Source organism: Myotis yumanensis, unplaced genomic scaffold, assembly GCF_028538775.1.
Source record: "Myotis yumanensis isolate MYYU_CA2020_CCGP unplaced genomic scaffold, mMyoYum1.0.hap1 SCAF_15, whole genome shotgun sequence".
Taxonomy (NCBI): Eukaryota; Metazoa; Chordata; class Mammalia; order Chiroptera; family Vespertilionidae; genus Myotis; species Myotis yumanensis.
This window is the reverse complement of record NW_027223766.1, coordinates 27,197,641-27,485,998: the sequence shown is the minus strand read 5'-3', so window position 1 is coordinate 27,485,998 and position 288,358 is coordinate 27,197,641. Positions and strand designations below refer to the sequence as shown.

The 288,358-nt window shown below is 46.4% G+C and overlaps 2 protein-coding genes and 1 non-coding gene across 4 annotated transcripts; 2 read left to right on the top strand and 1 right to left on the bottom strand.

The window, feature by feature from the left end:
* Positions 1–17,381: 17,381 nt before the first annotated feature.
* Positions 17,382–17,487, top strand: LOC138993601 (U6 spliceosomal RNA). Its single transcript, XR_011468316.1, has one exon. It is a non-coding gene; the product is annotated as a U6 spliceosomal RNA (small nuclear RNA).
* Positions 17,488–109,516: 92,029 nt separating this feature from the next.
* ZHX2 (zinc fingers and homeoboxes 2) lies at positions 109,517–234,261 on the top strand. Of its 2 annotated transcripts, none has more exons than XM_070391998.1 (4): positions 109,517–109,901; positions 182,656–182,726; positions 225,853–228,628; positions 233,060–234,261. In XM_070391998.1, exon 3 carries the CDS (start codon positions 226,093–226,095, stop codon positions 228,622–228,624), a length of 2,532 nt encoding a protein of 843 aa, XP_070248099.1. In that variant the 5' UTR covers positions 109,517–109,901; positions 182,656–182,726; positions 225,853–226,092; the 3' UTR covers positions 228,625–228,628; positions 233,060–234,261. The 2 variants fall into 2 exon arrangements, with proteins under 2 accessions (XP_070248099.1, XP_070248100.1); XM_070391999.1 differs by lacking the exon at positions 109,517–109,901 and adding an exon at positions 129,611–129,719.
* A 21,192-nt stretch (positions 234,262–255,453) lies between these two features.
* On the bottom strand, positions 255,454–280,757 carry DERL1 (derlin 1). Its single transcript, XM_070392800.1, has 8 exons — positions 280,397–280,757; positions 269,083–269,194; positions 265,903–265,967; positions 264,562–264,588; positions 263,915–264,010; positions 262,729–262,781; positions 260,621–260,731; positions 255,454–257,659 (listed from the first exon to the last, which is right to left on the bottom strand). Exons 1-8 carry the CDS (start codon positions 280,547–280,549, stop codon positions 257,521–257,523), a joined length of 756 nt encoding a protein of 251 aa, XP_070248901.1. The 5' UTR covers positions 280,550–280,757; the 3' UTR covers positions 255,454–257,520.
* Positions 280,758–288,358: the final 7,601 nt, after the last annotated feature.

Sequence of the window (288,358 nt, the reverse complement as noted above, 5' to 3'; positions counted from 1 at the left end):
ATGTGATCTTTTATCAGAGACACATATGTTTTCTATAGCATCACATGTGGCTGCTGTTAAGCCAGGAAACAAATTCCCTACTAGTTGAAAGGTTTGGCCTCTCTTTCACGCCCACCAAGCATCAGTTTCTATCCCCTGTTAGGGAGACCCCAGGGAAATAATTAATCAGCCTGCCTGCTTGCAACACTTCCAGCACTTGGGTCATAAGAAGTGCATGCTTCCCAACAGATGGCACAGCGACAGCCTGGAGATCTTCCCCTTCCTCCAGCTGCCACCACCTCTGTGTCAGCAGTGCCTGGCTGGTTACGTCCATAAGTCTGCTCTCAACACAGCTCTGAGGCTCTAAGAAAAAAATCCCTCCTGCTTAGATCCCCAGAGCTTCTCTCTGGTCCTGCTAGATAATTCATGTTTTCCTTCAAGGCCTACTCAAGCAAGTATGATGGACAAGGTCATTTAAACATTCATAGGCTGGGATTAGGCACAGACATGCCTCCCAAGTGGCCTGGCCCCATTAGCTGTCTAGGTGTGGCCTAGGTGAGTGGCACATAGAAACTCTCGAGGCATGCACATCCAAACCCTGGCCCTATTAGAAGTCAAAGGAGGCCCTGATAGTGCCCTATTTTGAAGGTATTGAAAAATGAAGAATTACTTAAGTGAGGTGGTAGGTTTAAAGTTCTATAAAGATGCTTTCTTCCATCCCTGCCCAAGGGACTGCCCGGAAGGACCATCAAAAGTCTAAACTTTTGTCACATAAATTCAAGGCTCTCATCTAGTCCCCCTCCATCTCCCACCAAACTATACCCTACCTAGAACCTTCAAGAAAACCCTGTAACCAGGAATTGGGTGGTTCAGGAAGAAGAGAGAACTATTAAGTAGTAGACCTGGGTTTGATTAGTATTTGGCTAGGGACTCAAAACTACCCTAAAAGGATCTGCCTTTCATTCTCCTCTTTTTCTTTTTTTAATAAAAGTCTAAGATTTTTAAATTTATTTAAGATACATTTTTAATTGTGAGCTATTGGGAAATGGCCTGTGGCCAGTCCCTCTTTTGCATGGCATCCTAGGGGCAGTGTGAGAGCCTGGAGCTGCCTTGCCTGGCAAGGATTGTATTTATGTTTGCACCCTAGGCTCACCATATCATCCCTTACTGGTGAAAGTCTATGTGCCAAGTTGGTGAGGATAATTATTCTCATTCTCAGTGTAGAGATGGAAAACCTGAGCCTCCGAGTTTACATAACCTACCAAGGCCACAGAGCTTGCAAATAGCTACCCATGCACCATTCAATCCCAGGTGTCTTCACACAACCCTGAACTGCCAAGTAAGGTAATGGCTTCTAACTGGCCTTCTTGTCTTCAGTTTTGCCTCTCCAACTCCACCCCAGTGTGTATTCACACTGGAACTAGGGTGACTTTTCTAAAAGCAAATCCAACTATGTCTCTCCTGTTTAAATGCCTACAGCAGTTCTCACACTTTCTAAATAGAAGAATCAGTTGCCCACCATATAAAAAGTGCAGGTGCCCAGCAAGACCCCTCCCATATGATTCAAGATCTGTGTTTTCTAACCAAACGTTATCAGGCTCCAGCCCCTGACAATCACTCCCGATCATCCTAAAGCATGTGGTCAGCTGGAAACTGATTATACCAAAGGCCCTAATTCTTTGCCCCTCCCCAGATTCACACCTTTGCAACATCAGGATGAGGTTCCTCCCAACAAAGGGGTACAGTTTATTTTTCCACCCCTCGAACCTCAAAGAACCTGTAACTAGCTTTGGTCAATAGGATATGAACAAACTCGGCATAAGCAGAGGCTGAAAAAGTTCTCGAGTGATTAGACTTTCTCCCTCCTGTACTCTGGTGTCCCCATGAGAACTAACCTGCCAGAGGATGAAAGACAGAGCAGAGCTGAGTCACTCCGGTCACCCCCGCCCAGGCCATGCTAAATTAGCTGACATCCAGCCAAGCCCCAGACATGGCAATGAGCCCCATCAGCATCAGCAGGAGCCACCTAGCCAACCCAAACATGTGAGCAGTAACTGTCGCATGCCTCTGAGGTTGTGTGGGGTTGTAATGCAGCATATTTGTGGTAACAGTAATTGATTTTACAGTGTCATGTCCAACCTCAATGGAGCATGCAAGAGCTTCATATTCTAACTGTATACACATCTCCGTCCTCTTTGCCCAACATTATTTGCATGCAGCTGTGTTCCAGCTCTGCCAAAATACTTGTTCACCAAATGAACAAAGCTGCTTCATATTTCCATGCCTTTACACATGCTGTTCCCTCTGAATGAATGCCCTTCCAGCTCATGGGTCTCTTTCTCTTTCATAGGGTATCCTTGAGCACTCAACTTGAGGCACCCCTATGACTAATGTGTAACTCTATTATTAAGTTTAGCTCTTAGTGTGGGGTTTATTAACATAAATAAGTATTTTATATAGTTTTACATGTAAAACCAGAACTAGGTCATATGCATTGTTATGACACTGGTACTCAATAAATGATCATTGGTTTAATACACAAGATGCATAAAGTTGGAAGAGAGCTGGAAAGGGCCACCAAAAACTATTACTGGCCCATGGACTTGAGTTAAAAGACATTAACTCAGAACCTCCTTTAGCTGTCAATGACTTCAATTAATCAAGAGAGATGATCAGTTCAGTAAATTGAATCCCTCAGCAGTGAGTCCATGATCTATCACTTGGGCAAATTTCAGTACTCTCTGAACCTTAGTTTATTTATTGGATTATTATAAAAATTAAGTGAGATAATAAATCTAAAGCCCTTTGCACAGGATTGGCCTTTCAATCATATTAAATGTTGAGGCTGTTATTTTTATTATTCTATCAAACCATCTTTTTCAGAGTAAAACTCGGGGTTAAGAAACATGAAGAATAGATTGAGAACATCCAACAACTATTTAATCAGAGTTCCAGAAAGAAAGAATAAAAGACAACATAAAAATCTTGAAGGAAATTTGATGAAAAGGAAAACATATTCATAGTCTTTCCATCCTAACCACAACTATTTTCATTTCGTATAGTTTGGGATGTATTTACCATTCATGCCCTGAATTTTTCACATAGTATTAGTGTAACTTATGTTATTCCATGCTTCTCTCAATTATCATATTACTAGTTATACAACATTCTATTACATGGTTATATAATAATCTAATAAACTATTCTATTGTTTAGACCCAGGGCCAGCAAACTATAGCCCATGAGTCAAATCTCATCCATTTCTGTTTTTAAAAAGCCCACAAGATAAAAAAAAAAAAGTTCAAAAGAATATTTCATAACATGTAGAAAGTATATGAAATTTGAATTCAAGTTTCCATAAATAAAGCTTTATTGGAACCCAGCCACACCCACCTATTCACATTTTGTTTATAGCTTCTTCAATACTACAATGGCAAAGGTGAGTATTAGAGACAGATACTGCATAGCTCACAAAACCTAAAATATTTACCACCCAGCCCTTTACAGGGAAAATTTACCAGCCTCTGATTTGGACAATTTCAATTGTTCACTATTTAAAAATAATACTCCCATGACACCTTCATAAGTAACTTATTCTCTTTTTTATTATTATCTTGGGATAAACTCCCAGAAGTGAGAATGAGCCAGCAGTATGAACACCTTATGGCTCTCTATATGTGATGCCAAATTGCTTTTCACAAGGATTGTACCAATTTCCACTGGCCCTGGGGATATATGAGGGTGCCAATTTCCACTCCCTCTTCTCTGATGACATTGTACTTCAACCTTGGAATGTCCTGCATCTGTAACCACTCCCATCTCCTGGACATGGCCACGTGTATGACTGTGCATTTCATCATAATCCAGTCTATGAGGCAGACACATCCCTTAGCCACTTGTTTTGTGAAATCATGTGCCAATGTGTTGTGTTCACCTTCTGAGACAACAAACACCTGTTTGGATCATCATTATATTTAATAGAGCCAATTCATGAGTAGGCTCATAATCTCAGCTTCTGGATGCAAGTGAGATTCAAGAGATGAGCATAACTTAGAAAAAGTCAGAAGTTCATCAACATTTCAGCTTTTCTCTTTATGGTCTTCCTCCAACACTCTCCTTTTCAATATGGAGAAATACATGTCCAGCGTAATATATCTATTGTTCAAAGTCACATGTCTAACTAATAACACATGTATGACTTGAATCTCTTTCAAGTGTTCCTGCCATTATCTTCTATAGTTGATCAGTGTGGTAATTCTAAATAAGCTCTCCAACAAGATTGGCCTTGGTTATGTACAATGATAAATTAACCCTATAGTGGCCAAGAATGAAGGGCTAAAACTCTGATTAGCCTCAGTTTTCTGGGTCCACAGAGTGTACTTGAGCAGTCCTAAAAGTGCAGAAGAGACACTGTTGTTCAAGATAATGAGGAAACAACCTCTGTCCTTAAATTATTATAGTGACTGGCAGAACATGTCTAAGATGATGAAGGTGGGCACAGAAGGGAGGGGTCGGGGACAGGCAACCCAGTTTCTTGAATATGTAGCACGTGTGGCCTCAGTCTCCATAACATGGTACTCATAATTATTTTCTTCTCATTTTCTGTGTGGAAGACAATCTACAACTTTATGCTGTCACAAAGCAGCAGAAGCAATGGCTTAACTTTCTCAATTTGTGAGGCTAGGTTTGTCCTGTCCTTTTGATGGTTCTGCCATGTATCTGCCAGTCGTAGATGCTTTTCTAGCAGGAAAGTGAGTACCTTTTCCTCCCCCCTCCCCCTCTCACAGTCTCCCTGTCACTAGGCTCATGTCCATGGACTACATTGACAAGATCTGGAAGGAAATCAAAGGAAAGAACCACCCCCATTCCCCAGCCCGACCCTTGCCAGCAAGCATCCTCCCAGCTTCCAGACTGGCACCCGTAATCACAGGCATATTTCTGCTCCAGTGACCCCTGACTTCTGCATGGATCTCCTCTGAAATTTGTCCAAGAAAGGGAACCGGAACTGTAGACTCAATTTCTGTCCCCACTGTACAGATTTCATTAGAAACCCGACTTGGAACAGCCTGCCCTCCTTCTGATGAATCTGTACACAAAGGCAGCAATTGAACCTCATGCATGGAAATCAACCTGGATTATTGAATATCAAAGCTCACCAGGGGGCATCCCCAGCCCTCCAGCCTGCTCCTCACCTCACCCTCTATGCTGCCTTTCTGTCTGAAAGCTTCCACCTGGACTCTCAAACTTCCCTCCTAAGCTAGTTTTCCACTCATAATTAAAATCAGAATGCATCTGGCTCACAAAGGACCCTCAGTAATACTTACCCAACAAGTGTGTACTGAGCACCTACTATGCACTAGGCAGTCTGCCTGTCTCTGAGGATTTAAAAATCAATAAGACCCAGTCTCTGCTGATAGTCTAGACTAGAGAGTAAAAGACAGATATAAGAAAAAATTATAATGTTGTGTGAATTACAATGCAACTTAATAAGGAATATATCAAATCCTAAATTGTATTTGCTTTTCCTAACTCATTAATTGTGTGTGTGACCCAAAGGCTTGGGAGTTCAAATGAAAATAAATGAATAAATGAATAAATAAATAGCATTCAAATCTTCATTCTGCTATGTATTAGCTATATAATATGGGGAAATTACTTTATTTCTATAGGCCTCCATTTACTCATCTCTAAATGTACATCAAAATGAGTCTAAGTTAAGAAAATCTGTGTGAAACATAAATGAGGTGATATTTGTGAATGCCCTTTGTAAGTCCTAAAGGATGATATAATTGCACATACCAGTCTGGACTAAACCTTTACCACTGCAGCCCCAATACAAACACAGTACCTGGCACATAGTAAGCATTGAATAAATGTTTGCTGAATAAATGAAGAGATCAATGAATCAATTAATTGTGTTAACTTAACCCTCCTGAGTCTCATCATATAATCAGGAGTTAAAACTAGAGGACTTCTCTGGTCCCTCCCAATTCTAATATTTTGATCCTTTTCTTCAGTCTAATCCCAGAAGAAATAACTGCTTCGAGGGGAGCATTCTGAAAACCTGTGCCTTCGCTGGTTGCTATGATTAATTTTATGTATCAATATGGAGGATTTGTGGGATGAGATTAACAAGTAAGCCCATGAACTTTGAGTCTCATCCAATCCGTTAAAGGCCTGAATAGAACAAAAAGACTGACCTCCTGGAGCAAGAGGGAATTATCTACCCTGATGGTCTTTAGACCAGATCTTTAGGTCAGCTCTCCTGAGTCTCTAGTCTACCAGTGCACAATATAGACCTTGGACTCACCAGCCTCTGTAATCATGTGAGCCAATTCTTTATTTTAATTCTCTTTCAATATATACACATATCCTACTGGTTCTCTTTCTCTGGAAAGCTTTGGTCTTGGAGACACAGTGGTTACCACTGACATGTGCATTTTGTGTATTTACTTTTGGAGAATGCATTGAACTTGCTGACCATGGCCATCATACCGGGAATCTGCAAGGCAGGGTCTGGCAGCCCACTTCACACAGCAAGTAAAAAGACAGGACTCTTGGTGTAGCATGGTTCCTATGTTGAGCCTTAGCTGTTCTCTTCTCATAGATCGATACACCTGGAGGATGGGAGCAGAGAAGTCGCAGCCATGAGTCTACTTCATGAGTGACAGAGAAATCTCCTGGAAGGGGATTCGCCATCTACAGCAAGAGAGCCGAGCATACAAGTTGGTCCAACATAAAATGCCCAGGGTCAGAGGAGAGCTTGAGGCTACCTAGGAGCCTTCTCTCAATTGGGCTCTCACCTAGGCCCCTGGGAACTTGCACGTGAACCTTTGGGAGAGGGGCTTCAAGAAACAAAAGGGCCATCTCCACAACTAGTCTCACTGAGACACAACACAAGGCTGCCCTATGTTGAGACAGAGTGAGAGGGAACAACGGGAGGGTAGAGAAAAGGAAGTCTCCTCACTCTACTGGGGATCATGGCAAGGCTTCTGCACTTGAGCTATGGCCCTGAGAACGCAGGCTGATAGCTTCGGCCAGCCCAGCACTGGCCTTGGTGGTGAAGTGTTTTAGCCTCTGAGAGCTAGGCTAGGGACACCATCCAGGAATTCAGAGCCCATACTAGAGCAGGAGACCAGGACAAGGGCAGGTGGCACAGACAGTGTGGTAACAGGCCTGGACTCCTCACCACACAGAAGCAATGCAGCTTCCCAGAGAGTGGGGGCAATTCTGAGGGTACCTGGAGGCTCCATTTGAACAAGGAAGTCAAAGCCAGAAAAAAGCCCCTGCTGTTACTGTGACTTGGTTTTTGTGCCCTCAGGTTGGAGTAGCCCAGAACATGATCTTATGGCCATTTACTACTAGAAGTGTTAAAAGTGCATTTCTGGGAGCAAATTTGTTGTCATGTGAATTCCGTGCCTGGGAAATAAAGAAGTAAAAGAATATACCCCACCCCACACCATCTCCCTGTGTTGCCTGGAATGTTTCATGTTTAAATGCCAGGAGTCCATTGCAGTGGCTGAGGAAGGACACAGAGAGGCACTGGGTCAGAAAGCACATGGCAGAACCAGGAAGGTAGCTGCATGAGGGAGGAAGCCTGGAGACAGGAGTAGGGTCCCATGGCAAAGGACCTAGAACGCTTCGAACTTGACCTTGAAAAGCAAGGGCCTAGATGCACTTGGTTTTCCAAAATTGCTCTGAAGACATTCAACTTTATTATATCTGTAATAATGACAAGGGAGCAGATGGCCTGTGGGGTTGTGGATGCCAATGCCACGAAGCACAGGGTCCGAGAGGAAGCCCGGCATTGCTCTGTGGGCTCATGATCAGGCTCTCAGCAGCTGATTCCACAGGAAACCCAGATCTGAAGGAGTGCATGCTCTGGACATGTCCCTTTGAGCTCTCATCCCACTGTTCAGAGTCAGAAATCTGGGCCTTCAGAAGAAGACAGACTGCCAGGAGGAATTAGCTGGGGAAGCTTTAATAGACTAAGAAGCCACAAAGCCCAGCTGTCCAGCCAACCGCTGGATTAGAGCCGATTCTTGCCTGAAGCCTGTTCAAACAACAGACTCCCTTTCATTCTTGATGTAGAAAGGAGAGCTTCTCTCAGACCGTCCCTATTAATTTCTCTTCCCCGTAGAAAAGAGGAAGTCTTTCTTTCCTCAACAAAAACTGAAAGTTTCTCCAGGCATCTGTGCAATAAGGAAGGCCAGCTCCGGCGAGGCTCCTGACGAGCTGTGATTAGAAGCCAGGGGCTCGCAGATGAGTCCGTTCTGCCCACTGCAGAATGGTTTCCCAAAAATATTTTCTCTTCCTTCCAGAACAAACCCTCTTCCTCTGAAACAGAAAATGCCATTGCGTCCAAGGGCCCAGCTAGATGCTGGCCTGATCCACTTCATCTTCCCTCAATGTCTGCACAAAACCCACTCAGGAATGTCTGTTACACTGAACTGAAAGAAAATTTAAAAAATAAAATAAAAACCACAGAAAATGCTCCCAAAATAAAGGAGAGGCTGCTCCTTTCCTTCTTCACCTCAGGGAGGTAAAGGCCTACCTCAGAAGTCAGCAAACTTTTACTGTAAGAGACAGATAGTATTTTAGGTTTAATAGGCCCACAAGCAAAATCAAGATATCATGGGGGTATGTTCATAACAAGAAGAAAACAAATTTCCATAATTTTTTCCAACCATTAAAAAATGTAAAAGCCACTTTAGCTCTTGAGAGCCACACAAGAACAGACAGTGGGCCTGCTTGGCCCTGCAGGCCACACTTGCCAAGCCCTGGCCCATGTCCTCAGCGACTCCTCCCAAGGTCCATCTGCCTTTGCAATGTCTAACTGTCTCGCTTACTGAGCTTGCTTTGATCAAGGCAGAGGAGGGTGAGAAGCAATGACTTGTCATCAATTGAATTCCAAAATCATTCAATGTTTTTGTTCAACCCATGTTCAAAGTATAAGTGCAAACAGCCAACACACACAGAATTAAATTCTGTTTCTGATCCACACTGGCTGACACTGTATTTTAAAAAGTATATCAACTGACTGTCAAACTATAGAGTTTTCACCTAAGGGAGGACACCGATTTTTGAAAGATCCTAAGTCATGATAACACACCAGGGAAAAGAGTTACCAAGAACCACATGCATAAACTATTAGAGTAGAGAATAATGGCCAGATCAGGTTATTTGCTTTTTATATATCCTTTTTAAAAATGTCTTTATTAAATCTATTAGGGTGACATTGGTTAATGGGATCATATAGGTTTCAGGTGTGGATTTCTATGTTATAAGATCTGTACATTGTATTGTGTGCCCACCACGCAGTCAAATCATCTTCTGAACCAAGGAATCTTGCTCTTTTGAATCAGATACACTTGAGTTGGAGAGCTGACTTTGTCCCTCATCACCTGTGGACAAGTAACTTAATCTCTCTGAACTTCACTGTCTTCTCTGGTGAAAAGAAAATTATAAAATCCATTTTATTTCAGGGTTAAAAATAATATGGGCAAAGCATCAGACTTGTGGACATTTACCAAAGGGTAGCCACTATTTCCATTAGATTTTTAGCAGTGAGGACACTGGGTAGTACATGCCCAGAACATGGCGGGTTAAATAAACCTTCCTCCATGATGGACTATGAGAGGGGGTTGGGCAGCTCCGTCCTCCCCACCAAATATATTTCCCCACTAGCACCCTGAAAGCTGGAAACCCCCGTGTTTCTCAATGCTTCAGGTAAAGGCATTGAAAACAAATTTCAGCTAAGTATCACTGATTTTAATGCTATCTAAATACAAAAATTTACAATATTATCTCTATTTTGTAAGCCAGAAAACAAACAAAAATTGGAGTTGGAGTCAGAGAATCTGAGGTCAAACCCCAGATGTGCTCTACAAGTTTTGTGACCTTGAGTTTGTTATTTGGCCTCTCTTAACCTCAGTTTTCGGGTCTTGAAAATGGGTATCTGGCATTATGAGAGACTTTTTATTTGAAATGCCTGACACAGCATATATAACATGGTAGGGGCTAATATATATTAGTTTAAACTGCATGGCCAGATAACAAAAATCAGACTTAAATAGTGTGTATTGACATAATTTTCTTCAAGACATTCTGTGGCCAAATGAGTCAGACAAGATGACCTATAAGTCTCATAGTCTTTGCAAAAATGGTTCTCAGGGGGTTGATAAATTCTTTGAGTCTCTGAATGCACAAAATTGCTGCCAAATCCCAGAGCCTACTGACCTGTTGGAATGTGTTGGTCAGATAATTAGGCAGTCTTGGATTTTCAATATGTCCCTCTTTCCCATTCAAATCTGGAAGACTGATGCTTCTATGTTGTCTAATTCCATTAGTATTCAGGGGGAATACATAAAACAAATGCTGAATCTTCTTCCAATAATGCCTTATAACTATGCATTTAAAATATTACTGACCTGTTCAGCAACATTTTTCTGAGCACCTACTATATACCAGATATGTGCTGATGCAACAGATGAAAAACTGCATAAGGCAAGGACCATGCTCACGTTCATAGACAAATTTTCAAATAGGTACAATGCAATGTGATAAAGGTCATAATATGAGAAAGATGGAAGTGCTATGGGAATAACTAACGTTTTCCAGAGTAGATTTCCCATAGAAGACAGCATTGATCTGGATTGTGCAGGATGAATAGAAGTTTGCCAGTGGAAGCAGAACTGCATTAACAAAGGCACAAAATGCTTAGGGAGATGAGACTGGGAACACTGAGTCATGAATAGCTTGATATGTGGGGCAGATGATTCTGGCTGCAAGTAACAGAAAATTCTAACTCACAATGGTCTAAATGATAAGGATATTCTTATTGATTATCTGGAAGCACACACACCCTGAGCTGATGAGTTCAGTTGTTCAGTGGCCTCTTGTTTTCATCCACTCTCAGTCAGTTATGAAATTTAAGAAAACAACTTTAAAACATCATTACTGAACCAGAAGTCCAGGTCTAAGTCACCAATGCAGATGTTTAACTCAACCTTTTCAACAAATTGACCATTACTTGTTAAAAAAAAAGTCATTGGCTTAATAACTAGCATGTACTTATTCCTTGCTCATGATATTGTCAGTTGGACTCGACTGGGCTCTGCTGGACTCCATCCGCTGGGGTGGATCCTGCTCAGCTATGCTCAGCTCCGTTCAGCATTCATGTCAGATTCTGGAGCCCAGGGTGCAGAAGTAACCTCTATGTGGGCCATGTTCTCATAGTGGACAACAGAAGCCAGACAGCTCCAGCCACCCCACACAATCACACATAAAGCTCCTGCTCAGAAAGGCAAATGGTGCATTTATTCACAGCCATGGGTGAGAGCCAAAGCCAAAGTCAGTATGACAAAAGCAGTGTGGTAACAAAGAACTATTAAAAGTGATGATGATGATGATGATGATGACAATAATAATAATAATACAAGAAATACCATCATCAGAAACCTCGATTCCCTCTGAGGTTTCCAATGGAATTGGGGGCTCCAGTCTTCCTTGTTCACCTCCAGCATGGAGTAGAAGTTTTGTTTGGGGCCTGATGGGGCCATTTTAGGTCATGGTAGGTCCCTGGATCACTGACAGGCACCAGGGACGACTGTTCTGTGCAGATCGGGGAGGAGTAGCTAGGACCTATCCTGCAGCTCCAGAGGAGACCAGTCCCTTTGAGGAGGGGTGAAGAGCTGAGCAAACCAGGATTTGATTAGCAAGGAAGAACAGAAAGGGATGTATTTGAGGCAGCAGCTTTCAATGTGTCCCCAGTTTCCATGTTAATAATTAGGTTTTATCTGTAGGGCCCTAAGGAGCTTACTGAGTAGTGAGGGGACACCATCTGATTTTAGGAGGCACCACTTTCTCAATTTCCTCCCAATGCCCAATGTTCCTCCCCATTTAGATGTTGCTATTTCCCTGAGGTTCTATCTTCAGGCTTCTGCTCATCTTCTCAGGCTCCAGCTAGCACCTTATGCCACCAAGTCCAAGTCTATATGAGCGACACTGCTTCCCTCGTAAGCTCCAGATGTCTATTTGTCACTGGTCAGTGGTCTTTCCCACCTCTGCCCTGTCTTTGTTACTGGCCCCCTGTTCAGCTGGATGCAGAATCCTTAATGATGCCCTAGACTAGTGGTCGGCAAACTCATTAGTCAACAGAGCCAAATATCAACAGTACAACGATTGAAATTTCTTTTGAGAGCTAAATTTTTTAAACTTAAACTATATAGGTAGGTACATTGTTATTAACTTAATTAGGGTACTCCTAAGGCTTAGGAAGAGCCACACTCAAGGGGCCAAAGAGCCGCAGTTTGCCGACCACGGCCCTAAACTGTCTTCTCTTCACCCCCACAGTCAATTAATCACCATGTATGGTTTTTCTGCTTTGTAAATGTCCCTCTGTGTCCTCTGCTTGCCATGGACGATCATCCCTTATATGGATTACTGGGGTAATTTCCTCTGGGGTCTTTCATTTCTTGTTTCAAGAATACATCCTTTTACACTCCACCATCAGAGGGATCTTTCTAAAATATGTCTCATCTTGACACCTCCCCACCTAAATGGCTCCTCACAACATTCAAGTACAGTTCGCACCTCTGGGCATGAATACCCTCCATGGTTTTGCCTTACTTATCCCTTCAACCCCATTTCCTGTCACTCCCCCATAAGGTGCCCAGAGTCCAGCCATACTGATCACATGGCAGCCCAGACTTCTCCAACCGATGACCACAGTGCCTTCGCTCATCATATTTCCTCACCCCCTTCCTACCAGGCTCACTTCCTCCTAAGCTACAGCTCTGGCTTCTCTGTGCTCTCAATCAATATCCCTCTGCTCTCTTCCATCATAGAAATCATCAAAATGTACTAATTTGTATGCTCACTTGTTTCCCTCTTAAACCACTCCTGGAGGACAGAGCCTTTAGGTTGGTCACCTTCGCATCCTCAGAACCTAACATAGACGCAGTACACTTGTGCTAAATAAATGAATGAGACTTAGAGAGATTCATTTATCTCTCAGGCCATTCATTCCTTCTTCCAATAAGCACTAGTTGATTACATGTAAATAATATGTACTAATTATTATTCTGGGTGTTGGGGGTGCAACATTATTTAATGTTACAAAAGCCCCTGCTATCAGAAAGCTTATATTCTGGGGGACAGAGGGATTTACATTCTACTGGGATTTCGTATTAAAACATAGAGGCAGAAATAGAAATGGAACCTAAAGTATAAAATGTCCAATTGACTCACATGTTCCTTCCTTTGTTATCCATTTAATGAGCAACTACTCCCTGCCAGCCACTTTATTCAAACACTTCACTCACACACACACACACACACACACACACACACACATCAAATCCTGGTTTAGTGTCTGTGTTTCCTCCCCATCCCTTTTCTCCCCCAGAATAGTAAGCAATGTGAATTGCTCAGTAAATATTTGTTGAATTATAATATTTGGACAGATGGCTACTATGAAAGGCTGGGCATCAAGGCACAGGCTTCCCCTTCAATATGTTCTGATGTATCTCAAATTGTAAGGAAAAAGTTACACACAAAAGTAATTGCTCAAACAGTATCCACCATTTTTCAAGGGCTCTTGCTTAGAGGACAACGGCACTAATTGCTAGGTTGGAGTTGTTTTCCAGCAAGCAGGCACCCATGAACTTTGCAGAAACTTCACCCACCTAGTTCCTGATCCTGGAGCCAATATCATCCTCCATCTTTCACTATCAGAGTCAAGATAAGAGCTAAAATGGACAGGATGAGTCAAAGAGGCTCCTTCACACAAAGGCAGGGTCCTACGATGCCTGGAACCGTGCGTGCGGCCAGTACCAGGGGAGCCAAAAGTCCTCCGTGGTCTCTAGTGAAAGTCCTCATAGTCTTTAGGGAAATCTTTCCAAGGGGAAAATTCCTGAAGTTCCATCTCCCCTCTGGAAACTCTGGCACAAATTCTGCCTGTCCCCAAGGATGACATACGTGCCATAGCGATCATGTAGATCCCCATCTCGGGTTTCAAATCCCCTTTATGTGGGAGAAGAGTGACTGGGCAATTCTCCCAGCTCAGGAGCTCTTTGAAATTGATGGGAACTCCACATCTAATTCCAAATTCCTCCCTAGGGTTCCTCTACTGCCCCCAAAACTGTTCTCTCATTCTCGGATGAAGGAACTCTTCCCAAAACTGTTCTCTCATTCTCGGATGAAGGAACAGAGTTCAGGCAGCCCTGAGAAGGAGCTCATGAATTTCTTAGAATCAAGGACTCTTAGAAATGGAAAGAACCTTAATTTAAAAATCCACAATAGCCCTTTATTCAACAGATGAGAAAACTGAAACCCCAGATGGATTAGTCTGCTGAAGCAGCAATAATAACACACAACAGACCGGTAGCTTAAATGATGTAATTTATTTCTCACAGCCCTGGAGGCTGACCATCCAAGATCAAAGTGTCAGGAGGCTTGGTTTCTTCTGAGGCCTCTTTCCTTGCCTTGCAGGTAGTCACCTTCTCTCTGTGTCCTCACATGGTCTTTCCTTTGTGCACACAACCCTGATATCTCTTTGTCTAAATGTCCTCTTCTTATAAGGACTCCAATCAGATGGCTCTACTGTTCTCATTTTAAGTTAACTGCCTTTTTGGAGATCCTATTTCCAAATATAGTCATATTCAGGTGCCAGGGGTTTGGGCTTCAACATACAAATTGGAGGGAGGGCCCAATTTGATCCATAACCCCAGGGATATTACTGGTTCCCAAGCCTCCTCACAACTGGTTTCTTCTCAACATTTAGGTCTCAGAGAGACTTCTCTGGCCATCAACTTCAATGTCATATTCCTCAGACACTTTGTTGCCAAGACTCTATTTCCTTTTCGTCATAACCCTTACCATTTCTCACCATGAGAACAGTCACATGAAAGGCTTTAGAAGACAACCCAAACCCCTTAACTCGGCTAACAAAGCTCTAATAGGATGTAGCACCTGCCACCCACTTCAGTATCATTTCCATCACTCTCTCCCTCCACATCCCAAACAGCCCGGTCTTTCTTCTGTTCCTTGAAACTGCATTCCAACTGTATTCTCATCTCCAGACCTTTGCACTTGCTCTCTTCTTGGACTGAGATGCCCTTTACACAGGTATCTTCTCGCCATTCAAATTGAAGCCATCTGTGATCAGCCAACCAAAAGCAACCCCAAGTTGTACATAATTAAACCAACACATCTGAACTTTCTCCCTGGCACATATCCCCACCTGATACTTTCCTTGTTACTAATTCATTTACTTGTTAATGTCTGACTCTACCTCCCTGCTATCCTCTACTCCACACCCAGAATGTGACATGAGAACAGGGGCTTCTTCTGCCTTGCCGCCATCATATCATCTATGCATAAAGAGTACCTGGTCCATTGTAGGTACTCAGAAAGTTATAGACTAAGTGATAAAATGGATGAATGCATGAATGATGTACTAGACTAGGGCTTCTCAACTTCAACACTATTGACAGTGTAGGCCAAATAGCTCTTTACAAATGCCAGGCTATTCCCTGGCATTGTAAGATATGTCACAGCGTCACTGACCTCCTTACCCACTGGATGCCAGTGGCATCCATCTCCCCCACTCATGACAACCAAAAATGTCTCCAAACATTGCCATATGGCCCCTGGGAGGGTGCAAAATCACCCCAGTGGAGAACCATTCATTATACTGTGAGCTCCCAGATGGAAGGAACTGTATCCAAAGCCATCAGATACCCCTTAACTGCATGTAGATGCTCGATAAATGTTTACTAAAGAGAGATTAGAGTTTCATAATCTGCTAAATATAGACCAAGAAATGTTTCAGAACTCATTGTCTCAATAGGATTTGGCCACTTACTACTTATGAGACCTTAAGTAATTGATTTAACTTCGCCAAGTCTCTGAATCCTCATCTGTTAAACAGAAACATCAAAAATTCCTACAACATGACCCTGCTTGCTAAGCCATAAAGTACAATACAAATGTGCGATTAATTATTTATTGAGTTCCAAGCTGTGCATTTTTACTTCACCTCTTGCTAATAACTCTTGCCTGAAATAACTTCAAAAGAGAACACTTCCTCCTATTTGCCAAAGCCCTGCCTCAGTGTTTACCTGACCCCCTTTCTCTCTAGAAGTTGGGAGCACTTCCTGAGTTTTATAAAGTTCTGTCCCTTCTTCTCACCTTCTCCCATTTAAGTTCAGACTCACAGACGAGGTCTCTGTCTCAAACAGCTCTTCGGAAAAGGTCTGCCCTGGGCAACATTGTCACTGGGTTGTTTGTGATTCTTCTACTTCAGAAAAAGCAATTTCTACTGTAACTGTCTCTCCTTCAGGCTCCATTGATGTCTCAATCTTCCCTCAAGAAGCTTCCAGACAGAATTAATCTCTTCTTCCCACTGATACCATCTTGTTTTTACCTCCAGCATATTTCCAAGTCTATCAGAGGAATAGATGGACCTTCAATTCTAGCCAGGCTGTGAGTTCCTTGAGGAGGGGTTGGGGTCCTGGAGTTTGGGGATAAGGAGATTATAACATGCTCCTCATCTCACTCTGTCACTACATCCCAGAAGGGAAAAAAAAGTTAACTATCGCAAATATAAATTCCTAAGAATCATAAAAGTATATGAATCTGCTTTTTAGATTAGAGGACAAGTCATATTTCTGCGAATTCTGAAACAGAGTATAATTTACAGGATGGATTTATCAAAGAAAGAAAAAAAAAAACCCAGAGGCACACACAAAGGCAAGCTATGAGCACCATCTCATAGAGATGTCAATTGTCAATCACAGTCTCATCAGCATATGCCCTTCCATTCCTGGCCTCATCCAAGGACATGGGTGAGGTCAACACTGGGAGAGCAAGGGCACCACTATCATCAACACACTTTCCCACACACACGTAGATTTGTTGGCCCTGTTGCCTGCATGTTACAGTCCATGATGACGTCCACATCTGTCATCTGTTTCAATCCCCTCATTCTCTTGTCTATAAGGACAGAAGCTTTAGCAGCAACAACAGGCAAGGTCTGAGATGAATCTCCCTGCTTGTAGTCACTTAGACTGTGCTAGGATGAACCTGGGCTCACCCCATGGAATCCACAGAATCCTTAACTCCAGCCCCTGAAGTTTGCTCTGGTCATTCCCTAGGCCTGGGCCCTAATTCCGTTCAATCCCTCCCTGAACCTGAGCTTTCTGAATGAAAACCCACACCCAAAGTACCTCACGCTGCTATCCTTCCTGTTCAGGCCCTGCTGCCCAGACTCCTAGAGTACTGCCAACCTCCTGGAACCTCCTACCATAGAGGTGTGGTGAGGAGAAACCTCACTTGCAGATCAAACCTCCCTGTCCAAATACACACCTGCACAAACACTTAAGAACTTGCCACATCCAGTCCTCACTTCAGCAGCACATATACTAAAATTGGAATGATGCAGAGACAATTAGCATGGCCCTGCACAAGGATGACATGCAAATTCATGAAGTGTTCTGTATTTTTTGAAGTGCCCCAGTGGGTGTCCTCACATCCTTTAGAAGAAATATAAGTCAAAACACAGTGGATGGCCTCAATAGCAAAATCATGACTTGTCACAATTTAAAAAAATACAAAACTTGCCATATCCATTATACACTGAGGGTCAGATCCCCAGGCTGCCCCCTGGGCCAGTTTCTCCTGCCCATTGGTTTTCCAGCACCCATAAGCTATGTCCCACTTTCTGTCCATCACCGGGCCTACGCTGTTACAATCCCAACATGCTCTGTAGGTGAGCTCACATGAGCTAGGGCACATCCATCCAAGTCAAAGACCCCAACATGCTATACATTTGTTCTCCAGCCAGTTCATGATAATAGAAGGTACATTTGCCACCAGTGAAGAGAGTGGACATTTTTGCCCAGAAAATCATGTAGCATCTGATGATGAAACCTTGTACATAATCATGAAGAGGTTTTCTAGAATAAGGATCACAAACTCAAACATCTCCCAGTGTCAGGAAGATAAGCGGATGAATGGTGTGAGGCAGGGTTAAGAGTAAAACAATCCGGCCATACCCACTGGTAATGCACATCCACCGTATGGTTGACTTTATGTGACCAGTTGGGACATCATGTTCTTTCCAGGAAGATAAAGGCACTGAGTTTTGCCTGGCATTTCCCAGAAACGCAGATATGGAGAGGTCCTCCACCTGTACAGGGACCTTGTGTCTCACTGTAAATGAAAGGGTTACTCCCACCTAAGCCTTTTCTCAATCTGACCTCATATGGGAGGGAAATCAAGAGGCCTTCAGGTCGGCTCTGGAGTGATTTTTGGCAAGAGGGGGACCAAAGGAGGACAGGCTTTCTGCCAAACCCTGCTCTTGTGAAAAATCATTTAGCCCATTCTCACCAGACGTATAAAATCATCTGTAATAAATGTTTCCTGAAAATGTCAGGGGAATTTTTCCATTTTTACATGCTAAGGTTATAAGAGAGTCATTGAAGCACAGAATCAGTCATGCAAGCTCTGGAAACCAAATATCTGATCAAAAAAGAAAAGAAGTGCCCCACAGCTCTGTTCCCTTCATCTAAGTTCCTTTCTAGTTGCTGCAAAGGTCAAAGATTAATTTCATAAATCTGTTTGATTTGTGGATATGAGATTGCTACAGAATCTAATTGCTTGGAAAAGATGATTTGATGGAGATATTCAGTAATAAGTGCAGCCTCAGTGATATCATCACTTCCACCCCCAGAAGAGTGCCTGGGAATCAGAATGTGGGTACCATACGGGCCTTGAAGTTCTTTGAAAGAGGAGGAGACTTACTCCTTTGAGGTTATGTAATTTATTTAGGGAAATGTAGCCAATTATGAGCAAAATGACTCTATATCCTGACAGTAGGGCCATTTTTCATTTCTATACATCAGCAATCTTCAAGCAGAGCTATATTCATATGAAGACCTCCCAAAGCATATACAGGCACAAATAAAATCAATTTAGAGGAAACAACGTTCAGGTCCACAATTATCAAATGTGTATTCTTTTACATGATTGATCTGTATAAGAAAGCATCTTGAGTTAGCAAGCCAATTCTCCTTTCCAAGTCCCCTTCCCCAGTTTTCTCCCATTCTGAAAAAAAAATAAAAAAAGAGAGAGATATTTTACTGCCATACAAAGCATGGTACCCAAGGTACCAAACAAAAGAACAATTTAAAATTTTTATATCTATAGAGCCACTAATGGAAAAATATAACTTCACCTCATATTTATCATCTAGAGAAGCATTTACAATAATATTTTAGTCTTTATTAAAGTATATAGCATATACATATATATTATTTGGATCAATTGTGAATTACTAATAATTATAATGACAACACAATCTAAACAAAATTTGTTTTGCAACTTGGAGCCTTGGAGTTGTAAAAAATCATTGTTTTTCAATGTGGGAAAATATTTTTGTTGCCGAAAATTTTTATAGGTTGATCAATAAAAGATCTTCAAACATGAAAATATGTTACAATAAGAGAAAATTCTGTGATTGGGGGGGAAATAAAAATGTGATTTTTTTAAGGTGAAAAGATGTGATACAGAATTGTTACCAGCATTGGGGTTCTTGGATTCCCCAAGATAGAAATGGAGAGAAAATACCAGAGAAATTTCCAGACAGATTTTATTAAGCTTATGCTTGAGCACAAGGGAGGCAGCACAGAGGAAAAGAAAATCCTCTGAACTGGTTCAGGGGCTGGCTGTATTTGGCTGCTTTTCTAAGCCAGGAACAGGGTGGGCTTATGTGAAAAGGCTTGTGAAGGGTTCAGGAGTGGAATTTTCCATGTTAGGATGGGTTTACTTGCCCTTTCCAGCTGTGTTGCCTAGTAACTATGTTCACACCTTCACTATGTGGCAAGATGGCAGACTTCTCATTTCTGCCACCCTAGAAAGGATATATAAGGGTCAGACTTTGATCAAATTGCATGAGTGTCAGTAGTTTAACATCCACAGTAAGGGATAAAATCAGCTAACTCTGTGTTTTTGAGTAGGGAGTGGAGAGGTGGTGATCTTTCTGAGGTCAGCTCATCTGGTGTTTCTTCTGACCACCTAGCCTTACCTTGGCTTCTTGTGCACCCAATATTCTTCATTCCTGGGCCCAAGTCCCTATGCCGTCTCAAAATTTGTAAATTTAAGTAAAAGCTGTTCATGTTTGTTCGTTTTTTTAAATTAGATGATAGTGGGTGCCAAAGACTATGGAATCTTTATGCCACTGGGTTAATTTAAAAGAGTGATGTATTATTTTATTTCAAATTTTTCAATAAGTATGTTTGAAGTTTTATCCTTTGCAATTATTTGAATTTATGAAGAAAAACTTACAGGTTAACTAAGAAAGAGGTAAGGGGGTACATAGTTTTTTAAAAATACTTTGAGGGAAAAGGAGCAAAATTCTTTGAAGACAATTGCTTTTTACTTATTTTTTGTCGGGGGGGCGGGGGTGAGTAGTGGACTAGGTGATAAAGAAGAAAGAACTGTGGCCTGGGAGCTCTGTCCTGCTACTGGGCCAATAGGTCAGTCTGAGGAGTGTGTTTATAAGCAAACCACCAGATGCCTCGCAAACCCATTCCTTCTTCCTGGAAATATAGCTAAACCACATTTCCAACACTCTGCATCTCAGTGTAAAAGTCTTTCCTGCTCATATAAATTTGTTTAAGTTTAACAAAGTTAGATACAACAGGTCCTCAAATAACACCATTTCTTAATGTCATTGGGTCCAACATTCTTTCCTTACAACACTGATGAGATGCCATAGGAACTTAATTCTTGTTTATACCTATTACTCTATGGTAAAATTGGTTTTCCTAAACATTCAAAAACCTATCTGCGATGTTCAGTGAGGACTTACTGTAGATGTAAATTTTCCTTTAAGGAAAGGGCCTTCTCAGAGCCTTCAGTATGCTAATAATTGAAATCTCCATGTTCCCCAAATGATATGCTCGTGGAGCCCTTTCCCTGAGTACATATACATCTGCAAACCCAGCTTGAGTTCTGAGCAGCCTCTGAAGATAACTGAGCTGCCTTCTCTCCAGGCCTTTGCTCATGCAGCTCCCTTCTGGGGAAGGCTGCTCCATCCTCTCAACTCCTCTCCCCATGGGTCCAAAATGTCCCCATCCTTGAAGATTTCACTCTTCACTTCTTTCATGCAGCCTCACCTGGAGCCCTCCTCCCAGCGCCAATCTGAGCCTCTCTCTCTCTGCTCCCCACTGCTTCTCTATTACAGTCCTCCCCAGATTGTACCTTATTTAATGCTGCCATCTGCATCTTATCTCCTATGCTAAATGGTAAAGTCTCTAAAAGCAAAAACCAAGTATCATTTCTTCTTTGTTGCTGCCCCCTCAAAATTATATCAGAGCATATATTCAATATTTTTTTTTAACTGTTAATGATTGACACTTCAAAGCATAAACCAACAAAGCTGAACTTCTAATGATCTGACTCACACATATGGTCTGGCTTTTCCATTTATTGGGTGACCCTAAAAAGTTTGCAGTATTCAATATATGCTGGTATGCTATGTCAAGGCCAAGTTTTCTTGAGCAATCACTGCCTTGGAATATACGTGAAAAAGATGTCATTGCCTCATTACTTTAGCTTAATATGTTTCTGGCTAAGAAGCAATTTCATGAATCACAAACCTCTTTCTTATGGCACCAGTAGCCACCATACACAATGTCCTGATGAAGATCTGTCATTTGAAGCAGCAACAAAGGCAAGATCAAATTCTGACCCATGCTGAGTTTTTGGAACGGTTGGGCTTTCTGCAAGCCAGGTTGACATTACGGAGAATGTTTATTCTGGCCCTGACCACCAAGTCTTCAAAAGGAGGAGCTCATATTTTCCCCTGCCCTTCCATCAGTGTAATGGTTTAACAAACGTTCTAATTCAATAACCCAGTTGGCATGTACTGAGCAGTAACTATATGCCCAGCACAACCACCTGTGCCTGCTAGCTGCTTTTTGAGAAGGGTAAGTCCAATGAAAAAGAGTCATATAAAGAGATATGCCAAAAACATAGAAAGAAGTAAGAAAAAAAGAGAGATGCCAAGGGCCCATGTGGTAGAGGCTGTTACTTGTCTATAATAACCATTTCCCCTTCCTGATTGGAAACAACACCCCAATTTTATTGGGGGCAGAAATGAACTCAGCTAAAATTCCCAATTTCCTGACCTCCCCCTGTCAGTTAGGTGTGTCCATGAGGCTAATGCAATGAATGGTTAGCAGAAATGTGAGGAGCTTCCAGAAGGATTTGAATTGTCCATTATAAGAAGCAGCAATACTTCCTACCAGGCATGAATATCATTCTGGAGTCTTACAGTGCATTGAGGACCCCATGAGACAGGGAATGAGTTATAATTTCTGACATCATTGTCACTCACGTTTAATTGCCCATAGCCTGTCACATGGCCATGCCTTATTCTAATGGGGCTGGGTAAGTGCAATTCTACCATGACAAAGAATGGAATCAAAGTATTTATGAACAGCCTCATAATCTTATCCTTTTGATTTTTTTAAAAAGAGTTCCATTACCCTTGGTCCTTCCCTTCCTGACTGTGCTGGATGAAGCTTTATGCTTTCATAGGGCACAGAGATTCCCTTGAAGGAAGACTGAGCAGGGACAGCCATTAATATAAGCATGTCTCATTACACTTCTTATCACAGAGCTCTCAGCCCCTGAGAGTCTAATCAGAAAAGGGTCCATGAGGTTTTGAATTGTCCATTGTGAAAAACAGCAATACTTCTTACTCGGCATGAATATCATTCTGGAGTCTTCCAGTGCATTGAGAATCCTCTGAGACAGGGAGTGAGTTACAATTTCTGAAAGGATTTTCGAACATCTTTCTCCAGCTCTAGGAATTGTGCCAGATTCGCCTCCAGTGTTGTCTAGAGGAACTTTCACAGACAATTGATGGGAAATAAGGCTCTGTCTCTCGGTGTGCAGTGAGCTCAGAAGTAGCCTCTTTGCCACCTTCTGCTTCCCAAGAGTCGATCGGTCAATTTATTTTATCCTGCTGAGGCAGCCAAGTCTAATTAGCATCACTGGTCTCAAGTGATCTATATGCTTCTCTTTAAAAAGAAAACGGAAAGGATCTGCTTGTTACAAAAGGTAGGCAAATGTTGGGCTAATTGTCTTTACTTGACCCCCTTTCTGGCAATAGGGGGCTTTGATAACCCTCTGAGAAGAGTAGATAGGGCTGATTCTGCTGTCAATGTGATAACATGGCAATAAAGTCTCCACTTCAGGGGGTAGTGGTGAAGACTGAATGAGCTCATGCTTGTGAAAAACTTAGCAGAGTGCTGGGCGACCTAATACCCAACATGGCCCCTCTAGGGAGCGTTTTCCTGAGAAGTTCTTGGTCTTTTAGCAAGAAAACCCCCTTGCTGCTTGGGGTTAAAGGCACATGCTGGGAACAGGTCAGACCAGGTGCCCTGGGAGAACCCGCCTCAGAAAGCATGGCTGCAGCTTTCCCTGCCTTTCGATGGCAGAGCTTCTGTCACTTGCCTGCCCAGGAGGGCCAGTTCCTGAATGAAGTCACCGAGCCATTGTTAGGATGCCTTTGCAAGACTTTTAAAGTCAGCTCTTCCCCAGAGGGCAGGCTGGGGTGAATGGAAGCAAAATTCACTGGGTGAATGGAAGCTTCTCTGAGCAGGTGCAACAAGTGTAAAATGTTCTCAGCGTGTGAACGAGGCCATGACTAGTTCTCACTTCATACACCCAGGAGCCAAGCCAAGAGTCAAAAGGTTCGCTTCTTCCTCCATTTCAGTGCAAAGCAAATGCAGGCAGCCCCTTGGACAGGAGCCTAGGCATGAAGGGAAGGGGGAGAAGGGCTGTTATCTTAATGGTGTTGAGGTAATAGTAATAATTACAATAAGAGTGATAACTAACATTGATTGAGCATATGCCCTGTGCCACGAGCTGTTATAAGCACTTGGCATAAATAAAGTGAATGCATCTCAGAATCTCTAGAGAGTCAATACTAAGTACCACTCCAATTTTACAAAAACAAAGATATTCAGAAAGGTTAAGTATAGGTGGAGGTAGGAGGTAGGAAACTACAAAGAGTGTGCAAAAGCTGTGAAACAAAATAAGCAATATCATACATTAAACTATCAGCATTTTAACCAGAACTGACCGCATCACACAGGGACTTAGCCAGAGTTGTCTATAACATATCAGGATGCACTGTATGCAAATGAGCAACTATAAGAGCCATCGGAGAAGTTCAAGAAAAATGGTGTGGTCCTCAGAGAGACCGTGTCCAGCAGGAGAGCATGAGAGGTTTTAGGGAAGAACTCACCTCTGAGATCTTGAAAGATTGGCAGGATGTCATTTCAGGATAAGGGAGCATGGAAAAAAACAAGCAAAGAGGAGGGGAAAGGTGGAGTCTATTCAAAGAAGAGCCAGAAGTAGATTTTTGTGTAAGAAGTGGTTCCAGGAGATTCCAGGACAGACCCTTAAGGCCACAGTAGACTGTGAAGCCCCCTCCCACTTCATCTCAGTTTTTAAATTTGTTTTCTACCTGGGTCTTCTACATATAATTTCTTTTGAAGAGACAGTTCAGTTCAGTTTAATTTTTCAAACCATACTACCAAAGGGTAGAGAAAGTACAGAGGAGGAAGCCAAGATGCAGCAAGAATGGTACATTGGGAGAAGAGCGCGGCAAGCTTCCGTTGTGAACATCAAATCCACAGCACACACGCCATTCCTCCCATGCTATGTCCCCGGCAGACATCACTGGTAGAACATGTAATTCTTTCCCACTCTTCCCTGAGACTCAGAATTCTTTTTTTAAAAAATATATTTGTGTTGATTTCAGAGAGGAAGAGAGGGGGAGAGAGAGATAGAAACATCAATGATGAGAGAGAATCATCGATCAGCTGCCTCCTGCACACCCCACACTGGGGATCGAGCCTGCAACCTAGGCATATGCCCTCACTGGGAATCAAACTGTAACCTCCTGGTTCACAGGTTGACGCTCAACCACTAAGCCACACTGGCCTGGCTCAGAATTCTTTTATAACCAACACCCTAGACATCAGAAGTGGCCCATGATAGAGCTAAGCAAAGGAATATAGATCTTGGAGAACCATATATTTTGAACTATTGTCCCTAGAGAGTCATTCGTTTATAAATAGTAATGTTGTGAATATGTGGCCAGGCCCCACTTGTAGGTAGACCTCATCTCAAAGAAACCTACGACAACTTCCTGGGTTCCCTGTCTTCCCCACTACACGGCCCAGGTCCCCAACAGTAAGTTAACCAGAGGAGTAAGAAGTGAAAGAGGCCTTTCATAGTGTCTGGAGAACCAGCCTAGGAGACTCGATTCTTCCCACGAGCACACAGTGCGACATACTCCTCAGTTTATTACATTGGCACCTGAAAATTTGAGGATCCAGGAATGGAGTAGAGGAGAAGCATGGTCCAAAGATGGCAGGTGATGAGGTGAGGGGGCTCTTATGGAAGAGGTGTAGGAAGCAAGGAGGTGCAAGGAGTTCTTTTGGTAGAAAGTACAGGATCTGGAGATATCACATGTCTCTGCTATGTATAGCTGTGTGACCTTGGACAAGTCACGCCACCTCTCTGAGCCTCACATCTCTCACTTATTCCATGGAGGTGATCATTTCATCCCACGTCAAGGATTTAGAGGGGGCAGTTGTTTGTTATTCTATTCCCCGTTCTTTCATCAAGAGAACGCAGATTTTGCTTGGGAATCAGCCTTGGAAAAGCTGCACATGAAGAAGCCTAAATATCCCCCTGGTCAAGGAGTGCACCTGTGCGCCAGGCTAAGCCACTCAGACCCCTCACCCTGGAATGGGGACCCTGGGCAGAATAACACGCAAACTGAAAATGATCAGAGACCAGGCAAGGCAAAGGCACAGCCCTGGAGAGACTGTCCTTCATTCCTGCTCCCTCATCCCCGGAGAAGCTCTGGGTTCTGTCATTGAGTGACCCACCCGCATCTTTCTAGAAAGGCCTCTCAATGCTCAGGTGAGCCAGTCACCAGGACCCTGGCTGATACAGGCAGCATCCCGTGAAGAGATGTGTGGAAAGTGCTTAGAGAATGGAAAGGATGCATAAAATGCAAGGCGGTGTTTTCCAAAAGCATTTCACAGCATCTATTACCTAACGGTCTCATTAAATGACAATTGAATCTGGTGCACAGGTGCACTGCTGAGTGTGCCTTCTGTTCTTGGACACACGCTTCCAGATGTCCTGTGGCCTTTTGTGTGCTCCTGGGAAGAGCACTCACCACTTCCCCTTCTTATTGGCTGCAGGTCACAGGCACTGAGTCACCAGAACATGGTGACCACACAGAGACGAAGTCCTCTGTTTCTTTTCTCCTCTGCTTTACTTCCATTATTCAAGATGCTTTCTTAGCAGAATAATCTATACTTATAATAGGGTAATATGCAAATTGGTGGGGACACTGCCACATAATGACCAATCAGCAGGAGGGCGGGCAGTGAGCTACTCGCACATGAATTCGTGCGCAGGGCCACTAGTGTAAAACAAAATGCTATGGGGGAAATACTTTCACCCTCAGTGTGCACCTAAAATCTGTGGGATAATAAAAAGCATCATGACCAGACACCTACGGGGCTTTGCTACCAACCAGATATGTGACAAGCCAAGTCATTGGCCCTCCTGGACCTCCGTTTTCTCTTTTGTCTAAAGCAAATTTTGAATAAGAAAATCTCTAAGGATCCCTAAAGCTTGTAGTCTATGAAAAGGTTTGCCCCATCTAGCTTTAATGCCCATCAGTCTTCTGCACCCTGTTTTCCATAGCAGGAGACCACGAACCCCTTCGCTGCCCATGCCATGTTCGATCGATGCCACTACTTCTAAAACTTCTTTAAATCCCCAAATGCTATATCTCATTGAGAACATCTATGTCATTCTTCTTAAAGAAAAGATTATATCTTAAAAGAAATAAAACCACTACAACAAAAATTAAACCAAATGATTTAATTAGAGATCACAGAAAGGAAGAACCTGCTGCCAGATTTTATTGCAGAAAACATATCACTGAGAATTTTTCCAAATGCCTGCAGCATGCTTGCAAGCTGTTCAAAAACAGAAGCAATGTTGTTCCACAGCTCAACAGCACAGCGTTAAAATAATAATAATAAAATAAAACTGTCCAACATTTCACAAGTACATCCATCACTGTAAGGTTCCTTGTCAAAACAGATCATTCTATCTGTCTCAACAAATCAGGTTGCCCTAGTGAGAAACACGTTTTCAGTTCTTTTTTAAAAAATATGTTTTTATTGATTTTAGAGAGAGAGGAAGGGAGGAGAGAAAGAGAAACATCAATGAGAGAGAACCATCCATCTGCTGCCTCCTACATGCTCCCTACTGGGGATCAAGCCCACAACCCAGACATGAGCCCTGAATGGGAATTGAACCAGCAACCTTTTGGTGCATGGGATGATGCTCCAACCAAGTAAGCCACACCAGCCATGGCACGTCTTCAGTTCTTGTTGCTGTAGGGAAGCACTAAATTTTGAATGGCCTCACACTGAAATATTAAAGTTGTTAAGGCCCCCTGCTTTTAGAGAGAAAGAGAAGAAAGCTGGAGAGGAAGTACAGGAAGTACCTTTCATTCACTGGATCTGCATTTCGGGACTTCCCACGAGAAGCCAGAGCAGCCTCATCTCCAGGCTGGCAGCCTTCAAAACCCATCTTCTCTGTTCCTGAGACAAATCCATATATCAGCACAGGCAAGCAGCAGGGGTGGCACTGAGCAGTCCTGGCCCCACACAAGTGGAATTCACTCAAAAGTCCTGATTGTAAACGCTGAACCAGCAGAACCAGCGCTGAGCAGGGGCAGGTGTGCCGAGGTTTGATGGAGCAGGTGCCTCGGGGCTGTGGTAGAGAACCGACCTTCTGAGGGCAGGAAAGGTTTTTCCTTTGTGTTTGGGTCCCCCTAGTGGCGCAGTGACATTGCACTGGCTCCGTCAGGAGACGGAACTGCCAGGGCAAGTTCAAAGCAGAGGCCAAGGACTTGTGCCTGCCTTTCCCACCTCCACCTGGGGTAGAGGCTGCCTGTGCAGCCAAGCGACCAGCTAACATGCAATTCGCTCCTACTCTTTACGCAGCAGTGGAGGTGCAGGGGGACTCTGCCTTTCTCTCAAGGTGCTCGTAGTTTGGGGGAGGGGGCAGCAGGGCTAATAAGCATGTAATGACTAGCAAACATATATGCCTTAGCTAGTAAGTGTCAGACGAGTACAGGACGTCATGTTATGATGTAACAGTCAGAGGGGGAGCCTTGAAATTAGACTGTCAGGGCTCCTGTGCTGGCTCCTCTGCTCATAGTTCAGTGACCTTGAGCCTTTCCATTCAACAAGTTTGTGCTGAGCACCTGATAAACTAAGCACTGATCTAGGCACTAGTGATACAGTAAAATAGACCCAAAAAATTACCCTTCTCCGCCCCCCCTCCCCAAACACACACACACACAAAGAAAGGAAAACAACCCTGTAGACCTTACATTCTTCAAGGGGGGAATGTGTTCAAAGCACCCATCCATAATATTGTAAGTTTAAATAAAATAACCTGAACACTGCCCTGACCAGTGTAGTTAAATGGTTAGAGAATCGACCCACACATCAAAGGGTTTCAGGTTCGATTCCCAGTCAAGGGCACGTACCTGGGTTGCAGGTTTAATCCATGGTCCCAGTCAGGGGAGCATGCATGAGACAACCAATCTCTCTCTCTCTCTCTCTCTCTCTCTCTCTCTCTCTCTCTCTTCTCTCTCTCTCCTGCCATCCCTTCGACTCTCAAAAGACCAATGGAAAAAATGTCATAGGTAAGGACTAACAATAACGAATTAACAATAAAAATGACCTGGCACTTAGGTCTGGCACAGGAGAAAAGCTCACCAATGCTAGCTTCTGCTATCATTCTAATGATAGACTCTGGAATCTTTATTTTGCTTCGGGGTCTTTCCAAAGGTGTAAGTCAAAGGGCAGCCAGCCTGATGCTGGGGAAGGGGAGCTTCAGGGGACACTGAGGCATGGCACTGGGCTGAGTGAACCATGAAGGATGTAAAGTTGATTTCATCTGCCTCTGCTTTCTGAATAGTAAGCACATAGGTGTAGAGCCTGAATTTTTGTTCCATATACCCACCGATTTCTTTTACTTTCATATCCCATCATTAGGATTTTGAGAGAGCAATAAAAATATTTTTCCACATTTGAATTTCAAATTGGAAAATTGGAGATCCAGGTGGGAGTTCAGAATATTTACCTCCATTACTAAAAAGATGGGAAGATTAGGCTTCCCACAGAGCCACATGGACCTGCTGGCCAGACTCTGCTCCTTTGGGATCCCCTGAGACCACTGGTGGGCAGTTGAGATTTTGCTTCCAGAAAAATCTGAAACAGGTTAGAGCAAAACAGGTAGACAAAGTGGCCTAAGGGGTTTACCCATCCTGATAGGGCAGCTGGGATGGATGGGGAAAGCCTTCCCCTCAAAGAACCAGGAGGAACCCCTGCTTCCTGAGGGCAGCTCATTCCCAAGAGGAAGAAGGAGAATCTGATCCGAATATGCCCAGTTTGTTCTCCCTGAAGCTCCCAATCAGGTAAGTCACTCTACCTCGCTGGAGCCGAGAGAGGCCATGAGTCAAACTGAGCATCTTTAACAGAAGGAAACTTCCGAAGTGGGGAAGAAAGGTTCTTCCTTACTATTCTCTAGCTTTTTGCTCTCAACTCAGTCAGCTTCACTGTTAAGTCCATGGTCAACCACAGTGGGGCCAGGGTCCTCACAGGAGATGTGAATATGGGGCTGGACCTCCAGTACCAAATGCCATTTGTGGGACCCCAATAGGTGACTTAGACATTGCTTTCAGAAGGCCATGAAATGTGTCAGAACAACCGAAATTCAGTCGATGCCAGGATGACCCCAGAAACAAGGCCAAAAATTCACTCCCTGCTCCACTTCCCAAATCACATGTGCAGTCACACTGTCCAACAGAGCGTATCCAAGGCTCAGCAATGACATTAAATGACACCATTGTAATATTTTAATAATGAACTGTGTGAAGACACTCACATAATAGAATGATTACAACCTAGAGATGCCCCATTATCAAATGCTTAGAATAAAATACACAGTCAAACATTAAATCCTCCCAAAACTTCAAATCTAAAGGAATTGATATCCAAAACCAAATTACTTTGTCCTTAGGTGTTGAGTTTCTCATCTCCTTGCTTTCAGTTATACTGGGAACATGTATTTCCAGCACATGGCACAGAGACATTCAATAACATACTGTTTCATAAATTTATGAGATGAATAGGTATTCAGTGCTAAAGAGCCAACCTAGCTAACGTCCATGGTAAGAACAATCAACCGTATGGTAAATGGTGTTTCTGTTTATCTTTCTCTCGTTAAAGATAAATATTTTAGGAGCTGCTTCTTTGATTATAATCATTAGCAAAGGAAGCCTGTCTGCTTAGCACAACTCCTGACATATATTTGATATGCAGTGTTATTTGGATTGGAATCTAATTTCACAAGTCTTATATTAGATAGAAGCGATGAACATGATCAAAACCTTTAGTCATCTAGAACGCTAAAGCTGCTGGCATTTCTTTTTACAACTTGGGGGTGAGGGGGTGGGAAAGACTGTTTTTTATAACAAAAACCAAGAAAATGAAGTCACAGGCTTTTGCATCTGCCTGGCTCTCCCCTCTGGCCACTTCTGCTCCTGCTCTTCCTTGTCTCCCTTGCCCTCTGTGCAGCGTGCTCCTCACTGCTTCGTCCCTCTGCCCTGGCATCTGCCAGAGAAGGAGCAGGTGCTCATCTTGGCTAACCCCACTAGGCCACAGCAGGCACTCTGGCCCGCTCTCATCTTCCAGCCACCTGTGCAAGTCCAGGTGTTATATCAGGGAACCCCAGGAGCTAAAGCAAACCCTTGCCAAGTCAGTCAGATCCAGCCAACCTTCCACAGAGTCAATCATGACATTCAGACACTCTCTGGTTTTCTCTACCCAGGAATCCCCACTCACATACCACACTGCCCTCTCCAGTGTCTTCAGATCCCTGGCTGCACACTTGTTCTTCTCACTGCTGTGGGTAAACCCCACCACTGCTGCAACCCAGGGTCAAGGCATCTGTCTCCCCAACTTTGTGAGTCAGGCAGCTTCCCTGGAAAGGGCAGTGTAAACTGAGAGCACCAGCAAGTGGGAAGCGTCCTGTCCCAGAAGCTGCAAACCCCCACCAGCCACCTCTCCTCCAAAACCACACCCTTCCCTCCTTTCTCTAGCAAGTCCCCTGCCATCCTTTGCCCAAACTTCCCATCCTCTCTTCTCATCCTAGTACTGTCTCTACTTCTGCAAAAGCTCAGGGTTGACCAGATAGCTCCTCCCCTGTGATCAGGTTATATCTTGATCAGGTTCTTGGAAAGAGACTTTGAGAAGGCAATTCACACACAGGAGGTATATTGGGGGTGCTGTCAGGAACAACACCTGAAGGAGTGAAGGGAGCAGGATTGGGCAGAGGGAAAAGATGAATGCTGATACAGTCACATAAGAGCTTCAGTCCAACCTATGGGGGCTCTGAATCTGAGCTGCCATTCAGAGCTGCCCTACTAGAAAACAGGGGACAGGCCTTTGTACCTAGCACTGCCCGGTGGACAGCACTTACTAGACTGTGAGCCTGTCAAGGGTAAGAACCACCTCTTTTCTCTCTGCCTCTATGGGTCCTGCACCTGGTGCACAAGGATCACGCGATAACCAGTTGCTAAACGAATAACTAATGAAGGAATTGAAGAGAGCCTAGATAATAACACTTCTTTCTCCACCCAGGTTCAAAATCATTTGAAAAATCAACAGAATCAGATCAACAGAGGCCAAAATATAACCTTTATTACTAACAACAGGTCCTGCTGGAGAATATGGATTATGTTTGTGGGAACATATAGGAAGCAGGAAATTAGTAATAGGGAACTGCAGGGTTAGGCAGACTTTCTCACCTAGTCCTGGGAGTACTAGAAAACCACAGGAGGAGCAAGAAGAGTGATCCTCACGGAGATGCTAATAGGTGGGAAAGCTGAGCTGAGAAACGTACCCAGTCTGTTCTCCCACAATTTATGACCCGAGATAAGTCACCCTCCTCTGCAAAGGGAAAGGATGGGGAGAGGCCAGAGTGTTAGCCTAGTGGCACCGCCTCCTTAAATAAGAGTGCACCAGGACGGAGGAAACTTTCCCTCTAATAAATATGTACTGACCACGCCAAACACAGAGAGCTTTCTAGCCCCTGATTCCAGATATCACCAAGGCCAGTTTCATCCATGACCCTTCCATGTGCCTGAGTCAATAAACCACCTTGCTGGGAAGCAAAGGCTAGTTCACCTGCAACCTTGAGGTCTTACCTAATGTAAGGATGAGAACTTTTAAAAAATTAAACATAGTAATACAGATTCACAGTATCATTAATCCAGGCTTATGTCCACTGGTAGTAAACTCCGAATCAGTGATTGACCCAACATGTATGGTTACCATGGAAACCGCTCTCCTTTAACTTCCTGTACTGGGTACTAGAAACCGTTTCCTTGTGACCCATGTGAATCTCTGGCATGAGGCCAGCAGCCCAATGCCGGGGAAAGCACCGCTGTGGTACAAATAGTATAATATTCTGGATGGGATTACAAGATTGGAAATTGGCAGCATTCAAATCTGAATGAAGCAGAATGAATTAGGTCTCTGTGTCAGGAGAAATGAAATCCAATCTCTCCCCAGCACTGTACTGGCATCATTCAGTCCCAGAAGAATGCAACAATTAAGTTCACACAGGGACTGGGGCAGAGTGGGGAAGCACCACTCTGAATGCCAATTTATCGGCTCTTGACAATGGCTTCTCTGCTCACAATGAAGGATGGCAAAAATTAAAGTCGGCTTTATAATGCTCGGAGAAAGCAGGTAGTTTCCCAGATTGTTCACTTCAATGGCAAGCTGGAGCTTTCATTTCCCAGACCTTTGGGAGCATTCACATTCCTGAACTTTGAATGATAGCTGAAAGAGGAGCATCTAAGAACTAAACAGCTCCCCTGGCTCAAATGAAGTCAAAGCCAGGACAATGAGACCCACTATTTCAAAAGCTCCCATTGGTGCACAGCTTTCTAGAGAATTATAGACATAGGAAAGGCTACAACCTGTACCTTTGGGCAGTGGGCAGAGATCATTCCTATGAGATGCATTCAATAAAATTCTAATTAATATGAGTCACATATCCCTGTCCTTACAGTAAAACACTGTACTGCTGCCCAGCCAGTGTGGTTCAGTGGTTGAGCATCAACCTATGAAATAATAGAAGGTCACTGTTTGATTCCCAGTCAGGATACATGCCTAGGTCGCTCAATTTTGGCACTATTGACATTGTGGACCAGATCATTGTTTGTTTGGGTGGGGGGAGTGTTCAGCACTGTACAATGTTTAGCAGCATCCCTAGCCTGTACTCACTGGATGCCAGTAGCAACCTCAAGTTATGATAACCAAAAAATATCATCAGACACTTCCAAATGTCCCCTGAGAGACAAAAATCACCCCCTTTGAGAACCACTAGTATGGCATGGGGCCCAGGTACACCCAGGATTCATTACCCCATCAACTAGAGTGTTGGATGCTGATCACAGAGGCACCTCCTTCTAGAAATCTCTCTTGGTCAAAGAGAACTGTCTCACCCTAAGTTATTCCCCCTCCCCAGGGGCAGCCCATATCTATGACTGGACAGTACAGGTACAGATGCCTGTCTCCCATTCCCCAAACCATAGAAGGCCATCCCAGCTCCAGAGCTTGCTGTGGGAGAAGCAACTCCCCTACTACAACTGCATCATGGTTCACTTTCTTTGTATGCACAGCTCTGCTTCCCTCACTTCTTAATGGGTGCTGTTGCCAAATACATTCCCCAAGAAAACTTCTGCGTACAAATTTCCACCTCAGAGTCTGTTTCTGGGGAACTCGAATTAAGACCTATTGTCAGGAGGTGTCCTAGGAAATGGGTTTTAAATTGGAGAGTTGGAGCTGGATCCCGACCAGTTAACTGTCAATAAATACCCCATCACTGGTGGTAGGTGGAATACTGAGAGCCCCAGCGTGTTGGAATTCCAATTGCTAAAAGTTTCACTTGTTCTGAACTGGATGGGATACCTCAGGAAGGGAATGCACTGGCTGGTGAATATATAAAGCATTTGAGAGACATAGGGCAAGAGAAGTAATAAGTATAAGAACAACGGACTCCGATGGCTGCTGCTGGGTGCACTAGAGAGCAGGGAAAGGCTGAGGTGATTCATCATCATTAAAAGGTAAGGAGTGAAAGTCACAGGACTTTCTTGGTAGGAAGTAAAGAGAATCTCATCTCCCGCAGCCACAGGGTAGAAAACCTGAGTATTAAGCTTCATTAGAAGGTAGCAGAACCCCAGAGAAGGTTAGAAAACCAACTGTAGTGAGGCTGCTATTTCCAGGTTATAGCTGTTATTGGAAAAGAATAGGGAACCCTGATACTTGAGTGGGGACAACTGGATCACTGCACTAGAAACCTTGAGCCATCAGATCCTCCCAAACCCTCTGGGCCTGAAGAAGTAGCCCATTCCTCCTTGTGCTGGCCCAATGGAGTTGTGAACAGAGTGGTCTTGGTGGCAGGGATGGAGACTGTGCTTGGACTCAGAAGTATGGGCTCCCATGCCTTGAGGCTGATTTAGATACAGCCACTGCCTTATCACCAATCTGCCAGCAGCAGAGACCAAAGCTGAGCTCCCAGAATGGAACCATCCTTCAAGGCTCCCAAGTACCCACCTGTTAGCACTGCATCCCCTCCCACAGTGGAAGGGGCAAGGAATTCACACTGAATGAAATCAACACACATCCCAGGTGCAGATTTGCCATTGTAGCTATCAAGGCCATGACCAGCACTACCGCCCAAGCGCTTTCCGAGTGTTAGAGCCACCAAAATGGATCCCGCAGCCCATTCATTGTTTCAGTGCAGGGAACTCCACTCCACTTCCCAGCAACAGAGGTGCAGCAACGGGCAGACAACTATTGAATGCACACATTCTAATTCATACTGCACCACCCAGAAACAGCCAGCCTCTCAGAGCAAGGGGGAGGTGTGCTATAGAGGTGATATACTGTGGGGATGGAGTGCCATCCTTCAGGAGGGGATACACCCCTAAATCAATGACCATTTTATGATGCTCTGTTGCCCAATAAATAGAATATATGGGCCCAGGAACCAACAGGTGGAAGTGGGAGTGGCCGCACTTATAATCACTTCCAGTGACACACTTGTTGTGAACTTAGAAGAATCAAGTGGGTCTTAGCTGAGCAAGAGGTGAACTTTAGTGGATACTGGGATGCAGTGTCCAGAAATTCGCTAGGTACTCCAAAGTGCTCACTCTCCAGCTTTCAAAGAGCTGGCTGCTGCTGGTTCCTAGCTATATCCTTCTCCATGACTGCCTTCAGCCTAAGGGAGTTGCCTAGCTCAAGGTTATACCCTCTACATAGGGGCAGCCCACATTCAAGGACTATTATATAGGTCCAAATACCTGGCCCTATTGTATCTGAAAAGCCTTCTCAGCTCCTGAACTTCCTACAGATTGGTTGAGGGGTCTTGTTTGTTTGGTTGTTGTTGGGTGTATGTGTTTTTTGGCCACTTCATCCAAGTCGAACTTTACCCTCTGCCCAGCCCTGCTTTCTTACTTTCTTACAGGTGTTGTTCAATGTGCATTCTCTAACAAACCTCCTGGTGTTCTCCCCTTTCTGGTCTCTTTCCCGTATGTAGAAACAGATCTCTACCTCAGAGTCTGTCTCTGGGAACCAAATCTAAGACATAAAGGAAGGAGACCCAATAAAGGAGAGAATACCAATAAAGGGTGCATTAGTGAGAGGATTACAGGTGTGGGCATCTGGGCCTGATCCTTCTGGGTATCTTCTGAGAGACCCGAGAGAATGCACCTGATTGGAAAAGCCCTGATCATGGGTTTGGGGTGGCTAGACCATCTTCAAAGTATTTTTCGAATCTAACTAGGGCTCAGAATGGCACATCTGTAGATAAATGGAAGCATTTTCCAAAATTAGCATCTCCCACATGCCATCTTGTAGCCAAACCCTCCATCCGTTTGTTAGTGACCTTCCCGCACATCATCTTTCTTGGTGAAAAGAAACCCACAAACACAAGAACACAGTTGTTTGGTGTCCTCTCCTTGCCCATAGAGAAGAGGTCACAGCAGAAATGAACGAGGAGGGAAGTGCATTTGGCAGGGCTCCCTGAGTCAGCCGGACTCCTCTGGCTCCCAGCTTGGGGTTCCTCACCCTCCTCTCTTCTCCAGAGGGGCAGCCCTCTCTGCCACTTTGCTGGCTGCAAAGCTGATTAGCATTTTTGCAGACTCCAGCAAACTGAGCTTTGGAATCCCACTTGTCCCCTCAGCAAAGTACCAGGTGGAAGTAGAGCAAAGGACAGTTACATAATTTGCCCAAATGCCAGCACAGAAATGCCACATCACTCTACTAATTCACTTCTTCCCTTGCACCCTTTTTCCTGGCAAGCTCAGGAAAGTCATCCCACGGCCTAGCAACTAAGCCCATGTGCAACCTTGTGGCAACTGAGGATGCTTTTGTCACATGCTGGGAGACTGCCGCATGGCTCTGAAACAAAATCCCTTTTGCTTCTCATTACCATATTAAGGAGTCTGAGATGCTGAGATAGATGGATGGAAGGATAGACAGATAGATGATATAGATATAGTAGAGAGAAAGAGATAGAGATAGAGATAGAGATAGAGATAGAGATAGAGATATCGCCATATATACACATTATTATATCACCATATATAAATTATACATATAAATTTATATATATATATATAGAGAGAGAGAGAGAGAGAGAGACCCCAAATGGTCATTATTTTATTTTCTATACATTATCTAAACGTATTCATGAGCCCCACACCATGGGAAAGCAAGAACTCACCAATTGAAGGCTTTTTCGTCCCTTCCAGTGTAAAACAGCATCTTTCCCAGCAGAGTCTCCGGGAGGGAAAGGCTCATTCTTCCAGGTTTTCTCCCTGCCCAGTGCAGAGGACAGCTGTCATCTCAGGGTGACTGGGGAGGAGCATGGTGAGTCTTCCCTCAGAGGCACTGGGCTGGGCTAGACCCCAGGAGCCCAGCATGGATGTTTCCTCGGGCACAGGGCATCCCTTCCCATCCTTTGAGGCATTAGCAGCCACCACTTCCGGAAATCATGGCCGTATGCCTCCAGGTGAGAAGTCTCCAGATAACTGGCCTGGAACCCAAACCTCTGCTGCTTCAGCAGTAATTTCAGGTTCCCTACCTCCCCTACTGCATTAGATTCCTAGGGCTGCCAGAGTGAATCACCACACACTGGCTGGCCCAGAACAACGGAAATGCATTCTCTCACAGTTCTGGAAGCCAGAAGTCCAAAATCAAGGTGTCAGCAGGACCACACTCCTCCTAAAGCTCTAGGCTGGAGGGAAGAACCCCTCCTCATCTTCACATGACCTTCATCTTTCCACCTCTCTGTCTCAAATCTCCTTCTGTTCTCTCTTACAACGACGCCAATTATTGGATACAGGGCCCGCCTAAATCCAGTATGGTCTACTCTCTAGCTCCTTAACTCGAATATGTCTGCTAAGACCCTGTTTCCGAATAAGGTCTCATCCTCAGGTACAGAGGTAGGACTTGGACCCATCTTTTGGGCGTCACATTCAACCCATTACACTTTCCAAGGGCTACCTGTCAACTAGTAAGTCTTTTACTCTTCTCACCACATTCACAAGCCACAGCGAACCAGGAGTGTCTCCTTCTCTCATCTGTGAAGACACCTCCCTCAACTGTTTCCCACCCACCTCCACGTGGCATTATGAGGCTGGACTAGGCAGCTTCCTCTTGGCTCTGCGAAACCAGCCTCCACCCTTCCAAGAAGCTCAGATTCTTGGGCCTGTGGTCTCACAGGGCACGTCCCGGGCTGCCTGGACGAAAGTTGCGTCTGCTGTGAGATGCTTTAACACGCGTCAGACGTTTCTAGCAAACCCTCCCACTGCCTGTGTCTCCGTCCTTCTTCCGCCACCTTTCTTCCCTACGTTCGGCCCATCTCACGCCCCTGAGAGGAAGGTAGTAGAGAGTGAAATGAACTCAAATTCAGAAAACCTGAGTCTAACCTCCGTGGCTTTAGGCGATGCTCCTGTTCTGACCTCTTCCATGCCACGTTCCAACGATGAGAGAGCCGCGCAGACCTTTAGTCTAACCACCGGCGTGGATACACTCCCTTCCACCAAAAGAAAAACTTGCTGGGATGCCGCCTTCACCTTGCCACAGCTCCCAGCTGCCTGGGCGTCCGCAAGTCCCACCCACAATTCCTAGCTCTCTGATTCTGCTCCTCATCCTGGCCCGAAGAGCCACAGGAGTGCGCAGTTGCCCCACGGCTCCGCTAAATGCTGGCCGTGCTGGTATATTCTTGGCTGATTATCCTTCCTCTTCTAAGAGCCGTTCAGGATCAGGTCCATCATGCTCCACATCGGTCATCTCAGGCACCATTGGAAGTCCCATCAGCATGTGGCATTTCTCTTCACACTGCCTGTATGCCTTCTAATCAAACGATCTCCCAGCCCTCAACCCCTCCCAAAACCTTTCCAGAGCCCTCTGGAACTCAGGCACACTCCCCTTCACCCTCAAACTCTTCTCTGAACATTCCTGCCACCTTCATTTACTAACTAAAATTTAGCCAATCCCTAGAGACAGTCCTCTCAAGCAGAGATGATTTTTTTTTTTCTTTCAAAATCCTTAAGACCTACAGGATAGGGCCGGTATCCGCTTCAGTTCCCGTAGCTTCTTCCAAGCAATTTCTCCTTCTTGCTCCATTAAAAGAAATAATAAAATAAAATAAGTAAAAAACACCTCTCACCTTGGAAGTTTAATTGCCCAGCTTTCTCATGACTTACTCTTCTGTTGCTATTTTCTCAGGACCCCCAGCCCTTCTTCGTAATTCATTGATGACTTCAGAGCCTGCCTGAGTGTCTCCCTCTTCACAATTCTCTTTATCATTCCTGGTGAGTGTATAATCTCATAAAGGACACACTCAGCGTGCTGGTCTTTCACTTCCTTGACTCCTTCACTTCAGCCATCTTTCACTCCACCCCAGCTGCCCGTTCACATGAAAGAAATTAATACATTTCTATGCCAAGTCATGTCAAGCCACATAAGCTAACAGTTTCTGCTTGTCTATTCTGTCATTCACTCAACTACCAGATGTGGAACTTACTATGTATGTACTAGGCACTGATACAATAATGACTTGGCCTAGCCCTAATGAGCCCGGTGGGAGAAGCAGACAGGTGTTTACTATATGGAGAGATGAAGTGTTTCTCTGCCTTTGTCCATGTAAGTGAAGGCCACTGACAGTGGGACCACAGACGTGAGATGGATCCAGAGGAGGCACCACTGAGCAGTTTTGAAGTATAAGCAGGAGTTCGACAGCAGTATGTGAAGAAAGGGGTTCTGCCCTGACCAGTGTGGCTCAGTTGGTTGGGCAGCATCCCACGCACTGAAAAGTTGCTGGTTCAATTCCTGGTCAGGGCACATGCCTGGGTTGTGGGCTCGATCCCCGGTAGGGGGTGTGCAGAAGGCGGCTAATCAATGTTTCACTCTCATATTGATGTTTCTCCCTCTCTCTCCCTCTTCCTTCCTCTGTCTCTAAAAATCAATCTAAATAAATAAATAGATTTTATTTAGAGATAGCCTATACAAAGACACAAAAGTGAGGTGAAGTATGGCAAGAGGTTTGTATAACTACAGTGGAACCTACAAGGAAGGGAGTACTGAGAAATGAGGTTGGCGAGATGGGGGGGGGGGGGGCGGTCATCAAAGACCTTGACTAGCATGTCAAGGAATAGCCTGAAAACACTGGAAGCCATGAAGATTTCAAGCAGGGCGCTCTAAACACTGCACTAGGTCCTTTCACATAATTCATTTTGAGGTTGAGACCCTCCAACCATGGTCAGCAGTAATTCCCTGCCTCCCTGTATACACATGATGTTCAACCCACCAGGAGTAGTCTCTGACTCCCATGAATCTTGCCTGACCTTATTATGATTTACCTTGTCCTACAGACTGTGACAGAAGTGATGATTTGCCCATTCTGGGGTTAAATTTAAGGATACCAGGCAGCTTCCTCTCTGGCGCTGAGAAACCAGCCACCATGCTATAAAGAAGTTCATATTCTTGAATGATGAGATACACTGTGGGGAGAAAGAGGCCACATAAAGGAGTAGCAACAAATGAATGTAGCTGACTAAGTGACTCCCAGCACAACCGCATAGAGCAGAAGAACCGCCCAGCTGAACCCTGCCTGGATTCTTGAGCCACCAGATCATGGAAAATAATAAATCAGTGTTGCTTTAAGCCTCTGAGTTTCTGAATGATTGTTTATGTAACAATAGACAACAGGAACGTATTTCATTTAATTTTTCAAATAACCCCAGAGTAAATATTATTCTCTCTCTCTCTCTTTAAGGAAAATGATGCTCAGCAAAGCTTTAACAAGCTCAAAGACACAGTTATAAGGGAATCTAAGAGATAGCCAAGATTGAACCCGGCATTTATTCTTTTCACTAGACATGGAGAATAAGCCTAGTATTCAGCTAAAAAGTTGGATGTAGACAGCCTCTATTCTGATTGGTCTGGTGTCTATTCCAATTAGTCACAGCCTATTCTTTACTAGTTATCAAATATTTGGAATACTGCCCTTGACTGGGAGTGAACAATTATAAGAGGCAAGAGCTACAACTATCTTTGGAAAATGTTAGGAATGTCTAAAGTTTATAGAATAAAACCTCTCAGCCTTGCCTTCCTGGCATTGCCAACCTGACTTGCTTTGCATGTATCAGTATCTGAGGCCGAGGCTCAGAGCAACATCCGGTCCTCCCACATCTCCTTGGTGAATCTCACACACAACCAGAAACATTTGAACATTTGTCTGCAGGCATGTCCCACAGGCCAAACAAAAACACACACAGTAATAGGTACACATTTTCTTTCCTTTTCTATTTCCCAACTTTTTCTCACTTTATTTCATGGTTTTTGCTGTCAGGTTTATTACTTTGCAATGCCCCTCGGAGTATTATTTAGGAGGAAAATCACCTCATTTAATTCAATATATTGCTCTTGGAAGCAGGTTTTCTTTCCCATTCTGGATTCTGGACAGTAAAAAGGTGCTTCTATTCTTCCCAATCCTACTTCCCTGCCTCCCCAGATATCCCCACAGTTAAGGGACTAAGAAATTTCTGACATGCACCCATCACTTAGGGTGACTTGGACTAGAGCCCGGATGAAGAGATACAGAGATTTCTGCACACATGTTATCCCACACACTCACAGAAGAGAAGCCAGTGAACCAGTTACACTCCAATGGTTGCATTCAAGTTTTCACAGGGTTGCTCCTCCAGGCTGAGTGACTCCAAGAATAAGGTATAAATCCTTTGGCTCCATAACTCTCCCAGCAACTCCATTGTGTGCATGAGAACTTTCCATGCAGTGCAACCAACCAAGGAGGCACTGGATTTTGAGTCAGAAGGACAGGTGAGCTCTTCTCAACCCATTCTGATAAGACTTTCACCCCCAGGTCACCAATGGCTTGTCGAAGTCACCAGTTCCTCCATCTTTCCAAATCCAACAACGCATTTTAATTCTCATCCTACTCAACATCTCCACAGCAGCTGATACTGTCGATCCATCTTTTCATGAAACACCTTTTGCTTTGCCTTCTGGGCCACCATCCCACATGGCTTTGTTTCCCTCCTCCCAGTCTGGCTCCATCCTCTCTCCTCTGCTAGGTCCTCCTCTTCTTCCTGACATTGTATGCTGGCATGCCCCACAGCTCAATGCCAGGTTTCTTGTTTTCCTGTGTTATCTCATCCAGTCCCGTGGCTTCCTAGGGAGCCTACATACTGATGATTCCCACATTTTATCTCCAAACCCAACATTTCCATTATTCAAAATCTCAAACCCAACTTGTCCAAAATGGAACCCCAAACTTTTTCCCTTAAACCTGCCCCACTTTTAGTCTTTCAGCTCAAAAGACACCACCATTCATACAGGGTTCAGGCCAAAACCCTAAAGTATTCTAATTCTGCTTCCTCTCAGACTTCACCTTTACTCAATAGACTAAGTAAAACAGGTTGTCCTCCCCAATGTCAGTAGGCCTCATCCAAACCTGGCCCTGGCCAGTGTTGCTCAGCAGTTAGAGTGTTGGCCCTACACACTGAAGGATCACAGGTTCGATTCCCGGTCAAGGGCACATACCTGGGTTGCACATTGAATCCCGGCCTCAGTCAGGGCATACGTTAGAGGCAATAGATGTGTCTCTCTCACATCAATATATTTTTCTCTCCCTCTCTTTCTTTCTTTCCTTCTCTCCCTTCCTTCCACTCTCTCTAAAAATCAATGGGAATAATGCCCTCATTTGAGGATTAACAAACAAAACAAACAAAAAGAAGGAAGAGTAGGAGGAGGAGGAGGAGGAGGAAGAGGAGGAGGAAATCTGTGCGCTCAGCCTAGAATGAGAGTAGTCCAGATTGGAACAGCTCAGAAGGGCACAGGAAAGAAGAGCAAAAGGGTGGCCTTGTTGGATACCTGATGTGAGTGAATGGATTGAGAGGAAATTTAAACGATTGAGGGGAAACTTCGGGATGAATTTGAGGCTGGAGCGCGCTCTCTCTCTCTCTCTTTCTCCATTTGAGGACACAGCAAGAAGACAAGCCAAAAAGGGACCATCACCAGTAACTTTTCAACTCTGCTGGCATCATGATCTGGGACTTCCCATCCTCCAGAACTATGAGAAATAAATCTATTGTTTAAGACACCCAATCTATGGTGTTTTGTAATGGTAGCCCAAACAGACTAAAACAACCCTTAAAATTATGTGCAGGCATAATTTTGATGAAAGTAAAAAGCAAATTTTAAAGCGATTGTGCATCAACAATAAAATGAAAAGATGACTTTAAATTGGCTTCCTTTTGTCATGTGCACACATAGACACACAGCACCATTTGGGAAATACATTTTGCAAAGCATCTAAATGCATGAAAATATTTTGGAGAAGTGTTAATGATGGCCTGGGCCAATCTGTCATTTGTAAATAATTCTCAGGAAAGTATACTAATTAGACTAGGATAGGCAAATGATACACCAGCTCATCCGTCAACAGCTTGCTGCTCATCTATTGAATATATAGCAATAGATAATCAACATTCTGTGTGGGGGGTAAACTATTTGGCACTAAAGATTTTATTATTCAAGGAAACACATGGGACATAAACTTCAGTAAAATTAAATGACAGTACAAATTTTTAAGTAAGGTTTTATTAAAAAGGAAAGTGAGCCCGGCCAGTGTGACTCAGTGGTTGAGCATCCACCTATGAACCAGGAGGTCATGATTCAATTCCCAGTCAGTGCATATGCCCGGATTATGGTCTCGATCCCCAGTGTGGGGGCGTGCAGGAGGCAGCTGATCAATGATTCTCCCTCATTATTGATGTTTTTATCTATCTCTTCCTCTTCCTTCCTCTCTGAAATCAATAAAAATATTTTTTAAAAGAAAAATGATGCCACAAGATGATGCATGATTTTTTTAAATACTACAAACCACAGAAGCGTTGTTGTTTAACAGAAAGAAAAATAATGATGCAGAGAAGAGATCTCTGAGGAAGGGGATTAGAAGTAGGTCTTGAGAGATGGGCTGCACTGGGATGGATAGGGGAAGAAGGCACTCCAAACTTGGATCCAGGAAAAGCAAGACGTGGTCTTGGCACCAAGATGTAGGGTCTAGAGACAAGCCATTGGAATGAGAGTCTGCTAATCTGCAGAGGCAAAGATTTAGCCTTGGCCCAGGAAAACTACTTATTCAGAAAAAAATTCCATTGCCCACAGTGAGGCCAAGAAATCGGTCACATGTTCTGCTGGGAGGTGTCTCCATCATTTTATGAGATCAAAAAACCCCAGAGATGGTTTCTGGCCTGTGTTACAGGCCCAAGTTCCCAGTAAACAGCAATTGCCTCTTAGCAAACTCATTAATTGGGACACTTCCTTGATTCCATTATGAATAATAAAAATATATTCATGGACTTCTGATCTTTGATGAAGGCATCAAGGTGTGATTTATTGGGCAGACTGTTCTCCAGGGGAATATGAATACGTGAGCCTTATATTTTTATAAAGTTCAAACACGATGCCTCTTCAGTGGATGAAGTAAACTGAAGTGACCTAAGTTCAGACAAATAAATATGATAGGCATGCACAGGAGCAAAACATAATGTTCTGACATTTATGGCACGCTCAGATCCCACAATGAAAAATATCTAGGTCAGTGGGAAGTCAGAAGCATTTTCTATACATAACTATCACCAAACAAATGTGCATGCATGTTAGTCACTCAAAAAAAACGCACACCTTCTGATGTGATTTTAAGTAATTGCGAGAGAACTGGGGGCAGATATAAGAAGTAAGGTCATGAGGCAAGGCTGTGGTCAGTTAATTTCCAGTTCTGGAAGAGGAGGTAGTTATATCCACTAGTACCCAGTAGAGGGCAGGCAAGAGCTGCTCACGTGGAATCTTCCTCAAAAGATCACCCAGTTGGTACCAGTCCTCCCCACTCTCCACCTGCACAGAGAAGGCCAGAATCAGCCCACAACTGATTGGTGAAGGAGGTGGGTAACACGAACCAAAGGCAGCAAAGACATATGAAGGACAAGGCCAGGAAAAATCATGGAAAGGCCAGAGAATGGAAAATACAGACAGACAGCAGTCAGGGGTTAAATGGATCCAGGTTCAGGAACATGCAGCTTTGATCATGCATTCAAGGTGCACCTCTAACCTACCTCTAACCTCCTTTAAGAATCTTAGGTTTTACTGTTTTTATAATCCTACACCCAAAATTCCAACCAAACAACCTTTGAGAAGGCACCATAAGAAGACAGATAGCAATACACAGTGACAAGTACTATAGTGAGGGTAAGCAAGGGAATTGATGGGGTGGAGAGAGGAGTGGCTAAGTCAAGCTATCAGAGAAGACTTCCTGGAGGAGGTGACAATCCCCCTGAAATGTCTTTCTCTCTCCTCTCCACACATCTAAACCATCAGTGCCTGCTGGAGAGTCATCTGTTGTTTTCATCTGCTTGCCCACCTTTTATCCTCTTGTAAAAGTCCCCCCCCCCCTTTTAAAACTGTTCCCTACACCCCTTTCCAAATGGGCTTAGGTGACACAGTCCTGACCTATCATATTACTTCACCCATTTGTCCTCAGTGATTGGTCTAAAAAGTATCCTCCAAATCAATCCAATTTCTTCCCTGGAATTATTTTTCCCTCCCATTTGGAGTTAAAGAAATAGCTCCCTCTTTCCCCCTAGATTGGAAGCTGTCAGCATGGGTTCCAGAACAGCTGGAATCATATCCCTTCCCCTTCTAGGATTCTGAGTGATTACACTGGAGAGAAATAGACAGAGAAATTATGCAAATTCCAAAGCAATTGCACTGTATCAGGGCTAGGCCTGTGTTTAACAAAGAGCCCAAATTTTGGATCAAAAGACTGGCAGGTGAGATCTGGTGGCTGGCTCCATGATGACAACAAAGACCCAGCCTCTTCCTACCATTTTGCTCCACCATCTTCATCGCCTGGCTCTCCTTCTCAGCTCCTAAAATGATTGCTGCATCTCTAGGTGACATATCCACACTCCAGACAGAAAGGACAAATGTGTCCCCTTTTGTCTGGATTCCCAGAAGTCCCATCCTGGATACTTCTGTTTATATCTCGGTGTTCAGAAAAGGGCCATGTGGCCACCCCTAGCTGCAAGGGAGTCTGGAGAGCTGAGTGTTTTTAATTGGTCACATAGAGAAGATGGGAAGGCAACTGGTGGCATCTGCCACAACTCCTAAATTGTCCTGTTCGCCTAATTACACAACGCCTCCTTTTTGCTTAAGCTGGCTTGAGGTAGGTGTTTGTAACTTTCAGTGAAAAATAAGCCATGACTAATACACCTGCAAATGCCATTACCACCACCTACATCAGAATGATCTTGCCTTCAATTTTCAGTTTTATTAGCAGCCTGTGGAAGGGCAATCTCAGGGGCAGGGATAATCTCTCAGTCAACCACAGCACTAAGAAGCACCCTGCCAGCATGACTCCTGGAATCCAACTCCCCTCTCTCCCGCCATTTCCGTGTGAAGAACTAAGAAAGGGTCATCCTTAAAGCCACCAGCACCATGAATGTCTACTTAGTCTCCTGAACCCAGCAATGCTACCCAGGACTTGTTGATGGCAGGAAAGGGAGGAGCAACAACACTTAATACGGGATCAACACTTAACTTCTTAAATATCTTATAGCATATCCACGTGACTGGACATGGTGCAGCAATGAAAGAGAATGCAGAGGTTCTGTCTGTATGGATATGAAACACTTTACAAGAAGACATTACTAAGGGGGAGATAGAAAAGTGCAGAATGATGATCATTCATATTAAAAGGAATAAAAAGCAATATATGTGTACATATTTGTACCTGCCTAAAAGATCTCAGGAAGGACATATAAAACAAGAAATTGATGCTATTGGCTGCCTCCAAGTGATAGAGAGGCTGGAGGATGGGAGGGAGGCGTTTCTCCTTACATTCTTCAAGCCTTTTGAATTTTGGACCTCATGAAACCCATTTTAACCGATTTGCACCTATCTGTAGCTAGTGAGCCTATTTGAAAAAGAATAAAAATGCATTTCTTGATGTAAACCCATTTGTGGTTTGTGATGGTATGCCAGGAGTTTTGTTTTGTTTTTCTAAGCAGAACAATAGGAAGGAGGAAATTGACAGCCAGGGCTAAGAAGAAAGGAAAAAAGAAAATTATCATCCTTTGAACAATAAAATAGAAATAATGTCTTTAGATTAATGGCTGCATATTATTCTCAAAGCATTTCTAGACCTCAGCTCATTCATTCTCCATTCTGGAATCAGGCCGCATGCCTTTGCTCAGGCCACTGCCTGTGCCCGGAATTCCCCCCTTCTTCTCCTTATTCTCAGAAGCCACTCCAAAATGCCTTCTCTATTGAAAATAGCTGTTTCTCCCATTAGACCAGAGGTTGGCGAACTTTTTCTATAAAGGGCCAGATATTAAATAGTTTAGGCTTTGAAGGCAACCCAGTCTCTCTTGCAACTATTCAACTTTACAAGTGAGCCTGCCATGAGCCAGTACAATTTTATTGACAAAAGTAGGTGGTGGGCCCAGCCGCAGTGGATCAGTGGTTGAGTATGGACCCATGCACCAAGAGGTCTCAGGTTCAATTTCTGGTCAGGGCACATGTACAGGTTTTGGGCTCAATCCCTAGTAGGGGGCATGCAGGAGGCAGCCAATCTCTCTCTCTCTCTCTCTCTCTCTCTCTCTCTCTCTCTCTCTCTCTCCTTTCCCCTCAATAAAAACATTTCTTAAAAGCAGGTGGTGGGACAAATATAACCCCTCATTTGGACCCTCAGGAAACTTGCCATCAGCCAGGAGCATGCTCTATGTCACATTACCAGTTACTGTCTTCCACCAGAAGCAAACTCCTGCAGATAGAGGCTGCCTTTTCGTCCCTTTTCAATCCCCATCCACTAGACTGAAAATCCACTGAATTGGCCCAAGGTCACTCAACCATTTGCCTAGGAGAGAAATGACTCAAAGCTTCCATTCTGGGGACATGTCTACCACACCCAACACCAGGGCTTATACCCCACTTGTCCTCCAAGAGCCCTGAAAAGCAATGCCCCTCTCTGTCTGCCCCACTACCTTGTGTTCTCTGCAGAGAAACTCAATCAAAGAACCTTATCTAATGTTTGGTAGAGTGTCTGGACTGAGTAACTGTTAGTTTGTGCTTTAATAATACTGTTTTCCTTGCTGTTGCCTTTCTGGCCTGCCTTCAATAATCATCAGTAGCAAGCCAACATGTATGGAACAGCTACTATATGCCAGTTGCTTTGAGCAAATTGAAAGGACATTCAAGGGAAGAGGAGAGGACTTTTAGTTTTCACTGTAAAACCATTAGCACAATTTAATTTTATTTTTGACAATGTACATTATTGCTTTCAGTTTGTAAATATATTAGAAGAGATTAGATTTCATTTTTTAAATGTATATTTCACTTGTGAGGTCTTTCTGAATATGATCATTACAGATTCCTAACAAGTATTTGTTGGCTGGCTAAGTCTAGAGCAAAACAAATCATTTTCGTTTGGGGTTTAGAAATCACAGAACTTTATTAAATAAAGTTCTTACCCTCACTTTCGAAGATTCCTTTCTGCACTAACATTCCTATGCTTCCAAAGGACTGCAGAAGGGCCCAGGTGCAAAGCACCCATCAAGGACTGCAATGTCTAGGACAGTGGTTCTCATCCTTCCTAATGCCGTGACCCTTTAATACAGTTCCTCATGTTGTGACCCAACCATAAAATTATTTTCGTTGCTACTTCATAACTGTAATTTTGCTACTGTTATGAATCGTAATATAAATATCTGACATGCAGGATGTATTTTCATTGTTACAAATTGAACATAATTAAAGCATAGTGATTAATCACAATAACAATATGTAATTATATATGTGTTTTCTTACAAATCTGTGAGGCAAACAAAATCAGCACTTATTTGTTGCTCATAGCTTTGGAAAGTGGCCGGGGTATTTCTGCTTCAAGCTGTGGGTCAAGTTCAGGTCTGCCCCATGCATTTCATTGTGAAGCCCAGGCTGAAGGAACCCCAAGAACTGGCCATGTTCTTTTCATGGAGGAAGCTCCCTGAGGGGTGAGCAGAAACAACGGCGCCTCCTAAGGCTCAGAACTGTCACTTCAGCCCACATTCCACTGGCCAAACTCATGTGTGGCTCCCTCTTACTTACAGGATAAAGTCCAGATACCTTAGCCAGTCTTCCATCATATTTTGGAACCAAATAGACTGAAATTGATAAGCATTTTTAAGTCTTTTAGCAGAATACAAAAGGCCTTCATTGTCCATCTCTTCAGTTTACTGTAGCTATACTTGCAGCTTCCAAATGGATCCTTCATACTATATCACACCAATAGGACCTTGTAGAAGCTGCCAATCCTCCTACCCCTCCCACCCAGCCTGCCTTTTCCCCACCCACACTTGAAGAATTCCTATCATTTTATTTTTCAAGTCCCAGTTCACGTGTCTCCTTCTCTGCCAAGATCCCCAGCCCAACCAGAGCTCAATTTTTGCTCTGGCTAACACTATACATAGAATCATCTGACAGCTCACTTCTCAAAGGCCATTGTCCTTATCTCTTAAGGAGCACTCTGAGGGGAAAAAACAGTGCCCTATTCATTTTCAGGTCCCCAGCACCTAAGTACTCAATATTTATTGAATTAATGAGCCAACAAATGATTGAATGATTCAGTAAATGAATAAGTGAATGTTGTGTTGCATTTCAGGTATGTATGCTTCTCATTAGTTTACTCAGACAGCTAGTTGCCTCCCAAAAGCCATTCTCCCTTTCTTTCTTATGAACTAAAACCAGTGTTGGGGAGTGGGACATATGACACTAGGGCTATCTCTTAAATGGAGCATACATTGTCTGACACACACCATTTACTGTTAGTGGAAAATTACGGAAAAATAAATATTTCCATGACCACTTACTGAGTTCCTACTCTGTGCTCAACACCAGGTATACAAAGATGGGTATATGATCATCCCTGCCCACAAAAAGAAAGACATGCAGAATAATAGAGGAGAAAAATACAAGGGCAGTGTGACCATAATATGTGGAGTCATTTTGAATGTGTTCACCTGCAAGTCACAGAATACTCCTCCAAAATGTGACATAGGCAACAAAGGATTATTACTGTTTCTCATATAGCACAAAGGCTGGAGGAGAAAGTTTCCAGCTCAGAGTTGGCAGGGACCTACCCTCTCTGTGATTCTCTTGGTTTTCCCCTCATAGTTGCAAGATGGCTGCCACAGCTCCAAACATCCCTCCTCACAGAACTACATCTACTGGCAGAAATGAAAAGGAAGGTGTTCTGTGCATCACTGTATTGTTGTCATGAAGGAAAATCTTTCCCAAGAATCCCTTAGTAGCTTTTTTATCCAATCCCTTTTTTATCCAATCCCTGGGGATTGAATCATACCCCAGATCCTAGATGAAAAGAGAATATCGGGTTTTTTCAGTCTTTGTTGAAAGTGGCAACTTCTGCCAGCAAGTCAACAGGAAAAGGAATGGTTATGGGTGAGCAACCAGCAGGATCTCGTGTGCATGGTGGACGCAATGACAGAGAAGTGCACACCAGCTATTTGGACATCTAGGAAGGACCCCTGCCCCACCAAGAGGGAGGATCCCTGGAGTTGATAACACCTGAGACAAATATTGAAGAGCAAATAGGATTTAGCAAGAGGTAGATGGTGACAGAAAGGATAGGGTGGACTGAGGGTCCAGGTAAAGGAACAACATAAGCAAAAGCACAGGACTGTGAAAGACATTGGCACCAATTTAAAATTACTAGAACCTTCAATGACAGGACATGAGTCTTGTGAAATGTTGGGGCTTAGTCACAAAGACCTCCAGGTCAGTATGCAGGAACTTGGGATTGCAAATGTGGAGCCTGGAGGTCAAACCCAGACTCCAGATGTGTTCTGTTTGGTAGACACACTGTGTTTGCAGTCTGAATATAATGGCTGGAGGCAGGGCACTTACTCTCCAGCTAAGCCCCTTTCTATTGGCCTTCTCCCCTCATTTACATCATCTGCCTGAAGGCTTTTGACTTTGCCTCCCCCTGGTAGGTGCTATGGAGCCATCAAAGGACCTTAACCAGGGGGTGGCACTGCCAGTTGTATGTCTGTGTTAATCTCCTTGGCATCCGAAAATTACTGATGAGTGTCTTAAATACCCCTGTTTCTGTGTTCTTTGCCTTCATGGTAACTGCAGGAATAGGAAGCCCTGCCAGCATCTGCTACATTCGTTCATTCTTTCATTCAGTTGTTCATTCAACGAATGTTTATGGAGCCACTACTTGGCCAGGCACCAGTCCAGTGCTCGTGATTCAGCAGTGAACAAAACTGACAAAAATCCCTGCTCGCATGAGTATTAAATGTTTCTAATACATGAGTTCTGGCTCTCCTACCTTCCCAGGGATCTGAGCCATACACTTGATTTCCAGGTTTTTCAAGGCCCACAGATAGGTGTGCCCAGACATTTCTGGCAGCTGGATATTTGGTACCCCGGATTATGCTAAATTTCACAGTTGACGACCTGCCTACAGGTTGCAGTCATTTCTATCTCATCCCCTTACCATCTTTTTCCCCTTCCTTATAGAACCTAGAGGAAGTCAGGGAAAAGCAAATTTTCCCCCACCCTAAACTGCCAGTAAAATTGCCAAAATAAGATGAACTTCTGCAGATGACCCTCCTAAAAATCCCTCCATGCTTCTATTTGAATGCTTCTCTGGGAATATGGAGGGATTATTCTGGACCATAGGTGGAGACCAAAGATGGACATTCAACTTGATCAAAGCAGAGGGCAGGAAGACTTGAGTATATGGACTCTGGAGTGAGACCACCTGGGTTCTAATCGTGGTTGGACACTGAGCAAGACCAACTGGGTTCCAATCCTGTTTGACACCTTGAACAAGTTATCTTGCCTGAGGAGAAGTTCCCCTATTTACAAAGGGCAATGATGGTGATAATGATGATGATACCACTTGTATATCAAAGAGCTGTGTGAATGAGATGCAGTCATTCATTAAGGCTTGAGAGCTGGGTGAGATGCATCTTTACATGAAAGTTGAGGGCTGCAGCCACAATGAAAAGAAAATGAACACTGTAGCAGCAAACATTCAATGTCCACTTACCGTGCCTGTGAAATAGTCTTTACATAGTAGTTCACCCTCCTTCTGACCCACTGAGCCTGGACATGAAGAAACAGGAAGGATAAGATTTCTGTCCACTTCAGAAATTCAGGTTGGTCCGATTCATTATTAATTCTTCATGTCTGGGCCAATTGACTTATGCCACATGTCTAAATAAAATCTATCTTTCCTTTAAAAACATAACTCAGTGTAACCAGTAGGTCAAAATTTTGGCTAAAGATTGGGTTTCCGGAAAATATTGAGTAAAGTGTCTTACTATTTGTGATAGGACAGCTGTTGCCTCTTTGTCCAAGAAGAAATTAAAGGGTCTTATTACTATAAATGAAAATGACTAAACCATGATTATATTCTTTTTAATCTTTTCCCCCCAGTGGACATTTATATAAGATGGAGCTGTAGTCTATTCCTTTCATGCCAACAGTATGTCAGGAAATCTCTTCCCTTGCAGTCCCCAAGACAGCAACCCCCAACCTGAGCTGAGGCTCATGGACTAAATTTGACTTTGAGCTGGTGAACGGAATCAGTGTAGACAGGCACATTGGATGACTCAAACTTGAGAGTATTTCTGGTGCTGAATTCTGTGTGTGTTTTGGCTCTCTGTGTTGGTTAAATTCACCTGATGAGTCAAGTCTGTTTGTCACTTTCTGTTGTGGTGAAATGCCTCCTGACATTATGAATGCTGGCTTTCACTCTGTACTGATGATGGTGCATGTTCCAGTTCTCTAGGAAGGCGAGGAGGCTACACACTCACTTTCTGGATCATTAAGGACTTGCCCTTCGGTAGTGGACCACTCTGTCTCAGCTCATTTTTTGTGGTGTCCTGAAAAACATGGATCTGTGGCCACTGAAGACTTAAGCCCGTGGGGGAGGGGGAGGGAGCTATTGTAAATCTGAATGAGGGCATCCAAATGGAAATTAGACCCACAATCTGCCCTCATGAGCAGCAACCAATGGAGTGACCATGTTCAGCACTCCCAAGTAGAGCTCAGACCTTTCTGCATAGGAATTAAAATATCCGCTTGTTTTGTGCAGTTTTGATCATGTGAAAAGACAAGCTGCAGACAAGGAGAAAATATTTGCAAGTCACATGTGGGACAAATGCTTGTATCGACTACATAAAATTCTCAAAACTCAATAGTAAAAAAACAAACTATCCAATTAGAAAATGATCAAAGAACTTGTGTGTCGTACCAACTGTATCCAAAGGAAAGTGTAAAAGGGAAGCCCCAACGAAGTTTTGTGTTATGCCAGCATCCATGAAATATATAAGTAGCCTCCCCAAATATATATACTAATTTGGATGTATCAAAAGAAAAAAGACATAAACAGATATTTTACAAAGAGAATATACAGACGGCAAATAGCCACAAGAAAGGTAGGAAAAATGCAAATTAAAAGCACAGTGATACATCCCTACACACCTAGTAGAACAGCCAAAATAAAAAGGAGTGATAATATCTCATGCTGGCCTTGGCCCGGTGGCTCAGTTGGTTGGAGTGTTGTCCTGTACACCAAGCGGTGGTGGGTTCAATTCCCAGTCAGGGCACATACCCAGGTTGAAGTAATTAAGTTAAGATTAGGTCTTCAGGATGGACCCTAATCCAGTCAACTGATGTGCTTATAAGAAGAGGACATTTGGAAACAGTTCCTGAGGGAGGCCATGTGAAGGCACAGCGAGAAAACAGCCATTTACAGGCCAAGGGGAGAAGCCTCCAAAGGTACAATTCTGCTGACAATTTGATCTTGAACTTCTAGCTTCTGGAACTGTGAGAAAATAAATTTCTATTGTTTAAGTCACCCAATCTGTAGTTCTTTGTTATGGGAGCCCTCACAAAGTGATAGAGGGTCTGTGCATTCATATTTCTTAATTCTCCCCAGCTTCTTCTACTGCTCAGTCAGTGTCGATAAGGATTGCCTTATAAAGTAAACCTACATTGCCCAGCTCACATTCAAGACACTGGCCACACTTCACCCACTGGATCACAGCCCCTATTTCTCTATAAAAGCTCCCCACTGCAGTCAGGACCTGCACAGCACCATCTCATAAGAATACCATGCTCACGCTGGCTGGTTTGGCTGAGTGGATAGAGCGTCAGCCTGCGGACTGAAGGGTCCTGGTTTTGATTCCAGCCAAGGGAACATGCCTGAGTTGCAGGCTCTATCCCCAGTAGGGCTTGTGCAGGAGGCAGCCAATCAATGATTCTCTCTCATCACTGATGTTTCTATCTCTCTCTCTCCCTCTCCCTTCCTCTCTGAAATCAATAAAAGAAATATATATTTTTAAAAAGAATGCCATGCTCATTCTTTTTTTTTTTTAATATATTTTATTGATTTTTTACAGAGAGGAAGGGAGAGAGATAGAGAGTTAGAAACATCGATGAGAGAGAAACATCGATCAGCTGCCTCCTGCACATCTCCTACTGGGGATGTGCCCGCAACCCAGGTACATGCCCTTGACCGGAATCGAACCCGAGACCCCTCAGTCCGCAGGCCGACGCTCTATCCACCGAGCCAAACCGGTTTCGAATGCTCATTCTTGACACCACTCTTTTGCTCCTGCTATCTGTTCCCCAAGCTCAAAGTCTTCACCTCTCCCTTCCCCAAAACACTTGCAATTCAAACCTTTATCAAGCATTTACTAGGCTAAGTGTAATGCTGCTTAACCAAGTAATATATTTTTAAAGAAAGGACTTTCAGGGACCTTTGCTTCTGAGCGAGGTGGGGGAGGAGTGGGGATGGTATGTAAGCTTCCTGCCACATCTCTCCTGTTTCACCAACCAGTACCCTATCTAAGCCACCTATTTAAAGCTTGACTCTAAGTTTTGGGAGAGCTAGGGTAGAAATGTCCATTGTCGGCATTAAGAGAACAGCAGGGCTCTTTCTGGAGTCCTCTGATTAGGGGAAGCACCGTGAAGGAGTTAGTGAACTCACTCTGGTGATTTTTGAGCTGAGTTCTCAGTCCCTATGCACAATTTTCTTTGCCTCAGATTGCCTTCCTAGTCCAACTAGTACCTGTGATATGTCCTTTACCAGTTAAAAGCATAAATATTGCACTTGGAAGGGCCCAGTTCAAACCCCAGCTCCTTTACCTCCTGGCTCTCCAAAAAAGGACCCTAAACTTAAGATATGCAGAAGAGATTGCTGGGTGTTCTTTCAATGAAACCCTGAACTTGACTTTCTACGGATCAGGCAGTTTTCGTCTCTGTTGTGGGCAGAGGTTAACTTGTATATTTTGGTCCAGTAAATATGCAAATAATTTAACTCTGGTAGAATTCGCTCCAAGAGTTCTTGTTTATTGCCCTGTTGGACATTAACCAGCTTTCTATCGAATCCAGTTACCGTTCTGTATTAATTTCCTTCTGCTGTTGTAACAATTGACCACATCTTGGGGCTTAAAACAGCATAAATTTATCTTAGAGTTCTCGAAGTCAGAAGTCAGTTTCACTGAGCTAAAAGCAGGTGTCAGCGGGGCTGGTTCCTTCTGGAGGCTCTAGAAAAGGGCCTGTGACTTGGCCTTCTCCAGGTTCTAGGGGCCACCTACATTCCTTGGCGTGGGCCCCCTTCTTTATTTCAAAGCACATCCCTCCCACCCCTGCCTCCATTCTTACATCTCTGTCACTCTGTCACTCCTGGCTCCCTCTAATAAGGATATTGTGATTACACTGGACTTACCCAGACAATCCAGAATAATCTCCCCAGCTCAAAATCCTCAATCATATCTGCAAAGTCCTTTTTACATGTCAGGTAACATATTCACAAGCTCCAAAGATCAGGACATGGATACCTTTAGGAAGCCAGGGGAGGCATTATTTAGTTAACTACACTTGCCTTATATTTTCTGCATACGCCTAAATTCTCCAATGCTCTTTGTATAAGTTTTATAAGTATCTTATTGGTTCTCTCACTCATTTAATGAGTTAAATAAAATCTTTGACATGAGGTCATTTAATGTTTGCCTGGGAGTCATGATTCCCATGTTTGAAATTTACACTTAATGTAGCTCCATCACCCTAGGCAAGTTGCTTAACCTCTCCAAGTTTCAGTTTCCATTTCTGTAAATAAGAATGAAATAATAATAACGTTTGGGGTGGTTGTTGTAGGGATAATGAAGAATTGTATATAAAGCAACTGACCCAGTGCCTTGCGTCCTCAATAAACATTAGATGATGGTGGTGATAGTGATGGTGATGATGGTGATGCTGTTGATGATGGTGATGATGATGGCAGCTGAGACAAGTGCCCTAGCCCTCAGTATTTCCACGTCCCTAAAATCAAAGTGCTATGCTCAGCGCTCTCTGTTTTCCTGTACAGCTCTCTCTGGCTTTATGACATTTTTTAAAAAGACACCCCTTCTAGGTTAAAAAAAAAAGGGGGGGGCAATGCAACCCCAGCTAGAGCACCAGGCTTGGCAAACTGGTGTGGCTGGTTTTCAGTCTTCACTTGTCCCCTCCTCTCCCCTCCTCCCCCCACCCCACGCCCGCCACAAGCTGGGCCTCTTTGTGGCTTTACAAACTATACACACTGTGCAGAGAGGCCCTGCCTATGATTTTAAAACTAATTGATGATGGTAATTATCATAGAAAACACTCCACCTCGTTCTCTAGACAGAGGCAGAGTGACGTAATCATAGTAACCTGAGCAGACAGGCAGGACTTGTCTTTGCATTGATTTCATGCCAAAACATGGCAAATGGCATCCAACAATTGCTAAGACACTTATTAACATCAATAATAATATCCCTGCACACACACAGAGAAACAAAACAAATAACTAATTCTGCCCATTCTGCTCGGAACAGTAAACAGCCATCCTTTAGCAGCCTAGCCGGCCAGCATTTCCTCCCACGGCATATACAGTGATGGATGGAGCTCTGTGCATATGTGTAACCTGCAGCTGTGGCTGCACTAACCGCAGACCTGCTTGAACTCAGGGTCAGGTTTGCGCTATGAATATGTAAATGTGCTGTGTGAGTATTGATGCGCACTTTACTTTTTAAAAAAGAAAGAAGAATGAGGCATACAATGAGCGAAGCGGCCTTGCTACTCCAAGTGTGGTTTGGATTAGGAGCATCTCGGTGATTTGGGCGCTTGTTAGAAATGCAGAATTTCAGGCCCTGACCAGACCTGCCAAAGCAGAAAGCGCATTTTAACCACTCCCCAGGGGACCATCAGCCCATTCCCCACAGATTACTGGGAGAAGGGACCAGGCAAAGGGGGAAATGGATGCACGCACAGTGAAGTTGGGGTAACATAGGGAAGGTGCCTGTCTGTCAAACCTGGGAACAGAGAATATTGGCCACAGGGGGTGGGGCCACTACGAACCTGCCAAAATTGGGAGATACATAATCCCCTAAACATAGTTCACTCTCTTGGCTCATAGGGCTCTCTCGTTCCTGTTTCTTTGCTCCTGCCTGTGTTCCCTCCAAGCCATGTGGCCCTGCAGACCCCACATGCAATGGACTGATGGATGCAGCTGGGAACACACACTAAGTTAGCCTCATGCTGGATTGGACTATGAAAATTTGGAACGAAATCTGGACACTGGCTTTGACCCTAGCTCTGCTGACGTCACAGCTATACTTCTATGACAGGACTGAGGGAAACGGGACCTTGGAAACTCAGGGGTGTAATTCCACAGAAATAAAATTTCTTACAATATCTCAGCCTCCGATGCGGCCTCTGGAAATTCTTATTCCAGTGGTAACCTAAGAATCCCACTTCCACTGATAAGATCTCTCTGAAGTCTACTTCCGTCTACCGATCCCCTTCTCTGGCTCTCCATCTCCCTCTTTCACTCACAAGACTCCTTGTGATTACAATGGGACTTCTCAAATAATCCTGCATAATCTTCCCATCTCAAGATCCTTCATTGAATCACATCAGCAAAGTCCCTTTTGCCAATAAGGTGACATGCTTAGGCTCCAGGGACTAGGACATGTGAGGAGCAGGAGGGGGAGCATTATTCTGCTTACCACAGCCACTTTTTAGGGTAAAACAAGAGGAATAAATAATAAGATAATAAGCCTGAAAATAAAAGCTGAGGCCAGATCAGGCTAAAGAATCTGGAGTTTTCTGGGTAAGCAACAGCTAGAATGTATTTGTCACTGAATCGGTGCATGCATATGTTTTAAGATGTGAAAGTTATCACAGGGTATTAAGTAAAACTTTTTCTCTCTCTCTTCCCTAGCCATTCCATTTCCTTCTCTGGAGCCAACAAATTGGCTTACTTACCACTTTATTCCAGAAATAAGCCATACATATATACTTTTTTTTTTACACAAATGGTAGCATGGTATAAAAATTGTTCTGGTAACTTTCTATTTTACCATGATATAATTTGGACATCATCCATGATATAATAACTTGGACATCATCCATGATATAACTTGGACATCATCCATAGCAGAAGAGAGAGTTTTTTTAAACATTCATTTCAAATGAATAGACAACATTTAATTGTGTAGACTAATGGTTCTCAACACAGTTGTTTATTAAAATGACCTGGGGAGATTTTGAAAGTTTCCCAGGAGTTCCAGCTATTTATTTTTCCATTAAAATATTTTTTTAAAAAGCTACCTAATAACAGCTCTCTCTCTCTCTCTCTCTCTCTCTCGCTCTCGCTCTCGCTCTTGTTCTCTCTTTTTCTCTCTCTGTCTCTATACAGCTAGCTTGGGCTTCCCCACATCATGGAAGTCTCAAGATGGTAAGACTTCTTACATGGAGGCTGGTTCATCCCAGAGCTGAAGCTTTAAGAGGCCAGTGCAGAAGTTATAAGGCTACTTATGACTTATCCTTGGAGGTCTCAGCTCATCCATTGGATCCCATTCTATTATTAGCCAAACAAGTCTCTAAACAAAGGACTATTCCTCTTTAAGAGAAGGGGATGTAGACTCCACCTCACTAGGAGGAGTGGCAGAGAATTTGCAGTCAACCTAATATGCCACATCCATGTGACCTACATGGGCAAGCAGACTTAAAAACCACTATCATAAATGTACCGGCCCTTACTAACCAAGCCCTATTGATGGATATGCAGGTTGCTTCAGATGTGTTGCTATTGGAAAGAAGACAGCACTCAATGCATATGACAGTCATTTCACACATGGGCAAGTATGTCTGAAGAATAAATTGCTGGAAGTGAAATTGATGGATTAAAGAATAGGTACTGAAAGCTTTTGAATGATAAAGTGATGCAGTTAAGGCTGAACCTTAGGAAATCCAGTCTGTCTGCACTGTCCAGGGGGGAGCATGAGAGAGAAAGGGGGGGGGGGGGCGCGTGTGGAGAGACCAGGCTGAACGTGGTCAGACTGTCATGAGGTAGAAAGGACAGCTAGAAAGGGGCAGGTGGGATGAGCACCAACATGCTATGATTCTAGTTAGCAAGTGACAGAAGACCAAAGCTAATGGGATGAACTCGGTGGCACTGATAATACATGAGCGCTGGAGTGATCATGGCCAGTTTCTTAGAAGAGGTCAGACTTGAGATGGAACATGCGAGATGAGAAAATCCTAGTAGGCAGCAAGGAAAGGGGAAACCAACTTTTCACCAGCATTTCGTGTATTAGAAGACATGGAGGAAGTGCCTTTTTGAGATAGATAATTCAACCCAAGCATTTAGGGCTTAGCCAATGCCTGTCACCCAGAAGTGTTCAAAACTACGATGCATTATTCCCGATAATGGCAAGTTACGCCTATGAAAAGCTTAATGAAATGAAACATGACTTTAGATGACAATTATTACTGCTCTCATTATTTCTAAACAGACCCATGTGCAATGGGAGAAGCTTTGGCCAGGCTTTAGATTCTTCAGCCACAGGCCCAATCTGAAACAGAGGGTAGTTTTCTCACTCTGCTCTACAGCCACCATCGGCTTCCCATCCTTCCCAGGGAACATCAACGGGAATGGACACTGACAGAGACATCCCTAGAACCTCACCCATCATCACCCTCCCAGCCTGGTACTTATCTCCTTGCCACCCCCACAAAACCTAACATTCTTTGGGGTTTATTAATAAAAAAGAGATCTCAGAGCAAGTATAGAAAGAATCTCACTATAATCAGTGCTAAAAAGACCTTATCTAAAGACTTATTCTAATTCTGGGTCTCAGCTTTAAGATAAATCACTTTCTCCAGGAAGTCCTCCCTGATGACCCTGAGACTGTTCAAGTGCCCAATATATACTTTCTTACATTCTAAACCTCCCTTGTCATAGCAATTACCACACTATTGTTATTCTTGTATATATATCCCTTATATATACAACTCTTATAAATTATAAATAAACTTGTTTGCATGTCTCTGCAGTAGCGAGACCCAATAGTGACCCCCAATGATGTCCACTTCCCATTTTCCATGCCTCGGTATAATCCCCTCCCCTTGAGTATGGGCCAGACCTTTGACTTACTTCTAATCAATAGAAAATAGCCAGGTGAAGGGATGTCACCCCCGTGGTTACATTAGACTCTGTAAGACCCCATCTCAGCAGACTGGAGTGAGACTCTCCTTGCTGGCTTGCTGAGATGACTGGCCACAGTGAAGAAGCCCACATGGGAAGGAACTGCAGGAGGCTTTCCGTTGTCACAGATTACATGGGGTCTGCAGATGGATCCAGCTGACAGCCAGCCACAGCCAGGGCCCACAGCTCATCATGGTGAGAAAGTGAATTCTTCCAACAAGCTACATGAGCTTGGAAGCAGATTCTTTTTTCCAGTCAGGCTTCCAGTGAAGAACACAACTCAGTGGATGGACATCGTTGACTACAACCACATAAGACCCTGAGCAGAGGAGCTAGCTAAGCCGGGTCCAGACTCCTGACCCACAGAAATACCTATGGTTTTAGCCTCTTTTGCTGGGGTCCAATCCCAGCGGGTCCAGGGGTCCCCAAAGGTGTGGACGGAGTCGGCGAAGAAGGAATGACACGAAGACAGCCTTCAGTTGATCAGCAGCCTAGTCAGGACCTATAGCCAGGATTTCCAGCCAAAGTTCTGGTCGGAGCTCTGGTTAGGAACTGATGAGGTTCTGATGTTTATTGTCTTGTTACATCCGTATTTATACCAGCCGATTTTAATCCTGTCAATTTCTATTACAAAGGTTAGGGCGTTTCTTATCTCCATTCCAGGGAGTAAAGATTATGTAGCTTAACTACCCGCCTGGCACTTAAGGGGTTGTATCCCCTCCCTAACCTCAGGGAAAGATCCCCACCTGGGGAAACAACCTTTCTCGGAGAGGTGACCTTGGTTAAAACACATGGCGCTAAAGGGAGCAAACATATTAAGAACAGTATGCTATATATGCCAGGTCCATTGAAACATATGCTGTGCAGATGTTTCTTTCCTGCAGCGACTGTGTCAAGCAGCAAGGATGGACCAGCTTCCGGCACTCTTTGTTTGTGGTTATTTGTTACACATCAAGGAAAAATGAATATACACCCCCTACTAGACTAAAGCTCTGTGTGAGCAGGACTCACATCCATATCATATCCCCCACTGTGTCCCCAGCACCTCACACTGTGCTCACCACATATTTGTTGAAATAATGAATGAATATGCATCATTCCTACAATATTTACAACCAGTTTATAAGGAGGATTGTTTTTATTCAACTTTTACTCAGGCTGAGAGTAGATAAATGACTCATTCGAGATTCACATAGAGAGAGAAGATAGAGGACTTGAACTAGCATCTCCTAGGATCAAACCCCAAGCTCACTGACTAACATCACAGCTACAAGAACACTGCATGCTTTCTACTTTGGCAGAGCCAGTAGGAGCCTACACGAATTATTGTCCCTAGGCCATACCCATGGCAGACATCACTAATCAATCCCAGTATGCTCTCAGGCTGAGTCCATCACAGACCTCAGCTCAGCACTTAAGCAGCCACAAGTAATGGATCTGAGCTGGCTGGATCAGGAGAGAAAACCTATTTATCACCTGAGCACTAAGCTCTCGGTTGGAATTTAGAGTCCATTCCTAGGAATATTTAGGAAAGAATATGAAAGAAACAAAAGTCTGAGCACAGGAAAAAGTGATATCCGGGGGGGGCGGGGGGGGGGGGGGGAGGGAAGCCAAGAAAAGGGGCGGGGGAGGGAGACGGTGTTCCTAGAACCTTCTTTGTAGAGGAAAACCTCACACTTCCAAGCAGGAAATTCCACTCAGGAGGCAGGTGCAGCTGGTTCTCTTATGGCTGAATCCCCCAAGTCAGCTGATGGATTCCTCCTTGTACAAAAATTGGATTCAGTGGTCGGGATCTTTTTTTTTATTCCTATCATTGCCATGCCATCACAGCTGATGACTATACCGGGGGTGCAATGGATTGAACATTTGCCACAACTGACACCTTTATTGTTTGACAATTAAGGTGTCATGTTTGTGTGAGGGGTTTCAGTTTTGATATTTAAAAAATTAATCTCCAGAAAGGAAAGCTAAGTGGGCAAACAAGGGGTGCCTATGTTGCCATTACAGGAGAGAGCCTTAAAGTAAGAAAACAGATTGAAAGCTGGGGAACACAATCAATGAATCAGTTGTTTGATTTTATTTATTTATTTTTAATAATAAATTAAAACATAGGTATATTTTATGTTAGAATGAGATATAATAGCAAGTTTAATGAAATCAGATTTGTATGAAATCAAAACATTCTTCACTCCTGGCTCTCTGCCTCCCTGGCCAGCCTGTCTTCCCTCAAAGCTGCAGCCAGTCTCTCTCTTGCTTTCCTCACTCTGAAATTCTGTCTCTGGATGTCTCCACGGGTGACCAGTTGCCTGCAGAGAAGCTGTGGGCTCCAGAGACTTGCTCCTGGAATCATCTCTACCCCATGTAACAATTGTGCTGCCCTGGGCTGGGGACTGGTGTGTAGAGACCCAGGACCAGCACGGCCCAGGGATTCACCAGCACTTCCTGGTGCAGTTTTTCTCATCACATTTGTCACATCTAAAGTATTTAGAAGTTCCCCTTCACTGCTGCAGGCCTGGAGCCCCTGCAGTCTCCTGTAGGCACTCATCTGCTGGGGCTTTTCCAAGGTTTCCTCCTGCTGCCTGTGCCTGACCACATTGTCAGGATGGGCAGTGACCTTCGTGACTGCACTTTTAAAAATGCAGCTGGTCAGCCTCATTGGATGTTCAGTCCTTTCCCGACGTCTCCGCTTGCTCATGGCTAAAACCAGTTGTCTCTTCTTCGCTAAAGTCTCGGGCATCATGTTTCTCTGAAGCTTTCCCAGAGAAGGCTGGTTTGTCTTCATGATTGATCCAAGCTCTGTTGGGGTCCAGCTCCAGCAGGTCCAGGGATTCCCAAAGGTGTGGACAGAGTCGGCGAAGAAGGAATGACACGGAGACAGCGTTCAGTTGATCAGCAGCCTAGCCAGGTTCTCTAGCCAGGATCTCCAGCCAAGTTCTGTGTTTATTGTCTTGTTACATCTGTATTTATACCAATTGATTTTAATCTTATCAATTCCTATTCCAAAGGTTAGGGTGTTTCTTATCTCCATTCCAGGGAGTAAAGATTATGTAGCTTAAGCGTGATTGTTTGTAGTTAAAGTGATTAACTACCCACCTGGCACTTAGTTAAGGGGTTTTATTCCCTCCCTAACTTCAGGGAAAAATCCCTACCTGGGGAAACAACTTTTCTCAGAGAGGTGACCTTGGTTAAAACACATAGCACCAAGAAGGGGAGCAAACATATTAAGAACAGTATGCCATAGACGCCAGGTCCCTTGAAACATATGCTGTGCAGATGTTTCTTCCCTGCAGTGACTGTGTCAAGCAGCAAGGATGGACCGGCTTCCGGCAAGGTTCCTCCATGGCTGCTGAGCTGTGTTGCTGGCCCCCTCCCGACATGCACACAGCTTGCTCAAAACTGCCTGATTTTATTTTTTAATAGATTGATTAAATCCACTTTGCTCGAGGTATTAAACAGATCAGAGTTACCAAATATATTGTGCTGACAATACTAGTTCTCATGCCCATGTTGGGCATTACTAATTAATCATATTATTCTTTTCTCTCTGAGTCCCGGCTTGGTCTTGGAAACCTTCCCAATATGGAGCTTTGGGAGCCAATAACAATCTATCATTTGGGATCTCAAGGCAAAACTACTGGCATCCAAGGTTATCGGCACAGCCCCAATCCACAAGTTATCGAGCAAAAGAGTGAAACTTTTACGATTGAAAGCACAGACAATGGACTTGGGGTGCCTGAATTTGAAGCCCACATCTGCTATCAAATAGCCATTCCATGCCTCAGTTTTGCCACCTGTAAAATGGGGATAATAAAAACACCACCTCTTGGAGATACAATGATGATAAAATGAGTTCAGATAGATCTTGCAAGAGAGTTCCTGGCAAACATAAGCACTGGCTACTCTTTCTTATATTCTGATTCCCTTTGTTCTCTGTACAAAATCTAGACTCTTCTAGACTGTAAGGTATTCAAAGGTACGCACAATGCTTTTTCTTCTTTGCATCCCCAGCACTCAACACACAATAGGAGCTGAGTCAGTATTTGTTAAACTGTTGAGTCAAACTCTTCCAGCCAGACAGGCAGACTTCCTATTCCACCCCCAATGCTTGCACATTTCCGCCTCCTGTCTCTCCTATTGTTCCCACCCCATCCTCCATGTCTTTAAGTCTCCACTTTATCTTCAGCCCTCTTCCACTCTCCCCACCAATATCCACCTGACTGCTGTCCATCTTTCAGAGCCTCCCAGCTAATAGCTATGAATCTGTTCATTAAAAATGTCCAGCTCTCTGCCTTCTGGGCACCTAGTAGAATTTTACTTCCTGCTCTGCCCCCTGTGCTTGGGCGGGGCCACCTTAGAAGTCTGGCCGATGAGTGGAGAATTTGATGGCTGGTGTGGGACCCTCCTGAGCTCAGATCTCTTTTTCTTCCTGCCACAACCAACCAGCAATGTTCCAACCTGTGGCGGCGCCATCTGTCTGGTTTGCAGTGAAAATTAGATGGAGCAGAGCCTGACCTGTGATGGACGGATACCATGGACGAAAAAGAAATCTTTGTGTATGTTTTAAAGCCACTGAAATGTGCTGCTGCTATTCCCACATCAGCTGACTTGTCCTGACAGATACATTACCTTGCGATCAGCATCCTCCTGGAAGCCTGCTGCTGCTCCCTGACCACAATAATTGCTTCCAAAGGATAGAAAAAATTCTCTTATTCATTTCCATCCCCAAACTTAACATAGTGCCTTGCACACGGTAAGTGCACACGGTAAGTTAAATGGCTGCTGAGTAAATGCGCAGTTGTTAAGTTGTCCAACTCCGACCCTCTAATTTCCCAATCTGTTTGATAAAGCTCTTGCTCATCCTGCTTTTCAGGGCTGCTGTAAAGCTTGAATGGGATTACGTGTAAGAGAGCGCCTTGTGAGCTATAAAACGATGAGCACATCTCCAGCATTGGTATTAGATGATAAACTACAGAGAAAAGTTCTCAGAATACATTTATCCCTCTTATACCTGATGCTGTTCTGATTTAATAATTAACTGCCGCACACACACACACACTCACACACTTCTTGAGTTCTGCCACTGCCCTTAAACTTAGGAATCATAACAGTGGTCAAGAGCTATTGAATGTTCAATATGTGCCAGGCACTGTGCTTGGTGCTTTGCACACCATTGTCACTTACAATCCTCAAAGAGTTACAGGAAATGGATACACATACCTATTTTACAGATAGCAAAACTGAGGTTCAAAAGCATGAAGTAATTTGCCTCGAGGCCAAATGGCTAGGAAGTGTCAGAGTTGGGAGTTGGGTCAATAACCCCCGAGTATTCGGACTATTTGGGAAATAGAAACCCAAGTATTTGGATTCCATGGGATCAGCCATTAGCCTCAGCACTACTTAACCCAGCGGTTCTCAACCTGTGGGTCGCGACCCTTTGGGGGTCGAACGACCCTTTCACAGGGGTCGCCTAAGACCATCGGAAAATACATATATAATTACATATTGTTTTGTGATTAATCACTATGCTTTAATTATGTTCAATTTGTAACAATGAAATTGGGGGTCACCACAACATGAGGAACTGTATTACAGGGTCGTGGCATTAGAAAGGTTGAGAACCACTGACTTAACCTTCCAAAGAAGAAATGAAGTAAACACTCTTCCAACAGGGCAGGGGGCGGCGCTGCAAGCTCAAGAGTCCTTCGTGTGCTTAGTGTGGCCACTGAAGGGACAGCAGAAAGAAACTCTGTGCAGAGCACCCTGCCCAACACTCATTTTTCCCAGGCCACATGGGCTGAGCTGGTGCTGAGTGTTTTATACTACGCAACCATGTGGATGAGTCTACTCCCAATTTAAAAAACTCAATATATAGCAAGAGCCACCGAAAAAGAGCCAAAAGAAAAGGCAAGCATTTGCTTTTCACTTAGAAAAGTTTGTGCCACTAAAAGCATTTAAAATAGGGTCAAGTTCATGAGTGTTGGACAAGCACAGTCACACGGGGCCCTACGCTCAGAAGATCCGGCTCTTGGGGTTTAAGGCTCTGCAGAGGCCATCTTGAAATTCTCAAATTTCATCTTATCCCTGGAGCTGTTCTGGTTTAATAATTAACTGCACACACACACACACACACACACACACACTTACTTGTCAGTGAAGTCTGATGGGACAATGGAGCGGGCTTAGAGCCTTCCCTTTGCCTCAGTCCCACCTTCTGCCGCCTCCCCCCTTCCCAGGGGAGGACCCTCAGCAGCCTGTGACCCCAGCCCTGGTGCTCCAAACCCCCTTTCCCGGTCCCCAGGTCCCCACTGAGCACAGGCCAGAGAAGTTGGGCCAGACTGCCTGTGGGGCTGATTGCTAGAATTTAAATCCTCTCTCCTACAGTTGCCATCTGCATGGTTTTATTTATTTTTTTAATATATTTTATTAATTTTTTTATAGAGAGGAAGGGAGAGGGCTAGAGAGCTAGAAACATCGATGAGAGAGAAGCATCGATCAGCTGCCTCCTGCACACCCCTACTGGGTATGTGCCCGCAACCAAGGTATATGCCCTTGACTGGAATCGAACCTGGGACCCTTCAGTCCACAGGCCGACGCTCTATCCACTGAGCCAAACTGGTCAGGGCAACATCTGCATGATTTTAGACATATTATTTAACATCCCTAAGCCTCAATTTTCTCATCTGTAAAGTGAACATATGAACAATACCCTCTTTGTGAGGTTGTTGTAAGGATTACATTTGAAACCCCCTGGAGAGCAGTTAGCATGTTGCCTGTCACATGACAGACAGGACGTTCTCACCAGAAGCTGTGAAACTAATATTTTAATCCCAGGTCACAGATGAGAAACTGAGGCACAAGAATATTAAGTTCTGCTCCCAGGAGGCTCCTAAGCAAAAGAACCCAGATGCAAACCTAGAGATGCCACATTCCAAAACCCATGTGTCTAACCACTAAGCCACACTGCCTTTCTCATGGAACGAGTTCTCTTTTGCAGACCTGAGGTCTCACTCCAGACCTGCTTCTGAGGCCTTTAAACTGCACTCTCTGAACGTGGGATCTACCGGGACCTTGCAGCTCGCACAGTCCCTGTGGTAGTCAATATAGCCCTACCAGGTAGCAACCGTGACCACCATTATGTGAAAGCCCTGAGAGACCCCTCATGCCTGTTAACTTCGCTTCCCCAGAGCCTCATAAACGATCGTGCCCAGACAGGCACTTCATAAGCTCCTTTGATGAAAATGCACATGGCTGATAAGGCTACACTGTACCTACCTAATTCTCGATGCCAATGCTGAGTAAGCAACAAGAATAACATAGGAAAAGCTAATTGGAGCTAAAGGCATAGGAAAGAACGTGGAAAAGGCAGACAATGCACCAACTAAATGTTTAAAACTAAGGCTTTGATGACTTTGAAATAATTCAGAAAATTGCCACAACCCCTGTAGACACTGAGGGGACGGTTCCCCCTGGATCGTTGCACCGTTTGGGAGCCTCCGATTGCTAATCTCACAAGTTGAGAGCTCAGCCCTGAAGTCTGCGCTGCAAGGTCTGTGTGAGTCAGCCCAGGAGCTGGCACCACCCGGGCCTCGCGCGGAGTCCGGGCCTGTCTCTTCCACATGGGGAGCGTGGAGACAGGAGTGGGTGTTTGCTGACAAGCAGCTTCATGGGAACGCTTGCCTCGGCATTTCTCAGTGCTGAATCAGGGAGGAGAGTTGGGCAGAGTGCCTGTGCCTGTGTGTGTGTGTGTGTGTGTGTGTGTGTGTGTGTTAGGGAGAGGGGGGCAGGAAAGAGAGAGAGAAAGAGAGAGAGAATAGAGTTTGAGATGGGAGATCAAACACCAACAAAGCAGGAAGATCAAGAGCAACAGGACCATTACCTGAAGACCTACTGCGTGCTCTCCATGCCCTCTCCTGTTTATCCTCACCACAGCCCTATGAGGTAAGCAAACCTCTGGGTGCTGTTATTCTCTCTTGCACACGAAGAAACTGGGGTTAAAAAAGATCAAGGGCTGCACAGCCAGCTGGTGATTAAAATGGAATTCAAACTCTAGTCTAACCGCAAAGCTGATGCTTTTCTGCACCTGACCCTCGGCCCGCCCCTACCTGTGAGACGTTGTCTCATCCCGCCCTTGCTTTCCTCGCCCCTAAAGGGTAGGAAGAGCCAACCAGAAAGGAGAGGAAGGTGTTGAGAGTGACATACACCTCCAAAGGCACCCGGAGAAGGGCCACCCTCCACCTGTCTATCCAGATGGAGAGAGAAAAATCCACACCACACCTCCCCACTGTGGGATTGTGTCATTCAGGCCCGTGCTGTCCAATAAAAACATAACGCAAGTCACATATTGTAATTACAACTTGCTACTAATTTACTTTTCAAGGTAAAGAGGTGAAATTAATTGAATGCTATTTTCTTTTTATTATTACCCAATCTATCCAAGCAGAATTATCTCAACATGTAATCAACACAAACATCTATCAAGATACTTTACATTCCTTTTTCTTTTTTGTACTAAGTTTTCAAATTCCAGTGTGTGCTTTACACTTGTTCGACACTTCAGCATGGCCTACCCTAGGCGCATGTGGCTAGCGGGTACTGTACTGGATAGGGTAGGCCTAGGGCAGTGGTCAGCAAACTGTGGCTCGTGAGCCGCAGTTTGCCGACCACGGGCCTAGGGGATACCAAGATATCCAAATAAATACAACCTTGCCTTACGTGATAAAAAGTGTTTGTTAATTACCATACAGGAAAATTGATTTTTATGTACAGTTCTATGAATTTTAACACATGTATAGATTCATGTAACCACCACCATAATCCAATACAGAGCAGGTCCATCCCCTCCAAGAACTCCTTGGTGCTCTCTCTTCACTGTCAAACGCTGCAGAAACTTTTTTAAAAACAACAGCCACTGGATAAATCAGGGCTGGGCTAGGTTAGGCAGGGTGGGAAGGGCTCTAAGGGCAGCAAGAGGCCCTGGATATCTGAGGGCTTTTGCACCAAAGAAAATGAGGCAAAGTCACCAATGGGCAATCAAGTACCAGCTACCCCTTCCCTGTCCCAACGGTCCCTCCGACCAGCCCTGCTCTCGAGAAGGCCTGTGTCCAAGGTTAGCCCAATGGGCCATTTTCCCATCAGACCTGACCTGTGTGACTTGGAACCACATAGCCTACCACTGGAGTTTGAGGGCCTCTCAGCACAGTTCTGCTCCTCCTTCTCCTCCTTCTCCTCCTTCTCACAGGCCTCCAGGCTGATGACATTCAGCGGCGAGAATCAGCCGACATCACAGCACCAGCCTCTCCTCATTTCTGCCACTGATTTCTATCCTCGCTGATTGCTTGGCTCTCCAAGTTCAGGGCCATCTGGTTGAAAGGATGGCCTGCTGCTTAAGCCTCCTCTGGGACTGCTCAAAGACAGAAGAAACCCTATCCATTTCTACTCCTCTGTGTTTGCTTCATGACACTGAATTTTATTTAAGCATCACATTTGGGGAAGAAAAAGGAGCTTCCGTCTTTGCTTTCCTGATAATGTTTTTCAGCAAGAGATGCCCAATAAACTAGGCAATCCTCAAAAGAAAAAACTTCACAACCAAGATCTCCCAAGCATACTGTGCTTCTAAAGTCCAATAGCACCTTTCAGTGAATATTGGGAAAGGGTAGAGCTGGATGGGGGCCTAGAGACCATCTCTTAGAAGGGAAAGCTGAACGTCCAAATGGAGGTGTGACTTGCCCAACATCATGGCCTGGGGTAATGGGGACAATGGACTGGAACCGTGGGCTTTGACCTCTTGTCCCCAGGTGGCGTTCAATGAGGCCGGGATGCAAGCTGAGGGAAGACAGAAAAGCAATACGCTGCAGTGGTCCCCTGTGGGCCCACCATGATCCATGTGGAGAAATGTATTTCCCCACCATGTGAGCATAAACACACATGACAGAAAGTAGAGTTGGTGCCAAGGAAAACAGTGGATTCCAAACCTGCAGGCACAGCCCCAACTGTGAACAAAGTGATCTATTTACCAACCCATCCCTCCCAACTTGCCTAATCTGAGGGCCACCATATTTCACAACTGCAGGGGGCGCTGTACTGTTCATCTGTATTTTAGGAAGGCAATGAGTCGGAGCTGAAATACCAGCTATTATTTTCTTGCTCTCCATTAACAGTGGGAAGTGAGGCATTAATTGATAACTAGAGAATTCATTAAAAACAAATAGTAGAACAACCTCAGGAGACGTGGCTCTCAAGATTCAAAAGAATGAATCTAAAAAGCAAGTTCGTCACAAAGATGTCTACAAGGGAGGCCATCCAGAAGCTGACTTAAGCACACACAAATGTTAGCCAGTGGGAAGCACTGTTTTCAGTGCTTTATGTATGTAAATGCTCACAACACTATGACAATAGGTACCTTTATTATCACCCATTTTACAGATGAGGAAACCAAGATGTAGAGTAATCAGGTCACATGGCCCTGGAGGTGGCAGCATGTGATTCAAAGGCAGCAATCTGGCTCCCAAGACTGTGTTTGACTATTTACAACAGCGGTCCCATTGTAGGAGCCAGTTATTCAATGTTACTTGCTCCTGAGAGCTGGGGGCAGTTGAATCCTGCTCCATCTCTCTTAAGTCCCTGCCAGTGACCTGCAAGACGTTTGCAGTGTGGCAGTGAAGAGGAAGTGACCTTGCTCCGTGGTGCGGAAAGGAGCCTTAAAGGGAGGGAGGCTGCCGCAGCTCTGCTCCAGGAAATCTAGAAATGATTGATGACATCATCAGGGAAGCACAGGTCTGGACAAGAATCCCAGTGCCCCAAACATCACAGGGAAGCTCAGAGGGCAGCCCTGGGCCTCTGGGAGCTCTGCTCTTACCCCCAAGCCCACTCTCCCTCAGGGATGTGGAGAGAAATGAAGGGAGGAAAATGTTCTAAGCTCCTCCTCTAAAAGCCAAGATAAAATATTCTGAGTAACTTTAGACTTCCTGCAGTCCTCCCGAATCCAACAGAAAGGAGATTTTTAATTCATCCCACTCTGCAACTTTGAGCGATTCACTTAAGTTCTCAGTTTCCTCATCTCTAAAACAGAGTTCTTACCTACAGCACATATATGTTGTGGGTATTAAATTGAGATGACTGGTGAAAGGGCTTAGGCAGTGGTTCTCAACCTTCTGGCCCTTTAAATACAGTTCCTCACGTTGTGACCCAACCATAAAATTATTTTCGTTGTTACTTCATAACTGTAATGTTGCTACTGTTAGGAATCGTAATGTAAATATCTGATATGCAGGATGGTCTTAGGCGACCCCTGTGAAAGGGTCGTTTGACCGCCAAAGGGGTCGTGACCCACAGGTTGAGAACCTCTGGCTTAGAGCAATGCTTGCTGCCTGAACCAATAAATGATAGTTTCCTTCTGACCTTTTGAGATGAAAAGGACAGTTAGGTTTCTACTCAATGCTCATCATTTTTCTTTACCAACAGACTGCTGATATCATTCAGGGCTTCATATGCCCAAAAGGATCACCCTCCAGATTCCTTTGTGGGTAGAAGTGGCCACGTTTCATGCCTGGCAAATGCCATGTAAGGAAAAGACTATTTGGGGTGGGGTGTGGGAGGAGGTTCCAAGGCATTTTTTACTTCCCTAAACACAGGCTGAACAAACGCAGCTAGCATTTCCCTCTGACCTGTGCCCTTCGCCCTTCCCTCTTCTTCCTTCAGAAGGTGCAACAGCCATCTTTCAAAATAACAGGCTTATCACAAGAATACACAAGGCACATATGTAATACCCTTTGTAATGCTTTAAGCAATAAAAAAAAAATTTTAAAAAAATAAAAGCTTGATGTTATTACTCATCAGTCAGTTGATAAAATGTATAAAGTTAATGACTAGAATAAACTAAATAGCCAATTAATTAAAAAAAAGAATACACAAGGGACCTGTAAAATATATATATATATATATATATATATATATATATATATATATATATATATATACACTAGAGGCCCGGTGCACAAAAATTTGTGCACTCGGGGGGGAAGGGGGTTCCTCAGCCCATCCTGTGCCCTCTCCCAGTCTGGGACCCCTCGGGAGATAATGACCTGCTGGCTTAGGCCTGCTCCCGGGTGGCAGAGGGCAGGCCCAATCCCTGGATGCAGCCCCTGGTCGGGCTCAGAGCAGGGCCAATTGGGGAGTTGGGGCGCCGCCCCCTGATACGCACAGAGCAGGGCCCATCAGGGGGGTTGGGGCTCCATACCCTGTCACACACAGGGCAGGGCCCAACAGGGGGTTGAGGAGCTCCCCCCTCTCACTCACAGAGTAGGGCCAATAGGGGAGTTGGGGCACCGCCACCTGTCACACACAGAGCAGAGCGGATCAGCAGGTTGGGGCGCTGCCCCCTGTCATGCACAGAGCAGGGCCCATCAGGGGGGTTGGGGCTCCGTACCCTATCACCCACAGAGCAGGGCCCATCAGGGGGTTGGGGAGCTCCCCCCTGTCACACACAGAGCAGGGACCATCAGGGGGTTGAGGAGCTCCCCTCTGTCACTCACAGAGTAGGGCCGATAGGGGAGTTGGGGCACCGCCCCCTGTCACACACAGAGCAGGGCGGATCAGGGGGTTGGGACGCCACCCTCTATCACCCACAGAGCAGGGCCGATCAGGGGGTTGGGGTGCCGCCACTGTCACACTCAGGGCAGGGCCGATGGGGAGGTTATGGTTCTACCCTGTCACACACAGAGCAGGCCCCATGGGGCGGGGGGGGGGGGGGGGGGGGGGAGTTGGGGCGCCACACCCTGTCACACACAGAGCAGGGCCTGTGGGGGGGTGGGAGTTGGGGCACCGCACCCTGTCACACACAGAGCAGGGCCGATCAGGGGGTTGGGGCGCAGCCACTGTCACACTCAGGGCAGGGCCGATGGGGAGGTTATGGCTCTACCCTGTCACACACAGAGCAGGGCCTGTGGTGGTGGGGGGGGGGGGGGGGGGGTTGGGGCGCCGTACCCTGTCACACACAGAGCAGGGCCGATCAGGGGGTTTGGGCACTGCCCCCTATCACGCTGATCCAGTGCCAGGAGGCCTCTCGGCTCCACTGATCCCAGTGCTGGGAGGCATATTACCCTTTTACTATATAGGCTAGAGGCCTGGAGGCCAGCTGGTTTGCCCTGAAGGGTGTCCTGGACCAGGGTGGGGGTCCCCACTGGGGTGCCTGGCCAGCCTGGATGAGGGGATGATGGCTGTTTGCAGCTGGTCACACACCCTTCAGGGTGGAGGTCCCCACTGGGGTGCCTGGCCAGTCTGGGTGAGGGGCTGAGGGCTGCTTTCAGGCTGGCGGTTGTTGATTGAAGCTCCCAACTGCTCCTTTTTTAAATTTTATTCTGGGCCAGCTTTAGCTCTGGCTCTAGCTCTGAGAGCAGGTATCTGGTTTGTTTCGGTTCTATAATCGAAACAATGTATAACTTCAGCTCTGAGATCCTGGCCTATATTTGTTAGAATGTTTCAAACTGCCAGCTCAGAGGCCGGCAGCGCAGGCGGGGAACGTTGGAGTCCGCAGTCACGGGAGCAAGCAAACCTCATGTTTGCTTCCAGCTGCCTGGCTGCCGGCCGCCATCTTGGCTGACAGTTAATTTGCATAAGGATACGCTGATTAGCCAATGGGAAGGGTAGCGGTCGTACGCCAATTACCATGTTTCTCTTTTATTAGTGTAGATATATATATATATCCACTTTAAAATGGAGTCAGATCTGATCTGCCATCTCAGAAGACCTGCCTTGCACGTCTTATGCCTCAAACCTTTGGAAAGTTAAGTCAGGGCAAAATACCCTTTGGTCTGGGCCTAACGCACCATTGTATCCCAGAGAACTGTTTACGAGGATAACAGGAAAGCAGATATTATGACTACCGGACTGAAAATTAACCACGTTTTTTAGAATTAGCATCACTATGTGTCACTATGTCAGCTAATCTGCACCCATAGAAATGCCTCCCTTCTACTGATGTAATTATTTCCCTTCCCTTTCTCATAAATACCTCTGGCCTTTGTCTCCTAATTGGAAGACTATTTGAGTTTCTGCTTGAATCAGTGATTCTAAATAACTATTGCTTTTTTAAAAAATCTCAAATAAATGCTTGTTGCCTCTCCCTTTGAAAGGCCCTATTTTTAGGTTATCAAGCCTAACTCTTGACTCTCTGCCTCTTGATTTATCATGTGAGAAAATAAGCCCCTATCTGGTTTTCCATTATTTGTAGCTGAACACATTCCTAACTGATATTGACTAATTCTGTTTTGATGTATTGAATTAAGCAAAGTATAGAGATTCTGGGATGTTTGTCCCAAGGACATATCATGAACTGACTGGTGGCAAATCCAGGCCTGCTGTGTCTCTGAGTCTTCAACTCCCACCCTAAATACTCTGCTAATAGATTACATTCCCATGAAAATGGTGTTTATGTCAAGAATCAGAATGATCACTTATAAAATATTTACATGGAAACGGGTTGTGTCCATGTATAAGAAGCTGCCATCTGGAAACTTAAGTAGGCAATTTATTTTTGAAAGCTATGGATTTCATTTAATCTGTGCAAGTGGCCTTTTCAGTCCACTGGAAAGGGGAGGAAGCGCACAGGAAGCTCAGAGGAGGAGCTGACTCTACAAAGCCCAGCTTCCCCCTCAGCAAGTGCAATGAAGCACCTCCTTTGAACATCATGCTGTGAACTCAACCAAATAGAGCTGCCTGCCCTGACATCTTTACTAGAGAAGATACTGAATGTGCAAAAGCAATGGCTTGGAACCACTAATAAATATTTTATAACCTGATCACTTAGGAAGTAGGATTGAAAAGCACGATCGTGTAAATATAATCTTTGCATGGCAGAGTTGTTTGAGCGTAAAGATATCATCTGCCTTGGGTTGTGATGATTTAATAAAAATGATTGTGATGTTTTAGTGAACTCAAAATAATGTAATTAAATAAATGCAATTAATAAAACCATATGCAAATGCTTTGCTGAGAATTGGTGTCTGCAACAAAGATGCTGGAAATGTGTTTAGTCAGAATCTCTGGTGCTTTAGGATCCCTGGAAGAAGAAGACCCACTCATTTCCTGGGAGGAGATGTAGGCAGTGGTGCTTACTACTGACCCCACCACCAAGCAGTGGACTCCCAGTGGGATGGCTTTGTAGTGATTCTCCCTGCGGCTTTGGCTCTGCTCATGTCCCTGTTCTCCTGGCCAGACCCCATTGTGTCCATTGTAAACCATGACCCAAGTGCTACCAGATTCTCGCTCATGGGAAGTCAGAACTCAAACAAAAAGACATCGTGATGAGAAGTCTTTGGAATCAAGTCATGTTGCTGTCAGCAAACTAGAAAGTGAATTCACGGACTCCTGTCACTGAGGTCCCAAGGGCTTGTCTAGGTCTTGCCCTTCCTAAGACTGCCTGTGAGCTATCCCAATACTCGCTGAAGTAATACTTTTTTGAAACTTGAGCCACACCAAATCAATTTCCATTGCTTAAAAACAAAAGCATCTTTGTGAATACACTTAGCATTTTGTGCAACCATTTTTAGGGTCACGGAATCAGAAACACTAGTTCCTTCCACCTCCAAGCAGAAATAGCAGTCCTAATCTTGGACAAATATGGGGTGATGGGATCTCTACCTTATTGTCTCTAGGCCTCTAAGGAAAGTAGGTTTAACATCTGGACTTCATACTCATCTTACAGACCTTGCATTCTCTCTCTCTCTCTCTCTCTCCCCTTCCCAGCCACAAGTATAGGGTGAGGGGGGTGGTGGGGGTGGGGGGTGGGGGAATTGCATCATAAGACACACATGGACCAGTCTCTACCATTACCCCAGCCCACAACCAAACAATCATTTGAAGCAGAGCCACCTAGCTGATTAGCATCTACCAACTCACCACATACAAAATAAACTAAATAAGTGCTTGTTATCTCAAGTCACTAGATTTGGGAGTGGTTTGCTACATTGTAAAAGCTAACTGATACACACCTCTCTAAGCCTCAGGTTCCTCAATGATGTAATGGAAATAATGAAGATAGAAATAATAAAACTTACCTCCTAAAATAAGTATGGAGACTACATGAGATAACGCTTGTGAAGTGCCCGTGTTACATTAAGTATTATGTAACTGGTGACTAGCACAGACATGGTAATGGTGATACAGGACCATAAATGTGGGAATAATTATATCTCACTAGAGGCCCGGTGCACAAATTCATGCTCCAGTGGGGTCCCTCAGCCTGGCTTGCAGGATTGGGCCAAAACCGGCTCTCTGACATCCCCGGAGGGGTCCCGGATTGTGAGAGGACACAGGCCAGGCCGAGGGACCCCACTGATGCACAATCAGGACCAGGGAGGGGCGTAAGGAGGTTAGCCAGCCAGGGAGGGACTGCAGGAGAGCTCCAGGACGTATCTTGCTTAGTCCTGATTGGCCAGACCCCAGCAGCAAGCTAACCTACTGGTCAGAGCGTCTGCCCCCTGGTGGTCAGTGCATGTCATAGTGAGCAGTTCAGCGGCCCTAGTATATCATTAGCATATTACACTTTGATTGGTTGAACAGCCGACTGGCCGACCAGACACTTAGCATATTAGGCTTTTATTATATAGAATGAACAGGGTTGTAAGGAATTGAGAAAATATGTGTTATGTGCTGCACCATCTCAGACAGAGAACATCAATAGATGGTTGTTATTGATGTATTGTTGCTAAGTATTATTCCAGAGGATTGGGCCATTTGTTCTGTTCTGTGGCTCTTGAACACAATTCACCACCACCATGCCCTTAACCTTCAGTTTTCTCCCCTTGAAGATAAGGCCTTGGCTCCCAGCCTCCAGCCTCACACTGGGGCACCCCCAGCCTGTACAGCCCCTACTTAGGAAGATCACATTGAGTCCCCTGACTCCTTGAAATTCAGCCTCATGGGTGCCTTAACCATTAGAGGGCAGCATCGCTTCCAGCCACACAGGAAGCAGGGGCCCTCCTGAGAGTCTTTTTCTAATTCCCCTGCCCACCTTGTCTATGCACTCAGGACTTGGGAAGCCCCTGCTGGTCCCATTGCATGTGAGCAACACTCAGACTGTGACCATTCAGTTCAGGTTCCACATCCGTCCTTCTGCTGACTGGGGAGCAACCCCACCCCCAGCCAGTCTCAGAAAACACTAGTGGCGACACTTCCCCAGCTCTGGGCAACCTCTCAACCTATGTGAGTGGTTTCATAATTCATGCCTGCCCATCAGCAGACAGATTTAGCCTGCTGCCTGCTGAGTCTGGAAATACTGAATATTAAAATATCCCAGACACTCACCCTTCTGACGCCTTCGGCTCTGCAGGATTCACATGCAGTTGGTTGCACAAACAATTCCAGGGACACACATCAATTTGTCAATTAAGTAGATTCTGAGAGCTCATATGTGTGGTTTTCATCGAAACAGGGAAACAAGTATCCAGGGCTACAGATGAAGTGTGTGGCCTTGGAGAAGCCGTCTGGTCTCACAGCCTGTGTATTTTCTTAGGCTACCACTGTTTAATTTGTGCGTCTCCTTTTTTTTCTTATTTAAAAGTTGTTCTTGCATAACCTTTTATTACTCATCCATTTTGACACAGAAATTTAAGCCGAAGAAAAAAAATTAAGTGCATGCACCAAGTCTGAGAGAACAGGGATGTTCACCAAAGCTTTGCTTTGTGACAAAAAACACTCGGTAGTAACCTGGTTGTGCAGTAACAGGATAGTCATATAAGAGAAGGCTTTTTGGCTGTTAGAAAATTTTTTAAATGAATATCTATTGACCAAAAAGGCGACTGCCCTACATCCTATAGAAATAAAGCAGCTTTCACAGTGTGTATAATACAATACTATGTTTCACCTCCATCTACCTGTAGAAATATAGTGATATTATTCTTAACTTTGGTGGTGTTAGTATTGTTTGTTTTACTCTAGCTCAGGGGTGGGCAAACTTTTTGACTCGAGGGCCACAATGGGTTCTTAAACTGGACCGGAGGGCCGGAACAAAAGCATGGATGGAGTGTTTGTGTGAACTAATATAAATTCAAAGTAAACATCATTACGTAAGAGGGTAGGGTCTTTTTTTTTTTAGTTTTATTCATTTCAAACGGGCCATAGTTTGCCCACGGCTGCTCTAGCTTCTTTGAATTTTCATATTCTGCAAAGAACAGAAATGAGAAGGGAAGCCATTTTGACAAAGTGCCAAGAGGAGGGGCAGGGTGCCCCTCTGCAGCCCCACCAGGTGAGTGCCTCACCCCAGCGTCCCTCCCAAAGCTAGGTCAGCCCCTCCCATTCTCCCCCGGGAAGGATTCCTGCAGGAGAGGTTTCAGGAGGAGCCTAGGGTGGGAAAAAATGGTAGATGTGGGGCCCACAAGGCCCTGCCTGCCTTGCCTGCTCTCCGAGGGGAGAAAGTGGTGAGATGAGAGAAATATGAGAGGCAGCACCTGTGTCAACTTGGGAACGGCAGGTTTGCATATGGTTCTGGTCAATCTCCCGTGTTTTCCACTTGCACCCTCAATCACCTCACAGAAGCGATTGTAAGGATTCTTAGAGGCAACAGAAGGCCCTCAGCTGGTGCCAGGCACATAGGAGGGTGCAAGGGATGAAATTGGTCACATCAAAAGCTGGGGCTGGAAGGGCTGGGAAAGGAAAACCTTTCTCTGAGCATCTTCCATGAGTTGTCTCCCTGAGCTCTCATTCCCATTTTACAGGTGAGCAAACTGAGGCTCTGAGAGAATGAAGGGTTGGCTCAATGTCATTCAGCCAATAAGTGGCTGAGCCAAACTGTGATCTGCCTGTCTCCAGGGCCTCTCCCTTCCACTAGAGGAGACTGTGCACTCTGACTTTCTATACAAAGGAGGCTACCAGGGGCCAGCAAAGGGACAGAGCCACAGCACAGACAGTGTAGCAACACACAGACACAAGCAAGGTCCCTTTAGCCCCAGCACATTCTGCATATGGAGAAACTTGAGGGTCATACCCCTCAGGAGGAGTCCATTGGGGAAGTACATTTTTAGAGGCATGCTAAATCACGGTGCTGACGCCATTTCTTCTCTGAAAGACACATGTCTGGATATAATCCCATTTGACCCTGACAAGATGGCTGCAAACAGGATGGAGGAGGGATTTTATCCCCATTTTTCAGAAGATTGGTTCTCTATGTGACCTTGGGCTAGTCACTTCCCTACACGTGAAATGAGGAGGTTGAAACATAGTCAGCCCCAGTTCTTTTCCGTGTCTATGAGTCATTGAATATCGAGTGATACTGAAATAAACACCAGGGGGACAGTTCCGTGAGGAGGAGACAACTAACCCTTTGTGCTTCTTGTGTGCCAGGCACTTTGATAATGTTAACCCCTCACATAAATAGAACCTCATGTGTCAGGCACCATGCTGAGTTCTTTAGATATGGTACATTGTTTAATCCCACCATCCAATGATATAGGTCCTAAGTTACTTCAGTTTCATAGATGAGAAAACTGAGGTGTAGAGAGAGGAAATAATTTGCCAATTATTATAGAGCTAGTAAGAGGAAGGGCAAGAACTTGATGCAAGTCTCCGATGCCAAAACCCATGCTCTTATGCTCTTAACCGCCTTCCCTAATGAGTGACGCATACACATCATTGCACTTGGACTTTTCCATGTCACCCCACCTGCAGTCTTCCTTCTGTGTTGACTGGAGCTCACTAAAGGCAGAAGCTAGTGGCAGAGGGGAAGGCCCAAAGGCAGTGTCTGCAGGAACAAGGGTAGGAACATAAAGGGAAGTGACAGCAGTGGGGCCCCAGGGACAAGGGGGTCCACAGGAAGTTAAGGAACTGTATCAGATTGCTAGGGCTGCCATAACAGAGTGCCACAGACTAGGTGGCTTGCACAACAGAAGGATAGTTTGTCACAGTTCTGGAGGCTGCAAGTCCAAGATCCAGGTGTCTGCAGGGTTGGTTCCTCCTGAGGGCCCCACCTGTCCCCACCACTCTCTTTGGCTTATGGATGGCCATCTGCTCCTGAGCCTTCATGTGGTGTCTCCTCTGTACTTTCCCATGTCCACATTTCCTCTTCTTGTAAGGACACCAGTCATACTGGACTTGGGCCCACCCTAATAACCTCACTTTACCTTAATTACTTCCTTAAAGTAACCTTATCTCCACATAAAGGAACATCTGAAATACTGGGGGTTGGGACTTCCACTTATGAAATTTTCAGGGATGCAATGCAGACCATAATAGAAACTTGAGCAAATTGGAGTGTAGAGGCTTCACTTAAAGTCACACAAGTTAAATAGTTGTATTAAAACAATGTCCTGGCCAATTAAGACCCATCTGAGGACCCCTCTTGTGCCTCCTCCCATAGAGGAATCCTATTGGACAGTGTTTCTCACACTAGACATGCTAGGAGCTCCATCGTCCCTGCAGGTCTAGTTCTTTTCTCCAAGAAGTAAGTGTTCTATGAGAATTTTTTAATTTGGTGGGTTTTTTTTTTATGATCATCTAAAAGCAATTGTTATACTAGTTTTAAACACGGAATTTTCATCATGGCTAATTCAAAACTGAAAGACGTTGTGATAGAATGGATTTTTCAAGTCACTATTTCTGAAAATAAGGCTCTTGAAAACACAGGGCCCATCGTCATATTTTTAGGAGTCCCCATGAAATGCCATCCTATAAAAAGAAACCCACAATTGTCATATTTGAAGAGTTTTTATGTAGGACAGGCATTTTTCCACTAAGCCACCCTGGCTCTTCTGTTTATGTTTTACTGATGAGCAATAAGAATGAGCTACCCCTGCACCTATCCTCCTAATTTTGTTGAAATATTTGTATTTTTGCACAAAAAAACCACCAAAAAAAAACAACAAATAAAAATGTGTTATCATTATAATCTCACCAAATTTTTTTAAAAATCATTCCATGTTCTCTTCCAGTTTATCTGAGGACGCTGAGGTAATGTTTATGGAGTTGCAGACACTAAATGATATAATGTTAAGTTGGACATTTCCCTCTTATCATTGTAACAATAACACTTTCCATGTTAGTACACTTTCTCTGAGATATTCTTCCAAATGGATATAACCCTTTTATTGTCCATTTAAGTCATTTTCAGTTTTTGCTTTTTAAGTCATATTAAGATGAACAATCTCATGTCTTATCTTTTTTCCCTTCCATTTTGAATTGTTTTTAAAAAATGAATTCCTAGAAATGGGATTATAGAGTAAAGGCTTCTTTTTTTCCTTTAATTGTTATTGATTTTTAGAGAGGAAGGGAGAGGGAGAGAGGAAAAAACACACATAGATGTGAGAAAGAATCATCGATCAGCTGCCTCCAACACCCCCACCAGGGATCACGCCCAGCCCAGGCATGTGCCCTGACTGGGAATTGAACCAACGACCTTTTGGTGCCCAGAAAAACACTCAACCAACTGAGCCACACTGGCCAGGGCAGTAAAGGCTTCTTTTGGTGCTTGAAACATAATCCCAAAATGTTTCCCACCACTGCCACCACCACTAGCCACTCGTGAGTGTACCAGCCTCATTGCTACTATTTTAATTGCATCAAATAAAACTTTGGTATTAGTTGAATTCATTTCTTTGATCATAGAGAAGCTAAATGTGTTCCCACATTTCTTTACTAAGTATACGTTCTTATGTGACATCATATTTCCTGTCTTTGCCAGTTTCCCTCCCCTCAGGCAGAACTCATCAGTCTCCCTCGATCTCAGTCCCTAGTTCCTACCTCTACTCTTGAACTTAGCACAGTTGCAGTTATTGAGTGCTCCAAGAGGGAAAGGGCTGTGTCTTCCTTCTAGAACTTTCCTGTCCATAGCCATCAGTTACATGTGGCTACTGAACACTTAGTATGTGGCTAGTCCAAATCAAGATGTGGTCAAAGTATAAAATATGCACTAGGTTTCAAAGATTTAGAAGGGAAAAAGACTATAAAATATCTTCTTAATTATGTGTATACTTATCACATGTTGACATGACAATCCTTTAGCTATATTGGAGTAAATAAAAGAAATTATCTGTATTTATTTATTTATTTATTTTATGTAGCTACTAGAAAAGTTAAAGGTGTAGGTGTGTTCTCATATTATATGTCTATTGGATAGCGTTGCCTAGAGTCCTGGTGCTTAGACCAATGTTTTCAGAGAAGTAATTCATTAAATGTTTGATAATGGGTTTACAAGCTCTTAAACTCTTCCTTAATAATTTGATTGTGGCTCTTAGTTAAAATAGTACCATCATTATCAACATCCCTTTGTCATATTCATACTTCCCTTAATGTTTTGTCATAGTTACACTTCCCTTCAACATCAGTGAGACCAGTTGAAAAATGCCATTAAAGGCAGCCAGGAATAGAGGAACATAAGCAACATGGTCAGTCCCACAAATACTTACTGAGCATCTGCTGTCACCTGACACTTTCTAGACACTTGGTTTTACCCACTGAACAAAGTAGACATGGATTCTACCCTTGAGAAGCTAACATGCGATTGAAACAAGTTGGTGGCGTTATATATGAGAACACGACAAGTGCTACAGCAAAAGAGAGACCAAAGCATGGAGAGGGAAGGAACAGGTTGCAGCATGAAGTAGGTGGCCACAGCATATCTCATTGAGAAAGTGAGATTTTCGGCAAAGACTTGAAGGAGGGTTGGGGTCGTATTCCAAGTGTCTTCCTGGGAAAAGAACACCTTCAGACAACAGAAACAGGTAAAACAAAGGGCCGGAGGTGGGGCTGTGCAACTGGAAGGAAGCAGGAGACCCAGGCTCTCATCTCTGGCCTCAGTTTCCCCATGTTTTCTAGGACTCCTCTCCCTAGACCCTGCCCAGCTCAAACATGCACAATTCTACCACCTACATCCCTCAGAACTCCCTCCCCAAGCGCAGAGGAGGCTTTGGCGATCTCTCCGGTTGTCTGAATTCTAGAAAAGGCTTTGCCTAGAGCACTGGGGGAGGGGATGAGTGCAGACAGATGAGGCTTATTTATAGATCAGGACAGTCTGTGGGCTGCTTTGCAAACCTGCCTCATCTGTAGGAAGAACAGCCGGTTGCTGAAAGGCTCGTCCCAGGAGAGCTGCTCAGCTCATCTGCCAGCCAGCCCAGGTCCATCTCCACGAAGGGAGTTAGGGAAATGGCAGGATCCAGGCAAATCAAATCTCTGTTGCTTCTTAATTGGTTTCCCTGCCACCTCTCCAATTACTCTCCCTTCTCCACTCTGCCACACAGACCTGAGCATGTCATTTCCGGACTTAAAAGTGTCCCATTCAATAGCTCGCAGCCCAAAGTTCTTAGCAGGATGAATGAGGTCCATCATAGCCTGGCCCCAGCTAACTGCTTCAGTTTCATTCCTTTTACCTATCTAGACCTTTCCCAACACATCCCACTTCCCCTGCAAACCCTCTGCAAGGCTCAATGTGCCCAGGACCTTTGCCCCTGCTCCTCTGTCTGCTGACACGTCCCTCTCCCCCGTCCACCTGGAAGCTTCCTCACACTCCTCCTTACAGAATCAGCTCAAATGTCCCCTTCTCTAATGACACAGGTCCTGGAGTCAGATTTCAAACACCAGCTCTGCCACTTCCTACCAAGGGTCTAGGGCAAGTTCCCCAACCACCCTCCTCCATACGTGGGATGATAATAAATAGTATATATCTCCTGGAGTTGTGAAGCTCAAGAGACCTAATGGACATGAAGAGCTTCTCACTGTGCATCACACACAATAAGCAGTGGCACTACTTTTTAAACATTATTATCATTATTATTTTAACAGTAACTGCTGATCCTCTTACCAGTGCTCACCCAGTGTTATGAACTGAATGTATGTGTTCCCCTCAAATTCATACATTAAATCCTAATGCCTAATGCAATGGTATTAGGAATTAGGGCCTTTGGGAGGTGATTACATCATGAGGATGGGGCCCTCATGAAGGGGATTAGTGCCCTTATAAAATAGGCCTGAGAAAGATCCCAAGTCCCTTCAACCATGTGAGAACACAGCTAGAAGGCACCATCTATGAGAAAGTGGGCCCTCACCAGACACCAGATCTGCCCACACTTTGATCCTAGAATTACCAACCTCCAGAACTGGGAGTAATAATTTCCTGTGGTTTATAAGCCACCCAGTCTATGGTATCTATAATAATAAAAGCATAATATGCTAATTAGACCGGACAGCTGGATGACCTTCCGGATGAAGCCAGGGCTGCGAGGCCAAGGCAGCTGCCGCGGCTGCAAGGGCCAAGCCCCTTGCACAAATTTCATGCATCGGACCTCTAGTTCTGTTATAACAGCCTGGATGGACTGTCACTCAGGCAGAATGGATTCTGCCTCCAGTGTGTTCCCACATGTCTTAGTGTGGGTTCCCTGAACTTGGTGTTGGTTCCCACAGAATCAGAATCTGAGATGAGGACTTGGATGCCAGGAGTTTCTCTGGGAAGTGATCCTAGGAAGACAAATGAGGAAATGGGAAAAGTGAGACAGGGAGGAAAGGAGAGCCAATAAAGGATGTGTTGATGAAAGGGGATCTTCGTGGGCAACGGGAGCTCAATACCCACTGGGGACCCCCTAAGAAAGTGCCCCATCCATCAATTAGACAGTGATATGCTGAAGACCCAATGCTGCCCAGTCATGGACTGTGTCAGAGAAATTGGACCACTGCTGAAGGGAACTGGTACAACCTTATGTCAGATATCTGTCAAAAAAACCCCTCAAAATATTACAAACTTGTTGACTTAGCAATTCCATTTCAAAGCCTCTATCCCTTATGAATAATGATAGATGTACACAAAAATATGGCTAAAAGAATTTTCATACCCAGAACTGTGTCTAATAGTGAAAAATTGGACACAATCTAAATGTCCAACGACATGAGAGTGAATAATTATCCCTGGCTTTATCCCCACCTTGGCATACCCGCCGCCACTGAGAATGACTTTGCGTGAGAATATTGAATGTCATATAAAACTGACTGGTATTGTTCGGTCATTTTTAAAAACAGGTACATGTGCACATAAATGAATATGTATGACATGGCTTGACGCAAGCTTTAATGTAATAAGCACACGCACACACATACGTATACATGCACACATGCAAAGACCTGGAAAGACAATGACTAAAAATGATGACAGTGATAATAGATGAGTGGTTGAACTGCATGTTCATTTTTTTTAAATCTGTATTTTCAAAATGTTCTACAGTGTTCATGTGTCACAGGGCTGCTCTGACAGCACCGGCTGCCAACACAGAGGCGAAGTGTCATTCCGTTTGCTCCTGTCCAAAAGGGCTTGTATTTTTCTTTAATAGGAAAGGTCCTGAGATCAGGCACCTCTGGGAGACCGGTTTGCCTCTGGTCCCTCAGAAATCTATCTGGGCATGTGCACCCCTAAGAGTACATGGGGTTTTTCAATGAGATGATACAATCCACAACCAGAAAAGGGAATGAAATGCTTTTCTCAGCAAATTTCTCCATCCCCAAATATTAATCATTGAAATAGGGCTATCTGCTGGTTTATATTGCTTTAGGACTGATTAAAATAGGTTAATTCTCTGAAGTTACCAGTAGATTTAAATAGGAAATAATGCAGTATTTCCACTGAGCTCTCTCATCTCTGATCTTTGTGTCCTTTTTATATCATTTCATGTTCTTGACTATCCTTTGGGGTGGAATTCAGGATCTAGGTAAGACAAGGTAGAGACTACGGAGAATATGTTTACTCAAAATATATTTTGATTTTCCTCTGTTTTTCTCTCTCACAATAAGATTAGAGGAACTTTCATCTCTTTTATCACTTCCAGTGCTTCTGTCTATGCCCTCCCTTAATAGCTTCCCCCCCAGAAAGGGGGAAGAGCTCCTGTCATTGATCAGAGCCTGAGGTGATCATTGGACCATGTTTCACTCATGGGTGGAGCTAGTCCACCCCTTCACTTCCTGCCTCCATGAACACAGCCCTCTTCCCAATCCCTATGTCACATCATTCTTCTGTCTGATCCTGTGCCCACCACTGTATGCAGTGCAAGCTGACCATCCTTGCCCATGTCGCTGGTTGGGTGAGTAGACTTAGAGAAGGGTCATTCTAGATTTGAAGGAACAAGGAGAAGAAAGCCCCATATTTTTCTCCTGGCCACAGGCCCCATTCTCCTTTCCAGCTTTTATCAAAGAAGGCCTTCATTTGGGGGTTTTATGGTGCTTGCTGATCATTAAGCAAGCTTGTACTTTGTTCCCCATATGACTACTATTCCTTATATATGGGTTAGTCAAGAACCCACGGAGCAGCAGGAATGAGCAGAAGGACTTACTCTTAAAGTCCTGAGAGCTTACATCTGAACATCTGACATGTGCCAGGTATTGTGCCAGGTGCTGAATACACCCAAAGAAATTGGAATAGTTGACAAAATTAACTTTAGTATGTCCCATGTGATATTTGGGACCTACTTATACTAAAATAAAAATGTTTCTTTGTTTGTTTGTTGTTGTTTTGGATTTTTTTGGTCTAAAATTCAAATTTAGCTGGGCATCCTGTATTTTACCTGCCAACCCTAGTGGGAAGGTAATTTTGCAGGACTCTAAACCCTTGACATTTCCAAAATAATGATCACATCTCTGGGAATTCATTGCCTGAGACAGATGTAAGAGTTTTCACTATGCCAAATTGAGGACACTGTGAGCGAAGCAGGCATCCTGAGAGCAAGAGGTGGCCCTGCATAATTATCACCGAGTTAAATTGCTTTGTGGCAGAGTCGACTTGTTAAATATGCATTTAAATTTTGGAGTGGTTGGCTGAAGAACTTGAATATTAACAGATGGGAAATCCTCACTGCAGCTGTGACCTTTACCTGTCATGCTGGTACACAGGACTGCATGCAAGAATACCATATTATGCCTCCAGGTGCCGTTCTTCAGAGCCTCTAGACAAGGAGCACTGGGTTCCCCTAGGCCTGGGCTGAGAATGTGGAGAGTCACAATGGCTACCTACATGGGTACATGGCCAATTCATCCAGGAGGAATTCTCGGAACCCTCCAGTCTGAGAGCCCAGCTCTTGGGTTATTGGTTCAGTTCCCGATGAAGAAGCCCCACCTGAAATAGGCCCCTTCATCCTGTTCCAGCCAACTGCATCCCAGAATACATCACACTGTGTCACTCCTCCGTACATCTCCCTGCAATGCCCCCTCCATGCCCTCTGACTGCCAGGGAAAGATTAATTATACTGAAGACCTCAGCTCAAACATCACCTCCTCTAGGAAGCCTTCCCCAGTTCTTTCAATGATCCCTTTCTCCTTTCTGTCCCCACTGTTTCATCAACCAGGGATTGTCACAGCATCTTCCATAGCACAACCGGGACCCTTTGTACCTTGTCTACAGGCCTCACAATCCACAGATCAAGCCACAGTGCTGCTGATGTCACTAACCAGAAACGCAGCTCCTCACCACCACCCTGACTAAGGGTATGGTAGGACTTGATGTTTGTGCTAGATTTTCAGAGAGCGCCCATCTAAAAAGTAATACTGACAGGTTAGGAGATAATAACAGAAGCTTTCCATCAGGCAAGAGGAAACTTATTATCTGGCAGAAAACTGAAAATTGGGTAAACCTAAATATTGAACACATCAATTGTTGTTGAGCTCGTTAAGTATTAGAAATCCTGCAACACAGAGCATTTTTGGATTTAGAGTAAAGAACCCCAGACTATCAGTGAATTCAGCCACTTTCCAAATGCCTAATTTTGTGCATGAGACTTACTTTCTTGAGTCACAGTGTTCTTTCTCATCTAGAAAATGGGGATTGTAATACTTCAGCCAGTTCTTTCAACAGGTTGTTTACATCATTAAATAAAATAAAACCCGGGAAAGCCTATTTTCTTTAACTGTGAAGCCCTGTACTACTAAAAGGGAGAATTTTAATATTCCTACTAATTACTTGTGCTTTTCTTTTTCTTTAATTAATAGCAACACTTTTGCATTTGTATGAAACAGATCGAGGTGTCCATTCAGGAATAATTAAGATTTATTTTAGAAAGACTGTGGGATGTTGTTAGAGGTACAATATGTCTTTTCTTTCTTTCTTTTGGGAAATATTCTGCCAATGGCTTCATCTTGCTAAAGTTCTTTCATACAAACTGGAATACAAAATGTCTTGCACCTGAACAGTACAGTTCGGTTTCAACTGAAAATAATAACCAAGAAGAAAGAATAGCTAAAGAGCAAGGAAGGGAGAACACATGATTAAAACTGTAATTGGGGGAAAAAAGGATATCAGTAACAAAACACACACACACACACACACACACACACACACAGCTGTAATTGGAAGAGCTCAGGGTTCAAGGCAGCCAGTAAATCTATATATTTACTAACTGTTTATTTCTCCTCTTACTTCTTTATCCATCACCTCTCTTTGTATGAACCAAGTTTTCCCTTTTTGACAACCAGGCCCACCCTCCCTGTCTCCCAGCTGGTGGCCTGCAGGTACATCACGTTTGGGACATTCCACTGAGATGCTCATGGGATGGCCAGATGTCCTCAGCCTTTGAACACAGAATAGAATCTGGGACACCGAGCTCTGGTGTCTTTCCCCACATCCCTTAGGTAAGTGGCATCTGCCTCAAATTAGAGAAGAGAAGGATTTTCCCGGCTGGGAGCATGTCCAGCCAGGGCTCCACTGGGAAAAGTCTGCAAAATCCACTCTCACAGTGAAATCTGAGGATACCAGGCCAAGTCATTAGATCGGAAGTTCTGAAGCCAAGAAAGGGGAGAAAAGCAGCTGACACGTGGCTGACATCTTGACTGTTAAGCTCTGCAAACAGTGCCAGGGATTTTGTCTTCTGCTCACGTGACTGTGATGGGCAAATTGAGACATCCCGGGATCAGACCAGGAGAGTGGCCGGGCCAAGCAGCTCCGAGGCCTCTCAGCCTCTCTCTGCAGACAGTTACAGCAGAAAGAGAGGGACTCAAAATAATTAGTGGCCTTGTAAAATATGCTTAGAACTAGCAGCCACGATTTATGCAAGCTTACTTGTAGGCCCTGGGATAAGCTCCCAAAATGCATCTCTCTCATGGCAGCCTCGCAACAGCCATAGATCAGGGTAATGATCATCCCCATTTTACAGGTGAGGAAACCCAGGCTCAGAGATGCCAAACCATTTGCCCGAAGTTTCATAGATAAGAAATAGCACAGGCAGGATTTGAGCTCAGCAAACTGTCTCCTGAGCTCACTCTTTTAGTTGCTCTGATTCTGCTTCCCACACTGATGGGGAAGGGGAGGAGAAGTAGACCCCAGGCCTGCCCAGCTCTAAAGCTCTCGCCTACTCAAAATAGTCCAGAGTGTGGTCTCTTGGGTGTGGCCCACACACACATGTGCATAAAAGATACAGCCAGACAGCAAGCCACACACACACACACACACACACACACACACACACACACAATGCTTTGAATGCCTGCCTTTTGTGCATGTGTCTTTGCAATGTGCTCTTTGTGGACTGGGAGCTCGGGGGTATGGAAACCTCAGAATTGGGGTTCCTGGCTACCTCCATGTGACCACACCAGAGGAATTGCTGGCTTTGGCAGGTGAGGCACACAGCCTATCTGAGCAACCAGGTATCAGCCCATGAATTTAGGGGCTTGTGTCACCCCCAGAAGGGGCTCCAACGTTCATGGAGGGATTTAAGTCCCAGCCAGACCAGAGCCTTGCCCTGGCCTCCCCCACCCCAACTCCTTTGTGCCTGGGTGATATTGGGAAACTTATGGCCAGCACACTCAAGACTAAAAATTGGTCAGCTTTTCCAGTGAGGTGCCTAGCAAGTTCTGCTAGACCTGGACTTTAAGCAAGTGAGGCAAAGGTGTCGCTGAAATACAAGGCTCAGGTCTCATTTGTAAAAAATCAAACTTCAAGAAGAGTGGGGGGTGGGATCAAAGATGGGTGATACAAAGCAGGAGGGGATGGGCTCGGAGAAAGGAGAGAAGCCCAGGTGGGGAGAGTCGCACACCACAAGGAAGGAGGACCAGGCAGCCCAGGTTCAACAACAACCAAGGGAACACCAGCTATGAACCTGAAACCTGCTGGGAGGTGGACTTGATGGAGTCCTATCTTCACAGCCTCACCTGAGGGCCTGAGTGAAGGCTTCTTAAGCAGACAAGAGGTTGCTCAGCCCCAACAGTCCCAGGGGTGCAGTGTCAGTGAGCCAGCCCCCAAGCACCTTGTCAGCAGCCTGCAAGCAGAGGCCATGTGGGTCACCTTACAGGAGGACAATTGGGAGGCATTCCAAGATCTCACTACTCCTTGCTGTAGAGCTCGGGGGAGGAGCTTTGACCCAGATAAGGCCCTAGTGAGTTCACAGGGAGTGTGATCTGGGCAGTACTGAGATAATAATAATAATAATAATAATAATAATAAAGTTAATTAATTTAAAACAAATATGGGCCAGTTTCTATTTGAAATACTTGCACATAGTAGCTCATTAAATCCATCTACAGCCCTGGCTGGTGTGGCTCAGTTGGTTGGGCTTTGTCCCATGCACCAAGAGGTTATTGGTTCAGTTCCTGGTCAGAGCACATGCCCAGGTTGCAGGCTCAGTCTCCAGTAGGGGGCATGCAGGAGGCAGCCTATCAATGTTCTGCTCTCATGTCAATGTTTCTCTCTCTCCCTCTCCTCTCCTTTCCCTCTAAAATTCAATTTTAAAAGATCTTTTTTAAAAGTCCATCTACAAAATGGAGTAAATATACTCATGGTATTTATCACATGTTGTGAATATTAAATGACATGATATATGTAAAACTGGATTTGTGAAATTGATGACAGGGATGATAATGGAGGTGCTAGTGATGGTGGTGTCAGAAGTGGTGAGAGTAATGGAAGTGATGATGGAGACGGTGGTGATAGTAATATGCATTATAGTGGCGTGGGCAAAGTTGTAGATTTAGATGAACAGAGATCTGGATTGAAATCCAAGCCCCACCACATACTCATTACCTTACTATAGGCAATTAACTTCTTTGAGCCTCAGTTTCCTCATCTGTGAAATGGGAATATCTCCTTCATGTTGTTGTTGTTGGGAAGAGAAAAACACATGTCAGTTTCTTAACACAGAGCCTGGTACTTCATGCACAGTGGCTTTCATGGAGGAGGGTGGTGGTAACAATGGCAGCAGTGACAATGGCAAAGACGGGTTCCAGTAGATATCAAATTGCTTCTCCACAGCAGAAGGTAAGTCGGCTCCGGAGCACTCTCCACACAACTCTTCCAACAGATAGAACCTTAGGAGTCTTTGCTTGTAGAAGATGTTTTTAATTTTGTCCCAAGTTCACAGGAAGGCCTTCCCCACTCACCACATTGCAGGCACCACTCACGTAACCATTAACCAAGCTGGCCCTAGCTAAGCTGGGAAACAGACAAAGGTTATCTTTGGAGTTACTGCGTCACCTTTTTGCCCCTGGCCCTGGCACCCTGTGGCTTTAAGATGACCCCTAGTCCGCTGGGACCCCAATTGCCTTGCCCCATCTCCACCTCCCTCCCAGGCCAGACCATTGCTTTTACCCTTCTGTGTCCAGTCATTTGCAGTTCTATGACCTTAACATTCATGATAATAATGAAAGCTTACATGTATTGTGTGTTTAATATGGTCCAGTTTATTCAATCCTCATAACCACCCTGTGATTTGGGTGGACTAATTACCCCCTTTAGCCCAGGTGGAGATACTGAGACTCAGAAAGGTTAAGTACATTTTCCTAGGTCACACAGCTTATAAATTGCAGAGCTGGTGCCTGATTCGAGATATGTTTGATCCTGGAGCCCAGGCTGATTCTACCATAGGATGCTGCCTTTCAACAACTTAATCCACAGGAGTGAGAGGAATGAAGAGCCAGGATGGAGGAAACGCTGATGGAGGGAAAATGCATTTGGCTGATTCTCAGACCCGTCCCCCCTGGAAAGGGAGCTTTCTACCTCCAGCTTCTCTTTAGACAGTGACCTAGCATTACCACCGTCCAAGTGTCAAGGTACCCTGAATCTTAGAAATGATGTACCATGCTTTCTAAAACACGCTTGCTTAAAAGACAGACTTTTAAAAATGTTTCGGCATACATACTCTTTATCCTATCAGTTCCACTTCTGGAATTTTACTTGCACATTGTGAATGGACATATTTACAAAGTTGCACATTGTGTAGCATGCAAAAATTTGGAAGCAACCCCAATGTCCATCATTGTGGAATGGTTAAGTAAATTGTGCAATGTGTACATGATGAAATACTCTGCAGCCAAAGGTGGGGGCTGGGGGGTGGGGGGTGGGGGGTGGGGAGAGGAAGCTGTATCTGCAGGATAGGAAAGGGGCTTATAGAATATGGATCTCTAAAACATACTGCTAAATAAAGAAAGAACGGCGTGTGTGTTATGCTGCCACTTATGTCAAATATGGCGAGGGGTATAAGTACAGGAGTGTTCTTGTACATGCATAGGTGACCTCTAGAAGGACATAGAAGTAACTGGTGCTATCGGTGGCTTTCAGAAAGGGATCTAGGTGGCTGGGAGACAGAGGGGGACAGGGACTTCTTGTTCTACCCTATTATGTACCTTTTAAATTTGGGCACTTCTACCAAAATAAATGTAATTGTATGAATACACACACACACACACACACACACACACACACATACAAATGACCATAAGGGAAGATTCATGCTACATCAATAAAGTCACTGGACATGCCATCGGAGACCTTGAATTTAATCATTGTTCTGGTGCCTTGGACTTAAAGCTACTTGATGTTTCTGAATCCAGGTTTCCTCAATGATAGGGGGTGTGGGAGCATAGTGACAGCTACTTCCCAGGGATGTTGAGAGGAGGAAGAGGCAAAATGAATTTAATTCTCCAGATATTTGTGGAGCCCTTACTCTGGGCCAGATCGTGCACTCAATACTAGGTATTCATAAGGTGCATCTAGCAGCTAGGCTCCCCCATCATGCATCATAGGATTCCAGTCTAGTGGGGAAGATGAAATCAGTACACAGCTTGCAGTCACCTGTTGTCATAAATACTATGCAGGAGAGAACCCGCTCTGTGACAGATACTGCAGGGGTAATAGGAGGCCTTTCTGAGATAGTGACACTTACGCTCAGACCCACAGGCATTTGGTGGGCCCGGAGATGAGGGAGGAGCATTGCAGGTGACAGTCCTGAGATAAACTTGGAGAGTTCCAAAGATAACCAAAATGACTGGGGGAAGAGCTGGAGGCATAGGAGAGATGAAAACATCCTGCGCCTCCAGGGACCAGGGGAGGGACCTTGGGGGACCTTCCAGGTGCAGAGGAAGCCATGGGTGGATCTACCCAAGGCAGTTAATGGAGCAGATAAGGAGCAGGCTCAGACAATCCCTTCAAATCTCTCTTCCACTTCCTGGCTGGGTGCCCTGGGGCAGCCCTAGGCCAAGTGCCTCTGGTGCCTCATGTGAGGTTAAGTGCATCCCAGGAGGGGCTCTTAGCACAGGGCCTGGTGCCTGACACCAACTCGGCAGATGACTTCAAAGCAGCAGCCATCATAAGAGCTGCAGTGCATTTCTGAAAAAATCACTCTAGACCAGGGGTGGGCAAACTTTTTGACTCGAGGGCCACAATGGGTTCTTAAACTGGACCGGAGGGCCGGAACAAAAGCATGGATGGAGTGTTTGTGTAAACTAATATAAATTCAAAGTAAACATCATTACATAAAAGAGTACGGTCTCTTTTTTTTTTTTTTTAGTTTTATTCATTTCAAACGGGCCGGATCCGGCCTGTGGGCCGTAGTTTGCCCACAGCTGCTCTAGAACAAGGGTGGGTGACGGACCACCCCAGAACCAAATCCAGCTTGCCTCCTGTTGCTGTGCTGTCCGCAAGCCAAGAATAATTTTAACATTTTAAAGTAGGTTTTAAAAACAAAAGAATAATGCTTCATAACACATGAAAATTGTATGCAATATAAATTTCAGCACCCATAAATAAAGTTTTATTGAGACACGGCCATTCCCATTCATTTACGTATTGTCTATGACTGCTTCTGTGCTACAACAGCATAAGGCAGCAGTTTAAATGGAGACTTATGGCCTGAAAAGTGGAAGATATTTACTATCTGGCACTTTACAGAAAAATTTTGTAAAACCCTGCTCTATGGAATGGACTTGAGACCTCCAAAGATACAAGAAGGAAGACCATTGAGGGTGAAACAGGAATTTTAGGGTAAGAGGACAGGTTTAGGAAATTTTAGAAATTAAGGGGACCATGGAGGAAGCACAGGGCTGCAGAGCAGCAGAAGGTATATTTCCATAGAATAGGGAAGCTGAAAAGCTGCAACAGGCACATTTCCATAGAATGAGGGAGCTGGGAACAGCAAAAGGTCTATATTTACAAAATAAAGAGAAGGAAGCCCTTCATCCAGAAGGAGAAGAAGAAAGCCCAAAGGGAATAGGAAAACAATAAGGGGGGGGGGGGGGCAGAAACTTCACATGTCCCATGTGAGGTTCGACCTTTGAGCCCAGGAGTTACTATAGTAACCAGTCTAAGGAAATAATGACCAATCAGAGGGCACATCAAGGCACCAGGATCTGTAGCCTTTATAAGCCATAGGGGAAAAGGAACTCAGTGGGACCCTTTCCCCCTCCCTACGTGGGAGTCCATTCTGTGGGATTCTTTCCCTCTCCCCACGTGGGAATCTGTACTTGTTCTTTAATAAATTTCCATCTTTGCTATACCACTTTCTGTCTGTGGATTCATTCTTCGACTCTGGTGGACAAAGAATCCAGGTTCTGGTCCAAAAATTCCATTTCAAGGGGACTTTTGTAGAGTCTGAGCAAGAGATAACAGGGGAAAGGTTGAGAAGGAAAGAGCTGGGAGAGAGATTCTGTAGCAGCATTTTTGAAAACTAGGAAGAGCTTAGCACTTACTAAGTGCTATGTGCCTTCTATTTAATCCTCTTAAAGACCTGTGTTTGAAGTGCCTTGGTGGGTACTGTTATCCTTCTCTTTCACGAAGGAAACAGACGGCCTAAGAGTTGAAGTTCTTGCAACAGATCGTCAGAGAGAAAACGTTTGAGTCAAAACTGCCTGATTCTGACACCTGGCTCCTCACTGCAAGGCCACAGTGACTCCTCAGGAAGTTAATAGGAACATCCTAGGAGCTGCTCAGCTCAGTAGATATTTATTGATCACATGATATGTGCCCAGTACTAAGACTTAGAGATGCAATAAAACAGAAAGGGTCTTTGCCTCGTAGCACTTAGAGTTCAAGGAGGGCAATACAGAATTTATTCATTCAACAAATATTCGTTGAGAGACTCTATGCCAGAGCCAAGCACACTTCCAAATGTTGAGGATGCAGCAGTGACCAGAAAAGACATGCTGAACTCATAATGTTAAGACATTCTTTTTTAAATTTTTATTTTTTACAAATCATACATAATATTTCTGAAATCAACCATAAAGATAGCATCAAGGAATGTTACATTTTAAAACAATAGAGCAAAGAAAAGGATATAAACATTTTATAACTTTGCCCCCACTCCTTACTTGTTTTTATTTGCAACTTAAACCTTGATTTTATTTCCAGGTGCTTACTATTTTAAAATTTATTTTTCAATTACAGTTGCCATACAATGTTATATTAGTTTCAGGTGTACAGCATAGTGCTTAGAGATTTATATACCTTACAAAGTGATCACCCCGATAAGTCTAGTACCCATCTGACACCACACAGAGTTATAATTGCGCATTTTAGACAGGCAGTGGATGAGTTAGAAGGAGAACAAGAGTGCCACACTCATCCCATCTAGGATGTGCCTCCCTAGTCCTCCAGGGAGCCATCCAGGTGTCAGTGGGAAGTCTGGCCCTCTGAGGGGGCAGTCACCTACCCAGAGTCACATCGCAGGAGGGGGTCAGAGAGGGGCTGGCTGGTTTAGAGCGTGTCCAACTAATTCCCAGTTGTGCAGAATCCCCTGGGCTCTCCAGTTATCACAAGAAGTGTCATGAAGGAGATGAGTTTCCATTCACTTGCATTTAAAGAGTAACTATGTTGGCAAGCAACGTTCCGTCATGGGAGAGGGGGAGGCAGACAGGACGCTAAAGGGAAGGCCATGATGTTAAATGTCTGCTCCAAAATGTTTGGGAATAAGGGAGGTTTGGGGTTTTTTTGAATTTTTTGTTTTTTATTGATTTCAGTGAGGAAGGGAGAGGGAGAGAGAGCTAGAGAGAATTATTGATTGGCTGCCTCCTGCGCGCCCCCTACCAGGGATCGAGCCTGAAACCCAGGCATGTGCCCTGACCTGGAATGGAATTGTGACCTCCAGGTTCATAGGTCGACACTCAACCACTGAGCCACACCAGCAGGGCAAGGGAGGTGTTTTTTTTTGTTGTTAAAATTAAGTGTCTTAGAACTGGAGGGAGAAAGGAGGGGTATGGTTAGGAATTTTCAAATGAACCAACAACAAACAGGTTTCCTGTCTACAGTCTGGGGAGGGTGAAATACGGCCACTCTACAGAGCTCTTGGCGTCTGTGCTTGGAAAGCTCATAACTGGCTCACTGCCAGAAGGACACGTTTCATTAGAATCTGGGTTAGGGTATAGGTAGCACTTTGAATTTACAAGCCCAGGTGACTACCTCCTTCAGGCTGAGATTAAAGACCTCTGAGGACACATGACTAAAACTCTGGTTCTGGCTGCACTGAGCCAGCATGGCCACCCTCTTGCCAACGGGCACATGTCCCACAGCAACAAGAAGTTTCCTCTTTAAAGTGAGTCAATTTAGAGAAAAGTAAATTAAAAAGCAGGTGTTCCTACCACAGGAAACTCAAGCTGGTGCTATATAAATGGTTCAAGTTGGAAACCCTAATTTGATCTATTTTCATCTTTCCTGTGTTTTCGATGGAGAAACTGAGGCTCAGAAATTTGACATGAATTGCCCAAGGACAACCAGCAGGATGCTTCCCCTGACCCCTGATTTAGTGTTCTTTTCACATCCACCATACTCGAAGTTTCCAACTTTCATGAAAGAACTGGGATTCAAGCTTGGAAGACAAATTGTGTCCATGAGAGCAGATGGAAACATGTCCTTTATTTCTGTAAAAGGGAAATGAATCATGACCCTTTAAAGATTCACATCATAGGCAGGTCTTGCAGTCAGGATGTCCCCCAGTGCCTAGTTCCTTCATAAGGACAGCGGAGAACCCTTTATAGGTTATTATAATGTACTAGAGGCCCATTGCACGAAACTCGTGCACTGGCGGGGGGCGGTCCCTCAGCCCAGCCTGCACCCTCTCGCAGTCCGGGAGCCCCGAGATTGATTGCCCAGCAGAGGGAGGCCCCGCCTACATGTCCGGGTCTCCTTGATCCTGCCGCAGCCCTCCCTCTTTGGGGTGATCGCTGAGCCCTCCCCATCATCAATCGCCCCACTGGCTGGTGGCCTGGGCCTCCCTCTGTAGTACGATCATAGGGTGATGGCGGGGTCCTCTGACCAACTGTATCACACCCACCTTGGCTGGCCTGGTGCCAGACCATGTCATAGCATGGTCGTCTGGACGGTCATTCTACTGTTCGACCATTCGGTCAATTTGCATATTACACTCTTATTATTATAGATAATCACCATCCTCCAGTAGTAAAGTGCTCATGATAAACCTATGGAAGTGGTTTTAAAATTCCATCATTTAGGACTTCTGCAAAGATGGAGTAGACAAGCTTTTCCCTATTTCTTCTAGCTACAGATAAAAATCTCTGCACATTTTAAGTAAAACAAACATAAAATGACTCTGGAAAGTGGAGAGAAGAAGGCAGACCAGTGCAGGACGTCAGGGTCTGAGGAACGACATGGCAGTGATTTTTCTGGGTTTTATTTTGCTTCCTATGCCCCAGACTTTGGAGCTGAAGAAACCAGCAACCTGCAAATGCAGCAGGTGCAGACACAAAGCCCAACTAAATGCAACCAAAGATTGTTCTCTCTCACCAAAGGATGAGGAAAAGGGCAACAGACAAGCAAGATAGAAAAGGTTTAGACAATAACTATTCTACTCCAGCCAAACACCACAGGAAGAAAACAAAAACAACAAAAAAACAAAAAAACCTGTGGTCCAGCCCCAGGTGCCAGCAAAGGCCACGTGAGGAAGGAGCCCAGACTTCCACTCTGGCAAGGTTGTAATGAGTCACCCAACATGCCCTCTGGGTGCTGTCAGAGAAGACCAACAAAGGAGCCAAGTCTCTCATCACCACTGGTCTCAATGGAGATCATCTGGGAGCCTGGACATCCACATTTACCCCACAATAATGGGTTGTTTCTCCCCTCCCTGTATAGTTGCACCTGGTGGAAAGAGGAGTCCCCCATCTCAGGTACCAACAGAAGCCAAGTGGGGAACCTGGACTTCTTCCTCCATCTGGCAGTCAGTAACAAGGCAGAGCCCCCTCTCCTTTCCCATGTCAGAGAAAGCCCGTTAAAACAGCATATTTAAATGAGAACCAGAGTCTCATAACATAATATACTAGCAAAAATGTCCATGTTTCAGTCAGAAGTCACATGTCATACTAAGACCTAGGAGGATCTCAAACTGAATGAAAAAAGACAATCAACAAATGCTGAAACCATGATGACATAATTACATTAAATTTATCTAACACAGAGTTTAAAGCAGCCATGATAAAAATGTTTCAATAAGCAAACAGGAACATGCAGCAAACAAACGAATAAGTAAAAAGCCTTGTCAAAGAAATAGAAAGTCTTAACAAAGAAGTAGAAGATATAAAGAATAAAAGAATGGACATTTTAGACCTGAAAAGTACAATATCCAAAATAAAAGACTCAATGCATGGACTCAACAGCATAATAGAGGGGACAGGGGAAAGAAGCAGTGGATTCAAAGATAGAATGATAGAAATCACCCAATCTGAACAATAGAAGAAATAGACTAAAAACAAAACAAAACAAAAAAACCCAGAGCCTCAGGGAACTGTGGGATCACAATAAAAGATCTAATATTTATATCATTAGGGGCTCCAAAGGAGAGGAGGAAGAAGACAAGGATGAAAGATTACCAAATAAATAATGACTGAAAACATCTCAACTTTCATAAGAAACATGAAATATAGATTCAAGAAGCTGAGTGAACTCCAAACAGGGTAATTGTGTATGCACCAAACAAGAGAGCTACAAAATCTGTAAAGCAAGAACAAATAGAGCCCTAGCCGGTTTGGCTTAGTGGATGGAGCGTCGGCCTGCGGACTGAAGGGTCCCAGGTTCGATTCCCGTCAGGGGCATGTACCTTGGTTGTGGGCACATCCCCAGTAGGGGGTGTGCAGAAGGCAGCTGATAGATGTTTCTCTCTCATCAATGTTGCTGGCTCTCTATCCCTCTCCCTTCCTCTCTGTGGAAGATCAATAAAATATATATTAAAACAACAACAACAAATAGAACTAAAAGAATAACTAGTCAAATACACATAGTTGGAGATGTTAATAGCCTTCTCTCAACAATTGATAAAACAACTGGACAAAAAGTCAGCAAGAATATAGAACTCAACAATGCCATCAGCCAACAGGAACTTAAATGCAGTGTATCCTCCAATCATAAATGAATCCAACTAGAAGTCAGTTACAGTAAGATTTTAACAGAAATGTCTAAAAACACATAAAAACTAAACACTAAAGTTAAATATTGAACTTCATCAAAATTAAAAAATTTGCTCTGGGAAAGACTATGTAAAAAGTGTTAAAAAAGCAAGCTACCAAGTGGGAGAAAATATTTGCAAACCACATATCCAACAAAGGACAGCTATCTAGACTATATAAAGACTTCTCAAAACTCAACAGTATAAAAGCAAACAATCTAATTAGAAAATGGGCAAGAGACACAATGAGACATTTCACCGAAGAAGAGCTACAGATGGCAAATAAGCACATCAAAAGATGTTGAACATCATTAGCCATTAGGGAAACATAAATTAAAGCCACAATGAGATATCATTACACACATATCAGAAACGCTGAAATAAAAAATGCATATACACCCAATGCTTATGAGGACGCAGAAAAACTGGATCACGCATACATTGCTGGTGGAAATGTAAAGTGACATAGATACTCGAGAAAGCAGTTTGGCAGTTTCTTACAAAACTAAAAATGCACGGATCATATGACCCAGCAAGCGCACTCCTGGGCAGTTATCCCAGATAAATAAAGTCTTAGGTTCACACCAAAACCTGTACACAAATGTTTATAGCATCTTTAGTCAGAATAGCCAGAAAATGATGTCCTTCAACATGGAAATGATTAAACAAACTAGCACATCCATACTGAGGAACACCACTCAGGAACAAAAACAAACCTGATGCATGCAACCACCTGGATGAATCTCCAGAGAATTATTCTGAGTGGAAAACACCAATCCTAAAAGGTCATGTATTACATGATTCCATTTATATAAGATTCTTTAAATGCAAAATTATAGGAATTAGGAATAGATTAATGATTGTCAGGGGTTAAAGGCGGCTAGGGGAGGAAGAGAAGAGTATGAATGTAAAGGGGTAACATGAGGGACCTTCCATTTGTGAATCTACAATTATCTCAAAATAAGAATCTTAATTTTTTAAAGTAACTAAAACATAAAAAACTTCAATTTCATAGAATTTAAAACTTTTTAACTTAAAAAAGTGAACCACGTCCAGCACAGCCAGGGGTGAACCTGAGGAGGGGTGGTGAAGGATTAAAGAAGACAGACAAGAGAATACAGTTGGGGCTAGGTGGGTTCACTTGTGCCTGGATGAGGACACAGTGACACAGCCTGTCAGCCGAAGCTTTATTTTATAGTCAGAGCACACAAAGCAAAACAAGGAAAATGGTCAACATGTTTACAATGTTCTTGCAAGTTCCACCTTGTTTTGGCAGCACTTGCCCATTAGCTATCTAGGAAGGAACTAGGGAGAACTATAAGGTTAAGCTTAATTATGCTAGGAGGTCTCTTCTGCCCTCTAAGCTGGGACTTGTTTGTGGCCCTCCACAGGTCAGTCTGAGGCTTGACCCTATAGCCGCTCCCTACAAAAAAGGGCATGTAAAAACTAGTGAAATTCCAATAAGGAATGTACTAACATCAACTTTCTCATTTTAAAAAAATATACTAGGGTTATGTAAGGTAGTCTCACTGCAAGGGGGCAGGGGATCCTGGGAAAGGGTACATGGGAACTTTCTATATTATTTTTGCAACATTTGGAGAATCTTAAGTTAATTCAAAATAAAAGTTATAATTTTTAAAAACCACATAATATTCTTATTTTTTCACCTTCAATCAATCTTAAAAGACCACAGACAAATTCGGGTCCTGGTACCTGTATGTTCATATGACCACTGCTTAGATATACCCACTACCCTGGAAAGAAAACATTCTACAAAGAGCATATCAATTATAAATCAGAAATCTCAACTCAGGTGTGAAAGACTTACAACTTTCTTTAATTTCTGTATGGCAACTTCATCTATATTTTGAGTTCCATTCAGCCCATATGGCAGAAATGACCTCGGGCAATTCATCTCCCACCCATTGCTCCTTTCCCTGGAGGGCTGGCCCAAGTTTTGAGAAACAAATATAGAGCCTGCTATCAATGTGGGGAGGGTGGAGAAAAGGGCAGAAGCATTCTCTTATTTTCAGTGTTATCTATCCACACTGCCATCTTCTGGGGATCCATCATCCTATCATCCCTCAGACACCCCTGGGCCCCACCTACAGGGCCATAGGACCCCTCCATCTCAGCAACAGGGAACCTTCCTTGTGTAAAATCTCTCTCACTCTTTAAATGTCACTGACTTCTTTTCAACCAGCCAGAGAAATCTGCTTGTATGATTATATTAGGCCTATCTAGATAATCTTTATAATCTCCAGATTTTAAGATGCACTGATTTTTCATGTCCAAAACCCTCTTATAGCAGTACCTAGGGTAGTGTTTGAATAGCCAGAGGCTGGAATCTTGGGGGCCACCTTAGAATTCTATCTACCATGTGTCCATATTAGGCAAGAAATAAGGACCCAGAGATGACTGGCAAAATAGCTATCCACAGAGGATTTACAGTCGAGTGGATGTGGGAAATATAAGGGAGTGACAGAATTCCAGGGCAATAATTGCTACTTCACGGATAGAGCAATATTCTGTAGGATTTCCGAGGAGGCAGGATTAACTCTCTTGGGAAGAGTGTGAAGGAAGTGACATTTGACCTGAGTCTTGAAGCACAGAGGGGGGAAGGCATTCCAGGTACAAGACGCACCATTTACAAAGATGGGAAAGACCATAGCAAATGTAGGAAGTGACAAGTAACCCAGGGAGGCTGGAACTTAGAGGACAAGGTTAGAAGAGGCTTGGAGAAGTGGGTTGGAACCAGTTTGTACAAAATGGCCCATGTAATCCTAAAGAATTGAAAGCAATGAAAAATTGTAAGCAGGGAAGTGACAGAGCATGTGTATATATTTACTTATTATCTTGATCTAATGTAAGCTCTGTATCCCAGGCCCTAGGGCAGTATGTGAAAAAAAAGTAGACACTTTCTAAAAAATTTAAAATAGGTACACGTATATAGCAAAAACAATCACAGTGCTTTCTTTTGGGGAGCAAAATTGAGTGATACCTTATGTATTTATTTTTACCTTATGTATTCCTTCAACAGATATGTCTTATGCATATGAATGTTTTAAATGGTAAACAATGAATATGTATTATTTTCATATGAGAAATGATATTAATAGGTGACATTTACTGAGCACTCACAGTGGGCCAAGCACTAAAGCTCAATACTTTACATGAATTATCTCAACATTCCTGGGAGATAGGTATTACTGTGATCCTCATTTAGTATTCAGAGATAAGGATATTAAAATTTTGATAAGTTAAGTGAGTGCTAGAGCCGAAATTCAAACTCCAGAGCCTCTATGCTATAGCTACCAAATGACTAACTGGATTAACGTATAGGTCATGGTACATATATAAGTTCCTTATAAAGAATATGGTGGCACATTCCCCCATGTTGTCTCATCAGAGGCTCACAAAATCTTATGAAGAAAACCAGCAGGCATTATTATCCCCACTTCAAAAACAAATCCATGGGCACGGAGGGCCATGTCTTGCCATCTGTCTCATACCACACCTTTGTAACAGGAGCTTCCTGTCCCCTCCTCATAAGCCTTCCCCCACAACAGTACTAAGCTGGACAGGTCTTTCTTAGGTCTTTGATGAATTGACTGAAGGCACGTCTCTGTTTCTCTCTTGAGGCTTTGTTGTTTATAAGCAAATCGGTAGGGGAATTCATATAAGCCACAAGTTGGGAGACTTGGTTTGGAGTGTTGGCGCTGCCACCAACCAAGAGCCTCAATTTCCCCACCTGTAAAATGAGCTACTTGGAATAACCGATGCCTAAGGACCAATGCGGAGATATTATTTCTCATGCTGGGAATCCAGAGGAGGCTGACTGCCCGTGCATTTCCTCACCAGACACTCAGTCCATTTCCACAGAAACAAAACCCTTGACCCAGGAAATGCGGGGTAAGCTAAAATCATTCTAGGCCAATAGAAGACGGATATACTTTTGAATAGCATTGCCTCCCCATTACTGGATGAGCCCTAACAAGAAATATACTCATTCGCCCTAGCTGGTTTGGCTCAATGGGTAGAGCATTGGCCTGCAGACCGAAGGGTCCCAGGTTCAGTTCCAGCCAAGGGCAGATGCCTGGGCTGCGGGCTCGATCCCCAGTGGGGGGCGTGCAGGAGGCAGCCGATCAATGATTCTCTCTCATCATTGATGTTTCTATCTCTCTCTCCCTCTCCCTTCCTCTCTAAGATCAATAAAATATATTAAAAAAAAAAAAAAGAAATACACTCATTCAGCAATCACTTACTTGTGCATCTATGACACACCAGGGAAGGTTAAGTATGGGGATACAGCAGTGAACTATATACTTTGTTTAGTTCCTGCCTGCAGGAACCTTGTATAATAGCGGAGAGACAAATAGATTAAGATATGTATATAGAGAGAATTTATAATAAAAAGGCTTTGCTAGGTGATAATTCTTCAGAATTCTGCAAAAATGAGGGTCAGTGTCTGATAGTGGCCCCTTTGGGTCCAATAGCAAATGGTGAAGAAGGGGCATAGAAATAGCATTGGCCTTACAGCTACAAGACTTGGGTTTAAATCATGGTTCTGAATTTAGTCTGTGAGCTTGAATTAATTACTATAACCTTTATAAGCTTTGGCCACCTCAGTGGTTCTCAATCTTCTGGCCCTTTAAATACAGTTCCTCATGTTGTGACCCAACCATAAAATTATTTTCGTTGCCACTTCATAACTGTAATGTTGCTACTGTTATGAATCATAATGTAAATATCTGATATGCAGGATGGTCTTAGGCGACCCCTGTGAAAGGGTCGTTCGACCACCAAAGGGGTCACGACCCACAGGTTGAGAACCGCTGGGCCACCTCCTCTGTACAATGGGAGGAATAGCACCCATCCTGTTCATCTTCTGGGGATGATGCAAGGATCAAACCAGATCAGGAAACCAAGTAAATAGTAAGCTCTGAGCTTTTCCCATTTTGTAAACATTCAGTTTTACACTCCAAACAGGTTCAAGCTACTGCCACGTCAAGCTCCTGCTATGAACTTGAAAACATCAAGTCCCAGCTCCTATCCTACCGATGCCATGGGATTTCATGTCAAGGCATGAGGCATTTTATATCGAACCACACGGTGAGGAGATGCAGACATGGAAGGAAACAGCATGTCTACATGCTTCCCTTTCCCTCCCACTTGCAGGGATTCATGAAGTGATCTGAATGTTCCAAACGGTCACACTCCATCTCGCTTTGTTATAAGTAGTACCTGGTCCACACTACAGTTTGTAAATCAATATGTAGAAGTTGTCATTTCTCTTAAGAGTCTAGTTATGGCAAAGTAAGTAACTGAACGTATAAAAGGATATATATCCAAATTATCACCAGTAGGTTAGACGCTGATGATTGCTTTCCTTTCCTTGCTGTTTCTCTATAATTTGTTTTCTTTTTCTTCACTCATTTAAAAAATATTCATCTAGCATACATGTGCCAAAATCAGACAGGTAGAAGAGGCGGTCCTGCAATTCAAATCTCAATTCCAAATCTTTGCTGCACCCACCATGACTGCTTCGGGTTTCTAAGCCAGGGTGAATGTACTGTCATTAGATGAGGAACTCCTTAAAGGTAATGCTAATTTTATTCTTATTTAATTCTTCTGCTCCTGCCATTTCTCAGTTTTCAAGACTTCCCAGCCAGGCCTCATTCTCACCAAATTATAAAAAGAAGCCCCTCTCTCCTCCCTAGGTCTCCATAAAGCACCTGATGGATTCTCGTCTTCCATTGGTTTTGAAGCCACCAGACAAAGATTTGAAACCAGGTTCTATTAGTTTTTGGCTGAGTGACTTTGGAGAAGCCTCCTAACCTCTGTAAAGAAGCTTTGTCATCTGTAAAATGGGTAGCAGCAATATCCCATGGTAGGCTGGCACCTGGTAGGGCCTCAAAACATGATTGCTGTTAATAAAAGTAGCCTCGGGCCAGGCTGGCATGGCTCAGGGGTTGAGTGTCAACTGATCTATGAACCAGGAGGTCAGGGTTTGATTCCCGGTCAGTCACATGCCCAGGTTTTGGGCTCCATCCCCAGTGTGGGGAGTGCAAGAGGCAGCCAATCAATGATTCTCTCTCATCACTGATGTTTCTCTCTCTCCCTCTCCTTCCCCTCTGAAATATATATATAGTAGCCTTGGGAAGCACTAGAGGCTGTTCTAGGCTGGGGGTGGAGCTCTGGTTGTCAACAAAAGGGGGAATTGACAATCATTAAGGACTCTGGCTCTGGGCTCCAATGGACCAGGCTTAAATCCTCGTTTTCCTTGTTTAATCCTTGTAATTCTTGTTTAAATCCTTCATTTGCCTTGAGCAAGTGACTAAATTTCTCTGAGCCTTGGTTCCCTTGTCTGCAAATATGTGTAATAATATCACGTATTTAACAGTGTTTCTCAAAATGCGATTCGGGACCTTTCAGGGAGTCCTCGAGGTCCAACTATTTTCCTAAGGGCGTGGAAATGATACTTGCTCTTTACACTCCCATCCTCTCACAAGTACACAGTACTTTCCCAGAGGCTCTGTGACCTGTAAGGTGTCATTGCTCTAATGGCTAGTGAAAAGTACGTTTTAGTTTTTCTCCAATTTAATATCTACATGGTTAATTTCTATATCTATGTATTTCTCCCAAATAAAAGCTATTTGGGGTCTTCAATAATTTTAACAGTTTAAAGGAGACCTAAGACCAAAAAAAACCCCCAAAAACTTAAGAAGCACTGACTGATAGGGTTGTTGAAAAGATTAAGTAGCAACTAGCATATGCATAGAAAGCACTCAATAAACATGACTCTTATAATTATTGATTTCAAAGCTCTTGAATCATATCAGATAAAGGTCTGCCTACCCACCTACACATAAAGCAAACTGGAATCAGAGCACTTAATGTAAAAGTCACCCTTATTTTATCCCCTGCTGTTTGTTTATACAGTGAAAGTTCAGTCCACGCTACACTTTGACCAATTTGATGACACTGAAGCCCACCAGAAACCCCTACAATGTCCATGAGATCCAAATGCCCTCAAAACACAGAAATTCTATACACAGTCCCGAGGATTTACCCTCCTTGGCTATACCCTGACCCTCCCCATCCCGAGTCTCTTATCCAGCCAGAAGCAGGTGGTAATGGCTCACAGACACCCTCCTAAGTGAATGACCATCGGAGAGATATGCAGCCTCAAAATGGGAATAGCTTCCTCAAGGTTTCAATATTCCCATGGAAACAAACTGAGAATATATATATATATATATATATATATATATGTATATATATTTCAGAGAGGAAGGAAGAGATAGATAGAAACATCAATGATGAAAGAGAATCATTGATCGGCTGCCTCCTGCACACCCTACACTAGGGATCAAGCCCACAACCCAGGCATGTGCCCTTGACCGGAATCGAACCTGGGACCCTTCAGTCCACAGGCTGGCGCTCTATCCACTGAGCCAAACCAGCTAGGGCGAGAACTATACTTATTTTAAAAGGAGCAGGAAAGTGGTGTAATGACCTAAGCAAGAGAAAGTAAGGGTAAGAGGGAGACCGAAAGAGTCAAAAGTAAGCAAAATAAAAGAAGTTGTGGGGGGCAAACTTTTATCTTTCGTTTACTCTCCTGGCACACCTTTGAGGGAAAGAGGGGGGACAGCATCTCTAAATTCTTGTGTTGATGGCTAGTAGATGATACCAAATGAGTCTGAGAAAGATGCAAGGAGATCTGGGTCAAGGTCATCAAGGAAATTCTCAAGAGCATCCTTTAAACCTGGGTGGTCGCCTCAGGTGTGCAAGCATCACGGAAGAAACCCTCTCCCATGCCAGGCCCTTGTTTTATGCATCATGGAAAAGCAAACAGACTGCATCAGCGGTAACCTAACCGAAAGGTGCAAGCCAATAAGAAAGTTTTGCATCTCTGCTATTTTTGTTTCTATTGTAAAAAAAAATCTCTGGGACCCAAGGGGTTGTGTTAGAGAAATTGAAGCCCCAGAGGGGACCCTAAAAAAAACAAAACAAAAAAACAACCTTTTCGCTACTTTCTTCTCTCCATCGTAAGAAAAGAAAAAAAGGCCAAAAGTCACCAAGTCTGTTGGCCAAGCAGTCAGCCCCCAAAGCCAGGTGTCCCCACCCTAGTCTCTATCCTCGCCTCCCACCACTCCATCCGTCGCACAAGGCCACCTGTTGCTGCCCCGGCGCCCAGAGCCGAGCCGCAAACCGCCGCTAGAGTTCGTTCTAATTCCCCAGAGCAGAGGCTGGCCGAGAAGCCACGCTCTCTGCCTGCTGATCCTCGGGGCAGGTTTGGACGCCGCAGAGCCTCCCCGTCCCAGCTTCCTTTCGTTTTCTCGCTGAGCGCGGAGCCCCCAAAGCAGACCCTAGACGGCTTCCCATCGCCCTCGCTAGGCTCCAGCGCGCTCGCTTCCAGCTCACGCCGGGGAGATGCTGACGCGTTCAGATGTCCACGGAGGGAAAACCAATCCATCCTGGCAGTTAACGAAGGGCACCCACAGGTTGCCCGGTGAGATTCATTCCGAAGGGTCTCCTGGATCCAGAATCCCTTGGAGGTCCGTCGCCCAGCACCGCTGCAGGAGCGCCGCGCCCAAGTGCAAGTTCAGGTTCCCGAGGCCGCAGGATCGCGGTGCGCCTGTGCGCTAAAGCGCCCGAGGGGAGCCAGGGGCGGCGGCGGTTAGGGATGTCCTCCCGCCGGGAAAGCCGAGGTACCGCCTCGCTTCCCAGGGACTCCCCTAGGAACGCCGCAGGGGTGTGCATTTCCCCGAGTCTGAGAATCTCCGCGAACGCCGGCCCCGCAAGAGTGGAAGTCAGCTCCCTGGGCGTCTGTGTGCTTATTGGCTCTCAAGGAAAAAAAAGTTTGAGGATCTTTTACCAACCTCAGACCTGGCGCAAGAGGAAATCTCTCGGGATCTCCCCAACAAGTCACCTCATTTCAAGTCGTTATGTAACTGGGGGCTTTCTCTTAGTCTCCCTCTCCTAAGCCCTGTCACTGCCATATTCCAGGAGTACAATGTGTCTCGCTTTTAAAGTATTTGTTAGTGTTGTGATCATTTCCCTGAGCCGGAAGACGCGAGACGGCGCAGGCAGCGCCCTGGGCACTGGGCGGCCCCACCCGCGCGCTGCCCCTCGCGCCGCGGGAGGGACGCGGGGTCCCGGGGTACCTCCGGCGTCGGGCGAGCCCCGCGCCCCGCGGTCCCTCAGCCCGCCACTCCACGTGGTCAGGATCAACAGTTTGTTGAGCTCATCAGTGACACCTTGAACTTTTCCTAAAGAACATGGGTACTGCACCGAGAGGGTTCGGCCGCAGCGCCGGGTCCTGCTTAATATTCAATGATCTCGCTCGCGCCTCCCCCTCCTCCCCTCGCAGAAATTCCACTGACTCCGTTACTGGGCTCAGACTTTTAAGTTAATTTACCGCCCCCCACACCCCCCCTACCTTGGCTAGGGACCAGCGCCTTTAGGGATAGCGTCCCCCCCAACCCCAGTTTCCGCCTGAAAAAATGACATTTCGCCGGCGACTCGGGAGGGGGCTGAATTTCACTTTGTAACTTTCTGCGGAACCCGAGCCCGGGTGGCAGCTCGGGTGGTGGTATCGTATGCAAATACGCATGCTGACGTTACAGATCATGTGGGTTTTGGCGTAGATTCCCCACTGATCGAGACATTTTTTTTCCCCCCTCTTTTTTTCCTTCTTTTTTTTTTTTCTTTTTCTTTTAAAAATTTTGGCCACTGTTCTCCGTACGAGGGCTTGTTCTGTCTGTCGGTCCGGCGGGCTGGCTTGGCCCCGCTTTCCCACGGAGCCCGAGCCGGGCGCCCGGTGGGGAGTGGGGAGTGGGTGGGGGCAGCCAGCAGAGTTCCATTTTGGAAAGCCCGTGCCGCGTCTCCGCGCTCCCGGCCCGGGTCCCCGCGCTCCCAGCCCCGGCGCAGGTAAGAAACTTCGCCTCGGCGCCCCGAAGCCCCCGCCCCGCGCCGCCAGCCCCGCGCCCCGCACGCCCGGCGCCGGCCACTCAGCCCAACTTTCCCACCGCCGCCGCCGCCGCCGCCGCGGCTCCCGAAAATGTGTTGTTAATGGGACTTGGCCGGGTTGCTGATCGGAAAGGGGGGTGCGGAAAAGGGGGGTGCAGGCTCTTCTTTTTTTTTGCGGGTGGGAGGAAACACGGAGATCCGGGGTGGGGGAGAGAATTTTTTTAAAGAGTTGTGATTACAAGTTTGCCTAAATGGGAGCCAGCCCGAGAGGAGGAGGAGGAGGAAAAACATGTCTACGTTTCCCTATGTCGACATAAGCCACAAAAAAATATGGCGTCCGCTTTCGACAGGGCGTTACGTAGACCCGACTGTTTTTCTTTATTTATTTATTTCGGGGCCGGCTCCCTTCCTTCCCGGCCCAACCGCGGCGCTTTGTGCAAACGGGGCAGGTCCCGCGGGGACTCCGGCGGGGACGGGGCCCGGTCTCGGCGGGTTGGGGCAGCCGGGGGGCTGCGTGCGGCGCTCCCCGCCCTCCCCCGCTCTCCCCTCTTCTCCCCTCGCCTGGTGACGATTCGCCGTAATGTGGTGGCAGGAAGCATGACGCCGTGGGTTGAGGCTGCCGCTCCTCTCTCGTCGCTCCTGGTGGCTGCAGGCAGCGGGCGCGCGGCGCGGGCGGGCACCCGAGCTACCTGCCGCGGGCAGGGCCAGAGCGCGGCGCTGTCCCCACGCCCCGCTCAGGTGCTGGGCCACTCGCGAGGGGAGGGGGCTGCGGGGGACCTCGGGGGACCTCGGGGTCCCCGGCCAGGCTGCCCGCCGCAGGCTGGCCCACGCCCGCCGGCCGCCTCTGCCAGCCCCAGCCCACGTTCGTCCCGGAATGGCAGCTGGCGCTCGGCGCCTGCCCCACGCGAGAGGTTCATCTTGGTTGGTGTGGCAGCCTCTTTGTGGCTTCCTCGGAACTGGGTAGCCAAACCTTGGCAAACTTGCCCTTGCCCCGGCCGCTTTGTAAGAGGCTGCGGAGAGGAAGGTGGGCGGAAAGTTGGGGACCAGGGGGGCATCACAGGATGGTCCCCTTGGCCTCGAAGCTGTGCAGTGCTTGGAGGCAGAGGAGCGGAGGAGGGTGGCTTGTTAGTCTGGGGAGAAAACTTGGGGGAAGCCAAGTTGTGATTTGCTCAGGCTGCCACCTGATGGATGGGCTGCCACCCCAGTGGGGGTCGCTGCCTTCACCTGTTTTGCGCTGGCCTTTTGTTTGTCCCAGAGATGGGTGGGCGGAAGGTGGGAAATGAGGACTTTCTCCGGACCCCTCCCATTTAAAAGAGTCGCTGCCCGGCTTGGGCCCCAGGATCCCTAAGTCTATTCAGGCCCCAGAGTTTTTCCCCAACCTGATCTCTGATGATCACCTCTCTCCAAGTTAGCATCAGGCCTGTTGGGCAGGATTTGGGAGGCCAGATCCCCTCCCCTTCACCCCTTAGCTCACTCAAACCTCCCACAATTACCCTCTGGAAACACAGAGATACACAGACACTCACATACACTCTCACTCCTTGATAGAAAACAGAAATTAATGCCTGTTGAAGAGAAGGGGGCGAGGTCCTGAGAGCTCTTCAAGATTTCAAACAGTGACTTTCTACCTACGAGGGCCCTGAGCAGTTCAGTCCCAGGGCAGTGATGTCAAAAAGCATTTGGATCACAACCAAGTGGAATAAATAGCTTGTAAAATGGCATGTTTAATAGTAAAAATAAATGAATGGAGCTGTCAAGTGCTTGAATGGGTCTAACATAAAGGCTTGATTTAAGTTTAAGGGGAAAGTTATATAGAGCTGTATACACTTCTTCTTTTAAGGCCAGAAGGGAATAATTCTATAAGTAAGATTGAAATGTGTGTCACTGACAATAACTGGACCTGTGAACTGTGGGAATATCATTGCTGTTTAAAAGCTCTGCTCCTGGATTGCTCCCTTGTGGTTCCTACCTTCTAGCCAAGTTGGATGTCAACTAAAGATTCACCTCAAGTTAGCAGTTAGCTCTTACGGGGAAAAGTCAGCGGCCAAGGTTTGAAGGTAAATCAGATACCGTAAGTCCTCACTTGACCTCGTCAATAGGTTCATGGAAACTGCAACTTCAATCGAAATGACTCATAAGGAAACCCGTTCGACCCCAGGCTAATTGACATAAACAGGAGTTAAGTGACAACAGCCTATTTCTAATCACAAAAACCTCACCACACTTGTAAATAAAGACCCAAAACACCTCTAATGTTAAACATGGACATAAATGTGAACTATACATTCATTTAAGAAAGATTAATAAAAATAAGTAAGATAATTCAACTCACATATTCCAGTTCGGGGTCTCGGGTGGCTGTAGCCTGTCCCGGCAGCTCGGGGTGCGAGGCACAAACCCACCTTTCCACTCACACTCAGACTGACACAATTTAGACACACCAATTCTAACATGCACATCCATGGAATGTGGGGGGAAACCCACAAACACATGGGGAGAGCATGCAAACTCCACACAGACAGTGGTCCGGCTTGGGAATCAATGTCTTTTTCCTCATCAACGTCATAATGAAGTGACATCATTCGAGCACCTGCAGTATATTAAATAATCCCCCATTTAAAGGAAAAGATCAGAGACATCGCTGTTTGTTGGCACTGAACAAGGGTTTTCTCCCTGATGTGAAAGCAGGGTATCTTGACATGCCCCCAGGGGGCTGAAAGTGGCTCCTCTCCAGGTTTCTCATCCACAGCAGGGCCACGTGACTTGGTGGCATGCATTGCATTTGACAAAAAGAATAATGATAGTGTCTGATAACCGTTGCTAACACTTACTATGTATTTCTGTACGCCAGGCACAATGCTGTTTATTTTCCTTGCTTTCTCATTCCATTCTCACCGTAACCCTGTGAGATTAGTTCTATTGTTATCCCCAGTTTATAGTTGAAGAAACTGAGGCTCAGAGAGGTGAAGACAGTTGCCCACAGCTGCACAGCAAAAAACGAAGTCAGCGTTCGAAGCCTGGCCTTACATTTTACCTTGAAACACTCCATTAGAGCAGCTCCCTGCATAGGGGAGGACCTAGTTAGAATGAAAACGAAAGGGTCAGGCACAGGCGGGAAAGGGGAACAGTGACCACTGCCCTGTGGGGTGAGCTCATAGGAATCTTCCTGAGTTTCATTCCTTTATTCATTTACTTACCAACTATGTGTTGATTTCCTTGTCCCTTCAGCAACTATGCGGTTCACCACACCCACAAGCGCCTGTTGTCATTGAGCACTTTTACATGCCAGGAGCCATGTTAAGTATGATTAAACTATTTTGTCCTTGTGACAATTCTGTGAGCTAAGTACTCTCTTCTCTCTCCTTTTCATAGACGAGGAAGCTAAGACACAGAGAGGTTCTCTAACTTGGGGCCCAAGACCAAACAGCTAGTAAGTGGAGTGCCGTGCATCCCACGCTCCAGTGCAGTGCACTGCTGCAGACACCACAGGAATGCTGGGGAGATGGAGTCCCTTACGCTCTCAGAGTTTGAGCAGACAGGCAGGGAAACAATCATTAGGCCGCATCAAGCAGGATTAAGTAGGTGCTGTAATTGAGAAAAGTAACTACAGTAGGGCCTTGAGTTACGAGTGTCCCGACTAACGAGTTTTTTGAGATACCAGCTGTCTCTCGGATGATTTTTTGCATTGAGTTGATAGAGTAATTTGAGTTAACGAGCTCCTTAACGAGCTCGGTCTCGGAACGAATTAAACTCGTAAGTCAAGGCCCCACTGCATGGAAGCACAATGAAGAGCGTGATTATTCTCTGAGGGAAAGAGCCATGGAGCATATCCTAGTGTGGGTAGCATCGGGTCTGACCCAGGAATGAGGAGGAAGGGTGTCTGGAGGTGTATCAGACATCACTGCACTGAGCTGCTAGCAACAGAACCCTGACCACCGGTGACTTCACCAGATGGAGGCTCACTGGTGTCAGCCAGCAAGAAGGGCGGGTGGGACAAGGCCTCAGCTGTGCCGGTGGGAAGCTAGACTCTCATTGGCCCAGGGCTATGGTCTCCTGGTAGGAAGGTGGCTGCTGCATCTCCAGGCCTCACATCTGCATTCCAGGGAAGAGGAAGTAGAGTGAGCGAGGCACTAAGGATGGCTTTACTCTTCCCTCTGGGAAGGAACATGTCTCTGAGGGACTTCTGTCCTTAGCTTATTGACCAAAACTTGGCTCTTTGCCACACAGCTTCCCAAACCTACCAGGGAGTGGCAATCAAATATTTTTAGTTAGGCACTTTGGTGCCATGACCAAACTTGTAAGGCGGAAGGAGTGAATGAGCAGCTGGTGAGTTGGCAGATCAAGTGTGCGCAGCCTAAGATGAGGAGAGGAAGAAAGGTATTCGAGATGGAAGCTGCACTCTGGGAGCTGTGCGTGTCCTGGGGAGATGGAGCATGGATGCAGGGAAGGTGTCGAATAGATGACACCAGATCTGGGGGTCCTGGGGACTCATCTACAGGTGCTGGGGAGCTATGGCAGGCTGCTGAGGAGGGAATGCCATGTGTTACAGGAAGGGGAGACTGACAGCAGTGTGCTTTGTGGGACAAATCAGCTTGGTTCTTATTTGAAATACAACGAGCTCTGGAAAGTTTCAGACCAGGGCACCAGTTTTGCCTCAGGGCAAAAAGAAGGCAGCATACAATGAGAAAGCAAGGGTTGATGGGAAGATTTTCTTTTCCGTCCCGCCACTAAGAATCCAAAATTAACCCTGTGTAATTACTCAGTTAGCGGGACTGGAAACCGTAGAAGGAGATACCAATTACTCCCCAAACACTACATTTGCCCTTCTCCTGACCCTCGGGCTCCTGGGTCCTACCTGCAACTCCACTCATCAGCACGATAACTTTGGTCATGACCCTTCTCTTTGCTAAATGCAGGGGATGAGAGGAGAGGGCCTCAGAGGCACTGCCGTTAAGTTTCCCACGGAGGATTCCTCCAGCAAGGACCCACATCCCTGATTCTCTGCTCAACTTACCAGCTTTATGACTTTGGGCTATTCCTTACCTCTCTAAACCTCAGTTTCCTTGTCCTCAAAAATGGAGATCATTCTAGTAGCTAGCTGCATTGTGGGTTGCTGTGAAGCTCAAGAAGAAATCAATAAACGCGCTTAGCATAGATTGTTCTCACTAAATGTTACCAGTTGTCACCACCATCGCCTCCACCGCCATCAAGGTCACTGTCCTCACCTCTAGGATGTGGCTTTATTGTAGCGTCCTTGAGGTGCCAAGTCATTAACATGCATGGATTTTATCGCTGATTCTGAGAGCCAGACTGTCCCCATCTCATTGCTATTCTCCTCCGTCCTCCCCATGCACACAGGCACTCTCCCGACTATGGTAGGGAGACCCTGGTGCAGTGCTCAGGTACTGCAATGTGCTGTGTCATGGTCAAATCCAGGCAGTTCTGAAAGGATGTTTGGCGATGACATGTGCCTGTGGTAGACAATAAAGCGGACGTTGTTCTTCGTACTGACAAGGTAGTTTCATTTTTAACTGAAAGAGAAAATTCCCTCCCGATCCCTTCCTCCACCCTTTTCTAAGGCCCCCTCCCTACATCGAACAGGCTGTGATTTTAAGAACATCCACCCACAATCTGTTTCCTGTTCTTATGCGTGTAGTCATGCATTTACCAGTAACAGGGGTTGATTGGCAGGAGTGTGAGTGTGTGAGTGTGTGTGTGTGTGTGCGTGTGTGCACGTGTGTGCGTATCAGACCCCCAAGGAAGAAGACAGTCCTGACAACAGCACGACAGTTCCCACCTAAACTTTAAAATGGAACAGAGGAGACCAGGGAGACCAGGGCCGGAACCAGTTTTCTTGCCGACCCCTGTCTTTATCCCGGGGTGGACAGCCCACCTGTTAAAAGCCACAATTCACACACTGTCTTCCTCTTTCTGCTCCACCGCCAGTCCCCTTGTACCCGAAACACTTACTGGAGATTACATCTTCTTACACAATGTTTCTCTGCAATAGTATTTAACGCCTGGACTCTGCAGTGAATGAAATGCTTGTGCTATTGATCTGTGGGGGATCAATATGAAGGGGTGTGACCCAGGCATTCACTTAGGTGTACGAGGTCTGTGGTATATTTTAGGGGAGCAGGGGCCTGGTTTGGGATGGGAAAGTGGGACATGCATGCTGGGCTCACCTTCCCGGGTTTAACGCCATGTGGGGTTTACTCTGCAGGGGGAACAAGCAAAAGCCTGGGAACCACTTGCTGTCAAGTTCAGTGTGGGGAGTAGGTTTACGTGTCCCAGAGGCCTCAGAGAGTGGCCAAATGGAGTTTGGGAGAGAATCCTCCCTATTGGGGGCTCAGGCCAGACAGTGGGCGAGAGAAGGAACCTGCTGTGCAGAGGGGGTGGGTGGGGGGAAGGTGAGTGGAATTCCTGGGCTACAGGTTCTCCTTGAGCCTGGCTGGATGCCTGCAGCTGCAGCTCCTGGGCTCGAAAGCATGTGCAGGCAACCGAGGAAGAACCAGAAGTCTAAATCCAGGAGGAGCAGCGTGCATGGATGCATGGGCTGTTCAAACGTGACAGTTTACATCCGTGTTGCTGAAAGAGTCGAGAAAAGGACTGCCCGCAGGAACTGACATGCCCCCCGTGGCCATCCTGACCCCACCTTGTCCACTCTGGCTGGTGAGATGGAATTAATACAAAGCTCCCTACACACCCAGACACACCACAAACACACAGTATTTGGCATCTTAAGAACAGCAACTGCTCCCCAAACTGAGCACCTATTACAGTAGCCCCCCCTTATCCACAGGGAATATATTCCAAGACCCCCAATGGATGCCTGAAATGACGGATAGCACAGAACCCTATACATATTGTGTGTGTTTTTCCTGTACATACATACCTATGATAAAGTTTAATTTATAAATAAAGCACAGTGAAAGATTACCAACAATAACTAATAAAACAGAACAACTATAAAATATACTATAACAAAAGTTATGTGAATTTGTCATTATTAAGTAAAATAAGGGTGACTTGAACACAAACACCTCAATACCCCAGCAGTCGCTCTGATAACCCAGTATTATTTGGCGGGGAGCATGTCCAGTGTGGATACATTAGCCAAAGAATGATTTTCGTCCCGGGCAGGATGCAGCGGGACAACACAAGATTTCATCATCTACTCAGCACAGCACACAATTTAAAACTTATGAATTGTTTATTCCTGGAATTTTCTATTTAATATTTTCAGACCGCAGTCGACCCTGAGTAACTGAAATGGCGAAAAGCAAAGCCTTAGATAAGAGGGGACTTCTGCATGTACTGGGCACTCTGCCAAACGCTTTCCCTTCACTATGCCATTCAGTCTGGTTATGAGGAGTGCAGGGACGGAGCGCCATTTTAAAGACAGGAAGTCAGAGTTCAGAGAGGTTAGGCATGTGCTTAAGGTCACAGAGCGAAGGTAGCTGAGTCAGCATTCAAACTCAGATCACTCTGACGCCAAAGCTCTTAGTCGTCCCCACGTCTTTCTTAGGTCTTCTGGAGGCCAGCCCCACCCTGCCTGCAAGGAAGTGTGGGGAGAAGGGCCAGTTTTAGAACGTGTTTCTGGACGGTCTGATTGCTGTTCTGCTGAAGGGATGTGGGCATGCGTGCACAGGTGCTTGCATGTCTGTATGTGAGTTTAGTCAAAACAGGAGAGAATTCCAAATCTCACACACACACACACACTTCTAAAGCCTTTATCGTGTCTCTAGCAGAATGTTCCCCAGGGGCCCTGCACCCCCTCCACTCTCTCCTCCCTCTCCTCCTCAGCTCTGCAGAGAAGGAATCCCAGTGGGCAGAAAGCTGCAAAGTTGGACACAGAGGAGAATCTGGGATGCTACTTTCAGGATGCTCAGTAGCCTCAGCAGCCAATGGGGGTAGGGGATGCAGGGAGCGAGCATTGAGAGGGTGGAGAATGGCTGTGTTGCTGTTTTCATACAATAACAGAGGATCATTGTAATTGGGAGCCTATGAATCATAACACGTCTGCCTATGGCTCTCTCCAGCTGTAGAGCCATTTAGTTAAATAGCACACAGAAAACCCCTTTCAGCTGACATTACTTTCCCGCTGTTCTTAAAATATAAGACTGAGCTGAACTGCTCTAACGACAAAGCCACCTCCGGCTCCCCCAGCCCCTGGGTATACCCAAAGCCCTCATGCAATCTCCCTGGCCTATGGAGGAGGAGGTTTAGAAATTATTGGCATTTGCACTGCACCCTGGTCTTTTTGAAAACAGCTCCTTTAAGATATTTGCACACAGCCTGGGCAGAGCTGGATGTCATGGCCAAGTTGTTTATGGTGGGTGGTGGCCCAGAGAGGGCAGGCAAAGGCCAGGATGTCAGTGCTGTCAGGGATGGGGGTGTCTTTGCTTTTTTGTGGAGAGTGGCATAGGCAGTGGTTCTCAACCTTCTGGCCTTTTGAATACAGTTCCTCATGTTGTGACCCAACCATAAAATTATTTTCGTTGCTACTTCATAACTGTAATTTTGCTACTGTTATGAATCGTAATGTAAATATCTCTTATGCAGGATGGTCTTAGGTGACCCCTGTGAAAGGGTTGTTCGACCCCCAAAGGGGTCACGACCCACAGGTTGAGAACCGCTGGCATAGAGGGATATGGACTGACAGCCAGAAGCTGGTAAAAGACACTGCCCCTTGGCCAAGAAATTTTGGGGAAAGGCTGATGGTGGCTCCAGGCAGGAAGGAGAGAAGCACAAGCCCTCTCCTAACCTTCCCTTGCAGAGAGTGCTGGGGTTTCGTTGTCCAATAGAACAGGCTGTTCCTTTCTTTGGGGGAAGTTCATGTCATGGAAGTGATTCCCAGAGCCACCCAGTTCAGGACAGCTGGAAGATTCCTATTGTTCCCAAGAGCTAGGGGTCTTGGGCGTGCAGAACCACAGTGGAGATGGTTTGGGATCAGTCATGGGGTTGATGGTAGACATTCCAAAGACCGAGGCCTGAGGTTGGACACAGCCTGACTTCAGCACTTCTTGAAATGGGATGGTAGGTCTCCTGGTACAAAGCCCAGTGTCTTCTGAGCTCCCTGGAGAGGGATGTTGGGGGAGAGAGTAATAGCAGCATGGTGCATTAGTAGGATGAAGGACTTTCCGGCTGGAAAAAACTTTGGGGGTCACCCAGCCCAGCTTGGGGAAACTGCAGCCTAGAGAGGTAAGGACTTTGCCCATGGGTCCACAGTCATATGGCAGATGATTGCTTTTTCCTCTTCCGTACAATCGAGCTTAAGGCCTCTGTTTCCTTGGGCCTTCCCTGACCAGCCAGCTCCAACACAGTACCTTCAGCGAACTCTTAGCGACATCATAGGCACAATGCTGAGTGCTTTTTCGTGGGTTGACTCATGACACTCCCAAAAGATGTGCGGACTCTGCTAACCCCATTTAATAGACGAAGAAGCACAGAGTAGAAAAGTCCTTTGTCCAAGGTTTCTGGAAACCAGACAATATTACACTACACTAGCCTCTCCTGGCCTCCTTGCTCCTGCAGCTCCGTGAGAGGGCTGTGGCTCCTCCCCCACTGGGTAGAACTAGTGGCCGAGCCACCAGCCTGCACTGAGGATAACAGCAAGACTGGGTGTGCGTGCATTCAGGGCTCAACAAAGGGCTTTCTCATGCATAGGTGTTTTTTTTCCAATTTGTTGAATGCCAACTGTATGTAGGCTCCACACACCCTCCCACCAGAGCCCAGGCCATTTGTGCAGCAACCCTGCTGAGCAGACCGTGTGAAGGGCAGAGCTAGAACTTTAACATGCTTCTGTGGAATCTGACACTGAAGTGGTTTTATCCACATCAGGCAGGCTGCAGCCAGAAGTAGCTAATGGGGAGTCCTATGTGGACAGAGACAGGTCACTTAGGGACATGAAATCGCCAGAGACTGTCCAGGTTAGTTTCCCCAAAGTTTTCCTAAAAATAAAGGAACATTGAGGCACTTTAGGCAACTTTCACATGAACAGCAGATATTTATTTGAGCATAGTAATGAGTACCAAGTATGATGTATAGTGCACTATGTACCAGGCAAGTCTAGCATCTTACTAGCAATAGCCCCATTTTAAAAAAAAATAGCTTGTGGTGTCATTTACACACCTTAAAATTCACCCATGTAAAGTGTACAATTCATTGGTTTTTAGTATATGTACAGAGTTGTGCAACTATCACCACAATCTAATTTTGGAACATTTTTGTCACCTCCAAAAGAAATTCTGTGCCCATTATTAGTAGTTGCTTTCCACCCCCCTGTTTAATCCCCTGTCCCCCAGCCCTAGGCAACCACTAAGGTACTTTCTGTCTCTATAGATTTGCTTTTACTGGACATTTCTTATGGAAGGAACCATATAAATGTGGTCTTCTGTGTTTGAACTCTTTCACTTAGTGTAATGTTTTTGACGTCCATCCATGTTGTAGCATGAATCCATGTTTCATTATTTTTATGGCTAAATAATATTCCATTGTATGGAAGTACCACATTTGCTAGGGCTGCTCTAACAAAATACCAGAGACTGGGTGGTTTAAACAACACACATTTATTTTCTCACAGTTCTGGAGGTTGAGAGTCCAAGATCCAGGTGTCAGAAGGTTTGATTTGTTCTGTGGCCTCTTCCCTTGGCTTACAGGTGGCTACCGTCTCTCTGTGTCCTCGCCTGGTCTTTTCTCTGTGCACACCCATCCCTGGTGTCTTTGTCCAAATTTCTTCCTCTTCTAAAGACACCAGTCAGATTGGATTAGGGCCCACCCAACGGCTTCATTTTAACTAATCAGGTCTTGAAAGACCTTATCTTCAAATACAGTTACATTCTGAGGCACCGGGTTCAGGCTTCAACATGAGAATGGGGGGTAAGGGGTAGGCACAATTTAGCCCATAACACCACATTTCGATTATCCATTCACCAGTCGACAATTGGGTTGTTTCTACATTTTGGCCGTTTTAATAAGGCCGCAGTGAACACCTGAACAACCTTCTCTTGGGAAGATACCTAGGAGTGGGACTGCTGGGCCAGGCAGTAACTCTGTGGGTCACTTTCTGAGGAGCTGCCACACTGTGTCATCATAGTAAGGAGTGACACCGTTTCAATTTCCCACCTGCAGTGTGAGCATTCGGATTTCTCCATATCCTCTCCAACCCTCCGTATTGTCATAAGCCCCATTTTACAGGGGAGGAAACTGAGGCACAGGACTAAAGAGCGATGAACAGCATACACACACACACACACACACACACACACACACACACACACCAGTCTGACTAGTCCACTACCCCGGACCTGACTAGGGTGAAGCAAACAATGACACCCAATGTGCAAAATTTAAGGTGGCTCTCACTCTCAGGTTGTCATAGTGCAGAGTTGGCACCCAGGAAGGAATGTTTCCTTAAATTTGGGGTGTGCTTGCCTCATCCTTGTCCTGGCCTTGCCATTACTTTGTTCCTTGTCTCTAAGGCATTGTGCACAGTGTTTGGGGGAGAAGGAAAGGGACACAAGATGACCAAGCCACTCGTGGCCCCTGCCCTGGAGGTGCAGCCCCACACAGCCAGCCTACCTGGACTTGCAAAAGCAGACCACTTGCTCCTAGGGTAGCTGGTTGTGCAAATTGTAGGGGCTAATGCCTGTCAAAGACTTAGCATAGCTCATGGCACCTAGGCAATGCCCTAGAAATGCCACTGGTACTCTTGTGTTGTTATTAACATATCTCTGCTGAGAAGCTTTCTCCGAGTCACTGTAGTTTGAGGGACATCCTTATGCCCTAGATCTTTGACTAGGAGCCTCATCCCCACCCCACAGAAAAGTCATCACCCGCAGACCAGGAAGAGGGCCGGTACAAAGGAAACTGGCCACCCAGGCTGTCCTCAGACCTGCTGAGCCTGTCCTGGGAGTGGTGGGTCATTCACAGAGCCCAGCACCGGCTTCCCTTCAGCTCTGTTAGTTCCAAACTCAGAATGCAGTCCCCGTGCTCCCAGATGGAGAACATCCCTGATGGTTAATACATTAGGGGCCCAGGTGAGCCAGGGAAGGGCGGCTTTGGGTCCTTTCTGCTGAATTGACCAGTCCCCTGGTTTTCCCCAGCTGGAAGCAGGGACCCTGTCAGAGACCTTGGTTGTAATCAGATCAGCCTGCTGGCCTTTCAGGGTTGGGGAGGGGTACACTGATTGAAGATTTGGGGAATCAACATCAACATTTCTGGATATAGAAGATATGTGTCAGCTACTAAAAAAATGATAAAAATAATGGAGCTTTCTTGTTCAGTTCAGCCAGAGGCCGTATAGATTCCGCATGGGGTTTAAATGGACTTACCTCTCTTAATTAGTGAAGCTTGGGGGTCCTGTTTCGGAGGAAGGCGGCTTGCTGGCAGCACCACAGGACCAAAGGTGTCAAAACCTCCTGGCGGTGCCCTCCCCACCCCTGTGCATACGCCAGGCTGGTACACACCTTATGGCACACCCAAATGGGCTGTAGGGTCCCCGTGTGTCTTGGAAGCCTGCTGTGTGCTGTCCACCGATGGTCTCACATGTGTGCTGCTGCCATCATGAATCTCAGGCTTGTTGGAAACTGGGGCTTGGTGCTTGGATTCCCACATCCCTGCCCCCCACCCTCTGCCATCAGAACACCTAGCTCTGGCTGAGTGGTTGCTCAGTAAATACTTGTTTAATTGATAAGTAGAATTGAACAAAAGAGATAATCTGTGCTTGTTGAAATAGGAGGGGGAAGTCATGCTGGGCCTACCTACCCAAAACTGAACAGACGTGCTTCCAGAGTTGATTTTTTGCATGGGATTTTTTTTTCAATATGAGGAAAAGAGGAAGTCTTCTTGGAAGGAATACATGTGAAGGCATCTGTCACCATTCTCTCCCTGCCTCAACTCCGCTGACATGTAGGTCTAAAACACCAGCATCAGCACAGGGCTGGCCCACTGAGCTGGTTCAAAATGAATGTCCCTCAAGCGATTGGATAGTTATATATAGGGTGTCCCAAAATTCACGCGAGATTTGAATTTTGCGTGGGCATTAACAACAACAACAACAAAAAATAAAAGCTTAATTTTTCTTGGTTTATTGAATCAGATTCTAATATCTGTTGCCCTTTGATTTCAATCCCTTCATTTTGATAAGCATTACCAAGTACCAATTATGGCCCAGGAGCAGGGACAATGAAGACCAATGGAGACCACGGCTTTGCGTATGTGCCAACAAAGCCATGGAGGCCATTTACTCGATGTGCTATTCCATACATAACCCTATACTGTATACTTTATGAATCAATAAAAAATTTACAATTTTTAATTATAAACCTTGTTTTCTATCAAAATTACTTCTTGCGTGAATTTTGGGACACCCTATACAAATGAATAAATCCACCAGACCCTGGTTCCGAGCCTGTGCTCCAGGTCAGTGCAAGTTAGAAGGAAATAAGCATTGCTGCTTGCTGCTGCCCCTGGTGGCAGGCGCTTGGGGCCACCTGGGAGTACAGTCACTGGGCCATTGCGTAACAGGAAGCAGCCAAGGAGACTTCCGGTCCCAGGCTGGCTTTGTTCCAGGGTCAGTGTCTCTTAGCCAAACTGCCAATCTGCCTGCCTCCCTGGCCCAACCCTGCTGCATCGTCTGGACATCTGGCCTCTGTGTGCACCCTGGCTCCACTTCCTCCCTCTGACTGGGCTTTACCCTTTGTCTCCACCTTCCTGTTTGGCACCTAGAGCAATGTCATAGGTGTTGTACCAGCGTCTTACTACTACCTCCAATAGGAAGCTTTCTTTTGATTGAGCCTGAACTAGAGATCAAACTCTAAAGATGGTAGGAAAGAAGGAAACAAACAATGCTTTATGCCAACCATTGCACCAATGTATTCCAGAGTTCAATATTTTGCATGTGAAAGGCCAAAGAACTAGAATTAGTAACAGGAGCATCTTTTTTCTTTCACTTAAACAGAGGTTCTCAACCTGTGGGTCGTGACCCCTTTGGGGGTTGAACGACCCTTTCACAGGGGTTGCCTAAGACCATTGGAAAACACATATATAATTACATATTGTTTTGTGATTAATCACTATGCTTTAATTATGTTCAATTTGTAACAATGAAATTGGGGGTCACCACAACATGAGGAACTGTATTAAAGGGTCGCAGCATTAGGAAGGTTGAGAACCACTGGCTTAGAAGGTGCTTCTTGGCACTAATACAGTTTCTCATGCGGTTTTGTCCTCTTGCAGTTTTGTCATACCACCTCCGCCCCTCCCCACCCCCACCCCCACACACACACACACTCTGGGGTTGGAAGGAACAAAAAATACACGTCAGGAAAGAGATGGCCAAATGTACTTAATCTTTCTGGGTCATCTTGTGTGATGGGAAAAATAGTCTCCTTGAGATTTCAATGCAGTGTGTGTGTGTGTGTGTGTGTGTGTGTGTGTGTGTGTTAAGTGTTTTAAGTAATAGAGAATAACTGGCCACTCTGTGATTAACACACAAGAATCCTGTGGGACAGGCATTGAACAAGCTATGTGAATGGTCAGGTTAGGCTAAGCTACGATGCAGTGACAAATAAACTCCAATATTTTACCAAAGCAAGGTTTCTTTCTTACTTTCACGAAGTGCCCTGAAGGACAATAGCTCTTCAAGGTAGCTTTCTTCCAAGCTGTGACTTAGGCATCCAGGCAACCTAAATTTGGTAGCCACATCATTTGAAACAATTTCAGGCAGCTGGAACAGAGGAAAGCAAATCGAAGGGTCACATATGCACTCTGTGAAGGTATCACTTTTGCTCACGCAACCCTGTCTTACTTCAAGGAGACTGGAAAACATGGGGAAGCACATGCCCGTTTGGCAGGTAGTACATGTCTCTATCCAGGGCAGCCCTGGACTGGCTGTGCTGCTTCAGCGTGTCATGGTTCCTCTCAGGCTCACTGAGTGTCCGTTAAAAATATCAATGACAAAGCCCAGACCTGGTCAGGGCTTCCTGACACTTTGGACTTGCCGGAAGCCGGTCCATCCTTGCTGCTTGACACAGTCGCTGCAGGAAAGAAACATCTATACAGCATATGTTTCAATGGACCTGGCATATATAGCATACTGTTCTTAATATGTTTGCTCCCTTTAGCACCATGTGTTTTAACCAAGGTCACCTCTCCCAGAAAGGTTGTTTCCCAGGTGGGGATCTTTCCCTGAGGTTAGGGAGGGGATACAACCCCTTAAGTGCCAGGCGGGTAGTTAAGCTACATAATCTTTACTCCCTGGAATGGAGATAAGAAACGCCCTAACCTTTGTAATAGAATTGACAGGATTAAAATCGGCTGGTATAAATACGAATGTAACAAGACAATAAACATCAGATCCTCATCAGAACCTCATCAGTTCCTAACCAGAGCTCCGACCAGAACTTTGGCTGGAAATCCTAGCTATAGGTCCTGACTAGGCTGCTGATCAACTGAAGGCTGTCTTCGTGTCATTCCTTCTTCGCCGACTCCGTCCACACCTTTGGGGACCCCTGGACCCGCTGGGATTGGACCCCAGCATGGACTCTAAGGACAGCACTCAGTTGTCCCGTCCAATGGTATGCAGAGGAGAGGTCCTGATGATCTGAAACACCACCAAACATTAAAAATGAAATTTTTACTGAAGCATATTGCTTGTCTTAGATGTTGTAGAATACCATTGCAATTTGGTTTTGCATTAAGCATGCAGTCTGGCATAGAGAAGATTAACATTTAATGAGCCCCTAATTACTGCCAAACACTAATGGTGCTGAGCACAAGCAGTGACTCTAATCGCATTTGCCACGTGTGTGCAAAGTGCTAGGCATATTCTCAACACTCCGTGGGTTCATTTATCTACTCTACCCAATGCCCCTAGGAGGTCCTTTCTGTGACTTTCCTCTTGAGAGAGGCCTGACTATTTGCATTTAATAGATGAGGAAACTGAGACTCAGAAAGATGAAAAAACAAAGCAAGGAAGGGGCAGGGCCTGGCTTCACAGGCCGGTTCTCAACCCAACACTCATTTGGGTGGTTGGGAGTGTGTTCGGGGATGTGAAAAAGGCCAGGGGTAAAAAACCAGTGCTATTTCGGTGAGGAGTTGAATGCCTTTAGTGTATTCGGCTGTATCTATATGTTTTGAGGTGTCAGAAGTGAGATGGATGTTGGACACTGCTTATGCATACAGGAAATATTCCAGCACCTGCTATGCTGTAGTCACCATGCTGAATAACTAGAGATACTACCGTAGTGAATGAGATATTGCTTTCAATCTAGACTTGCTCATTTTTCTGTAGAACTTTCTAAATTAAAAAAAAAAAAAAACACCTTGAAAGGTAACTTAAGAACATTGCCCATTGCTGCCCAGAAATGATCACATATTTGAATTTTGGCTCCAAAAACATTGCATGTGGCATCTGGGCTCTGCTCAGAAAGTAAGAACCCTCTTCAACAAATTGATTCCATGATTAACCAGCCTAGCATAGGTTCCTTACCAACTTTTCACTACTTCCTGTCTTGGACAATCAGCCGACCAGTATTCAAGCCAACATTGAGATCACCTAGTCCAATCCTCTGAGATTTTATAGGAGAGGCAAATGAGGCTTTCTCTAGGTTGTGCAATACCCAGCGCCCCTCTGCTACTTAAAACATTTCAAGAGCAAATCTCGCTCACTCCAGAGCAACAGATGGTATCAATGATACGAAAACTGCTCCTCCCTGCTCTCCACTTATATTCAGGATTTAAGGATACATTTTTTTACCCTTCCTTGCCCTTTATAGCTTTGAGAATATGCTTGTCACCACCCTAGGGTGGCCAGAGCAGGAGGGGCAAGAAGCCTCATCTCCCAGCTGGCCCCCAGGTGAGAGGAGATGGTTAAGGCAGCAGCCATTCTTCCCTCCATCTCAGAGCGGGTGAGGAACATGCCCCATGTCAAGTCACTAGTGATGAAGCCTGGGCTAGAAGCCCACGCTTTTGCCTGCGCTGCACTATTTTCTTATTTCTTTTTAGTTTCTCAGGATTAGAATTTCATACCACGTTCTCTGGCGAAACTAATCATTTCAGCCTTTTCGGGGGTGGGGTTGGGGGAGATACAAATCCGGAGAAGTATGTCTATTAAATATTGTTTTGGTGAACTTTACATTTTTTGCTCATGGTTTAAATTGTGCAGCTTGGTCCCCAAAAAGTAATAGTGTGGCCTGAGTATCTCCGTGGAGTAGAGAACTTGGTGACCCTGGGGCTCCGACTGTGAGAATCTTGTCTGGGCAGCCTGACGTGCAGGCAACTTCCTTCTTCCGAGATTCTGGAAGAGTCCTTTCCACCAGCCTCCCACCAACCCTGCACCTTTGCTTTGCATGATAACAGACATTTGAATTTACTTTTGAGAAAAAGAAAGTCTTTCGGCTCCCCTAGCTCATCTGGTACAGTGAGAGTCTGTCTGTCTTGCAGTTCAGAAGACCTTTAAGACAGAAGACACCAGTCACCATTATAGCCCTTTCATCCCAGCCTCATCCCATGCTGCCTTCTTTCCCTGCCCTGTCTTGGGCTCACATGGTAGTCATAGCCAGGATCCTGGTGGCCCCTAGCTTTTCTTCTCTGCTGGGAACCCTCAAAGGAAGCTGGTGCTGAGCCTGCAACGCTTGGTTTCTGCAAAAAATGGAGGTCGGCAGGGGTAGTTTTTGCGTTCTGGACCATGTAGTGGGTGCCCCCAGGCTGCCGTGTCACCTTTGTGTAGAGTAGATACTCAATATCTGTGGAATTTCTGAGGCAGGCAGCACCGATGGACCCAGAGTGATGCTCAGCCAGGACACAAGCTGTGGAGATTTGGCACATTGGTCATTTGTTCTGGCAACTGATGAAACATCCTTGCACCATATGCTATCGGGAACCCTAACTGCAGGTTAGCAGCAACTGCTTGGGTTAATCGTGAGTAGAGCTAGTGGTCACTAAAGAGCCAAGTCTTTTCCCAAGGGAAGGGGAGAGGGGGAGGGAAGGGAGGAGGGAGGATGAGAAGCATATTAAACTGCTAGAGCTAAAGAACAAAGAGCATGTTTTCTTTCTTCTCTCAAAACTACGTGGGAGGCTTGCCTGCAAGACTTATGAAAACAAAACAAAAACCTACCACTGCAAGTTATATAGTGTGTAGACAGGTGTGTGCGCGCACACACACACAGCTGAAACACAGCACTGCTTTAAAAGTTTAATATTTTTGAGTCCTTTGTGTGACCGTGCATAGATAGGTATTTATGTACAACTTTAACCAGAAAATATACACTGAGGCTGATGGTTTGTTTTATAAGTCCTGGGTTGTAGGCATTCAACTCTGTAAGTCAAAGCTTTTAATGAATGAAAAGACTATAGGTTTGTAGAGTGTTTACTTAAAGTAACAACCATGAAAAATTCCTAGTCCTAGGTCGGCAGAAAGGGACTATTTATTGCTAGTTACCTACTTCATCATGGATATCTGTAATGAAATTCTCAGAGCGTATTGGCAAATTGTCATTTTTAATAAGATAATTGCTTAAGTAAACATATTCTTGCTAATTTCCCATCATGCCCATTTTTGTGAAATGGATTTTCATAGGTTGAGATTTGACAACTTTCCTCATGAACAGAATTTGGACACGGGGCTTCTATTTGGGGACTCTGGAAAGATAAGGGGCCTGTTTAAATTTCAAAAGAGACATCTGGGCTAAGGAAGCAGAGATGTTTAGGAGTCCTGTCACCCACCACACGCACATGTTGGAGGAAGATGGCCACCGGTTTCTGAACCATCTCTGTCCTTCTGTTCGATGGAACTTTTCCACTATTCTGGAACAAGTATATCCCGAAAGAAATTTCACACACAGGCGGGGTGTCAGGAGGGTCCCCCAGCTCAGCACCCACAGCTTGCTGACTTTGAGCAGGTCATCCGTCCCCTCTCTGGCCTCAGTTTCCCCAATTGTGAAGTCTTACAGCCTCTGAGCCCCTTTTCCTCTCAGGTTCAGTTGGCTTTGCCCGCTCCGGGTTGGTGGTGGGACTTCTGCAGGTAGGACTCCCAGTCCTCGGCCTGCTGCTGCCCTGGCCCCATTAGCAGCCTGTTGACTCGGAGCTTTCTGGAAGCCTTGTGTAGAAAACTCTCGACTTTCCACCGATCGCCAGCTGTGGTGACGCTTCCTTGGAAGGCCCACGTGGTGTTGAGCAAGCAGCCTGCTCTGCGCAGCTCCTGCTAGTCCAAGCTCCCAGGGCAGTGGGTCTGCAACTGATTTACTGGGGAGCATGGAGATAGGGAAGGAGAAGGGGTGGCCTGGTGGGTGGAGAGGGCTGGCAGGTTCTCAGGCCCCAGCCCTGGCGGGAACAGTTAATGGGCCATTTCGGTGAGGGGGACAGGGCTGGCTGGACTGCCCTCCCACCCTGCCTCCCATGGAATGCATGTTTATTTATGGATCCCTGTTTCTCTGGGGAACAACTTCTGCCAGGGCTGGGGAAGCTGGCAGGATTTCTCCAAAGAAGTCTCCCTCCCCCTCCTCCCCTGCCTCCCCGCCTAGAGCTTTTGGGGACCAGGCGTGGCAGTGTGAGCCTGCAGGTGGTGTGGGGACATCTGAGTGGTCAGCCTGGATTAACACCCGCTCCTTCCCCCTTTCCGGTTCTGAGTCTAGAAAGGGGGTGGGGACTCTGGGGGTGGGGACTTAAAAATGAAAGCAGCCAAGCACCAGCAGCCGGATTTCCCCCTCCCTTCCTACCCCACCCCAGCAAACAACCCCAGAATGACACCAGGAGCAGAGGTGCCCGTGGTCTTAGGTGAGTAGGTGGGGTGAGCTGCACTTGGCACATTAATCTTTCTGTTCAAGGTTGTGATGGTGGCTTAGGGGCCACCTCCCGTTCAGTGCCTTGTCACTTCCTGCAGAGACTTGTGCTGGAACTCATGTCTCAGCCCCCCACCCCGTCCCCCCCCCCACCCCCCCGCCGCAGGCCTTCCCTACTCGGCCCCTGTCCTCGTCCCTCTAGACCAGGGTCTCTCTATCTCAGCACCGTGGACATTCAGGGTCAGATCATTGTTTGTTGTGGGGGTCTTCCCTGTGTGTTGTAGGATATGTAGCAGCCTCCCTGGGCTCCCCCTCCAGTGGTGACAACCAAAACTATCTCCAGATGTCACCAAAGGTCTCCTGGGAGGCAGACCGTCCCATCCCTCCCTTGAGAACCACCAGCTAACTGACATTCTGTTTTATTTTGCTCACAGCCCTCTTCACTCTGAAATTGTCTTTTTCCCCCTCTTGATCCCACCAGTGCTCAGCCCTAGCAGCACCTTATATTCACCCAAGAAGCTTTTTAAAAAACTCCAACGCCCCCTCTCACCCCACATAATTAAATTAGAATCTCTTTCAAAGCTTCGCAGGCTCATCAGCCTGGGTTGAGGATCACTGTTCTCTTCCCTGGAGGGTGAGGCGCCACCTGAGGGAGGACCGTGGTGGCCTTGGCCACAGTGTTGTTGTCAGTACATAGATTAGTGCCCGGCGCATAGTAGGACTCAGTACTGAGATTCAATGAATGAACAGGTGCTCCAGAGAACCCATCATCACTGGTCGATGATTTTTTCGGGGATTCTTTCCTTCATGTTGTCATTCTACAAACATTCATTACGTGCTTATCTCCTGCCAGGTGTGGCGCTAACTGCTGGAGATGCAAAGTTAAGTAAAACTTGACCCCCAGTCTCCTGGGAGGCAAATACGCAATTGGGGTTGCCCAGATAAGGAGATCATTGTTAGAGTGAAAGGTATGTGGAGAGCAGTTAGAACCTCCTAGTATGTTCTAGAAGCAGTTCCTAAAAAGACACTAGAAAGGAACCTTGATCTCTCAGGGAGGTAGTTTACATACACTTTCACACTTGAACATCATCCCATCAGCTGAGCAAGCTGAGGAGCCTGGGGGCCCACCTGCCTACCTGAGGGCCAGGTCTGCCTCTGCCTCTCTGGAAGGCCCACGTTCTTTCCAACCGATGATGCTGCATCCAGAGCTGAGACTGGACTGGAATCCCTGTGGGCAGGGCGGCTGCTTCGTGCCCTCAGGCTTCTGCCATCCATGGACTGTAGACTCCGTGTGTTTCCTGCCCAGGAAGTCCCCTCATTCTGTGCTCTTTCAATCTATGAAACCAAAAATTCGACTGTCTCAGTGTGGGCTCCTCAGAGGCCGATCCCAAGACCAAGATTCAAGTGCAGAAAAGTGAAGGAAGGTCTGGTGGGGGAGCCAGGCCCTGAGACGGGATGTGAAGGGGACGGGACATGGAGCATTTTCAAGCAAGTTAGCATAGTGGGCAATTGGACCTTAATCCTACCAGGCACCTCTGGGCCAGCGGAGACCATGTGCCCCTCAGTGTCATCTCACCTGTGGGCTGAGACAGGTGTGCTACTTCCTCACCAGCTGTCACTCACTGCTGTGGGCTGCTCCCCAGGGGTGCTGTACCTCCCCTGCACTTCAGAAACCAGAGAGAGCCCCAAAACAAGGAAGCAGGGGTGTGAGCAGTTAGAAGTGAGGTGACATGCACTGAAGTGGGAAGGACAGAGCGACATGGGCGGGACATGGCAGCCTCTGTTCGGACTCAGGAACACTTTTCAATTATAGGTTTTTTTTGAGTTGTCGGTGTCACTTATTGAGCACCTGTTGTATACAGAGCCCCATGCTAGGTTTGAAGTTTGAAATAGACATTCTGCTCTAAGGGAGCTGGCTATCATGACTTGGTGACCAGAGCGCTCCTATATAAGCATCACACCAAAACACTGGCCCCACAACGTCAGTTCCCAGGCTCAGCTTCCCTGGCTCTTCCTCAGCAGGACCCAGCCCCTCTGTCATTATTCCCTCTCCCTCGAATTATCTGCTTTAGGATTTTTGAACTGCTTGCGGCTTCTTAAAAAGCTCCTTCTCTCTTTCTCTTCTCCCTCTGACCTTCCCCCATTCCAGGCCCTCTTCCTTGTTCCCAGAATAACTCCCCATCTTTTATGAGTCAGGTTAATATCCCCTCCTCCAGGAAGCCCTCTCTGATTGACACTCCGGCCTCAGGTGACCTTGGCTCTGGTCAGGTTCACTGTTCTTCCCCCTGTCAGAGTAGTCATCACACACAATCGTCATCACCTTTTCTCTGTAAGCTTTCGGGAAATAAGGGTGCACATGTCATTTTCACTGGGCATTAAAGCTAGGACTGGGAATGAAAGTTAGGCCTGAATTTGAAACTTAGCTTACTACTTCCTCATTGTGGGGTTCAGGTTGGACTTTAAGACTCAGTTGCGCACAATAAAACCTCCCTATTGTAAAAATTAGAGAAAATGCATGAAGACCACCTAGAACATGGTATTTGCAGGTATCTAAGTCAGTCCCAGCAGGAAATGAAGTAGTGAAGGGAAGTTAAAGAGTGGACTATTCACAGAGGGTCGGCCAGGTCAAGCGGAGCCAGTAAGGAATGGGGAAGCCCCAACGTAGTAGCAGCTGAAGGTCCGACCTCCCCTAAGCCTCAGGTAGCAACAGCTGGGTGGCCACTGGAGCCCAGGAGAGGCATGGATGCAGCAGAGTGGCTGTCCCACGTGATAATAAGGAGTAAGAACTGACATCTACTGTGTGCCAGGCAGCGTTCTGAGCATATTAGCTCATTTGTGGGTATTACTATCCGCCCCATTTGGCAGATGGGAAAGCTGAGGCACAAAAAGATGCATTTTCTCCTTTGACCCTCTGATCTCCTGTTGGTTCCTCCCACTGGTAGAGCTCACTGGAAGCTGGGGGGTGAGGATGCCTGCTGAAACAGTCCACAAGGTCACAGAACAGAACGGAGAAGGGTAGAGGGAGGACCTGCAGGGCAAAGGGAGGCGGGCCAGCGCCATAGACAGTTGGTAAGTGGGTGCTGTCGTTGTTGCTGCTGCTACTATTATTATTTTTGTTGTTGTTGGGTCATCAAAGCCCCGAGCAATGCCTGGCTCCTAGGTGGGCTCAGACATTTTCCAAGTGAATGGACAAACCACTGACCTACTAGCTACAAATTATAGCTACATCACTTAAGCCCTCAATAGCGTATTTATTGAATAATGCAATTGAAACTATCCGTTTAGCTTCTGGTAATATAGAAAGTGGTTCACTGCGAAGAGTTTTAATACCATTATGTATTTGTCGACTCAGCGAATTCTTTTTGACATTTATTCAGGATTTCCAGATTATATGGGAAGGGAAGCAAAACACCATCATCAATGTTATAGGTGGACATAGGAAAATAGGAGTTTCCATCCAGATTGAAATGTTAGGCACTTGGAAGTTGGCTTTGGATTTAGGTGGAGAGTTTAACACTCCTGCCTGACACCACCCAGCCTGGAAACCACAGGTGATGCCCTAACCAGTGGGTTCCCCACAGGCAGGAGAGAGTTCTGATGCTAGTAACACACAGGGTGTCGGCTGACCAAGGCCTAGGAGGCCGGGCTGGCCACATAAGGCTCAGTAAAAATAGCTGACACTTACTGTGTGCTTTCACGTGCCAGCCCTTGTCCTGAGACACCACAGGGGTATACTCATTCAATTCCCATCACTGTCTTCCAGGGTGAGTTCTGTTATTAGCCCTATTTTGCAGATGAGAAAACTGAGGCACAGGGAAATTTAATAATTTGCCCAAGGTCACCCAAGTGGAAGTGGAAGACCTTTAATTCACATCCAGAGTCTGACTATGGATGCCTTCTCTTAACTGGGGTGCTTATTAGAGAATGGAAGAGCCAAGGCCTCCGCTTCAGCCCTCCTGTTCTATAAACGAGGCTCAGAGAGGTACTCAGCCTTGTTGGCAAGAGAGTTCAAACGGGTCTTAGTGACTGCTTCTGACTCTGAACCATCCTGGTGCCTTGGGCAGCTTTGTTTCATTTACTTACTCATCTGTAAAATGGCCAATAATTATACCTTTAAATACTTTTAAGAGATTAATGATCACTTCCACCCTGATTCCTTTTGGCTATAAGGACCACCTATGGTGTATGTTGACAACTCCAGCAAACTGTGGAGCTAGACAACAGTAACAGTGCTAATAAAAAACAATAGTCCGTATAGAGCTCTGGCTTTGGTCAGGAGAGTTCAAAGCCCATCTGTAACCCACATACTTTATTGTTCGTAATCTATAGTTCTCAGCACACTCCTTCCAGGTTTACAGCTGGCAATTGGTTACCGAGAGGCGAGTAGCTTGCCAGGTTACCAAAGCTAGTGCCCTTACCAAGAGTTGAACCTGGAGCCTGGTTGAAGCTCCTAACCAGTAGCTATATTATTAACAAATATTGTCGATGTTGTTACATTTTGCACTGCACACACAATAATGATAGCCACAAAGCAAAGGAAAAGCATTTCTTTATGAAAACCAGAGTCTGGATGGGACTGGTCTCTTTTGCAACATCTTAACAAAGATGGTGATAAATGCCCTTAGCACTGCCTCCCAGGATGAGAGACAGGAAGCTGTGCGGTTCCTGGAGAGAAATACAAGGGCCTGAGAGACTCCCCCTCTGAAGTCACGAGTTGTGTCATAAAGGGCATCTGAAGTGGCTGGAGGAAGAAAAAAACCCAAGAGACTAGAAAGGAGGGCTGCAAACAAACCTCCCTGGGGAAAAGAAAGCTCACTTATGTGTGATCCCGTGATGTTCCGTAGTCACGTCCTCCGGGAGTGATTTTAGACCACAGGTGACCTCAGAAGCCTTTGTGCCTGATGTGACCCAAAGCACATCCTTTGCTAGACTCCAGACATGTCATCTGTGGAGCATCAACTTTAAGAGCAAGACCTGGAATTTGAATCCTGGCTCCACCCCTTTCCAGCTGTGTGACCTGAGCCGTGCTAGGCTACCATTTTAACATCTGTGAAGAAATAATTCCATCTACATCATCCAGCCTTTGTCGAGGTTAAGAGAAATCCTATATGTAGAGAAATCACCACCCAAAGAACCAGAAACAGAGTTAGAAAAGGTTGCCTTTGGGGAATGTGTGGGTGAGGAGCTAGGTTTTACTATCAGCTGGTGGTTTTCATTCTAAACCTCCATTGTATTTGATTTCTTAACATGAGCATGTATTTCTTTGAAGCATTTTAAGAGATCTTGTAAAGCCAGCACTGTGCACCATGTTTGGCAAATAGTAGGAGCTTAATAAATGCAGGCTGTTCATTTCTGTGCACCCAGCAACTTGCTGTCACTACTTCCTGGATGCTCAGGAAGGGAGTCAGGGGCCACTGTTTCAGCTGAGCAGCCTCATGCTCCAGGTTTACAGTGGGAAGGGGAACAGGTAGGCTCGAGACAGATCTCTGCTTGACAAAGGAATCGTTTTGTTTCTTTATCCTTTGCCATTCTCACCTCCCTGTCACCGACTTGCTGAAGAAGGTAGACAATCCCTACTGCAGGTCTCACCTTGTACTTAGACTCAGCTGGTGTTGGTCTTAGCTGACTTAAATCCCTTGGTTCCCTGAGCTCTGTTGTCAGAGCTTAGCGAGGGAAGCATGGTGGTCATTAGAATCCAACATGGCCTCACCAAAATCAGGTTGAACCAGATTGACTTCACTTTTGAAAATGGCTTTTGAGCTGGTAGATGACAGAAAGGCCACAAATCAGGCATCTCTGGCTTTCATCAAGGTATTTGAGAGCACCAATTATGAGCTCCTTGGGGACATGATGGGGAAATGTTGGTTGATACCATTGCATAAGTTTGCAAGTTGAATGGCCACACCACAGGGTACGGACAGATCTGAGTGAAATCATCTGGACTGAGGTCCTGGGAGTGAGCCCCACGTTTTATTGGTGGCTTTAACTGAAGACCTAAGTGCTAGCCCTAGAAGCCATCCAGTGTGCAGAGCTTGGAGCTCACATTGCTACTTACGAGCTACAATGACACATGAAGACCCTTTGCTTCTAAAAACCCCAGTTTCCTCATTGTACAATGGGGGAAACACCTGCCTCGTTGGCTTACGTGGAGGATGAAATGGGATGATGAGAGGAGAATGCTGGGCCCTGTGCCTGAGACCTTGCAAACAGGCAGTCAGTGGTCATTATCATTTCTTTGTGGTCAGAGATAACATGAAGCTGGGAGCGATAGGAAACTTGTTGAATGATAGAGACAGCCTCTTGGAAGATCTCGTCAGACAAGAAGAAGGAGCCAAATCTAGCGACTTGCAGAACAGTGTCAAGCGCCACCGGAGCGAGAGATGGGGCCCTGAGGCATCACAGATCCTGGGTGGGAAAGGCTGTCAGGACTGCAGGTGCAGGACGGGCCATTGGGGGGAGGGGAGATACACAGATGTCATTTAATGGCATCAGTGGCGAGTGGTGTCCAGAGTGAGCAAGCCGGTGACAGCCCCTCTCCCCTGGGTCACAAATCTCCATGCAGAATTGTGCTCAGTTTAGAGTTGTGTATGAAGTGGGACATCCACAGACTAATATGTCAAAGGGGAATGATAGGATTGCAGACACTCTAGAACCAGGGGACATAAGGCTGAACTTGTTAAAATGAGGAATGTTTGGTGTGGTCGTTTTAGGAGTTGGTCAACGGCACAACGCTATTACCAGAACAGGCTCGAGACCAATAGAGACACAGACACAAGGTGAAGATCGAAATAACCACTTTGTTCCTGACAGAACCAGACCAGAGGGTGTGACTTACATCCACTGATGGGAGGTCTTTCTAACATTCCCTGCCTTGCACTCCACACTGCAAAGAACCCAACAAGGGAACAGCCAGTCTACAAGGCAGAAACACTTACTCAGGGCCATTACTGCTCTTTGATCAGGGGATACAGAACAGGTAAAGAGACTGCATCTGTGATATTTGCAGATTAAGTTCACCAGGTCAAGAAATGGGCCATGACAGTCACCTACCAACCAGATGCTTTACTCCACTTACAGGGGTGTGGTTACAGGCCCAGGTTGTCCAGGTAAGGATCTTTCCTCGTGGAAAGAAGACTGGTAAAGAAAAAGAATCCCCTTCATGTTTAGCTTACAAAAAATTCAGTAAGCTAAGTGTTTTCCATGCATTCTTTCACTTATTCATTCAATGAATTGTCAAATATTTATTGATCACCAGGCTCTTGGGGGAACAAGACAGAAAGAGATTTGTGCCTTTATGGAACTTGCATTCTTGGCCTGGGGAGAGACAAACAATAAGCAATAATCATAAGAAAGGGTATAGTGTACTTTGCTATAAAATGATCTTTGCTATGGGAAAAAATAATAATTCTGAGTCATGAAGGAAGTGGGACTATCTGTGGAAAGAGCATTCCGGGCAGAGGTACAAAGCTGGGTAAAGGCCCGAAGGCAGCACTGTGCCTGAGAAGTGTAAGAAAAATAAAGTATGGCAGAATGGTGAGGGGAGAACAGTCGGCCAGGAGACGCAGATGGCCCAGAGCCTTTCAGCCATGGTCAGGACCTCGTCCATCTCAGTGTGTGATGTGTTACTTGGTTCATACCTCATAACACCTCTATGATAGTCCTTATGTCCCTTTTACAGATGAATAAACTGAAGTTTACAGGCAAAAGCTTTATTTTACAGCCACGAAAATTAATACCCTGAGACGCAGAGTGACTTACCCAAGCCCACACAGTGAGAAAAAGGGTATTGAGCTAGCACTTGAGTCCTCTGAATCTCAGTCCAGAACTCTTTCTCCCACATCTCTGCCCCAAAATGAACTTCCTTTGAAGGAAGTTACTCTGGAGCTCTGAAGGTAATGCTTTGCTGCCAGATCTTCTATGTGGACTACAGAGTGCCGTTCTTAGTAAGAGGTTTAATGTGGAAAATCTGGAGATGGTTCACATGTTAAACACTCATGTTAATAAGAACCGGGTGAGGGAAGGAAGGCCACTGGGTTGTAATATGAACATTGCAACAGTGATAGTAAATTCCGGCCCATACAGATTGCTTCCCACGCACCTGACGGTTTTGTGTTGACATGTGTTCATTTATTGCTCACCGCCATCCTAAGGGATAGGTACTGTTATTGCCTCATTTTCTAGATGAGGAAGCTTAAGTACAGACAGGTAAGATAACTTGCCCAAGGTCACACCATCAGTAAAGAGCTGAGCTGGACTCAAAGCCCAGGCCGTTGGTTTCAGAATCTGTGCTCATCACCACTCTGCTCACCCAGATTGGCTGACCCAAGGAAGGTTAGGCCAGCCACAGGGTTGGGTCACCAAAAGCATGTGTCCATTTCCTGTGGGCCGCTGGGGAGTGGATGAGAGCCGCCTTTCGTTTTCCCACATTCTTCCCACCAGACACGGGGACTCTCCGAGTTTGATCGGCAAGATGACTGTCACCTCGCTATGAAAGAAGTTCCTAGCAGACTCCATCTCTTATCCCCTGTCTGACTTAAAGTGTGACTGTTTCTACTTAGTGTTGTTTGAGGAGAGAAAGAAGCCATCCCCATGGATTGAAAACAGGACTCAGTATATGCTGATCTGCTAGTAATAATGATGATGATTAGCATTTATGCAGTACTTACACTTTCCAACAAGCTGTCACACACAGTCATTATATCATCAGTTTCACAAGGGTTCTAGGTTGTCAACACTGTACAGATGAGAAAGCTGAGATGAATTCGGGAATTCATCGTAAGATGATTTGCTTAGTCACACTAATGATAAGCTGGGTGGAGAGCAGACTTGTACCCAAGTCCAGATCCAAAGGTCTCTGTTGGCTGGACAGCCACTCTCAGAATAGAGCCCCTTCGACTATGTTCTTGAATCATAGGAGTACTTCCTTCTGTCTTTGTTCCTGAAAACAACCATAAAGAGCCCTGGCAAATCTCCTTGGACTCAAAAAATATTTAAGTTTCTAGAATTGGGTCTCCACTAAAATGATTACTTTTATTCCCTAGGATCTGCCTGGCTGTGTGTGTTTTGCTGAGTTGGGTTGCTGAGGGATTGACACCCATTGCCACATTAAGGAGTATGTGTTGATACTACTGTTGTGAAAAAAAGCACATATTGGCCCCCACCCTCTATCTGCCTGTCACTAATTTTTTTTTTCTCTCTCTCTCTTCCATTTCATGCAACTTTTGCTTACAGCCTACTTGGCATAATTGACACATTGGCTCAGGATGCCAAGACTGCCAACTTGGAGCCTCAGATCAGCTAAATCAGTTATGACAGATGTGATTATTTACAAGAAAATAGAAGTCACTATAATTAGACCTTCTGAAGAGTACATTTGGGTGCAGAGTGAGAAAGCACAGAGGAATCTGGCATGCTATGTTTGCATTGCAGCCCTGAGCAGGTTCCTCTCTGCTCTGCTAAAGGAGGTGCCGGGGTGTCTGACACCCTCCTCAGACACCGCCACTTATCAATTCTCATGACACAGCTATTGAGAGATGGGGAGGGGAGGTGGGAGAGTGAGCATTAGAGTTGGCACCAGAAGTGATTTCGCTTCTGAGCTCAGCCACTTGTTCTTAGCATCGGTTTCTTCCTTCAGTCACAAAATGGGGATAAATAAGAAACCTTATCTCATCATAGGTTTGTGAAATTAAAAGTGATAAAGTAAGACAGGTGTCTAGCATCATGCCTGACCTAAGGCAGCAGGCCTAAAGCAGAATGGTGGATGTCCCTGCCCTTCTTGAGCATGACATTTCATCTCCTTGAGCCTCACTTTTTTTCACTGGAAAATATAGATAATATCCAATATATGTGATACAATGGATGTACCAGATGGAGGAAACAGGTATATGAAAGGGGTTTCATAATCATTTGTTGCTGTTTTGCGCCTCCATCTTATTATTTTTTAAAATGTCCATTATAGTTACCATTTATTGCCTGAGTTGTGGGCCAGGCATTGTAGTGAATAAGATCGGCTTCTCCGTTAAGCAGAATGCCTAGGGCCCCACCACTCAGGGCCCTAGAAAATGTTTAATTTTTCTTAAAATCAGAAGAAAAAAGAATATAATAATAGTGAGTATAAAATGAAATATAAAAATAATAATTCTAAACATCCTAATGAATTCAACCTAGATTGTATTGATCTTTGTACCAATTATAATTGTAAAATCTAATTTTTATTTTCTTTATGTTTGGGATGGCGGTGTTTTTCTTAATGCTAAAGGGACCCACAGAGGCAGAAGAGCTTAGGGCTAATGAAAGTCATAATGCAGCCTCGCTTGTAGGACTTTTACAAAGGTTAACTCAGTCATTCTCAGGAAGGATTTTTTTTTTCATTTTCATTTTACAGACAAAGAAACTGAAGCTCAAGCAAGTTGAGAAACTTTTCCAAAGCCACTCAGCTAGTAGTTGTTACAGCTGTTAGTCAGGTTGGGAGAACAGCTGTAACAACCCCCACATTTTAATAGCTTAACACTTTAGGAGTTTATTTCCTGTTCACACAATTCAGTGTGTGTGTTTGGCGGGCAGTCTTCCATACAGTGATTCAGGGGCCGAGACTCCTGCCTTTTTTTTTTTTTTTTTTTTATCTACCCCTGTTCATCAGTCCATACTGGTCCCCTTTATTTGTCCCAACCTCACTGGAGTAGTCTCAACCTCACCAGGGCTGTCTGAGCCTCACCAGGGCCATTTCAACCTCACCGGGGCCGTCCCTACCTCACGGGGGCCGTTTCAACCTCACCGGGGTCGTCCCTACCACACCGGGGCCGTTTCGACCTGACCGGGGTTGTCCCTACCTCACGGGGTCGTCCCTACCTCACGGGCCGTCCCGACTTCACCAGGGCCGTTTCAACCTCACTGGGGTTGTCCCTACCACACCGGGGCCGTTTCAACCTGACCGGGGTTGTCCCTACCACACCGGGGCCGTTTCGACCTGACTGGGGCCGTCCCTACCTCACAGGGGCCGTTTCAACCTCACCGGGGTCGTCCCTACCACACCGGGACTGTTTCAACCTCACCGGGGCCATCCCGACCTCACCGGGGCCATCCCAGCCTTACCGGGGAAACAGGAAGTTTGGCCCTCTGTCCCCTGCCGGCGGCTCCCCACCAGACAAAATCTCCAGGCGTTCCTGGTGGTTGAACATCCAGCACTCCTGCCCTCCACCAAGTGCACAGACTGCCTGTCTGCTGTCCCCCAGCGCCCCACAAGAGACTGGGACCAATGGGCATGTTTGTGCGCTTGCTGGTACAGCAGTTCCACAGTGCCGGCCGAGTCAGGCCCAGCCCTGGCCGGCCCCGGACCCGACTCTGCCCCCCGATTGCGTCCCTCCCAGATGCAAGGAGCTGAAATCTGCAGCCTGCTGGGATGGGCTCTGTACTTGGTGCCTCTGCACATCCTACTCAGTCTCAATGCGCTTCTTTCTATGCGAGGAGTTGAAATCTGCAGTTTGTTGGGTTGGGCTCTGTACTTGGTGTCACGTCCTACTCAGTCTCAATGTTCTTTCTCTCCTTCCAGTTGTAGAGCTTCCACTGGGCCAACTTTCCCATGGTTCTGTATGATAGGTGTTTGTCTGATATTTGGTAGTTTCGATGTTGTTGTGTGAGGTAGCATGCACAGGTCTCTTCCTTATGCCGCCATCCTGGTTCTCCTGGGTCTGCTTCTTGAGTGTGTCTCCCATGGCTGCGAGCAGTTGAAGTCTGCAATTTGTTGGGATAGGCTGCAAAAGCGCAGGTGGGTCTTTTTGTGCACCTGGCACAGCTTGGATGGGGATGTAAATTGATTAGGGCTGAGACTCAGGGAGTCGCCATGGCGGAGCAAATAGCACTGGCTGAGTCTCCGCGGCCCCTTGAATCTCTGCCAGGGCTTTGTGTCCCCCAGTGCTGGCGAGCAGCTGTGCAACAGAGTCTCCCTCGATTTCTGATGGCTGCAAGGCCGTGCTGCCTCTCCCCGTAGGGTCTGGTGCCTCATGATCCCGCCTGAACCAGCTCAGTGGATTTGAAAGTTTGTAGAAGCAAAGGCGTTTCTACTTGTGAGTCTGGCACAGCCCAGATGGGAATGTAAATTGCTTAGGGCGGGGTCACAGGGAGTCGCCGGGGCGGAGACTCAGCGGCCCCTTGCCTATCCAGGACACCAGGACTTTGCGTCCCCCAGTGCCGGCGAGCAGCCGAGCGCCAGAGCCTCCCTCGCTTTCTGACCGCTGGAAGGCCATGCCGTCTCTCGCCTTGGGGCCTGGGGCCTCAGAGACCCGCCCGAACCAGCTCAGTGGATTTGATAGTTTGTAAAAGCACAGTCATTCCCTCTTGTGCCTCTGGCACAGCCCTGAGGGTAGGGCGGGGTCACAGGGAGTCGCCAGCGTGGAGGAAATAGCGATGGCGGCGTCTCCGCGCCCCTCGCCTCCCCAGGACACCAGGACTTCTTGTCCCTCAGTGCCGGCGAGCAGCTGCGTGTCAGAGCTTCCCTCGCTCTCCGACCACTGCAAGGCCGTGGCCGCCTCTCCCTGTGGGATCTGGGGCCTCAGAGACCCGCCCCGAGCAAGCCCAGAGGATTCGAGGGTTCGTAAAAAACCGAGAATCCATTTGCAGCCCGCATGGCGTGTGACTGCGTACCTCTGGTTTTGGTGCCTCCGTAGCTCCCACTCAGTCTCACTGCACTTCTTTCTTTTCCTCCAGTTGTAGATCTCCCACTGGGCCAACTTCCCCATGGTTCTGAGTGGCGGTTGTTTACTTCATAGTTGATAGTTTCAATGATGCTGTGAGAGAGCAGCACACACAGGTCCGCTCCCTACGCCGCCATCTTGGTTCTCGACTCCTGCCTTTTGCAGCTCTGTATCCCTCTGGTCCTGGGAGCTCTCTCCATTCAGTTGGTAGATGGAGAAAGAGAGAAAACCACAAGTGGAAGTTTTTAGGGGCCAGACCTGGAATGGGCCCCCATCACTTCTTCTCTCATTCCATTGGCCAGAACAGTCACATGACCACTCTGAATGGCAAGGAAGGCTGGGAAATGTAGGCCAAATACATGCCTGGAAGGAAAAAGGGAACATGGATACTGGGGAGCTCTCTCAATCCCTGACACAGTGACAGTGTTGGATTCTAGCCCAGGTCTTTTGTATACAAAGTCCATGCTCTTTCCACTCTGCTTAGCTGATTCTTGTCATTCTTAATTTCCACAAAGACCCTTTATGGGCCCTTTTCTCCTTCCAGACTTGCCTGCTCACTCTCCATAGCACCAGACCTTTGCATGAGCACTAGGAGATGCGTTGGGAATACTCCCACCCTGGAATCACTCTCAGGCTGGCTTGAGGAGGCTGCAACCACGAGGTGTTAGGCTCTCTACTTCCCAGTCCCAGGTCACTGGGTGCTTCTGAGCAGGTGCTGAAGCCAGGGGCTGCCTCCTCAGTGTAAGGTGGGGTTTCAGAGAACAGGAGGAAAGAGGTTTGAACTGGAGTCTTGGCGGAACCAGGAGCCTTGGGCATGGCATCGGCAGTAAGTGTCAGTACCAGATGGCCTTGCAGCACTAAAATGCCACAGAGCCAGCTGGAGGCTAATGCCCTGCAGACACTTTCTTATAACCAGCCCCTATAACAGTGATGGCAAACCTATGACACGCGTGTCAGAGGTAACACGCGCACTCATTTTTTTGGTTGATTTTTCTTTGTTAAATGGCATTTACATATATAAAATAAATATCAAAAATATAAATCTTTGTTTAACTATGGTTGCAAATATCAAAAAATTTCTATGTGTGACACGGCACCAGAGTTAAGTTAGGGTTTTTCAAAATGCTGACACGCCGAGCTCAAAAGGTTCGCCATCACTGCTCTATAGGATCCGGCCAATGGTGTCTGTTATAAGACCCCAGAGTTGAATCAAAATATCTCTCTCCTCCAGGAAGCCCTCAGGGGTCCCCGCCTCTTGAGAACTCAGGGCACTTGTTGCCATTTCACCTAAAGGTCCTGCATCACCTGGCAACACCTCTCATAGTCACCATGTCTTTATCTGCTGTTAGCCTGAGAGGCGAGGACCCTGAGACCACGGCTAGAACCAACCAGTCAGGGACACTCCTGAGCACTTTATAGGTGCCACAGACTAAGCCGCATTTAGTCAATTCTAACATCTCCTCCAGAGTTACACCCAGGACTGTTTTTTGGGTTTTGGGGTTTTCTGTTTTTGTTTTGTAAGGAGAGAATTGGTACCCAGGCATCATCCTTCTTTCTTTTTCTTCAGTGAAGTGGAAAAGCATACTAAGAAAAACAACAGGCTTTCCCCGTAGTTATCTGAAATGGTCCTGCCCCTCATCTCTGCGAGGTGAATGCAGTCACAGTGGATGCCTGTGCCTGTGTCAGAAACAACACTGCTTCCGTCAGACCTGGTCCAATCCCCCGGCCGCCAGTTGCCAGCTGATTGACACTGGACACGATCCCTCATTTCTCTCTGCCTGCTTCCTTATCTGTCAAATCGGGACCTGACTGTGCTGGCTGGCGGGGTGGCTGTGAGGTTTAAATGAGAACATATGAGACAGCACTTGGCACACAGCTCCCGCATCCCTGTGAGTCTCTCACGCAGGCGCAAAACCTCACTTCAGAATGTGTCTTGGCATCCAGGATGCTCCCTGGGAGGAATTTGTTTTTGTTTTAATGCCGAGGACGTTTGCATGAAAACAGGATCTTCGTTGCTTAGGAATTGATCAACTCCTGCTGCTGCTTTTCCTTGCTGAAGTGCCAGTCCCGCATTTGACATAGAGAGGCTAGTAAGGGAGAGATGGCTGGGACCTCCGCAGATGCAGGATCCTGGCCGCTCCGGGAGGATCACAGAGGCCACAGATTCAAAAAAGAATTAGAAATCGGTCCTAGGCTCAAAAGAGCTTGCAGGTAGAAGATGCCCTTGGCCAAAGGACCGCCACTGGCGTGGAGGTATTCTGTGGGTCCAGTTTGTTGTAGATGCTTAGGGGAGAAGGAAAGAAGGGGCAAGATGGTTAAGACAAGGCCTCCACCTGCAAGGATGAAAAGTAACAACGAAAACTGCAGGAGTGAAGGACAGGTACCAGCACTCATAGCAGGGGGGTTAGGGGTGAGGAGCCGGTCAGGTGTGGGTCCTACTACCTACCTACCTACAGGTTAAGCATGAACATGGGGTTTAACCTCTCTGCACCCCAGTTTCCTCACTACAAAATAACACCCACCTCTCAGGATTGTTATGAGGATTAAATGAGATGCGATATGTTAAATGGTTGGCATCGAGTAAGCATTCAATAAAGCCTGTTATCATTAATGTTAATAACAATTCATTGTAATACCAGATGCGTTCCATCCTGAGATATCCGAATGGCCACAGAAGGCTATTTAGAGGAAGCACTTGAGCTTGATTTGACACAGCTGTGTCCGGGGCAGACCGTTCTTGGGGAGGTTTTGGAGAAACTGTCCAAGAAATCAAAGTAAAATTGCCCACATGAACTTGGAGGAGGTTGCCAGGTCTCCTGCTCCGCAGGGCCCCCATCTCCTCACCTTTGCAACCCCACCCCGGCCCCACAGGTGTCAGCAGGGATAGGACAGAGACTAGAAGAGCCCAAATGACAACTCGATTGGCCAGGCCCTTCCTCTTGTCTCTACGCTTGGCTTCCAGAGGGTGCTCATGTCCAAATGCCTGAGAGGCCAGGCACCTTTCTCTTTCTGTGTCCTTAATACATGCTAACCAAAGCTGAGCGCCTGCGGAAAACACCTGCTCAGCCAAGCCCTGCTCCCTCGCCTTGCCTTGCCTGCCCTCCCAGGGCTCGCCCTCTCATCTGCCTACCCAACGGCGTCCATAAATCCAGTTTTCAGAGCCCTCCGGGGCTGGCAAGGCCACCATGGACCTCAGTCACATCAAGATGGAAACAATTGAAAACCACTTGGCAGAAGAAGAGGTGACCTAATGTTTTAGAGCAAGAATTCATTTTTCCCCCTCACCATTCTTTTTCAAGCCCTGGGGACTCGGCGGGAGGGGGCAGGGGGAGAGTTGGCTCTTCTCAGAGCTCTATCAGGCCTGTAAGGACCCCAGGGTTCCTCGGTCTTTCTCCCCAGTCTCAGATCACCCCGCAGGGGGAGGAGGCCAAGCTGCCAGGCTGGCTTTGGCCTCCTCACAGGCCCTGGAGGAGCAGATCAGGCCTTGCCATCCTGGCAGCCAGGCTCCCTCCGTTGCTCAGAGGCAAGGCTATTGCCACGGGCCCGTGGGGAGGCCCATAAATGAAGCCCGGAGAATGTGGCTGTGGCAGGTGGCCTGGAAAAAAATGGCCGTGTTCTGAGGGTGAACCACGCCGAATTATAAATAGCACCTCCTCCCTCCCCTTCCAACTTGCTGTGCCTGTCACTGGAGGGTTGACAGTCTCAATTCAAGAGGACAGACAGGACAAGGGGGTGGAGAGTGGGGTCGAGGGGCAGATGCCGGATGGTGCGGTCTTGGGCTTGATAAAGAGAATCATCACAGATGGTGGGGCTGAGAGGGGACGCATTTGGGGTTGCAGAGTGACTACTGATTTCATGCATTTTTATAAGCCAACGAAGCATCCAGGGAAAACTAAAGGAAGCTCTCACTCCAGGAGATGGCTTTAGTGGAGCTTTAGAGCCATTAAAGAATAATAATAAAAATCAACTGCCTCGGAATTTCTCTCTGGCTCCCAAAGGTCAGCTGCTCTAACTTCCAAATCAAAACCTGGGGCCAGGTGCCCACAAAGGCTTGTGCCTGGAGCTTCTCCCAGCGCATCTCTAATGGGCATTTGTCCCCATGATCAGAGGAGGCAGGGCACTCCTTCTCTGCACATCTTTGCACCTTTTGTTCACCATGCGTAGGGGAACGAATGTAGAGGATGTTAGGGGTGGGGGCGTGGGAAGAAGTGTGCAGCCCTAGCTGTAGAAAGCCACCCGCCGTTCACATCTGGGTAACAGTGGTGAGTGGGAAATGTTCCAGTGAATTCTGGAGCAGGGGAGCTGATTCTGCAGGGACCTGGATCCTTGTTTTCATGTCCTTGGATCTTGGGGACCATCAGCCAGGTCTTCTGATTTGCTGCCCAGCCCTCCATGGTAGGAACTCCCTGGTGGGAACTGGAGGAGCTCTGCTGGGTGTGATGATGGGCACAGGTGCCCAGGGGCATGTGGAGAGCCGGGACACCCTCTGTGGGAGTCGGTGCCTCCTTTGTGAGCACACGGGGCTGGCAGTGGTCACTTGTGTCCTTTAACACTTTTGCATCCGTGATTTGGAAATGGGTTAGTTGATTGGTTTCTCTTCTCCTGCCTTTATAATTCTCATTTCTTGTGTCTATTTGGAGTGACATTTGAAATCAAGCATGGAAAGTAAAAATGAAGGAGGAGCAGACAAACCTTTGTATCTTTTGGACACTCCTCAATAGAAGATCTCCGGACCCCGCAGAGTGCAGGCAGCCAGTGGACATGAGGAGTAAGGGGTGGACGTTGGAACTTGACTCAGTGTCAGAGTTGGAATGATCGGAGGGAGTGGCTTTAAATCTGTGCTTCAAGAGCCCGTGTGGGGGAGGTGCCTCGGAGGCCAAAACAAAAAGGGCCTTCCAAATCCTGCAATTTCAAACAAAGTCACACTCTCCCCTGTTTTAGGCATTAGGTTACCTTTTTTTAAAAAATGGATTTCATGCCTTAACAAGTTTGGGAATCGATATTGCAGCATGCTCTGTCACTTGAAAGAGAAGTACATGAAAGAGAGGGAATTGGATTTTCCCAAGGTCACTCCTCAAGGTCAAGGCCTCTGCTTGGGTAGCTTCTGGGATCACGGACCCTGTTTCAAGAAGGGGAGTCCCAGAGGGTGAAGACTTGGAGAACCAGAGAGAACCAGCCCCCTTCCTTCGGAAACTGAGGCCCAGGGAGGTGATGGGATTTGTTCAAAGGACAGTCAGTGGCAGACCTGGCACTTGAGGCCGTGTCCGGGGCTCCCAGTAGAAGTGTGATGTGCTCTAGGAACCCAAAATGGTGGGGTTGGATCTACTCAACACAGCTTCCCAGAGCAAGTGACACTGAACTGAGATGAAAAGGACAACAGGTGACGAGAAGGTGACTAGGGGCAGGGAGAGCATCCACACAGGGAACCACACACGTCCTTGCTCCCACACTCATCTCACCACTCTGGGAAGCAGAGGCTCAGAAAAGATGACAGCTCTGGTGGGAAGACTGTCTCTGTGTTGACTCCTCACCGAGGGGATGTGGAAGGTGGCCCCACTGCCTGTCAGCTGAGCCTATTCTGCAGGCTCTCGGAGCGGTCCCCGGGCAGACCTGGAGCCCAGCTGATCGTGCAGAGCCTGCTCCCGGGAGAGGCGTTTCTGCCAGAGCCCGGGCAGGATGCCGCGCTGGAAGGCTCGCCGCAGCAGGACTTGAATACATAATAGGCTTGTCTGATGTGAGCTGTGAGAAAGTCCAGACGGCCTTCTCTAGACAGGAAAGGACATTGCAGGGACAGCGGGGTTCGTTCTCAGAGAAACTCCCTGTGGCTCCTTGGAGAGAATGTTAGTCTCTCCCCCAGGGTGTATACTTTCCATGAGTACAGGTTGTGCCTTGGCCTGGGCCCCAGATCTTGTGTCTGAGGCTGGATGTAGAGTGTGTTCCTTTATCAAGACTGAGATGGACTTGGGTAAAGATCCCCGGAATTGTGGGCATTGATGGTTGTCACCCAGATACACTTTGAAAACAAATACGTGTTCCTTACAACGGAGTGTCCTAGGAGAGGATTCCTGTTCTTATGCCCCACTCTCTGGAGCATGTGAAAAACCAGCAGAGGCCAGCTCCTCTAATCACGGGTTCAGCGTATTCTCCAGCTCTGTGAATATAGCAGAACCAAAGCCTGTGACAAAGGGGTACCGTGGTCACCTTAGTTAGGGAAATGCTGCACATCAATTCATCCTGTGTGTTAGGTTGCTGCTCAGACACCAACACCTCTCAGAGGTCTTCCCAGACCTCTATCCCCTTACCTGTTCTGTTCTTCAGAGTACTTTCACACCCTGATTTTCATGTTTATCTGTTTACTTTTGTATTGCTGTCTGGCCCACGCTAACAATGTGTCACGTGCTAGCGACCTTGTCTGTTTTGTTCAGTTCTGTCTCCCTCATGCCAAAAACATTGCCTGGTTTCAATAAAATAATGTGTCAAATGAACACATGAACCAATTAATATTAAGGCCCCAGGATTCCTCCATATATAATTCTGTTTAATTTTGTTTAGCTCGATATTTTTTCACACGTTTACCCCCTTTTCCTCAAATGCTGACCCAGGCCAAATTTGACCCTGAAAGGCCAGACTACTGAGAGTAGCTGGCCCCCCCCGTCCGGTTTCATCTCCTTACCAGGTTTTATTTTCTTCACAGTACTAATGACCAGCGGAAATTGGCTTGTTCATTAGTTCCCTGTGTATTGGTTCTGTCAACAAAAATCACTTCCACCAATCCAATGTCAACAAGAGTCCCCAGTCTGGGGTGCAGTAAAAGGAGAAGCTTTATTTAGGTAAACACTTTCAAACGAGAGAAGCACAGCTTCCACCAACAACGCATTCCCTTAAGACAAAGGGGAGGCCCACTTATATAGAGAAAGTGCCCGCCCTAGTCCCTGCTTATGCAAATGAGAATCCAAATTTGCACATTTGATTGGTCCAAAATACACAGAGGTTTGGGCCGCTTTCTCACTAGCTGTGTGCATCCTGAGTGGGCATTATGGAACTGCTCTGATTGGTTGATAAAGATGCAAATGGGAATATAGCTGCATAGTTCTGATTGGACAAGGGAGGTCTCAGCCTATTGGTGGAAATATGATTCCAGGAACTTCTTTATACCTGGCTCAGAAGCAGAAAGGCAGTGTGGGAGGGTTGGCAGCTCAGTCTGCATGTTTTCTCTGATAAGCAGTATGTTTGAGAAGCCTCTATAAACAATGGCTGCTGGACTCTGGTTATGAATTTGGGCCCTGTTAAACATGAGGAGCCCTTTGGGGCAAATATATTCCTTCTCAGGGTCCACAGCTTGCCCCTGTGGTCTGAGATCCATGAGGCCAGGATAGCTATTATCTACCCCATTCACCACTGTCTTCTCCAGTACCTAGAACAGCTTCTAGTAAGTGCTGTTGATAATGATTTGCTGCATGAATAGGCAGGCCTCTTTTCTGACTAATCCGAATCAACAACCCATAGAACTCACATTCCAGCAAACACACGCTGGGACATGCTGTTTTCTGTCAATCCTCACAATGAGTTGCTGGCCATTATAGTTCAGGGGCTGCCACCCCTCTTGCATAAAAGTTCCAAGTGTCAGAACTGGAAGGGACATTACAGACCACCTAGTCCCAAGCTATTGTTTTTTGGAGGGAGAACTAGAGGTTTGATTGATACCAATTCAGGACTGGTCCCCCAGGGCTCCTGTCTCTTACTTGGGTTTCCTCCTGTATTAGTTTCTTATTGCTGCTGTAACAAAAATCCTATACATTTAGTGGTTTATAACAACACGCATTTGTTATCTGATAGTTCTGGAGGTCATAAGTCTGAGATGGGTCTTCCTGGGCTAAATCAAGGTGTCCGCTAGGCTGTTCCTTTTGGAAGTGGTAGAGACACTGGCCTTTCCAGCTTCTAGAAGCTGCCCATATTCCTCAGTTGATGGCTCCCTCCTCCATCTTCAAAGCCAGCGATGTTCAATTGAGTCTTTCTCAAGAGGCATCACTCTGACTGACCTCCTATCTCCCTTTTCCACTTCTAAGGCCTTTTGCAATGACATTGGGCCCATCCAGATGAGCCATCTCAACATCCTTAACTTAACCACATTTGTGAGGTCCCCTTTGCCATGTAAGGTGACATCTTCACAGGTACTGGAGATTAGGGTGCGGTCCTTTTTGGAGGGGTGTTATTCTGTCTGCCACACCTCCCATCACACCATCTGCCTCTTCATGCTAGTCAGGCAAGTGCACGTACATTCTCCTCCAGGTACCCCAGCACTTTCTGCACCTCTCAGTATAGAACCTGTCACATTACAGCTCCATTCAGTGTCTGTGCCTGGCCGGGCCATGACTTCCTCACCTGCAAGGATGCTCATCTCAAGCTCAAACATTAGTACATTCCTGACACTCAGTAAGCACGCGGGAAGTGCTGGTTGCCTTGCTGAGCTAGAAGTTCTCCATCTCCATTGTATCACACCCCCTCCCCACTCCCAGTCAGCCATGATGACAGTTTTGCTTCCATCCTTGAGCTCTGTCATGTGATTAGGCCTCAGAGGTCGAGAGCGACCCTGGCCACTTTATATTTTTCATCTCCTGGCATATTAAAATACGAAAAAATATTAATGCTGATTACAAAAATTGTGGATCTATAAAATATCCAAATCACCATGTTTACTCTTTTGATATCCAAATGCTACGCAATAGGTTTGTGTTGTACACTAGCTTATCACAAGGTTTATGATTAAGATACATTAATTCAGGGTATTCTACAGGTATTGTAGTCTCATGTAGTCTCATACAATTGTGTCTTGGATGGACTGTGTCAAAAATTTTATGCCTGCCCTAGCTGGTTTGGCTCAGTGGATAGAGCGTTGGCCTGCGGACTGAAGGGTCTCAGGTTCGATTTTGGCCAACGGCACATGTCCGGATTGTGGGCTCGATCCCCAGTAGGGGGCATGCAGGAGGCAGCCGATTGATGATTCTCTCTCATCATTGATGTTTCTATCTCTCTCTCTCCCTCTCCTTTCTCTGAAATCAATAAAGAAATATATTTTTTAAAAATGTATGCCTTTTCATCAGTGAGACGCCTGGCCCAAGAAGCTTTTCTATCGAGATCCCCAGGTTTCTGGCCCTTGCAAGAAGCCCTGCTTGGAATAAAGGCCAAGGAAAAAAACATCCAGGATGCAGTTTAATGCTCAGGATCAGACCTTGAGCAAGTCACCTTCCTCATCCAAACTGTCCTGTACTCAGTTGTCAGCAGGGGTCGGAGTCCATGGCCCATGAGTTCCCTTTCACCAGCATCCTGTTACCTGGAAGGATCTATGGTGGATGCTGCCACCTGGTTTCTGGTTCTAATGTAGCCATGATGACAGCTTTGCTTCTGGACTGAGCCAGTAAGTGATTGCATCACTGACCTTCCTTTCAAGGCAGTCCTAGCAGGTTCCTTTCTTAGCCTCACAGGTTCCTAGGGCATTGGATGTGGGCATTTCAGAGGTGATGTGGTCCACCCTCCCCCTCTGAGGTCTGGAGAGGGAAGCTGCTTTCCCTGTGCATCCGAGTCAAGACTGGCACCCCAGGTTTCCTTGTTCACCCCTAATGTTTCCACTGTGCTATCTCAGCCTGGAAGAGGTAGGATGGTTTCTTACTCTAAAGCAGTGGTTCTCAACCTTCCTAATGCCACGACCCTTTAATACAGTTCCTCATGTTGTGGTGACCCCCAATTTCATTGTTACAAATTGAACATAGTTAAAGCATAGTGATTAATCACAAAAACTATGTAATTATATATGTGTTTTCCGATGGTCTTAGGCGACCCCTGTGAAAGGGTTGTTCGACCCCCAAAGGGGTCGCGACCCACACAGGTTGAGAACCGCTGCTCTAAAGTGAGTGCATATTAAAAAAGCAACTTTTAATGGTGGTGTGGAATCAGTTATGTGATGCAGGTTGCAAGAAGCCTGTGGTTTTTGGCAAAATGGGTGTAATATTTGGTAAAGACTCTAAATTCCCTAAAATGTCAGAGAGAGAGAGAGAGAGAGAGAGAGAGAGAGAGAGAGAGAGAGAGACCCTGGTCTGTAATTTATCTTTCTTTCTTATGCCGTTAAGAGAAATGGGGTCCTGCTGGACTGTGGCATTTATCACGGGCCATACTGCACCCTTCGGGACTGAATTAATTTGCTCCTTCAAGCCATAAATTGCTCTGTCACCCTTTCTTTATGTCCACCTCTATTTCCCTGACTCCCAGGGAGGAGATAACAGGCCCATCAAGGACACATCTTACGCGAGGTGCAGGACTTGGGCTCTGAGCGGGAAAGGAGCAATGAGAGCGATCGCACCTCCTGCAGCTGAAGGGAGTACAAAGAAACACTTGAGCCAGTGGCATCAGCTCGCTTTTCTTCCCTGGAGGGAAAATGGGCCATTATTCTCGCGGGGCCCCATTCCCACCAGCCCTCCACTTAACCTCCAAGCAAGAGAGGCCCCATTTCTAGCAGGTTTCTCTGCTGGACACTCCAACAACATATTAGCATATTTTGCATTAAAAAGGACTCGGAAAATGAATTAAATGATTGGCATGGTATTTCAAAAGGGTTTTCCAAACGACCAGTCATTGTGTGGTTTTGAAACTCACCATTCCTGCCTGAAATGCCCTGGGCCTGGCAGGCAGCTTAATCAGGAAACATTGTACCAGGAGGGGCATAATTTAAGGCGCATGATACCCAGTGATTGCCCGAACAGTACCTGGAGACTTGCTAAAGAGAACCTTGTCCTAGTTTTTGAACAGAGCTGGCAGTTCCATTTCCTTCCTTACGGAGCTGAGATTTATGCCAATTCAAAACCTCTTTTTCGGAGAGGGCCTGGGGCAGCCCTCTAACAGTCTGCTGAGGCGCTGGGCCGGGTAGATGGGATCCAAATCTTGACAACCGGCTGACGGAGGTGGAGCCTGGGGGATGGGTGCTAGGTTGGTCACTTATGGCCCTGCTCTGGCCACGGGGTTGTGTAGGGGGCGAGTGTGGTGGAGGCTTCCGGAGCGTGCTTAGGGAAACGATGTTCTGGACCAACCTCCACATTTTTCAGGTGAAGAAGAGGAACCCGGGGTGACTGTTATCTGCCCAGCATCACAAGTCATTTTGACTCTTCCGTGAGAAGAGTTCAGATTTCTTATTGTTACCAGTCCCTAGGAAAGAAAAATTGAGCAGGAGATAAGGGTATGGGGTTGGATGAGACTTCTTGGGGGAGATTCAGAAATCTGAACTGGAGGGATTTAGAAAATACCAAGTTGTGGGAGAGCTTTAGTCTATGTAGAATAATAGAGGATTGCTTTTAATTATTATAATGATGATGATAATGATAACGGTAATGATTGCTAACATTGGTATGCTTTCTCTGCACCAAGCACTGCCAAGTGCTGTACCTGCATCACTTCATTTAATCCTCACAGCAATTCTGTGAAGCGAGTTCATACTAACATAGCCCTGTCTTACAGATGAGAAACCCGAGGTTCCAAAATGTAAGTAACTGGCCCAAGGTGACTCAGAGCTGACTTCAGAATCAGATAGTTTTTTTCTACTTTTCAAAATTTATTTAATGTGCTTATTCTCTTTATAAGGGTCTGCACATATAGGGTGTCCCCCAAACATGTATGCCCACACTTTGAATAATTACAAAAGCAGTATTTATTAAAACACATTTTGTCGGGGGGTGGAGGGGCGGGGCAGTGTCAATCAAGGGGAAAGGAGACTTATGTAATACTTTAAACAATAAAAAATAATAATAAAAAAATAAATAAATTTCATTTTCAAAATTGAGCTATTAGCTGTTACAGTATGTATACATTTTGGGGGACACACTATACATTCATATAAATTAGATAGGAAATAATAATAAGAATGATATGAGACTCTCCCACCTTATTCCAGGAGCTGGGTGAGGAAGTTTCTCTACTTGAATACAGTTGGGGACATTTAGTCTGTTTGGGTTGCTATAGCTAACAGACCATAGCCTGGATGGCTTAGAAAACAACAGAACTTGATTCCTCGCGGTTCTGGAGGCTGGGAGTCCAAGATCAGAAGGCTGGCCGATTCAGTATCTGGTGAAAGCCTGCTTCCTGGCTCAGGGATGGCCATCTTCTAGCTGTGTCCTCGCATGCGGAAGGGGCGAGGACGCTCTCTGGGGTCTCTTATAAGGGACTGATCCCGTTCATAAAGGCTCCACCTTCATGACCTAAACACTTCCCAAAGGTTCCCACCTCCCAATACCATCACATTGGGCATAGCGTTTAACATGTAAATCTGGAGGGAGAGGGGACACAAACATTCAGTCTATCACAGGGACCAAACATGAAAGACTGGTTTCACCTGCAAGTGTGAAAAGAACTTAGGAGTGGAGACCAAACACACAAGCAAAGTCGTGTGATAATACTTGCAAAACAATCGCTCCAGGAGTTGAAGGGGATCTGAATTTAAGAGTGCCAAAAGGATACAAAATAAATGATCCCAGATGGAGTCCATCTTGACAGGTTTTCTGCATATAAAAGGGAAGTTTAAAGAGGCATTTTGAAGTAGCAATGGTCCCAGGCTGGTGGAAGGAATGGCATGGACAGATTGCGAAGACAATTCTGTGGTGCTGAGGAAGTGGGTTTGTCTCCCTGGACAGGGAGAATCTGAATACCCCACAGTGAGGGACTTTATCATGTTAAATTATGACTAACCAGTACCAGACCCCTCTTTGATTTTAGGTATTAAATAAGCTAGTCCTACTGCAATCCCAACATCCTTCAGATGCCCACCCTCCTTTCCAAACCAGGAATCAGTTTAGTGAGGTCCCTTACTCGTCACCCCATCTACATGTGGTGGTCAGAGCTGGTCAGGGTGTAATTCAGCTAACTCCATTTGGCAAATTTCTAGTGGGTTTACAGGTGGAGGAATGGAAGATGAGAATTGGAGATTTAAAAAATGCATTTCATTGACTGCTCTCTGCTTCCTTCTCTCTTCTCCCGGAGTACCCATTATTCTTATGTTGTCCTTTCTAATGGAGTCAGATAGTTCTCATGCAGTTCTTCCATTTTTAAAAAAATCTTAGTTCTCTCTCGTCTTCTGCCTGAATCATTTCTAGATTTTTATCTTCAAGTTTGTTATTTCTTTCTTCCATCTGGTCTATTGTATTTCCAATGCTTTCTAAGGCATTCTCTATCTCATTGAGTTCTTCAGCTCCAGAATTTCTTTTTGTTTTTGTTTGTTTGTTTGTTTTGGGGTGTTTTTTTTTAAGTTTCAATCTCTTTGGGAAAATGTTGCTTCTGTTCAGTCTGTTCACTCCTGAGCTTCCTTGAAGTACTTATCTGAGTTGTCTTGTACCTTGTTGAGTTTCTTCATGACTGTGTATATGTGATTAAACAGTGTTAACCTCAATTTTTTAAAAAAATTAATGAAAAAAAAATGCATTTCAGAAATTCGGTCCATTTGAGCTTCATTTCAGTCCCTGGGGGTAGCCATGAAGTAAACAGCTTAACTTCCATCCCTGCTGGAGGTAGAGAAGGCAGCTTTGACACTGGCCAGCAGATAGCTGTCTCCTGTCTCCCTCATGCTTAATGGCTTTTAGTAGAGGTAAGGCTGAGAAGAAAGGAACTGAATTCCTCTCATTGGGTAAAATTGAAACGCTGGGGAAGATAGTTCCATTTCAGACAGACCCTTTTCTTCTCAGATTACAGATCCAGAGCCCAGCCAACTCCCTTTCAGCTCCCTCAGGTAAAAGGGAAGGCAGAGGCCACCTGACTGGGGGTTGGGCAGTGGGAGGACCCATGAGCTGGGTTTTGGGGATTTGTAACTGAGAGATTTGCATTGCTACTTAAGGGCCATGTCCTGGAGTGCTTCAGCTCAGAGGCTACATGTCTCCAAGTACCAGTTGCAGGGGCCAAAGGAAGCCTCGGCGTAAATAAAGAGCTGTGGGGATAGAGGAGAAAGCCCAGGTTGGTGGAGTACCAGAGCCTTTAATATGGCATTGTAACAGGCTGTGGGGTGAGCACCCTGGGGACTATTCCTTGTGCTGGCCCGTCCTTCACATGACCTTTGTCTATGTAAGAGAAACTTACTCTGAGATTTTGAAATTTATTGTTATTTCTCTGAAAAGAAATAACCAGGCAGGTCCACCTTAGCATTATTATACGGCTGTTCAACAAGATTTGAAGGGTAAAATAATCCCACAATTAAATAAGTTAATGGTTAAATAAATACGCAGTAGAAAGCCTTAAGTCATACAGCAAGTCTATTTAGTCATGTCATTTTTTTTTAAGTGTTAAATGTTCAATGAAAATGCAGGATAAATACTGTATATACAGTTTTTATACAAACACACACACATGGAAATATAGTAGTCCCCCCTTATCCATGGGGGATACGTTCCAAGACCCCCAGTGGATGCTTGAAACCCCAGATAGTAGCAAACCTGATACATAGTATGTTTTTTCCTATAGTAAGGTATGTAGTAAAATTTATGTGAAGGTGGCATTATTAAGTAAAATAAGGTGACCAACACAAGCACTGTGATGCTGTGACATTCGATCTGATAACTGGGACAGCTACTCAGTGACTAACTGGCCGAAAGTGTGTGCAGCGTGGCAATGCTGGACAAAGGGGTGATTCACAAACCTGGCCCCACAAGATTTCATCGCATTACTCAGAATGGCGCGTAATTTAAAACTCATTGTTTATTTCTGGAATTTTCCATGAAATAATTTTGGGCCGTAGGTAACTGAAACCACAGAAAGCAAAACCACAGATCAGGGGGGACTACAATACAGGAAAATGTGAACACAGTCGATCCCTTGGACACAGAATCAAAGATGACTATTTTTCTTCCTTATTCCTAAATGTCCTACAATTGATATACAGTATATATAGTTTTCTGATTATAGACGTTACATGTCGAAGCAGGGAACTGTCATCTGCCCTTGTTTTGTTTTGTTTTCCTTTTTTAAAAATCTCCTCGCTGGAGAACATCGGCTTTGCTGTCGGTGGAACCGTCCGTGTTCTGCCCAGCCAAGCATTCTACTGCTAACGGGACACAGAAGGCTATAGGAGCACCGGTGAAACCTGAACAGCTCCCATCCACCTCACCCGCCGCTCACTCCTCCGGGAGTTCCTCTAAACCCTCCTCGAACTTGTTTATATTTTTAGCTGGGACAGCCTCTCGGGCCCAGAGAGCTCCATGTGTTTTCCACTCTCGGCGTGAAGTCGCTGAGGCCTGCCCAGCGCGTATCCTCAGCTGACCTCCTTCAGATGGTGAGGGGTCCTCCCTGTTTCCTTCTGCCTTTCTGGCACTGAGCAAACCAAATAACAGCGATTACACACGCACTGTAAGCAAAGCACCCTTCCAGACAGCATCGATGTTGTAGGATTGTTGAACGTGGTGCTGGGAGAAACCTCAGAAACCGGTTAGGCCAGTGTTTTCCTAAAAGTCCACATAATGGGAGTCAGTATTTCCAGAAACCAGTGGAAATTGTGCAGTGCCCAGGGTACAGTGGCACCGGCTGCCCAAAAATATCGTGGTGTTTTGTTTTCTTTCCTCTGGGCTGGGATGGGGTAACAATGGTTAGCTTGTTTTGATGAGAAACTCCCACAGTTATATGGATTCTTGGCTATTTTGTTAATGGAGAAACTAATTCATGTGTGAGAGACCATGTTTAAAATGTGGCATGTGGAGAAGGTGGACATGGGTGGGACCCTGCTCATGTGGGCGGGAGAACCCTGGCACACCTGACAGATGGACTCCAGAGCAGCTGCCTGAGCCCAGCCGAGGAGGCTCTGGACCAGAACCAAGTTTTCCAACTCCAAGGCCCTGGCTGTCCCAAAGGCACCTGAGCTGCCTCTCTGTCTAACCCAGGCTCCTGGGAGCTGTTTCCTATACTGAGATGACTTGAGTAGACTTTGAATGTCTGCACGTTCCAACGGTCGTCTTTCTTTCCAGGCTGAGTCCTCGGGCTATAAAATGAGTATTGCCATTGCCTTTCCAGATCCTCCCATCCTGCCTCCCTGTGGAAACACAGACTTCCGGGTTTAGCAGAGTGCAGCGGGAAGGAAGATGGCCTGGGTTCAAATCCTGGCTCCCCCACTCACCGGTCCGTGATCCCGGGTTTAACTTCTCTGAGCATCAGTTTTCCCAACTGTAAAATGGGAATAATGATAGCATCTGCCTGAAAGGGCCCTTGTGAGGACTAACGAATGCAGTGATGAAAATGCTTGTCTTGTGTCTGGCGCCCAGTGCAGGCTTAATAAAGACCAGTTGTCGCCACCGACATCGTTGTTATTGTTGGTTTTCTATGGAAGGGCCAGGGCCAGGACATCATGCCAGCTCTGAACCCATTCTGCTTTGCTGGGCCAGTGGCAGTTACCCCACTGGCTTTATCCTTTAGATAAAAACAGTCCAATAGCTCCTCATTCACCCAGTTCCCATTTCAAAGCAAAGGAGCAAAGCAAGGCCCAGAGGACCCTTGTGACTTGTTCAAGGTCACACAGCTCATGGGGCCAGAGCGGCAGTAAAAGCCTAGAGTTCTTCCGTCTGCACACCTCTTTAATCCTCCAGAGCAGGCAAATAGGACGAACAAAGAAGAAACAAAGAACCAGATCTCAGAAACCCTTGTTGGGATCGCTGAGCACTGACTGCGAGCCTGCCACTCAGTTAGTCTTACATTTAGTAGCTTTAGGTGCTGCTGCAGGTGCTGCTGTGGGTTAAGCTTTGATGCTCCCTGTCTCACTCTCCTCCCTTCCTGCCCATCTAACTGCACTCTGGCAGGAACCCGAGAACCTGGGGTGGTGGGGTGAGTGACAGAGACAGGGGGGCTGGAGAAGATCAAGGAGTTGACTGCTGGTTTGCCACCCTGGTCCCCCCTTGCTCGCTCCAGTGGGACATGGCAGGGATTCTCTGAGGCACCTGCCCACCTGCAAAGCACCTTCCAAGTCACTCAGGCCCCTCTGCCCCGGAGTCTCCCTGCCTGAAGCAACCACTTCCTGCGAATACTTTTGAGATGTCAGCCACCCTGGGGCCACGCAACTGTACCAGCCTCACTTCCTGCCTTCAAGGAGCTCACAAGTGGGGAAGGCAGACACAGGCTGCGAATCAAATCACAGGGGGATTCTAGACCACACAGGGGGTCGGGGGACAGCACTCCAGGCAGATGGCAGCCCCAGCAGGGCACTCAGGTGTGACCTTACTCTCCACGTGGAGCTGAGCTCTTGTTCTCAGTTGCTGTGAGTGTGCTTCTCCCCCTGCTAGACTGTAAGCGTTTCTGGGCCAGAAATTATGACTCCTCCTGCTCCTTTAGTCCCTGAACACGTGGGGCAGGTTGATGGCTTGGAAAGCACCTTCGAATGTATGATTTTATTTGACCTGCTAAGCAGCTTTGATCCCCATTTTACAAATGAGGAAACTGAGGCCTTGAAAGGGTGACATAGTAGCTCAAAGACCCCAGTGGCTGAGCCTAAATGTGCCCTCAGTTCTGAGGTCTGACTCCCAACTCTACCTTTGATATTCTCCTTATGGTCTCCACTGGGAACATGATCACAGATTCAGGGCTTGGCTGTAGGGCCTGTTGCTGAGACACTGAGAAGGAGCAAAGATGTGAGCCTGAGTTCAGCAGAAAGGGCATGGGCTTTGGACGCAGGGCCCCTGGTTCAGGTTCAGTTCCTCCAGGCATGAGTTGTGTGGACTTAGAATAGTCACCCCCCTTTCAGACTCAGATTCCCTGGTTGGAAAATGAGAAGGTTGTAGGATATTCATTCCTTAAATCTGTGGAATGGACCTAGAACCGTGGCCCTCGGTGCTTTCTTCTCGCTCAGCCCCACCAGCTCTACCAGACCTGCACTGCCCAACCCCCTCCCCAGCCATCTCCATCCCTGCCTCACTCCAGCCCTTGTGATTTCCTCTCCCAACAAACCCAACCTCTAGCTTAGTGAATCACGTGGGTAACTTGTTAAAATGCTGACACCCAGAACCTAATGACTCTGAACCCCTGGAGATGGGGCCCAGGAACCTGCATGTCTCCCCTGAATAGCCCCAGGAAATTCTGACCACTAGCCAGACTTGGTGGTTATTGCCTAAGCTCAGTAGTCAAGCTTTAGTGGCCAACTAGCAGGATCACTTTGGGGGCTTGTGAAATGGCGGGGCCTCACCCCCAGAACCGCTGACTCAGTAGCCTAGGGGTAGAGCCCCAAAATTTGCCTTTGCAACAAATGCCCTGGTGATGCAGAGACACCCCCCCCCCCCTTTGAGAACCACTGCCCTCGCTCATTCTCTCAGAGCCCCACTAGCAAACCAGCAAGGGAAGCCTTAACCACAGGCGGTGGAGCAGGCCCGTCAGCGCATGAGCATTTTCACAGAGACCTTAGACATGATTGACGTCATTATGAATCCTGCACAAGACACACCTGCCAGGCCTGTGCACGATGTCTACATCCAATGGTGCCCATTATTATATAGGGTTCACGGATTCAAAAATCGAGGACCTGTGGTCGTCTCAGATGGCACTTCACCACCAGTGCAATCAGAACTTTCTAGAGCAAAGTCCTGGCTATTTCCTTTATCAGCCTCTCTGCCGTCTCAGCCATGAGTGACTGTTATGGGAATTTGAAGCCAGGTTCAGGAAGGGGTCACCATGCAGGTTGGGGATAGTATTTTTGGTTGCAGGAGGTTTTCATTAGTTCCCCACAAATTGTACCCTGTGGGTAGCGGCCTTCCAAAACGGGCTGTCTGGACACAAGACAATTTCCACTTGAAATGGGGACTGGAATTGGGGATTGTTGCATCTACAGTGCTCTGAGATGCTAAGGTAGAAACGATGGTCCGCTGCCACACTGAAGCCCCCGGCCTGGTGGGGTTCTGCCTGGGTTCTGGCCTGGCTAACCTTCTGCTGGCCTGGAAGGCCCTGGAAAAAAACAAAACCGCTGGTGCTGGATCCCAGGGAACATTCACCAGAAAGAAGCAAAGGAGGTTGGGCCATGGCTTACATTTCCCAGCTTCTGGGTGTTCATGAAGGAGCTTTTCCCCTCCAACTCATGGAGATTCATCTCTTAGTAACAAGAAGCTCATTGATGTGTGAAGAAATATGAAACAGAGGAAATACGGGTGGCCATAAGGGCTTTTCCCACACTTAGGTCTTAATTCTCATCACTCACCAACACATACACACACACACACACACACACACACACACACGCTTGTGGTGGTGGTTTTATCCCCGCCTCCCTCTCCCCAGTTAATTTGACATCTGGCAGGGACCTCAGAAAGCCATCTAAGCCAACCTGCCCCTCCTGCAGCATCTCTTGCTTCCTCTACTTGTTTTCCTTCTGCAAAGAAGAGGGAGGAGGCAGGCGGGCAAGAAGGAGCTGCCCTCAGACACCGATCCCTTGGGGAGGCCAGAGGCCTCCACACAGTGGCTTCAGAGAGTTATTCTTTCTGTTGTAAGAGGACAGACATGCATGGGTCCTGGACCAGCTCTGTCCACGGCCCCGAAGGCAGCTTGGTGGCGTCAGCTGACATTGGACTTGGCATTGGAAGTCCACAGCTCTAGCCCAGGAGCTGCCACTGAAACGTGCACCTTCTCCACGCTTCATGTGGCCAGTCTCACCTGCCTGCATCCTCAGGGAGGTTGTCAAAGCAAAGGAGATGATGGCTATAACAGCGTTCCTCAGCCTGAGAGCTGGAATCTCCAGGTGACACTTGACTAATGAAAAACTGAGGCCCAGAGAGAGGAGGTAACTTGCATGAGGTTGCACAGCGAGTTCTGGGCAGAAGAGCAGAACTGGAAGTAGATTGGATATTGTCCTCGTTGTCATTGCTTCCTTTGGTGTGATTGTTTTGCCAGTGGAGAGTGAAGTGACTGGGGAAGTAAGGGGGAAAATTCTCCGGGGATCTCTCCCTCTGGCCAGAGCACCTTCACCAGCTTCTGCACTGGAACACTCTGTCACTAAATGCTGTGTGTCTCTCTCTGTGTCTGTTTCTATTTCTGTTCGTCTGTCTCTCTTACATGCACACAGGCATTTCTTGGTTTAAATAGCAAAAAGGCAATGACTGCTCTTTACAAGAGAAAATTGCACTCTATTTCACTGATGGGGAAACCTATTGGGCATTATGCAGTTTTGCAAGTTAGAATATAGACATGAAAGAATGAAGCTTAAAGTTAAGGAGAATCTACTGCCCAAACTCCTTTGTCTGTGAGGGCTTGGTGGCCTTGTCCTTGCCTATCCCCAATTGTCCCTATTCCTCTCCCACAAATACATAAATTCCTGGTCCCTCTGTTCTCAAACACACATAGGATAGAACCAAAGAACAAGGGTTAATCAAAACAGACCAAAGGGTTGGAACTCTATTTTTCACTAGCTGTGTGACCTTAGGCAAGTTACTTAACCCCTCTGAGCTCCAGCTATCTTGTCCGGATGATACTACTACCTCTTGATGTTGTGGTGAATATTAACAAAGGGAAAGCATAAAAATGCTTAGTACAGGGACCGACACAAAGTAGGAGCTTAACACGTGTTATCTGCTGCTCTTGAAAAATTGGAGAGATAAAGATCACATCCTTCTTCGTATCATTTTCATAAGGGAATTAACTGGTTTATAATTTAAATAAGACCTTACTAGGCCTCTAGCAATCTGAATGCATAGTTAAATCTGATTTTCTGCCCGGGGAAGAACAAACACTGTGTAAGTTTTAAGCACAGCATAGCTGGCTGGGCTGTTATCTCTGGATACTGAGATGTTGTCATGGTAGTTTTCAATACTACCCTGTGCAGGTAATTATCCTTCTATCTGAGAAGCATATAAAATTGCAAACAATAAAAGGTACCAATTCATGAAACTGGAAACCATGAAAACAAGAGTAAAAACACAAAAGCCCAATTATAAATGGGACACCTGCCCAATGCTGCTGCACTTTCTGGGTTTCAAAGCACTTCTCTGTATCCCCAGCCCTGGTGGCCTCACAACCGGGGAGGTGTGATTCTGCCCATTCCACAGGTGAGGACAGAGAGTCTCAGGGGAGAGTGAGCGGGAAAGAAAGGCAGGAGCCCCATCGCTTAGGCCTGGAGGACTTGGTAAAGGAATGTGGATTGTGCTGAGCTCAGTGGGAAGCCTTTGAAGGCTCAAGCAGGAGCGTGTTGTGATCTTGTCTACTTTTTAGACGATCTCTTGGTGGAGGGGAAAGAGCCACGGTGGAACCTGGGAGGCAGCTGTGGAAGTTCACGCAGGAGGGGACCGTAGTGCTCATGAAGATCAGGAGAGGGGACAGGTGCTAAGATGTGGCCAGAAGGTGGCCGACAGGGGACTGGACGTGGACGTGGATGGGAGGGAGAACCAAGGGTGGCTCCCAACCTCCCAGTGGGTTGATGGGTGGCTGATGGTGGGAAAGTCTGCAGAGGAACAGGTTTCAGAGACGGGGGCAGGGAGTCGGGAGATTGATTTGCATTTATTTTTGGAAGGAGGATATGTTTCCCCAAACACTTGGCCTTCTGATGGCAAAGAGCAGGTCGTATTCACTTGCTCCCGGACTCTGAATAAATGCTTTCAGTGAGCCGGGGGAGCTCCAGCCTGTGCCTGGGCAGCCTGTCTGCAAAGAATGCTGCCCCTGGCAAGGCGCTGTGTTCCTTCTGCTGCCAGGGAACCAGGGAACCATTAGTGACCCCTTCTCAGAACGCTGGGCCTGGGACAAGAAACAAACAAAAAACCCCGATGTCCTACCTTCTAAGGTTTCAGGCTCTGGGTAGCTTTTTCTTTTGCCAATCTCCATGGGATCTTTCCTCTGCTAATGTTTGAAAGTGATTCTTTTTTTTTTTTAATGTTGTACTCAGGCCTTAAATAACCTTTACCTCGTGGTGGCTTCTGAGTCGATAAAGCCAGGTGAAATTATAACAGCATCAACAACAATAATAAGCTTTTGTAGAGTGCCATGTAATGAAAAGACCTCTTTTATATATGTTATTTGATTTTAGCCTCAAGAAAATCTCTGAGGTAGACATAGAAGCATAAAACACACTGCAGAATCTTAGAGGGAAGGCCGGGGGGGGGAAAGGGAGTGGGTGGGATGTGATCAACCAAAGCACTTGTATGCATATATGCATAATATGCATAACCCTTGGACACAGACAATAGGGTAGAAAAGAAATGGGGCGGGGCGGGGCCAGCTGGAGGAGGTCAATAGGGAAAAAGGGTGAAGTATGTAATACTTTCAACAATAAAGAAAAAATTTTTTAAAAAAATACTATATTAGCCAATGAATCACCTTTATTGTTTTAAAAAAAAAAAGAGGAGAAAGAAAAATCTCTGAGGTAAGATAGATGCTGTGTTTAGCTCTACAGACAGTTCCCAACTTACGAAGTTTCCACTTAGGACTTTTCCAGTTTATGATGGTGAGAAAGCAATTTGCATTCAGTAGGAACCATACTCTTCAGTTTTGAATCTGGATCTCTTCCCAGATTAGTGATATGCATACAATACCCTCTGGTGATGCTGAGGGTGGCAGCGAGCCATGCCATCAACCCATAGTCTACAGTGTATCCGTTGTGGGATGAGTTTGCCCGAGGATAAACTGATGTACGAGTTCTGAGCACGTTTAAGGTGAGCAAGGCTAAGCTATGATGATGCTCGCTAGGTTCTGTGTATTAAATACATTTTCAACTTGTGATATTTTCAGCGTAAGGATGGGTTTATCAGGTCTAATTCCCACAGTAAGTCTGTATTTGAGTGGCCAAAGAATGTAGTCGCCAAGAGCATGTGAAGTTATGGTGGTGATACCATTCAAAAGACGTAAGCTGCTCAAAACAGGGTTTAGCACGTGCATGTGAGCTGCTGTTCTGATGATGAGTTTCTAGATAGAGAAACTGAGGCGCATTGAAGCTGTGATATGCACACTCAGTGTGGAATCAACTCCAAGTTTGCATACACCTGTGATATTCCTGGATGCCACTCAAAAGGAATCTGTTCCAAGGTGATGCTGGGTTCGATGGGGAGGCTCCTGCCAGGGCTGGGTCCCTGGAAAGTTCTGACCCTGTGGGAGCTTCCCCGCCAGCAGTCTCACACCTCTCCCTTGTAAGTCTGCCTTCCACTCCAGGTGGGTGGAGTGCCCCATGGAGTATGGCTCTGAGCCTCTTGTCTCCTTTCTGCCTCCCGTCCCAGCGCTCCCCTCTACCCATCATCTCACAGTGCTCACCATTCTTTGAAATAGGGTTCAGGCCCCACCTCCACCTTCCTGGTGCCTTTTTCCTATGAGTTTCTGCAACGGAGCTACCCAGGCCCCACAGACAGGCACATGATGCCATCTGCACCAGGTGACTCCTCACGTACGGGTCTTGGTTCCCCCATCGGGTAGAGACAGACCTTGTCTTGTACCTTGTGGCTCTCCATCCTCCGTGTGCTTGGCCCAGGGCCAAGCCCAGAGCAGGTGCCAAGACATACAACTGACTTCTAAAAGTGATAAAAATCATAATCCTCAGAGCCCACTTTTGCAAATGGGTGTATGTGCATCGAGGTCCCCTTGGGAAGCTTACCACTTATTCCAAAGATGGTCTCACACTCAGAACCTCTTAGTTCCCAAGAATAGCCCCCCCCCCCCACCCCCACACACACACCACATTCTTATCCCTGGTGTTGGAAAATCTCTGCACCAGTCACATCCATAGAAGCAGAATGTGACTTCCCTTTGAATACAGGTGTGGGGGGCAGATGCTCAGAATAAGGGGCACTGATGCAGCTTGTCCAGTGGTACTGTTCGCCTCCTAGCCCGACTGAAGACAGCTCTGAAGGAAGGCTTCAAACGTGTCCGGACGAGGCCACCTCACTGAGGTCAATGTCAAAGGTCTGCCGTGGGGACCTCCTTAAAACGACAGATTGCTTTTGGCTGGGTCAGTTCTGTGAGTGGGTTTAAAATCTGTCCTCAAAATACACATTTAGAGGAATGAATAAGTGAGTGAGTGTAGGAGTAACACCTCATGACCTCCTAGCCCAAGCGTGTTTCTGAGAGGCAGAGTGTGTGTCGTGGTGCTTGTGGGGGTAGGGGCTGCTGAAACAGCCCCGGGCCCCAGAGGCCAGGGCCCCGGGAGAGACAGCCCGTTTTGGAAGCAGCCATAACTCTCGTTCCTCTGCCTCTTGCCTTCCCTCACAGGCCCCCAAATTTATTTCAGCCCAGCAGCTCCCTCCACTGACCTGAATTTAATTATTTTATTCACCTCCCCCTTCCCTCGATTCCCACCCCCAAGCCCTAAATTCTCCTCGTTGAGTGTCCCAAGAACGTGTGTGGGAAGAGGCAGGGGCTGTATTCACAGGCCCCTGTGTCCAGGGTCCCACAGCGGCTCTCTGTTAAAATGATGATCTGACAAAGCCTGGGGTTGGGGGAGTGAACAGGATGTTTTCCCCAGAAGCCCAGTTTTCTGTTTCCCCAGTAAAATATTTTCCTGGGCATCCGAGAGAGAGGAAACGGACAATTTCTGTTTCTTCAGAGACCAATTTTAGCCCCTGGCAGAGGTTCAGGGGCGGCCAGCGACCCGCCCCCAGCTCCGCTCACTCAGTCCGCGTGGCCGGGGTGGGCTGGAGCCAAGAGATTCTCAGTGTCACGCAAAGGGGAGGTGCTTTTGAAATCCAGGCATGCGCAGTGCCTGAGTGAGTGTGATGAATCCCGAGGTGCCATTGAAATCTGTTTACCGAGGCCACTATCCGAGTGGGGTCTCTTCGTGGCCACATGCATGTGGGCACCAGATCAGGTAGAATTCCCAGCAAAGCCGTGGATCTAAGGGTGGCTGCCAAGAAGCAGTGGAGTGGCTGGACAAGGGCCTTTCTGAGTTTTTCCGAGTGGAGAGGCGGGCATGGAGAGTGAGAAAGACATCTGGCCTCGCTGCTAGGGAGCGTGGTGCTGCCATTCACCAGCTCGTTCCTCGGGTGACCTTGAGTCTGATCTCCATGTCTTCACTGGTTAACAACACCTGCCTGCTGGGTGAGCCGCTCTGGAGCCGGAAGTTTACCAGCTCTGCTGCTTGCTTGCTGTGTGACTTCGGGCAAGTTACTTCACCTCTCTGTTTCTGATTTTCCTTGTTGTATTATTTTCATATGGCTACTATAACAAATGACCATAACCCTGGTGGCTTGAAACAGTAGAAACTTAATCGCTCACCATTCTGGAGGCCGGAAGTCCGAAGTCAAGTGTCCACAGGGCCCTGCTCCCTCTGGAGGCGAGTCTAAGGGGAAAACCCTTCCTGCTTCTTCAGCTTCCAGAGGCTGTTGGCCTCCCTTGCAGCTACATCACTCCACTCTCTGCCTCTGTCTTCACATCATTTCCTCTGTCTGTGTGTTTCTCCCCAGGGTGTCTCCCCTGAGAACACTTGTCATTGGATGTAGGGCCCATCTGGATAACCCAGGGTGATCTCATCTTGAGATCCTTAAGTGCACCTGCAAAGACTCTTTCTCAATCAGGTCACCTTCACAGGTTCTGGGGAGTCAGATATGGACATATTATTGGGGGGGGGGGGGGCACTGTTCAACCAGGTGACTCCTATACTATGCTCGTCTATCTAATAGGGATGATAATGGTGCCTACCTCATTGTGGAGATTCCATGAGCTCATATGTCTAAAGTCCTTCGAGTAGAGCCCAGCACAGAGTATACACTCAACGTTTGCTCTTCTCATAATCCTCACTAGCCATCATTTCATACTCACCATCACCTTCATCATCATCGTAGCTAGCTTTTGTGTAGAAGTTTCCCAAGCTCACCATATCTAAAATTAGCTCTTGACTCTGTCTTCACCAGCCATGTCAAGAGGCACTGCTCTTTATGCCATCCTTGAGATCATGCTGGTTTCTTCTTTTTCTTGCACACTCCATTCCGTCTGTAAATCTTGTCTGTCCTGTCTTCAGAATAGATCCCCAATCTGACCACCACCTTCCGGGACCACCATGTTGCACCCCTCCAGGGGGTGCCCTACCCATTTGGGTGGATGTGAGTGGCACCTCTGGAGTTAACATGCACAGCGCAGGCTCAAGTGGCCACTTTGGTGGGGCTGCTGCATCTCCCAACTCTGTCACTCCACTCCAGTTTGCATCCTGTCATCTGTCACATGGCTGTTGCGGTAGCCATGGGCTGTCCTCTGGGCTCACCTCTCACCCACCGCTCCTCCCCTGCACTGCATGTTTCACACGCCCCAGGACCCTGCTCTCCTCACAGCTACTTTTTCTAAACATAAGCCAGGTTCTGTCACTTTCCTGTCCCAAACCCTCTGCTGGTTCCCTATCTCACTCAGAGTAAAAGCCAGAGCCTCCATGGTACCCACACGGCCCACATGATCACCCACATGATCACCATCCCAGCTGCCACCTGGCCTTTTCGCTCAGCCTTGAACCCCACCCACACCCACTGACATTCACACTTGCTGTTTCCTCAGCCTGGAATACTTCCGCCAGCTGCCTTTGTGGTTTTCTCCCTCGTTTCTTCCAGTTTCTGCCTCAAATACGTTCCATCAAAGAGGCCTTGACCACCATTAGGCCATAGCTAAACCAGCACCCCTAAGATCTCCACCCTCCATTTCTTCTTCAGAGCACAGATGGCTACTGGTCATGGTGTGTGTGTTTGTGTGTGGAATTGTCTGCTTTCCCCATCTCATTCATCTCCGTGGAGGGAGGGACACTGTTTGGGTGGCCGCTGCTGTCCTCGGTACCTGGCGTGTCTTAGGCACCAGGTAAACATTTCCCGGATGAGGGAATTATTTCGGGCAGGCTCTGGCTTTGTAGGCATGACCCCAGCTCTCCCAACAACCCACGATGTTGGTGTTGTGTTGTCATATCCTCATTTGTGGGGGGGTGCAGAGACAGTCATAAATCTGCCCTGGCTCCCCAGCCAGTGAGTGGTGGCGAAGGGATTTGAACTAACCAGTTTAACTCCAGAAACCACATTGTGAGTCGCCAGCTATGATGACGCAGAAATGAAAGACTGTAGGTGAGACCTGTGAACGTGGAAATGTGGTGCACGAAAGTACCAGAGCGACTGTCACCGTGCCCATGACATCTAAGCAGGTGGCTCCTGAATTGATGGCTCTGAATTGATTTGGGTATCCTTCCTGTTTAATTTTTAAAACTTGGGGAACTATTTGTGCTGCCTCCCTAGATGATGCATCGCGAGGTGGTAAGGAAGGAGTCTAGGAAGCGGTGTTGCTCTATTCAGTTACTCTCGGATCAGGTGGCTGGGAATGCTCCAGGAATGGGTCGCGCAGGAATGCGGTCTTTACTCCAAAAACAGCTCAGTCCATGTTTCAACCTTTAGCAAACATAGCGTATTGATTAGAATCAAATATTTCAGTGTGGGGCCGTGCAAAGAGTACAAGGCGGAGTCAAAAGATGCATATTCCCACATCTACCTCTAGACTACTCTATGGCCTTAAATAATAACTCCTATTGTTATGAGGTGCGAGGCACATTACAGGTGCTTTATACTTATTAACTCATCTAATCCCCCAAACCACTCTGGGGAGTCAGTACTCATCAACCCCAGGTAATTCTAGTCACAGAGACACAGAGATGTCAAGTAACTTAGCCAAAGTCACACAGCTAATAACCGGGTGTGAACTCAGGCTGTCTGTCTCCTGAGGACCACTCTCTTTCGTGACTCTCAGCTTCATGGGTAAATGGGGGGAGATTGCATTCAATCTTATTTTCCAGCTTGAAAACTCTACGCTTTTGAGGATGAGAATCTGGGAGCAGTTTTGAGTCATTGGTGTGAATGCAAAGAGTGGGTGGCCGTGGCTGGGTGGCTCAGTTGGTTGTAGTGTCATCCAGTAAACCAAAAGGTTGTGGGTTCCATCCCCAGTTGGTATGTGTATGTGTATGAGAAGCAGCCAATCAATGTTTCTCTCACATTGATCTCTCTCTCTCTCTCTCTCTCTCTCTCTCTCTACCCTCCCTCCCCCTTAATCAATGAACATATACTTGGGTGAGGATTAACAAGATGTGTCGGCGACTGGGGTGCAGCAGGGCTGAGGCAAGGATATCAGAGGAAAGGTCCAAGATGGGGACTGTCTTCCTGTCAAGTTCATGCTTGCATCTTGCTGTCTTGTTCTTTGCTAATTTTCTTGCCTCAATGGTTTGCAGGCACAAGAGCCTGCAGGTACATATCTACACCCCCACCCCACCCCCAGACATCTTTCCCTTCTGTGTAGGAAAAGGAAAATGAAACCCTTACAGTGGCCTGGTATTTCGTAACTTCAAAAGTACCTTCCTGTCTCTTTTTACGCTTAATTCACACAGGAACCTCGTGTGGACAGGAGGGAGAGCCCCATTTTACAGAGGAGGAAACGGAGAGGTTGAGAAGGCTGATCTTAAGGTCACAGCCCCTCCTGCCTCCTACAAGTGTTTCCTGGGTTCTTCCTTAGGGTTTCTCTTACTTCACTGGAGCAATCTTAGTGACTGGGCCTTTGACGGCCCCCAGCCACCTCCCACACCACTGAATGGTAATACATACACATCATAATGATAGCTATCCTAGATCGAGTGCCTCCGATGAGCCAGGAACTGTGCTAGGGGCTTTTCACATTTTATTTCCTTCTAATCCCCAGAGTACCCCTTTGAGATAGATAGTATTAACTAAGATGCCCATTTTATAGATGGGAAGCCAGATGCCACACAGCCCCAAGCAAGGGTGCATATAGTCACACAGCTAGAAAGTGATAATCAACATGTTAACTCACATCGTCTGGTGTCCCCTCCCTGGTTTAAGCCTCTGGGGTTCCTGGTCATGACTCCCGGACAACAATGTCCATACTCTTGGAGTGGTGTGCGAGCCCCCTGTGCCCTCTGCCTGGCCCGTCCACCACGTCCTAGTTGTACATCTTTCACTCTAGCCACACACAACCACCCACAGCTCCCTGCTTAGGCCACTCTCTTCCTCTGGTCCCTTTGCTCACCTCCTTGGAATGCACACTCCCTCTCACCCACCCTTCATGGACCAGGCCAAAGCCACCTCCTCCATGCAGCCTCCTCTGATCTGACATGGCCCGCACCCTTCTCCCCGCCCCACTGTCACTCTGCCCCAGGGCACCCTGTACAGCTCACAGAGAGTCACCGGCACCTGACACAGCCTATGGAACTGAGGACAGCAGGGAGCCGTGCTGTGTGTGGAAGAGTTGGAGAGCATGTGCCCTGCCTGAGGGCATTTTGATTCCTCATTTTTTAAAACATTGTGCCAGCCCAGCAGAACAACTGTGTGGCTGGTGTTTGAACCACGAGCCACCAGGTCTAGACTCTTTGGAGCACCTCAAATTCTTGTTCGTGTCTACAGTTAGTGCTTAAATGAGAGAGGGAAGGAGATGAGGCAGGGAGAGAATTTATCTTCCTATACTTGGCAATTAAGCTTCCATAAAACATGGTGTATTCATGTGCTTGAGCTGCCGTAACAAAATACCATAGACTGGTCAGCTTAAACAACAGAAATTTATTTTCTCATGGTCCCGGAGGCTGGAAGTCTAAGATCAAGGTTCTAGCCAGTTCTGTTCCTGGTGAGGACTCTTCCTCACTTGCAGACAGCCACCTTCTTACCATGTCCTCCCATGGCCTTTCTTCAGTATACATTCCTTAGCAGGAAGGAAGGGAGGGGGAGGGAGCAAGAGAGTGCACTCTGTTGTCTCTTTGATTAAGGACACTAATTCTAGGGGATCAGGGCCCCACCCTTATGACCTCATTTCATCTTAAATTGTTCCCTTACCGGTCTCTTCTCCAAATGCAACTACACTGAGGGTTCGGGCTTCAACATGTGAATTTTGGAGGGATAGACATTCAGTCCATAACACATGGCATTCCAGATCATTTGATCCACAGGTATTTCCTGTGTCCTTAAAATGGGAATTCCAAACACATTGAGGGCAAGCAGCAGAGTCCAGTGGTCAAAGGCATCAGTTTTTCTATCAGACAAATTCAAGTTTGACTCCTACCTCTGCCACTCACTCACCACATGGCCTTAGACAACCTACTCAACTTCTCTGAGCCTCGGATTCCTCGCTGTGAAATGGGGACAATGACACCCACCACACAGGGTTTGGGTGAGGATTACGTGAGATGAACGCACATCCACAGTGCCTGGCACACTCATTCCTGCACTTGAGGGACATTTATTGAGCACACAGTTGGTGCTGGGCACTCTGCTGGGTGCTGGGAAGCTGGTGGTGAGCTGGATGGAGCTGATCTCTTATCCGCTTTCCTCCTGGAGGAGCCAGTTAACAAACAAGTAAATATGTCATCCAATAACAAGTCCATAATTCGAGAATAGGACATGGGCTGTCTTTCCTTTAGGGTATGAAACAGGTGGTGAAATAGGTGGTGCAATAGAGGGCAGAAGAGGAGGAAAGGCCTCACTGGGGAGGTGACTTTAACCAGAAGATGGAGACAGTCTTCTCGGTGGGGGACAGGAAGTGCCATGGCCTGCAGGTGGGCACACTCAGTGCCCCCACAAGCTGAGAATAGTGATTGGGATTGTTACCGCACATGGTGCCACCCTCGGGGTCCCACCACCCTGTGGGGGACACAGGACCTCTGCACAGCCCTCCAGGGGATGGGCCCAGCTTCCTGGGCTTTCGGGGGAGAGCAGGAGGGCCGTGGAGCTGGCTGAGGGAGGAGGAGGGTGGAGGATGTGTAGGGAGGAAGACAAGCATTCCAGAGGGTGGGGGAATTTGGTTGGAAAGCCTGGTATCTGGGGGCCTTCGAAGACCGCCCAGGCTCCAGCCAGTTCTGAAGGTGATGTCAGGCCAGGGGCCTAGGCGCCATTTGGGTGGCTTCAGCATGAGTTGGCCAGGGCAGCCACAGCCTCCATTGTCACGGCGGGTGGGCAGGGTATCAGTTGGAGAGAATGTGCTCCCCACTCAAGATGTAAGACCCTGGGCGGAAATCCAGCCGTGAGTCACACCAGATGTACCTCTTATCGGGGAAAGCCAGGGCCGCAGTCACGGTCATGGTTTCCTGGAAACTTCCTGAGTGGGGGACGAGGGGCTGTCCTCACCCACGTGCCAGCCACACTGAGTGGGGAGCCTGCTGGGTGGGCTGGGCCCAGGTTGGAGACCCTGGAGCTGCACCTCTCAGGGTCTGTGGCTGAGCCTTCCAGGGCCCTGGGGGAGTAGAAGCCTGATTGCCATGGACATATGTGGGGTGCTCCCTCCCACAGCCTGCCTGGAACTTCCTGGACGGCTGACGGGGGTCAGCATGCCCCCAGAGGTGCAGGTATGGGAAAAGCAGCCAGCCAGGGAGGTGGGACCCATGAGTCTTTGTCCTGCAGACTGGATTTCAAATCCATGGACGTTCACTAACACAGCCTCTCTGACCCGTGGTTATCTCAGCTACAGAGTGATGGGATGAATGGGGAGCTCTCCAAGTTCCGCCCTGCTGGAACATCTGGGCACTTCCTTCATTTTTCTCCCCATAGATCGGAGGAGGCCCCAGAGTGGAGGCTGGCTCAGAGCCAGCCCAGGTGGAGGTGGGTCCGGAGCCCCTGAGCTGGCCAGATCTGCACCCCTCCCCTCTTGCTCTGTTGTCCTGCCTCTCTCCCCCATCTTTTAGTTCCCCGATGCCTCTTTTCCTCTTTCCCCTCTGCCTGTGCTCCTCACCTGCCATACATGGAGGTTCAGCCACCCCAAGGATGATGTTCCCACCTGAAGTGGGAGGGTCCCAAATCAGAACCAAAATGGGAACTCCCAGGGCCACCGGCCACCTGTGTGTACTCACTGGTGTTAAGCAGGCAGGACCTCCTCTGGCCATCTCCTGTCTGAATCCTACACATCCTCTAATCCAGCTTAAATGGCACCTCCACCAGGAAGCCCTTCCAGATCACTCCATAGTCATCGCCTTACCAAGCCATCCCCATCCCTGCCACCTCAGAATCCTGCTGTTGGCATTTCCACTTACTTTTATTGTAAATAGCTGTGCATACTAGTACATCATAGCTCCTTTATGCAATTTCAAACTCATGGGCAAGCTAACCAGTCGGCCCCATTTCTCCCCTGCCTACCACCACCTCCCCTTCGACATCTGGTGCAGAGTTTGTATTCTAAGTGTTAGAGAGAGATTTGTGGAATGAGTGGAGTTTTCTTCTGTGCAGAAGGATTCCTTCCTTTTTGAACAAATGGCCAGGTGTATACGAACATCTGTTCTAGAGCTGCACAGGGCTGAATCTGAGCTCCACCGCCCACACACTGTGGAACCTTGGCCAGGTTACTTAACACTTGTGTGACTCAGTTTCCCCCCTTGTAAAATGAGGATAAATCATAATCACCTAACATGGCGGCTGTGAAGATTAAATGAGTCTAATGCATGTAACGTGCTTGAGATAGTGCCCAGGATGGACTTGAGTCAGTAAATGAAGTTGTTCATTTTTGGCGATCCTACATGCAAATTTAAAAGAAAAGATTTTTTATTCACGGCCTTGCACAATTCAACTTTGGCTTTAGGTAGCTGCCAGATCCTTTCCAATCCTTGAGTTCATTGAAGCTGCCTCAAGTTCACTGCTGACTGCAGAGTCCCCCTTACCCCCCCCCCCCCCCCACACACACACACACACACTCCATACTCCTGCTTGGAGCAGGGGGCAGGGAAGGGAGAGATGACATCCATGTCCCTGGTGAGCTGCTCGCCAGCCTGGGACCAACCGCCACATCGTGTTCTTACTCAATTCATGTGACTCGACAAATTTGGAATGTGTTGGAGAGAGGTTTTTTCCAGCTATGAGTCAGTACATTTCTGCTCTCAAACACACACACACACACACACACATACACACACACACACACTTTTTTAAAGAAAAAGAGTTTAGCGAGAATCATTTATGAGTGCAAAGTGGAAATCTCTGGAAATTTTATTTTGACCCTGAAGGCAAGTAATACTTAACACATTTAAGAAAGGGTTCAGAACAGGATGCCATAGAGGAAAAACACAGCTAGCTGCCTTTTCCTTCTGTATTCACAGCCACTGTGTTCCACTGGGAGGGTCCAATGTACATGGGTTTATTATTCAGCACCTCCTGGATACCCAGGTTTGTGCTAAACATGGGTGGGGAAATAAGAGATGTGTGGAAGCATGGAAGCAGAAACAACATTTATTAAGCAACTATTATGTGCCAGATAATCATGGGGCGGGGGGGGGGGGGGGGGGGGGGCGGGACATGTCCCAGGTTGAAAAAGCAATGTGGAGGGAAATGGGACAATTCTATTCAGACACTCAGGTTCAAGCCCCAGGACCCAACTTTTATAATGTTATTTAATCCCCATCACATCCTGTTTTGTGGAGGACAGAACTAAAGCCCAGAGAGGATAAATATTCTGTCTGCGGACACCAAGCTCTTGAGTAGTAGCAACCACGTTCTAAACTGGGTCGGGCAGTCTCCCTGTGGTAAAGAAATTGTGGTTGAATAAATGTCCCTGGAAGCTACGTAGGAGCTGAATTTCCCACCAAGGAGGGAGGCAGACACACCCATTTGGGGGCATATGTCCGCCCATCCTAACCTGCTACAACTTTCTCGCAGACCAGTCTCTTCAGCCTCCATCTGCAACTGGCTTTTGAGTCCTGCCCGTTAGGGATTAGGGATTATGAAAAACTTGATTCTCATCCAGGTTGATCCTCTCTTTGCTGTTGTTTATTTTAAAGAAAGAAACCACTGCCCGCCCAGAGGGCTTATGTTTCCAGCTCACTTACGTCTCTTTTGCAAGGGCTCGTTTTCATAGATTCCCGATCTCCAGGGAGCTGTGTCTTTCCCTCCGAAACATGATCTGTAATCAAAGGTGCATTCATCCCCGCACATCTGCCAGCAGCCGTGCTGGAGCCAGGGCTCCTGGGGACTGATGGGGGCTCAGGCCAGGTGCCCGGGGAGAATGTTTCCCTGTACACATCAGATTGCCCTGTGGTTGCCCTTTGTAAAGATGGCAGGGGCCCAGGCGTGGCTTCTCAGATTGCTGGGAGACATGAAGGGGGCCTAGGGTAATGGATAGATTCCGCCATCCATTCAACAAATACTTTTGAGGGCCACCATGTGCTGGCAACTACAGACCCAAGACTTCCCATCACTCCCAGGTAAAGACCTAACTTCTTGAAAAGCCTGAAAGTCCCTAGGTCTGGCCTTTGCTCTTTCTCTGGCCACCTTCCATTGTCGTGTCCACCTTGGCCCCTCCCACCACAGTCCTGCACACCCTTTCTCTGGCTTTCTCAGCTCTTCCCCTCTTTGCTTGTTTTGCTGCTGCTTCTTTCAGGTCCTCCCACACCCACCTGCTGTACCCCCGTGGGCCTGTCCTGGCAATCTTGCCACCATTACATGAGCTTCAGTTAGCGCAATAATATCATTGAAGTCTTTTGTCTCCTATCCAAGTGCAAGGGCAGGGCTCACCTTATCTCCCCAATGCATGGCCCATAGTCAGTGCCCCCTGAGTTGTTGGAAGGATGAAGAGACAGCAGTGAGCAAAACAGACACAGCCCTGCCCGGTGCTGGGCACATCTCCAGCGTGTTGATTGTACTTGACAATTCTGAGGGGGCAGTGTTTGGAAATAAATTCAGATCAATTCTAGAGTAGAATTCGTTGTTCTCATTCAAGACGTCAGGCTGCACCCACACACCCCAGGGAGGTTATAAACTTAGCCTCCTCTGTACACGTTGGGAGTCTTAGTGGAAGAGTAGGTGGTGTTGGTGGGAGAGATGGCCCAGTTTCCAGCCACTCCAGTCCTGAAGCCGGTGTATAAGCAGCCGTGTCCGGGAAGAATGGAAAGACTATACTCGATCAGCCCAGAGTTCTAACCCTAGTGCTGGACTTTCTACTCCTCTGACACTGGCCAGTTTATTTGACCACTCCAAGTATCAGACTTGCCACCTGTAAAATGGGTATATGAATACCTGCTCCTCAGAGTTGATGTGAGAAAAAAAGATAAGACACGAGGACCCAGTCCAGTGCCTGACACAGAGCGAGGACTCAGGAAGTGGTGGCCATTGTGTTAGTCATTCATTAGTGATTTTTTTTTTTTTAATGTTAGTGATTTTTTTTCTGTCTGTTGTTGGTGACTAAGGTAAAACATTTTCTGGAGCAAAGACGGGCAACATAAGACTACACTTCTGGATTGCAGAATGATGGCTCCCCAGAGTGTCTTTTAGCTTTTCACCTTCTTTTAACTTGACCTTCCCTCCTTTTGTCCAGTCACTCCCTCCCTGTACTCCACGATTGCTCTCCCGTCAGTGCGAGGCCATCAGCCCAGGACACAGTGACATGCTTACCAAACCCTGAGTTTCTTAGTCATCTGAGAAATGTTTGCTGAACATGGAATGGAATAAACTGTCTAGAAATTTGATAAGCTTAACATGGGCTCAAAGGGAATAAGGGAGCCTGTAGGGAGAATCCTACTGGGAATTTGCTCCATCTGCCCAGCACTTTCTGGGGACCAGGGGTCCTGAGCCAGGGAAGATGTGAAATGTGTGCACATTTAAAGCTGGAAGGGCACTGAAGTGTCCTGTGATTCATTGATAACACTCATCACGAGAGCTGCTGTTTCTATATACGGAACTGTGTTGGGCACCACGACGCTGGTCCCTCATGCAGCCCAAGGAGGCAGGTTCTGTTTAGAACCCCACTTGGCTGACAAGGAAACCAAGGTCCCAAGGAGAGAAGTGATCAGTGTGAGGGCACAGAAGATGCTAGAGCCCCAGGACCACACTCAACTCAGACATCCCGTCTCCAAGACCAGTACCCTTTCCCCCACACTGGTTAGGACCAAGGGTTTAATGGATGGTGCTGGGTTCGAGAGTAAATGGAGAAATAGAATCAATTCAATGGGACTCCCCAGCTCTGAGAATAATTCACACTGGCCAAGTCACTCTACGTCTCTGTGCTCAAGAAGAAGCACATAGTCAATTGAGGATAGTTAAGTATTATCAATAACTAATGGCCCAGGGCATAAAATTCATGCATGGGGCAGGGGGTGTCCCTCAGCCCGGCCTACACCCTCTCCAATCTGGGACCCCTCAGGGTTCAGGCCTAAACCAGCAGTCAGACATCCCTCTCACAATCCGGGACTGCTGGCTCCTAACCGCTCACCTGTCTGCCTGCCTGATTGCCCCTATCTGTTTCTGCCTGCCAGCCTGATCGCCCCCTAACCACTCCCCTGCCAGCCTGATTGACAACTAAATGCTCCCCTGCTGGCCTGATCATCCCACTGCTCCCCTGCTGGCCTGATCATCCCTAACTGCCCTCCCCTGCCAGCCCGATTGCCCCCAAATCCCCTCCCCTGCTGGCCCAATAGCCCTCAACTGCCCTCCCCTGCTGGCCCAATCACCCCCAACTGCCCTCCCCTGCCAGCCTGGTTGCCCCCAACTGCCCTCCCCTACTGGCCATCTTGTGTTGGCCATCTTGTGTCAGCCATCTGTGGTGGCCATCTTGTGATGACCTGAGGGTGGCCATCTTGTGGCGACGTGAGGGCATCACTCAAGGGCGCAAGGACCACCTAGGCTTTTATTAGTATAGATAATAGTAAGTAACATACCTGCTTATATGATTCTAAGAACTTTCTAAGTTATCTCCCTCAGTCCTACAGGGTAAATCGGGGTTAATTAGGGGAAGAGGGAGGACAGAGCATTGAAAAGAGGGAGTAGGACATCATAGCTACACAGTGATTTCAAGAAACTTAGCACATGGTGAGCCCAGAACACAGCAGGGCAAGGTGAGGTGGAGAGAGATGAGCAGGGCTTGGAGGCTCCTGGGTAAGGAGTGTGGTCTTCATCCTGAGACAGATGAGGCATCTGTTAGCTGCTTCCGCCTGTACCCCTCTGTACACATTGTCCTGTCTCACACTCAGTCTATTATTTGTCTTTCTCCTTTTTCATACCATGAACTCCTAAGGGTAGGGACTGGGTCTTATTTATTTATGTCTATCTGGTGCTTAGCACAGAAACAGGTACATACGGGTACTCAAATGATTGTTAATCAAATATGTAACATAGTATTTAATATTTAACACTATTAACATGTTCAATATTTAATAACCATATATATTATGCATTATTATGTAGTTATTAGTACCTATAATAACATTTCCATTGTGTAAGCATTTCCACTAAATAATGATATATGCATTCCTGTAGAAACTTGCATTCAGAAAAATGGAAAAATCATAGCACTTTTGGGGGGCCATTGGGGTGCAGCAGAGCCTCACAATTCATGCGACAGTCTAATGAAGCACAGTCCTAGTGATGGTATTGGCACAGTTCAAAGGGCATGCTAAAATTTGAATTTAAAAAACCACACAGCAATTTAGGACCTGAGTAACCATAGGGCTATGTTTTCAAAACCAAAAGGGGGTTGTTGGTGGAGGGACTCGAGCAGGGTTGAGGCTGCGTGCCATAGAGGCAGAAGGGGACAGGCATCCCTTCTGGAAGTTCAGGAGGGAGAGCAGTTGCAGGTTTGGCCAAAATGTACAGGGAGGCCTGAGCCAGCCCAGGGGCTTCGCTCAAAGATCAGGGAGAACTGAGAGCTTCCGAGACAGAGCAGGTGGCCCTGCGGGCCGAAGGCAGGAGCTTGGAGCAAGTGGGTGTCTGCAGCGAGGAGTCCTCTGTCGCTTGCTGTATTTCACATCCAGCTGTTGTCGCTTGGTGATGCCTATGAACCAGTGCAACCTCCACATTTTATTGACATCTTTCCCCCGTGTACCTATGTGCACTCCTCTGTCTTGTAGAAGCAAGTGAAGTAGAAAGAACCATATGTAGTATAACCCTGACTCAGGTAAACCAAGAATGCCTGCTGGCCAGTTTACATCCAGAAAGGTACAGTCACACTCCCCATGTGGGCTGCGGACCGCTTTCCTCTTCGTCCATGAGTCCGTTCAGTAAACTCATGCAGTTAGAATTAGAGCAAGACCATATCGTTGGGTGACACTGAGCAAGGGCACCATGGACCTGTGATGAGATCTCTTTCCCCATCAGGAGCAGCTGAGCTCACACCTCGGGACTTGGAGTCAGAGGACCTCAACTCCAGCCTGCCCCAAAGCTGTGTGACTGCAGGAAAACCACTTACCCTCTCTGTGCCTCAGTTTTCTCAATGGCAAAATAGTACTAGTGACATTCCCCAAGTCCTTTTAAGGAGCCGATTAGCTAGTGCCGTGGTCGGCAAACTGCGGCTCGCGAGCCACATGCGGCTCTTTGGCCCCTTGAGTGTGGCTCTTCCACAAAATACCACGTGCGGGTACGAGTACAGTGCGATTGAAACTTCGTGGCCCATGCGCAGAAGTCGGTTTTCGGCCTGGGCGAGTCTATTTTGAATAAGTACTGTTGATATTTGGCTCTGTTGACTAATGAGTTTGCCGACCACTGAGCTAGTGGATGAAAAGCTCTTCCTAGACTATAAAGGGTTTGCAGAGTATTGTCAAGTCAGTGCCTAGAACATCCAGGTTTGCTTGTCTCCTGGAGTACTTTCTCCCCCTCGATGGTCAGTTCTAAGGGCAGTGGATAAGAGAGCTAAACTCCTTGGACCTGAGGTATATTAATCACTGGGATTAAATGCAGAAGCTTCAATTTCCCTGCAGGATGGAGGCTCAGAACTTCTGTCTGGCCTTTGGCAAAAGTGAGGAGTTGGGGAAACCTGCCTCCAGTATCCAGGGCCCTTCTCTCTGAGTTCCCTCTAGTACACCTTAGACCAGCGGTTCTCAACCTGTGGGCCGCGACCCTTTGGGGGTCAAACGACCCTTTCACAGGGGTTGCCTAAGACCATCGGAAAACACATATATAATTACATATTGTTTTTGTGATTAATCACTATGCTTTAATTATGCTCAATTTGTAACAATGAAATTGGGGGTCACCACAACATGAGGAACTGTATTAAAGGGTCGCGGCATTAGGAAGGTTGAGAATCACTGCCCTAGACCCTCCCTCTCCAGGGCCTGAGACCATCCACCCACTCCTGGCTGAGTGTCCTTCCCACGGCCACTCCCCCCAATGCCAGGCTTGCCTGCCCCTTCACCCTCTCATTTTACTTCCCCTCAACAGTGCGGACAGAGGGACACCAGCTTGGGAATCACATGAACTTGGGTTTGAATGGGCTCTACGTCTTACCGGCGCTAAAACCACAGTGGCCACGTTCTGGCTCCTTCCAGCCCATTTCCTCACCTGGGGAACGGCCTCGACTTCCTGACTCACTGCCTGACTTCCCTCCTTCCATGATTAGGAGAACAAATGAGCCCTCTCCGACTTTAATGTGCCCAGGAATCACCTGGGCAGCTTGTGAAGAAGCAGGTTCCGATTCCGCAGGGCTGGGCGGGGCCTGAGAACCGGCCTCTCCAACAAGCTCCTGGGTGATGTGAATTGACCCGCATAGCCAGAGCGCTAATACAGATCAGATGCAGGGCACCTCGCGCATGGGGAGCCACTCAGTCAATAGAAGTTATTGCCATTGGGGTGATTCCCCCCAACTCAAAAAGTTCTCCTTTGAGAACAGGGATAGATGAATGGAAAAACCTCTGTTCACCTCTGCATTCTTAGGGCAACAAGAAAAAACAAGTTTTGCTCTAGGAACGGGCTGGGTGTGGGGAGTGAGAAGACTAGCTCCCCGCAGCTCACCTGCACCCCTGCTCCTGAGCACACGTGCGCTGCAGGCGGGCCTCTGCCTCTGCAGAAATCTCCGGGCTCAGGCCTCAACTTGCCACGCGGGAGCGCATCCTCCGAGCGAGTGAGCGGCACACGCCTCGCTCCTCCGGCTCCGGCTCTCGCGGGGAGTTTTCAAAGCACACAGGCTTCGCTTGGCAGGGGCCTCCCAGGATATAAACACACATTTGGGCCTTTTGTTTGAAGGCCTGCAGCACCTTTTGGACTTGAGGCCTGCGCACAGGGCTTGCCCCCTCACCCTCAACCCCAAAGGGCCCTGGGCTGTGAGGACGAGACACCCAAGCCCTAAAGAGACGCCAAGTGAGGTTCCAGAGACACGTCCCACGCAGCCCGCCAGACCCTGCTGGGACTTTGGCTCTTCCCAGAGGCCGGCTTCTCAGAAGCTGCTGACTCACCGGGTGAGGGTCTTTTTTCTTTTCAGCATCGCCACAACGCCCAGAGATTTTGAGGTTGGTTTACTGAGCAGCTCCATCCTCAGCATTTCCTTTTTCTTTATTGTTCCCGTCTCCATCCCAGCCCCCCAATGACACTGTCCTGCCAGAAAAGAGATTGGACACCCAGTGGCTCTGCCCTGCCTTTAATATTGAGTTTCTCTCCTTTGTAGGTCTTGACGCACTGACTGGTTGCAGAGTCAAAGTGTAAAAAGATTCCCAGGATGTAAGCGATACGGGACAGGTGAGTGACTGCGTGTCCGGTGGAGGTCGGGGCTGCAGTTGCATGTCAAGAAGGAAAGGATGAATGGGAGGAGCAGGGGCAGCTCTGAACATGTTTCCCTCCAGATACACCTGCAAACGGCACAGGGAATCCAGGTGTGAGTCCCATGCAACCACTGGGTCCCTGCCAGGCCCTCCCCAGAGGCAAACGGAGCCTGCAGGCTGCCCTCTCTGTGCTGAGACCACAGCCGCTCAGACTCACCCTCCAGAGGGCACATGCGTGGAACGTCTAACCAGGGCTCGGAAGACATTCTTAGAACAGAGAGGGAGCTACTGGCTCATACCAGTTTGTAAACCACAGCTCTGAGGAGGCAGGACTACAGAGAGGCGAGAAGCCACCTGTGCGTGTTTAAGGGCTGTCACTGTTAGGAGGAAGGTGGATAGCTGTCAGCTTAACCTGAGGAAAATTCTCTGGCAAAGGAGGCGTGCCAAGGTGAAGTAGGCGCCCAGTGTAGGTAGTGAGTTCCCTGTCGCTGGCAGAATTCAAGCGCAGGTTGGAGAAGCATCGATGGGAAGTGTTGAAGTGAGGAGCAGTTTTGAGTAGGGCAGTGTTTGTACAGACCCTGTCCCATGATGACCTGGAAACCCAGGGGTTGGGAGTAGGATGAGGGAGAGGGCTTAGGGAGCGTGGAGGAGGCGAGCTTGTGAGCTCACGCGCACACTCTCTCAGCACCGCCTGTTCTGGGTGGCAGAGTTCTGCTATTAAACTGTTCAGATGCTGCCGGATGAGGTGACCCTCGGGTCTCTCCTAAAATGTGCTGTTCATTGGCCAGGTGTCCCTGAGCCAAGCCTGACGGCTGCACACATCACAGGTGTGACCCCAAGCAGCTTAGTCTGTGATGGGATGGGCGTCTCTCCAAGCATGATGGGGTTTAGATCAGGGCCTCTGGGTAGGACCCCCGAAGAGATGTACCAGCTCATCGAGAGTTTGGGCCCAGGATCCAGCCCACGCAGACCAGAAGAAACGGCATTGGAAACGCTGTGGGAGGACAGTGGGTGTGGCTGCCCCAGGGGAGTTGGGGCTCTTTGGTAGGACCACTACCACAAAGTCACCAAGGCTGGGGCCACTACGCCTGAGAACTGCAGCCCTGACCCAGCTGGAGAAATTGCACAGGAGGGACACCCACGGCCAACGGAAGGGTCTGAATGACAAGCATCCACCAGACTTCTGCTTTGTGACTGGGCCTTGTTCGCCTGGGCCTGGGTTGGCGGCAGCAGTAAATATTTAGCAAGGGCCCTGAAGGCAGTGCGCCGTGGGAGGCCAGAGTTGGCGTTTTTTTTCTTTAAGAAACTGACAGCCTGGATGCGGATGGAGTTTGACATTCATTGCACATGGGCGGGACTTTCAGCAGAGTCCTGAACAGGAGTATGGCTGGGGATGATGGGAGGCAGGAGAGGGAGGGGAGGGCTGAACAGAGCATTTGAGTCCTGACTTGGTGCTTCCTTGGCAAGTCTTCAAGCAGTTGGGCTTTGAAGACAGGGGCCATGTCCTTAATTCACAGGACCTGGCACTCAGTAGGTGCGCAGTAAGTGACTTTCGAATGACTGGAAGGGAAAGTGATGAGGAGGCAGCTCATGGAGGCGACGTGTGTGTTAAGAAGAGAGTCCCTGAAACTAGGCTGCCCAGGTTCAAATCTTGTCTCTTCCACTAGCTGTGGCCTTAGGCAGGTGGCCGACCTCTCTGTGCCAGTCTCCTGTCTGTGAAACAATAGTACCTACCACATCAGGTGGCTGTGAGTGTTCGAGCAATTAACTCATGTCAAGCTGCTTGGCCCTGGGCCAGTTTTATGTGGCAGAAAGTGCCCAATAAATAGTAGCCCTTATTCTTGTCCTTTGAAAAATCAATGTGAGCAGACATCAGCTTTACTAAGGGCCTGTGCCCCATCACTCAGGCCTATTAGGAAAGCATGAAGATGGACGGACAGCTGATGGAGGAGAGAGGCGGGCCATGGAGTGACAGCGTCCTCTCCCAGGGACAGCTCAGAGCCAGAGGACAGAACCCTGGGAAACCCATAAGAGGTGGGACCAGAAGAAGTAGCTCAATCAGGAACCCTAGGTACAACCATCCCGGGTATCACTCGGATGTCATTCACTCAACCCTGCCGGGAAGTGAATGAAGACATGAAGACCCGCTGTAGGCATTTGGTTCTTGCACAGATCTGGGGGGGCCTCTTTCCAGTCACATTCAATCCCATAGCACAGGAGGGGTTCTTTGCTTCCTTCTCCAGGAGCCGTAGCAGACTCCACGTACCTGAGGTGAGCAGGAGAGATAAAGAGAGAAGGGACCGAGGACAGCCCACTCCTCCTACTGTCCGTCTGAAACTTTGCCCTAAGTGCCTTGCCCTAAACCCCCTCCCCTGCTACCTCAGAGCCCAGGGTTTATTGGCCAAGGAAAGATAACACCTGAGTCTAGTGGGCAACAAGACCTGAGTGGGTATTCGATTGTGTTTGTCAGACTTTGGGTTACAAGATAGCTGCCTACCTCACATTTTCGGAACTGTAAAACAAAAAGGCAGTCTGTGTAACTGACAAGTCTGAGCTGGTCTGGCTTGGAGCCCGGCTGGATCTAAACCGTGGCAGCAGGCGTCGATTCTCTCCATCGTTCCACTAAGCTTTCTTCTGTGTGGGCTTCACTCAGGCATGATTCCTTCTCTCAGCAGCCCCCCTTCCCGCCCCTCTGCTAAAGAGGGCTCTGCTTCCATAGTCATCCTAGCAGATGCCCAGGAATTGAGAGATTCTGGTCACATGTCCACCCCTCAGCCGAGGGCTATGGTTTAGCAGCATCAGAGTGGACATGCAGAGAAGGCCCCTCGTCCTCCAGCCTGTGGATGCCTTTGCTGCAGGTGGCCCACCCAAGGCTGGTGCGGCCACTGGTATCATAAACAGGATGTTGTTGACCCTTGAATGACGTGGGGGTTAGGGCCCCAATCAGGGCTCGTGCGGGAGGCAGCCAACCAATGTGTGTCTCTCACATTGATGTGTCTCTCTCTCTTCCTTCCTCCCTTCCTCCTTCCTTTCCACTCTCTGAAACACAATGGGGGAAAAAAATCCTTGGGAGAGGATTAAAAAAACGACTTAGTTGCTTAAACCAGACAGATGTATTATCTGACAGTTCTGGAGGTCAGAAGTCTGAGATGGGTCTCCCTGAGCTAAAATCAAGGTGACAACAAGATGCTTACCTTTCTGGGGACTCCCAGGGGAATTCGTTTCCTTGATTTCCAGCTTCTAGAGGCCGCCTGTGTTTTCTTCTATGGTTTTTTGTTGCTTCAGGTCTTGCATTCAAGTCTTTGAGTCCTCCTGAGTTAATTATTGTGTACGGTGGGAAATAGTTCTGTTCTTTGGCATATGGCTGTCCAGTTTTCCCAACGCCATTCGTTGCAGACTCTCCTTTCTCCATTGTGTATTGTTGGCTCCTTCACTGTAAAATGTTGTCGATATAGAATGTGCGGTTTATTTCTGAGCTCTCTATGCTGTTCCATGGGCCTGTGTGTCTGTGTTTCTGCCTGCACCATGCTGTTTTGATTACTGTAGCTTTGCAATATAGTTTGAAGTTGGGGAGTGGGATACATCTGGCTTTGTCCTTTTTTTCTCAGGATTGCTTTAGGAAAACAAATTCCTGACCCAAGTTTTTCTTTTGTATGTGTCACTGCAACCCACTTTTAGTGGGACAAAACCCCATATATGCATCTCCTTTTACTTTGCTTTCCTTTTTTTTCTTTATTTCCTCATGAGGCAGATGTCAGGGACCCAACTATGCCCATCTCTAAGCAGCCTGTGAACTAAGAATGGTTTTATATTTTTAAATGGTTGTTGTTGTGTGTGTGTGTTTTTTTTTAAAAAAAGGATAAAGAACAATACTAGTATGTGATAGAGATTGCATATGACCTGCCAAGCCTAAAATATTTACTATCTGGTCCTTTATAGAAAAAGTTAGCCGACCTCACAAAGAACACCAGCAGTTGAGTCACCAGACCTGGGTTTGGATCCTGCAGTGGCTGGTCAGGGCCTGATTAGACCTTTAGACCTGAGAGCTCTGTGGGGCCTCCCTCAGTGGTGGATTTGTTAACAGTTGTGGTGGCAGCAGCCATGAAGGAAGGGGTAGAGGTGGTGAGCAGATTTCATTGAGCATTTACTCTGGACAAGCACTGAGGTGAGAGCTTCATCATCTCCTTAATCCCCTCACCAGCCCTCTGAAGTACACCCAGGTCTCAACCCTGGGATGCGTAGGGAAACAGAAGTTGCTCTGGGCAGAAGGTCAGTGGCTCAGATGACATAGTGAGAGGAGATGGAGCTGGGACATGAGCCCACGTGTCCGACTCTACACTCTGCTACTTTTCCTCTCTATTGTGGTCATCACCTCTCCTTTCGGGCAAAGAAATCTTTGTCCATGCCTTCCCCCAGCTACTTTCCTAACCTCTTTCCCCCAGTTCTCTGGCAAAAATGTTTTTCCACCGTAAAAGGGAAAATAAAAAATGGAGGAGCTGTCAGAAAGAGTTCTGAGATGTGGACATCTAAAATTTTAGTTCCAGTGTTGATCCATCCATCCACCCACCCACCCTACACAACACCGGGAACTCATGAGAACCCTCGTCCTTGACAGTGACAACTGGGGCAAACTCCAGTCCCTGGGTCCTCCAAATTTAAGGCCACAGGGAAGCTCATTAAATAGCACCCGACACTTGATTAATATGCTGCAATTTGGGCAGCACCAGGCTATTTCAGCACCCCCTCTCCCCCAGTTACCATGACGACATTCTTTTCACAAACAGTTCCTTAATATTTAGGGAAAATTATGCTCCCGGCAGGCGAGCAGAAGAACAACCACACTGCAGAGGGTCTGCGAGGACACTTTTGCACGAAGCCATCAGTGCCCCTGATCCCGGAATGCCATCACCGCCAGGAAATGCACGTGTTCTGGGGGCTGGGAGCCAACCTGATGCCCAGCCTCCGTCATGTGCAGCAATTGAGGGTTGTCACTCCTTTAATGCAGAATGTCACAACAGCTCCGCATGGATGGGATAGCGTGATAGCATTATTACACGCTCCTTTGTACACCAATCTACTAATTTCTCCGCTGCTCGCCTGAGGCTGCTGAAAGCCTTCTTTTCTCCTGGTGTCTTGAATCAAGCTGGATTGTGAGACGGCATGGGGAGAGCCCAGAATACATGTGTGCCGGTGTGAGAACGCGCTCATTTCCTCTTCTAGGCGCCATCTGGCCCCACATGATTGAATCAGTAACAAGCAGGTACAGGTACCAAGGGACCCAGTCCTCTGCCCTCAGGGGGATCAGTGTTGAGAGAGAAAAGACCAGAGGCAGACAGAATGTTCCGTGGCAGTCTCCACCATTATGATAGCCTGACTGTGTGCTAAGTCCTGGAAAGGCAGAAATTGATTACCTATTCCAGATCCCCAATGGGAGAGATGGTTGAATAACTATAATAAAGTGGGAATAGTGGTATCATGGTGATCTGTTAGCTGTGTGCCCTTGGGTAAGTTACTCCACCTCTCTGTGCCTCAGTTCTCTGATCAGTAAATTGGAGACAATAACAGTATCTATATGACAGCCTAACTGTTGTCATGAAGTTTTAAAAAAAAATGAAATAAACATATTTAAAAAGCACTAACCCAGTTATTTAAATACTCAAAAGAGTGGACAGGTGGTAAGTGTTAAATAATTGCTATCTGGGATTGTAGGTTCCCACGGTGCCATGCACACAATGATAATAATAGCTGACATCTATGCTAAGTGTTGGAGTTATATTATCTCATTGAATCTGCACAGGCAACCCCATAATACTTTCATTTTGATTGTCCTTACCTCTCAGATGAGGAGACTGAAGCTCAGAGGGATTGGGGAACTTGCCCAAAGCCGTGAGGCTAGTAAGGGGGCACAGGAATCCAGTTTGTCCGACAAAACACAAACTGCAGGGAGCACACCGATGGTGCCGGGGGAGGGCGCACAGGCGGGCTCTGGGCAGGGCCGTCCATGGGAAGTGGCCATAAGATGCCTTGAAGGTTCCCAGGTCCTCATGGATAGAGGACAGGATTTGAAGCTGGAGGAGCAAACCCAAGTAGGACTCTGAGGAATTTGGGGAAACTACACTTGGAAGAGAACCACAGTCTGATTGACTCTTCCAAAGGCAGGTTCTTGGCATTGAGTGGGAGCTTATCTTAAACAAATAGAACCTGTGAATTTAAAATATACCTTGGGTTTTTATTTAAGGTACTAGAGGCTTGGTGCACGAAATCGTGCACGGGTGGAGTCCCTTGGCCTGGCCAGCGATTGGGCTGATTGGGGCTGTGGTAGGTTGGCTGGCCTGGAGGAGGGGCCATGGGAGGTTTGGCGTCTGCCCCCTGGTGGTCAGTGCACGTCATAGTTACTGTTCTTCCGGTTGTCCGGTTGCTTAGGCTTTTATATATATAGATATGGGTTGGAAGAGGATGAGTGAGGCATAAGGGGGGGAGGAAAGCCTTTCGAGTGTTTCATTTCCTCATACAAGGATTGATTGGAATAGCATGAGAACGTCTGTATCAAGTGTGTATGTATATGGAAAATGAAAATACTTTGTGCCGGTATCTCCAAAAGCAAAGAAAGGAAGGTTTGGATTGTGTAGCAATTTTAATTATAATCAAAGCCATCGTGTAGTACATTTCTTAAGGAAGGTTTGAATTGTGTAGCAATTTTAATTATAATCAAAGCCATTGTGTAGTACATTTCAGCTATTTATTGCCACAACAGTGCTTCGTAACAAACCACCACCCACCTCACTGGTGAACAAGAAGTCTTTAGGTAGCTCACAGTCTGCAAGGTTCCGCCTGTCTGGGTTGGGTCACTCCCTGGGGGAGGTGAAGAGGTCATGTCCGACACTGACTGAAACTGTCTCTTTGCATTCAATGCTGGGTCCTATGTAATATGGGAATATGAGTGTTTACCTCTTAGAGTTATTATGGGGATTAAGTCGTTAATCTGCATCATGTACGTATAACGCCTTTTGTTCAACATTTGGTTATAATGTTGATAAGATGCTGCAGGAACTTAACTCCTGTGTGTATCCATCAGTCTTCGCTAAAGTTGGTTCCATTATACGTCATTTCACTTAAAGTCGCAGGCCCTATTGACGACGTTAAGCGAGGACACACTGTACCTAGAACAAACCTAGGAAGTACCTATTGCCATTACTGTGAGCATTTTGATTCGTCGCAAATGGAAATGACGTAATTTGATAAATGTAGTTTGTGGGCAAAATATTTACAGGGCCTCGGGGTGGAACCACAAAAGCATTTCCTGTGAAGGAAACGTGTAGAGTCCACTGGGATAGGTGACGTGCCCAAGGTCACCCTGCTGGTGCAAGGCCCATGGAGACAGAAGCCAGCTTCCCTGACCGCAAGATCTCAACCCTTTCTGCTTTTCCAGGCAGCCTGGCTCTCCTGGAAGGGGCTCTGTCCCATCCCCAAGTCACCCATTCTACCACCCCACGATTCTCATGACTAGAGAAGTGCCAGCCTTCATATATCTAATGGAAACTGCCCCCTTCCCTCTCCCCCAATCTCCCCAAAACTTCCAGCCGGCACACTTGATAGGACTGTGAGCACAGGTTGGCATTACCATGCAAAAAGGATGCAGTTGGTATCTGAGAACACTTAATTAAGCACTAGGTTTAATTAACTTAAAGTCAATCTCCCTCCCTGCACCCATGCCCCCCTCGAAAAAGAGGGCTGGTGAAGCCTAGTCCCTCACTGGAAGCTCTGATTTTAGCAGTTTGTAATCAGACTCAAATTGCTGGCTTGTTGTCTTAATCTGCCCCTGAGATAGCAGCCATCCCGTGTGATTAATCTTTCCTCCCCGTGGCCACGTTTCAGACGCAGACGGCATGGCACTGCAGTTTATCATGTTGTGGTTATTGTTCCCTAAAAGGAGGGAATGGAAATAATAACCTTTCCTTGCATAATTCTTCACACACACACACACACACACACACACACACACGGGCATGCACGCACAAACTCACACCTCTTTTTATTTTTCATTCCGAAGCCAGCGATGAGCTTTGCACTTTTGCAACCACTGTGACTGTGGTCCTGTGCCTCCACCCTCAAGGATTTTCATTAATTTTTTAAAAACATTCTTTCTTCATCTCTCTAAAAAATAACGGCCTGCCCCCAATTGCGAAATCAAATTTCTCCCTTCTCTCCCAAGTCCACAGAGACAGCTGTGATGGCCTGCCTCGTCCTGAGGCTGACTGCGGCCACCCTGGACCAGACCCCGTCACCTTTCACCTGGGCCTGAGCAGTCTCCCCACTAACAGCGTTGCTGCTTGCAATTCATCCTTTACTCGGCCTGTTATTTTTTTTTTTAAAGACAAACTGAATCACATCACTCCCAGGGGATGGAATCATCCAATAGCTTCTCCCTACGATAGAACTGATACCCAAACTCCTTTCCCTGGCTGCTCAAACCCTAAAAGACTCTGCCCTTCTCCATCTCTCCAACCACATTTCCTACCACCCACGCCCCCCCTCCCCCCACTGTGCTCTCTTCCTGTCGCTCAGATGCAACCAGCTGGGCCCACCTTACAGTTTTGCATTTGCTGTTCCCTCTGTGTGTAGTGCTCTATCTTAGCCTGTGTTTCCTGGAAAACAGAGGCTGGTTGCTTTGGCTGTTGTGGTTCAGTTGGTTGAGGTGGTTCAATTCCTGGACAGGGCACATGCCTGGGTTGCAGACTCAATCCCCAGTGGGGGGGATGCAGGAGGCAGCCAATCGATGTTTCACTCTCACGTTGATGTTTCTCTCTCCCCCCTCAAAAATAATTCAAAGAGGGGGGAGGAAATAGAAGCTGGTTTATGAGGGGACAGGATGGGGACAGGGCCAGATGTGCTATCCCAGGCAGCAGCAAGAATGAGGGGAAAGGAGTGAGAAAGAGAAAACAATGCTACAAATACATTGTTCCGCTGGCTGCTTACTTCATGAGAAACTAGCCAGTGGTTCTGAATCATGGGCAATATGCAACATAGTCAGCTAACCCATAATGCAACAGGTGTTCCCCAAATCCACCACATTATGCAAAACCACCCACTACACAGCACAGGCCTTTGGAGGAAATGAGGTTAGGGACACAACACTCAAAAACTTTGTCATGTCACATTAAAAAAAAATAACCTAATAAAAGCAGTAGCATAGTTTTATACATGTTACACATGCCTTGCAAAAAGACCTGTTTCCTTGAGGTACTGGGTGTCACAGGGGTTGCAGCGGTGGGTGTGTTACTGTGAAAGGGGGTAAAACTGGATAAAAGTTATAATAATGCCAGGTGTGGTTAGGTATGGCTCATAATATACAAAGTAAACTGAGGTAGCTGGCCCATGTTTCAGGTGGGAGCAGGTGTGCGTTTGGGGTATTTCTGTGCAGCTCAGTTTAGCTGGATAAAGCTGTCTGTGTTTGCCTGTTTCTCATGGATGAAATCGGGCACAAGCAAATGCAACATTCGTGGCCTACCCAACTCCTTCTCTAGTCTCTCAGTCACGTTGGAACAAATCTACATTTTTAAAACCAACATTATAGCAGGTCTGGCAGGAGTGCGTCTCAGCAAAGCCCATCTGGGGTAGGAAGAGTGAGGGACTTCTTGGGTAGCTCCTTCCCTCGCCTGTCTCTCACGGGTCCAAGTCCTCACAGCACCAACTCTGCTCCGTGTTCAGGGTGCTGATCTGCTCCCGCTGGGCAGCCACTGGAGAATCCAGAGACATTGGGGCCTGGCCAGGGGCTGGTCAGGGGACAGAGCTGCAGCAGCCCCCAAATCGAGGGTGTAAAGCTGGCCATGCTGATGCCCGGCCCTCACGGGAGGGAAGGAGGGACTGAGAAAACGGGTGGAAACCAGGGCTCAGACGGGCCCAATAAATTCGGCGGATGTGCGGGCACCTACCCTGGACCCCGCACCTGCTCTCTCCTGACCCTTACATGTCCCACCTCTGTTCTCCATGTGTCCACTTAAGACCCCTCTTCGGGGGTGGAAGTCAGGACCACGGTCAGAGTGGTAACAACACTGCAAAGTGCAAGTCAGATCAGAAGCCATTGGAGCTGAGGGCAAGGCGACTGGGCTCAGGTTTTTTTAATATTGACCTGAAACAGTGTAGAAACTGGGGGGCTGGACGCCAGATCCTGAAGCAGGCAAGAGGTGGTGGCAGCCTGGAGCAGGGTTAGAAAAGTGGTGGGGAGTGGCCACACTGGGGGGATATTTTGGAGGCAGAGCCAACAGGAAGTGCTGATGGATAAATTGGGGTGAGCGGAAAGGTATGTTGTCGCCTGTCACTGTGGAGACCTTCCTGGCTCCTGGGAAAGCCACAGGATTGCAGGCAGGACGCAGGCCTGCCCCCCTTGGCCGTCTGATATTTGGCAAGTCGGTGAAAGCTTGCAGTCACTGAGATGTTGAATCTGTCGTCTCTAGAGGAACCATCCACAGGCCAGTCTGCACAGCGGCCGCGTTCGGCTGTGATCAACACAAACACGCCCAATGAGAGTGAAATTCAGGGAGACGGGAGGCGGGGCACCTCCTCACTGCCTGGTAACGAAAGAACCCTCCTAGGAGGTGGCATGCTGTGTTGGAGGTTTAGGGTGGCCTTGCAAGTCCTCATCATAACAGCACTGACAATAACAAAATATTTAAAACACTGGTTCTCAGCAGCGGGGGGCCTTTTGCCCCCGCCCCTCCCCCCCAACCCCAGGAAACATTTGGCCATGTCTGGAAACATGATTGGTTTATCACAGTTGGAGGCCGGGATGCTACTGGTGTCGTGGGTGAGGGATTTTAGCAGGCAGCTAAAGGTCCTACAATGCACGCGACACCCACCTCAACAAAAAGGCAGCTGGCCCCAAACGCCCGTTGTGCCAAGGTTGAGAGACCCTGGTTTATAGTATCATAAACGTCCAACATTGGGGGAAATGGTCAGCCCTTGTCTGGCCTGCTGCAAAGTCCCGCGTTCGGGAGCACTGGCCCTGCGGCCTGGTGGCCTCTGCGGGCGTCGGCACCTGACCCAGCAGTCTCTTGCTCTGTGTATTTGGGAGGCATTGATAAAGAGTTGAGTTCACACATGTGAGGTCAGCGTTTCAGAAAGGCTGCCAATTCAGTGGGGAAGTTTTTTTATAACTAAAATGCACAAAAAAAGCCATTAAAAGTTAAGGAGTGTGTGCCAAAAATTGGAAAGAGCCAAGATGCCCTTCCATAGGTGAATGAATAATAATAATTAAAAAATGCTACATCCACGCAATGGAGTGTTATTCAGCCATAAAAGAAATGAGCTATCAAGACGAGAAAAGACTGGAAGGAGGCTTAAGTACATATTGGTAAGAGAAAGAAGCCAATCTGAAGCGGTTACATACCATATGGCTCCAACTCTGTCATATTCTGCTAAAGGCAAACTACAGAGGCAGCAAAAAAGATCAGTGGTTCCCAGGGGTTGGGAATTGAGAGAGAGAGAGAGAATGGATAGATGAAGCACAGGGGCTTTATGGCCTTGAAACCATTCTGTGTGACACTGTAATGACGGATACGTGTCATTATACATTTGTCAAAACCCATTAAGTGTACAACACAAAGAATGAACCCCAATGTAAACTATGGACTTTGGTTAATGATCGATTTGGTTGTACCGGTACTAGTTCAGCATTTGGACCACAAATGGACCACACCAGTGTAAGATGAGATTAATAGGGGAAGGGAGAGGAGGAGAGAGGAGTTCCTGGGAACTCTACTTTTGTGAGATTAAAAAATTAGTCTTAATTTTTTTAAAGTTAAATAATATGACATAACATAATTAACAAAATTATAATAATTATCCTAATAGGTACACTTACTGAGCGCTTCCAAAGAGGCAAACACATAATAAAAAGTTGTCACTGTCATTGTTGGCGAGGACATAGCAGAACTGGAGAGAAAGAATAGCTCTCGTTTTAAAAGCATTTACTCAGGTCCCAGCGGATAAAATGTTGAGCCTTATGTATTCAGTCACCACCACTACCCTAGGAGGAAGGTCCTAATTATCACCTTCATTCTATAAGCAAGGACATGGGGACCCAGAGAGGTTCAGCCACGTGCCCAGGGTCACAGAGCATCAGAGGCAGACTTGAACCAGATCTAATTGACTGCTGGGCTCCCGTTCCTGACACTGTGCACGTACGTGTAAGAGTGGATGTCTGTGACATAGAAGAGAGAGATGGGGGTGATTGGTGGGAGTGGATGGAAGGAAAGAAAAAAAAAGAGCATCAAAAATGAAAATGCACAAACACAAACGAAGGAGAAAGAGAGAAGAAGGAAGGAAATGGGAAAGAAAGGAAGTGTCAGAAGGAAGAAGGCAAGGAGCCGTGTCCCCTAGAGCTGCCTGGAGCCGGTGGCTTGGGTAAATCGTCATCCCAGCGTCCCCTGTCTCCCCCCGCCGCCCCCCCCCCACCCCCATGCTGTGTCTGGGTCTCTTCCTGTGGGTTGCCGCCCTCCTCCTGCTTGCCCACCAGGGCTCAGCACAGGACAGTGTGTGGTGGTAGCCCAGGCTGACCAATGTTTCCCTTGGGCTCCCGCCAGCCTGAGAGCTGCATCTGCAGCCAGCCTCCCACCCTGGGTGGTCCTGGACAGCTCCTGCCTCCAGAATGTTCCTTTTCAACCAGAATAGGAGGACCAGGCAGCAGCCTTCCCACTCTCACATGTGGATGAGCAATTTGTAATCCCAAAATACTGCCTCTAGTCCTGCAGACGAGTCCAGAAACACAAAAACAGCACTCGGCTCCTTCCGAAGGTGCTAGAATAAATTGGCTGGTGCCATCCAGTTTCCCAAGGGCATCTGATCAGGTCACTTTGAACCAAACCATGAAAGGAAGATCCAGCTGCCCAACTGGCATTTTCACATCCTTTATACGGTGATGTCATGCATGGAAGGGAAGTGGTATTCTCTCTTTTTAGCCACTTTCCTAGTTCCACATGGTGCCCTTTTAATCCATTTTAGCATCTTGAGCCCCATCCTTCACCCACTAACAGAGAAACCCACAGGAGCACCTGGGGCTGGCTTTAGAGCCAGACAGGTGGCTATGGGACCTTGGCCTAGTGACTTCATGTCTCTGAGCCTTGGCGTCTTGGTCTATAAAATGGTATAACAGCCTAGCTGGTTTGGCTCAGTGGATAGAGTGTCGGCCTGTGGACTGAAGGGTCCTGGGTTTGATTCTGGTCAAGGACACATGCCTGGGTTGTGGGCATGATCCCCAGTAGGGGGCATGCGGGAGGCAGTCGATCAATGGTTTTCTCTCATCATTGATATTTCTCTCTCTCTCTCTTTCTCTCTCCCTCTCCCTTTTTCTCTGAAATCAATAAAAATATATTTTTAAAAAATAAAATGGTATAACAGCAGCTACTAGAACATAAGTTCCTTGTCAGCAGGGCACTGGCCTATTCATGGCTGGATCCCCAGTGTGTTGCATAATATTGGCAAATAGTAGGTGCTCAATAAATGTTTTTTAGAATGAATAAATAAATGAACAAAAATCACTTCATAATGTTTCTGTAGGGATTAAATGAGATACCATGTGCATACTAAAACATAGAATTGATGCTCAAAAAATGCTAATGATACAGATCATTGTGTCACAGGCATGTATAGTCATTATCTTGGAATATCCTCCCAAGAATCCCATGCAGTGGGTCTGGCTTTGCCCTTTCATGCAAGAGGAAACCAGAGATGAGGGCAGGGAGTAAAAGAATTTTTAGAGGGGAGCTCATTCCTTTTAATAAAAACTGTACCTTTAAAAAAAGTCACGACAAATAGCTGTAGGAAGGTTCTAGAGTCTGTCCAGGGAAAAGAGACTTGGGCTTTGGATCTAGACTGGCAGGCATTTCTGCCTCCCTCCTTAGCCCTCTGCCTCCTAGGGGTATCCCAGGATGGGGCAGGATGGACCCTCTGCACCCCTGCATTTGCCGTTGTCCCCTCCTGTCTGCAGAGAGCTCGGCCAAGACTCTGGGTGCCCAGCTGTGCCCTCACCAACAATAGCAGTATTCCTTAATGAACTGCGGGCTGATGAATCCCTGATTGCAGGAGAGAAAAAAATTAAGAGTGAGCTTGATTGAAGCTCTTAATAAAGCTTATTCTTTGGGAAGAGCCTGGCATGGTGGGCGGGAGTACTGGGGATCTTCCTCAAGATCCGATGGGAGATTTTAAAGGATGGTTCTCATGAAGAAGAATACTCTTATTCACCGTGCTTATCTTGTCACACAATATCACAACGGCCTGGTTCCTAGTCTGGGGGTGCCTAAAAGGTTGGGGACAGCACCCACCTCTTTCCCCTGTAGTAGCATCCCAAATGTAGCCGATGTGGCAATATCTGGTCCATACCCATGACGTAAGGAGTTATAGGTACTAGTTACGACAAAGAAACAACAGAAAGCCGAAGAAAATGCTACAGGGTCAGAGCACAGAGTTGTTTGTGAATTCCAACTGTAAAAGGGCTTACAGCTGTTGATTGCTAAACCTTGAGCTGTGCAACACCAATTGTATTGACCGGTCCCAGCGGCCACACCCTCTTCTTGGGCTGTGCAGCAGCTATTGGCGGGGGGGATGGACAGGAGGGGGGGGGGGGTCCTTCTGCATTTCTCCTCCTAATTTAATTGCAAGTGCCCTGAAGTGCTCACACCTCCCCTGCGATGTGATTACTATTGGCTCTTCAATTTGCCACCACCTGTGCGCCCCTTTCACAAAGAGAGCTCAAGAGGTACACATGTCAACATTAATTGCAACTTAATACAGTTTCTTGGCGATGACCCTGGGGAGAGGGATGAGGGAAATCGATTCTGGTGATTGAAAAACAATATGAGGCCATACCGAGATCTTCTGGAGGGACAGAAAAATGCCTCTCTGAGTTTTCTGTCTCTGGCTCAGTCGAGACTGTCACTCATTCAACACAGTGCCATTCAAACAGACACCATTTTATAGACCAAGGCACCAAGGCTCAGAGACAGGAAGCCAGTAGGCCAGGGTCACACAGCCACCTGTCTGAAGCAGGTCCCTGCTCCGCTTTCCTCGCTGCCTGCCTGGGTCTGAGCACAGTGCTAGGCACGAAGAGAGCTTTGTCGATGTCTGAGGCTTCCCCCCACCCGTACCCAGCTTTGTTCAGACTCATGTCATCAAGGACAGAACAGTCTGAGAATTAGGAGATAAGAATTAGGTGACCTCAGAGAAGATGTTGAAGCCCTCTGAGCCTCAGTTGCCATGGGAATATGGGAATATACCATGATGTTCTGAGCTACTGTGAGCTATTTCTTGGCACCCTGAGAGGCACCCTGGGTGTCTTAGGAACTTGTTGAATATAAGCCTGGGCTCCTCCTGGAGTCACTTCAAGGTCATGAGAAGCAATACAGAGTAAGGGTTATGACCATGGTCAAAATTCCAGCTCCCCACTACTATAGTGACCTTCAGCAAGTTACTAACCACACTGTGCCTCAGTTTTGTCATCTATTAAATGGGGATAATAGTGCCTACTACAGGGGTGGGCAAACTTTTTGACTCGAGGGCCACAATGGGTTCTTAAACTGGACCGGAGGGCCGGAACAAAAGCATGGATGGAGTGTTTGTGTGAACTAATATAAATTCAAAGTAAACATCTTTACATAAAAGGGTACGGTCTCTTTTTTTTTAGTTTTATTCATTTCAAACAGGCCGGATCTGGCCCTCGGGCCGTAGTTTGCCCATGGCCGTAGTTTACCTCAAAGGGTTGTTGCAAGAATTAAGTGATCTTTTTCTGGGTATAACAATAACCACCATTCGTCAGTGCTTTCCGGCACCACAGCTCTGAGAACTCAACAAAACCTTGAGATTCTAAGAGACATCACTGATGATTACATTTCTGGGTCTGAAATTCAAGTCTAATGGTTTCCGGAAAACACTGCGTCCCGCTATTTGGTTTTGAATTTATAGCCTTCGGACAGGGAATTTTTTGTTATGTCTGTTTGTTTTGTGTTTTGAATGTGGTGTTTAGAAATTTAATGGAGCAATTTCATTTCCATTTAGTGAGGTCAGTCGTTAAAGGGACGGGGAAACAAGATCAGGTTTTTGTTGCAGGATGTTGCCTCATACCTGGAGTGATTTTCGTGTGGTGTTTTTTTTTTCTGACAAAGACCAGAGTTTGTTTGTTTGTTAAGCTGGTCCGTGGTGTAGCTACTTCTCTCAAACCCACGTCAACTCTGTTCAACCAAACAGCTGGAAACGAGGCCAAGAGAGTCGGTAGCTTGGATGCAGGGACAGTGCGTCCCTGTGCACTGTGTCCAGGTTCTTCTTGCCAGACGTGGTGGCCAGGTCACCGCAAGGCCACAGTGGGCTTATTGGAGGCCTCGAGTAGTTTCACTCGACCTGGAACCCCAAGTTCACGAGGAGCAAGCATGGCCATCAGCCTTCTTCAGGTAAATGACACATTCCAGGACCTCAGAGGGAAATCCGTGAGTGGTGATGACCCCCGACTTGTCCGCACTGTGCAAGGAAGGCACCGTTACTCAACATCTCCATCTATGTGACCAACCTTTCCTGGGGCTTCGTGTACATCATCTCTAGCTTTCGCCAAAAGCCCACCTCGCAGATGAGGACACGGGAACTCAGAGAGGGGAAGTGACCTGCCCAAAGTGTCAGCTGTGAAATTACCCAGCAGGGCGTTTTTCATTCCAAAGCTCCTATCCTTCTGGTAAATCCCCCCGGGGGGCGGGGGCGAGAAGGGGGGATATTGGTGGTGAGAAAACAGCAGAGAAAGCTTCAGGGATGGGTGGAAGTGGTGTTAGCCACAGGGGAAAATGGTTGCTATTCCTCGTAGCAGTGGTCACGTATTTATTAGCTATTCATTTTCCGAAAAGGATCTGAAAACTAAGAGGTACGCATCCAAATCTGTTTTTTGAAAAACTGGGAAAGAATGCAGTCTGCAGGCATGAATTCCAACGTCAGAGGCGGAGCTCAGCCTGGCCGACCTGCTTCTGAGGTTTCTTCCCTCCCTCGCCTCCGACATCACGAGGTTCCCGTTGCAGGATTGCTTTGTTTTGTTTTTTTGTTTCTAGTCCAAATGGAACCAAGCGATCCCAATCTGTCCCGCCCACAGAAAATTACAGCAGTTCATACTTCTCTGGCCCTCTGTGTGCCAAAGCACTGTTCTATGCCTTCACCTGTATGAATCCCAGGAGGCAGACACCGTTGTAGTCCTTTCACAGATAAGGAAACTGAAGCGCAGAGAGGCTAAGCCACCCGCCGAGGTCACTGGGCTGGAAAGTGGCCATGGGGGATGCGTGCCCAGGCAGGTCCCTCGTCTGCTCCTCCCCTCGGCCCCTTTGGGCTCCTGGCTCAGCTCCGCAGAGCAGCTCCCCCGCCCTCTTCTTCCAGCTGCAGGGGTGGAATTGCACAGACTTGTCCAATACTCGCTCTCTGGATCCTCTCAATTTTACAACAGTCCTGGGTGTCCAGGGGCTCAGTCGCCTGCCACAGAACATCCGTTCATTCAGCAAACCTGTACTGAATCCCTGCCGGGCCCAAAGCACCAAGCTGGGCACCGTGAGTCCAGAGCCTCATCCATATCTCCAGGGAATTCCAAGCTGCCGGTGGGCGAAGTTATGCCTCCCTCCCTCCCCAGAGTACAGCCCCTCTAACTCCTACACAGACCCTCTCCCCATCCTCTCCCATAGCACTGAGAGCATTCCCTCTCCCTGAGGGAAGGTTTAACTGCTTGGCTCATAGTAGATGCTCAATAAATGCTTATTAACCCTGTATTGACATTTCCGTTAGAGCTAAACAGGGGTGACTTACACTTGTACATAGAGAGAAGCTTCTTAAATAGCAAGGCCTGCGCGGTAGATAGAGGGTATCATTTATACTCGCTGTGCTCAGTAACTTCATGCCTGTGTCACCTTGGGGAAGTCACTTCCTCTCTCTGAGTTTCAGTTTCATTGTTCAGGGACACCCCTTTGAGTCCCCCATCTTTACCCCAAAGAGAAATACTGTCATGGGTTTTTTGGGGGGTCTTTTGCTGTGTTTGTTTTACCTGAGTCTGAAAATGATGTCTTAACCCAATTCCACAGTCACACCTCCCTCCCCACTTCCCAGCCTCGTGACTTCCATGGGAAATCAATGTATTTCAAGAAGGAAACAGCTAATACAGAGGTTTCACCTGAGGTGGCAATTATGCAGGCAGCTTAATGCAAATTGGAGGGAAAGACAAAAATAAAGTGGTGTTAGCGCATCCTGCACACCCGCAGTTCATGCTGCTGCTTTATTCCCGAGTTTGTAGCCAGGTGGGCTGTGTGCAGGGCCCTGTTAAAACTAACATTATGTCAAGGTTAGGCTTTTTGAAAAAGGATATAAATGGAAAAATAAACTGCCCATGTTTGTTCTGATTTTGAGCAGAGACCAGGGGCTCTGGAAGCAGGAGGATGGTCACGGAAACCGGTTCATGGTTGCAGTGACTCCTGCTCCTCACACACATGCGTTCTGATTTCTGCGGCGCAGTGGCATTCAGAACGTGTCGGTCCTTCATTTTGTCTTAATGCTGGGTTTCTGAGGGTTGGCTCCAAAGACTCCTAAGTGGGAGTGGGCAGCTGTCAAGGAGGCCACGTGTCATGGTCAGGGGTGCGAGCCTTTGCCCACCCTGTTCCTCCGCCTCCAGGAAACAGCGGGGATTGTCATCCATCCCCGCAAAGGAAGCTCGGAGATTCCAAATGATGAGCCAGGCACGGCTGCCTCACAGAGAGCACAGGGAGTGATGTGAGCGTTCTCCTGGGGGCTGCATCACGCTGCCAGAACTCACTCTTCCTGCACCCACAGCACGCCCATTTAGTGGTGCGGGCAAACACAGGCGTGGGCAAGTGGGTTTACAGTGTGAGTGCACAAAACAGAGTGTATCCTGACATTATTTATTCATGAGTTATTGTATTAAATATTATTATTAGCCTACTGTTGCCCACCCCCTGTATTGTATTAGAAAAAAAAACAACTAGCTTATCAATCCTGTGATGGGTATTATTGTCTGGAATGGTGCTAGAATTTACCAAATGATTTTTTTAATGAAGAAAAGAATAGTACAAGGGGGTGTTTGTCTAGGACAGTGGTTCTCAACCTTCTGGCCCTTTAAATACAGTTCCTCATGTTGTGACCCAACCATAAAATTATTTTCGTTGCTACTTCATAACTGTAATGTTGCTACTGCTATGAATCATAATGTAAATATCTGATATGCAGGGTGGTCTCAGGCGACCCCTGTGAAAGGGTCGTTCGACCGCCAAAGGGGTCGCGACTCATAGGTTGAGAACCGCTGGTCTAGGAGGTAACTCACCACGGAGTGGTTCAAATGACTGGCATTGGAGGAACCAGGCTAGAATGTGAGCGTTTTCAGTTAACGTTTTAAAAATGACCATGCATACAGTCTGTCCACCCGTGCGCCTTCACCACCTGACCTCTACCCCCACTCCCACCCCTATTTTATTTCACCTGCTTCTGGAAGAATGGAAGAAGAATGCCAGAGTACCTCTCAGTCACTTTGGGGTGCCCTCAATGTGGTTCCCTCATACCCTCCCCAAGAGAATCTAATTCAGTGGGTTTGAGGCGAGGCCGTGCAATGTACATTGTTAATAAGCTACCCAGGTGGGTTGGTGGTAGGAGGTCCTACGAAATCTGTGCAAGAGGGTAAGTATGTGGGATGATACCCCACGTGCCCACTATTGTGACAACCGAAAATGCCTTCAAACATTGCCAGATGGCCCCAAGGGGGGAAGACCATCTACCACTGAGAACCTCTGGGCTAAATTAGTAACTGGACTCCACCTTGATAAACTTTTTAAGTCCCAACTAGACTCAGAAGATGTGGTCAGAGGGGATTTGCTAACCTTCTGCTACTAGAACTGATTTACGTGAAAACTCAGGTCCCTGAATGTGAAAAAATATGCTTCAGGGGAAATTATTCAAAATCTACATAATTTTATTAACCAATGGCACCCGAATAAATGTAATTAAAAAAAAAAAACTTAAGACATTATTTATAGCTCTCTGGCCGTTGAATTTGAATTCTGTGCATGAAACGGGATGAGTAGCTTGGCATAAACCTACTTGAGATCATCTGCTAATTCAAGGACTTTATGGAACAGAAAGTAGCTGGACAGCTCAGGTGGCTTGTGGGCTGCCCCTCCAGGCGAATTCAGCTGATCCAACGTGTGTTACAGGCTTGCTTTCTACCAGGTGCTACATGGCTGGTGAGGATGCAGAAATGAGTAAGAGAGGATCCTGTCCCTCATGGGGCTTAGGTCCGTTAGGAGAATTCAGACAAATACCCCAAAAGAACTGTCAACCCAGAACCTATATCCAGCCAAAAAAAAAAAGATATAGGCATAGGTAGAGATAGATAGAGATAGAGATAGAGATAGAGATAGATCTCTTCTGGAATGAAAGGGAAGTGAAAACATTCTCAGATAAAGAAAAACTAAGAGAACTTGTTGCCAGCAGACCTACCCTAAAAGAATGGCTAAAGGACATTCTCTAGACAGAAAATGATTAAGAAGGAACTTGGGAACATCAGGAAGTTAGAAAGAATACAACACTGTTTTCTACTAGGCTGCCCATCTGGAAAAAACCTGCATTATCCTCAAAGCCCAGCTCAGGAATCCCCTCCTCAGAGAAGCAAAGTGGAGAAAATCAGAGCCTCGCCGGAGTCCGGCGAGATCTAGAAATAATGACTGCTTTCTTTCTTAAATTCAGAGCACTGCCCTTGGCACATCGCCTTTCCTAAGTCAATCCCCACCCCAGTTCTAAAGGTAGGTCCTATCGTGGTCCTGGCTTTGTGGTTGAGGACACAGAAGTTGCGAGCTAAGTGACTTGCCCAACATCACACGGCCAGTGTGTTACAGAACTGGAATTTAAACTCCAAACTGCCTGATAAAAGCTTGCATTTCGGTCAGCTGCAGTGTCCTGCCTTCCAGTGCTATGCTTCCACACTGCCAGTCACAATGCACGAGGGAGTTGTGAAATCGGGCTAGTAGACGGAGCCAGCTGCATGATTTGTGGGTCCCTGGGTGAAATGAAAACGCAGGCCCCCTCGCTGAAAAAGCAGGGAAAAGCTTTCTCCTTTCTCCTGCAGTCTCTCAGCCTGTCATGGTGCATTTTATTCGCCATTTAATGTCACACTCCCTCAGGCAGAGTGTGCAGACCTCACGGGTTACTGGACATGCACATGACCAGGAGCCCCCCTGAGCCAGCCCAGGCCTCCAAGCTGGGGTGGGGGAACAGCAGCCCTCACTGGTTGGGGGCAGGGAGTGGGTGACCCAGAACCCAGGAAGTGGGTCCATGGGTCCCGTCCAAATTTACTTACAATATATAAATTCAAAGATAAAGATCATCTAGAATTTCCAGACAGTCACTACAGAGCATCAGAGCCCAAGCGCGGACCGCCCTCTGAGCACGGCCCTGTCCACCCTATTGGTCCCTGTTAGTAGGTCAGGACAGAAGCGTGTTTTTGAAATGAAACAGAAAACAATAGGGGGCGTTAGAATACACCCTACATAGTGAGGGTGCATATTGTCTTGTCTACGTTGTTTTTATACGTGGTTCTACACACACCCAGGATTGCCACATGAAGTGTGTTTCTTACTGTGAGCCTCAGTCAAAAACGTCTGAAACCAGTGGGTCGGCCCCGTCCAGTCAACTGTGGGGTTGCTTGGTAGGGTCTCTGCCAGCTTTAAACTGCCCCCCCTTCCCCAGTGGTGCCCAAAGGGGGGGAGGGGCTTTGCCAAGGCAAAGTGGGGAGGGGCATAGAGGTGCAGGTGGACAGTTACAGGGGACCAGTGGGCCAGCTTAGCACCTCCTCAACCCCTTCTTGTCCCTCACAGTCACACACACACACACACACACACACACACACACACACACCCTTCAGCCCTCACCCCACAGCCCCTCCTTCCACTTCTCTCCTCCCCCTGCTGTTCCCACACAAGGGGCTTCTCCATGAAGAGACCATGGAGACTCTGAGGAACTGCCCCCCAGGACCCTGGCTGAGGGTCTGGGGGCCCCAGTGTGAACAGGAGAAAGAGTTAGGCTCAGAGTTCTAAGTATGTGGTGGCCTGGAAGTTCCTTTCCACGTTTTTTGCAAAACGAGTTCCTAAGGATGTGGCTTCCAGTGGTCATAACCTTGACCCTCACGCAGCTGTTCTGAAAACACTGTGTCTTTTCAGTGTGGGCTGCCAGCACACAGCGTGGCCTCAGCGCTGGCGTCGGCCCTGATCCACAGTGGCAGACACCGTCTGGGAGAGGCTGTCAGACGCATCTCCAGGCAGGGACAGAAAATTCAGTGTGACGCCTGCGCCAGCCCCCGCTGCTCTGGGCTCGGGCGCTGGGGACACGTGAGCCTGACCTTCCAGGGCTGCTTCTAACGGCCGACTCCCGGCATTGTGAAGGCTGCTGTGTGTGACCGCGAGGCCACTGGGCTCTAGGAATGGACATGTGGTGGGAGGTCAGTGGGTGGCTAACCTCGCCCTTGCAGAGCCTGGTCTGTGGCACTTCCTCGGCCCTGCTGTGTGCCCCGGTCTGCCAAGGCCCCTGGTGCCTGTCTCCTAGTTATCGGCAGCCCTTTGCAGGAGGCATCCTTGTCTCCATTTTGCAGATGCAGAAACTGAGGCTTAAAGAGGCTACAGGCTTGCCCGAGACCACATATCTATGCACTAGCAAATGTGAAGGCACCTACTATGTGCCAGATCCTTAGGAGACAAAGGTGGGCAAAACAAGGGGGTCCTATCCTTTGTGAACCTTACAGTCTAGAGGGAACCTGGAAGAGGTGGGAACCCAGATTTTAAAAATGTATCAGCTTTATTGAATTATGTTCATATGCCATACAATTCACCCATTGAAGCGTACCATTCCATGGCTTTCCGTAAATTTACAGAGTTGCACAACCCTCGCTACAATTTTAGAACGTTTTCCATCACCTCAAAAGAAACCTGGTCCCCATTTATAGTCATTTCCCAAGTCCCTTCTCCCCCAGCTCTAGGCAACCCTCATCTACTTTCTGTCCCTATAGACTGGCCTCCTCTGGGCTTTCTCATGAATGGATTCATACAGTATGTGGTCTCTGGTGACGGTTTATTTCACTTAGCATAATGTTGTCAAGGCTCGTACATGTGGTAGCTTGTCAGCATTCCTTCTTGCCAAGCACGATCCCACTGTATAGAGGAGCCGTATTTTGTTTATCTATACATCGTTTGGCAGGCATTTCCACTTCCTGACTGTTATAAAAAGTGCTGCTATGAACATTCATGTACATGTGTCTGTGTGGCAGGAACCCAGATTTGAATCCACGTCTGCCCATCTCCAAGCCTAACCACCGTACCCCTCAGCAGCTTCCAGGCCCCCAAAAATCTTGCCTTCATGAGCCAGCCTGCCTCGGAGCGTGGCGTGCCTTGAGGGAAGGAATTTACCCGTACCACGGCCTTGGCGGAGCCTGGCAGACTTGTTGGCAGCTGTGAGGCTCGCTCTGGCCTCCTGGGAATCGGCAGTTGAGGAAGTTCTCCAGCCACCGTGTTGCCTCTCATCCTGCCCCTCCTGACTGAGAGCAGAGGCTGGGGCGTTGTCCTGCGCCACCCTAAACTCAGGGGACCCAGGGACTAAGTGAGAACTTTGGGCAGCATCAGCAGTGCAGTGAATGTGGCGTCCTTCTGCCTTGGACCTGTTCACTGACCACAGGGCATGCGCATCAAATCACTCATGGCTCTTTCCTGAGCCAGTCACCTCCTCTCCTCTTTTTCTCTTGTGACAAAAGAAGAATTTTGTGACGCTGTCAGTTATTGGTTGAACAAAATGATGTGTGCATAGAGGCCAGCAAGCTCTACCAAGTCTCTGGGTGAACCCATCCTATAACTATGGCCTTCGTGCGCTCAGCTGACTCCTGGTGCAAGCCTTTCCTGATCTCCACCCCACAGACCCCACACCTGCTAATCTCTGGTTGTCTATAGTTCTTTATGCTCCCATTATTCACAGAACTTAATCCATTGTCTCATCTCTGCCTGCGTTCTTGTCTGCCTCCTCCTGGGGACCCAGGGATAAAAGAGGGTTCGTTGTCATATTCCAAGCACCTAGCACTGTCCTTGCCACCAACACACAGACCAGGAAGCTGCTGCTCTCCCCCTGCTGCCTGGTCCTGGCAGCCAGCTCTCTGGCAGTGAGTACTGAGAAGGAACAGAAGAGAGCTAAAGGCTCTTGAGTCCCACAAGCTGGGGTCACCGTAACCACAGATGGTGGGGCGGGGGCAGAGTGGGCCGCAGCCAGAGCAGATGGCATTTGCCTGCACCTGACAGGCCCAAGGGCCCCACCGGTTCTTTCTCAGCCGCACCTGCAGGCCCGGGTTCAGCCCTGGCCTAGTTTCAAGCTCATTATAAGCTCCTGCCAGAGCAAAATGCTCACCCTGTCGCTGCCTCCCGAGACCTGCCCTTTCAGGCCCATCACTTGGCATTTTACCGCTTCCAAGATTCGCCACTTATCAAAAATAAAAACCCAACTAATTAAAACTTGCGACCGATTTCTTAAAGCAGTGGACTTGGACTCGCTAATAAATCCTACAGGCTAATTCACATGCTGCGTTCGGCTCCTGGAAACGCCATTTTCTCTCTATCGCTGTGCTATCCGAGCCTCGTCGTCTCTCTTGGATTCTTCTGACATTCAGAGGCTGTGATTCAGTTATTCCCGGAGAAGCTGCTGTGGGGTGGCACGTATCTCTGAGATGATTCCTGCTGCGATACATGTTATGTTTTGCCTGAAGGGGAGCATCTTGCCTTTCTCTTTGCCTTCCCCAAACCTAGAGCTAGGCTGTGGCCTCTGGTTTCCTGCAGCCCTGGCTGAGCGTCTCCTGCCCTGCCCCCTCCTGCTGACCGTCTGTGAGGTGCCCCTTCACCTTTCTCAGAAGAGCTGTTAGCATCTCAGAGCCCTAGGGGGTGGGGTGATGGGAGCAGAGCTGCACGCAGAGAGCTCGCCCCTCAATCCTCAAGCCTGACAGAGGAGGCAATGACCGCTCTTAGGAACGGGACCAGCACAGCATTCAGGTCTCCCGACCCCCCTTCCGGGGCTCTCTCCATGTGGACCAGAGTGACCGCAGGTAACCGAGAGCCCGCCATCCTCCGAACGTGGCTCAGCAACACCTCCGACCGCCTCCGACCTTAACCCGCAGCTTTTCCTTCCCACGCAGCCCTGCTCCCTGCGGTCTCCCCCACCACCTCGGTGGTTCACAACCCGAAAGGGCAGCGTGTTCTCTTCACGCTCGGAGATTTCCCCGAGTGCCCCTCCTAGATCATTTGTGGAAAATAGAAAATCGATGGCAAGAAATGTGCTCGAGGTCCTGGACTGATCGTTCGGGGAATTCACTTGGAACATCGTCCGCCCCTTTCTGCTCTCTGCTTTCTGCTCCCAGGGATGCGTGAAACATGTCTGCGAGGAAACATTTCTTCTCCCACATCTGAGTGATTCGCAGGCCCCGGCCAGACCGTGGGTCCCGGCAGGGCTGCAGAACTTCCCAGGAGACCAAATAAAAGCAGAAAAGGCTCCATGAGTGTCATCTGAAGCGGACCGGTCCGGGTCTCAGCCCGGTGGCGTCTCATTTTGTGATGGCGATGAGAGAAGGTCTGTTGGTGGCGGGGGAGACTTTTCACCATCACACAGTGGTCCGAAGACCAAAAAAAAGTGGGGAATGACTCCTGGTGGGCAAGGAAAGGGGGTGAAGGATTTTTAAGTCCCCAGCTCTCCTAAATTCGGGTTTCAGACTTAGGGCTTCTTCGGAGACTCGCCTCCCCTCCTGCTCCTCCGGCTCCGGACCAGCAGACGCTGGTCCCCAAGGCACCCGCGAGAAGGGCAGGCAAATCCCCTCCCGGGTGGATTTCAAGCCTTGAAGTGCAAATGGCAGGTGTTGGCTCCTCTGCGCCTTTCAGAACATCACCTGGCTCTTTTATGAGATGACAGGCTCTTTCATCTCAGCTCTGGCCCCATTTTTCTCCTTCTCAGCAAGGCTCCAAAGACAGGCAACAAGGCAAGAACAAGGAGGGGCGGCTCATGGGCGGCTGCCTCCGTGCTGGGCAGGGCGACCCAGCCTGTGCATCTTCCAGCCTCGTCCCTTTGAGCCTCGGAGGCTGGGCAGGGAGCACCGAGGCCCCGGCTAAGAGGGGTCCCTTTTCCACCCCACAGCCCCCGATGCCTGCAGAAAGTTGCATTGCATCCTGGGAATGCTCTAATCATCCCTTTGCTTTGTGCCTTCCACCTCAATCCAGTGGAGAGGGGCTTCAGTGCCTTTCTTCTTCTGTATCTTTTCTTTTAAGCGTGTAAGTACTTTTTTGAGGCCCAGGGCTGAGAATGTAACACACCTCTTAGGCGCACACCCTTCGTCCTCGGCTGTATTTGCTTATCATCTTGCTTTTTGGGTTCGCTTTCCTTTAAAAGGCCAAAAGGGCTTTCCTTCGCATATCGCTCTGCCCTCTCCTACATCCCAATTCCTTCCATCCTCCTCTCCATCCCGTCATGTAACCGTCCCTCATGGGGTTCCCCCGGGTGCTGGGTACTGACATGACAGGAAACAGAGCAGAGTCCTCGCTCCTAAGAGGCTTCTCCTCCTGATCTGCCTTCCCCATTCCCTGCCCTCTAACTTCATCTCCCACCACTTGTCTCCTGACCTCCGTGCACCCCAGATCCACGCCGTTCCCTGACCCAGCATTCCCTGCCATGCCTCTGTGCATCTGCTCGTGCTTTTCCCCCGGTCCAGGATGGCCCTTCTTTTCCAGCCCCTCGGCCACAGCCCCTGGCTCTACTCTTGTCCCTGTGAAGCCTTCCAGCCCCTCTGCTCCCCCCGCCAGGCAGCCAACTCACTCCTTCTGCACCTGGAGTGCTCACCCCACATGGCATGACAGCTATGACCTGTGTTTCTCAGGGCTCCCACCTTGGGCTCTCCTGTGGGGCACTATGCATAGGACTTGGCCCCCACCCACCGTGGCGGGGGTTCCAGCCTCTGATCATCTCCAGCCCCCTGACTATTTCTGGGAGTCCTCAGGTGGTGTTCTTCACCCTAAGGAGCCACCGAGACACCACCTGCCCCTACCAGCGTTGGGCCTCCTGTCCTTGCCCTCTGAGGCCACACGGCATCTATACCGTGCAGTGCCAGAGCACCCAGCCCCCCCAGTGTCCCAGTGTCCCCTCCCCCACCGTAGTCAAGCCCACAGTGGACCATGCTGCAATGAGGAGACTCTTCCCCTACACACAACACACACACACACACACACACACACACACGTGTTACATCCACCATGGGGCTCTAGCACGTGCAGAGAGTTTTGTTGAGACAACTCTATCCGTTGTCACCTGTCCCTTCCTCTTAGGATTAGACATGGATCGCTGGGATCTGGGGAAAAGGATGATCTGATGCAGATCAGGCACCAGGCCACAGTCAGAACTGCATTTCCTTCTAATGATGCCGGCAGTGTGCTTCCCTACAGGTACATTACTTCCCAAACCACCCCTTAGGCCTTAGAATTCAAAAAAGTATTGGCAGGCCTGTCCTAGCAGAATTCCAAATGTGCCCTGGCATGTCTGCATCCTAAAGCATGACCTAGGCGGACGAGGCACACACACCGGCATCCCGCTGTCCTCGCTCAGAGCAGGCCTCAGTGTCGACCACGGTACAGTTTCTGCCCTGCAGAGCCGCTAGCATTCCTCTCAACATGCTCGTCTTAAGACACCACGGACCGCACCGCTACTCTACGGTTTTCTAGGCCCCTCATTGGAAATGATCCCTCTTCCTTTTTTCTTATCTCTCATAGCCCCCAGGACTCTGTCCTCTTGTCTGGACTGATCTAGGTTGTTAATAACAGAACTAATGGCTAACATCAGCTGAGCGCTTACCTTGACGCAAGCCCTGCACCGTGCCCCTTATTAAACACATTGCGTCCTCACTATCATATGAGTAAGTATCACTAGCATCCCCATTGTACAGACGAGGAACCGGAGATAGAGGAATTCTACAGTTCCCAGGTCAGAACTGCGTCCTCCCTGCCTTTGTCATGTCAGTCATTCAACCAACATTTTTCTTAGGCTGCCGTAGCCCTGAGGACAAAAGCAGAACCGAGCACACTGTGTGGGTGTAGCCCTTAAGAAATCATGGATTTTGAGCACAGTTTTCATGGAGAGAGAAGAGGACGGGAGCTGAATTCAAGAATGGGGAGCTGAATCGGAGGCTGAGGGAGTAAGCTCATTCAGGGCGTTGAAAATGAATGGGAGAGGAAAGACGAAAGCTGGAGTCTGACTAATGCTTTATTCCCTGACAACCCTCGCCGTTCTTGCAGAAGGTAACTCCTCCCTCTCTAGCACCCCCAAGCTCAGTGGGTAGCATCGGAATTTGGGGAAGAGCCAAAGCCATCTGGGGTGTGGGTGGGTGCTAGGAGGGAGGACCCGCACCTTCACATCCCCCTCGGCCTCAGTGTTTCGACAGAGGCCACTCTCCCAGCCTTGAGCAGGATGTCGGGGCCACCAAGGCAACTCTCCCATATAGTCCGGGCTGTGGGGTCATCACCACCAGGTACAGTTCTATGACTTTCAAGGAACCCATGTAGCCCAACCCGTGTGGCTCAGTGGTTGAGCGTCAACCTATGAACCAGGAGGTCACGGTTCGCTTCCCAGTCAGGCCACATGCCCGGGTTATGGGCTTGATCCCCATTGTGGGGGCGTGCAGGAGGCAGCCGATCAGTGATTCTCTCTCATCACTGATGTTTCATTCTCTCTCTCCCTCTCCCTTCCTCTCTGAAAAAAAAATAAAATAAAAACAAACCCAATGTAGTTGAATAACCACCGCCAAAATTAAGATATAGAACAGTGCTATCACTCGAAAATTTCTCTTGTGCTCTACAGTTAACCTTCCCCCCCAACCCTGGAAGTCACTGGTTCTTGTCTAGTTTTGCCTTTCCCAGATATCAGATAAATGGAATCATATGGTGTGCTGTAATCTCATTTTTTACTTAACATTCTGTGAGGATGTTCCCAGGTCATATATTCTTTTTAATGGCTGCCAGGCACTCTCCATCCCATGTGCTCTCCAGTTCACCACAGCCTCTCAGAGAATAGAGATGAGAGGTGAAAGGTCACGTTGGAATGAATAAGGGCAGAAGGATTTGCTTAACGTTTGGCACCCTGGCTAGGAGGCGCTGGCTTTTCGGCCTTCGGGCTAAGTGGCTGAGCTCCATGTAGGCACACCCGGCATTGCCAAACCACAGGCGTGACACCACTGCTCACATCCCGCTCACAGAATTAGAGCTCTTGCTTAGATGTGGCACCTTCTGGAGTCAAGGGTTCAGATCCAGAGTTCCCTCCCGGAAATGGAGATAAGAATGTCCACCCAGGGCCATCGTGAGGAAGAAAGGAGATAGTGTGTGGAAGTGGGGACCGCGGGGCCCAGCCTTGGGGCTGGCTTTCCTTCCCTTCCTCCCCATTCCAGCCCTTCCCCAATGTCAGCATCCGCCTTCCTTTAAAAAGGAGATTTGAGTTCAAAAGTACTGAAGACAAGTTGTCACCTACTTAAAGCTATTTCCCTAGCGTCAGCAGAAGGATTGAAAGAGAATTGAAGGAAGCTAGCAGCTCAGGAAGAACGATACAACTGTCAGGATCCTGACCCTCAGGGAGCAAATGCAAGCCTGCCCCCCAACCGGGTACAGCAGGCAACCCCTCCGCAGGGCTGGGAGCGGGTGCTGGGGACACTTGTTCTCTTGGTCCTGACATGGCTCACGGCCTCTCGGCCTTCACGTTGGCTGTTGAAGTTTTAGCATTTCTTTTCCACCCCATCCCTGCGTTTTCTTCTCCCTCCTCCCGGGTCCTGCTCAGACTTCTCCCAGCAAAGTAGAGTCGGTCTCCTAGCATGTTGCTATGGAAAGAATGGCAACATCATTTGCAAGTTCATGAAAAAAAAAAAGAAAGAAAGAAAAGGAAGGAAAGGGGGGAAAAGGAAAAAATAGGACAAGCAGGATTTTTTTTCTGTAAGTGTTACGAAACTGGAAGAAAAACTGTTCCACCACTAAATATATCCACTTACAAAATCAGCAGATGTTAGCACTTGCACAGCGCGGGTCTCTCGGGCCTGCAGAAAACTCTTTGCAGAGCGTGTACATAGATAGCCATTGCTCCCGCGGAACTCTGAGGCTGTGTGAAATTTCCAGGTTGGTGTCTGGAACCTTCCATGTTGACCAAAGGGATGACATGGCAGCCGTTCAAGGGAGACCTTGGAATAACTTGACTAGAGTTTATTTATGTCTTTTAAAGACCTTTCTCCTGTTCTCTCCCCTCTCCCCCCGCCCAATTTCCTGGGTCAGGTCACCCCATCTTTGAGCATCTTGATTCTTTCAGAAGCCAAGCCTTGGAGCCCAGGTTTGAACCCCAGCTCTGCCTTGGCCTAGTGCTGGTCCTCAAGCATGTTTGTCAGCATCTCGCAGCTGCAGTTTCCATATTTGTAAAACACCTACTTTCAAGTTTGTGAAGTTTAGCAGTAACACGTGAAGCACCTGGCACAGTGGCCAGCGCTGGGCTATTAATAGCAATGTTGTGTAATAGAGATTCTCTTGCCTTCTGGTCATGTGTTTCTACCTGCCCCAGGGACAGTCGGGGGCTGCAGAGGGGGCAGTTCAGCTTGTGTCTGTAATCCTGCTGACAGAACCAGCTGGGTGGCCCCATCAGATGTGACTTGGAATGAAAGTGCAAACCTGGAATAGAAATGTGAACACTTGGCATCTGCACTCAACCTCAGGCCTTCCTCAGCACCCTTCATTCACTCTTTTGTTTTATTTTGTTTTGTTAATCCCCACGGGAGGATATTTTTTCCATGCTGTTTAGAGAGAGTGGAAGGCGGGGGGGGGGGGGGGGGGAGAGAGAGAGAGAGAGAGAGAGAGAAACATCAATGTGAAAGAGACACATCTATTGGCTGCTTCCTGCATGCACCTCGACTGGGGACTAGAGATCAAACCTGCAACCCAGGTATGTGCTCTTGTGCTCTTGACCAGGAATCGAACCCAGACCCTTCAGTGCTTGGGCCGACGCTCTAACTACTGAGCCACACCTGCCAGGGCCCCTTCATTCATTCTTTTTTTTAAAAAATATATTTTATTGATTTTTTTCAGAGAGGAAGGGAGAGAAATAGAGAGTTAGAAACATCGATGAGAGAGAAACATCAATCAGCTGCCTCCTGCACATCTCCTACTGGGGATGTGCCTGCAACCCAGGTACATGCCCTTGACCGGAATCGAACCTGGGACCTTTCAGTCTGCAGGCCGACGCTCTATCCACTGAGCCAAACCGGTTTCGGCCCCTTCATTCATTCTTAAAATTACTTGTCAGTCTTGAAGTCCAGATATAGAGCATATTCTCAGTCTTGGTTAATATCTTGGATCTGCCTCTGTTCTGGTTAACTATTACCGCCTAAAACAACACCAAAACCTAGGAGTTTCCAACAGAAATAGATCATAACTCACAATTCTACAAGTGAAAAGCTGAGACAGAGTATAGCAATTGGGGCTTGTCTCTATGCCATGATCCTCCAAAATATAAGCTCCAGAGGACAGCATTCCCAGTGCCCATATAGTATTGGCCCTCAGTACATCTTTAATTGAATGAATGAATGAACCAGTCAACCAACCAATGAACAGCCAGTGGCCCAGACAGAGAGAGCACGAGATCCAACATGCCACATATCCTGTGGGTTGATCCTAGGTGGCTGGGTAGCTGAGGGTCTCTGAGTTGCTACTGCTAACAGTACAGGGGTATTAACAGAGCTCTGGGCCTGCTCTGAACTTGAGTCAGCCATATCCTGCTATTAAGAAAAATCCAGGGGAGACTATATAACTTACTTTACTGTCAGCTGTTACAAGAGCTCCTAGAGAGAATACTCCTTTGTTATCTCCCGTTGAAATCAAATACTTGCCAAATGAAGTTCTTAGTGGGCCTGTCTTCTGCAAACTGCATTAGACACCAAGGAGATGTGCCGGCTAGAGCAGCGGTCGCCAACCTTTCGGGCCTCACGGACCACCAGTGGTCCACGGGCCACCGGTTGGCGACCACTGGGCTAGAGGAGAAAGTAATGGGGTGTGATCGATGTTCATAGATTGAGTGAATGTCGATTGTGCACCTACTGACCAAGGCCCTGTGCTCAGAGCTATCGAAGACACAGTGATGAAGAGAACAGGGTCCTTGCCCAGAATGAGCCCTGACCCACTAGGGGAGAGACCTAGACCGGTAACAAGAGAGCCCTGCGGAAGGTTCACATGGTGTTTTTTGAGGCTGAGGGAGGGACCAAACAACCCAGCAGAGGGAATCAGACAGATTCTTGTGAGAGAAGGGATCTGAGCTACATTTGGAAGACAGGCTAAGTTCGACTGGAAGATTTTGGAAAGAGAGGCACTCCAGGCACAGAGAACAGTCTGAACAAGGCCTGGAGGGGGGTGTGCGAAGGTTCAGAGTCAGTGAGTGTGCCTTAGGGTGGATCAAAAGCCCGGACAGTATCGGCAAAATTTTGATGATACTGAGGAATTTGAACAAGTTTGGGGGAGCCAGGGCAGGGTTCAGCCAGGGAGTAGTGTGCCATGATCTGTTTTTCAGACAGATCACAAGGCAGCCGTTTGGACAATGCCCGGGAAAAGCCGTGGCCGTGTATGGGAGGTAGATTGGGAGCCTGCTGTGACAGTATAGGGACCCAGGAGGAAGGCTGACCTGGGATGGGTGTGGGAGTGGGATGGAGCAGGGAACACCAGTAGAATGCCCAGTTCTTTCTGACACCTGCTTAAGTGGGATGGCAGTCCAGATTCATGATCCCGCCTAGCAGGGGAACAGAGTGAGGTAACCCCCCATCGTAGAGTGTCCTCCAGAGTGTCACCATGGTCCTGGTCTCCTGGAAGGTGGCTGGCCTGAGACCAGTGCTTCTCCAACGGGACTGCCCACTGGAATTGGACTTTTAAGTATATAGGTGCTTGGACCCCACCCCACGGAGTCTGACGTACTGGGTATGGGGATGCAGCCCGAGCACTGGGGTGTTTAAGAGCTCCCCAGCTGATGCCGGGTAGAGCCATGGGTGACAGTCCCTGCCCCTGCCCTGGAGAAATGCCCTCCCCTACCAAGTCAGGCCGTCCAGCTGCTGTCAGTTGTCATTAGCTAATAAATTGTGTGATTTCTTAATGAAAGGCTATGTCCGGCCCTAGATAGTAAGCTCCATGAAAATGGGAATTGTATTCCCATTCCTGTGGCTACAAAGGTCATTCCACTGTGCTGTCAGGCCAGCTGCTTCAAGGTCACGGGAACATGGGCGACCACAGAACACCATGGCCCATTGCCACACTTCATTGAAGTTATTCACTTCCTGGTGACATGTGTGTACTGTGCAGGACCACCTGTGAACCATTCAACTGGTCACAGTAAACTCCCATGAGGCCTTGGGTGTTGGTGGGGCCACACTCCCTGTGGAAGCTCCAGGGGACAATCCGTTTCCTTGCCTTTTCCTGTGTCCAGCAGCCACCTGTATCCCCTGGTTTGTGGCACCTTCTTCCATCTTCAAAGCACATCACTCCAATCTCTGCTTCCATCATCACACCGCCTCCTCTGTAGCCAAATCTCCCTCTGCCTGCCTCTTTTCTTTGAAGAGCTTTGCATTTTATTTTTCAATTACAGTTTACATTCAACATTATTTTGTACTGGTTTCAGGTATACAGCATGGAGGTTAGATAATCATAAACTTTACAAAGTGTTCCCCCTGGCACCATATGATTTCACTTATATGTGGAATCTACAGTACAAAATAAATAAACAAACAAAATTGAAACCGACTCATAGACATAGAGAATAGACTGGGCTAGTGATTGCAGAGGGAAGGGGATTGGGGGACTGGATGAAAGAGGTGAAGGGATTAAGAAGCACAAATTGGTAGCTATGAAATAGTCCCAGGGATGCAAAATACAGCATAGGGAATATGGTCAATTATCTGCCCTTTTAAGGACATCTGTGATTCTATGAAGGCCCACCTGGATAATCCAGGACAATCCTTCCGTCTCAGGTTCCTTAATGACATCATCAAGTCCTTTTTGCCACATTTGCAGGTTCTAGAGATTAGGACCTGGATATTTTAGGGCAAGCATGTCAAGCTCTCGACCCACAATGGAAATTTTTGTAAGAAACATTTTAATAAAAATTTAGTAACTTAATTTCTACAATATCCTGTTATACATAATTATTAATAACAAACTACAACATTCACTAATGACTGATTATTATAATTGTGTTACATTTATTTTCCTTATGTGCCTTATGCACAGGCACACCATTTCTCCCCACTAATACTAGTAGCAAATATTTTAGCAGCTGATGGCCATGTCATTCGTCTTGGACTGGCTTATTTGGGGTGCACACAGGAAATATTTCACTTTCAGACAACAAGAAAAATAGGTTTATTTGCATTATTATTAATTCGTGCAGTTATTCAGTGTCTGGTAAGTTAATGTGCAAGAAAAAATATTAATTTTTATTAAAATGTTCTCTTATTTTATGTTAACGATGACTGATTTACTTTAGCCCTTTGTATTCAGCGTGTCTCTATCGCAATAAACCTACATGTCTATGAAAATTGAAGCTTTTGTTTTTCTGTGGCCCACAGAAACTTCAACCTTGCTTATTTGGCCCATGTTAGCTTTTGAGTTTGACATGCTTGTTTTAGGGGTTCATTATTAGCCCTGTGTCCTGTGCAGAGAGAAGAGAAACACAGCCCCTGGGTGCGGTTTAAGTCTGCGTGGTTTGTCTGGGATGGAACTGGATTGCATGAATGGCTCTGTGGAGGACATTGTGCCAGACAGTACAAGTACACCTTCAGCCTTTATCCCAGGCTTTGAAGTGCTGGGGAGGCTCTTCGAGGTAGAGATGAAAGGGGTTCAAGAGACGGCTGTGGTTTTGGGAATGCAAAGGGTGGGCTGGAGGGAGGGCTGGGGGACAGAAGGGAGAGCGGGATCTGACACACAGAAGCGGCGACTGCTGAAAAGCCCTGTCTCGCCCTGCTCTGTGCCTGGGGAATAGAGAAATCTCACTTCTCTCCAGGCTCTGGGAAGATGGAGTGTACGCACATCACCCAAGGAATGAAATGAAAAGGTTACACAGGGAATTGTCGATATGATAAATCCCAACCGTCTCGCAGCCTCTCTAAATGTTTTGATAGCAGAATTTGACGGCTTGTAAATCAGAGCAGGCCCATCTTAAACATTTGAAAGTGCCTTATTTATGTGTGCTACATGGAAAACCAGAATTCATTCCTTTTTCTTTCTGTCTCAGCAAGATTTTTTTTCTTCTTTCAGAAACACACCACACTTCCCCCAGCCCTGGTTTTCCAAGTTTGAGGATGCGTGGGGGTGTGCCTGTGTGTGGTGGTGACTGCTAGGATTCTTTCTACCTAGAAAAAAGATTGTTTTGCCTTGAAGATGATAATTAACTGCAAAAATTGTGAGGCCATTTTGCTTCAAAATATGTCTTAATCTTGTGTGTGTGTGTGTGTGTGTGTGTGTGTTTAGATTATTGCTCAGAGAAAGAGAGGTAGTAAAGATGTTAGTTACAATGTGATAGAGTTGTGATTTGAAGCCCAGGCAGGCATAAACAATGACAATTTCCTGATTGTCTTGGCTTCTATCTGAGTCATGAGCTACTTCAAGCCCCTCCAGGGAATTAATTTAATCTTAATCTTTCTACAAGACTAATTCCTGCGTTGGAATACATTACAGTGGAGCTGCTCATCAACACTGCTACCATTTGTTGAGCATTTGTAGGTACCTGGCATGGTATTTTGATGGGGTCATTACAAGCATTATGCCATTTGTGGCATTCTAACAATCTGATGAGGTAGGCATTCACTCTGGGTTTGTAGGTAAAGAAACCATATCTAGGAGAGCTGCAGTATCTTGCCAACATCATACAACTGGGAGGTGTTGGATGGAGCCTCAATTCAAACCCAAAGCTAGTGAACTGACCCCCTCTGCTTAACTGGCTTCTCAAGGACCAATTCAGCTCAAAACACCTTGATCTTACCATGACATTGGGGACAGACGACCCCCCAGCAGAACCCATCCTCCCAACACAACCCACCTCTGAGAGAAATGTCACCCACCTGCCCCAAATAGATAGGCCACTGAAGTCCTATAATTGATGGTGAAGGAGGAGATCCTGGGTCCTCTCACCATACTTGTGCTCTTTCCCTTCCCAGATCTCATGGTTGCCTTATCTGATGGACAAGCTCAGGACACCTCTAAGAGCCTTCCAACTCCAGTGCCCCATGGACCTTCTTGATCCTGGTTTTTTTCCTTTGGCTTCTCTCATTAGAGGGAGACAGTACACTTGGGTGCAAAGTCTTGGTTCATAAGCTATCAAGACAGTGCTTTGTTTTGACTACTCCAAACAACGCATGTGATAGTTTTGTTTTTTAGTTCACTTTGCAAGAACTATTCCTCGAGATTAAAATGTCTTCTAACATTTGACCTAAATGCAGATGACTTCCCCACTTCCCTCTTTTTTTGGAGCTGTTTGGAGCTCTCAACTTATCTTATGTTCATCTGAATTGTCCTAGGTAGGAAAAGGAAGACATTTTTTACACTATAAAACCATGGAAGACTTTTGATTTCATGTTGACAAATGAATAGTTGTACTTTTCAATGAAGCTTTTTAAGACCTTTTAGAAAGTGTCTTTGGGGAGAATGGAATTGTTACAGGATAATGAATAATTTGAACATTACTTTGCAGTAAGCATGGAGTGTCAGAAGTAGTCAGTGCGTCTCCTCTCTTCTCATAGACACTCATTATCCTGTCCAGGCTGCTCTCTTGATTGGTGGATCCTCTCCTCAAAGAGGCTTTCCTTGAGTATCTCATGGAAAGTAGCTCTTCAGTCACCATCATGTTTTTAAGGAAACTCTTCAGAGCACTTACCACACTATCTATAAGTTCTTTGTTTTTTATTTATTTTCTGTCTTCCCCTCCTAGATCATAGGCACCTTGAGAGCAGGAATGGTATGTCTTATTTCCTGATTATCTAACACAGTGTCTGGTATATAGCAGGCACTCAACAGTGAGTGAGTGAGTGAGTGAGTGAGTGAATGAACAAACATATGTCTGAGCTGTGTTCTCTTTTCCAAGGTCCATGTTTCTATTTCTAAAATGTAGGTCTTCTGCTGTATTTCCCTTTTTAAATGCCCAGAATGTTTGAGGATGGGCATGGGTAACAAGGAGCACCTGTCACGGCCAGCTCCAGTCCTCCTAGGGAGGTTTTGAAGATGAGGATGATGTGGTCAGATTCGTGTTTGGAAACATGATGTTCAGTCGTGGCATCAGTTGTCTGTTTCTAAAAATAAGGCATTGAAATTTTCAAATGACTCACTTTTCTTGATTAGCAAGGACTCAAGGTTATTCCTATAAAAGTGTCACTCTTACAACTGTCCTGAGATTCTTTCTTAAAGGAGAACAAATAGTGTGGAATAATAGCCAACACAAGAATGAGAGAATGTTGCACATGGGTGGGTCACCTAGCTTGTCTATCGAGGTGGGAAACGCTGAGAATTGCTGTTTTAGGAAGAAATGGTGGCAGTGAGGAGGTTGGCCTGAAACTCTGCCTGTCAGGACATTTGCACTTACGGGTGACAAAAAAAAGAGCCTATCAAACTGACTTAAGCAAACTGACCTCATGGAGAAGTCGGAGAGCGTGTTGGATTCAGGCAGAGCAGCATTCAGTGGGATATTGTCAAGGCTCACTCTTTGCATCTCTCAACTCAGCTTTCAGCTCAGCTCTCAGACATGTTCCCCATCATGTGGCAAGATGGCTGCTTGGGCTCCTGCACTTATATCCAATCCCGTCAGGAAATTCTCTGGAAAAGGAATACATTTTTCTCCCAAGGGTTCCAATGAGAGCTCTGGAATGGAGCCACACTGGCTCTGACTGCTCCATTTGGGTCATGAGCCCATCCCTTAATCACTCACTATTATTGGGGGACATGACGTTGTGAGTGGTCAGGACCAAGTCACATGCCCACTGCTGGTTGATGCACAGGGGCCATGAGTGGGTTGGGGTCTTTCTCTAGAAAGAACTGGGTAGTCGTTGCCAAGGAGGAAGGGAAGGATGCTGTACGGGCAATGCCTGTCGCAAACAGGTGAAGCCCAGAGGCCAGGCCAAGATGTAGCTGCTGAGGGAAACCCTAAGGAGGACTCAGCTTAGCGCAGAGGAATGAAGAATTAGGAGACATCAAGGAAGCAGAGTCAGGAGGACCTGGTGCGTAATGCACTGTGGGGTGGGGAGAGGGTGGAGGAGCAGGAGAAATCCAGGTTTCTGGCCTGAATGACTGAGTAGATTGTGGTGCTTTTACTTGGAATAAAGAAACATTACGGAAAGACTGGGTTTGGGAGGCAGGTGATGAGCTGGGTTCTTGTGTTAACATTTGAGAAACTCTCAGTGAGGATCATGGATGCACAGAGAACACAGTTGGAAGAGGCTCCAAGACCGGCCCCCCCAGCATCGGCCAGATTGCCCCCTCAGATACACCTTCCAGGTGGGGCTAACTGAGTAGAGTCTGTTATCCAACCTATGGGATATGGATCACCCATTTTTTAATTTATTTTATTTCCTTGCTTTTCATGAATCACGCTGGCCTTGTTTTTTTAAAATAATCAAATGTCAGTACCAGTGGCTGCTCCAGTTTTGTCCCCTCACGAGTCCGTGTAGTTCATCCTCACAGTCAGAATGGAAGGTCTGCACAGAGGAGACAGGGCTGGGAAGGCTGGTCTGGTCAACATCTATCTGCAAGAATGAGTTTAGAGCTTTGGGCTGGATGAGATCACCAAGGAGGACAAGAGGAGAGGGATAAGGACTAGCCAAGGGCATGGAGAGGCATCTATGGGAGCATAAAATGGAAGGGGTCACGAAGAAGGGGCTGTCAGGGGGAGAACAGGGAACACAGTCTAGGGAAGCCAGGGGCAGGGGACTTCATGAAGACTGTTTGCCCCTCAGAGGCAGTGCTGTGGCATCTATTTGGCAGTTACCTCAAAAGGCATCCACAGAGCAGGAGAACAGAATACAGGGGCCGAGGGATGAGTAGTGCAGTGCAGAAGAGATGAACAGGAGGAATCTCAAACTTCCCGTGAGAGGTTTGATGGTTACATCATTTTAACAACAGGTACCCGGTGTTGTGAGCTCAGAGCTCATTGTGAACAGGGCCCAGCGCCGAACATTGTGCTCAGATAGCTCCCTGGGTACCATTTCCATCCCCATATGGCGATGGAAAAGCCGAGGTCGCAGAAGACTGAGGCAACTCGCCCAGGCTCACACACTGACGAGTGGTGGGACCCGGCCTAGAGATGAGCCTCTTCCACTCGGGAGCCCGAGCTCTTCCTCGCTGCCATAGGAGGCAAGAGCTGGTATAATACTGTGCAGACGATGGTGGAGCTGAGCAGCTTTGGAAAATGCACTGTTGCTTTTCACGTTTATTTTGCTTTGTTTACTCTTTTAGGCAACCTGGAGTGTTTGTAACCCACAAACACCCAGGATATTGGGTGAAAGGAGTTGAGAGTTGGTGAGTGCTGGGCTGGAGGCCAGGTAGCGGGGCTATTAGCCTTATGGTGGGGAATCCAACTACTTCCACTGAGGTGGAGAGAAAAGACCTGGGCGTGGAGATGGGGAAAAAGGTGACTGTTGTCTTGTGAGCTTGATCAGGTGACCTTGATCTTCTCAGAAACATTCAAGGCAGAATCTTTTACTAAAAGAGAGAGGCAGCGTTGGGAGAACTTAAAATATTGGCGCAGTTGCCATAGAAATTTCTATGGGCGTGTACAGAAGATGAATAAACAGACTTCGGAGCAGCATGACTGAAGTGAGATGAGCTGGTGTAAATGTGCAGCAGCTTATCCAGGGTTGGCAGCTGAGGGGGGCTGTGGGGGGAAAGGTAGGGATGATCAGAAGGTAGATTGAAGAGGAGGAAAGTGCAGAACGGTCCATCTGCACCTCACTTTGCCAAGTCCGTTCATCCTTAATACTAGCTCACTAATTCAGGTCACCCTTTTAGGGAACCAGAATGTGCCAGTGTTAAAGGTGTTCAGAGTCGAATCCTACAGGTGCAGATTCACCCCATTTTCCACCTGCAGGAACTGAGGCTGGCCGTGGGGGATAAGAGGGCTGCATTTGGTGTCCTTCAGGTGCGTGTGGGTTTGGGCCCTGTGAGGCAGGCATCCTGGCTGTGGCTGGAGAAGGATGAACTCCTCTGTTGGTAAGTGGCAGAGCCAGGGTTCAAACCAGGGAGGCCTGGCTCCAGCCTGTGCCTCTTCCACCGAGCACGTGGGCCTAATGGTGAGTGCTGAGGAGCAGGAGGTGGCTGGAGGCCACATCCTCGCCTACTGAAGGGCTGGAAGAGTCTGAGCTTTGGGACCATTGTCCCTGAGTAAGTGGGTGAAATTTTGGGCTCCAGGTTCACACGGGCCCAGAAGGGTCTGCCTTCTCAGGCATAGCTGGCTTCCTCTGACCCTGAGCACTAACTGAGTGTGGTCTCAGGTTACCACTCCTAGGACACCAGCCTCCTCTCAGAGCCCCGTGTCACCTAAATGCACGGTGCAGTGGGCCACATGGAACAGCCACAAACAGCATTTCGACCACTGAATTTTTTTTAAATTTTTTAATTTTTATTTTTTGCTGGAGGAGACCATGCAAGCTTTCTTCTACCTAATATAAGAGTGTCTCCAGAGTAGCAACTTGAAAAATATGTTATAATTCAATTAAAATCTTTCTCCTTTGAACACTCCCAGAGGGGGAAAGCCACTAGGAATTTGTGAGAAATCTAATTTATAGACTCAGTATTGGGAAATTGAATCGTTACAGGGACCAAGCAGTGCGGATGGAGGCAGGAGAATCTGGGCTTCATCTTCCTCAGCAGCTCATTTCATCTCTCTGAGCCTCAGTTTCCTTACCTGTGAAATGGAGCTTAGAGTCATCTGTTGGTCTTGTGAGAATAGTAAAGATTGTGCATGTAAATAGCATCTTGCTACTGCATTTTCCTGCCTACACTTAACCAGTTCAGCAAGCCTCTTCTTTAAAAAAAAAAAAATAGTCTGTCTGAGCAACTGAACAATAAAAGCTAAGCACAGACACAGGTAACAGGAAATAGCTTTTTTTTAAAAAAAAATGATTTTAAAGGGAGAGAGAAAAAAATATCAATCCACTGCTTCCTGCATACCCCCTACTGGGGATGAATGTGCCCTGGTGGGAATCAAACCAGTGACCTTTTGGTGCACCAGCCAATGCCCAACCAACTGAGCAATACCGGCTAGGACAGGAAATAGCTTCTTAAAGCTCTCCCCCCACCCCAACCACCAACTCCACTGCTATGGTCTCTATTGTTTCTAAAGGCGTCTCGTGTTATTCAGCACCCAGCATTCTCTGTTCTATTCTCTTCCACCATCATTACTTTGTACAGTTCTCCCCCATTTCTGCATCATCCTCTGACTTGTCACAACCTATTCCAGCAGCCGGAGTGTGATGACCAAGGGGGAGAGGGAAGCATGAGCCAAAATGTGCCAGGGTTTGCCGGCTGTCATATAAGGGCGTGGAGTTCACTCTGATGGGAAACTGAGAGAGCACTTCATGAACTGATTCCTATCTTAAATCATCCCTCTGCTGCTCTGAAAAGGAAGGAAGCAAGAGACCCATGAGGCTGGTATAGACTTCCAGGCGGGAGATGATGGTGGCTGAGCCAAGTCAGGAAGAGGTGGAAGTGGTCTGATACTAGATGTCTTTTGAAGACAGAGTCAACAGGATTGATGGTGGATGAATTGTGTGGGGTGAAGCCAAGAGGTCTTTGGCCCAAGGGAGCAATGGTGGAGTTATTGATGGAGGTGAAGAACTCTATAGAGGGTGACACATGTTTGAGGGGAAGATCAAGAGTCTGGTGTTCAGTGAGGACATGGAGACTGAAGATGTCATTTGAGGGTTGTCATAAAGAAGACATGGTTCCCCCAGCTCTGCTATGCCATGTCCTGTCCTCACCGGTACCCTGAGGGACCCTCACCACTGTAGACGAAGTTGCCCAGCAAGAAAATACAGGGCTCCAGCCTTAGGGTGGCCAGGTTCTGGGTTCACAAGGTAGAAACGCCCCTCTCCTGTGTCCTGCTCAGGTTTGTCACCTGAGCCCCTAAGGAGATGGGTGTGGACCCAGAGCCCCACAGAGTAGCCCATGAATATAAGTATTCATTTCCTGCCTTGAGCGCTTTTGTCAGTGGCACCTACACCCAAGCCAATGGGAGGGGCAGGAGGTGATATGCCATCTCCTCCATTACCCTCTCCCCAGATGTCAGCTATCCAGACACTTCTCCTTTAGCCACACAATGAAAGGCTCTATCTACATCAGCCCATGACTGTAGATGCTCAACATGGCCCAGCCCATCAGTCCTGGAAGGTGTATCTCTACAGTGTAGTATCATGCAGCCATTTTAAAATCATTATTTTGCTCCATATTTATAGAAATGGGGAACCTTTCAAGTGAAATGAACTATAATATGGGGGGTGATGTTTTTCTCCTTTATACTTCAGTACATTTTTCTGGATTATCTATAGTGATTTTATTTTTATGAATAGAAACAAAAGTTCATAACTGTTTTTTAATGCCCATACAAATGCCACTTGCTGGATCCAGGAAAGCGTCTTACTTCTAACATACCAACAGTTAAAGCGGCTTGAGAGCCCAGCCGCCTGTCATCTGCAGCTTTCCCTCCACCACCCCACCCACCACTCCAGAACTCAGTACCTTTGCCGCTTTTCTGTATCTATTAGTCTCTAAACATGACAGAGTGAGCTGCATCCTCATTTGCTTGTTTTGGGCCAGTTCCCACTTCCCTTGCAAGAGAGGGAAGAAAAGAAGAACGTAATCTTTCACTGTGGCGTGCGCCCACCCTCATGCTTACCTGGGTGTTTGCTCTGGGTGCCATTTGGGATGGTTATGGGTGCAGCTCAGAAAGCAATGCTAGTTTCTTTTGCCTTGTAGAGAAACACTGACCCTATCTTTGTTCTTGTCCCACAGATACGATGCTGCCTCTTGTGTTTAACTGTTGGAGCAGTTACAATTTTCTGTGCTGAGATCATTCTGGAAACACTAGACTTCAGCATTGACGAAGCCAAAGTCATCGGAGGGGAGATAAAGCCAAGAGCCTTTCTTTGAACAAACAAATAAGTTTGTTCCAAAAGTTTTACTGCCCCCTCCCTAGGCGCCCCACCCACCCACCCCTGCCCCAAAATAAGCCATCGCACGCAGGCAGGCAGCATGGCGAGCAAACGAAAGTCTACAACCCCGTGCATGGTTCGGACATCACAAGTTCTAGAACAAGATGTGCCCGAGGAAGGAGACAGGGCCAAAGAAAAGGGGATCGTCACGCCACAGCCTGAAATGGCCAAGGGCAGTTGGGCGGCGGAACCTGAAAACTCTTCCAAAGAAAATGAAGTGATAGAGGTGAAATCGACAGGGGAGAACCCCTCCAAAAAGCTCCAAGGCGGTTATGAGTGCAAATACTGCCCCTACTCCACGCAAAACCTGAATGAGTTCACGGAGCACGTGGACATGCAGCACCCCAACGTGATTCTCAACCCCCTCTACGTGTGTGCTGAATGCAATTTCACAACCAAAAAGTATGACTCCTTGTCTGACCACAACTCCAAGTTCCATCCTGGGGAGACCAACTTCAAGCTGAAGTTGATCAAGCGCAATAATCAAACTGTCCTAGAGCAGTCCATCGAAGCCACCAACCACGTTGTGTCCATCACCACCAGCGGCCCCGGGAGTGGTGACAATGACCCTGGGATCTCGGTGAGTAAAACCCCCATCATGAAGCCAGGGAAACCGAAAGCTGATGCCAAGAAGGTGCCCAAGAAGCCCGAGGAGGCCACCCCCGAGAACCACATGGAAGGGACTGCCCGCCTGGTGACAGACGCAGCTGAGATCCTCTCGAGACTCGGAAGCGTGGAGCTGCTCCAGGAGTTAGGGCACGTCACGCCTTCTGTCCAGCTCCCACCAAACATCAACCTGGTCCCCAAGGTCCCTGTCCCGCTGAATACTACCAAATACAACTCTGCCCTGGACACGAACGCCACCATGATCAACTCCTTCAACAAGTTCCCTTACCCGACCCAGGCTGAGTTGTCCTGGCTCACAGCTGCGTCCAAACACCCAGAGGAGCACATCAGAATCTGGTTTGCCACCCAGCGCTTAAAGCACGGCATCAGCTGGTCCCCAGAGGAAGTGGAGGAGGCCCGGAAGAAGATGTTTAATGGTACCATCCAGACTGTCCCCCCAACAATCACTGTGCTGCCCACCCAGCTGGCCCCCACAAAGATGTCTCAGCCCATCCTCCAGACAGCTCTGCCATGCCAGATCCTCGGCCAGACCAGCCTGGTGCTGACTCAGGTGACCAGCGGGTCAACCACTGTCTCTTGCTCCCCCATCACACTTGCCGTGGCCGGAGTGACCAGCCACAGCCAGAAGAGACCTTTAGTGACTCCGCAGGCTGCCCCTGAGCCCAAGCGTCCACATGTCGCTCAGGTTGCTCAGGTGGCTCAGGTGCCAGAGCCCCCACCCAAGGTGGCGAGCCTTTCGCTGACCGCGGCCAGCGACCGCAAGAAGACAAAGGAGCAGATAACCCACCTCAAGGCGAGCTTTCTCCAGAACCAGTTCCCTGACAATGCTGAGATCTACCGACTCATCGAGGTGACCGGCCTTGCCAGGAGCGAGATCAAGAAGTGGTTCAGTGACCACCGGTACCGGTGCCAAAGGGGCATCGTCCACATCACCAGCGAAACCCTTGCCAAAGACCAGCTGGCCATGTCGGCCTCCCAACACGGTCGCACGTACCATGCCTACCCAGACTTTGCCCCACAGAAGTTCAAAGAGAAGACCCAGGGTCAGGTTAAAATCCTGGAAGACAGCTTTTTGAAAAGCTCTTTTCCGACCCAAGCGGAACTGGATCGGCTGAGGGTGGAGACCAAGCTGAGCAGGAGGGAGATCGACTCCTGGTTCTCAGAGCGGAGGAAGCTTCGGGACAGCATGGAGCAAGCGGTCTTGGATTCCATGGGGTCTGGCAAAAAAGGCCAGGATGGGGTGGCCCCCAACGGTGCTCTGTCTCGACTTGACCAGCTCACCGGTGCCCAACTGGTCAGTTCTCTGCCCAGTCCTTCACCAGCAATTACAAAAAGTCAAGAACAAGTCCATCTCCTGAGGAGCACGTTTGCAAGAACCCAGTGGCCTACACCCCAGGAGTATGACCAGTTAGCAGCAAAGACCGGCCTGGTTCGAACTGAAATTGTGCGTTGGTTCAAGGAGAACAGGTGCTTGCTGAAAACCGGGACCTTAAAGTGGATGGAGCAGTACCAGCAGCAGCACATAGCGGAGGACCACGGCTATGACACCCTGTCGAGGAAAGCCGTCAAGGCCGCCGTCACCGAGAGCCCGAAGAACGGGAGCGAGGTGGCCCCGCAATACCACAAGGACCCCAAAAAGCTCTGCGAAGAAGACTTGGAGAAGTTGGTGCCCAGGGTGAAAGTGGGCAGCGAGCCAGCAAAAGAGGGTTTGCCAGCAAAGCCCTCAGAGGCCACCTTGGACAGGTCAGAGGGCAACAGCAGAGAAGGCCAGGGGAGTGACGAAAACGGGGAGTCAGGCGTTGTGGATTGGGTGGAGGTGACGGTCGGAGAGGAGGATGCCACCTCTGACCGGTCAGACAGCTGGAGCCAGACTGCCCCGGAAGGCACCGCAGAGCTGGCCGACTCGGACTCCGACAGCGTCCCTGCCGAGGCTGGCCAGGCCTAGACAGGTAAAGCCACCTGTTTCCCCCGGGCAAGGAGGGGAGGATGCTGGGTTTCTTTCTTTTGGTTGCCAGAGTCAATGGAGTTCGTAGGGTACAGAGATGTTGACAAAGATGACGGGTTCTTTATTTTTTTTTTTTGAAAGGAAGAAAAGTAGGGGCTCGTAGATTTCATGTTCTTATTTAAAAGGCTATGCTAATGGGTGACAGCCCTGTGGCCTGTGGCCTGTGGCCTGTCTGGACACCACCCTTTGGGCCTGTCCGTTCTAAAGTCTAGTTGCAGTTGTAATCGCCTGTTTTGTGATCGCTGCTCTAAGAACAAAAACAAACAAGAAAAGGATGTGTCCTTTCCTTTTTTTCTTTTTGGATTTTTAAAGGTTAAGTATCTCTGTTTACTGGCTATAGACTTGGGGTCGTTTCTATTAACCTGAAAGGTTTGGGCATTCGCCTTGTCATGGTGAATGGAAGGTGCCCTGTGTATCTCATTAAGTAACCCTGCTCCTAGCTCTGCTGATTGGGTCCCCCAAGCCCCTTCAATCTGGACGAGACTGGTGTAAATTAGGCCCATGGAGCCACAGAGGACTGGGAAGGGAGGTTACCATGGTTACTAATGGCCATGTCATCCACATAATGGGACATGCCACCCAAGCCCTTGGTGTTTGTGCTTCACAAGAGGTCTGTGCAAATCAAGGCCTAACGCACAGCAGCTTGCTTGGTGGTGCACTTAGAAAAGATGTCAGAGGTGGGCGTGGGGGGTAGTAGGGAGAAGGATGCAGGAGGGAAAGATCCACCTTGGCCGAAGCACAAAAGCCCTCCCCGCCCCCATGTCATCGTTAAAAATAATACAGGTAAGGACTTCCAGAATGATTGGAAAAGTCCCAAAGGGAGCCTGGAAAGGACCATGCCTCTTTATTAATGAATTTGGACAGCTGTGGCTGGCCATGTCACTCATTCATTCATGTATGCAGTAATAAAATGAGGCACCTGGCAAAAAAATAAAGTCTTCTGGAAACCTTGTTTTAATTTAGCCAGTTCCTTCCGGTATGAAAAGAGCAATTTAATGAGCAGCCAATCACAGAATGGCGTCGTCTTCCTCCAAGGAAGGAGGAAGTAGTAATGGGTGTGGATCAGGAAGCAGCTCAGAGGGAGGGGGCATGACAGGAAGAGGGCTAAAGGCTGCTGATGTCACCAATGGTGCCAGCTACCCACCTCCGTCTGGCTGCCTCGGTTTTGTCCTCCATCTGGCCACTTTCTTGCAAAACCCTACCAGTCTGGCCCCTCTCTCTCTCTCTTTTTTTTTTTTTAAATATATTTTTATCGATTTTTCACAGAGAGGAAAGGAGAGGGATAGAGAGTTAGAAATAACGATGAGAGAGAAACATCGATCAGCTGCCTCCTGCACACCTCCCACTGGGGATGTGCCCACAACCAAGGTACATGCCCTTGACCGGAATCGAACCTGGGACCTTTCAGTCCGCAGGCCGACGCTCCATCCACTGAACCAAACCGGTTAGGGCATCTCTCTCTCTTGTTAAAGTGGAAGAGCGATGGTTTTTGTCCAATCAGAACCTGCCTGAAAGCTCCTAGTTTTCCTTGTCTGCTGTCCTTGACCTTTTCTGATACATGATACAAGTCTACATGATTATTTTAGACCAGTGGTTCTCAACCTTCCTAATGCTGCGACCCCTTAATACAGTTCCTCATGTTGTGGTGACCCCTAATTTCATTGTTACAAATTGAACATAATTAAAGCATAGTGATTAATCACAAGAACAATATGTAATTATATATGTGTTTTCCAATGGTCTTAGGCGACCCCTGTGAAAGGATCGTTCGGCCCCCAAAGGGGTTGCGACCCACAGGTTGAGAACCGCTGCTTTAGACAGTAGGGTCCAGTTCAATTTGACAAATGCATCCTGAACACCTACTGTGTGCCAGCCCACACTCGTAAACTCGTCTGGAGTCTGCCTAGTGAGTTTCAAATATGACCCCATTTGCTCAAATTCTGTTGAACCACCTGGGTAACATTCAGTGAAGGGAAAAGGGCAGGAAGGGGCGGTGACCCCTCTGATTCCTTCTGTCTTGAGCCTCCCTGAGAGCAATGAGGGGGGACTTAACCTGACCTATAAGTCTCAGCAGTTTCCCCAACCCCAGAGCTCCCCAAACTGCTACGGGGAAAGAGCTTCTGCCAGATGTGCCAAAGTCGACCAAGGCCTGGGGTGGGGATGACTGTGAGTGGAATGGGCTTTTCCCTATCCACTGGGAAATCGCTTACTCCCTCTCTGTGCCATTGTATTGTCCTTATCTCGATTCTAATTAAAATCAGGCCATGCCCCCTCTTATCGAAGGCAACTTGCCTCAGAAATATGATTGAGAGATAATAAATCACTATCACAGTGCTTGTTTTTCTTTCTCATGGAACAAAGTGCTATTCTCTCCTGGGTCCGAAGGGCTTGGGGAAATCCCTACAGGGAAAATGAAAGAGAAACAGAAACGGAACGCTATCGAGTGGGGAAAGAATTCTAATTGTTTCGTGTTTCCCCAACGGGTAAAATAATAGAGAAGCAGATTTTGCTACAGAATTAGAGACAGCACTTTTTAACATCCCAAGTTGTCCCCGAGATAGAAAGGTGCGGCTGTGGGAGGCAGTGGGTTCCCTGTCCTGGGCAGAGTTCAGGGAGAGGCTGGACATCCATTAGGCAGAAATGTTTGAATAGTGGCCGTGAGGAAATGGGCATGATGGCCCTGCAGTGTCCTCCCAAAGCTGAGACCTGCTGCTCTGGGCCCAGGTGATCCATCAGGTCATTGGCCTCTGCTGTTGGGGAATGCCGGTGACCAAGGGGTGAGATTCTGGGTAGAAACCCAGAAGGTTAAAAAAGCAATATTAACAAGAGGCCACATGGTCAAAATCACTGTGATACTCTTAAAAAATAAGCCTGAAATGTGAACTTATCCTGAGTGGGCCAGACACGGTGTAGGGAGGGAGGGACGGGGTCAGCAGTGAACACTGTGGGCACCGTCCATGCCATCACGGGCCTCGTAAGATGTACAATTAGCCAGGCAGTCTGAGGACAGCTGTGCTGGGGAAGCCCCGGCACAGGGACACTCAGCGAAGAGAACTGATGGTATCTGGGACAAGGCCTTTCGGGGAAGTGGCCTGCAAGCTGGGATTTGCTGGGGGGAAGGCGATTGGGCCCAGATGAAGACACCAGCCCTGCCTCTGCTTCCTCTTCCTCTGCTCGGAGTGGAGCAAGCGTCTTCCCAGACTCACTGTGAGAGAGCTGCCCGCCCCACAGTCCCGCCCAGGGCTACACACCCTGCACAAAGCCAAAGGAGACTGGAAGTGCAGCAGTTCCCACAGACATCTGGGATCTCTGCAAAAGCCGAAAAAAGGCGCCCGGTCCCTCTTTCTCTGAATCATCCCTTTGGTCTTGCAAGGTGTTGTTTTGTATTTTTTTAAGGGCCTTGTTCAGCATTTCTTCCTTATGAATGCATATGCTTGGAGAATTCTGCATGTTCATGTCCATAAGAAATTACACAGGGAAGGAGAAAAACCTCATTGCCAGATAGAGAACCACCTTAGTTTTGAGGTTTACCTAAAAAGTGGCAGTTTCTGCCAGTCACTTGAAGAGACGGGTCAGTTTCGTTTATGAGACAGGAGGAAAATGTGTGTACTCTCACGCATGCGCACACACACATATACACACACACACACACCAATTTGCTTACCCCTAAGGCCCTGATTTTATACCTGGCCTTCCTCGAGGAAAAATGAAGCAATATTTCTGGAGCACCTGCCTGTTTTGCACGGCTCATCTGTATCCCTCTCAGAAGCCGTTGGGGTATGAATTATAAAATGAGTCAAGTTCGGGGAGCTTCACTGGCCTCAGCACGCAGCTAGGAGGTGGGAAGATCCTGGATCAGCTTTCTGGTTGAGGGAGGGAAGAGCATTCGCTGTCCACTCAAAGAGACGGATGCCATTATCACCCGTGTCTTACAGACACAGAAACACAGCCCTTGGCAGAATAAGTCAAGTGTGCACTGCCTCAGGGTCAGCAGGTGGGCAAGGTCAGAACCAGAATCTCCATTTGTCTGATTCCAGAGCCTGTGAACAGACACTGTGACTGGCTGCCTGTACAGGGATCATCAAGGGGCTCATAATGATGAAGGAATCACACAGGTTACCCCCCTGTGATCCCCTAGGAAGCCACCCTGGTTCTGAGGCTGCCTCCCAATCTGGTCAGATTGTGCTCAGGAAACACTTTAAAACCGGCCCCAAACTTGAAGGGTGTTTGTTCATCTCTCCTCCTGTCCCCGTTCCCTTCCCTCCCCCCCAAACCCCCCTCCCCCACACTGGCTTTGGAAGGGGTCATTCCCAGCCCCTGCCACCAGCCCACCATCTCCCTGACATCTTGTCTCTGGTTTTGTGTCACCTTCTAGGGAAGTCGGTCAGAACGGCTCTGTCTGTGAAGAAAGAAGAGAACTTCCCTCCCGGGCCTGCGGGGCCACCTGGCCAGAGACTCCAGCCGGACCTAGTTAGCTGGCCTGTCCCTGCAGGCACGGACAGAGCGGCGTCACAGGCGCCTCCCAGAGGACCGGTGGGAATTGTTCATCGTGCCAAAGTCCTACTACTGCGTTTTCAATGGGTCCTTGTAAATAGTTGGCTCCTCTGTCCTGTCCCCCACCTCTTGCTCCACTGGAACCAATTTGTACAACGTGGGAATTTTGCTACCTTTTTAATCGCGGGCAATTTCCATCTCCAGCACTACCATCGGGAGGTTTTTCCCAGGAGGCGGGGGCTGGTCACACGCGCTTTTTTTCCCTTTTTTATTTTATTAATTTGGGGAAAGGGATAATATTAGCATTAGTGCCATTATATCTACTGGATTTTAGGTAGGGAGAGTTCATTTTTAAAGGTGGATTGAAATTTGGGAGATTTCTCGGGGAGGCGTCGGACTCAACTTGGAGAGAGTTTACAGAGGGCAGATCTTCCAAATCAAATCTGTTTCCACTTCTCCCCCAGCCGCCTCTGGGATCCCCGGGTATCCACGCACAAGGCTTTCCCAGCGGCCTCCTGCAGGTCTGGTTTCTCAATGGCCTGGCCTCTGAGTCAGACCGGGGGCCCAGCCATTGCCCGGCGGCCTGGGGGGCAGGTGGCTGTCCTTTTAAAGCACCTTTTTAGATACTCACAGAAAGGGCTCCCCCCTTTGTAGCATTGTCATTACTTTTATAAAATGGCAACAAAAAGAGATCTTCCTCTCTAGATGGTACAAAGATGAACCGCATTGGTTTTTGTTTCTGTTCCTAACTGCCTTTTCTCAGTGTGGTATTTGACAAGATTTCAGCTTGAAGCCTCACCATGAATTGATTTTTTTGTTTGTGTGTTTGTTTTGGGCCAATTTTAGACTCCTGAGTGCGCTTTTCTTCCCAGTTAGTTCTAACTTTTAAAGAAGAAAAACCAAGAGACATATCTGGTGTAAATGTTGCAATATGAATTGTGTGTGCAACCCACCCACCCCCCATTTGAGTACATTGCACAAATAAAATGCTAGGGAGTTTGGGAAAAAACCCACAATTTTTCTAACTTGTTGCTCCTTTGCTGTAACTCAATAAAGCAAAGACTAAACATTTTTATAACCTTTTCCTCTGCTCCTGGTCCTTTCATTCCTGTCTGGCTCCCAGGCCGCGGCAAACACCCCCACTGGGCATGGAAAGGGGTGTTTGTGAAAGGAGGGCACACTGGAGGAAGCTGCATGCAGGTCTGAGATGACATTCCAGACACCTGTGCCTCTGGCTTTGGGGACTTTGCCATATCGATCCTCTCCTTTGCAATCGGTCCTCTCCTTACCACCCGTTGACCTCCAAACTTCTCCTATTCAAACCCCCCCCCCAAAAAATTTTTTTTTTAATCTAACCTGCACTCTTATTTTTAAAAAAGGAGCGGGGTGGGGGGGGGCATAGCCAGTTTTGCTCCGTGGATAGAGCATCAGCCTGTGAACTGAAGGATCCCAGGTTTGATTCCGGTCAAGGGCACAAACCGGAGTTGCTTTCGAGCTCGGTCCCCAGTAGGGGGCATGCAGGAGGCAGCCAATCAGTGATTCTCATCATTGATGTTTTTATCTCTCTCCCTCTCCCTTCCTCTCTGAAATCAATAAAAATATACTTTAAAAAAAAGTAAAACGTGGCTATAGCTACCTCATTACCTGGTCCCTGCCTACACTGCCTCTCCTGTCTGTGCTCTCAGTACTGGAACTTCCACAGACCCCTTCCCCAATGGTGCCCTGCCCTTCCAGCCCAAAGTCACCTCCAGCTTCTTCCTTGGCAGGTAGCTGCTTCCCCGCCTGCTTTTTATGCCCTTGTAGGCTGCTTGCTACTCTCAAGCTATTTAAATAAATTCTTCAAGTAAGGCAGTGTGCAAAGTTATCAAATGCCTGAAGAAAGCAAAGGGAAAACCTTGCCAGAATGTTTGTCTTTTGATTTTAATATCTGTACCAAAGAGAAGCCTTGATCATTGGTTGCAGTGAAAATACACAGAGAGGACAGTTGTGCTCTTCAAACCACCCAAGTTATCTTTTCTCTGTGGGGAATGGCTCAAGGGGGGCAGAAACCAGGAGAGAGGTTCTTAAAGCGGAGTAGCTGGACGGGATTCTTAATGAAGTGGGAGACAGCAGTGAGGCGGAGTGAACATGCTGGTTTGTCTGCCCTGTTCCCCTTTGCACTAGGGGACACATGTCTCCCCCTCCACTCATCTGATTCTGGGGGCTGCCCGTGATAGTGTCCTACCCCCTCCCGCAGGCCGAGCCCTGGCACGCCAGCCCCTATTCACAGATCTGGGCGCAGTGTGATACAGGAGCAGTCTGAGGCTGGAGGAAAGAACTCCCTATTCCATTTAGATAATGAGGGTGATAATATTAGCCCGGAGCCACCTGCCAAGCCCCTGCTGGACAGAGTCTGTAGATAGAAAGAATGAGGACAATTTCAAGAAAAGAGGCAAAGGGGCCTAGTCAGTGTGGCCGAGGGGTTGAGTGTCAACTCAAGAATCAGGAGGTCACGTGCCTGGGTTGCGGGCTTGACTCCCAGTAGGGGGCGTGCAGGAGGCAGCCGATCGATGATTATCTCTCATCATTGATATTTCTATCTCCCTCTCCCTCTCTCTGCGATCAATAAAAACATATTAAAAATTTTTAAATAAAAAAAGGGGGCAATGAAAGCAGAAAGATGATTGATGATGACGGTGTTAGTGGTGATAGCGACAATGGCAACTTCATTTGAGTCCCTGACCATGTCCATGTCCCTATCTTTTCAGTTTCGTAAACACCTACTATTTCTGTTTTTACTTTAGCTGTAAGCCTTTTGAGTTGGGTTTCTCTCACTAGAAACTCAGTTCTGATTGGTTGATGAAATTATTGAATAAAAACCAATGGAAAGACAATTAATGGAAATAGCCATGTGTGGCTAGTGGCTACCAGCTGGAGGCTCATCTCTAAGTCTTTTCTTCTCAGTGTGTGTTCCCTGAATCAGCAGCACCAGCATCACGGGGAGCTCCTTATAAACCCAGAATCTCCGCCCCCATCCCCCCGACCTGTTGAATCAAAGCCTGCAATTTGACACCATCCCCCAGTGATTCACAAGTTCATTCAAGTTTAAGAAATTCTGCTCTGAAGGCATTGAACAGCCCACCCCCGCCCCCTCCTCCAGCACACTGGGGAGAGCTGGGGGTGGGAGAAAGAGGGAGGGAGGTGGGGATCTAATAATACACCACTGAGCCTGTTTTCAGAGTGTAGACTCCAACGCCCTGGGGAGCAGGAAGACAGAGGCAGGAACGGGATTGAGAACACATGGTGCACCAGTTGTGGCTGCACTTGTCCTTCCAAGCCACCTGGTGCACAGTCACTTCCAATCAACAGTTCTAGAAATGACAGCTCTCTCTGGCCTGCCACTGTACAACGTGGAGAGAACCAGGATGCAGGTCAGTTCCCTCCTGCTGATTCCTGAAAGCTCCCGTCTGAGGGACCTCCCAGCTGATGTACTTAGAAGCCACCACAGAGGCTCTGTCCTCCCTCTGGGAGAGGTGGGGGTGTTGGTCAATTAAAGTGACTAAAAAGACATCTGATCACATCCTAGGACATGTTGCAAGTCAGGTATCCTGCTAAGTGTAGGGGGCACATTGCCCTTGACTTTGAGGAAGAGGGAGACAAAGGTGTCCATCAGTAATTCCAACACCTTCCCCCAGAACAAGCGCCTCAGTCTGGAACCGTGCAGGAAAGAGACGGGACTCTGAAACCGGGTAATTTGGGGGCAGTGTGTTAAAAGAGCTCTCTACAAAGGAGTGGACAGAGTTTGGGGAAATCAACAAGGCGGGGGGTAAAGAATGGGGCAGTTACTAGAAGCTGTAAGAGATGTCCAGAGTGGGCCACATGAAGAGATGTGGGCTCAATAAACCATGGTGACCAGTAGGGAGGAAGTCAGGGAATAAATACCCTGACACTGTTCCCCTCCCTTCCTCTGCCCTCCTGCCACCACCTCCCACTGACCAAACCCAACCAGAAGTCAGGGCAAGGGGACCTGGTGATCCAACCCATCAGAACTGCCTCCCAGCACACTGAGCAGTGGGGGTAAGGGCAGAGGGGAAAAAGGATGATGGTCCAGCACACAGATCAGTCTATGGCCTGGACCAAAATGGCAAATACACACCCAGCACGCCGTCTCCACATCCATGGCAGACACTAATCATCAATCCAAGAGTCTTTGCCCACTGGGCTTGGACAAGTCTTCACAATACTGAACACTGAGCTCCACCTTGAGTCTACTAGTAACCTTAGAATATGAGATGTAATATGTAGTGGGCGCCATTGGTTGCCTAGCTAATATCCATCCCCTCATTCTTCTTTGCAAATAGAGCCAGTAATACATCCAAGCCTCAGATGAGAAAGTCCATTTCCCTGGCAGATAGGGGTGGCTAATGAGACATACGCAGAAGACTATATTACATAGCTGGTCCCACTCTCCTTCCTCCCTTCTTACCGTGTATGCATTGGTGATCTTCAGACTAAGTCCCTGAGGGCTTCATTGAGGCCCTTGGCCAGTGTATCATCTGAAGTTTTCAAACTTCTTAAAATGTGAGGAAAGTATGAATCCACCACTCATTGGATTTGTCTGATGTTTGCAATCAAATGCTCTCTTAATTGACACAAAACCCATGTACCATCCTCGGGCTAGATCGATCCTTTCACTCATTCACATGTTCATTTATCTCTGTGCTAATTGCTGGATATAGAAATAAGTTAGGCATAGTCTGTTCCCTCCTCAGGGAAACTTGACCTATATTTTGAAGGATGAGTAGGAGTTTGCCAAGTGGATAAATCAGAGGAAGGTACACTACGCAGAAATGAAAGAGTTAAATACGGTGTCAGGGTGTTCAGCAGTAGGAATCCAGCAAGCAGTCTATAATGTGTAACAAAAAAGAAACCATTGGTTTGGAGCAAACGATTTTGAAAAACAATCAGCCACCCTAATTCAAACCCAGTCATCAAAAACAAACACAGAATCATTACCTACTTGGAAAGAACCTGCAAAATAGCCAAAGAATTATGCTATTTGCTTGTATTATGGGAAATCAAAAAGTGGTTTGGGATTTCCCCAAACAAGTAAAATATTACATAAAGCAGATGTACAAAGTGAAAGAAAACATATTCAAAGTCTTTCACCTTGGACTTGCCTCCCATCGCTGAATTTGGGTCACAAATAAGGAAGATATACACATATCCCAACTGGCTCTCAGGGAGTCCTGCTGCTCTGAACTTTTGAAACACTTACCATCAACAGGATGTATCTAGTTCTAACCACATGTGAGTTTAGCTGTTTAATATTCTCTGTTTGATGCTGGTCTAGGTCAGAAAGTGTGCTGGATATCAGTTGTTTTCATCCATCCAGCATCCCTGTCCCCTCTTATTTAGCAACACTCACACCCCTTCCCGCTGGGAAGTCTCCTGTGGACCTGCTCTCCCTGTTCTGATGTCAGGGTGTCCCTGAGTAGCCACCTGACTCAGGGCTAGCCAATGGTAACACTCATCTCTGACCTCAGTGAGTGGTCCAAGGGGTATGCACATGGCCCCATCTGAGCCAATCAGAGTCTTTCATGAGATTTATAGAAATTGAAGCAGGGCGGGGGGGGGGGGGGGGGCGGGGGGAGAGACAGAAAGAGAGCACACACATACACACACACACACACACACACACACACACAAGACTGATGACATCATTTGAGTGTTTAGATCCAGTCAACCCTAAAGTTAGGTCCACCCCATTTTTTCTGGTTATGGAAGCCAGTAAATCCCCCTTTTGCTTAAGTTAGTTTGAGTTGTGTTACTGTCATTTGGAAATGAAAGAGCTGCGATAAACCCATCCTATTACCCCACTGCACAGCATGCCTGCATAATAGATAAGTTAAAAACATAAATGCGGATTCAATTATATTTTAAAATATATTGGCTATGATTCTATTTATATGAAATGTCCAGAATAGCAAATCTATAGAGGCAGGGACTGGGGGCGGTGGCGGGGTGGGGGGAGGAGGTGGGAGCAGAGGAGTAGAGAGAGGACTGAGGTGAGGGCTAAGATGTGAGACTTCTTGCCTGGCAGGCATGGCTCAGTGGTTGAGTGTCGACCTATGAACCAGGAGGTCAGGGTTTGATTCCCAGTCAGGGCGCATGCTGGTGTTGCGGGCTCCGTCCCAGTGTGGGGTGTGCAGGAGGCAGCCAATCCATGATTCTCTCTTATCATGGATATTTCTAGCTCTCTCTCCCTCTCTCTTCCTCTCTGAAATCAATAAAAATATTTTTTATAAAAAGATGTGAGACTTCTTTGTGAGGCAATGAAAATGTTCTAAAATTGACAGCAGTGATGGTTACACAACTCTATGTATATACTAAAAACCACTGAATTTTACACTTCCAATGGTGAATTGTATGGTATGTAAATTATATCTTCATAAAACTATTTAAATATGTATTTAGTGGGACCATAGAAACTAGAAATCAAATAGAAAAGGTTAAATCTTGAGTTACAGGGAAATTTTATTTAAGGGACACACACATAGCCCAAATTTAATGTGTTATCTTTTCCCCCCAGAACCTGGCCCTACATTTCCTGTCTTGGTGAACAGCAGCAGCAGCGTCCAATTGCCCAAGCCAGAATCTGAGGGCGGAGAAGGGTTCCACACATCATTTATCCCTGGGTTTTAACCAAACACCAAGCCCTCTCACTTCTAGCTCCCAAATACTTCTCCAAATGACCCCGCTCCCACCCTGTAGCCACTTATCATTTCCCTGCATAGCCTTCTAACTGGCCTCCTGCCCCAGTCTCACTCTCACCCACCCTATCCGTTTCCCAGATTGCAGCTAGAGTCATCTTCTCTACAGCATAAGTCTGATCACACCTCTCATCTGCCTGTCAGTGGTACCCACTGCCCCCAGAATAAAACCCAGGCTGCTGAGCTCCTCGCACAAGCTCCTCCTGTTCCATCCCCTAGCTGTGTCTTCCAGCCCCTAGCTGTGTCTCCCAGCCTCAGCCCACTGGATCCCCCATCCCACCTCTCTCAGGTGCCTTTGCACCTGCTGAACTTCCTTTTTCTTCCTCCTGTACTGCAAACTCCTCTGACTCATACAAGCCCCAGATAAACATCATGCCCCCCAAGAATCCTGTAATCCTGTCCTGACCCCTCCCAGCCAAATCAGGTAAGGGCTTCTTCCTCTGAGACCCTAAACCCCTTTTGCATGTTTTTATCCGGACCACACAGTATCACAATAGTCTCTGTGTTCATCTGCCTGGTAGGCCTTTGGCCTCCTTGCAGACAGGGTCCAGGTTGTCTTTATCTTTATCTGTGATCCCAGGCTTGGGACAAGGCAAGCATGCATTCAACCATGTGTCATAAGAGTAAACCTGCACCAGCAATATCAGACGTGTAATTAGACTAGGGATGGTAGCAAGATATTTGAAAAAAATCATTTGTGGGAAAATACCCACAATGGGATAAAAATCAACTACATTTTACTAACCTCTTCCCTTCGCCCAATCTGTCTAAGAGAGTCGAACTGACAGCCTAATTCTCCTCTCCCCCCATCTCCCCGAGAGACTGGTTCCTAGACATGCTTGGTGCAGAGTCTGAGTCAGCAGAGAAGGACAGCTGCAGAGGGGTTGAAGGAGATGCGCAAAAATTTGAGGAAAAAGGTCAAGTCCATCTATGTCAGCGGTTCTCAACCTGTGGGTCACGACCCCTTTGGCGGTCAAACGACCCTTTCACAGGGGTCACCTAAGACCATCCTGCATCTCAGATATTTACATTATGATTCATAACAGTAGCAACATTACAGTTATGAAGTAGCAACGAAAATAATTTTATGGTTGGGTCACAACATGAGGAACTGTACTTAAAGGGCCAGAAGGTTGAGAACCACTGATCTATGTGATAATGAATAGAGAGAGAAAAGAGCCTATAAGACATGCTCCCATGGTGTATACATGGAAGCCCACATAACATACTTTCAGAAAGATGAGAAAAAATTAAATTCCCTTTTCATCATATGTTGGCTTGTTTAGACTATGCTTCGATGACTGGTGCTGGATCATGAGGGTCACAGCTCTGACAGGGTGACATGAGCAAGTTGTCTCAGAAAATGTGAAATGAAAATGAAAAGCCAATAAAAGCACATCCTGCTGTGAATGGGATGAGTCTCATCACCCATTTCCATGGACCACATGCATCTTCACATTTGCTCATACTGTCCTCTATCTGGAAGGAATTCTCCTCAGCCCTGGGACAGACAGAGGCACAGTGGAGCAGCAGAGGACAAGGGACTTCGCACAGTCACATGGACTGTCCAGACTGTCCATGGCAAAGCCATGTCTCAGGGCCCTGAACACTGGCCCCTGCTTTACCGCTAACATGTTGTATGGCCCTGAATACGTCCCTTTGAGCCTCAGTTTCCTCATTTGAAAAATGAGGACCAGCCACTGCCTTCAAACTCTGAGATTCTTTGATTCTGGGAGCCTGGGCCTACACCCCTCTTAAAGTCTCCAAACCCCTCCCCTCACCTGAAGGCTTTTGGGGAGACTCCAGGAGAGCAGTGAGCTAAAGAAAGCTTTAGGGCCTGGCGCTAAAGCTTTGGAGCAAAAAACTGTCAGCCAGCTCCCGGGAGGAGCTCTGAAGAAGCAAATGTGCCCATAAACTGTGTTTAATTAAAGAGCAGAATCGGCATCGTGGAACACTAAAAAGCAGCCTGTTCAGAAATATTTCTCCAAACCCAGAACGTATCGCTCTGTGTCTCTCCTCCGCCAAGCTATGTTCACAATGGCAGTTGTTAGAGAAACAGAGAACTTTTGTCTGGGGTCATCCAACCAGCTGCTCTGGAAAACAGCTGCTCTCGCCCTAGCCTGGACACCCTCCTGAGCACCCTGAGGAGGTGAGGGAGCCTTCCAGGCGTGGGCCTGGGAAGCAGGCTGCCGACTGGGTTGGCCCTAGCAGGATGAGTTTCTCTATAAGGGGTTTTCCAATCCCTGTGTGTCCCAAAAGAAAATTTACAGGGGGCTTCTGACTCCCTTGTGTGGCAGGTCAGCATGTGGGGAGAGGATGTGCAGGGCTCCCAGAAGGCAGGACTTCCACACACATGAAAATGCTGATGCTCTGTGTCGGGAAATAGCATAAGTTTCCACATCACAGGAGTCCAGTTTAGATCGCAGAGAGACTTCAGCATTGGAGTCAGGAATCTGCCCAAGCCACAAACTAGGGAGTGTCCGAGCCAGGATTCGAATCCAGGTTTCTCTGAGACCCAAACCCATGCTTTTAAAAACCACAACACTCCACATCAAGTGGCTCAGGACCCATCTCAAGACCGAAAACCGTGCAGACGGGCTGATATGTGGGATACATCCCCCGAGGGTCCTTCCATCCACTCCCAGCCCAGGGAGCGGACGGTCCTTGCAAGGGCTCTGGCTTTCATGTTTGTGGTCGTAGAAGGCTGATTGGGAACAGATAGAGCCTTTCAAGGAGCTAAGGTGAGAAATAAAAATAGACTTGAAACAACTTGGACATGAAATGATTTTAATGATCGTCTCCTGTTGACTCATAAGAATGAAGGACAGGGAGCCTAAGGGAATTGGAAATCCCATCATGACCTATAAAACTTTACTCTATTTTTTTCCCCCAACTGCCTCCCTAAACCAATTTTTCTGTCCTTTTCTTCTTCTCATCATTTGATGGAAGTTACAGAGTTGTGTAATACCCAGCATCTATCTCGGGCACAGACCTCATACAGTTTTATAATTATCTATTCACGTGACTGTTCCTCCTTCATTAGGCTGTGAGAAGCCCAAGGCTAGGAGCTTTTCTTTTTCATCTTTGTATCCCCAATGCCTAACACATCATAAGGCTCTTCATCAATATTGTGGGAGGAAATAAGGAAGGAAGGAGCGAAGGAAGGAAGGAATTGAATAAAAGGAGATAAAGAAAACAAGAATCTAGGACATAAGTTTAAGGCTTTTTTTATATAACAACCAAGTGTGATACGTGGTCTTAATTGGATCCTAACTTGAACAGAGGAACTCTAAGAGACATTTAGAGGCAAAGATATTTAGGGGAAGTTTGAATATAAATTGATATTAGGTAATATTAGAAAATTATTATTAATCATTAGGTAAGTTAATGGTATTGGGCTTACATAAAAAAAATAAAGATGCTATTAAAGTGGCAAAATGTCATGAGATATATGTTATTTCCTTTAAAATATTTTAAATATTTCAGAAAACAAAGGATGGCAGATTAACAATTGTTAAACCTAAGTAAAAAGTACATGAATGCTTATTATACGATTCTCTCCACTTTTTTTCTGTACATTTGAAATTTTTCCTAATACAAAATCCCAATAAAGCAGTTTTCTAACATAACCATAGTGCACTTATCAAATTCAGGAAGTTATCATCATTACAACACTACCCATCTCATATACAGCCCACAGGCCAATCGTCCAGTTGTCTCCTACTGCCCTTTGTACCCAGAATCCCATCCAGAATCACATCCTGAATCACATTTTGCAGTTACTTGCCTTGCTCCTGTGCTCTCTTTCCAACGGGAACGGTTGCTTAGCCTGCCTTTGTCGTTCACAACACTTTAAAAAATATCTAAGCTCGCTGTTCTGTTGCATTTGTCTGATTGTGTCCTCATGATTTGCTTCTGGAATACTATGGCATCCTGGGGGATAACTACATACGACGCTGTGGCCTTCTCAGTGCGACACATCCCGAGGCACCAGCTGTCTGTCCTATTATTGGTGGTGTTGATGCTGATCATTGGCGAAGGCTGTGTCTGCTAGTTTTCTCCACCGTAAAGGCACCCTTTCCCCTCTGTAAACAATCAGTGATCTGGCAGACACTTTGAGACTGCGGAAATACCCTGCCCTGCTCCCCAACAGCAATTCACCAGTGGTTTTGTCATCCACTGATGATTCTTGCTTGAGTCAATGAATACTGTGCTGGCTGCAAGGTGGTGACTTTCTAACTCTCTCTTTCCTTCTATGTTTATTAGTTGACACCCTACTGAAAAGAAGAGCCCCTCTCTCTTCCCCTAGCACTTATATGTTTATTTTCTAGAATCAGTGTGGACTCAAAAACATGTTTTTAAAATATAAACATGTCCATGGGAGATTACCAAGGCGTGGTCTACATTTTAGCATTTCTAAGTCTTGGTGCCACTTTTTCTGCCTCATTTGCAGCATTAACAGGACCCTGGCCAAAGCATGAATGTGAAAGAAGCTAAATCAATTTGACCCTTTCCTCCAGCAGCCTGCCCTGGTTCATTCACTCATACATGTCTTCGACAAACACGGCAGAACATGCACTAGGGCAGTGATGGCGAACCTATGACACACAAACTCATTTTTTGGTTGATTTTTCTTTGTTAAATGGCATTTAAATATATAAAATAAATATCAAAAATATAAATCTTTGTTTTACTATGGTTGCAAATATCAAAAAAATTTCTATATGTGACACAGCACCAGAGTTAAGTTAGGGTTTTTCAAAATGCTGACACGCCGAGCTCAAAAGGTTCACCATCACTGCACTAGAGGCTGAGCTCTAGAGCCCCCAGATTGAATGCAATGGTGGTGAGGAAGACAGGAGGAAGACTAGATGAGTGACTTCAACCCAACCCAATGGGAGCTGTCACACTGGTGAGCTAAGTGCTTCGGGGGAAGAGCTCAGCAAGAAGGGACCAGAAATTGCCTTTGGAACCACCTGGAAGGAGGAATAGGAGTTCCCCAGTAGGGTGGGGAGATGGGCCTTGCAGGTACTTTTGGAATCAGCGGAAAGTGGATGGACCTAAAGGTTGGAGACTGTAAGATTGCCAGGTTGGATATGGAGATATAGCAAAACACATCAGGATTATTTTTCAAAAAATGGCATCCCACCTGTGCACTGTTTTATAACCAGCTCCTTTCATTTCATCACTTGTTCTGGACCTTGTTTCCATGTCAACACACGCAGATCCGTTTTAGTGGATTCGTCAGTGAGTCATTTCCAGAGCAGGGGCGTGATTTCTTTCACCAGTCCCTTCCTGATGGCCACGCAGGCTCTTTCCAATCTTTTTGCCACTACAGTCTTTGTTCATCCTTCTTCTCCCACGTCTCTGAGTATTTCCTTAGGATAAATGGGGAGAGCCTTTTGGCTTCCAAGATCAAAGCCAAACCTGAAAGAGTTAAGGCCTGAGTTGGAGACAGAGGTGTTAGACTGCTTGTTGTGTTTCCTTATCCATGTCTCCTCCCTGCAGCAGGAGGAACGCTCCTTAGGAGGCTCCCCACCTTCATCCTCTTGCCTGAGCTGAGTGTGGACCAAGCGTGAACGCCGGCTTTAAACTACCAACTCACACCAATTAACTCAACACAGGTGAGTTAAGGCTCCAAGAGACACATTGACATTTTCGAGATATAAAAGTTAAAGCCTAGATAGATTAATATCCTGTCCCAAGATGCCAGACAGGAAAGACATGAAGAATGGAAGGGTCTAGAAGCCACTCTGCCTAGAGACAGGGAAGGAGATGGAAACCTCGCTCAGGATTAGCTTAACTGGGGAGGAAGAACCCAGACTTTGAAGCCAGGTGTTCCAAATTCTGTAGTTTCGGGCAAATCATTGAACTTGGCTGAGCCTTGGCTTCCTGAGGTGTGGCCTGGGAAGGTAATGGCTATACCCTGGAGGTGGGTGTGGATTGCCTTAGGTAACAAAGGTGAGGCACGGGCGTAGCGCCAGGCGGTCAGGAGCCTAAGAGGAAACATTACTCGCCCTGGGTGGTTCACCTGAGGAGACTTCATGGCAGGGACTTCGTAGACACTACAGGTGAAGGGAACAAGCAAGGCACCCAGAGACTAGCAAGTGAGGAGCCATTGCCATCTCTAGGGCTATAGGGACCCAGTGATTTCTAGCACCATGAAGAAGGGACCACTGAGCTGGAGTTGTAGTTGTGTTACTGATGGTGACACAACACCAAAGAGAAAGAAAATAAAGAATAAATGTCAGGTTCTCTCCCCTCCTGCCCTCCAGTCTCCTGCCATTGCCTGCCCTGGCCAAACCCAACCAGAAGCCAGTGACATGACGAGGGACTTTGGATGAGGCAAACCCACTCAGATGCACATTTCTAATTCATGTCACAGGATCAGGGACTCTAACTGCCTTCAGCAGCCCGCACAGAAGAAAGCAGTCGCCCTGCTAAGTCATGGTGGAGTAGGGTCACCAGAGGAGTCCCAGTCTGAGGAAGGCAGAGGCTCAGATGGACTTACGTGGGTCCAGCCAGGAATCCAGTGAATGAGACAAAATGCAAGGTGTTGGAACTCATCTAACCCAGGCCCCCTGGTTTTAGAGATGAGAAGGGAGCAGCCCAGGATGAGTAACTAATTTGCCCAAGGTCATTTCTACTTAGTTTCACACCCTGGACCAGAACTAAGACATTATGACTCCAGAACCAGCTTCTTTTTTTAAAAGCTCTAAACATCATTATCGCAGCCATGCATCAAAGTTGTCTTTGGCAGAATCATCAATGTACTTATTCCTAAAGTACCTGAGACATAAAAGGTTAATTGTCCCTTATAAACTTTGCCCAACATAAGCCAGGAGAAATCAGAGTAGCCTCCTCTTTTATAGGCTCCAGCAAGTAGGAAATATAAACAGTCTGCAGATCTCAAGGAATTATAAAGGACAAATCTTCCTCCAAGTTCAAACGAACAGTCCAGATTAAAACTGAAGCTTGGGGAGGGAGCAATGAAGTTGAGTATCCTTTAATGTGGTCCTGGGTGGTTGTTGATAGCATTCTGATCCACTCATTTTATTTCTCTCTCCCTGCAATTACAGCAGAGTTTCCTGACATTTACAGAGCACCTTCTATGTAGTCAGCACTGTACTATGTGCTGAGGATACTAATATAAATTAGACAAGATTCTTCTCCTTGGAGCATTTGTCTATTTCCCCCACCCCCAACACATGTACACACACACTCAGTAAGGACTTACTTAGTGTTTCTTGTTGATGACAAAAGCATTTCCCAGTCCCAGAGCATAATCACTGGCGTGAATTCACATCACACCAAGTATTTTTACAACTAGCACCTGCGGAAATGAGCCTGCGTTTCTTCATCCATCCATGGTGGGGAGATAATTGCTCCTTCCTCTCATTTCCCATGGCTCTTTACATAGACCTCTGTTCGAGTACTTATCACCCTGTCGCCATCATCTGACAGAGCTCCTCAAGGGCAAGAGTCATATCACAGGCATCTTTGGCAAATGGATGGATTATGAATATATGGATGGATGGGTGAATGAGTACATGGATTGGTAGATGAGTGGATTAATAGACCCTTGGGTGAATCCATGAATCGATGGATATTGGGTAAACAGATGGCCGAATGTGGATAGAAGCACGAATGGATGGATGAATGGGTAAATGAATGGGTAGATGATAGATGGATATTTGGATGGATAGGTAGATCGATGGGTAGATGAATGTTTTGAAAGATATTTACCTTCCTTGTGGCTTTAGGATAACAATACCTACCCTGTTCACCTCCTAGGATAATGCCATACTAAGTTATAATAACAACCTGACAGTGTAGTGGGGGAAAATCGGGGCTTAAAAGGACCGGGTTCTACTCCCAATTTTGCCACGTGGTAGCTACATGTGACTTGAACAAATCCCTAACAACGTGGGCCACATTCTCTTCAGTGCTCAAGTGACAGCAACATATGCCCCATCAATCCAGTGGTTCTTCTACAAGATGATGTACAGTGGGGCCTTGACTTACGAGTTTACGAGACCAATGCCTTACCACTTGGCCACTGCGCCTGCTGACTTACGAGTTTAATTCGTTCTGAGTCCGAGCTCGTTAAGGAGCTCGTTAACTCAAATTACTCTATCAACTCAATGCAAAAAATTGGCCGAGAGACAGCTGGTATCTCAAAAAACTCATTAGTCGGGACACTCGTAAGTCAAGGCCCCCTGCACTAATATGCACATAGTGCTTTGTCACAGCAAGGGATGCTGGTTGTCAGGATGGATAATATGAGTAATTGTCATCGCATCCCACCGTCCATTGGTGGAAATACAATGCTTCACCTACTAAGCTTTGCAATCCTAGTCCTCAATCCTCTGGTCTCAGCCTTCCCAGTTCCCCAGACTAGAGGTGGTCCATCTGTGGCCAACCGCTTGCTCATATCCCCCTGCTGGGATGCAGCTCCACGCCATGTGGTTCCTGCACCTCTGGGCATACGCAGACTATGCCCTGGGACCTGAGCCCACTGTTCTGAAGGAAAGCAGGGAGGTGCCCGAGAAAGGGCTCCTCGGAGAAGCGCTGTTGGTGAAGCCCTCACTGGTGAGTTACTTTGCAAAGTGCTTTTGAGTTTCTTTTCTTAAAAATTCAATAACTACATCTACAATGCCAAGACCATGCATTCATTGCTCACTTATTGAGAGCTCACCTTGTGTCCAGCACTGCAATCACTAGGGAAACAAACGGAATGAGCCGGCCCTTGCCCTGAATGGACCCCAGTGGTCTGTGCCCTCAGTAGATCCTGGGCCGCTTCAGGACCTGGTCCAGGTCAGCCTGACCACCCGGAACCTAGCACAGTCCAGCACATAGGACTGTGTTCAATTCACTTCTGTTCAACTGAAGGAACTCAGTCTAATGGGGGAGGCAGACAGGTCAATAACAACTGCAACTGGGCATATACAGAGAGAACTGGGAAAACAGAGGAGGGGCATCAATTCAAAACAGAAGCCTGGTTGGCTTCCTGGAGGAGGTGTCCCCTAAGTTGATTCTGAGACAAATAAGATAAACCACAAGAAGTAGGTTGGAGGAGGTGGGGTTTGGCAGAAGTGAGCCATACAAGCTTAGCTTTTTCTCTCTTCTAATGAACTTCCACCTGCCTCTCCTTACCCAGCCGATGGGCTTTTTACTCCCCAAAGGGAAAACAACGTCAGTGTCCCATGGAAAGATCAGTGTGAGCCTGCTCTGGTCTCCTTACAGAAATCGCCTGTCTGGAGGGCGGTGGAAAATCACAGTGCATCGCTGCCTGGCTTGACAAACCGAGAAGAGAGAGGTATCAGATTCTGACCAGGAGCAGAGACCAGAGACGAAAAGAGGTGGAGAAGGTCCTGGCAGGGGCAGCTTCTATCCTGGGACTTTTCTCCTGCCCACTGTGGAGCAGGCGAGGGCCAGAGGCCACAGGGCCCCAAAGGCAGCCTCTCCCCTCCGCTCAGGTTAACGTTGGACAAAGGCACAGAGAGCGTTCGCCCCAGAGCTCACGATTTCAAAACAGGTGATGCAGCCGCTCTTGGCATTCGGAGCTTGTAAATCAGCCTGGAGCTGGGCCTGGGGCCAGCTGTGTCTCTCCCGGCACAGAGAATGTGCCCGGGAGATCCAAGGCCCTGGGAGGGCTCGATCTGTCTCACTTGCCCTGCAGCCCCATCGCTTCCCACTCCTTCCCCTTTGCCTACTTGTCTCTTGCTTCTGCACCTTTGCACACCCTCTCCCCTCTACCTGATACCCTCTCTCTAGTCCTGCTCCTTTATCTGGTTAACCCTGGTGCCTCTTCCAGGACTCAGCTTCGAAATCCCTGCTTCTAGAAGTTTCCTGTCATTCCATCCCCAGGTCTAGGGGAGTTCCCATAGCATCCTCTACTCAGCCCTTCACTGCACCTCTTGTACTGAACTGCGATCGCCATTGCGTGCTCATCTCCACCAGGGCTCCTTCAGAGCAGAGACCAAGTCTTTTTTCATCTTTGTACCCCCAGCAGCCAGCACAGCGCCACTGTGCCCAGTGCACGACCAGGAGAATGAGAGCCAAGACTGCTCCTCAGAGGAAGGGTTTTTCTTTGCGGGGGGGGTCGAGTGTCTCCTCTACGTGAAAACCTCCCCTCCTGTTTGCAAAGGGCTTTCCCAGTCACTGTTCTGTTTAACTCTCCCTCCACTCTCGGGGTTGCCCACTGCACAGGTGGGGAACCGGAAGCCCAGAAAGGCCAGGCGAGTTCCTGAGATGCTCCCCGGGAGGTGGCAGAGAGAGGACTGGCCCTGGTCTGCCCGACTCCGGTTCAGCCTGGTTCGCCAGCTCCTTTGCTTTTTCATACATGTCCTGGGCCTCCCACATCACCCAGTGGGGCCCGTGGAGCCTGTCAGCTGGAGTGCCAGCCCCTTCTCCCTCCAGTGACATTAGCCACTCCACAAAGGACCCTCGGGGGCCTGAGCCTCCTCCTTAGTGTGGCCTGAAAGCCTCAATTCCCCCCCAGCACACATACACGCTGAAACCCTGCCCCGGGCTTTCAGGGTGGCAGGGGGTGGGGGTCCTTGTCTAGCAGGTGAGACGGGAGTTGGGCGATTACAGAGAATGCATGACAAGTGTGGGGAGGGCTGAAGGTGCAAATGGAGGGAAGTGGTGTTACCCCGGGCCCATGAACCCCGGCCCCGGGACGCTGCTGCCAGGGGAAAATAGAAACTGCCTTCTTCCACCTTCTGATCTCACACAGGTGCCTTGCATTTGCCAAAACCAATTGGAACCCAGCCGGCAAAGGACCAGGGAAATTAAGAGTCCTCAGGGGCTGAACACCAACAGCCAGCATTTGGGCACCGTTAGGGCCACCAGGAAGAGGTGATGGTCCCAAAAGGCCCGGGTGTCCTCATTGGCAGCGTGGGGACCTCAGTGCCCTCCGAGGGTAGCTGTGAGGATTAAACGAACTCATGATCTGGGAGGGGAAGGGGAACTAACATTTCTGAGAGCCAAATGATTTACACGTATTCCCTGACCGGATTCCCACGGCAGCCTTCCATGGTGGGAGCCAGATTCTTTCTTTCTAGTTCTGGGATTCCGGGTGTATTATGTCTGTGTCACTCTTAAGTTCCAGATGGATTCCAGCCCCTCAGCTACCCTCATCTGGAGGTTCCAGTTCCTGCCCAGAATTCACCCCAAAGGCTGGACTGAGTTTTTCTCGCCAAGAAGGTCAGACTCCACCAATTATCTTTGTTCCTCAGGCCCTGAAGCCAGGCCTGCACCCCCAGCACACACATACACACACCACCACTCTGCACAGCAAACTCCCCTTTCTCCCCGCCCCCCACCCCGCCCCACTCCGCTATCAAGAAATCCATTGTCAGACACACACACTCAGAATGCTAAAAGACTGTTTTTCTTTTTCAAGGGCCCATTCCTAATCACAAGAGGCCACTTAGTCTGAGTGGGGCCTGGTAATGTTGATTAATGATAATACATTTCTCAAGAGAGTTGATGCTCAGCTTCGCCTCAGGCCTCAGTACCCCCCTCGCCCCTTCACGTGCACATTAATCAGGGCAGCCATGGGTGAAGTCAGAGTTGTGACTGTGCCGAGCCAGCACAGCCAGGTTTGGTGAGCCTGAGAGGGGGCAGTAAAGGATTTAGAGAAGATAGACGAGAAGAAAGCTGGGTGCTAGCGGGGACGCTGCCCTCACTGATGGAGAGACAGTGCCGAGGCCTAGTAAGCCGAATCTTTATTTTATAGCCAGGTTCCACGAGGCAAAGTAAGGGCGTGGTTACCACGTTCTCGCGGGTTTTGAATCTACTCAGTTACCTGCACCTGATCAAGCTTTGTTTACTTGCTGCACCTCCCGCAGCCTATATCACTCAGCCACGTGGGACCACAGGTCCGGACCATAAGGTCAAGCTTACAACTACAGCCTTTGGCTATCATTGTGCTGGGACTTGCATGTGGCTTTGCCATGAGAGGATCGTGCCCTCTCATTAGTCCCAGGCTTGAACCCGTCCAAACGCTGTAGCCGCTCTCCTTCACTTATGACCAGTGACCTTTTGGCAAGAGCCTCCAGCTCCCCAGCACAGGGCTCACTCTGAGGGTCCAGTTGCCTCTGCTCCCACCGCTTCAGCAAGCCCGGCACCCCAGTGAGCAGCAGAAAGAGCACGTTGCATTTAAGAAACCGAGAGAAAAGAGTTGGGAGGTTATTACAGTACTTCAGGGGGTGGATTAGTTTCATGGGGCTCCTTAGTCAATCACCACAAACTTGCTGGCATAAAACAATAGACATTTATTCTCTCAGTTCTGGAGGCCAAACGTCCAAAATCAAGGTGTCAGCCAGACCACACCTCCCCCTAAGGCTCTAGGGGAGAATCCGTCCCTTGCCTCTTCCAGCTTCTGTTGGCATCAGGCATTCTTCAGCTTCCTTGCGTGTGGCATGTCACTCCAATCTCTGATTTCATCTTCACATCACCTCCTGCTCTGTGTGTCTGTCTTCTTCTCTTCTGTCAAATATCCCATGTGTGCCTTTTCAGGGCACTTGTCATTGGATTCAGAGCCCACACAGATAATCCAGAATGATCTCGTCTCAAGATCCTTAATTACATCTGCAAAGACCCCCCCCCCTCCCGCCCCCGCCAAATAAGGTCACATTCATAGGTTCTGGGAACTAGTACATGGACATATATTTTGGGGGGCCACCATTCAACCCACTATAGGGAGTCGATCAGAATTTGGGGGATTATGTAATAAACATTTGAAATGTTTGAAATAGTTTGAAATAATAAACATGATAAAATAAACTTACTGTGTGGTTGTTTTTAGCAGAACTGCCCTGCTTCCTTGATCCAATCTTCCTTCATTTTTGGTGAATACCTTTGAGAAGCCTTTCCAAGGTGGGTAGGTCTGATTAATGACAAGGCCTTTATTTTGCTGAGTGTAGTGTTTTAGAGCCAGAGTTAAATTGACCAAGACATTAGAGGGCCCTGGAAAAGCCATATGGGGAAAGGATGGAGAGAAAGGCAGGGAGCCAGGTGACAGCTGAAGAGAATCTAGGTTATGAAATGGATTCATTCCTTCAATGAATATTTATCTCAAGAAGCCTAAGCAAGCCCAGCTGGGTGCTAGGTAGTGGGAGTGTGATGGGTGGACACACATGACCCCTGCTCTCAAGTGCAAGGAGTCTCTTTCCCTGTGATGCTCAATGTCAACCTCTCCACCCCCCCACCGCCCCCATCCCAATCTTCAGCAAAACCCACACTGCTTTCTCCTGCTCTGCAGATGAGCTTGAGGGAGGAGAGGGGAGGAAATGCTATCTTGTTCCCAGGTTGGAGGCAAAGCCAGAGGCTCCTCCAGGAAGCCACGCATGTACTTAACATGTGCTAGTGGGCCAGCAAGGGTGGTACAGCATTCAGCATCTGCTGCCCCCTTCTTAGGAAATAAGAGCATTTTGATTTGCTTGTGGAAAGAAATTACCTCTTCCCCATTACAAGCAGTATTAATGGGACTGTCATTAAGGGTTTCCCCTGAATTCCTAGCCAAGGGAAAGCACAGTCCAAGCGAGGTCAGGAAGACTGGGAGTTGAATCCTAATAGGAAAGAGGGAAACACAAACTCAAGGTGGAGCTGACAGCCCAGCAGATGGAGTAAGATCCGTTCCTTCGACCTGACCTTGTGGGCCCTTTCCCTGTCAGCTTTTTTAGTAGACCCTTGGAATCAATGAGGTGTTCAATTCCTTCCAATGAAGTCCCTTTGGCTGAAGTTAACCAGACTCCTTTTGGGGTACCAGCAATCAAAGAACCCTAACTGATGGAAGGGATCAGAGAAGTTCAAACCCTTCCCCTCCAGGTGACCAGGGCCTGCCGTGGGGACAGCCGCATCTTACGTCCTCAGAGCCAGGTTTACAGCTCTTCTCTCGAACAGTTACCATCAACATCCACATGTCCCTTAAGTTACCGTGACTGCCCTTAATTAACAGGGACACTCACCATGTCAGCACCAGCCCTCGGGAAAAGGCCAACACACTGGCAGAGAGCAGAGAAGGATCAAATTCATCTGGGTCAGCGTAAGGCATCAAGGGACAAACCGAACTTAGTAGACAGTTCCGAAGGGACCCTTCAGCCTTGTGCCTAAACTCAAATCTGCACACCCTGTGGGCCACTCTGGCTTGGACGACAGTGACTTGGCAGAGGTTTCTCCTTTCTCAATGCATATGCCTTTGGACAGGCCATAGGGGAATTGCTTGGGGGAGGAAAAGTTAAATGCATACCTTCAGTGACTCTCCCCAATTGTTCTTGCTGCCCTTAGTCTACACTGAGTCTCCTTCGCCCAAATCACCTTGAGTATTCACACCCGTGCAGATAAGTACACATTGTTAGAAGTTGCTTAACTGCTTTTTAAAAAGTATCTCAATTTTGAATCCATTCTTGCTACTATCTCCAACCTCTTCTAATATCTTCTTTCAGGAGACTATGATTCCCCTGTATAAGCAGCAAAAAATCCTTTGGGGCTCCTGGGAGACCAGGCTCCTACTTCTCTCTCCCTAAGCAGGCCAAATTCCTCCTCAACCCATTACCCAGTCCAACTTTCAGGTGAGTGCAGCAGAGAAGCACCTGTACGAGGCAGGCACTGTGCTAAGTCCTGGGACTCCAACCACGGTAAGGTGTGCTAACAGACCACAGGAGAGACATGAAACACAGGACTAGGGGTGTGATGACATCATAAAGCAGAGACGGTGCCAGTGGACCATCTTGGAGACATTCTGCCTCGCCGTCAGACCTATAAAGGCCTCTCCTTGATGCAATGTTTAAGCTGGAGGAACCTGAAGGATGGGGACAGAGTGAGCAACATTAGTTGAGAATTGTTTCTCTTTCACTAGGGCCTTCTCCAAAGCTGTCCCCAATTCAGGGAGAAATCATGTTCTAAAAGTCCACTTTCAAATTCACAGGTTTAGCATTCATTATGTTTTTCTCTACAGAAACACACATAAAGTGGCTAGGTTTTCCAGCTGGTCCACCAGCACCCAATTATTTATAACGTGCTGCACCAACAATACATATAAATAGCATTATTTAACCAGTCTTGTTTCTATGGGAAACTTATATCGAGACCTGATGTCCAATGGAAACCCCTGTGCATAACCCCTCCTCTTCCTCATTAAGTCCCAGCAATTCTCTCATGGAGGTCTCTTCAATCCAGCCCTAGCCCCAATCCCACTACTTAGTTCAGTCCAACCTTACACCTGCACTTAACCTTATACCTGGCACAGCAACCCACTGAAAATTCAGTCATCTGGTCTGCAGTTCCTCCTCTCTGCAGCTGTCTCCCCCAATGTTCCAAAACATCCCGCTTCATTAAACTAAAAGCCAGGGATGAATCCTCCAACATGTGAACAGAAGTATTGCTATGTCACTAGAATAGCAACAAAATACTGGACACTCCTAAATGCCCAAGAGATGGCTGGTTACAGAAATTATGTAGTACCTCAAAGAGGGAGCAGAGCAGACATACAGAAACTTATGACAGACAACCATCAAGTTGTACATTTTAATTTACAATTTTTTACCAATAAAAATGATTAGTTACAAAAAGGGAATTTTCTACACAAAATAAGGATTTTTTTCATTCATAAAGAGAATCCACTGTCACGTCTTGCCTTGCCAAATCAATCTCAAAGAGTTTGCTTAGCTGAAATTATTCCTAGGAGATAGGTAATCCAGATAAGATTAATAAAATCATCAGCTCCTTACATGCATTTAAGAGGACGAATTTAAGGAGCATTTTGCCTTGACCCGAAGAATTCTGTAACCACCTTTAGAAACACCTCTGCTCTCGGCAGTCGCACTGCTGAGCGGGCATGTGAGACTCCAGCTCACTGGCTCTGAGTACCTCCTAACAGAGATTTCCACTCCTGCACAGAGTGCACACGCAACGTAACAGGAAAATGGCTTCTACACGTCACCAGTGCATTTACTGCGGCCACAGGTCAACGGCGGAACATCTGACAGTTAAGGTTCAGATTCCGCCCCCTCCTACATTACCATATAAATTAAGTCTGGAGAAATAGACACCAACTTGATTAAAAAGGAGGACTTGTTTTCAAACCCCACTTCCTCGAATAACACATCACAGTGTAAGAGTGGGGCGAAGAATAGCCATCCTGTTAGTGCAGTTTCCCGAAAATAAACCTGATCGAAATGCCTGAATCCTTTTAAAAAAGTTGTCTAAAGTACGGCAGCCATGCCACACTGCTCCTAGCAGCCTGCTTCCGGAATAAAAACATCAAATAGGAAACTGTGTGGAACATGTTCAAAACCCTTTATTCGGTGACAGGCCTAACTCTGATGGAAATTCCCACCTGTGAGAAAGGAATTGTGGGTATTTACGTTGGTCTGATGTACACTTGTGAATCAATGATAAAGACCCTCAGGCACAATGATTCTAAAGCCATTACAACCCAAAATGATGTGACTCAGATTTGCTTGCATTAGCTCTTAAAATATGATCTTCATACAGAGGAGCTACACCCTCCTCACAATTAACTGACATATGTGGCCATAAAAGGGGGAAGAGAGGCCAAAAAATGACATCTTAAAAAGGGCACAGGATTTTCTTACCACTCTACTTAGTAAACATATAGCCAGAATGGGAACGAAATGGAATCAACACCCAGGGGCCTCTCAAAGACAGCATCTCCCGGTGAAGTCTGACTTGGAATTTTCTAGCACAAACAACCCAGCTACTCTGGGTTCACACACAGTCAGGATGCCTCACCCATCAGATGCAAAGGGATTATCCCACCACAGTTTCAAGCCAGCTGCTGTGTAAGACGCAACTCCACCATAGCTGTGGTCACTGAGGGAAAAAGTGCCTAGCAACACCTTCATGCCTTATTAATACCAATCTTCGGCCCTCGCCTGACCCAGCGGTGCTTTTTTATCAAAACATCTGAAGAGCTGGCAAGTGGCTGCAACTGATACCAGGTCACAGGATGGCAAAGCTGAGAAAAGGCTCTTGGTCCCCTGTTCATATTCTCCGCTACTGCTACAGCTCTGCCACCAAAGGGGAAGAAAGGTTTGAACAAGGTTTTCGTGACCAAGCCTTGGCAAAAGTCAATAAATAAGAGAGCTTGTCAAAGGCAGAACCACTTTATGGGAAACCTCCTCTAGCTGCAAATCTGGGGTGGGGTGGAAGAAGTAAAAGGGAGGCATGTGCAAGAAAGAGGTAAAGGGTCCCTTTGACAAGCATTTGGTGGCCCATTCGCAGAAGCCCAGGTTGGTGACAGCAGACCAGGACCTAGCAAAACCCATCATTTGGACAGAAAAGGAAGAGGAGACACCAAAAACCATAGTCATTTCTGAAATTTGCACAGTTGACGTTTGTTCTTCATAGCAGAAAGGACTTGAATGAGAATCACGAAACTTGAGGAACACTTATATTTTCTTCAGGATTTAAAAAATGGTGTCTTGTACGGAAAGACTACATTCAGTGTGGGCCAGGTCCACCAGTGTTTGCTGGGACGCAGTTGCTGAGCACACCCAGCACTGGGAGGAAAACCATCTGAGCAGAGTGGCTGGTGAGCAGGCTGGAGGCCACTCCTTCACTGGTCCCCAAGTCGGAAGCCCTGTCCCCAATTGTGTCTGCCGCCTCCACCATTCTGATCAGCTGCTCGCCTCACGCTAGCAGGGGGCATGCCAAATCCGGACACCCCTCCTCTCCTGCTGGGCAGCCAGCGGTACCTGGAGCAAGGCGGGGAACAAAGGGAGAGAAGACAACAAAGTCACTTCCACACGCTGTCAGGCCATCTAGCACCAGCTCCCTTTCCCAGTGTCCCCCGGTCTGTCACACTGAATTGTATTAGTCTGTGGCCAATGGAAGGCTGAAGACAATGTCTTACTAACTTGCTCAGCACTTAGCTCAACGCCCTGACCAGAGAAAACACTTTCAGGCTTTGTAAATTTACTAAGTTTTCAGCTACATTTACACTCTAAAAATTTTTTCTCTGATTAGCAAAATAATTCATGCAGAATAGTACAAAAACAGAGCTATTACTCCCACAAGCCTGACCACCAGAAAAAAAACACCTATTATGTAATATTTTGATAATATGCATCTGGATCAAAGGGTACAAAATAAATTCACTTTCCAAGGACAAATGTGCAGCCTGTGTTCAGCCCCACATGGCGCCTCCACCATGCACGCAACTGAGTCCCGTAGCGTCCGTGGGGGGACTGGAAAAGGCAGCGTTAAGTCCTGGAGGTATGAGTCTATTTTTAAAGTTTATTCAGCATTTGCCCTCCAACTGCATTCATCTCATAGGTGGTGGGAAAGTTAAAGCCCAAACAGGTTAGCTGGTTTGCCACCTTATAGTTTCATAAATTAAGAGTCACAGAACAGCTAAGAAACTTAAATAAAAGTCCAGGTTCTCAGTTTTTCCAAAGATTTCCCTTCCTTGACTAAGAGGAAACTAAGACTATGTTTACACTTATTCCACTCACTAGATCCTCAGTTTAAAGTTTTGCTTGAAGAAGACTGTGTGTGATACCTGTTCAAACCATGAGGGGTGACTTGCCCGCAGAGCACAACCTGTCATAAAGGGTTTCCCTTACACCAGGTACCACATGTTGGTAAATTCATCTCACCTTCACAACTCTAGGAGGTGGGCACTACTATGACCCCATTTCATAAAAGGGAAAACTGAGGCAAGACTGAGTAAAGCTCTTCTGAATTGACAGTCAGGATTCAAATGCAGGGAGCCTGGCTCTGGGGCCTAGACCCTGCACTAGCCAATACACCCCAGGCTGCAACGGGACACAGGGTGGTTCCAGTGACAGCAGTTAGGGACTGCAGCCGTCATCTATTTACTTCACCCGTGTGCCTTCATGCTCCCTCCCAAAAAGATAATGGTCCCCTTTGAAACAGAAAAATAACTGCATACAGCAGAGAAGAGGGGCTGCCTACTTTTCTAGATGGAATGCAGAATGGTGATGCATCTTAGAATTCTGTAACTCACATCTTCCCCTTTCAATGAACACAGCTCTAGCTTTAAATCAAAATGTATTCCCAAGCACTGTTTCTCGATATCCGTGACGTTCTGGTATGATAATGCTCCTCCATGGTGCATAATAAAATAGAACACTAAAACAGGCAGTGCTCGGCCGTTTTGCTTTGGTTCTTATTGTAAGGCAATATGGAAGCCATCTCCATTGCTTAAACAGACAGTGAAATTAAATGCAAGTAATTAGTATAAAAAGACACCCAATTATACATAATCAACAAAAAGTTATGGTAATTTCAAAGCAGTTCCTGTTTTTTCAAGGAGCTACATTTTGTCATCTGATCTTTATGCAAAACATAACAGAAGGGCTTCCACCAGCAGAGCTCAAATGCAAGGCAGGCTCCACGTGCTGCTGATTCTGCCACAGAATCTCGTATACTTTGTTGCCCACAATTGAGAAATGTCTCCAAGCCTTGAAGTTAGAATATGACCATTTAAAGTACAGTAACTGTTGGCTGTTCCCCAAAGCACCACGTTTTTATTTTAATGGATGCATCTGCCATCTGACTTGACAGACCTAGATCAAAAATCCAAGCCTGCTGTTATTGTGTGTCCTTTGATAATTAGAAAGCAGATTGGTCATTTGTTTTTTTAGCCTGGAGGCAACTCAAGACTCAGAAGAGAAACAAGTTTCTTTTTATGCTCTTAAAGGAGAAAACAAACAAAAAACACTTACAATAGTGTACTTCTCTGTTTGTATATTATATTTCATAATAAAATTCCTTTAAAAACTTATCCCTAATTTATAAAAGAATTGTAAGAATGACAAACTACAAAACATTAAAACATGCAAGACGTGAAAAGGGCTGGTGTGTGCATTTTTTTAAAGCTTTGAAGTGCAAGCTATTACTGCATATCCCCAGCTGGAGATTGGGTGTGACTGTCAGGCAGTCTTTTGCTTCATGGACACAATGGTCATACTACTTACATGCTTGAGTGTGTCAGCATCTCTCCCGCCCTAGATCCCAATGTCAGAAACAGGCCCAGAACTTGTATTTACTGAGGCTCCACTACTGTGCTGCCAACAGTCCTGTGAGCTGGGGCTCCCCACAACTTACTGACTGGCAAACTGAAGCTCGGAGGTTTGACCAAGTTTCCCAATATCAAAACTGGTCAATGAGGGGAATGGGATTCCAACCCAAGTCTGTCTCAAAACCAAAGCTGTGTCCTCAGACTCCTCACATGAGTAAGCCCTAAAGCAGAGGACTATACAAACTCAAGTCTCTCATTTTAATTCTGAAAAGTCCCATAAATAATATAATCGGTAATATTTAATAATAAAGTGTTACATTACTAACCAGTGAGCTAACTTATCCCCATCACCCATCCTCACCCAAACTCTTGGGAGAAACTGATAGCCTGTCATCCTGGCCCCGCGGCTGCGCACACTGGCGCTGCCCATCGCTCCCTGTGGTGCTGGCTCTAGTCTCAGTGGCCCCTGGCTAAGGCTCTGTGAAGAAGACTGAGCTGTGGCTTTCATTCCTGGTGCCCTGACTCTGTGACCAGGGCGACTCATTTGTTGGCTCACATTTTTCCATCAGACAGAGAGGTAAATCCTATTCCTCCTCAAGTTTTTATCAGGATACATAAGAATATGGACAGTAAAATGATTGTTAAACAAGCGAGAGGAAAAAACACTTACAAAAACTGGGGTGTGGACAGAAAATTTCTTCCTCCTAAGTCCATTGGGTATCTGAACATTAGGAAGAAATAAAGATGTCCAACCAGATTTCCAATGAGCTCATTGATGACCCTGCAAACAGAGAGCCAAATCAGTTTACAGACATTTAAGCAGTGACATGAGAAGCAGTTAAGTTTTAACTAACACCACAGGAAGGAGATCCTCATGGCAGCCCATTGTGATCCCTCGGGACCTGTGACAGCTCGACAGTGAGCTGTAGTCTGAGTGGCAAATGCATCCTGAGGGAGAAGGGAAACCAGGCCTGCTGGACCAATGGGGTCTGTGCTCCTCAAGGCCAGCTGCCGCTTTAACATCTCTTTCAAGTCCTAGCCCATCCTCAAAATATTGTTTTTGCGACTTCCTGCCTTAAGAGTAGAAAAAGCTGCAAACTTCTGAAATCTTCTAAATACGAATATTGTACTTGCAAAACGTGGTGAACAATGAAGAGCAGCAAGAAAGAAGAATGGGAGCAAGGAAAGGACAGACGCCTGCTCCCCATGCCTGGTGCCAGTGAGCACTCTCCCTCGCTCCCTGTGTCCTGGTGTAAGCCATCGTGGAGATCACTTTGGAAACGTGACCTTCACCCTGTAATCCTAAAATAAGCACTGACCTTCTTCAGTTTCCCCACGGCTTACACAGAGGCCACTGCAAGGTTTTATAGATCCACTCTTACTATTGCATATCTTTCTGTCTTCACTGCAACACGATTCCGGCAGGGACAAGCCAGCATGTGCAACTGCTCCCAGCTCTGTCCTTCTGGGGAGCAGGGTGGCCTTACCAAGCTCACAACTAGCTACTCTCTAAACCAGCGGTTCTCAACCTGTGGGTCGCGAACAATGAAAATACATCCTGCATATCAGATATTTACATTACGATTCATAGCAGTAGCAAAATTACAGTTATGAAGTAGCAACAAAAATAATTTTATGGTTGGGGGTCACCACAACATGAGGAACTGAATTAAAGGGTCGCGGCATTAGGAAGGTTGAGAACCACTGCTTCTAAACAGTCTGCTTGCTTGACTCCTTCACTTCTCCCTATCAGTATGCAGCAGCAGTTAGGACCACACAGAGCAACTATGGCAAACATACTAGGGACTAGTACTATTAGAATCGATTGAAACATTACAAATATGGCCGAACCGGTTTGGCTCAGTGGATAGAGCGTCGGCCTGCGGACTCAGGGGTCCCAGGTTCGATTCCGGTCAAGGGCATGTACCTTGGTTGCGGGCACATCCCCACTGGGGGGGCGTGCAGGAGGCAGCTGATCGATCTCTCTCATCGATGTTTCTGGCTCTCTATCCCTCTCCCTTCTTCTCTGTAAAAAATCAATAAAAAAATATAAAAACAAAAACAAAAAAAAAAACAAAAAACCTTACAAATATGTTGTAGTGTAAGAAATGGGAGTTCTCCGAATAGCTGCATGTTATCCTCTTCCTAGAATTCTGACTGGATGCAGTCAAGGTTTTCCTAAGTCTTCGTCCTAATTCCAGACTAGAAATTTGACCCTGTTTGGTCAAACTTCTCTACTATTCACCCAGTTACTTCCCATCTGAGAATATGCATTTCTGTGACTGGTGAGCTGTTTCCAAGGCATTAAGACTAAAGAACATAGTTACTGTAGGCACAGCTCTTAGAGTAGTCAGTTTAGACACAAATTAGATCTGTTTGCTCAATCTGGACAGTGAATCCAGAAATGAGTATTTATTCAAAAGCACATATATGGAAGCCTACTGTCATAAAGAACTAAAAACAAAAACACTATCACTCAATGGTAAAATGTACTTAAAGCTCTACAATTTAATCAATTACATCAAAATAAAATTATTCTGTAAGACAAAGTTCCAATGCATCAATGTTGAGATTCTTTAGTTTCATAAAAATTAGAGAAGGAAGATAAAAAAGAATGGAAGTCGTCCAAGGATTAGTTTCCAATTAAATAAATCTCACAGGGAACACTATTTGGCTTTCGGCCTGAATCAGTGCTTTCCAAATAGCTTTTCTTTTGAATTCAAATAAATGCCTGTTGCCTCTCAAAAAGAAAAAATAAATAAATCTAGTATCACTTACGAGCCTCCGATGATATAGTTGAATCCAAGGATAACCCAAGGTAAATAACAGGCCTAGAAAAGAATAGACAGACATGTGAGTAACCACACTTAACGGGATACAGAGTGGGCAGGAATGGGTAAGAATGTTCTGACAAGGCTTTGTAAATCCCTTGAAAAGTCATGCCCCAAATTTCTCCAATCAGTCCAGCATCACTCCTATGATACTTGAACTTCCTACCTAAACTTGTACTTATTCCTCCATCAGTGACTGGAGAGACAGAGCTCCTTGCTGACAGTTTCAAATGCAATACAAACAGATTGATATTAGCACCCAGAAAGCAGGTGAGTGCCCTGTGCTATTAAAAACGTGGTCCGTAATGGAATCTCCTCATGACTCCAGCCAGCATACTGTTACCGGTAAATTTAAAATACCCCATCTTTTGTGGCTCTCCTTTTGCATATTTCACAAAATTAGTTGAATTTTTACCTCTCTATACATTGATATCTTGAACTAATACTCTCCCAAATAAGACAGCCCTCCAGATAAATTGAACACTTGAGCTCTTTACGAGAATCAAGACATCATACCAAGAGTTAAGGGACTTTATAAACCAGGAAGGAAAGGGTTATCCCTAAATAACGTGAAGGCAGATGTGGTAATTACTGTAAGAGAAACACAAAACATTGCAGAAGCCCAAAGGCACAACTAATTCCAGGCAGGTGACTCAGGAAATAAGTATGTTCAGTTAAGAACAAATAGGATTTGCAGGAGTAAGATAATTTTTAAAATGTTACAGGTGGAAAACTGTGAGAGAAAGCACAAAAGTAAGGGTTTTGAGGGCAAACAAAAACAAATTTTGTCCAAAGTATAAAATATATAACAGGGAGTGATAAGAACAGACTTTAAAAGAGAGGGTTTTACATGAGTACCTTTCCTTCCCTCTCTCTACCACACACACATACAGGAGATCTCTCAGGGACACATGGCTGAGGGGCCTGAGGTACAGAGGGAGTGAGAAGTGACCATCAGCAAAGGACTCCGGGTTGGCTGAGGAAATGGGGACTGAGAAGGCAAGAAGGGGCTTGCCAGTAGTACACTGCTCTGCACTGACCTCTTCTGGACGAATCAGAAAGCACATCTCTGGGCTGAAGAGGGATTTCTATAGACAAATGAAAAGGAAATTTTCCCAACTAGGCTACAATACCTTAAATCGTGTTCCGAACCAAAATGACACAATCATGTCTCTGTTCAGCTGGGCCCAGACATAAAGCACCGACATGATCAGAGGAATCATCAGCAACTGCAAAATAATCAACAGGTAAGGACCAGGCTCCAGGGGCCCTAAAAAGGGGCTTAGTATGAATCTACCTTTTCACCCCTCCCTTCCAAACAATCCCTTAGAGGGCCATTCAAAAAGCAAAAAGAAATTCAACTCATCAAAACTGTAAGCAGATCCTTCTAATGAATCATAAACGTAATCTACAAAGTCCTATAATAAAATACAGTTATATTATTTTAGACAGATTCAGAAAAATATCAGGGCCAAAAGTAGGCATAAAGTTTTACTAACTGTATATTCTAAATTTTTAAAAAATGTCTATCCTTTATGTGCATAAAAATGGATAGCCATCATTCTCAATGTTCACACATGATGAAAGAGCCAGAAATGAGTAAGAAAAGTAATGACTTAGCTAACTCGTGTAGGATCTTCAAAATAAAAACAGCTATAATTCTATCATTTCAAAATATCACATAATTAACCACATAGTTAATGCAATTTCAGCTTCTGTCAAAGGCCTTTACTTGTATATCTGAAACATACAAAAGGGCAAATGGATAGTTGCAACTTACCTGCATGTCCATTGCTAAGCCAGTAATCTTGGTTTGTAAAGTTAAAGATCAGACAAAGAAAGCATTCTGCACCCAGTAAAAGTTCATTTCCTTCCAGTGTTCTGAAGGAACACACTTTTCTATACTTCAGGTGGCTTAAAACATCCAGAGCACAAAGGTGTCTAATAATCTTCATTCCAAATATTCTATTAGTCTAGACGATGACAAGGAAATGGTAGACATTACCTGCTTCGGCATATGACTCAGTTTGGTCACCTGTGTCCTCTTTCCCTCACCTCGCCTCTGCACTTTAGCATCACTCCTTTATTTTTTTATTTTTTTATTTTTTAAATATATTTTATTGATTTTTTACAGAGAGGAAGGGAGAGAGATAGAGAGTTAGAAACATCGATGAGAGAGAAACATCGATCAGCTGCCTCCCGCACATCTCCCACTGGGGATGTGCCTGCAACCCAGGTACATGCCCTTGACCGGAATCGAACCTGGGACCCTTGAGTCCGCAGGCCGACGCTCTATCCACTGAGCCAAACCGGTTTCGGCTAGCATCACTCCTTTAATCAGAGGATGGAGATGTCTGTGCCCTCTGAAACAAATAATGATTCTACATGTTCAGGGCTCCACAGTGTGGCTAAAGTCCAAAATATTTTTTCTTCCCTTCAAGGAGGGAAAAGGGCATCCAAAGTGCCACATTTCCTGGCTCTTGGCCATGTGTCAATGGAAGCTAAGCCCCAAAGCAAGGACTTGAGCCACCAAGTCCCTTCTGCGTCTCTCGCCATCTGTGAAGGTCCGCAGCTGGAGGGCTGCTGACAACTGTGGCTGAAAGAGCGGAGACACAGGCCGTGTCCTTTCCAGAGCCGGGTACTGACGGAGGGGCTGCATCACTACTTAGGACCCCAAGACAAGAACAGCAAAGAGGTCAGAAAAGAATGCTGGTTGTAAATTAATTTTCTGATCAGAACCACAGATTTCAAAAGCTGTCTCAGGGCCCAGAGCCTCTTTGTGCATAGGGAACAAGCTGTCACACATGAGAACACAGAGAACTGGGATCAAGAAGAGGGAACAGTAATAAAACGCAACCAAATGTGGGAAAATCCCAGAGATGATGGCAAGAGAATGCATCACTCAGGGCTCTATGATTTACTACAGCGTTTAAAAAGAACTCCAACGATTCTTAATTATTAACTACAGTAAACGAAGATGCAAATACTGTCATTGGAAGTGTCGCACAGAACACTGTTTTCCCAAACCTGAAAACACACACACACACACACACACACACACACACACAAACACACACAAAACTGGTTTCTTTCCAACCCAAAATAATAGACTGAAGGATACAACGATGCAAATCCAGTTAAAGAGGAGCATGAATAAATAGTCCGCTGGCCTCCCATCAAAGGCTCCTAGAAACAAAAATAAGCCAAATGTCATGGTTCAGAAATTCAGAACAAAATAAATCATTTCTATGTAGAGAAAATGCTTTAAAAATCATAAAAGCCAAAATGAGAATATTTTACCATCAGTCCTCTCCAATAAAATTTTTAAAACTATCTAAATCCATGCCTCAATAAAGTCCTCAACTACAGTCACCTAGGAAGGCTAACCTGAGTTTTCCAAATGAATTCCAGTAAGTACCATGCTCTGATGGCCTCAGACTAAGAGAGACCCAAAGAGAGGACTCGATTCCAGAGCTGCCGAGACGCCATCACAGCCTGTCAGGCTTTCCCTCATGGCTCGTTCATGACCCCACAACGCACTTGTGATACTTGGTTAATCCCTTCTCCCTGCATTATACCATAAGCTCTGTCGGGGGAGGAACCATATCTGTCTTGCCTACCACTGTGTCTACCGTGGCAGGACTATGCTGGGAGGTACTTACTGTGATTAAGTAAGCACCTCCACTTGATCCAGCACTGGGCTTACTGAGCTTACACTCCAGCAAGGGAGCATTGTGCGGGGCAGGGAATGGAGGGCAGCCAAACTTTTCCATAGCCTCTGACTCTTAACCTTCATACTATGTGTGAGGTCAAATGGAAAGACCTAGATCCCCTTTAGACAGATGAGGAAATAAAGCTAAATGAGCAGTTACATGGCTTGTTAGAAGCACAGTGGAGTCTAATTACTAGTTTAGGGCTCCTGTCACTGCACCATATACCAGGCTCTGTCTTATTCCTGGGCAGAAAAATCAACATGGCCCAGCTATCCCTTCTAAGGGGAGTCCTCACGCATTAGGCTAGAAGACAAGAAGAGAGACAGAAAAAAGAAACAAGTGACTGTAAGGTCACTCTAGCTCAAGCACTTACCTTACCTCCCTCTAATTTAAAACAATCCTGACAAGTGTCAGAAAAATAGAAAAAAAATCTACAATAAATAAATAAATTTCCAACAAATGTCTCTTCTTTTCCCCCTTACCTCTCCCCTGGTATGTCAAAGGCACACTCAGCCACAGTGGTAAAGATGCTTAATGGCAGGGATCACTCGGATGAATCAGAGCTGAAATTCTAACAAGTGTTTCTGAATTTTAATGATACTTTTGCTTCTTTTTTATGTGGTTTTGGCTTTGTGATTTTTAAGGGTTCTTTAGATTGAAAACTTAAAATACTGTACTCACATAAACTACAGTACTTTATTCTTTGGCAAGCTTGCAACGGGGAATTTACAAATTAACTGGCCTCCAATTGCAGTCTTTGGTATAAATCAAAAATACAAATAAGCCGGCACTGCTATAGACTTAATTCAGCCAGGAAAATATGCATATAGCAAACATTTTTGTCACATGTTCCTTGAGGCTGTATGGTAAGGGAAGGAAAGGAATCAACAAACCGGGGTTGCAGTTCTGGCCGTGCTATCTCACCTACTTGTGAACTCTGGGGCATGTTACCACCTCTCCAGACCAGTGTTTTCTTGTCTGTAAAATCTTATTTAAATGGAAAGACCTTAAAAGTTCCTCTCACATGAATGTTCATAGCAACATTATTCATAACAGCCCAAAACTGAAGAGGCAAATGTTCATCAACTGATAATTGAAAAAACAAAATGTTTTTCCATACAATAGAATCTTATTTGGCAATAAAAAGGAATAAGCTTGAAAACGCAATGGTAAGTGAAAGATGATAATCACAATTCCACAGGCCATGTATTGTATGACTCCGTTTTTAAGAAATTTCCAAAATTATAGTCTCTCAAATGGTTAAAACAGTGAGCTTTATGCTACGTGAATTTTTTTCAAAAAAAGAAAAAAAAATTTATTATTAACCTTTCTACTTTTATAAATGTTTCAAAATTTTCCATAATAAAAATTTTTTAAAACTTGTCATAGGTCATCTACACTTAACCTAGAGTTTACTACTGGTATAAAAGACACATTACCACAACAACTTAATCCTCAATTGAATTATATCAGAGGGGTAGAATGCTAATCAGGGCCCACTGGAACAAGGAGAATGAAAATCATCTATTCTGGTAGATTTCAGGACAAACCCTTGATATGGCCTTAGAATCCCGTTGTGTGTTTCACCTCAGCCAAGTTCACTTTACTTCCTTGAAGCTCCTGTTCTCCTGTATAACACTAAGAAAATGGGCTAGGTGGCTCCCAGTAGTAACAGTCTGACACAGTATTAACGTAATGATGTTTTTCTTTTTAAAAAGCACATAGTAGCAAATACCAATTTAAGGAAAGATTATATTTGACACATAAATGCCCATTCTTGTAGTTCCCTGCAGTTAGGAGACTGGTTCGCCGTGCTCGAGCTGACAGATTTAAAGATGGTTCAGAATTCTCTATCCTGAGCTAACAGCCAGCAGGTTTATGAAATCTGAAGTCAGCCAGCCTTTTCAAAATCATTACGCTCACATTTTGACACAGCAGTATCAATTTACTGCTTCCCAGGATAAGCAACTCAGAACAGCATACAAGCTATTGTAGGAAATAAATAACAATCCGCAAGAAACCTTGTAAGAAAAGATTTTTATAAGAGAGCTTATCCATAACATCATATAGGGAGTCGTATCTGATAAACTACCATGTCACTAAATCCTGGCTGTATATCTTACAGTTGAGTGTTTCAATTACAGAGAATAAGTCTAGGCTTTTAATTGCATATGGTAGTGTTTTTCAACCTCAATCTAGGAGACAGGTACACTTCAGCCCAACTGTGCATTAAAGGACAAGGTCTGCTGTGTGACAGAAATGAGTGAGATGTCAAGTCCAGTGAAGGGCAAATAGCACAGCCACTAAGGACATGGGCAAGATTTGTAAGTCCCTGGGTTTGTTAGGGGTTTTCTTTCATCTCTGAAATGCGGACAATGCTACTTATACCTCCTGAGTTTATTGTGAGGACAAGAAATCGAATATTCTCAGTGCCTAGTCCAGTCCTGACACAGCTACCACTTCCTGAGCACTTACTCTCATTATGCCATCTCTTTATATAAACTAACTGCCCTCAAAATTCCTCCAAGTAAACATATAGTTAACAAGTTAAAAAGAAACAATACCTGCAACAATTATGGATAACGTACCTGTTTCAAGTCGTGTAGAATACTGATATAAGAAATATAAATTGACCAAATAAAGAAATCCAGTTCCTGGACCCACAGGGAAAAAAAAGGTGGCAGTGATGGGTCTCCAAATCTGTCCAGATCAAAATAAACACAGCTGTTAGTCTCTAAGCCTGGTTAATTTTTTTTTCTTTTAACTGCACAAAATTAACCCTTGCAAAACATTCTCAATAAGGAGAGCTACCAAAGGGGCACCAATGACATAGCCGGTTTGGCTCAGTGGATAGAATGTTGGCCTGTGGACCAAAGGGTCCCAGGTTCGATTCTGGTCAAGGGCATGTACCTTGGTTGTAGGCTCCTCCCTGGTCGGAGTGAGTGCAGGAGGCAACCAATTGATGTGTTTCCCTCACATCGATGTATCTCTCTGTCTTTCCCTCTCTTTTCTACTCTCTCTAAAAGAAAAAGAAAAAAAATCAATGAAAAAATATCCTCAGGTGAGGATTAAAAACAACAAAAAACAAACAAAAAGGGGCACCACCAGTATTCTCAAGAAGATGACCTAAGAAAAGTTCATCAGTTACAATCACATCAGTATACAAATCAATGGAATAAAACAACATCATAAAATAAGCAATGAACAGTTCTAAGCAAGTTGAACACAAATCAATACTGTAGAAGTATAGGGTTAGTCTTTACAGGGATCAAACATACAGTTAAGCCTGCCAAAAATGAATTACAAAGACAATTTTCAACAGTACTGCAATATCTCTATTTAGGAAAATACTACTACTACTCAGATGACAAACCTTGTCAAAAAATGTCATACTCAAAAGGTATAAGTAAAATAAGAAAATTTTTACCCAAATCATTGTGCTATTTAGGCAATATAGACACTTGACTTTATAATATTAATCCTCCCCCCACCAGAAAAAATTACAGGAGGTAAGCTTCTCTCCTGATCCTGGGTGTCCCAGGTGCCTTTCCAGCAACAACGAATCAGTTTCTTGTATTTCTTTCAAGAAATATGTTACTATTATTTATCCCTTTTCATCCTATCTTATATTGCACTGTTCTATACCTTGTTTCATTCCCTTGAAAAATATATTTATTGCCTTCACAGTATTCCTTTTATGTAGATATCTAAACTTCATTTAAACTGTTACAATGCCACAATGAATATTCTCAAATACATATACATATAAGATAAATTATAAATTTCTGAGTCATTCTGCTATATCAGCGTCTGCATTTAATTTTGGTAGATTTTGCCAAATGTCTACAAAAATGTTTAACCAATTTATACTTTCTCTTAAAATGTACATTAATGCCTGTCTTCTCTCTATACTCCCATCCGTTAGTGCATTTTACATTCACCAATTATGGTTTTCAAACTTCAGCATTTCCTTTCTTCATTTTTCTGCTAGATTTGCATTTCTTTACTTATTAAAAAATTTCCCTTTCTCGCCACTGCAAATATTTTCTGGACTGTCATTAGCCTTATACATTTATGATATTTTTGCCAACTTGGACATATACAGTTTAACTTCATGTAGGCAAATGTATCATGCTTACAAGATTCTTCACTCCAAGAAGATGAAAGTGCTCAGTTTTATTTTAGCACATTCCTGGTTTACCTAAGGAGTGAGAAAGAGATTTTAACTTATTTTTCTAGATGGCCACTCAGTTTTCCCAATCCTATTTACAGAGTAACCCATCTTTTCTCCATTGATTTGAAAAAATACTTTTATCATATATTTATTCCTTTTTATATTCAGGTTTACTTGTAGACTATTCTGTTTGGAACTGAATTCCTATACCAACACCAAGCTACTTTAATTTTTAGTTTTACAAAGTGTTTTCATATTTGGTAAATGTACATGATTAAATAATCCCCCTACTGTTTTTCTACCACACTTGTCACAATTTTCTTGGTTAGTCTTAATATTTTATTTTTTAAATGAACTAGAACCAATATCTTTATTATATCAATCTATACTAATAAAAGGGTAATATGCTAATTAGACCGGGAGACCTTCTGGGAGACCTTCCGGATGTCCTTCTGAACAAAGCCATGGTGGCGGGGCCAAGGCAGAGGCGGTTAGGGGTGATCAGGCTGGCAAGAGTGGGAGGGGGGCAGTTGGGGGCGAGCAGGCTGGCAGGCAGGCAGGTGAGCGGTTAGGAGTCAGCAGTCCTGGATTGTGAGAGGGATGTCCGACTGCCGGTTTAGGCCCAATCCCTGTGGGCAGTCGGACATCCCCCGAGGGGTCCCAGATTGGAGAGGGTGCAGGCCGGGCTGAGGAATCCCCCACCCCCATGCACGAATTTTGTGCACTGGGCCACTAGGATGATATAATGCAGTGATGGTGAACTTTTGAGCTCGGCGTGTCAGTATTTTGAAAAACCCTAACTTAACTCTGGTGCCGTGTCACATATAGAAATTTTTTGATATTTGCAACCATAGTAAAACAAAGACTTATATTTTTTAAAAAATATATTTTATTGATGTTTTACAGAGAGGAAGGGAGAGGGATAGAGAGTAAGAAACATCGATGAGAGAGAAACATCGATCAGCTGCCTCCTGCGCACTCCCCACTGGGGATGTGCCCGCAACCAAGGTACATGCCCTTGACCGGAATCGAACCTGGGACCCTTGAGTCCACAGGCTGATGGCTCTATCCACTAAGCCAAACCGGTTAGGGCAAGACATATTTTTGATATTTATTTTATATATTTAAATGCCATTTAACAAAGAAAAATCAACCAAAAAAAATGAGTTCGCGTGTCAGAGGTGACACGCCATCATAGGTTCACGTGTCATAGGTTTGCCATCACTGATATAATGTGATATAGATATAATACCAGCCAGGAAGAAGTCTTTCACAGCATTTATAGTTTTCCATAGAGCTGCTGCTTTCTATATCTATCTCATCAAAGCTGTATCTTTTTATTGTTTATAATATTTGAAAACTGAGCTTCTTGGGATTTCCAAGTATAGAACTCTACCTGTAAATAAAATTGTGTATCTTATTCCATTATTGTCTAACCCACTGGCAAGTACCTCCAGAACATGTTAAATAATAGTGGTGGAAGTAGATGGTTTTCCAGACTTTTGGAAATGCCAGCATAATGCTAGCTTTGGCTTGAGAGCTAGCTATGTGTCTCACTGCACAAGCACAAAAGGCATAACTGATGCTCAAGAAGTTCTTGACAGTGAGGGAGGCTGCCCAGAGAAGCAGGAGTAGACGCAAGGGAGGGTAAGTGTGGTCTTGGAAAAACGAGTGCAAAGTCCTAAGGAATGGCAACAGCACAATCAATGAGAAGGTACTGCTAACAATTGGGGTGTGGCTACAACAGAGGACATCAGTGATGGGGCCTGACCAGACACATCACTGGCAAGTTATATTCTCCGAGTAGTAGGACCCGCAGAGCTTAATTCCCTATGAAGGAAAATGCACTTTAAATCCCCAAAAGTGACTTTGCAAGAACTGTATATTAAAGCAATAAAACAAAATTGGTTAACATTCATTTCGGTTTATTCACAATTTTATCATAGAAACAGTAGTCTAATGGGGGAAAAAAAACACTAGAAATGATTTGAGAAGACCTAGATTAAAGTCTTAGCTTACAAATTCTCATTTCTGAGCCTCAGTCACCACCATAAAGGGGGTGATATACTAATACTCGCTGTTCTTTGGCTAATGATTTCTAAAAAAAAATAGTGTGCTATTCTGTTCATTTCCATGCACTGACTCATGAGGTGGACTTATAGATGAGAAAACAGGATGAGAAAAGATAAAGCAATAGCTAGTAAGTGGTGGAGTGAGAATTTTGTCGCAGCCTGACCCCAGAGCTTACGATACTAAACCCCTACTTTTACTCTGCCTCTCACAAGTGACATCACCATTCTGAGGTATATTACAATTAGTAAACATTTTCAGTACTAATATACTTACATAAAGTTGATTATTCCTGCCTATGAAAAACACTGGAGTAAAGACCAGAAGCAAGCAAGCGCTGGCCGTGGCCCTGAGGTAGCCATGGGGCCTTGCAAAAGTCTGGGCCGTGGAGTTGGTGTCTTCATCTACCAATGCCATCTGTCCTATGACTCCCACCTTCCCTGTCTCACAGACTTTGTACAAGGCTGGCCTTAGGAAAGTGGACTAAGAAGGTGCTTTGTAAAAACACTGTTTATGTGGAGTGTATGAGTATTACAATCTTTAGGAGATGCACACTGATCGGGTTTTTACAAATGCACATTTTAAACTACCCCCATATTTCTGTAAGTTATTAGGGGCCTGATTTTAGAAAAGAAACCTTGGTTATTTTTCTGACTACATTTTCACTAACACTGACAACACAACACTATTTTTAGCCACTGCATGCACCTGTTCTTTGGAAATCAGTGTCTGTCAAAATACCTCACTTCTGTTCCCTGTTCATTAAGCTTACCCTTGAGTTATACTTGCTTTCATTGATCTAAAAGTCTTATTATTTTTGTATTACTTTAAAATTATAATTTGAGAACACCAAGAGATAGTTTGTCTCTTCAGAAGGACACAATGTAATACAGAATTTCTGAAATCCCCATGGAAAGTACCCAACTAAACCCCCTCCTTTCCTCTAATTGATATGTAAACCATTACAATAAGGAAAAGGCCTTATTTTCTGGGTTGGAGGTGATGGAGGTATGTTCGTAACCCCGAAAGCATCCATGGATCCCTTTACAGGCAGCCAGGTGCAGAGCCCAGGACTTGAAGGCAGAGATCTGTGTGCCTCATGTGCCTGAAGTTTCGGAGGGGGGCATCTCATTTTAAACCCACAGTAATCCCAAGGCCAGACCCACAATCACCCAGCTTTTCCATGAGGAAAGCTGGCCCCTCATTAGAGTTTAGGTAATCTGCCCAGTTGCTCACTTAACAAGGGCAAGAAGCCCCCGTGTTCACTGGTATATTAGACCTTCAAAAAAACCATAAGACACTGTTCTTTAGTTCAGTCCAACAACCTCTGTTGAGAGAATGTTTATTTCAGTCATCCTTGAACTAAAACGATCTGCCACTGAAATAATCACAATTCCATCCAGAATCTAGAGTGGGATTTTTTAAAACTATGAAAAACACTGTGTGGGTTTTGTGTTTTTTTTTTTCTGAAACAATAAGGATTGGTTGATTTGGAGTTGAAGTCTGATTGGGCCACCAAGCAATTAAGAAAGAAGAGCACCCATGTGCCAAATGCTGGTATTAGCAAACTGTAGCTTTTTTTTTTTACACACTAGGTATGCAAGAAAAACAAATGAAAAAGCACTAAATCTCAACTGAAGATTTGAAAGAGCTACTAGAAGCCACCAATTCTGCTCAGCATACCTATGTTCACCAAGTTATGTACCAGAATGTTCCCAGAAGCACTATGCATTCTAGCCAAAGCTGGAAACCACCCAAAAAGTCCAATACCAGTAGAATGGGTAAATAAATAGTGGTCTATTCCCAGGATGGAACAATCTGGGGATGAGCAATCTATAGCCACATGCAACAATATGGGAGACTCTCAAATGTACTATTAAAAAGACAATAGTTACTGTGCTATATACAGATGTCGAATCATAATGTTTCACACCTGAAACTTATACAATGTTATAAACTAATGTTACCTCAATAATGAATGAATGAATGAATGAACAAACAAATAAATGTGGAGACAGATTTCAAATCCTGAGGCTGGAACTAGAACAAGGAAGTTTGCTACCTTGCCTTCTATTGAACATTGTATTGGAAGTTATAGCCAATGCACTGCAAGAATAATAAAATAAAGGTATAAGCTTGGAAAAGAAGACAGAAAGGCTAGACACAAAAGAATACATATGTATTAATTTCACTTAGAGCATGTAGAAAGAACTGGTAAAAACAACCTATGGTATTAAAAGTCAAGATACTAGTTACCCCTGGAGGAGGAAGTGGCCAGAGGGAGCAGTAGGAACATTTTGGGGGTGCTGGTAATGCTGTTTCTGGATCTAGGTGCTGGTTACGTACATGTAATTTGGTTTTTGAAAATTCAACAAGCTGTAAATATATAACACACATACTTTCCTATTTGTATACTGTAACTCAATAAAAAATTAAAAAACAAAGCCAGGGTCTAAGAGGCAACCTTATTCATGACCAAAGAACTGTCTAATGTAGACGGGACTGCTAAGGAAAGACTGGAAAGCTTTACTACATACCAAAACACCTGCCACTCAAGTTCTAATCCAAACCCTGGAGCTACTTCTCTGCTCAGCCTACAGTCCAAGTTACTGTCCTTCCGGTTATGTGTGTGCTTGTCTTCCTTCCCAGGTACCATCATAAATCAAGCATCTAGGCTTGCTGTCAGGGGTTGGCAAATATAGGCACCAGATCAAATCACAGGTTTGATTGGTGCCATTTCTTATTATTCTTCGCAACAAATTAAGAAACAAATTGAGAATTCCTAATAAATAAAAACAGCACTGTTTCTAAATAGTTTACTTACCGGACTATTTACTGGGATCTTTGCAAACAGTTTTTTCTATGTTTTATATAATAGAGGTATAAAGTAGATAACGTATTTTCTCAACTTGAACATATCATTCTTGTGTTTCTGAAATCAGGATGTATCTAACTATCAATATATTCATTAAATGTATTACCTACTTTCCTCTCCCTCCAAAGGTTGTATTAAATGCATGGACCATCTTATAATCAATGGAGTTAGAATAGAGTAAACCCTTAGGACAGAGTTAATATGCTACTAAATTATCCCCATTTTTAGGTAATGTTCTGATTTTGATCTGGGTGCTGGTTATATACATGTACTCAGTAATTAAGAAATTTAGGCTCAGGAAGGGTACATAACTTGCCTAAGAGCATACAACCAGTTAGGCCCAAAGACCATGACTCAGCTACTTGAAATCCCATAGTCTTTCTATACTAACAGAAAAAGACAAATAATTTGCTATGACTGATTGGGAAGAAATCACTCTCAATACTGTTAACATTTACCTGTGTGTTTTCGTAGAGATTATGCAAAGGAGTTAAACAAGAGCTCAGATCAACTCATGGAAACAGAAACAGAAACTGTAGTTGTCTATAAACTGGGATAACTCCTATCTCAGGGTGACTGCGGGAGCTCAATGAGATAATATGTGGAGAAGCACAATACAGATGGAGGGGGCAATGTTATTTTGTCCAAAGAAATAAACGATCACTGTGGTTGCCCTAGCCGGTTTGGCTCGGTGGATAGAGCGTCAGCCTGCGGACTCAAGGGTCCCAGGTTCGATTCTGGTCAAGGGCATGTACCTTGGTTGCGGGCACATCCCCAGTAGGGGGTGTGCAGGAGGCAGCTGGTCGATGTTTCTCTCTCATCGATGTTTCTAACTCTCTATCTCTCTCCCTTCCTCTCTGTAAAAAAATCAATAAAATATATTTTTTAAAAAAACAAAAAACTATCACTGTGGAGGAAGCCCCGGGAAACGTCATCTCAGAAACCGCTGGAGCAGCAAGAAATTGCCACCTCTCTCCTAGCGAATCAGGGACCAATATGAAGGCATTTGATCACAGTGAACTGTGTGATTGTCAGGTGTTAAGTGTGAGGGACTAGGAACTGTGGGCAACAGTACAGTGAGTCTTAACACACACCTATCCAAGCTAAATCAATCGTCCCATCTTTATTTGAAGCTGTTAAAGATCCAGCTTCTAAGGAAAAGATGAGCCTCTAGCAGAAAGCACACCACATGCTGTTTGTCCTCACACCTCAGCCTCTCATTTGCAAACAAGTTCCTCCAGGAGAATCTGAAAGCTAAACTTGTCCAGAATGGGTAAGAGCCCTGGCTGTTTTGGCTCAGTGGGTAGAGTATCAGCCTGCGGACTGAAGGATCCCAGTTCAATTCTGGTCAAGGGCACATCACAGCAGGAGCAGAAAGGTATAAAGATTGGGTCCTTTCACACCTGGCAGTCAGGGCACTGTTCTGCTTCCTGCCAGCAGCTTCTCCCCAGGCTCAAGAAAACCAACACCCAAGAAGCAAGGCAAGGAATATGGGGAAATCACAGAGGTGTAACATGAATGACTTTCTAATCAGTTCACCCTTTTTAACATTATTCGCCTGTGGTCTATTAGAAAGGCTTTACTTTACTAATCCGACTAGACAAGTGAGCAAGATTTTGCAAGGAGGGTCAAGAGCCAGTTTTGACCAGGTCTTTCCCACAAAATGATTGACAGCCACTGCTCCTCCTGCACACACACATCACCCAACGTGCCACCAGGCACGAAGTGTACAACATTGTTCAATCAGTCGACAAATATGTACCAAAGCAAATAAGTAGAAAACAGTATGCAGTTCTGGCTGCAGGCCCAAATCATATTCTAATAGCCAACTGCCTACTTAACTTCTCCACTTGGATGCCTAAAAAGCATCTCTAGACTTAACATGGCCAAAACATAAATCTTTTTTTTAACCACTGAGAAAAAAATTAAGTTTTTACATAGGATAATAACAATAAATCCACTACATATTAATATCAATAGCAATTTTTATGAAAACTATTTTTCAAAAAAGTAAGATTAGTACGTGATGTTTTACACTGCAACTCTCCTTAATGTCTGGCTTCATAGAAGATAACCAGATTCTCACAACTTCTCTATTCAACCTGATGTGATATATTGTTTTGGTTGAGATATAAGAAGAAAATCTGACCTCACACAGACCTGTAGTTGAAAAGGGATAATTTTAATAGTTTTTTCACCAAATTCAAAACATAACTCTTCACCCAGAACTTCCCCCATCCCCAAACTAAGCTCCCTAAATATTTCCAATCTCAGTATAAGGCTCCACTACCCACTGTGAAAACAATGACATCCTGGAATTCTGCTCCCTTCACCCCTTCACCCTTCATATCCATTCAGCTGCAATACTGTCCACTCCAACTCCCAAATTCATCCATTTCTCTCTATCGTCACAGCTATCCTGGTCCAAAACACCATCTCTCCTTAACTTGATTCTTTCCTCACCCCCAACCCACATACCAAGTCCATCTCACAGAGCAGTCAAGGCAATCTTGTCACTCCTTTGTTCAAAGGCTCCAAAGCCCTCCTGGTGTCTTTGAAACAAAGTTCAACCACAAAGCCCTATATAATCTAGCCCAGCCTACCTTTCCATTCCCGCGTTATTGCACTAACCCCTGGCTATCTCTGTCCTCATTTTCAATCCTCATCCTTACAGCTGACTCTGTACTAACTATCCAGTCTTCTTTCTGTTTCTAGTGCCTGCCTCTAAGCTTACTATTATTCCATCTTCCTGGAAGATTGTTCCCAGAGCCAGAGCTTCCCAAAGCTGGCTCCTCACCACTCCGATTTCAGTTCAGATATCTTCTTTGAGGCTTTTCTGGAGCCCTCTATCAAATGGTCCACTCCTTAAATCACTCTCTATCTAGCACATGCCTCTCTCTTATTTTCTTCATGGGAGCTGCAACTTTTTCTGTCTTATTCACAATTGTACCTCCAGTGCTCAATAATGTCCATGCAAGCACCTGCTATATGCCAGGCGCTATTCTAGGAAAAAAAAAAAAAAAGATAGCGCTAAACAAGACAAAGATCTCATGGAGCCTTATTTTCTGATGGTAAGTGAGCTAAAAAAAAAATACCAAGGGGTGATATGTACAAAAAATATTAAGGCTAAGGGACACAAAGTAAAGAAGGGCAATCAGATAAGGCCTTGCCAAAAATAATAGCATTTGGGCAAACACTTGAAGGTGGTAAGAAGGGAAGCCATGGTTATCTCTCTCAAGCAGAGAAACAAAGTGTGCAAACAGTCAGGGGGGAGAGAATGAGTTAGCTACTTAAGAAACAGCTAGGATTCCTTTGAGGACCCTCATGTGCAAAATGGAGAGTAGGAGGAGATGAGGTCACAGAGGTAGTAGAGGCGGTGCAGGACACTGAAAGGACTTGATTTCTCTCATCGAGTTGAGAAAACACTGGAAGGTTCTGGGCAGAGGACTGATAGGACTTCATTTATGTTTCAGAAGAAGCACTCCAGCTGTCTAGAGAAAAGACTGAAAGGAACAGTCTGGAATGGTAATGGCTGCAATGAAGAAGGAAAAGGCACCGTATTCTGATTATATGTCTAAAGTAAACAGAATTTGCTGACTTTGGAGTGTGAGAAAAGGAGAAGTCAAAGACGACTCCATGATTGTTAGCTTGAGCTCCTGTAATAATGGTGTTTTATTTATTTAGAGGGCAAAGGGGAAAAGGGTTTTAGTTTGGACATAATAAGTTTGAGATACTCTATCAGCCTCTCAAATAGTAATTTCAAATAGATGGCTGGATGTACAAGTCTGGACATCAGGAGACAGATCTGGACTTAAAATACCTATGTTTGTATTATACAAAGTATTTAAAGCCATGAAGGTAAATGAGACCACCTACAGCTGGGAAGAGGTCCTATACCTGCTCCCTGGGGCTCATCACAACATCTAATGATCACAAAGATGAGGAACCAGCAAAGGAGACTAAGAAACAGCCTGTCAAGAGGGGGGTTCAACAAAAGCATTATCCACAGGCCAAGTAACGTGTTGAAATTAATGTCAGATCTTAATATCTGACCTGCCACTGATTAAAGAATCCAGTGAGTAAAGACCATCTCCAGGAAATATTCTCTTGCCAGTAATGTTATTCTGGACTGCTTCCTTTGTGCTTAAAAAATTAATAAGGCCTTCCATTTCTGGAGCAATTAACTCTTTACTCATTCCTTTGCATATTCAAACACTACATGCCAGATACTAGGTCAGGGCACGGAAAAGCAGATAAACAAACTCACTCTTTGCACCTCTGACCTCAAATCACTCCTACAAAAAAGCAAAAACAAAAGACCCACTCCATTAACATAAAAGGAACTCAGATGGACGTTGGGTAAGTTGACAGCCACTGGCCACCCACGTGGCAGAGCAAGGTCAGAGGGCACCTGCTCTCCAGGTAAAACCCACGCTGTTAATCACCAGCGTCCAGCAGATTGACAACTATCACAAACCTCCCTTCCCACTGCCTCCTCCTCTGACTGCAGATGCGGGGAGCACAATCTTAACAGAAGGACGAAATCAGTCCCTTAGCCAGACCAAATCCAAGCCTCCATGCCTAGGTATCCAGGCCCTTGCTCCAGATCCCTTTGCCGCCACTTAGCTTCCCCCGGACCTCAGAACCCCGCCCTAAGCCGCTGGAGTGGTCGCACTACAAATCCCAGGAGGCATCGCGCACTCGCAACCTGTGGGTCTACGGTCGACCGCCGCCGACCCGCCTGGGATCTGTAGTCTCCATTCCCCTGGTCGCCGGTCAGTACCTGGAAGCGGTAGAGAAAGGCTTCGGGCCAGAGGACGAAGTAGGCCGGGCTGATGAGACCGAGTTTGCCAATCAAGGGCACCGCGACGGTGGCGGCGAACCAATAGCGCGTGATGGCCGGGATGCTCCTGAACCAGTCCCCGATGTCCGACATCTTCGCCTCTTAGGTGGCCAGGATGCGCACAGCCGCCCGACTCCCCGCCCCGGCCCCTTCTCGACGCGGCCGGCTTCGAGAGTGGCAGGTGTCTAGGCGGAAGCCGCCCAGGTCGCGGTGCAGAAGGCGGAGACCGACGGACGTGGCGCCACCGAATTCGGACGAGCGAGGGAGCGTTCGGAGGCGAAACTTCCCCTTCCGGCGGCCGCGGACGACGTCGACCGGAAGTCCCGCCGCTTAAAGAGCAAGTACAGTTTTTACCACCAGGCCTAAGCTCGACAGTCTGGAGGCGAGGCCATAAGGGGCGGGGCCAGGCAGGATGTTGACACGACTCGTGGAAAATAGTAGTTGCCATGAGCAACGGCTAATACTCCAGCCAATGGGGATACTGATCTTCCTCTACCTAGTTCTTGGTAATTCATAGGTCCACTTGGAGCAGCGGTTCTCAACCTGTGGGTCGCGACCCCTTTGGCGGCCAAACGACCCTTTCACAGGGGTCGCCTAAGACCATCCTGCATATCAGATATTTACATTACGATTCATAACAGTAGCAACATTACAGTTATGAAGTAGCAACGAAAATAATTTTATGGTTGGGTCACAATATGAGGAACTGTATTTAAAGGGCCAGAAGGTTGAGAACCACTGATTGGAGGGTGTTTAAAGGGGGAGGAGGAAAATAAAGCATTTGTTCATTCGTTGGGCAAACGTTTGTTGAGGGCTTACAAAGTGCAGGGTAGGAATGGAGACACCAGAGAGGCTGTGGCTATCAGAGCTGATGTGGTTCCTTCGTTCCTGGTGCTTACATTCTAATGGGGTTAGGAAGATAAACAATTGAATAAGATAATTTCAGAGAGTAATAAGAAAATAGGGAAAACAAAAGGGGATGATCGGGTAGAGTGACGAGGTGGCAGCGGAGGGATGTGGGGGAGAGATGAGAATGGTCAGGGAGGACTTCCCGGAGGAGGTGATGTTTGAGCTGAGCCAGCCCCCCAGCCAAAGATCTGGAGAGTTTTCCCTGCAGAGAAAACAGCCACTCTAACTTAGAATGTTGACGGAACTTAAAACAGAAATGATCTTGACTGTTAATCTAGTTCAGCGATTTTCAATCTGTGTGCCACAAGAATTTTTATAAACATGCATATTTCCTATTGTGGGTTGTTTTTTTTTAAAGACTTTAAAAAAATTGGAGGAAAGCCAGCAATCAGGGGCACAGTATTACTTAGCGCTGAGCTTGGCACTGCACTGCTGAGTGATGCTGACAGACAGGGGCTGATGACTCAGATACCATTCTGTCACAATAATCATATAGGAACACCATCCTATTGGGATGCCTGCTACGTATGTGGCATCTTTCTTCAAGAAATCCAAAGCACATTGCAAACATGTAATTCCTATGCTGACTAGTAGGCAGTTTTGTTAGCACCATCTTGCAGATGAAGAAACTGTGGCAAGAATAATAATTTATCTCTGTCAAGAACCAGTCAGTTAAAAGCCTTGGAAATTATTTATTTACTTTATCAGCAATTTTAAAAAAATATGTTCTTATTGATTTTTCAGAGGGAGAGGAAGGGGGTGAGAGAGAGAGAGAGAGAGAGAGAGAGACATCAATCGGCTGCATCTTGCATGGCATCTACTAGAAATCGAGCCTGCAACCGGGGGTATGTGCCCTGACCAGGAATCTGTGCATGGATGACACTCAACCAACCGAGCCATAACTGCCAGGGCAAACCTGGGAATTTTTAAAATTTTGGCACACTGGGCTGGGGGACAAGAGGGTTACTGAACAACATGTAAAGCATTTTCCATTTGTTATTCTGATTTGGGTAGGTGTGTGCATGCATGCATAAGTGAGTGTGTGTGTGTGTGTGTGTGTGTGTACTAAATAAAGACAGCCTTCTACATGCTGTAAAGAAATCAGTCTGGATTTCAGTCCTGCCTCTGCCCTTTGCTGATTATGTGACCATGGGCAAGTCACTAACCTCTTAGCTGATTCATCCCAGTGGGAAAATAGTATTACCTGCTGCCTTCATCAGCTTGTTTGTTGTTTGTTTGAGTTGAGAGCCTGCTGTTTACCAAGCTCTGTGCTTGTGCTTTTCATGCATCATCTCATTTAGTGTTCACATTAACAACCGCATCGGTAGGTGCTATTTTTATGGAAACCAAGAAACAGAGATTAACTAATTTACCCAAGGTCACATAACTCTTAAGCGGTGATTCTATCCAAGTCGGTCTGACTTTGAGGCCATCTTTGAACCACTCTGCTTTACTTCTGTGATAAATATGAAGGCCCTTTAAAAATGCCAAAGCATCCCATAGGCACTAGTTTTATCTGCTAACCCACACATAGGAGGTACTCAGTGTTTCATATATGAGTAAACTAGGCTGGCTGGACCAGAGACTCTGTAGGACATATTTGGAAGAAATAATCCCCTTAATATCAAACTTCTCTGAACTAACATCTGAAAACCGAAATCATCAGAGTAACAATAATCTAATCTATAATTATTGTTATTCATAATTTATATTCATCAACTCATACTTTACATTTATAATCAGAACAGTCCTGAATGATATTCAAGATATGCCTTGAAGAAGGCCGGCAAGGATCTGAAATGCCTTCCTTCTACATTAAAGAAAAAACTGTTCTAGCTAATGTCGGTGTTCGAATGTTGAACTTAAATGCAGGATTCTTATCAGCCAGCCGTGGACCCAAGTGATCACCCATGGTGTAGACATCCCACCAGAATTAAGGCACAGGCATAGGCATTCTAAAGGATTAAAAAACAAAAACACAAGCAAGACCAAAGAACAAACTGTAACAACAAAGTGAAAAGCAGCTAATACACATGCACAAGTGGCCAGTCAATGGTGGTTCCATCATCTAACCCACCTCCCACATGTTCACACCTACTTCCTACATAGAATCTTCTGATGTGTTAAGGCTTCCAGGGGTAGGCAAACTTTTTGACTTGAGGGCCACAATGGGTTCTTAAACTGGACCGGAGGGCCGGAACAAAAGCATGGATGGAGTGTTTGTGTGAACTAATATAAATTTAAAGTAAACATCATTACATAAAAGGGTACGGTCTTTTTTTGTTTTAGTTTTATTCATTTCAAACGGGCCGGATCCGGCCCTCGGGCCATAGTTTGCCCGCGGCTGGTAAGCAGATGGGACCGGTTTCTGGGGCACTATTTCACTAACAAAGACAACACACTTCTAAGGTCTGTAGATGTGCATACTCTAGCTTATCTTTCTCTTTCCTCGTGTGGAAAGTTGCTTGCAGCATTTTCCAAAGCCATCTATATAACGAAAACCACAAAAATACCGGGAAAGGGAGAGCAGAGGAGGAGTGAATAAAGCAGAGGACAGAGGATTTTTATAGCTCTGAAAATAACTTGTATATGATAATATATTGATGGACACATGTCATTATACTTTTGCCCAAACCCACAGAACACGTAATACCAAGAATGAACCCTAATGTAAATTGTGGTCTCTGAGTGATAATGCTGTGTCGATGTAGGTTTATCAGTTGTTAATAGAGGTACCACTATTGTGCATGTTGGGAGATAGGAGGTAGATGTGAAATCTATATACCTTCCTCTTAATTTTCCTGTGAACCTAAAATTGCTCTTAAAACATTTTATTTTCTCTTTAGAAAATAAAATGCTTGGGAAAGACAGCTTCTACTGCTGCGTAAAGCCACATAGAAATCAGAAAGGACCGAAGAGCCCACAGGGACATGATGAAGTTCTGCAGAGGGGGGTCAGTTAGGTGCTGTTTCCTGCTGGTCTTCCTCTCTCGGCTCTGTGCCTTTTCTCCACATTCTGCCCAGAGCAGGCCCTGGAGGAAGGATGCCACGCCACCCTAGAATATTTTAGTGGACAATAAACGCTTAGCTCAACCAGCTGGCCTTCCTCCCTTACAGCGATTAGAGGCCTTTATTCCTGGTTTACCGGCATCCTGTCATGCTTGATGGATAGCCTGTCCTCTCAGCCCACATATGTTATTAGGAGCCTGTGATCAGCCTGATTACTCAGTCCTGTGTGACATATTCCCAGCATCCTCTGACTCCACAGCTCTTTGCCCAGAAAGGCCTTTGGAAAAAGCCACTACCCACAGAGTGTAATTTTGAACATTTAAGCCTCCCAATAGAACCTTTTCAAACTGGTTCATCCTAGCACCTACAGTAGCATACTTAGATATTTATTTCTCTGGCATCAAGTTTGCTAATAAATTTTAAAAACCCAACTGCCCACAAAAGGGGAATTATAAAATTATGGCATATCCAGAAGAGGGGATATTATGCAATTGTGGCTAAGGCAGAGGTGGCTCTAGGGTTTCTTTGTTACTAATGTTGTGGCCCCACCCCATAACAAAGAAACAGAATTTCTGGAGGATGGGGCCCAGAAATCAGGATTTTAAAAAGATTCCCAGGTGATTCTAATGTGCAGCCAAGGTTGAGAACCACTGCCCTAGTCTATGGCAGCACTTTCTAATTGCAGGTGGGAATGATCTTACTGCCCATCAAGTTGAACATCACATTCCCCCCTCTCCTTTGATACTGTACCATTTCCACTGTGGGTGCCAAATCCTTCTGATTACACTCAAAACATTCCCCATCGTTGGCTTCATGTATGTTTTATGAGAACAGCTGGGTGTGAGTATTTATATCAGCCACTGGGATCACATCTCTTTGATTTTCCTATTCTGTCCTGACTCATTAAAAGGGTGGAGGGAGATGCGCTATGTCATAGTTCACTTGTAGTGGCTTTTGCCTCCTATTCTCTTCATACAAGACCAAATAGCCAAGTCTTCCAGGAAATGGAAAACGTTGCCTGGGTTTCATCAGTCAGCAGCATGGCACTCATTTCGGTTTTACTGATGAAACAGAACTCTTTCCTGTGTCATGTCAGCTTTCCTACATAATATGTCAACACACCCTGGTCATTACAGTTGCCTGTTTGAACTCCTTCCACGGAGTTGGACTTGGTCATCCCTTTATCTCTTTTTTGCCTCAAATGGAACAGCTCTCACCCTCTTTCTGCCTCAAACTTCAAGCTCTTCTAAGTGATCTTTCTACTGTAGTCAGAAGGATGTGTCTAGAAACCTCGAGTTTCCCTAGAACCTTTCAGGAATAGATACAAACTCCTTAGAATGGCAGACCTGACCTTTTATATTCTAACTTTTACATATGTGTTCTCTGATTCTCCTGCCATTCAATCACATAGTGATTTGCTTTGTCACTCTAGAAATGGAAATCAGAATCACCATGAAGTACCAGGAAACTCCTAGAATGGCTATAATTACAGAGACTCATTATGGATGTGGAGCACATAGAATTCTCCTCCACTGTTGGTGGGTTGTAAAATGGTGCAATTACTTCGAAAACGTTTGAAAGTTTCTTACAAATTTAAATTCACATCAGCCATATGGCCCAGCTGCTCCATTTCTAAGAATTTACCCAAGAGATATGAAAATATATGTTCATATAAAGACTTGTACAGGAATATTCCTAACAGCTTTCTTTATAATAGCAAAAAAACTGGAAACAATCCCAATGTTCATCGACAGGTGAATGGATAAGTTAATTGTGCTATTTCAATACCACAGCAGACTACTCAGCAATAAAAACATATGGACTACTAATACCTCCCATAAAATAGCTGACTCTCAAAGTAATTATGCCAAGTGACAGAAGCCAGACCAAATTAAACAGTGCATAGATAGTTCAGGACCCATTCCTATAAATTTCTAGAAAATGTTAACTATTCTAAGAGACAGGACAGGAAGCAGATTAGTGGTTGCCTGTGGGCAAGGTGGTGTGGGGGTAAAAAGAGATTGCAAAGATACAGGAGAAAACTTTTAGGGGTGATATGTTCTTTTTTATTATAATGGTTTCACTTCATTATAATATTTTTATAAATTTATGTCAAAATTTATAAAATTATACAATTTAAACGTGCAGTTTATTGAAGGCCAATTATATCTAAATAAAATTGAAAAAAATATATAGGTACAGGATGCATCAGTTATTGACTGAAAAAGCTAGCAAATGGTCTACCAACTTGGGTTATAAAAATTAGAAGATTATAATGAGCAAAAGGTTGGCGTTCATGGGTGCATGTCTCCTCAGTTGCCAACCTGACCTTCAGATTTGGCCCAATAAAATCTGAAGGTAAGTGTGAAGTGGGAGTCCAGAAGATCTGTAATATGGAAACCTCATTGTCACACATAGGAAATTGAATAGAATGGTCACATGGGCTGTGACAGCCATACAAACTGAGCTGCAGGCAGGTTAAGCCTAAATAGTTAAGGAAATCATTCAGCAGAATTATTTCTGCTACTGATTAAACATTGTTTGGTTACTTGTGTAGGATAGCTATGTGGGAAATAACCTGTGTTTCAAGTTAGGTGCCCATAAGTTTAACACCCTAAACTTCCTGAATGATAATGCTGACATTCATATACACAGTTTATTATCATCTCAAATCTGATCTCACAGGTTGGCCCCTCTGCAATAGGTTGTTAAAAAGTTGTCTGGTCACTCAGAGCCACCCCTTGGTAGCAATATAAAAAATATAAAAGTTACAAAATCTGCATTGGAAAATTTTTGGTTAGGGTTTTGCTTTTCTGATGAAGTTTAAGCTTTTCAAGTATTATGACCATATCATTTTGTAAAACGTCATTTTCTGTTGTGGAAAAATAAAGGGGCCAGGAAAGAAAAGATTAAAGATGTAACCCTGGCTCTCCTACTAACTCAATTTCCTTGACTACAAAATGGGGAAAATAGAAGTACCTACCTGTACTTTGTTGAATGGTGGGCTCACAAAATATATATTCATATGCTAATCCCAGAAACTATGAATATTACTTTATTTAGAAAACTAGAGGCCTGGTGCACTAATTCATGCTCCGGTGGGGTCCGGCCTGCCTGCCCCAATGGGGGCCAATGGGGGCCAGGCTGGCAGGATGGAGGGGCCATGGGAGGTTGGCCGGCAGCCTCCTCCCCGCAAAGGGCCAGTTGGTCATAGTGACCAGTCATTCTGGATGCTGGCTTTTTATATATATAGATGGTATTTGTTAGTATAATGAAGTTAGTGATCTTAAAATGAGGCGATCATTCTGAATTATCCAGGTGGGCCATAAATACAATTATAGAAAAGCAAAGGGAGATTTGAGACAGACAGAAGAGGAAAAGAGAAGGTGATGTGAAGATGGAGGCAGAGAAAGAAGTGCTGTGGTCACAAGACCGAAAGTCAGCAACCACCAGAAGCTGGAAAAGGCAAGGAATGGAATTTTCCCTAGAGGCTCTGGCTGGAGAGGTCTTGCCAACACCTTGATTTCAGACTCTGGCCTCCAGAACCATGAGAGAATAAATTTCTGTTTCCTTAGCCACCAAAGTTGTGATAATTTATTACTCCAACCTCAGGGAACCAATACATGACCTCATAGAGTACTACAAATGGGAATAATAGTACTGCCAACATTGTAGGTTTGCTATGAAGATTAAATGAATTCAGTGAGTTAATATTCATAAAGCACTTGGCAGAGTGTTTGTTACCTAGTAAGCACTATTGAAGTGCTTAGTGAATTTTTATAAAAAAGAACTGAAGTCAATGGTTGATGATGACATTACTTTTCTGGTTCATGATTGGTGGGCTGGACACCATAATATTGGAGCCTCCTGTTAGATTACAGAATTGAAAACATAATCATGACGCGGTGAAAAGGTTGAAAAGAGTGGACTCTACAAAGATTCTTTGGAGCCCAAATGTTCAATAAAAAGAACCCTTCAATTCTCT

What these genes read in the sequence shown, in the direction of transcription:
- ZHX2 (XM_070391998.1), top strand. Translation starts at nt 226,093, where the DNA reads ATGGCGAGCAAACGAAAGTCTACAACCCCGTGCATGGTTCGGACATCA.
- DERL1 (XM_070392800.1), bottom strand. Translation starts at nt 280,549, where the DNA reads ATGTCGGACATCGGGGACTGGTTCAGGAGCATCCCGGCCATCACGCGC. An exon ending in GCTTAGCAATGGACATGCAG is followed by an intron (nt 264,011 to 264,561) that starts GTAAGTTGCAAC and finishes ATTATTTTGCAG; the next exon opens with TTGCTGATGATTCCTCTGAT. An exon ending in CTGTCCACACCCCAGTTTTT is followed by an intron (nt 257,660 to 260,620) that starts GTAAGTGTTTTT and finishes GCCTTGCTCCAG; the next exon opens with GTACCGCTGGCTGCCCAGCA.